This window comes from Setaria viridis, chromosome 7 (genome assembly GCF_005286985.2).
Source record: "Setaria viridis chromosome 7, Setaria_viridis_v4.0, whole genome shotgun sequence".
Lineage (NCBI taxonomy): Eukaryota > Viridiplantae > Streptophyta > Magnoliopsida > Poales > Poaceae > Setaria > Setaria viridis.
Window position 1 is genome coordinate 31,062,355 of NC_048269.2, and position 273,693 is coordinate 31,336,047.

At 43.4% G+C, this 273,693-nt stretch overlaps 32 protein-coding genes, 1 long non-coding RNA gene, 4 other non-coding genes and 1 pseudogene across 74 annotated transcripts in view; 17 read left to right on the top strand and 21 right to left on the bottom strand.

The window, feature by feature from the left end:
• Positions 1–894: 894 nt before the first annotated feature.
• On the top strand, positions 895–9,084 carry LOC117865413 (kinesin-like protein KIN-13A). The gene is made up of 12 exons (XM_034749610.2): positions 895–1,385; positions 2,516–2,749; positions 2,872–3,045; positions 3,132–3,236; positions 4,024–4,101; positions 5,268–5,349; positions 5,722–5,884; positions 6,487–6,822; positions 6,933–7,151; positions 7,251–7,851; positions 7,932–7,997; positions 8,459–9,084. Exons 1-12 carry the CDS (start codon positions 1,227–1,229, stop codon positions 8,639–8,641), a joined length of 2,400 nt encoding a protein of 799 aa, XP_034605501.1. The 5' UTR covers positions 895–1,226; the 3' UTR covers positions 8,642–9,084.
• Positions 9,085–10,026: 942 nt separating this feature from the next.
• Positions 10,027–13,449, top strand: LOC117865417 (serine/threonine-protein phosphatase PP1). The gene is made up of 4 exons (XM_034749613.2): positions 10,027–10,354; positions 11,109–11,668; positions 11,765–11,956; positions 13,010–13,449. Exons 1-4 carry the CDS (start codon positions 10,153–10,155, stop codon positions 13,022–13,024), a joined length of 969 nt encoding a protein of 322 aa, XP_034605504.1. The 5' UTR covers positions 10,027–10,152; the 3' UTR covers positions 13,025–13,449.
• A 954-nt stretch (positions 13,450–14,403) lies between these two features.
• Positions 14,404–18,061, top strand: LOC117865418 (U1 small nuclear ribonucleoprotein A). The gene is made up of 5 exons (XM_034749614.2): positions 14,404–14,598; positions 15,326–15,498; positions 15,966–16,059; positions 16,969–17,060; positions 17,583–18,061. Exons 1-5 carry the CDS (start codon positions 14,475–14,477, stop codon positions 17,871–17,873), a joined length of 774 nt encoding a protein of 257 aa, XP_034605505.1. The 5' UTR covers positions 14,404–14,474; the 3' UTR covers positions 17,874–18,061.
• Positions 18,062–19,255: 1,194 nt separating this feature from the next.
• LOC117865419 (mediator of RNA polymerase II transcription subunit 28) lies at positions 19,256–21,324 on the bottom strand. Its single transcript, XM_034749616.2, has 3 exons — positions 21,079–21,324; positions 20,399–20,511; positions 19,256–19,603 (listed from the first exon to the last, which is right to left on the bottom strand). Exons 1-3 carry the CDS (start codon positions 21,263–21,265, stop codon positions 19,469–19,471), a joined length of 435 nt encoding a protein of 144 aa, XP_034605507.1. The 5' UTR covers positions 21,266–21,324; the 3' UTR covers positions 19,256–19,468.
• Positions 21,325–21,387: 63 nt separating this feature from the next.
• Positions 21,388–26,776, bottom strand: LOC117865420 (glyoxysomal fatty acid beta-oxidation multifunctional protein MFP-a-like; annotated as a pseudogene).
• Positions 26,777–28,463: 1,687 nt separating this feature from the next.
• LOC117863273 (large ribosomal subunit protein eL18y) lies at positions 28,464–31,283 on the top strand. Its single transcript, XM_034746909.2, has 5 exons — positions 28,464–28,618; positions 28,699–28,788; positions 29,137–29,265; positions 29,452–29,637; positions 30,900–31,283. Exons 1-5 carry the CDS (start codon positions 28,616–28,618, stop codon positions 31,056–31,058), a joined length of 567 nt encoding a protein of 188 aa, XP_034602800.1. The 5' UTR covers positions 28,464–28,615; the 3' UTR covers positions 31,059–31,283.
• Positions 29,894–29,969, top strand: LOC117866025 (small nucleolar RNA snoR53Y). Its single transcript, XR_004642725.1, has one exon. It is a non-coding gene; the product is annotated as a small nucleolar RNA snoR53Y (small nucleolar RNA).
• LOC117866020 (small nucleolar RNA snoR69Y) lies at positions 30,643–30,741 on the top strand. Its single transcript, XR_004642720.1, has one exon. It is a non-coding gene; the product is annotated as a small nucleolar RNA snoR69Y (small nucleolar RNA).
• A 502-nt stretch (positions 31,284–31,785) lies between the features above and the next one.
• LOC117863272 (probable ethylene response sensor 2) lies at positions 31,786–36,686 on the bottom strand. 2 transcript variants are annotated; one of them, XM_034746907.2, is made up of 6 exons: positions 36,138–36,686; positions 34,696–35,668; positions 33,680–34,048; positions 33,322–33,588; positions 32,582–32,709; positions 31,786–32,442 (listed from the first exon to the last, which is right to left on the bottom strand). In XM_034746907.2, exons 2-6 carry the CDS (start codon positions 35,599–35,601, stop codon positions 32,211–32,213), a joined length of 1,902 nt encoding a protein of 633 aa, XP_034602798.1. In that variant the 5' UTR covers positions 35,602–35,668; positions 36,138–36,686; the 3' UTR covers positions 31,786–32,210. The 2 variants fall into 2 exon arrangements, with proteins under 2 accessions (XP_034602798.1, XP_034602799.1); XM_034746908.2 differs by lacking the exon at positions 36,138–36,686 and having other exon boundaries at positions 34,696–34,778; positions 34,880–35,010.
• Positions 36,687–40,085: 3,399 nt separating this feature from the next.
• On the top strand, positions 40,086–43,576 carry LOC117864277 (nifU-like protein 4, mitochondrial). The gene is made up of 6 exons (XM_034748322.2): positions 40,086–40,333; positions 40,722–40,886; positions 41,659–41,834; positions 42,631–42,734; positions 42,822–42,933; positions 43,178–43,576. The coding sequence occupies exons 1-6, from the start codon at positions 40,135–40,137 to the stop codon at positions 43,241–43,243; spliced, it is 822 nt and encodes a 273-aa protein (XP_034604213.1). The 5' UTR covers positions 40,086–40,134; the 3' UTR covers positions 43,244–43,576.
• Positions 43,577–43,765: 189 nt separating this feature from the next.
• LOC117864278 (uncharacterized) lies at positions 43,766–45,755 on the bottom strand. Its single transcript, XM_034748324.2, has 3 exons — positions 45,564–45,755; positions 45,343–45,453; positions 43,766–44,599 (listed from the first exon to the last, which is right to left on the bottom strand). The coding sequence occupies exons 1-3, from the start codon at positions 45,585–45,587 to the stop codon at positions 44,312–44,314; spliced, it is 423 nt and encodes a 140-aa protein (XP_034604215.1). The 5' UTR covers positions 45,588–45,755; the 3' UTR covers positions 43,766–44,311.
• A 1,894-nt stretch (positions 45,756–47,649) lies between these two features.
• Positions 47,650–52,389, bottom strand: LOC117864087 (importin subunit alpha-1b). The gene is made up of 11 exons (XM_034748081.2): positions 52,108–52,389; positions 51,880–51,976; positions 51,244–51,335; positions 51,018–51,149; positions 50,755–50,940; positions 50,502–50,665; positions 50,336–50,414; positions 49,358–49,486; positions 49,039–49,166; positions 48,564–48,932; positions 47,650–48,476 (listed from the first exon to the last, which is right to left on the bottom strand). Exons 1-10 carry the CDS (start codon positions 52,324–52,326, stop codon positions 48,566–48,568), a joined length of 1,593 nt encoding a protein of 530 aa, XP_034603972.1. The 5' UTR covers positions 52,327–52,389; the 3' UTR covers positions 47,650–48,476; positions 48,564–48,565.
• A 2,998-nt stretch (positions 52,390–55,387) lies between these two features.
• Positions 55,388–55,461, bottom strand: TRNAT-AGU (transfer RNA threonine (anticodon AGU)). The gene has a single exon. It is a non-coding gene; the product is annotated as a tRNA-Thr (tRNA).
• A 52-nt stretch (positions 55,462–55,513) lies between these two features.
• Positions 55,514–60,240, top strand: LOC117865861 (uncharacterized). Of its 2 annotated transcripts, XM_034750113.2 has the most exons (13): positions 55,518–55,775; positions 55,861–55,998; positions 56,669–56,750; positions 56,849–56,925; positions 57,035–57,141; positions 57,601–57,733; positions 58,417–58,533; positions 58,672–58,763; positions 58,935–59,001; positions 59,129–59,207; positions 59,316–59,407; positions 59,666–59,809; positions 59,978–60,240. In XM_034750113.2, the coding sequence occupies exons 1-13, from the start codon at positions 55,569–55,571 to the stop codon at positions 60,116–60,118; spliced, it is 1,476 nt and encodes a 491-aa protein (XP_034606004.1). In that variant the 5' UTR covers positions 55,518–55,568; the 3' UTR covers positions 60,119–60,240. The 2 variants fall into 2 exon arrangements, with proteins under 2 accessions (XP_034606005.1, XP_034606004.1); XM_034750114.2 differs by lacking the exon at positions 59,978–60,240 and having other exon boundaries at positions 55,514–55,775; positions 59,316–59,477; positions 59,666–59,805.
• A 36,559-nt stretch (positions 60,241–96,799) lies between these two features.
• Positions 96,800–96,935, bottom strand: LOC117866012 (small nucleolar RNA Z247). Its single transcript, XR_004642713.1, has one exon. It is a non-coding gene; the product is annotated as a small nucleolar RNA Z247 (small nucleolar RNA).
• A 1,984-nt stretch (positions 96,936–98,919) lies between these two features.
• LOC117864878 (scarecrow-like protein 9) lies at positions 98,920–100,243 on the bottom strand. Its single transcript, XM_034748949.2, has one exon. The coding sequence runs from the start codon at positions 100,237–100,239 to the stop codon at positions 98,920–98,922; it is 1,320 nt and encodes a 439-aa protein (XP_034604840.2). The 5' UTR covers positions 100,240–100,243.
• Positions 100,244–103,039: 2,796 nt separating this feature from the next.
• On the top strand, positions 103,040–104,397 carry LOC117865999 (scarecrow-like protein 14). Its single transcript, XM_034750284.2, has one exon. The coding sequence runs from the start codon at positions 103,045–103,047 to the stop codon at positions 104,329–104,331; it is 1,287 nt and encodes a 428-aa protein (XP_034606175.1). The 5' UTR covers positions 103,040–103,044; the 3' UTR covers positions 104,332–104,397.
• Positions 104,398–116,731: 12,334 nt separating this feature from the next.
• Positions 116,732–118,732, bottom strand: LOC117864017 (uncharacterized). The gene is made up of 3 exons (XM_034747977.2): positions 118,247–118,732; positions 117,680–118,114; positions 116,732–117,005 (listed from the first exon to the last, which is right to left on the bottom strand). The coding sequence occupies exons 1-3, from the start codon at positions 118,259–118,261 to the stop codon at positions 116,931–116,933; spliced, it is 525 nt and encodes a 174-aa protein (XP_034603868.1). The 5' UTR covers positions 118,262–118,732; the 3' UTR covers positions 116,732–116,930.
• Positions 118,733–118,741: 9 nt separating this feature from the next.
• LOC117864016 (uncharacterized) lies at positions 118,742–121,497 on the top strand. Of its 2 annotated transcripts, none has more exons than XM_034747975.2 (3): positions 118,742–118,959; positions 119,496–119,593; positions 120,749–121,497. In XM_034747975.2, the coding sequence occupies exons 1-3, from the start codon at positions 118,819–118,821 to the stop codon at positions 121,383–121,385; spliced, it is 876 nt and encodes a 291-aa protein (XP_034603866.1). In that variant the 5' UTR covers positions 118,742–118,818; the 3' UTR covers positions 121,386–121,497. The 2 variants fall into 2 exon arrangements, with proteins under 2 accessions (XP_034603866.1, XP_034603867.1); XM_034747976.2 differs by having other exon boundaries at positions 118,843–118,959; positions 119,483–119,593.
• A 414-nt stretch (positions 121,498–121,911) lies between these two features.
• LOC117864015 (protein disulfide isomerase-like 2-1) lies at positions 121,912–125,700 on the bottom strand. The gene is made up of 11 exons (XM_034747974.2): positions 125,482–125,700; positions 124,506–124,590; positions 124,220–124,317; positions 124,085–124,140; positions 123,481–123,598; positions 123,355–123,382; positions 123,176–123,267; positions 122,785–122,941; positions 122,577–122,701; positions 122,371–122,470; positions 121,912–122,272 (listed from the first exon to the last, which is right to left on the bottom strand). The coding sequence occupies exons 1-11, from the start codon at positions 125,652–125,654 to the stop codon at positions 122,204–122,206; spliced, it is 1,101 nt and encodes a 366-aa protein (XP_034603865.1). The 5' UTR covers positions 125,655–125,700; the 3' UTR covers positions 121,912–122,203.
• Positions 125,701–128,439: 2,739 nt separating this feature from the next.
• LOC117864359 (dnaJ protein ERDJ3B) lies at positions 128,440–132,823 on the top strand. The gene is made up of 10 exons (XM_034748434.2): positions 128,440–128,743; positions 129,000–129,148; positions 129,238–129,364; positions 130,452–130,569; positions 130,766–130,882; positions 130,967–131,053; positions 131,717–131,776; positions 131,874–131,951; positions 132,264–132,335; positions 132,412–132,823. The coding sequence occupies exons 1-10, from the start codon at positions 128,661–128,663 to the stop codon at positions 132,568–132,570; spliced, it is 1,050 nt and encodes a 349-aa protein (XP_034604325.1). The 5' UTR covers positions 128,440–128,660; the 3' UTR covers positions 132,571–132,823.
• Positions 132,824–133,086: 263 nt separating this feature from the next.
• Positions 133,087–137,782, bottom strand: LOC117864358 (tubulin gamma-2 chain). Its single transcript, XM_034748433.2, has 12 exons — positions 137,426–137,782; positions 136,587–136,787; positions 136,311–136,422; positions 135,734–136,134; positions 135,500–135,553; positions 135,315–135,419; positions 134,797–134,871; positions 134,678–134,722; positions 134,454–134,582; positions 134,011–134,115; positions 133,876–133,937; positions 133,087–133,491 (listed from the first exon to the last, which is right to left on the bottom strand). The coding sequence occupies exons 1-11, from the start codon at positions 137,552–137,554 to the stop codon at positions 133,884–133,886; spliced, it is 1,410 nt and encodes a 469-aa protein (XP_034604324.1). The 5' UTR covers positions 137,555–137,782; the 3' UTR covers positions 133,087–133,491; positions 133,876–133,883.
• Positions 137,783–138,531: 749 nt separating this feature from the next.
• LOC117864357 (dihydrolipoyl dehydrogenase 1, chloroplastic) lies at positions 138,532–144,734 on the bottom strand. Of its 2 annotated transcripts, none has more exons than XM_072295066.1 (15): positions 144,290–144,734; positions 143,442–143,588; positions 143,129–143,263; positions 142,486–142,603; positions 141,604–141,728; positions 141,122–141,247; positions 140,953–141,033; positions 140,312–140,374; positions 140,146–140,220; positions 139,981–140,059; positions 139,786–139,886; positions 139,454–139,567; positions 139,256–139,369; positions 139,068–139,139; positions 138,532–138,936 (listed from the first exon to the last, which is right to left on the bottom strand). In XM_072295066.1, exons 1-15 carry the CDS (start codon positions 144,578–144,580, stop codon positions 138,820–138,822), a joined length of 1,758 nt encoding a protein of 585 aa, XP_072151167.1. In that variant the 5' UTR covers positions 144,581–144,734; the 3' UTR covers positions 138,532–138,819. The 2 variants fall into 2 exon arrangements, with proteins under 2 accessions (XP_072151167.1, XP_034604323.1); XM_034748432.2 differs by having other exon boundaries at positions 138,532–138,973; positions 144,290–144,733.
• A 1,660-nt stretch (positions 144,735–146,394) lies between these two features.
• Positions 146,395–159,190, top strand: LOC117864356 (uncharacterized). 2 transcript variants are annotated; one of them, XM_034748427.2, is made up of 25 exons: positions 146,395–146,700; positions 147,979–148,059; positions 149,103–149,202; positions 149,293–149,377; positions 149,462–149,511; positions 149,582–149,647; positions 150,383–150,462; positions 150,833–150,892; positions 151,638–151,737; positions 151,810–151,887; positions 152,029–152,096; positions 152,171–152,239; positions 152,341–152,418; positions 152,503–152,598; positions 153,755–153,825; positions 154,587–154,664; positions 154,760–154,868; positions 155,459–155,557; positions 155,945–156,156; positions 156,275–156,389; positions 157,219–157,350; positions 157,427–157,534; positions 157,691–157,797; positions 157,907–157,966; positions 158,159–159,190. In XM_034748427.2, exons 1-25 carry the CDS (start codon positions 146,587–146,589, stop codon positions 158,598–158,600), a joined length of 2,658 nt encoding a protein of 885 aa, XP_034604318.1. In that variant the 5' UTR covers positions 146,395–146,586; the 3' UTR covers positions 158,601–159,190. The 2 variants fall into 2 exon arrangements, with proteins under 2 accessions (XP_034604318.1, XP_034604321.1); XM_034748430.1 differs by lacking the exons at positions 146,395–146,700; positions 147,979–148,059 and having other exon boundaries at positions 149,587–149,647.
• Positions 159,191–159,679: 489 nt separating this feature from the next.
• Positions 159,680–163,156, bottom strand: LOC117865337 (pyrophosphate-energized vacuolar membrane proton pump 1). Of its 2 annotated transcripts, XM_072295065.1 has the most exons (4): positions 161,922–163,156; positions 161,106–161,485; positions 160,319–160,998; positions 159,680–159,934 (listed from the first exon to the last, which is right to left on the bottom strand). In XM_072295065.1, the coding sequence occupies exons 1-4, from the start codon at positions 162,756–162,758 to the stop codon at positions 159,903–159,905; spliced, it is 1,929 nt and encodes a 642-aa protein (XP_072151166.1). In that variant the 5' UTR covers positions 162,759–163,156; the 3' UTR covers positions 159,680–159,902. The 2 variants fall into 2 exon arrangements, with proteins under 2 accessions (XP_072151166.1, XP_034605394.1); XM_034749503.2 differs by having other exon boundaries at positions 159,680–160,998.
• Positions 163,157–167,054: 3,898 nt separating this feature from the next.
• LOC117863567 (DNA-directed RNA polymerase V subunit 7) lies at positions 167,055–169,309 on the top strand. Of its 2 annotated transcripts, XM_034747353.2 has the most exons (3): positions 167,055–167,230; positions 168,495–169,009; positions 169,090–169,309. In XM_034747353.2, exons 2-3 carry the CDS (start codon positions 168,505–168,507, stop codon positions 169,122–169,124), a joined length of 540 nt encoding a protein of 179 aa, XP_034603244.1. In that variant the 5' UTR covers positions 167,055–167,230; positions 168,495–168,504; the 3' UTR covers positions 169,125–169,309. The 2 variants fall into 2 exon arrangements, with proteins under 2 accessions (XP_034603244.1, XP_034603245.1); XM_034747354.2 differs by having other exon boundaries at positions 167,058–167,230; positions 168,495–169,309.
• A 255-nt stretch (positions 169,310–169,564) lies between these two features.
• On the bottom strand, positions 169,565–171,512 carry LOC117863569 (universal stress protein PHOS34). Its single transcript, XM_034747355.2, has 4 exons — positions 171,163–171,512; positions 170,185–170,294; positions 169,979–170,097; positions 169,565–169,893 (listed from the first exon to the last, which is right to left on the bottom strand). The coding sequence occupies exons 1-4, from the start codon at positions 171,347–171,349 to the stop codon at positions 169,812–169,814; spliced, it is 498 nt and encodes a 165-aa protein (XP_034603246.1). The 5' UTR covers positions 171,350–171,512; the 3' UTR covers positions 169,565–169,811.
• Positions 171,513–172,070: 558 nt separating this feature from the next.
• On the bottom strand, positions 172,071–176,751 carry LOC117863566 (uncharacterized). 4 transcript variants are annotated; one of them, XM_034747349.2, is made up of 13 exons: positions 176,546–176,751; positions 176,092–176,140; positions 175,552–175,704; positions 175,213–175,349; positions 175,056–175,125; positions 174,789–174,879; positions 174,625–174,694; positions 174,398–174,493; positions 173,990–174,089; positions 173,809–173,895; positions 173,587–173,663; positions 173,295–173,399; positions 172,071–172,487 (listed from the first exon to the last, which is right to left on the bottom strand). In XM_034747349.2, the coding sequence occupies exons 1-13, from the start codon at positions 176,720–176,722 to the stop codon at positions 172,260–172,262; spliced, it is 1,440 nt and encodes a 479-aa protein (XP_034603240.1). In that variant the 5' UTR covers positions 176,723–176,751; the 3' UTR covers positions 172,071–172,259. The 4 variants fall into 4 exon arrangements, with proteins under 4 accessions (XP_034603240.1, XP_034603243.1, XP_034603241.1 ...); XM_034747352.2 differs by lacking the exons at positions 176,092–176,140; positions 176,546–176,751 and adding an exon at positions 175,807–176,082; XM_034747350.2 differs by lacking the exons at positions 176,092–176,140; positions 176,546–176,751 and adding an exon at positions 175,807–176,082 and having other exon boundaries at positions 175,552–175,718.
• Positions 176,752–184,596: 7,845 nt separating this feature from the next.
• LOC117865591 (serine/threonine-protein phosphatase 7 long form homolog) lies at positions 184,597–191,078 on the bottom strand. 10 transcript variants are annotated; one of them, XR_004642575.2, is made up of 12 exons: positions 190,597–191,074; positions 189,739–189,830; positions 189,596–189,650; positions 189,449–189,491; positions 187,340–187,423; positions 187,075–187,259; positions 186,807–186,973; positions 186,038–186,721; positions 185,755–185,963; positions 185,381–185,675; positions 185,121–185,217; positions 184,597–185,043 (listed from the first exon to the last, which is right to left on the bottom strand). XR_004642575.2 is itself a non-coding variant. In XM_072295141.1 (12 exons), the coding sequence occupies exons 9-12, from the start codon at positions 185,907–185,909 to the stop codon at positions 184,981–184,983; spliced, it is 597 nt and encodes a 198-aa protein (XP_072151242.1). In that variant the 5' UTR covers positions 185,910–185,963; positions 186,038–186,721; positions 186,807–186,973; positions 187,075–187,259; positions 187,340–187,423; positions 189,449–189,491; positions 189,596–189,650; positions 189,739–189,792; positions 190,597–191,067; the 3' UTR covers positions 184,597–184,980. The 10 variants fall into 10 exon arrangements, 8 of the variants coding, with proteins under 8 accessions (XP_072151242.1, XP_072151248.1, XP_072151246.1 ...); XM_072295141.1 differs by having other exon boundaries at positions 185,121–185,204; positions 189,739–189,792; positions 190,597–191,067; XM_072295147.1 differs by having other exon boundaries at positions 185,121–185,204; positions 189,449–189,516; positions 189,739–189,792; positions 190,597–191,067.
• Positions 191,079–197,125: 6,047 nt separating this feature from the next.
• Positions 197,126–210,223, top strand: LOC117863720 (protein MAIN-LIKE 2-like). 12 transcript variants are annotated; one of them, XM_072294881.1, is made up of 17 exons: positions 197,133–198,107; positions 198,193–198,327; positions 198,441–198,486; positions 199,739–202,464; positions 202,592–202,673; positions 202,934–203,468; positions 203,721–204,441; positions 204,531–204,658; positions 204,738–205,435; positions 205,806–205,905; positions 205,980–206,750; positions 206,984–207,331; positions 207,475–207,565; positions 207,654–208,263; positions 208,847–208,944; positions 209,242–209,327; positions 209,833–210,223. In XM_072294881.1, exon 4 carries the CDS (start codon positions 199,739–199,741, stop codon positions 201,170–201,172), a length of 1,434 nt encoding a protein of 477 aa, XP_072150982.1. In that variant the 5' UTR covers positions 197,133–198,107; positions 198,193–198,327; positions 198,441–198,486; the 3' UTR covers positions 201,173–202,464; positions 202,592–202,673; positions 202,934–203,468; positions 203,721–204,441; positions 204,531–204,658; positions 204,738–205,435; positions 205,806–205,905; positions 205,980–206,750; positions 206,984–207,331; positions 207,475–207,565; positions 207,654–208,263; positions 208,847–208,944; positions 209,242–209,327; positions 209,833–210,223. The 12 variants fall into 12 exon arrangements, 9 of the variants coding, with proteins under 9 accessions (XP_072150986.1, XP_072150982.1, XP_072150981.1 ...); XM_072294885.1 differs by having other exon boundaries at positions 197,126–198,107; positions 198,230–198,327; positions 205,806–206,750; XM_072294880.1 differs by having other exon boundaries at positions 205,806–206,750.
• LOC117863719 (serine carboxypeptidase-like 26) lies at positions 209,604–215,788 on the bottom strand. Of its 8 annotated transcripts, XM_034747536.2 has the most exons (12): positions 215,413–215,788; positions 214,950–215,057; positions 214,779–214,874; positions 214,525–214,617; positions 213,489–213,577; positions 212,805–213,077; positions 212,576–212,724; positions 212,412–212,507; positions 212,144–212,249; positions 211,935–212,055; positions 210,219–210,430; positions 209,604–210,013 (listed from the first exon to the last, which is right to left on the bottom strand). In XM_034747536.2, exons 1-12 carry the CDS (start codon positions 215,651–215,653, stop codon positions 209,861–209,863), a joined length of 1,737 nt encoding a protein of 578 aa, XP_034603427.1. In that variant the 5' UTR covers positions 215,654–215,788; the 3' UTR covers positions 209,604–209,860. The 8 variants fall into 8 exon arrangements, with proteins under 8 accessions (XP_034603427.1, XP_072150978.1, XP_072150980.1 ...); XM_072294877.1 differs by having other exon boundaries at positions 214,783–215,057; positions 215,413–215,454; XM_034747539.2 differs by lacking the exons at positions 209,604–210,013; positions 210,219–210,430 and adding an exon at positions 211,244–211,511 and having other exon boundaries at positions 215,413–215,786.
• A 7,201-nt stretch (positions 215,789–222,989) lies between these two features.
• On the top strand, positions 222,990–228,292 carry LOC117862527 (gibberellin 2-beta-dioxygenase 1). The gene is made up of 3 exons (XM_034746018.2): positions 222,990–223,780; positions 226,808–227,234; positions 227,706–228,292. The coding sequence occupies exons 1-3, from the start codon at positions 223,365–223,367 to the stop codon at positions 227,985–227,987; spliced, it is 1,125 nt and encodes a 374-aa protein (XP_034601909.1). The 5' UTR covers positions 222,990–223,364; the 3' UTR covers positions 227,988–228,292.
• Positions 226,109–230,894, bottom strand: LOC117862528 (uncharacterized). The gene is made up of 3 exons (XR_011898816.1): positions 230,602–230,894; positions 228,990–230,414; positions 226,109–227,252 (listed from the first exon to the last, which is right to left on the bottom strand). It is a non-coding gene; the product is annotated as an uncharacterized lncRNA (long non-coding RNA).
• A 6,046-nt stretch (positions 230,895–236,940) lies between these two features.
• LOC117863845 (E3 ubiquitin-protein ligase UPL6) lies at positions 236,941–249,836 on the top strand. Its single transcript, XM_034747705.2, has 27 exons — positions 236,941–237,099; positions 237,213–237,385; positions 238,554–238,651; positions 238,730–238,857; positions 239,757–239,868; positions 240,047–240,227; positions 240,698–240,880; positions 241,149–241,331; positions 242,154–242,223; positions 242,906–243,018; positions 243,115–243,419; positions 243,562–243,658; positions 244,126–244,263; positions 244,447–244,533; positions 244,615–244,701; positions 244,796–244,933; positions 245,026–245,151; positions 245,400–245,498; positions 245,987–246,054; positions 246,158–246,224; positions 247,102–247,272; positions 247,349–247,438; positions 247,650–247,730; positions 248,464–248,537; positions 248,925–248,996; positions 249,108–249,197; positions 249,272–249,836. The coding sequence occupies exons 2-27, from the start codon at positions 237,227–237,229 to the stop codon at positions 249,336–249,338; spliced, it is 3,084 nt and encodes a 1,027-aa protein (XP_034603596.1). The 5' UTR covers positions 236,941–237,099; positions 237,213–237,226; the 3' UTR covers positions 249,339–249,836.
• Positions 249,837–250,909: 1,073 nt separating this feature from the next.
• Positions 250,910–253,908, top strand: LOC117863847 (Golgi apparatus membrane protein-like protein ECHIDNA). The gene is made up of 6 exons (XM_034747708.2): positions 250,910–251,126; positions 251,500–251,556; positions 251,650–251,853; positions 251,935–251,994; positions 252,936–253,062; positions 253,535–253,908. The coding sequence occupies exons 1-6, from the start codon at positions 251,112–251,114 to the stop codon at positions 253,621–253,623; spliced, it is 552 nt and encodes a 183-aa protein (XP_034603599.1). The 5' UTR covers positions 250,910–251,111; the 3' UTR covers positions 253,624–253,908.
• Positions 253,909–254,080: 172 nt separating this feature from the next.
• LOC117863846 (GDSL esterase/lipase At1g09390) lies at positions 254,081–258,567 on the bottom strand. The gene is made up of 5 exons (XM_034747706.2): positions 258,052–258,567; positions 255,468–255,653; positions 255,197–255,351; positions 254,846–255,107; positions 254,081–254,720 (listed from the first exon to the last, which is right to left on the bottom strand). The coding sequence occupies exons 1-5, from the start codon at positions 258,482–258,484 to the stop codon at positions 254,473–254,475; spliced, it is 1,284 nt and encodes a 427-aa protein (XP_034603597.1). The 5' UTR covers positions 258,485–258,567; the 3' UTR covers positions 254,081–254,472.
• Positions 258,568–261,275: 2,708 nt separating this feature from the next.
• LOC117863848 (GDSL esterase/lipase At1g09390) lies at positions 261,276–265,927 on the bottom strand. The gene is made up of 5 exons (XM_034747709.2): positions 265,389–265,927; positions 262,781–262,966; positions 262,521–262,675; positions 262,070–262,340; positions 261,276–261,812 (listed from the first exon to the last, which is right to left on the bottom strand). The coding sequence occupies exons 1-5, from the start codon at positions 265,819–265,821 to the stop codon at positions 261,565–261,567; spliced, it is 1,293 nt and encodes a 430-aa protein (XP_034603600.1). The 5' UTR covers positions 265,822–265,927; the 3' UTR covers positions 261,276–261,564.
• Positions 265,928–269,376: 3,449 nt separating this feature from the next.
• Positions 269,377–273,693, bottom strand: part of LOC117862772 (uncharacterized) — a 4,785-nt gene continuing 468 nt past the window's right edge. Inside the window, exons 2-7 of the mRNA XM_034746288.2 lie at positions 272,970–273,077; positions 272,793–272,866; positions 272,235–272,705; positions 271,079–271,597; positions 270,770–270,985; positions 269,377–270,435 (exon numbers count right to left, since the gene is read on the bottom strand). Of these exons, the coding sequence (XP_034602179.1) occupies positions 269,716–270,435; positions 270,770–270,985; positions 271,079–271,597; positions 272,235–272,705; positions 272,793–272,866; positions 272,970–273,063 (2,094 nt within the window). The 5' untranslated portion in view covers positions 273,064–273,077 and the 3' untranslated portion in view covers positions 269,377–269,715. The remainder of the gene's footprint in view (positions 270,436–270,769; positions 270,986–271,078; positions 271,598–272,234; positions 272,706–272,792; positions 272,867–272,969; positions 273,078–273,693) is intronic.

Sequence of the window (273,693 nt, forward strand, 5' to 3'; positions counted from 1 at the left end):
TAGAATTGTGCCCCTGGTACATCCATGTCACCCTCTACGCCTCTGTTAGCCCAAAAACATAGCTTGCATAGTGTCCATCTCCTACTAACCTTCTTCCTACTAGCCCTTGTACTATTTTCCATGTGTTGCTTCTCTACTCCGGTAGCCATTACTTGGTCTTTAGATCCTCTAGAAGTTTAAGCTCCGTGCTCTTCAGCTTACCCACATAGTGACATTCCTTCCCTGCCTCTGCGATTGCCTTCTCACATTTGGCTCCCCCTTCGAAGTAGTACTATATTTCTATCACTCCAAGATCTTAGTTTTTTGAATTCAGTAGAAATCCAAACTATATAAAATTTCATAATGAACATAAGAGGAAAAGAAAGGATTTGCATCTTCATTTATTTGCATGTCTCTCTCTCTACACAACACGAGTTCTCAAACAAATTGCCACAAAGTAATGATGTCTATCAAATTTCACAATTGAAAATGCCATACTACGATTTTGCCTATATCCATCTCGGAGGTTGAAATAATTCTCATTGATTGTTATTGGCCAATTATAAAAACATGTCCTAGCCTACGGCTTCACCACTTGGTGCTATCTAGTGAATAGTGATAAACACTGCCAGGTACTACCACCATATCACCTGGTAATAACCAAACCACTAATGACGACACTCAACATGTTGATTGATATAAAAAAACAAGCCGGCCATCCTCTTCCCCAGATGCACAAACAAGTCCTTTTCAAACACAAACTTTCCAAAATTCGAAACAAAGCAACACCCTTATTCCTTCCCAAGATTCTTACTTTTTTTATTTGTTTGCAGAATCAAAAACCTTGAAAACTCCATTTTTGCAGCCACCTTTTTCTCACTCTTAAAGCACTTTCTCTCTCACGGTCTCACCAGCGAACCCATTTTGGAGAGCGAGAAAAACAAATAAAAAAGTGAAGCCAGCCACCCCAACTCTCTTCTTCCTCCTCCCCTTCCCCCAATTCCCATTCCCAATTCGCCCTCCTCAAATCCGGCGCCCGCATTCCCGACCCTCCCGCAGATCTGGGATCCGCCGCCGCCGGATCCCCCGCCGCCCGCGACGCGTCGGGACTCGCGTGATCCCGCTACCCAGCCGCCAAGTTGGCGCCCCAGCGGAGGTCGCAGCGCCTCGCCGGCGGCGGCGCGGGCTCCGCCGCCGCCGCCGCCGCTTCATCCGCGCAGCCGCCTGGGGCCACTGGTCAAGCCGGGATGGGGGACTCGAGCGACGCTGTCATGGCGCGGTGGCTGCAGTCCGCGGGCCTGCAGCACCTCGCGACGTCCTCCGCTGGCGGCGGCGACTACCGTGGCGGTATGGCCGGACTCGGGGGTGCCGGCGCCGGAAGCATGCTGCCTAACCTTCTCATGCAGGTGAGGTTCCTCTCTCCTTCTCTTTCTCTCTCGGGAGAAAATGCGTGATCTAGTTGTTGGAATGCGGATTGTAAAGGTGGCGTCTTTGGTGCGCTTAGTGCCGTGTGCTTCGGATCGGGTTGCTGTCCAGATGAGGCGCTGGAATCTCGCGATTCGCTCTAGGGTTTGTTGTTTTGCTTGGAGTTGAATCGGATTCAGCTTGGTTTGGTGTACAATTTGCTTGTGTTGTCGGGCTATGTCAGCATGGTTAGAATCTACAAGCGGTTGCTATGGCTGACGGCTGATTGATCCAGGATAGTGTTCAGCTGTAAGACATGCACTCATTACAGTGAGGGCCAGCAAGCTCATGAGATTTTTTCACATTAATTCATGAACAAACACGCATCATCGAGCAGGGAGCTACCTTCCAAACTTTTATGATTGCGAACAACTGCTTATTTCTTTCCAGCATTCAGTTATGCAATGCATGGAGTTTGCTATAGTTTGAATGGAGGGTGGAAATGCCAATATGGGATCGAGGACCTAATCTTTATCCTTTATGGTTCATTCAGGGGGCATTGATTGCTGATTTCTATTTCTTTTGGAATGCCTTTGAAGATCATACTCCTGGGAAAATAATCTTAGGAAAATTAATAAGCGATGATGTCTTGATTCATGTGTCTATGTTTGTTATGTAAGAGATATCATGTGCCATTTTATTTGGTCTCCGGTTCAGATAAAACGAAGCCTGTACTGAATGAAGAAAGAAATATTCATGGACCTCTTGCAGCAAACCATGTATGCTCACATTGTATAGCATATTGGCTTTGTTCGAAATTGAGGCATCCAGGAAACCCTTCTAACTTGAATGCAGTATGATTGTTGTACTGTAAACTTGTGCCAACTATAAACCAGAAATTGAACTCCAACACATATACATACATCACCTTGTTTTTTTCTTGTCATGTGTGATGTAACTAAACAAATTCTTATGTATTCTACTGATGCTGTTTGCTTCAAGTATTGCGTGCAACTACACAAAAGTATTATGGTTTTCCTAGTGATAGGATGTTTACATATGCATATACTCTCTTTAAATAACATGTGTTATTGGATGGCTGATGGTCACTAATACCATTATTGCTTGACAGGGCTATGGGCCACAATCGGTTGAAGAAAAGCAGAGACTTTATACACTTTTAAGAAGCCTAAATTTTAATGGAGAGTCTGCAGCGGTGTCAATGTCTGAGCCCTACACACCAACAGCTCAGAGCTTTGGTGGGGGGAACCCTGTAGAGGGGTTTTATTCCCCTGAACTTAGAGGTGACCTTGGGGCTGGCCTTCTAGACCTTCATGCTATGGATGACACTGAGCTACTGTCCGAGGTATGCCATGAAAATATGTGCAATTAGATGATTGATGCACAAAAACAGTGTTTCATATTGATTCATCAGTGTGAAGTGTCTTCCTTCAGTTTATTCTAAGCTTATTATTTTTCCGTTGGCAGGATGTAGTATCCGAACCACTTGAGGCTTCGCCCTTTATGCCAAAGGAAATCGATGATGATGATGATGATGTGATATCAGGGAGCCAGCAAGTCCCAGTAAACAATTATGATGTGGTGACCAGTGAAAAGGAGAGCACTGCTAGAGAAAATAATGTAGCAAAGATTAAAGTAGTGGTATGTTACTCTTGTTCAAGTCATTCATATGTTTGTGCCAACTGGGTAATGGTTGACTCACCTGACTTAGTTCATCACACGTTCAGGTAAGGAAGAGACCTTTGAACAGAAAGGAGCTATCTCGAAAGGAAGAAGACATCATATCTGTGCATGATTCATCATTTTTGACAGTTTACGAGCCTAAGCTCAAGGTATCCATGGCTCATCTTTAGGAGTTTTGTTGCGCTCATATAAAGCACTAAAGCTAAAACCATCTGTTAGTTCCTTTTTTGTTATTTACGTGGCCATGCAAGTCAATCTATTTTATACTCATGTCTATTTGGTGCATTAGATGGTCAACATAGGTAACAATTTGCAAGCTGCAATCCACAGACCACAATCTACAAGCTGAAACAAATAAGACCTTACTCTGTTACTCATTTGCTGCCTGTCAAATTTAACTATGTATGCTGTGAAATACCGACACGTTTCCATGCCTATTGTGCCATATAGCTACCAGCCTACCACATGGGTACTAGGTAGACATGTTGTTAGTAGCTTTCCAGTGATGTGTGTATATATTTGTGGTGTAGACTGCCTGTTCCCTGTAATGGGCAGGAGTTAGACATCATTTTGATGTAATATATTCTAATTTAATGATAACATAAATATCTCCTTGAGCTTGTTGTATGTGACTAGCATGTTGGATATAATGTTGCTACTACACATTCCTGAGCGCTTGGTAATAAACGCATACTACAGACCAGGGGTGCTTTAAATAATTCCTTTGAAAGTTTTTTTTTGAGGAAGAAGCATTGAAGCTAAAAGCTTCTTGTTTTCATTGCTTATTAGCTGTCTGTTTGTTTTGCAAAATATTTTCAAAATAATTCTGAAATGCTGTAGGATAAATGGGAATTCATCATCTTAAATGTTTGAAGTGCTTCTTTGGACCTTTTTCCTGGCTCCTATTGTCTGCTAACATATCCTCTCTACTGGAAGGTGGACTTAACAGCTTACGTGGAGAAGCATGAATTTTGTTTTGATGCTGTCCTGGATGAACATGTTTCGAATGATGAGGTATGGCACTTTCTCTTGTCTATCCAAGCTGTAATCCTTGATTATTTTGTGGCAGCTCAAAACGACATAGTTACAGAAATGAACGATTTGGATTCAGACGTGGAAAATTCTGAGAACCATTATAATTTAAATTTCACTGAAAGAAGATGACAGGATTGTCTAATAGATTTCAAGGATTGATTCCTTTGTTTAAACTGATAAAGTAGTAGCACCCAGTTTTGTTAACCTTGTTACAAATCTACAGTTTCTTTTTGTATCGGTAAGTATTGCACTTGCTCACCTTTCACTTATCTTAATCCATGGATATACAAACAACAACAACAACAACAACATAGCCTTTCAGTCCCAAGCAAGTTGGGGTAGGCTAGAGTTGAAACCCAACAAGAGCCACAAATCAGGGTTCGGGCACATGAATAGCTGTTTTCCAAGCACTCCTATCCAGGGCTAAATCTTTGGGTATATTCCATCCCTTCAAATCTCCATTTATTGCCTCTTCCCATGTCAATTTTGGTCTTCGTCTACCTCTCTTCACATTACTGTCACGCCTTAGGGTTCCACTACGCACCGGTGCCTCCGGAGGCCTTCGTTGGACATGCCCAATCCATGGATATAGATCGGGAAAAATTATTCTGAGCTAATCATAAGAAATGGCCAAGCCATCCTGAAGTTGAGGGATTCTTTGTTCACTATTGTTGAAATGGGCAATATGCATGCATGTACTCCTCATGCCTGCTTCTCTCCAAAGTGCTCTCTCTTATGAATGTCGGTGTGCCTCAGAAGCAGCATTTTTCTTTCTGAAACCTGAAGCATTGTAGCCACCTGTAGTTCTCCAGAACAGCAGATGCACTTCCTCATTGATGAAAGACTCGTATGGTTAAGTCACTTGCTCCGCAACCAATTTGAATTACCTGCCCTGCGTGTTATAGCCACTAGCTCTGTTTGGTTAATTGTTAACAAATCCTTGTTACTGCATTTTCCTCATTTAACTTTATAATGGCAATGATATGATGCTAAATTGATGACCCCCAGTTTTGAGGTTGCATGGTTTTACTTCATAGTATCAATTTTCTCATTGACATTTGATGTTTCTCCATTAATGTGCATAGTGTACGTTCTCAACAATCAGCATTGAATTTGTTGTTTACCTTATGTGATGTTGTGGACAGGTGTACCGTGAAACAGTTGAGCCTATAATTCCAATTATATTTCAGAGAACAAAAGCAACATGTTTTGCTTATGGCCAAACAGGTTAGTAATTCTGTTGTTACAAGCTTATCATATATATTGCATTTTTGACGCATAAGTGAATTGTGGTTTCTGATAGTTTCTGCTGAAAACATCAATATCATGTTGCAAACTTTTCTGTCGTTATTATAATTACACTGCAAACTTTTCTGTAAGTCGTGTTTACCTTAATGCTCTATATGCTTATGCAAATAACTACTTATGAGCTCCCAAGCTAAGTCGCCCATCTTTAAATAATGCCCCTTTGCCGACTATTGGATTAGACCTCATACTGTAATTGAAACATCTTAGGTAGCAACTCATAAGTCATAACTCATTTGTTTTTCAAGGTCGCCTACCTTCCTTCAAATATCTTATTTTCTAATTCATGAACAGGCAGTGGCAAGACATACACAATGCAGCCTTTGCCTCTGAGAGCTGCACAAGACATGGTTCGTCTTTTGCGTCAACCTGTCTATCGGAATCAGAATTTTAAGTTGTGGCTTAGCTATTTCGAAATATATGGTGGGAAGCTCTTTGATCTTCTATCTGACAGAAGGTTGGTTATTGCATTTCTTTTAATGTGGTTACATCACATGCTTAAAAATTTAGAAATGACACCTTTTTATCTGATTTTCTGAGACAACAGTCTTTGTTCATGGTTTGATGTTAGAGTACCAACATGTCACATTATATTTTTTTCCTTTCTTTTCCGAATTGTTTTCTGGTGAACTTGCGCATTTGTGTGCGTGTCGCTCTTATTCATGATGTCTGGTGGGAATGCTGAAGCATGTGCTCTACTTTGAAGTATCTATTTTTCATCAAAGCAAAACATAATCTATTATTAGCCATCTGCTATTATTTGTTTGGATGAGAAATCCATGTTTTGGGATACTAGGTCAAAATGTTGCTTGATACTTTTATTTGTAGAATGCCATTATTGTAGGTTTTACAAAGCATCGCTAAAGTTTTCTTTGATGTAATGTACATTTTCATCAATTAATGAAAGGGGATTTTCATGTCTGAAAGAATGGCACTACCGTTGTTTTTTTAGAACTTAACATAGAGCCGTGTTTCAAATCTGGGCCTAAGAATCAATTTTTGGATGAGATATCCAAATTATTTTACCTGAACTGGAATTTCTTATCCTTTATTTTGTAGGCAACTACTGATGAGGGAAGATGGCAAGAAACAAGTTTGCATTGTTGGTCTACAGGAATTTGAGGTTTCTGATGTCCAGATTGTCAAGGAATATATTGAGCGAGGAAATGCAGCGAGGAGCACTGGCTCAACTGGGGCCAATGAGGAATCATCAAGGTCGCATGCTATTCTGCAACTGGCTGTGAAGAAGCACATCGTTGTAAAAGATACTAGGAGACAGAGAGACCGCGATGCTAATGAAGCTAAAAGTACAAAGGCTGTGGGGAAAATATCATTTATTGACCTTGCTGGAAGTGAGCGTGGTGCTGATACTACAGATAATGACAGGCAGACAAGGTGTTGCTTATGTCTTTATAGATTTGCACCCCTTTGTTGATCCCTCAAGCTCCTTTACCATCTAATTGTTATTGTCAATTATTTTAACCACCAACTTGTTATCATATCAGGATTGAGGGAGCGGAGATAAATAAGAGTCTGCTAGCTCTCAAAGAATGCATTCGAGCTCTTGACAATGATCAGATACACATTCCTTTCAGAGGAAGCAAGCTTACTGAGGTTCTTCGTGACTCATTTGTTGGTAACTCTAGGACGGTGATGATTTCTTGCATTTCTCCAAACGCAGGTTCATGTGAACACACTCTAAATACCTTGAGATACGCTGATAGGTAACAATGTTAAACTTATATATCCAAGTGATATATGCTGTTCGATCATTTTGAAATGGTTCCTGTCATTAACTTAGTAAATTTCTAATTAAATGACAGGGTCAAAAGTCTTTCAAAGGGTGGAAACACAAGAAAAGAGCAGTCCACAGGGCCCACTACCGCTTCTAGCAGGGATTCTTCGTCAGCTCCATCTTATCCATTGCCTGCTGAACCTGAAGAAATCCCTAATCAGATTCAAGAGAAGAGACCGGTTGATACTAATCGGAAGGGCACTGAAAATTTTATCTCCAACCCTTCTGGGGAGCCTGACAGAAATTCCTTTAGTATGATTCCAAGTTATTCTAATAGAGGGAGAGAAGAAAATGGTGCAGCATCTAGTTTCAATGATAGGGAGAGGTATGATTTGAAGTCCGGCCAAACTGCTTACACTGGTAAGGCACAGTTGGTTCAGAATTCAGCAAATACACAAGAAGAGGAGAAAGCCACAAAAGTCTCACCTCCTCGGAGAAAGGCTTACAGAGAAGACAAATCTGATAGGCAGAGCAACTATGCAAAAAAGGATAATGGGCCTGAGACTGGTCGGGCTGGGTATAAGAAGCAGCCGCAACAGCAGCAAAGGCCACCATCTGCTTCAGCTTCGTCTAGGCAATCTGAAAAGGAAAGTTCTTGTGATGATGTGGAAATTGATGCAATTCTTGAGGTAAACAACAGTTCATGGATAGTGTTGTGCTATTCGGTTCCGGATTGTTCTGTGGTGCTAAACTTTCTTTTGTATGTTAGGAAGAGGAGGCTCTCATTGCAGCTCACAGGAAGGAAATTGAGAATACGATGGAGATCGTGCGTGAGGTGAGTCTTAACCTACTAAATAATATAAGTCAATGCATAACTATATACGCTAAGTCATCTTGTATTATACTATTTAGGCCTTATGATATTATGATGTGGGTATATTGATATTGGTGTGGATCCTAGGAAAAAATATAGCTCATCTAGTACATGTATAAGTTCATTGATCGCAGGGATAGAGGCATAGAGCTAATGTTAACTGTCCATTTGCTGTAACGAACAGTTCCTTTTTAACGATGGACCAGTCCTTTTTTATTGACACAGAAATCTGGGGGGAGTTAACCACAGTGCAGTGCATTTTTCATTTATATAAAAAACAAAACATGATGGAATGGTCTTATTAAGTACATTCAAACTTTCTAGTTTGTTCTTTGTGTAAGGTGGCTGGTTGAGAATACTGGCAGCTTACAATATTATTAGTTTTCACCACACTGCTGAAACATGTGCATTATGTGTCTCAGGAGATGAACCTTTTGGCAGAAGTTGACCAACCAGGCAGCCTTATTGACAACTACGTGACACAGTTGAGCTTTCTGCTCTCACGAAAGGCTGCGGGCCTGGTCAGCCTCCAGGCACGCTTGGCACGGTTCCAGCACCGTCTCAAAGAGCAAGAGATCCTTAGCCGCAAGAAACCTTCCAGATAGTTTGATCATCAAAGACACTGGCTTTTTGCCTGGTCATTCGATTGCTTGGAGCTCAACTATGGTCCATTAGCGTTTTTTCTCCCATGCACTCCGATAATGCTGTATCAGAGGAAGGTAATGAAAGAAGACACGTGGGAGTGGCTTAGGGCGAGGTGGGATTGGGCTGTGCTCGTGGTTGATGTCATCTGGAGGCTATGGGTTTGTCACGGTTGATGACCAGTTTGGTAATAGTCCTTTTTACAGTGGGGCTGCTTGGGCTTGTTTTTTTGGCGGATGCATGGCTTGCCCTTTTTGTCTTTTCTTCTTTTTCCCATTTTGTATGAGGAGAAACTGCAACTGTTTGCAGATATCAGTGGTCGATTTTCGCCGTGGTGCGTTTGTGGAAAACAGGTACATTGTTGTTGTATATTCATTACTGATATAATTTGTGTTGAGAAAGGAAAGGACGTGTGTATGCATGGTGAAGAACTTGAAATTACTTGATCCCCATTTGAGACTGCTAACATGTTCTGTATCGCTTGCCTAGTGTTCTTTTTCCAGACAAGCTCCAAAGACATAAATGTTGTCAAGATCAACTCATTTCTCTCCAAATACAGGTAGAAATCGAGTTGAAACAAGCTGGGCCTGATTTCTGAGCATTTATTTGACTCACGTACTTTTTTTTTGCAAGCTTTTCTAGATTTACAGATGTCTAGATTTATAGATGATGTCTAGATTTATAGATATTTTTATGCATCCAGATATACACTATATTTAGATACATACAAATATATATGCACTTAGAAAAGCTAAAATGACCTATAAATTGAGGCATACAAACATATATGCACCTAGAAAAGTTAAAACAACCTATAACTAGGAGCTTAACCACAATACACTAATAATGCATTGGACCTACTGATGGATTTTATCAACATATAAAAATGTGGCCATTTGGATCATTTGAGAATCCATCTATCTCTTTGGTAATCACTCCGATTCCCAGCAATATCAGTAGCGCAATAAAAGTAGCATATGAACACACGCGCTCGTTGGATCTTGGTGTATGAGAATCATTTTAGTGGTATACGAGAATCATTTTAGTTGTGTATGTATGAATTGGACAATTGTACGAAATCATCATTCCAGAAATTTCTGCTTTAAGAAAAGGAATCGTAAATTGCTGACCTCGAAATATACGAATACGACCTATAGAATGTTTCGCCTCTATGATCTCACGGCAGAAACACACCCACAAACGGAACAATAGAAAATGACAAAAACGGTTGGAGAAAGATCCGGCTCGTCGATCAGCGGCCGTCCAACCTTGAACCGACGGCGGATGCTCCTTCACGCGGTTTTGAACACTTCAACTCCAACGATTTGTTCGGTTCGTCGACGACAACCTCCATTTCCACCTCCTCCCTCTCTCTCTTCCTCCGCTTTCTCTCTCCTCCTCCTCAGTCCCTCTCTCTCTCTTCCTCCGCCACACGCCGCCGCCGCCGTCGCCGGCCAGGAAGCGGGGCGGGAAGATGATGATGACGCGGGCCCCGATGGGGCCGATGGAGGGCGCGGCGGTGGACGAGGTGGTGCGCCGGCTCGTGGAGGGCGGCCGCGGCGGGCGCCAGGTGCAGCTGTCGGAGGCGGAGATCCGGCAGCTCTGCGTCGAGGGCAAGCGGGTGCTCCTCTCCCAGCCCAACCTGCTCCGAATCCACGCCCCCGTCAAGATCTGCGGTAATCAATCGCCACGCTCTCTGCCTGCCCTGGCGCCGCCGCCTAATTCCTTTCCCGTCCTCGTTTGGGATGCTGCCGCCTAATTCCTCCGTTTCTCGGCGTCGTGGTTCCTCCGATGTGGATGGGGAGGGGAAGCATAATTCGGTCGTGCTATTTTTGGTTTCAATTAGAAATGTCGAATCATAGTGGGATTTGGGTCCGGGATTAGTGCGGTGCCCAATCGGGATTATTGACCTGTTGTTTAGATAGCTGATTAGTGCTGGGTCTGGCTTTGGCTGTCTGCATTTCATACGTGTCCCGTTTGCAAGCCTGAGGGCATGGGAATGAATGATGGAATCATCAATCATGGGCGAGTTGGCAGGAGTAATGATGTGTGGTTAGGTAGGAGTTTGTGCCACAAGGAAACTCAATCGAGTGGCTGTGCCGTGCCGTTCTCTGTTTATATCTGGTTAGAATGATGTTTTGTCCATATAACTGCTTGAAAAGCTTTTCTTGGCCCCAAAAAAATACAATTATAGAAAATAACATTATCAGACACTTATGCACTACCTGCTTTACTCCCTGTTCATTTAGCAACGTATACACTGAGAGGCTGTCTGACCCTTTTGAGTTTGAGTGCGACAAATTCACTTGTGCAATTGAGAATTATGTTGGTGTAAAGATGTAGGGCTCCTTTCCCCATGTGTTTATTCTATAAATTCGTTTACATCTCTATACAAAATGTCTTCGCCTTATCAATTGTGGGATCCTGCAGGTGATATCCATGGCCAGTTTGTTGACCTTTTGAGACTGTTTGATTTGGGTGGTTATCCTCCAACTTCAACTTATGTATTCCTAGGAGATTATGTCGATAGAGGCAAACAGAGCTTGGAAACTATATGCTTGCTGCTGGCATACAAAATCAGGTACCCTGAAAAGATTTTCCTGCTGAGGGGGAACCATGAAGATGCGAAAATCAACAGAGTATATGGGTTCTATGATGAGTGCAAGAGGAGGTTCAATGTTCGGCTGTGGAAGATATTCTCGGATTGCTTCAACTGCCTGCCTATAGCAGCACTCATCGATGACAAGATACTGTGCATGCATGGTGGTCTCTCACCCGAATTGACGAGTTTGGATCAGATAAAGGATATTGAGAGGCCTGCTGAGATTCCTGATTATGGTCTCCTTTGTGATTTGCTTTGGTCTGATCCTAGCCCAGATGGAGAAGGATGGGGTGAGAGTGACAGAGGTGTTTCATGTACGTTTGGTGCAGATAAGCTTGTAGAGTTTTTGGAGAAGAATGATCTTGATCTTATTTGTCGAGCTCATCAGGTTTGTGAAAGTTTGTCTTCTGCATGTTTTCTCACTTATTTTCGTTCTCTGTGATTTTGACCTGACAATGCTGGCATGCATCTTCAATGATCCTAGGTAGTTGAAGATGGCTATGAGTTCTTCGCACAACGGCGATTAGTGACAATCTTTTCTGCTCCAAATTATTGTGGAGAATTCGATAATGTGGGTGCTCTATTGAGCATAGATGAGAGCCTAATGTGTTCATTTCAGATCCTGAAGCCAACTGATATGGGTCCACCACATGCAAGAAAACAAATTCCAAATAAGGTATATCACCTGCCTTCACATAGGGTCATTACTCTGCTATAAATCTAAGACTTGAATCACTGGAGATCAAATGTTTATTATACCCTTATCATGTTAGCTAGAGGTCCAGAACCCATGCTTCACTCAATGATGTAATGAATGAACATTTGAGATTCCAGCTATTAGTTGATGTAAAAAATTAAATTTCCAGGAAAGATGATGTGGGCTAGATCTATTCTGTTTTGTTAATTCTAAAAATTCTTCCATAAAGAATCAATTCACCCAGCAAAAGCTTTCATGAAAGGATAATAGCTTATTGTACAAAACTTATAATGCTTAATAATTAATTTGACACCACGGCCCCACTGATGCTTAGGGATAGTCATAAGGAAAGCTTAGAGATGATTTCCCTCCTACCAACAATTATTTAATAATCTCTTTCGCTAATACTTTGAATAGATAAGGATGATGTTGTAATTGTTAGTTGTTACAAGATTTCCTGTAATGAATCTTTTTTCCTGAGATAGCCAATTCCATGACATATCATTTAGAGACAATATGTTTGTATTTGTCACTTCCTGTTAGCAAAATTATGGATTCTTGAATAGCTGTGGGCGTAAAAAGCTTTCTGCATAGTATCCTGACCACTGCATTTGTTCACCTGTGTCTTGCAGCTTTGTTTAGTCAGGGAACTATAGGGGTTAGTAGGTTACTGTTGAGTACCCATTGGACACCTAATTGATCTAGGACTAGAAGAGTACAGCTCACTTTGTTCTAGTTTGCTTGGGGCTATACTAATATTGAGTAGAGTTTGCATATATTATCCTTTCTGAAATTGTCTATGTAGATCAGTTAACAAGTGACCATCAAATAGCTACGAGTGAACCACCCAAGGAGCAAAGAACAATTGACCCCCCATTGGATGATTTCATCCTGATTAAACTATCACTGCAACAAAAGCAGCACTTTATGATACTAGTACTTCTTTATATTCAAACCAAACTGTACTTTCTGTCAGACGCATGAGTTGAAGGCAAGCTAACTGATTACATCACTCTGTCTTCCACTTTACAGCCAGCCAGAGGGTGAAGCATTTTATCAGCATTCAATACTTTCAGTATCATCATCGTCAGTCAGCTCAAAGGGGGTGATCTGTTGTTTGGATAGTTGGATCCACCAGGGCATGGCATTAGACATCCATCAGCCAATCCCCTTGAACCACCCTTTATCCGCGTCTTGAGTGGCAGCTTGGCTGTAAAGGATATTCTGTACAGCATTAGGTTGGATTCATCATCTGTTTTTGTTCTTCCCGCCGGCACAGAACTTCATTGCATTGGCAGCATGGCATTCCGTAGATGTTGGTAGTCCCTATTTTTTCTTAGCTGTGTCATGCATTTGCCTTGTCTTTGTGACTTGATGTATGGTAATTTTATCCTTCCAATATGTAGTTATTGGAGGAAAAAAGTCTGCACAAATGTTGTTTCTATCAGCAGTACCATTCTTTATACCTTTAATTTCTGTGCGAGCCTGGAAGCTGGTAACGCCATTTCGGTGTCATGCAAGTTGCAAGGGGGAAGATAGTGGTTACCGCGGCCAATTCAAGAAACGTTTTAAAGTTCACTTGGTTTGAAATGCTTGTTCTTTCTCCTGAATCCTGAAGGCAATTTTGTATACCAAATATCAAAGCTCATTGTTTGCTGATAGTTGCTCGAGTCGACTCGACGCTCAGTTCGCCAGGTTGGTACTTTTTACCCAACCCAAAACCAGAGGTGGATGCATTTACAAGATTGTTTAATTACTCGTTGCATATCCAAGTAATTAGCAATTAATTTGGTTTTAGAGGATTTTAGTTTGCAATTAGTATCCACATTCCATCCACTGAAAACGACGAAAAGTTGAGTTGGTAGTGCAATTCAGGTCCATCATTCCAGCCCAACTCAACACTCCCCCCAAAAGCCCGATTTGTTTGTGTTTTGTAAAAATACATGTGCTGATGAAAAAATTGCAAATCTATATGATGAAACGGAGGAATTTAACTTGGATCCACCCTACCGTGAGTTCAAACGCCGGGATTTCGAAGAATATTTTTAAAAAAATCATAACTTTTTCATATGAACTCGGATGGAGATAAACTTTATATGAAAATTATAAACCTTGATGAGATCTACAACTTAATTCAAACTTTTTTAATTTAGAACTATCTTAATGCTCAAATAATCAACACAATGTTCAAATCTAAAATTCAAACGGCTATACGCGTGTAGAGAATTGCAATTTTTTTATCATGTATTTTTGCAGAACACTAAAATAAAAAATATAAAAAAATTCCAAAAGCCCAAACTGCAAGCCCACTGCCCACCTCTTCATTAGCGTGTGTGGCCCAAATAAGATTTACCACCAGCAAAAGCCCAGCCCTCTTCCTTCTCTCACTCGAAAAAAGTCCCCTCAACAAAACGCAAAGCCCAGCCCGAAAGCGAAGACGCGAGGGGGACAGAGAGTTCTCGAGCTCGAGAGCGCCGCGCGAGGAGAGGCAAGGGAGATGAGCGGCGAGGCGCCGGCCGGCGGCGGCGGCGGCGGCGGTGGCACCGGAGGGGAGGCGAACGGAGCCCCGCCGAACGTCACCATCTACATCAACAACCTCAACGAGAAGATCAAGCTAGAAGGTCCCCTCCTCTCCCTCCCCTCCCTCCGTCGCTAAACCCTAGGAATTTATCTCAATTTTCCCCCTTAGTTTTGCACCCTACGTCGGAAAAATTGCAGCTCTACGGGTTGATTTGAGCGACTTGCTCTAGGCACCCGGCAATGGAAATCTCTATGGCGTTCGCTATTAAAGCCTTCGCCCGGAGACGATGACGCTAAGTATGAGTAGGAGACGACAATGGATGGATTGCGTGGTCTCCCCTTGCCTCACTGGTAAATGTGGATAACTAAAACCCTAGAGGAACTAGGGGTGTGGGTAGCTCTTGTTCAGGCCTTTCGCCGAGCAGTTTGGGCTTGATGGCTGTTGTGTGGGTATGTGTTAGCCTTGGTTGATGGATGTTTATTGTGCTTGCACCCAGACGGTCTGTGCTGTCGGATGGTCATGGACTGCCTCTGGTGTTTGCGTTGAGATTTTGGAGTGCAGGTTTAGTGGTTTCCTGTTGTGAATTGTGTTGAGCAAGTGAGGGTGTGCTTATTTTGTTGCTGAAAATTTTCGGCTCCGGTGGCTATAGCATGCACCATATTCTTTTTTGATATGCTTGCTACTGGAATTGAAATTTCTGTTTGAAATTGGGAACTGAAGAATATCAGGACTTAGATACATTCTGCACACACATTGGCGTTTCTGTCCAACTTAGCGTTATCCTATATTTTGTTATAGCTGATAATAATTTGCTGAAATTCTTACAGAACTTAAGAAGTCCCTCAACGCCGTCTTTTCCCAGTTTGGGAAGATTCTTGATGTGCTTGCTTTCAAGACTTTGAAGCATAAAGGCCAAGCTTGGGTTGTCTTCGAAGATGTTGCATCAGCAACCGAGGCTATAAAGAGGATGCAAGACTTTCCCTTCTATGACAAACCTATGGTGAGTTCAAGCTGAGCTGTGCCTACAAGCTTCCTTGTCCCTTAATTTGGTTGCTCTACAACTTCACTGCTATGTCATGCTGTCTTTGGCTTAGAGGGCAGTTTTTTTTGTGTTTGTGAATCTCACGCTGAGAGAGAACATGTACAATTGCCCTTTGCATCACACTGTTTCTTCTTAAGTAAAACTATTGCCATTCTTAAGGTTGTAACCTTTTATTCTGTGTTTGTCTGTGCAACCTCCAAGGCCCGTAACAAATAAACTAGTTTTTAAAGGCATGGCTTATATATGGTTTTGTTATTCTTAGAAGATAATTCTAAAAAATATGCCTGTGTTGGTAAATCTTTCTAACTCAATATGATCCGGAAATATCACCTGCTTAACTGTATTGCATTTTGGATCCAAGAAACTATGTCAATTGTATATTTTATATTTGCTTTACTCCTGAAATCTTTATTGTTTGAATTCAGAGAATTCAATATGCCAAGACCAAGTCGGATATTGTAGCGAAAGCTGATGGCACCTTTGTTCCTCGAGAAAGAAGGAAGAGGATCGACGAAAAACGTAAGACGCTGGCTAGCATGCCTTTTGTATTGTATCATTATTTAACTGATGATGTTGTCCTTTCTGCTGGCTAAGACGCCTTTTCTTTTATATTGGTTGTTTAACCAATGCGATCATGATCGATGTCTACTTAGGCATCAATGTTTTTGCTCTTCCATATTATCATGATCTTTACCTATTCCTTTACTTGGAGACGACAAGATTTTAAGTTTAATTGATCCGTCACTTATGAATATTTAACACTGAATACTAACGTTGTACTTGATAAAGAGTAATAAAAATATTCTGAAGATGGCTTCTCTTGCACATATTAGTGTTTTGTGGGCTAGATATGTGTCATGAGGTGTTAATGTCACTGTCATGGTTCCTCTCTGTTGTGGGATAAATGATATCGACACTTCGATGTTAAAATTGTTGGATTAATCCATCTAATTAGGTAGCAACATTTCTTGTGGTCCCTTATTCTCCAGTGTGAAGTTTTGTCATATGATAACTGGACAACTCTCAAGCTATTCATAAAACCAATTGTAAATACAAATTTTCCTCCCAAGATTGATAGATGCACATTCCTGTTACTAGAATAGGGCGATCAAATGGCTATTTAATTTTTCCATAATGAGTTGTGACAAATGCCCTTTTCTGTTCCAACTTTACTCTGAATTTACACTTGCTGCATAATTTGGGTTTTAATACTAAATGAAATAGAAATATTTGGGTTAACGAGGAGGCTTTCCTCCAACCTGAGAATCAGTTATCTGTTCTGCACACCAGACAAAGCCTTAAATACTCTTGAAAGAATTGCTTCTGGCTGAACTTGTGCTAGTTAAAGTTATAGGCTTATTGAAACTTGGCTTGCCTTACTCCATTCTTTATGGGAGTAAACCTTATTAGTTTGCTTATTCTTTGCAGCTGAAAAGAAGCAGAAGCGTGAGCAGCACCATGAAGCTACTCAAATTGGCATCGGTGTAAATGCTTATCCTGGTGTTTATGGGGCTCCTCAGGTGAGTACTGTTGAATGTATTAGAATCATATTTATGCTTCATTGCCGTTTCTTTCTTGTGCAAGATGTCATGCATGTGGCATATGAACGTTGGCTCTTTGTGTTCCAAGGAGCTATCTCTTTGGATTGTAAAGGCTTATATGTAGTTGTGTTCTAAGACCTGGTCGTCTATTGCATATGTCTTAGCATGGGTGCTAAGATCCATTCATCCTAATTCCCTTTTTCCCACATTTTTTACATATTACTGTTCATAATTTCATACAATATGGCAAATGTGCATGATCCAGATTCTCATTGCATAATCATGTTAGGAGTGTCATGCAAATTATTGAGCATTGATCTGGCATACGAAATATCTTGAGTTTTAGGTGTGATGGTGTCATAGCTCTTTGCTCATGCATTGCATAATATTATGGATATGAAGCCCCACAGTTGTGCAATTAGCATGTTTTCACATTTAACTGTGTCCCTCCATTGCTTGATATGATGTCCACAACTTACATGACTCATTTTTGCGTGCCAGCTCACCCAGCTACCTATAGCTGGAGGACAGAGGGTCATGATGCCAGAGATAATTGTACCAAACAACATCCTCTTCGTCCAAAACCTGCCACACGAGACGACCCCTATGATGCTGCAGATGCTCTTCTGCCAGTACCCTGGCTTCAAGGAGGTTCGGATGGTCGAGGCGAAGCCTGGGATCGCTTTCGTGGAGTATGGAGACGAGCAACAGGCCACCGCTGCCATGACACCGCTTCAAGGCTTCAAGATTACAAAAGAGAACCAGATGGTCATTACTTACGCAAAGAAGTAACAAGCTCCAGAGCTGTATCGACTTGATGGGTGAGATGTTGTATTTGGAGGTTTGCACAATTGTTAGATCCCCTTCGCGTGTTAGGTAGACTGGCATCCTGGACAATCTGTTACTTGTACCACTTAGTTGCAGTTATGTGCACTTCAGGAACAAATATGAAAATGGAAACTGTTTTTTTTTCTCGCTCATGTATCTAACGTAGCAACTGCTCCGCTGAATTGGGTGTTTGGAGAAGTGCTCCGCAACAAACTGCTGCCGATGAGGTACTCTAGTTCGCGAAGGAAAACAGTCACAGAGCTACTGTAACAAAGACAACTGCATTTCATTCTATGGCACAGCGCGCTCAATGTATCTGGAAATTTTCATTGCAGTTGTCTTTGCATTTTATAACTGCGCTCAATATATCTGTCACAGAGCGGTTGAAAACAGTCCTGACATCTAACATTTTATTATGCTTCAAAGTTTTAAAATATGATGAACATTTGTATGCCTCATCCCTATCGCCACTCATCTGGAAGTCTGGTATCACTTATCAGAAACTTTCAGTGTTACAACGAAACAGGCAAACTGCAATTGAAATCAACATTGGTAAAGGTCAGGCGCTGATCCACATATATGAAATATCAAATGCTTCACAGTTCACACACTCTCCTTCCCACATATACCCTCCTTATCGAAGCATGTTCAGTGTCGCCACCGCCGCATCGACCTAGGCATTGTTCGGCCACCTTTCGACATCCATCCATGGAAACAATGAGTACAAGGTATGTGCTACTTATGTCCCATGACCTGAATGTTCTCGCGTTCGTTATCACTCGCTAAGTCGCTATGTAGGGCTAGAGTGCCACCAAGGTTGCCTTAATGGCAAGTGGCAACACAGGCATGGGTCACCGCATCTCGTTCAAAGACTAGGATTGTTGATATGCACCAATGATTTCTTTCCATGTTGACATGGACTGGACACCAAAAGTTGGGACAAAGCCAGAATGTTGACAATTTCTAGGGCTAGTTCATCCTTCTAGTCATCCTTTACAAATGGTTGTTACACGCTTTCTTTACAAATGTTTATTTCACATTTTGTTTACAAACAGTGTTTTCACTGCACTTTGCACATTCAGGTAGTTCATATGAGCATCCACATTTCATCTCTCCCGTTCATTCCCTTTGTTTTAGTTCATTGGTACATTCACATATAACAGTTCACGACTTTCGGTACGGGTTAAGAACAGAAAGGACGGAGATCCGGACGATAAGAACTGCACGCATTGTTAGTGCTGTGAGCTTTTTTTTTTAAAAAAAAATGCATGATTAGAGTGCATTGGCACACTTTGAGGCAATCTACACAGTTCTATTCATGCATTTTTCGCACAAAGACAACAAAATACGAAAATCATACCTAATACAACTGCATAGACCATAAGCAAATACATCAAGCATCAATAGGGGGGCTTTGTTCCCGTCTTACCACAACAGAGAACCAAAAGGCAACTGACCGTTAGCTTGACTTGTCATCCTAAAAACATGTTAACAGTGGGTGGTCTACTTGATGTACACAGTTCATGATCATTTCAAGGTAAACTGCAGAATCATACTTCTCACACTCTTTCGAGCTCAGTGATGTGCTTCCCCAGCTGCTCCTTCAGTTCTTTCCGCCACCCTTCAATCAGCTTCTTGTGCTTGGCAATAAGCTCAGACTTGGTCTTCAGTTCTTCCTCCATTGTAGTAATCTCCTGCGTAGTGCGAAACCAAACATGTCGACAAGATGAGTAGGCATGGCAATTGCATGGAAATACATGTGTGAGGATGAATAACAGTCCTACGAAATTTCATTGGGAAGTGGGAACACCATGTTTTCCAGAAGTGAGAATTCAGCGAGGCTATCAGTTCCTTCAAATAAATTCTTTAATTTTGAGTCAATAGATATCCTATTCGGTACGTAAGTTATAACAGAGTACAAGAAGACTATTCCATCACAAATTTCAGTTTCAGATTTTCCTGGGTTAGAGAAATATCTGGCAATGGTGCCAGAATAGGATCAAAGAGTCTTGTAATAAGGCTTACACTGAATGCCACAAACTGCCTGTAGCAAGTAGCAACAGGTGACATTTTAAGTAGCTATTCCTAAGGACAGCGCCAACTTCAAATGACTGGTTTTGTACTGATAAAATCATGTAGCATGTCAATACTACCACCAATGAAGGAAGTGAGCCTAGCTCAACTGGTTAGGGTGAGAGGTGTGGTCGTGCACTCTAACTACCCAAGTTCAAGTCACCTCTAGCTCGAATTTGGGTGCCTATTTCTTCTTCTTAATGAAAAATCACCTAGCTCCTCCTAGGTTGATCTAATTTTTTTTAATACTACCACCGATGACAGTTTCCAATCAGGCCTTCAGTTCTCTGGGTCCACTCCACCTCCCTTAACACATGCAATCACCAAAGCCTGCACCTCCATCTCCTTTCAAATAACCCATAGGATATGCACATCTTTGCTCCACTCTCAATTATACAAGGATGAAGTGAACGTACCTTCCGAAGCACATCTTCTGCTGTTGGTTGGTCCTCGCGCTGCAGGCTAATGAAGTAAGACTGGAGCTTCTTGGCAGCCTCCATGAAGTCCCTGGCGTGCCTCTCAACATCAACTGTTCAAGACAGTACAAACCGCAACATTTAGAATCTTCAGCTTGGTAGTACCGAATGAGAAGATGCAATTTAACTCTTTAGCGACCACTCTACACTATTCAAGTTCCCACAAAATGCAATTATCTTGGCACTCCCCGGTTGCAAAGTATTGCAATTTAACTCTTTAGCAACCACTCTACACTATTCAAGTTCCCACAAAATGCAATTATCTTGGCACTCCCCGGTTGCAAAGTATTGCAATTTAACTCTTTAGCGACCACTCTACACTATTCAAGTTCCCACAAAATGCAATTATCTTGGCACTCCCCGGTTGCAAAGTATTCTAAACCAAATCTCCTCGGCCATGAGAGCAACCAATCACCACACAATTCCTCGAGGGGAAAGAAAGATACAATCTTTATCTAGAAAATAACAAGAGCCGCCAATCCATCTTGCAGGCAAAATAAGGAACACCTGGGTCGCGACGGCACCATGGTCCGAACAAACACCACGAGACATGGCCGGCGACGCAACCGAGGCGACAGAGATAGAGGAGGAGAGGAAAACGACGGGTCGGCGGTCCGTACTCTGGTGGGAGGACTGGAGGGAGCGGTCGACCGCCTGGAGCTCGCGCGCGGGGAGGCAGGGCAGCAGCGCCGCCTCCAGCGCCGCCACGCACGCCAGCATGTCCTCGCGCCCGCCCGACCCGGGAGCCTGCTGCGGCGGCAGCGGCGGCGTCTGCGCCGGCGACTGCGACGGCGGCGGCTCGGCCATGACGGAGAGGGAGAAGAGAGAGATTGGGATCGGTCGCCTCCGATTTGTCCCGACAACTCCTCCTAAGACAAGGAGACGACCGTTCGTTGGAAGATGGACGGCTAAGACTATTTGCAGCCAGCGAATACTGGGCCTGGGTGGGCTCGAGCCAGGCTGGGCTGAAGGAAGGCCCAGTTCGCTCAGGCTGACAAGCCACAAGCTCAGGATGGACAAGGTACTGAAATGGTTTTTCTTGGTGATTGCAGACAATTTTTTGGCCAATACAAATTCGACAAGTACTCAGTCACATTTCTGGTGGTACTGGGAAAAAGATGGCTATGGTTTCCATTCATTAGTTCCAGTTGTACACATTTTGGGAGTTTTCTAGTTACATCACTTTCAGTAGTCTGTGACATACTCCCGACTAGATCCGTGATCCCGTCATCCAGCATCCTCTGAAGTCTGAACTTTGAAGCCATGTTGTTGTTATTCTATCAAATATCAGCCTAGAACACAAGATGCTCCCATGATCTAATATTCTAATTCAGAGCCGAGCCTTGGCCTGGCTTGTTGGAGCACTCTGTAAATGAAATTCAGTACCAAAAGAAGAAAAATTGTCAGAAAGTATATGTGCAAAATCTTGCAGAACTAAAATGGCGGTTTCTGAAGAATGGGAGCGCACTAGCCCCAGACATTGTTCTCACCAGAGGGACACCTCCTGCTGCTCTCTCGGGCAGGTATGAGCACGGCCTGGAGAAGTGGCCATACTTCTTCTCCCACTCCGACAGCTTGGCATGAATGCGCTTTGCGCCGGTGGAGTCTGCCCAGTACATGATGCCACCCCTGGTTGCGCCATCAGTCGAGCAGTTCGTCGCAATCAGACAGAGTTCAGTTCATGTGGTGAGACAACATAATTGCATATTGTTGGAGCCACAGATAACAAACAGGCCGGTATGATGGGAATCCCATGCCAAAGATCGAGGCGATGTCAAGATCGGAGGCCTTGGCAGCGATGCCATCGTCGAGGACACGGCAGGCCTCGTTGATGACCGGGAAGAGCACCATCTCCACTATGTCCTTGCCCTCAAGCTTCATTAGCTGACATCAGTTCCAGAAAGCTTCCCTGTTACAAGTGGTTATTGATGCATTTTTTAGGGAGAGAAATAAGCCTACATTTCGGTAAACGAGGCATGTTTCTGAAGCTAGGAACAAACCTCAGGATCTGTCGAGGCTCCAGCCATACTTCTCAATTTCTCGACATACTTCATGGTATCTGGATCAGGGATTGCCTTCCTCCTGCCCTCATACATGTAAAACCCCTTTTGAGAGGTGGGTGGAACATGGTAATTGGTAAACGAGAAGAATTGCAACCGTCAATAGATCTGATCACATTATACACTTGTAAACCCTATCAGGGAAACCGATAAACCAAAGGAATCTGCAAGTCTTGCATGGTAAACTAGACCTGTCCATTTGTCTTCAATCATTAGAGGAACCAGCATAGACTTGTAAACCCTGTCAGGGAAGTTCTCAAGGTACCGCGTGCCAGTGGCCAGAACAACACCAAAACCAACAAGGTCTGCCAGTCTGGAGAAAAGTAAATTATAAAACGTTCCATGCAATGATTGAAATTTTGATACAAATAAAACTTTTCAACAAATGAAAACTCATTGTCTAAACGTGTAGGAAGAAGAAACTCTACGCGGAACCTGAATGGACCCACTGGCATCCCAAATTCGGTACAGGCACAATCGATCTTGTAAAGTTCCAAGCCATGATGAAGCAGAAAGAGTGCTTGCTGAATGTAGGGAAAGAACATCCGGTTGACAGCAAAGCCAGTACAGTTCCTGACCACATCCAGCAAGTCGATAACAGCTTGTGGCAAGGTGTGCTGGGTGCGGACTATTTCCAGAAATATTTAGTAGGAGTAAGGGATTATCATGCCTGAATTTAGTTTGGTAAAATTAAATTACTTGAAAAAGTGTGCCCCAACAATACGCTCTTGGCAATTTGTATCCTGTCCGATAAGTTCAAGATCGATGGTCCAAGTGTTAGTGGCAAGTATACAGTGTGGAGGACAGTGCCGCTCCAATTCAGCAAAAACTTGATGCTTAAGTTTCACATTCTCTATGACAGCCTGTTGATGAGAACAAACCCAATAAAACAAAATACCAAAATCGATATACTTAAGTAGTCCTAACATAATAGATTGGTGGTAATAAGTTATAGGACTTGCCTCAAAAACCAAATCAGCCTCCTTGAATCTCTCGTAACCAACGACACCGATAAGAAGTGAGAGTGTCTTTTTGCATTCCTCCTGAGTTATTTTCCCTTTCTTTACATGCCTCTGCAAATTAGCTGGTCAAAAGAAATTAATCAGACAGTGCAGAAAACATCCTGTTTTTGTTTGGCCGGTCTGATACCAAGATATGTAATAAACTAATTTTCCAACGCAGGAGCCGTGTAAAACGGGAACAGTGCAGATATGTACAATAAAGTACGAAAAGTATGTTACTAGGCTATCAATGCAATTACTGCATCCTGTACCTTTGATCCTGTCAACCCCTGCATTTAGTAATTTTTCATTTGCTTCTTTCAGTATAACATTATAATGGTTCAGTATTAGAGTGGTTGCAATTCCAGAACCCATAAGTCCACCACCAACAACGGCAACTTTCTTTACATTCCTAGGTATCAAACCCAAGTCTGTAACCCCAGCAATCTGTTGCAGTTTACAGAAAAAAATGTTTACATTACGTACTGGATAGTTAATTGTGATGCAAGTAGAGTAGATTTTTATGCAAGGGAATATAACTAGAATTTGTTGCGTCATATAATACAAAGGAATTAAGCTTCACGTGATGCACAGCAAAGTTATACAAATAACCCTTTCCCTTCGTTACCTTTAATGTTGCACGCTGAGAAAAGAATACATGGACTAAGCTTTTACATGTGTCTGAGAAAAAAGGTTCTTGGAAAGCAATGCCCTCCTGCAATTAAGATGCTTAAATCTTCTCAAAGGGTTTTCCATCAAGCAAATGTATTAAAAAGAAAGATGGTAACAATATGCAAAGATAGCGATTTTATATTAAAAGTACCTTGAGAAGCCCAGGTCGAGGTCCTGAAACTATACCTTCTTCAATAACATCAATACAGATGAGAGGATGCTTAAGATTGGGAGCCCGCTTCCGAACCTGATCTCTGGCAAACTTCAGGATCTCTCTGTACTCCTCAGGGGCTCTATCTTCTCGGTTTTGCTTAGCGCTCTGACCCATGGTCTTCTAGATTCACAGACATCCAAAGCCCAACGGCAAGCGGTGCTCAATAATTCTTCAGGAGGAACTATCGCATCAACAAGACCTAGTTGATGGGCTTCTTCAGCTCTAATATGCTTGGAAAGCTGGTGAAAATTGGTTTCAGGATAAATGGCAAAATTGTGGGACAGGACATCAGAGGAATGAAATGAGTAGGTGAAATGGAAACAACCTACAGTATCATTTCAAGTGCTTTTGTCAGTCTGACATGGCGTGGAAGTCGCTGTGTTCCTGAAATTTAGGGGAAGTGTAAGTCAAATAAGAGAAGCAATACAACATGATAAGAGAATTTACTCTATCAGTAAATTATTGCAAGGACCAAGAAATCTTAGGAGGGAATATCATTAGACTGAAGATCAATAATCTAGTTCTTGATTCACTTGTGAAAATGTCCCAAGAAAACATAAGCTCAAAGTTACATTTTGTAATTGGATTACCTATATGCATAAATCAACCCAAAGCAGATAATTAATAATCATGATATTTAAGACCGGAAGTACATTTACATGTAATTGAGTCTTCTTTTCTGAATAAGTCGTACTACCTCCAAAACCAGGTATTACTCCAAGCCGAAGCTTTTGAAAGCATAATTGAGCCGTTGGCGTTGAAATGCGTGCTTGGCATGCCTAATTGGGAAAAAAATATCAAGACTATTCAAGAATTTAGATAACACAAAATGGGTAAGAAAATGATGAAATGAAGAATAAATCATATGGGTCCGTTGTACCATGGAAAACTCTAATCCCGCACCAAAAGCAAGGCCATCAATAGCAGCTACAAGTGGTTTTTCAGCAACTGTTAAAGATAAAACCCATGGATTCGATTTATTAAAAGTGGTCCCAGTGATACCATGAACAGAGGAAAAGAGGTAAATTGCAAATATACCTTCTAGAGTATCAGTCATGGCATCTATGAAATCGACCTTTAGCTTCTCCACTGTTAGATTATAAAATTTCAAGATAATGATAGTAAGTTAAGCAGATAATAGCACAAAGAGAGTTAAACCCACATATCTTTTTCTGAATAGCACCAAGGATACTAATGTCCAATCCTCCACAAAATATCCCTCCCTTGCCTGTTAAAGATTTGAAATAGAGGCAGGTTAATTCGCATGAAAAAAACCTAAATTATTTAGTGGTAACCGTGCTAGGTGAACTGAAGAATGCAAACCACAGTGTGCATATTGCGCATATATGGATATAAGCTTATCCTAAACCAATCATTACCTATAAGAACAATGGCTCTCACATCGTTCCTTCGAAGGGCTTCTTCATAGTTTGCCATCAAGCTATACAGGACTGAAAATATATCATGGGGAACCAGTCAGAAAAGAAATTACCATCAAAGACTCCATGAAGTACTTAAGAAGCACATATCTTCAATTGCAATGAACTATGGTTGTACTCGATCTAATAAAATTTTGCTTCACTATAGTACTTAATGGTTGTCGATCAAGTGTACTTGAGGACTACTATGTTAATGACATAATGCTGCGATGAGAATGGAACAAATTACTCGTTAATTAGGAGCAGCAGAGCACACCCAAACTGGCAAAGTACTAAAGTAGTTACAGCTCTCTTCAACAATTCAGACCACTCAAGGTAAGACTCCTTTGATGGCTTCAGTAAGTAAGTAACTTTCGGACTCAGACTCTTACAGATGTCGTATCTATTTAAAAATACAGACTTCAGTTAAATCAGGGTTCAATTAGGATCTGCCACATCATTGTTTGCGAAGCATGCTTTTTTTGTAAAAAAAAAGAACCATATTTACCGAACCCTAAAAAAGGAAGGACAAGAGTTCAGGAGACCCGGGAGAAGATTCCTTGAATGGAGAGGGCATTGACGGGCGGGTTGACGACGGTGATGACGGCGACGCCGTCGTCTCCGATCTCCATCTCCGTCCTGCCCTTGCCCATCTCTTGGCTTCCGTTGTTGCCTTGAGAATGGTTGGAGACTTGGAGTTCTTGGCGGCCTCTTGCCCTTCTCTTTCTCTCTTCTTGATCGACCTTGCAGCTGCAGGGCTTGTTGATGCAGTTCATTCGCCAAATTCAATGCGTTTTTAATGAACTGGTTTGCCGTGCGCCAGTAGTGCTCCTATCGTCATAAGCACTGACGAGTTGATGTGATTTGGACTGAAAAATGGCGGACACCGGACAGGACAGGAAGTTTGGTTCGAAGTTGGAAGAGAGATCAATTGAGCCATTCAGAAAGGAACTAGGCGAACTTGGCCGTTGGCGCTTGGCACAACGTGACTATGGCTGATGGCATGCATGCATGCTTGTCCTGCTAGCACATTGGTTTGGAGCCATAGCCACAACATTATTTTTATTTTTCTATTAGTTTGCATGTGTATGTACTCAGTATTTCTTGATCTTCTTTTCTACTTGTCATTTGGATATCGACATTAATTGTCCTAAAAAAAATACTATTATGTTCATAAACAGATGTGTTTGTGAAAGTTATAAAAACCATAATCATTTTGGAGGCTTAATTATGAGGTGCTGCGGTAGATTGGTGTACGTGATGTATTCGTTCTTGTTCCTCGTCTTTTAGTGGAGATGAGTGTAGGATTTTGTTCCTTCTTCCATTTGTTTGGGTTGCTTTATAATTTTTCATGACAATGGCAAATTATAGATTTTAGGAAAAAAAGATCCCTCTCTCGAAGGCAATAACCTTCTTCCGTTTGTTTGGGTTGGTAATAGTTTTCCATGCCAATGGCAAATTATAGATTTTAGGAAAAGAAAAAGATCCCTCTCTAGAAGGGCAAATGTTCCCTCCCTAACATGTGCAGTGATAGGTCCGGTGAAGGCACACACACCCCGAGTACACGAGGAAGTAGCGGCTTGTGTGCGGCATGCATATTCAGCCAAAACAATTGAGAAAAAACACATGCGGTGATAGCGATGTGTAAATACGTAGGTAGGGTTGTGTCATCTTGCATGAAAAATAAAAAGGAAAAGTCATTGGCTGAAAATACTAGAAGCGCTCGTGTTGTGAGCTGAGTTTGTGTGCAGCATGCACATTTAGTCAAAAAAGATGAGAAAAAAAAAACACATGCGGATGATAGTGATGTGTAAATACGTAGGCAGGGCTGTGTCATCTTGGCATGAAAAATAAAAGAAAAAGTTATTAGTCGGAAATATTAGGAGTCGTGCGAGGGATTGCGAGTGGACATGTCACAGAATAGCATGGGTGGTCACTGTAGGTGGGCCGAACCACTGAAATTGAATAATGGAGGCGGATTGAGGTGGCAGCGCGGTGAGGCAGCGGGTGCGCCACCGCCCACTGATGGTCGGGAGATAACCGATGGACCAGAATTAGAACGAGGCACGAGGAGCTGCCGGATTAAAATGGAGAAGGAGGATAAGGTGGGTGCAGTGGTCGCGAGGGCATGGTGAGTTGTTGGTGGACCTTTTGTCACTTTTCGACTCGTGGATGTGTCCCTAACTCCTAACAGCATTATTATCAGCGGCATACACCATGATTATGTGGATTTTGCATTGAAAATACTATTACATTGACAACAACTTTATTGAAAACCTACAAACTATTTTAGCCATGGTACGAGCTAAGAGAAAGATACAGATTTTCACGGGTGATGTCAAATGGTTTCTGGTTCTTTGTTTCTTTGATGTAGACCTCAAATCTGTAGTTTGACCCGATACATATAACCACATTAGGGAGCATACTTAACATCATACTACTTCATTGCCTTTACGGGATTACATCTTACAACCACAAAATGAAACTGAACACGTATCCTGAACAGTTTGCTGATACTGCTGACGGGTAGCTGTGTGATACGCCCAACCACATGAAAAAGGCTCAAGGCCCAAACCATCAGAACGAAACAGCTCAGAAATCTGCATTCTGTAGCCCATGAAGGCCCACACGTCAGCCCAGCCCACGCACTCAAAACCCTAGCAGCACCCCCGCGGCTTCCGCTCCCCACTATAAAGCTCCTCTGCGCCGCCGCCACCCTCCTTCCCGAGCCGGAGGCGGACAAGGTAAGCAGCCGCAGCAGGAACCCTAGCGCCGCCCCCGCAGCCACAGCCATGGTGAGCACCCCTTCCCCTCCAGTCCTTTCCGGAGACTTTCCTCGCCGTTTTTCTGGCGCTGATGTCGCGTTGTGTCGTAGGGTATCGACCTCGTCGCCGGCGGGAGGAACAAGAAGACCAAGCGCACCGCGCCCAAGTCCGACGATGTCTACCTCAAGCTCCTCGTCAAGGTACATCACCACTCATCTCGTATAGTCATGTGTCCCCGTTAGAGACGGCGATGTTTGGTTCGGCAGATCTGCCCGTGGCTGCGTTGTTGGTTTCTGAAAAATGCCCTGTGATTGAAGTCTCGTACTGCCAGCTTATCATAGAAGCACCTGATTGAGGATTAGCTTGTTGGGGTGGTGTAGTAAGCATGTGAACTTCATTAGGTTGGGAAGACTTCAGGGGAAAATGACTCGTATTTTGTTCATTTCTGTTTGGTAGGTGTGCAATAGGTGTTCTTTCGCGTTATAAGAATTGTCCCATTGTATGTGTATGCCGTGGTTTTTATTTGTGCACGTATTGTACTTGTGCAGCTGTACCGTTTCTTGGTCAGGAGGACCAAGAGCAGCTTTAACGCTGTTATCCTCAAGAGGCTCTTCATGAGCAAGGCCAACCGCCCTCCCATCTCTCTGCGCCGCCTTGCCAACTTCATGAAAGGAAAGGTATGTGGCTGACAGTCCCTTGAACACTTCCCATCATTCCAAAATGTGTTAAGATTGTTTTATGTAACTGGCAGATGAAGTTTGCCTAATTGTAAACAATTTATTATAGTTGGTGTACATTTATGTGGTAGCTTGGGTATTATAACCATGTGGATGGTTCTGAAATAGTGTCTTTTATGGTAACAGGAGGAGAAGAACATTGCTGTTATTGTTGGTACAGTCACAGATGACAAGAGGATCCAAGAGATTCCAGCAATGAAGGTTACCGCACTTAGGTTCACCGAGACAGCAAGGGCTAGGATTATCAATGCTGGTGGGGAGTGCCTCACATTTGACCAGCTTGCTCTCCGTGCTCCACTTGGCGAGAACACGGTATGCTTCAGTTCAATGCGACAACATGTTTCTGAAACAATAATAGTTTGTACATGTTTGAAATTGTAACACTTATCAATAATTGTAAGCCTCATGAACCTAATAAGCATGACAAAAAGTGTGTAAATAACTTTGCTAATCCTGATGTTACCCTGATTGTTTCAGCTGGATTATTCTCATTAAGATTTGGTAGAAAAGCAAACTTTTCAACCTTTTTTGTTGTTAGTTTCATTGATTATGTAAATCCTAATTTCTGGTTCCCAGTGATGGTATAAATTAACCATGCTAATACTGATTTCCTTTGACGAGTATGATAATGTGCTGAGGGAACCATATATCTGCATTATTTCTTTCACTCACCTGGAACATTAAGTTCTTTGTTCTTTTTTGGTTCTGCTAATTCAAATGTTAAGCAGCAGCATGTTGTCTTGAATGATGTTTGCAATGATGATACTTTCTACCCAGCTCATTATGAAACTTCCCTCTGTGGGTTGTCATGATATGTGCTTTTCCTTTGAATCTGAGCTCATTCAAGAATTTTATGCTCAGTTTTTTGTACCTTGTTTTTCTTAGCAGCACTATCTTACTATTTATTTAGTTGCCTGAGTTAATTAGGCATAACTAGGTCTATCACCTTGCTGTGATGATAAATTTTCTAATCCCAGCTCGATGAGACTTCCCTTTGTGGGTTGTCTGGGATCAAAAAAAGACCTTACTATCTGAGCAGGCTTGTGGTTTTGTTATGTTAGCAATCTTTTTAAATGTGCAGTTCATTCTGTCATGTGCTGATTTCAAAACATTGTGTAGTCTTAAATGATTTTTGCAATGATGATACTCTTTTACCCAGCTCATTATGAGACTTCCCTCTGTGGGTTGTCATGATATGTGCTTTTCCTTTTGTATCTGAGCTCATTTGACAATTTTGCTGAGTCCTTTGGTATTTAGTTTTTTTAACAAGCTTCTGTTCTTTTGCCTAACCATTTAGTTACCTGACACAGCTTGATTTTGTTCTGCAGTGATGATAAATATTCTAATCCCAGCTCTATGAGACTTCCCTTTGTGGGTTGTCTGGGATCATAAAGTTTCCTTGTATCTGAGCAAAGCTTTTGCATTCAATATTTCAGCAGTCTTGTATATTGTGCAATTTATCCAGTCCTGTGCTGTAATATTACCATTCTTAGTAGAACAATCCATGTCCTGCATTGTTTAAGCTTCCTTTAATTTGATGATAAGCTGATGTTGTCAATGTTGGCCTTCTGTAGGTCCTCCTGAGGGGTCCTAAGAATGCCCGTGAGGCAGTGAGGCACTTTGGCAAGGCTCCTGGTGTGCCTCACAGCCACACCAAGCCATATGTGCGCTCCAAGGGAAGGAAGTTCGAGAAGGCTCGTGGCAGGAGGAACAGCCGTGGGTTCAAGGTCTAAGTCGTTGGCCTTTGCCTGTGTGTGTTGCCATCAGCATTGTGCGACAGTTCTGTTTGAGCGATCGACAGTAATTAGTAATCACTTTCTACTGAGAGTAGTAGCACAATTTGTTGTCCTGGTTATAATTTTGAAAGATATTTGAAGGATTCGTGGTGTTACCCGCTTGTTGAGCAAGAAGACAATGTTCTGTTGCACCTCTTATCAGAGCTTGGCATTTATCATCCATGGCCCTTCTACTGTTATGCTGTGCGTCTTATGTGCTGTGATTGTAAATGTTTGGTCTATGGTACTGACGACTATTCGGTTTCTGGTGAGGGCCGTTCGAAGTAAACCTGTTCCAGCATTATTTCTCACCCTACTCGAACTGTGGAAGCTCTTCACGTTGACATATTATCATTGGACGGTCTGTTTGGAACGGGGTGGTTTTGGAATCTGCATCCATAGGAATTGGCATAAACGTAGTACACTGACACGTGGAGTAGAGTAAGTTAGTGAAGTTGTTGAGATAATAACACCTCCCAATCCGCAACACGCCTGTTACATACTTACATGTGGTGATGTAGACCTATATTTCCAGGACCAGGCAATAGTTAGATTCAGATTATGTGTTGCACTATTTGTTAGTAAGACAAGATAACAAGCTTCTGTAGACAATCTAATCTATGATCAAACAATTTATTCACGCTTCTTACGAGTTTAAGCACAAACTTCTTTCAGGATTCAGTGATTTATCAGACCAATGTTTTCCGGTTCATTTCAAGCTCATGAGCCTTGTTAAAGCCATTAGCGTTTCACTGTGGTTCACTTCATTGCCTCATGTACAGATCAGCTTTTTTTCTGCCTAATACACTACATCACCCCTAAACCACCTGCAATAACACCCTTTATGTCACAACTTACACCAACACTGCTCTCCTTGCCCTTGATTCCCTAGATACGAGCCACAATTATAGACTCGCACAACCACGCCTGCAGCTGCGATAGTGCATAAGCAGCAGCCTTGGCAAGAGCAAGATACCTCTGCAAAATGGGAGAACGATGTCTACCACACCATGGTACATGGACACTGCGAATGCAACTAAGAATCATGATCGCAAAATTGGGCTTGCAGCTCGCCTCTCGTTGGATGGAAGTTGCCTCCGTAGATTCTTGTCATACCATTGACTGGTAGCAAAGCGGAAGAATTGGCATGTCGCTGTTGGCTATTGATGATGTATCTGGACCTGCAGCTCCTTGTTTTAGCAGGACAGGAGGTGCAATTCTTCGGAGATTTGCATTTGGTTTATTATCAGATAGACCTAGCTTCACAAAGAATGTTGTGGTACAGCCCTTCCCTGCACCTTCACTTTCGAGCCAGATGTTCCCTTGCATAAGAGTGACAAATCTGAAGGCACCAGAAAAGGCAGATATATAATATATTAACATCGGAGAGCAAATGTTTCAAGGCTAGAGAGCACACAAATACAGTATATTAATTTTTTTGAGGTAAAATGAATATGAAAAAAAAAACTTTCCAAGTATACCTTCTGGAAAGGGCCAGCCCCAACCCATTGCCACTACCCAATTTGTTTGTAGCATTTTGCGGGTGTGCAAATTTTGTGAAGGTGTGAGGCATATCTTGTGGGCTAATTCCACAGCCGGTGTCTTTTACCTGCAGCATTATATAATATCAGTTGTGCTGTAGACATTGTACAAAGTAAGAAGCAAATCAATGTTGCGGTATGCTTGATCATTGGTTTTCCTGCAGACAATAACCTAGACTCTTGTGGAAAATCTCTGATTATTGTAGGTCTTCCTTATGAAATAGAACTGTTCATTTAGATGAAAGGCCCACCGAAAGGGGCATCGCGGGAATCTAACTTCCAGTTTCTCCTCAAATATGATAGTTAGGTATCGTTGCATAAACATACTTAGACCTATAATACAATGTCAAGGACTACCAAGAGAGAAGATACTCCAAAAACCCTCCTTTTTAAATCAGGCATGTTGAACAGTAAAAATTAGAATCCATAGTGTAGGTGGCTAATTTATATGCTAGGGAATACAACTAACAATGAGGTAGCCAGGAAGTATGGTCCTACAACCACTGCAGTATTGCACTAGATAGCTGGGTATGACAAATAGCAGTAGACACCTACTGGACATTACTGCAACCTATGGAGCATAACAAGCAATGGTGAAGGCACACGCATTCATAGGCAGATCCATACACTAAGAAGATGTAAGGCATTAAATCATCATTAGTAATTGTTCATCAGCTAACCTGCACAGCCAAGTAAAAGGACCCATCAGAAAGAACTGGATGGAAGTCGGGAGCATATGGGTCCCTCAAAGAATCTGGCCTCGCAACAGAAGCTGTAATTGAAATGTGACCCTCCTTTGTAAACTTAACAGAGTTCCCAGCAACATTTAGTATTATTTGCATCAACCTCTTTTGATCACCAATTGCCCAGGTAGGCAACTCTGGAGCCAAGTGAACCATTACTGATTGCTTTTTGAAGGCTGCTACTGGCTTAATTAAATCAACCACCTACAACATTAATAAGTGAGTTAATCCGACTTCCCTTATGCATAACATCATAATGAATTGCAAATAATAGGACTGCAGAAAGGGCACTTACATCTGTAAAGGTGGCATGCAGATTAAAAGGTGCAATTTCCAGCTCAAGACTCCCATCCTCAAGCTTGGAGATATCTAAAACATCATTTGAAAGAGTTTCTAGAAGATCGCTACTTTTTAGTATAGTCTCAATCATCAGGCGCTGTTCTGCAGTAAGTTTTGTTTCTAAGAGGAGCGATGACAAAGAAATTATTGCCCGCATAGGAGTCCGCATTTCATGATTCATGACTGCAAGAAAATCATTCCGAGCACAAATAGCCATCTCCGCCTCTCGACGTGCTGCATCCAGAGCAATATTCTGCTCCATGAGCAGATCACGGGCTCGCATGGACTCTTCCAAAATGGCAGCATGGGACAATGCAACTGCCACCTAAATGAGCAAATGATCTTATTCAGTTATGATATTTATAATGACAGAAGACATGGCAAACAGTGCAAAATACTTCATACAAAAGCTCATCTATATGCTAAGTGATAACACATAGGCTCTGCATCAGCAAGAATCGCTTAAAATAAGTGAAGTGAAAAAAAAAAACTGAGAACTCATCGCTGCAAACAACACAAAAAAACAAACAGGATGACAAATTCATTTCTGGAAGATTTAGCAAGGCAACTACTAAACCTTATAGGAGACAATATTGCATCATCAAAAGGAGTTAATCAACTCTAGAATAACACAGTTTCTGTTACAGCACTTGGCTGAATATTCCAGAAATATTTCTTTAATAGCAATGGAAAATGTCATTTAAAGCAAGTTAGCAACTGAAGTCCTTCTAAACAATGACCACAAACTGAAAGTGCTGAAAGGCTATAAAAGAGCATCACTTTCTTAAAAGGCATCTTATTAAGAAATAAAATAACTATCAAGAAAAAATATTTTTGCTCAAAACTAAAACGATTCAAGACTTGTAGTGGTAGTAGATACTGGTAAAAAAAATGCAAGGGTTTACTGGACAACCATACCAGATACAAATGATGTATACATGAGTGCACAACAAATATAGAATTGATAATTACCTGGTCAGCAACGACTTCAACGAGCTCCAGTTCATGTGGACGCCATTTTCGTGCACTGTCTGGAGGAAGCATCAAAACCATCACTGCAAAGGCTTTTGCAGATAGCTCAGGCCAATCATTTATTTGGAAATTCGTAAGCTGCAGCAGTGGGACACGGACACCAACGACCTCTGGTGGCACATACCTGCTTGTCTTAGTCTTTATCGAAGCCAATGGGGAATTATGTGAAATCCTCTCAGCACGATTACTATTAAAAATTGTAGTGACGATTGGAAGATTGATAGGAACAACTGATCCAAGAGGAGCATTGTTATGGAGTGTATGTGAGAGCTGAAGGGTTGTTCCAGAGCGGGATGGCATCCACAAGGCACATTCTGCTAAACCAAGAGTTCTTCCCATCTCAACAAGTGTAGTTCTTAGAATAGTGTGCCTGTCAAGTGTGCTTCTTATCTCATGTGTGAGCATGTGCACATGTCTTCCCGTCTCCTCTTGAGTTCTTATTATCCCCATCTCCCTATCAAGCTCCTCAGCCTTAGCCTTTAGGAACCTCTCCCTCAATTTCACACTCAATAAATCAGGAATTATATGAACAAGCATCAAAGCTGTTATGCATGACACAATTGCTGTCGCCACTTTTGCCACCGTCAATACCACAGCTATGGTCTTGGTATATGCCGTGAAAGTCCACATGTTTATCAAGTGGGTTGCTCCACAGAGAACAATGAAAGCACCAAACTGTATGATTACCCATCGGTACGGGAAGAAAGCTGACTTCTGAACAAAGTATATGAGCTCCAAAGGGATTGAGAAGTACGCAAGTGCGATAAAGAAGTCAGATATGTACTGATATTTCATTAGGAGATCATCAGCCTGCCAAAGTGGCTCAATGCAATCGCAACCATCCATCTGCAATGAGCTAAAACAGCAATCAAGAAGCTTCAGTTCTTGAAACAAGTAACCATCAAAAGCCCACCTGTGAGAACATAGCACCATATACTCAGATTTACTTGAATATAATGCCCATGAAACCATGAAAAATTAGGAGTACAACTATCAGGATGCAGCATGAATAAGTTCCAATACGGTGCTTGGGTGCGAAACATACAAAGTTAAGTTAGACTACTAGAGCCAAGCTAGGAAAATACTACAATTACAAAAAAGGTGCAAAAAGAGTAAGACCAGTCATCTATGAGAAAGAATCTGATACACTGATTTTTCCTACAAAACACGAAATGCATATGATTTCATGAATCGAAGCATGAGCGCAGTTATCTAATTTGCCATCACCCATCGGCAACAACTTGTTCCAGAGTACGAAGGCCAGAATCCAACCCATACAGCAATGGCTAAACTCTACCTCACACAACCATTTCATAAAGAACCACTGCAACTTATCCTAGCATGGACTGATGGATACATGAACTGTTTACCAAAAAGCTTACCCTGCAATCCCGGAGGAAGACCAGACGGGACTACGCGTAGGAACAGCCCGAGCAGAGCTCGAGCATCGCAGGCAGGAATCCGCTCCAAGAACAGCGCGGAATGCAAGAAAGGCGGCAGCTTCAATCCGTCAATCGCAAGAAAACCTCCTCCACAAGCGGACCAAAACCAGCGTCGGAATCAAGAGCCGCCGCGGCACCAAGACGCCACCGAAAAAAAAAACGCGGGCTTTTGCCGCAAAATCGAGGGAGGATTCCGGATGTTGACTTGAGCAGCAGTTGCGATTGGGAGGGAGGATGGGAACTCGGGGTTCGATCGGCGCGTGGAGCAACGGAGGAGGAAGAAGATGCGAAAGCGTCGCGGCTCCAAGTGAGCAAAGGAAAAAAAAAAAGGGCGTCTTTTTGGTGATGGTTGGATGTGAAAGCCCAGACGAGAAACTCCGCCGCTAATTGGAAGCAAGCGAGTGCTAATTGCGCTCCACCCTTTTGTCTGCGACGACGATTAAAATACTAGCTGAGGTAGCAGCACTGGAATTCCCATGTTGTGCTTGCATTTCAAGCCGCGGCTGTATCCAGGGAACAATGACTCAATGAGCAGCCATAATATTTTCTGCTAGATTTATGTGTAGTATGTGTTACGCTATTATTGGCAATTATTGTCAGTTTTAAAATGTTCACATGCTAGCACTGCCATAGTCCCCATTAGCTACTTCCACTGTCCCTTAGTTTTTTAAGGTACATAATTTTAGCTATACATCTAGATATATGAAGATATATTATAAATATTATGAATTTAAAAAAAATTAAAACGACCTATAACTTGAAATGGAGGGAGTAAGGTATTTTGCTTGATATATTTATACTAGAAAAAAAAGATACATTTGTATAATTTTTTGTGTAACTTGAGCAACTCCAACAATTCCACACTCTTTCTCTTATTGCTTAGGATCTAATTCCCCCCCCCCCCCCCCCCCCCCCTATCCTGCTCCTACTTGCATGCAGTATATTCCGAGGAAGAACTAGTCACACTTTTATTAGCCATATCATGAAGACACTAAAACTTTGGGCAACTCCAACTTTACTGGTGAAGAAATTAGGAAATAAAGTAATCATGGAATAACTTGTTTTCTAATGGGTGGATTATGGCGATCCTCGGTGATAGCGACTGGAGGGACTGGATGCAGTGCACCTGCTTGTATGGAGATGAGGAGAGATCTGAAGGAGACTTTTTGGACTTGACCCAGGCAGGGCCGGCAGCCAAGCCCTTTTTTGACCCTTTTGGCCATGTGTGTCAGGGTGTGACATCGACGCCGACGCGGCTGGCCTGGACCCCATCTTTTCTTCTCACTGTCGTTGTTCCCGATAATTAATTAATGTGCTCCGCGTCACAGAATGCAAGGGCTGTGGACTGGAGCGCACCGTTCTTCACATGGATTCCGTAGAGATTTTTGAGAAGCTTTATATTGGGGGTCAAAACAATTTCACCAGTGAAACTAAAATCGATGAAATACAAAATAGTGGTTTCACTCTACTCAGCTTCTAATTCATTTTAGTTTCGATTTACAGAACGACTTCACGCAATAGTACCTCGTTTTACACAAAATAGGTGAAATCGAAGCTAAAAGAAGTTCTTAATAAGATTTTCTTTCCGTCATTGGTGGAAAATATATGAGCACAATTTGGTACGGACGTTGTAGTAAACTTCTTTTGTAGATACTAGCAATATACCCGTGCGTAGCAACAAACATGGCACTTAGTTGATAATTTGATTTATAATAACCCATATCAATTATTCTAAAGATTTTTAGACTTCAAATTTGTGCATAAGTTAGGCTCATTCACGTGACGGCACCACGCTTTGAATGGAGTCGAAAAGATGCACAGCCAGAAAAACACACATCAAATCACACATACAGCAAATATGCTCTCCCCTTTGTCTAGCGGTGAGGAACAGGGTGGTCACGGACCTCTACCCCACGGCCCCCGCCGCCGCCGATGGGGCCACACCATCCGCCGGCTGCAGCGTGGCCGGAGGCAGCTCGCCCCATGGTTGCTGCGGCAGCCTGCCGGTGGCCATGGCACCAAACAAGTGCTGCTTAGTGATCACTCTGCTGAAGATAAAATAGCAAATCAGTTACACAGATGCTCATTATCATTCCAATGAATCACTCTATATTAAAGGTAGCATATCAAACTAAAGGAATAGTATTGATATATACATAAAAATTCAAACAGCTAGAGAGAATGGTATTGATACATAAATATTCTAAGAGCTACTAAAGGAATTGGCAACCGAATTTGTGTTTGAGTTGCACCTGATCAAAACCCATTAGCGTGCAACATCCGGCAAAACAAGAGGCCTAAAAGTCCTTGGGCGCATGCAAAAGAGTTCTGAGGTGCATGCGAGCTGTACTGCTCTATGCCTCTATCAACTATCAACCCATCTCACTACACTGACACAATGATGACCCATAGCAGGAGCTGAGGACAGGGTGTGCTGTGTGCATCGACGGCAGCACGTCTCCTTGAAGTGCTCCACTCTACTACTCTTGAAGTGCTCCACTCTACTACTGCGCGCAATGAAGTAGAGTTAATAAACTTGTGATCCACAAATATTGCATCATGCACAATTAATGTCAGATGCATTTTCAAAATACTATTTTCACACTTGCTCTCAATGAAGAAAAGAACATATTTGGGATTTCAGCAAACAAAAAGGAAATTTAAATCAACTGCTTTGCCATTTCACAAATGATAAGCTATGACTTATTGTATGAATTCATCCTTTTGTCTTAACCTTTATCTTAATAAAACACCAAGTAAATATGGATAAATCAATAAATGTCACCATAATTTAGTATTTATCAAGGCATTGAAACCTCACTTTTCAGGTGAAATAGACCCTCATCAGTCATCACCAATCTTGCGTGGGTCTAAGTCTAAGCACTCGTTGATCAATTCTGAAAGGAACAAGGGCATCAGAAAAAAAAGTATTTCCTCATTATGCATCAATTGATACACAATGAAATATAAATTCTGTTGTACTTGAAAGGTACAAGCATCTCTCACGAGATATTTGGTAGAAGCACATTTCTGACAAGATATTAAAGTTAAATGCTCTTAATACTAGGTAACAAAATTGTCAAAATGTTTGCATTCGGAAATGTAGCAAATACAAAGTACATAACTACATATTTAGAGACAATATACAATAAAAGTCAGTGATATAAACAAAAAAACAGTATCACCAAAGAAAAATCCTGAATTTTTGAGACAAACAAATATGAATAACACAAATAAACACAATAAATATAAATCTAGATAATACTATCTTTGTATTCTATATATAATCTATCTATCAAACAGATAACAAGACGTTACCTATTCATGGCACATTAAATGTGATACATGACCCCAATTCTCCACCTATGTTTCATAGACATTCTGTACAAATTTTATTAGTTCGGATAATGTATGCTCCCTACCCTCATATATATATATCCCACCATGTCACGACGATGAAAGTACATTCATTGACTATATCGATCAGTGTTATTTGATTTATGTGAAAATATACTTTCACGAGGTAAAAGAGAAAACATAAGGTGCACAAATACATATCGTTGACTATGAATATATAATGGAATTGTTCAGAGTATGCGAGAATTTCATATTTACGCGAAATTAGAATACATTCATTCAAGACACAAATCATAGTTATTTGGTCTCAATTTATGGGCCAACTTTTACAACAAAAAAATAATAACGCAGAATTTATGCGCACCAAAAGGAGAAGTTTGTTCGAGCTTTTGATGAAAAAAAAGCAGCCCAAAAACAAAAGAGAGCTCGTTCGCTGGGCTAGTGCCTGCTTCTGGGCTGCGAATCTCTAGCTTGGCCCATAAATGCCTAGGCTTCAGGCCCATTAGACAGGCTGACCTAAAGAAGAAGAGAAGCAGGAGAGCACAACGCCACGCATCGAGGCATCGAGCAGACGAGGACGATGGCCATGGCGAGACGGAGGCTTCTCGCGCTCGCGTTCCAGCTCCAGAGGAGGGCTCCGGCGACGCAGCCGTGGCGGCGCGCTTCGCCTCGGTTCCTCTCCTCAGCGGCATACAGCTCCCTCGAACGTCTGAGGACGCCGCCTTTCGCTGGCCCAGCGGCCAGGAACCCGGCCGCCTCGCCATGGGATCGATTCGGAGGTTAGGGTTGCTCTCCCACACCATCCTCGTTGGTTTAGCGTAAAGTCGTTGTTTTTCCGGCTCGTAGGGTTAGATTGGCGAATTGCTTGAGGCTAGGGTGGGAGCTTCTTGATCTGACTATTGTTGTGGCCACGTCGCTCGTTGTGCAAAAGATGCCCATTTCATTCGATTGGGGTTAGCAATTAGCATGGCTCTATGATTTTATTTTCACGTGCGCGAGCTGTGCGGCAGATTTGAGCTCTGATGGGCTCAGATTTGATGGTGATATTGTTCTTGTGATGAAGGCATGATGGCATTTGCTTGCGTACATACTGTTATGCTGCGGATACTTGGTCGCGTGCTTTAGGTTGTTCTTGTTTTGGAAAAATGAAAATTGCGCCATGTGCAGGAGGGCAGAAGAGGACCATGTTCATCCAGACACAATCGACCCCGAACCCGCAGTCACTCATGTTCTATCCTGGAAAGCCAGTTATGGAGGTTGGGAGCTCAGATTTTCCTAATGCTCGGACTGCGATGACATCCCCTTTGGCTAAGGCACTGTTTGCGATCGATGGTAAATTGTGCCTCTTTCCCTAGCCACCTTTTGGATTCAATTTTATTTCCACTTGCTCCTTTCCTAATCTTGTAGTTCTACAAACTTTATATTCAGTTAGTTATTCTTAAACGGCCTATTGTTGACATGTGCCTGGTTTATAGGAATGACCTGTTTACTCTTTCATGCTTTGGTACTAATAACAGTGTCCAATGCATAAACAATATGGTTTCCCTTCTGTTTGGTCAGTTCATTATTTCCCCTTTCGGTTTTTCTTCTTGTATCATTAGTTGTTGACATTAAGTGTACCTCCAGCAAAAACCTTGTCAATCCTAGCTGAAAAGGAGATGCTAATATATGATATTAAAATACCAACTTAAAGCTTACCATCCTAAGCACTTCTATTTCTCATAGATTCCATAAAGAAATTTAGTGAAGTGAAGTGCTTTACGATTTCGCTATCCATCTATTTAGTTTCATAAACTATGTAGACAACAAGACAAAGCTGGGTGACCTGATCACCAAATTTGGTGAAACATAGGGGGTATCATGACCTAGTGGTGAAACAAATTTGGAACTTTCCATAAAGCATACAATAAAAACACATCCAAAGCAATATTTCTAGTTCTAATCATATTTCAAGATTCAGTCAGGAAAATTGAGCTACTGGTTGTTAGTTCAACAAGAAAGATAGGGTTCTCTTGCAAGATAACACACCAAGAAAATAATTTAGTATATAGTTTTTTAGTGAAATGCTAAATTCTTTTGACACAATATTGGAATGTCTATGCAGGAGTAACCAGGGTATTCTTCGGATCTGATTTTGTAACTGTTACAAAATCAGAAGAAACTTCTTGGGATTACCTTAAACCTGAGGTTTTTGCTGCGATAATGGATTTTTACTCATCTGGGCAACCAATTTTTCTGGACTCAAATGTTGCAGCTTCTATGGACACAGCAATTCATGAGGTATCTCAATTAGCTTCTGTATACATTCTATCTTGCAATTTTTCTTGTCTTGTTTTTCTCAGAAGACCCTGCAAACCATGTACTGTATATTGCAAGAGATAATGTCTGTTGGCATAATTTTTGGATGTTCTAATTTTTAATCATATTGCATATGGTAAAAGCAGGTTATCTATTGCGGCAGAATGCCAGCATTTAAAGTGTGAAGTACTATACTAGGTTTAGGCAAAATATGGTAGGGATGTCCACAGTCACATTCAGTGGTAACAGTATATCAGAAAAACTATGTATGCTTCATGTATGGTTACAGAGTATAAATTAGGAGTGCTATGGCTGAAGTTGCTTAAATTCGCTTCATTTTGGATCTGTTGATTGAATCCTGTATGTGCGCAAGTCACCTATAGGTAGGAACAAAATGGAATTACGATTATCATATGACTTGCTTTTCAGTAGTATTGCTTTGTTTTGAATGTGTTGATTCAATCCTGTATATGCACCAGTGGTAGAAATAAAATTATTCTGATCATCAACTCATTTGAAGCTGTGACCTGTAATGACGAGATAAATAGAGATACTAAAACATCTGACTGTGTGCTCTTTTACGCAACATGCCTCAGAACCTAATCCTAGTAATCTATAATAGTGCTTTACTGCCACCTAGGTAAAAAATGTTTGAAACCCAGAACCCTCTGATTGTACCATTTTGTTATCTTGACTTGGGAACACTTCGAAAACTGCCTATGGTATACTGGCTAGCATTTGGTTGTGATACTGAAGATCCTATACTCTTTCCTCCTAGGATGATTCAGAAATAGTTGCCATGATAAAAGAATTGTTGGAGACTCGCATTCGGCCAGCTGTTCAAGATGATGGTGGTGACATCGAATACCGAGGATTTGATCCGTGAGTCTTTCTCTCCTTCCCCAGCACGCTGTCTGCTGATATTGAATATTTGGATTCCTTCGTCTCACTAAGATACTATCTTTTCAGAGAAACAGGGATAGTTAAGCTTAAAATGCAAGGTGCCTGCAGCGGCTGTCCAAGTTCATCCGTCACATTGAAGTCTGGGATAGAAAACATGCTTATGCACTATGTGCCTGAGGTAACGTGATGTGATTAATACGTTCATGCTGACGGTCGTTAATGCTTGTGGCTCATGTGAAAGATGTTTTCTATTTGATAACTAGATTGCTTGTCATGTGCTAATATTCAGGAAATGAGTTCCTATTGCAATTGTTCCATATGATTTGTTTTTCATAAAGGGGGAGATTATCCATTGATCCATGTGTTCTCAGTGGCAGGCCTTAAGATTTCTATTGTGCTAATTTGTCATACTACTTTGGCAGGTGAAAGGAGTAGAGCAAGAGTTTGATGGTGACGAGGAAGCTGAACTGGCTGGACAGCTGGAATGAGCTTTTTCAGTTATAAGGGTCAACGCATCCTCTTCAAATGTTGTAGCAAACTTTGCACGTAAATGTTTGGGGCTGTTTCGACATCCCAAAAGGTTATCCACATGTTTGGTTTCTGAGAGACTTTTGTGATGATTAGTAGTCATTACCAATCTTAATGTATGGAGGCAGACTACCATAGATAGCAGAGGGGCAGTAGTCTGAACCAACATCAGTTGCAGTAGGGTTCAAATAAAGTGACACTGTGAATTGCTTTTCATTTGCCGAATTGCTGTATATATGCTGAGCTTGTCTAATCAATTACGAATATAATTTCACGGGGTTGTTTTGCTTGTACCTGATTATCTTCCATCTGATTATCTATCTGTCTTCCATGTGCTGTATGATTTGCATTGCTTCTGCAGCCGGTTGAATATCGCAAATAGATTTTGTAGTTTGGGTGCTCGTCTAAGAAGCAAAACCGTTTGTTTTTTTTATTATCAGAAGTCTGAGTGCCACGCACAAGCACAGAAAACTCAACTGAAATAAAATAAATAGATCACTTTTATTCACTCGACCTTTTATTACACATGGAGAGGGGCGATGCCTGCTTTTGATCACCCATCCTCAATCAAGGGGTAACAAAGAACATACATAGGAATTAATCAAGGTGGATAAATAAAACGCATACAATGTGGATGGCAAGAAAAGAAAAGGAAGAGACATCAGAATGAGGTAAAAGGGCCTCTTTGCTAATCACAATTAGGGAGCCTATCAATAACACAGGCAAGGACCACCATCTTACCATGCAGGACAAACCTGTCTTCCCCAAGTCACCTTCGCTTTCGGATTCGAACACGACACTACACAACGAGATCAGAGATCTATTACTGCACAAGAGGTGGATGAATCCAAAAAACGAATCCAGCCCTTTCAACGTCAGCTTCATCCTGAAAGAGGCCTTCCCATAATCCGATAAAGTTTCATGGTTGGCTTGGAAACCATTGGGTGGCCTGTGTTGTGTTCTGCGTCCTGTATCAGGTTTGTATGTACACACTGAGCAGAAGCTGCCTTTTGGGTGGTGTTGAGATCCTAGCCATGTAGCAGAGTGGACCTGGATGAGGAGGACAAGGCCATGAGCAGGATTGCAGCCTCCTCCACTCCCATCAGGACCCTCCGTTTCTTCACCACTTGCAGGCCGCTACTTTTGTTATCTTTGACTGCATTTGGCGCCTGACTGTGATCTTGATGTTGCTGCTGCTGTGGCTGTTGCTGTGGCGGCGGCTGCTGGTGGTTTTGTTGTGGCTTCTGGTTGTTGTCAAGACCTAGCTCTTGCCTCCTCTTCTTCCTGTACCGGATCCCGCACGCATTGCAGAGCGACTGCAGTCAGATGGAAGAAGATGATGATTAGTGTTCATCTCCAAAATGCAAATTAAGGATAAGATCATTTCATTTTCATAGCATGATGATATCCGCGTCACTGCTCTTCACTTTTCTAGTTTGTTTGTTTCCTGCTGACTGATTGCTTGGGCTGGTGCTGTTACTGGATAGGAACAACTCTGATGGAGATAACGGATGGCCCTAAACAATTGGCTGGAGCAATACAAAATTGAGATTAGGAACTAGTAGCAGAAGCCAGAAGGGTATCATAGAAGCTAGCTTGGCACCCCAACATTTTTTAAGCGTTCACACTTGGGGATTGGGGGTGGAGGTTAGCACCGTTGCGAGGAACAGCTCACCTAACCACCCAAACGGAATCAAAGTGGCTAGAGATTCTCTAACTTCTCATGCAAGGGCGGCTAGGCTCTAATCACACCATGATTGGAACAATCATGACTAGTAGCATCATTCTCCCATCCATCTCCTAAATCCAAATTGGTGAATTACTACCTAGATCAATCTCCTATGTGATCATCCCTCTTATTGTGCGATCTCTATATCAAGAATATGTGGCCGAGGATTGATCAAGCGATCATCCCCAGCGGTGATCGTGAGCTCTGATCACACTGTGCCGCAACCGAAAAGGAGCTCCGATCATCACCAGACAGCGCAGAAAAAGAACAGAGAGGAGGGGATGGGGATGGATCAGTCGGAAGGGAGATAGAGAGAATAGTAGCGCTCACCCTGGGCCCCGTCGGCCCGCCGCGCCACATGGGCGTCGCGGTAGTGCGGCACTCGACGCAGCACGGCCTACCTGCCTCCGCCACGGCCGGCGCCGCCGCGATCCCGATCACCTGAAACAAGCAACCAGGGAGGTGAACCAAAAGAACCGTGAAAAAAATCCTTCCTTTCTCATAAAAGAAACAGACGATAGAATTGATCGGGATGAGAGGGAGGGAGGCACCTTCTGCTCTGAGGAATCCATCATCTCTGATCCTGGGGTTTGATCTCGTCGAGCCGGCCTCGTGCTGGCCTTGCTCTGTTTCTTGGCGAGTACGTGAGCTGTTTGGAGGGAGATGAGGTGGGGTGGGGAAAGGAAGGAGAGGAGAGGCGAGACGAGTCCAGCGGCAGCGGCACGAGTGTGGAAGGAAGCCACGCCAACAATGTATTAAGAGAGGGATAGATAGATAGGTAGGGCTGCGCGTGGGCCCCACACGGGCAGGGGCAGGTGATCCTAGGCTCTCTCGTAGCGCTCATCTCATCATCTCGGATTGCTTGCTTCCCCGCCCTTATCCGCTACTACTACATCCCCATCCGCATCCCCGTAGTCACGCTGATGGTGTAAGTTTCTTTTGCCAAAAATTGTGTGTAAAACTATCTCTGAGGTCAAAAAGATTGGTTTCATAAACTGCGTCTTGTTTGTAGAGAACTGTGCTTCTTTCGTTCCATTTCTAATGAACATGATGTAAGAAACTCAAGCTTGCGTTGTATTTGGATCCATTCGACCAAATAGAGCAGTGCTTCTTTTTTTAAAAAAAAAAAAACCGTGCCAGTTTCCCACAAGTATATACCCTATTCCTATTCTTCCCACATTACTTAAAGCGAATTCCAAATCATTGGTCTGCACATGCTTAAACAACAAGGACAACGGGCACATATAGATAACAAATCGGACCTGCCGCCCGTCAACACACATAAAACACAAAGAAAGGGATACAAGTACTGGTACTAATAGAAGACCAGCTCAAGCTGCAAGATGTGCAGAGGGCAGCAGCTGCAGGATTCATGCATGAACAACCAACATGTTCGAAGAAAGGATGGGGGAGAAAGGCGCCGCCGAACACTCGAACAGGGATCTCAAGAGAGGGAGAGAATTAGGGCGGAGCAGGTCCAGCCAGGATGTGTGTACCATGGGTTGCTTTGTGAGACAGGGACAGCTGAAAACAAGGGGACAGATTTTTTTTTTAATTTTAAACAAAGAAAAGGGGATAGATTCTTTACACGCAGAAAAGGAGAGAAGAAAGGTGCTAAGTACCATGTCAACTCCAGAGCCCCAGTACTATTTCCAAATGTAAACAACTTTTCTTTTTGACCCAGTTGAAATAAATTCCCTGATAGAAGTGTCTTCTTGCTCTTAGTTTCACCCCTACACCTTGCTAGATTTTGTTGAGATTACTAGATTAGGAGAGGTTCCTACAATAGAAAATATACTGATACCATCGCACTTCTTAAGACAGTGCTAGAAGAGGGCAGCATGCTTGACCAACAAAGGTGAAAAGGGCAAGCAAATAGTTTTGTCCCTTCCTTTATGGGGCATCTTCCATGGACCAACAAGGCATCCATCCACTGCCTCATGACCAAAAGGGGTTATGCAGTTCAGCAAGTACATCAAGCTTAGTTTTGCAGCTAGCTGCTCACCAACCTTGAAAAGGGAAAACAAGTGTAGCAGGCCTGCAACATAAGGAGCTAGCTCTCACCAATCTTGAAAAGGGAAAACAAATGCAGCAGGCCTGCAGCAAAAGGAGAGGAAACGGCAGTGGAAAGGTGGGGCAAAAGGGGAGCACACAGCCATTGTTTGCCCCCTGCGCCCCCCCCCCCCCCCCCCCCCCCCCCCCTGCCATACATGAACCATTCCAATTCCTAGGTAAGTGTTCGTTAGAAAATCTATATTTATAAGAGTCTAATAGCGTAACATGTCTAATTGTGGTTATCAAAACTTTTCTTTCCATTTCTTTGCTCGTTCGACCTTGTAACTCTTCCTTTTGCTGTTTACATCTGAGACTCTGGGCAACACAACGCCGAAATGGAGACTGACTATTGAAGCCATCCAAGAGCCACCACCTCAAAAATAAAAAGCAACGAGTAGTTTCGCAGCACAAGCAACAATACAGCTTCAATCCACATTCCCCAACATGCTTGCCAATCATGGCAGATGTGGCTGCCACCATGATTGGATGCAGATGAGAACCGAGATGCAATCATCCCCTTAACAACAAAGTACACCCGGGCAGCAACAATCGAAGAATTGCACAAAACGTTCCACAGACAACTGTAAAATGGGTACGTAAACCCAAAGTATATTGTAATGGCAAAACACCAGCACAAGCTTCCCTTTTATCTCCTTCCTTTCATTGCTACAAAGTTCCAGAGGTTCATGTCATCATACAATAATAAAATCGGGTTCCACCATAAAACTAGGAACCACCTCACATAGATGTCACACAGATTACCCAGAGCCAGAGAACTTGCAGACGACATGACAAGGGTTCTACTACCCTAGACAGAAATGGAGAAACTTTCAGACAACAGTGGCTACAGAAAGACAACACGACACGACGAACCTGTGTGGACCATACAAGAACCTGTGGAACATCGAATAAACCAATGAATAGACTCTCAAGAGTGCATGGGACTCCCAAAACCCACTTGACATTCATGTTTTATAAGTTGTGCCAATACTAATGCAACAAGTTATACAGCACAGGAACGCTTTGAGAAAAAACCGACACATTCCCTATCTTTTAAGGTTCTTTCTACCTCAAACAGGTAAAACAATATAACTCATTCATGCTATATAGGAGGCAAAACCCAACTCCCGACAACACCTGCGACTCTCCATGCTCCCACCACAGGTGGTGGTGGGTGCCAGAGCCCAAATGATCCAACCGGCTGACCTTGAAGACTGACCACTGACCAAGCTGCACTACTGGCAATGCAGCCCGAGGACCGACCCTGCTGACTGGGACTGACTTTGACGACTCCCTGATACCAGACCAATGGGACCATACCATGACTTGGACGACACGACTACCCCAACTGTACCTCTGACTAGCCCCAGACAAGGTACAATGGCACAGTCGACATTCCAAATGGGCATCTGCATGTACAACACCACATCAGAAAATTCATCCACATTACCATATGCAACACACACCAGCCAACATACTAAAACTGCTCTACATACCTTCAGCCAAAGTTGAATCCACCCGATGGAACTGAGGGCTGGTTCCCGAAGTTGAAGCCATTCTGAGGGTTGTCCCCTGAGGGCATGGCATCATCTTCCTCCTCCAACCAGTAGGACTCAAGCATCTTGACAGCCTTCTCGTATATCTCAGTGTTGTCATGGCTCTGAAGGTTCTCAATTTTGTCCAGGCCCTCTGCATCATCAATCAACTGTGCATACACGTTGACATCACCTGCCCCAAGGTTCTTCTCTGCTTCCCCAACCTTCAAGATGTTCTCAAGACCTTCCAAGCAAACTGTCACAATTCTGGGGTCTGGGCAAACGAGCAGATCACAGAGTGGCTTGATGCAACCCTGGCCAACAAGGTACCTATGTTTCACAGAGTTGCCAATGTTATCAGAGATCTTGTAAAAAATATGAACAACGCAATCATAACACAGCATGCAAAAATAAAAAAAAACAAATGTCTCCATACTTAATCTGGTCATTTGTACCACCAGAAGTGGCATTTGATATTGCCCAGGCTGCCTCTTTCTTGATGTCAAATTCAGCAGTTTGCAGGAGATGCACCAGAGGTGCAATTATGTTCGCATTGATCACAGCCTGCAACAGGATGATGGTATTTTAGAACACAAACCAACAAGGTCTGGAACAGTTTGCAGAAAATGTTTCACTTGTTAAAAAAAACTCAAGCAGTATTCAAAAGGTTCTGAAAGCTGCTTCTCTTTTTCAAGAAATGTATGCACAGGATTGTAAAGATTTAATTTATCAACAGAACTTCCACACATACAAACCTGAATCTGTTCCCTGTTACCAGCTGTGATGTTTGAGATGGTCCAGCATGCTTCTTTCTTGATGCTTTTCTTGTGGTTTGTAGTCAAGAGGTTCAAAAGGCATGGAAGCGCTTGGTGATCAATGACACACTGCAGTGAGGAAAAACATTGACGATAAATACAGAAACTTAAAAGATCTCAGGTTTGGTGGAATATAGAATGTCAATATGGTACAGCCAATAAAATTGGAAGAGGCTGACTAGTCTTGAAAGTTTACTTAACTACAGGGCCTGCAAAATGGCACAGCCGTACTGGGAACCTAATTTAAGCACAACAAATAACAATTTTAACTAATTGACTTTTCACCATCTCAAAAGATCTAAACCCTAGATTGCATAGATGAGTTGTATTTAATTAAATATCAACTTAGTAAACATCAACTTCTTAGCCTGGTGAAGTGCACAAGAGGTGCTATGAACAGAAAGAGAGAAGGGCAGAAGGGTAGAGTGAGAAAACCCTATAGAGATGAATAGAAAAATGTAATAGACATTGATTTCCTGCTAAACTAATAAGATGGATGACTCCCTTAAATATACAAGTTCCACTACCTGACAATGACTTGACTACAAGATCAGATATCTTGCGAATAACAATTTTTTAATCAAAATTATAAATCTAATTGAACAGACTAGCATGACACAGCCTAGGCTGAAGCATACTCCTGTCTGCCACCTGCATGGACCCATTATGTGCACCATGACTAAAGATATGTGTGCAATATCTACAACACTGGGACAAAAGAAGCTTTCAAATCCTTAGTGATTTTATGACAGTATTGCAGCTACATAGCTAATCATTAAGTAAAACAAGGCCAGATAAAACTCAATCAGGGTGACAACATGTATTTTTGTTCACATTCACTTATCAATAGCATGATACAGGTACAAGTAAAAGAAAGGAGGCGTTAAAAAGGATATTGAACTCGCCAATTGAGTTTACCTGAGTCTGTAAATCATCCCCGGTTACAATGTTGCCCACTGTGCGCAGAGCTGGAATGAGTACTGAGGCCGAAGGGTGCCTAAATTAAATTAAGAGTTAGGACTCCATTCATTGGTAATCTATAAAACACTATAGAGAACACTTATCTAAAGAAAATTGCACTCACATCAGAAGTTCCACAAGGCGAGGGAACACGCCAGATTCAATCACAGCCTGGATCTTGTCATTAGTACCATCAGATAGGTAGGAGAGAGCCCAGCAGGCATCAGTTAGGACCTCCTCATCCTGAGAGTGGATGAGACGCTGCAGTGCTGATAGAGCTGGTTTGACCTACTCAAGCACAAACAAACAAACCAAGATCATTCAAAGAATCAACTTTGGCCAACATAACAAAAACAAACATCATCCCAGGTACAAACCTGATCAAAGTTAGGTTGCGGCTTCCCACGGCAGAAGTTGGATAGAGTCCATGTGGCATTCCTGAGCATCGAGAGTTTAGCATGCTCATTAAGCTGCTGCAGCAAAGGGAATAGTCCACCGTGGCCAAGCACGAGATCGCGGCACTTTGGGGAGTCACCAGCAACATTCCCTAGAGCCCATACAGCCTGAAAAAAAAACTAAAACATAAGCATCACCCTATGTAACTCCCAAAAAAGAAGATAGTACTCTGCTCTGTTCATGCCTGCTCACGGACATCCTCGCTGTGGGAGTTGAGGAGCTTGACAAAGATGGGCACAGCACCACTCTCAACAACCACCTTGGTGTTCTCTGATGTGCCTGATGCAATGTTGGTCAGCGCCCACGCAGCCTCAAACTGCAGCCAAAAAACACAGCAAGAGGTATATAGCAAACTGCCACTAATGACCAAATATAATAAACAATACAAGATCAGTGAATTGTTCCCAGACCTGGAGTTGGGGATGGTCCTCACGTGTGAGGAACTCAATAAATCGAGGCACTACTCCTGTGCTGATCACCTCCTCAATTGGAGGACTACGCTCTATAGAAAGTTAAGAAAACTCAATCAGCAATGACCACTTAACATGTTGCACAAAAAGTTACATGGATAATCGAAGTTGTTAACCAAGGAGTATAAGAATACAAAAGGAAGCATGCATCATCTGTAACTACTAAAACAGTATACATGGATGGAGATATAATTGCCCCAGTGGCCCAGAATCACAGCAGAAAACTACTGGAAAAAACAGCACAATTCATAAGAATCGATTGCTTTTGAGAGCATAACTTTTTTCTTCAAAATTTCACATAGCACGTGGTTGCAAATGCGACATAAAATTTACAGTCATCATTGAACTATATATGAATCTGAAAAAGAAAGGGGCAGCGACTGATTTTTTTCAGACACAGTAAACTTAGACCCGTACACGCTTGTCACGAGCTTTCACCCCCAAGCCCCTAGAACTGGCCAAACCCTCGGTCTAGTCATACCCCGCAAATCGCCCAAATCTCACGCCTAAACTCTATCTAGCGCAAAATATCTACTCCAGGAACGCAAAAGGCAACACATAAGATCCGAATCTCACCGATGGAGAGCAGCTTCCTGAACTGCGTGGTGGCCTCCAGCTGCACGTTGGGCTCGTTGGAGAGCACCGCCTGGACCAACGCCGGCAAGCCGTCGAGCTGCACACGCAGAGAAGGAGAAAAAAAATCAGATCCGAATCCATCAGATCGAGACCACCCGGGCACTCAAACCCTAACGAACGGGCGGGCGGATCAGATCGGGGAAGATCGAGCGGGATAGGGGGGCGAACCTTCTGCTGGAGCGCGGATGAGTGGCCCATCGGCGGCACGGCGCCAGTGGCGGAGGCGGCGAACCCGACGTGGCGCCTCTTCTGGAGGCTCTCCTCGCGCTTGGCCTTGCGGATGTCCACCATCTGGCCCTCGCGGCGGCGGCGGCTCTCCTCCGCGTCCACCGACTGCTTGTAGTTCCCCTTCCGCATCTGCTCCCGCTCGCTCGGCCGGAGCGACATCGCGGCGAAACCCTAGAAGGGGGGCTGTGGCGGCGGGTTGGGGGAAGGTCTGGAGGAGCGCGCGGGGGGGGGGGGGGGGGGGGGGGGGGGGGGGGGCAAGGGGGAGGGAGTTGTGTATGTAGGCGACGAGTCGCTCGCGCACGCACGACCGACTCGATTCGATTTCGAATTGGGGAACGGGAGGGGGGAGAGTGGAGGCGGAGGTCGGGGTGGGGGGAGGTTTATATAGGAGGGAGGAGAGGAGGTTGCAGGGACAGCGAGGTCCAAGGCCGGTCCGCCGGTGCCGTGGGCCGAACGGGACGGGGGAGGTTTAGGTTCGATGCACACGGTTTCGCATGGGTGATTTGATGGTAATTGGCTAATTGCATTTCTTTTGAGCCAAGTAATTGCTTTCCTATCATAGCAGAATTACTCTTTATTTTTTTTGAAAGCTGGAATAACTCTGTCAGATGTTAGCAATTTTTCAAGTATCACGTCACAAGATAGGTTCATATGGATCTCATTACTAGAGGATCGCGTGATGTAGAGGATTAAGAATTTTCCAAAATGTCACATGGAAGGATGCAAGACGAGTTCATGCGCACTTCACGATTATTAGATTGTGGTGTATAAGCTTTTTTCTATTGGTGAGTTATCTTTATTCCAAATTTTTGTTTGTCCCGAACAAAAAATGCATCACTAAGAAAAGCACAAATACACATTAATATACGAAATCCCTTCATCTTACAATCAAATTTGTTTCAAAATTAAATATTTATTGTAAGATAAATATGAAAATACTAATTACACGAGAAGATTATATAAAAGCTTAACAGTATACCTCAAACGACGAAATAGAACCTAACTTTTTTTCTCTCCTACTTAGTAATCAATTTTAGCTAATCGTGTAGTATGCCACCAACCTAAAAGAACATAGGGTTAGACTTATACTATATAATAAATCAAGGGAATATAATCTAATATAAAGTTAAATATTTGGAAAATACATAATTTTCAAACAAAAGCTAAAGAAAATGTACAAACAAGTTTGCAAATTGGAACATATTGTAACTAGCTCCGACAACATGGTCCGCTAAGCTGGTTTGAATAATGGCCGATGGCGTCCTAAGGGATGAGGTACCCACGGGTCCCACCGACCAGGATACTGGTCGGTCCTGACAGGTGGGCCCGCCTGACCACACCGAGCAGATCGAGGCATGAAGATACGTGGAGCATAAGCTCGGGGCTGGGCGAACGGATTCTGTCCGGATATTGCGGGATACTTGTTGTAGTCTAACTCATATTGTTTTTCATGTAACAACCGACTAGGATTAGATCTTATCCGACTTGTAATGCTATATCGTCAGCATATAGGCGGCCTAGGTCGTCAGCCTATATAAGTGATTAGGGACACACCCCAAGAGTCACTCACCTCAACCCAACACACGTTAACTCTTCGCACCTGCGATCAACAATACAATCCACCAAAACACAGGACGTAGGGTATTATTTTCCGAAGGTCCAAATCTGTCTCAACCTTGCGTCCCTGTGTTACCATTCGAGTTTTTGGTCTTACGATCTCCGTCGCCTACAAATCTACCACCTGGGTAAACCGATGGTGGATTGCCGGTCACTGAATCCGACACGTCCCTTTAGCTATTTTTTCTAAGAAATATCCATAGGATCCCAACATAAAATATTCCTAAGAAATTTATAGACGACCAGTATAAGTTTATAACCTACAAGGACTGAATTATCGTCTACAAGAAGCTTTGGATCATTGTTCTGACAAGCTCGATGAACTGAGGATTCATGGTGTACTATGCAGGTTCAAGTGTATTTCGTTACTCAAATTGAACGGTTATTTCTTCTTAACACCATATAGTCTTTTTTGAGGTGTGATCCCGTTCCCTCTTTTTTTTTTACTTCCAAATATATAATTTTTTTCACAAAACACAATACAAGACGCAAAACGCTCATAGAAACATGCTTACCCCTATGAATACATCGATACACATCATATTCCAATAGATCCTGAAATTCACGAAGTCACCACGCACGTCACCCTATTAACGAAAGAACAGTTAGCCAAAATTAAAAACACTTAGAAGACTCCTAATGTGGTGTGCAAGTTCTACAGTAGGAGACTTAATCAACTACGCCCGCTTAGTGAGCAACTTCTACCTTATTTGTTGGGAGATATTTGGCTTTCGAACTCCCTAGCATATTATACTGCCCTCATAGTTTTTTAATCTCCTAACATATCACGTTCCCCTGACACGAGTTGTTTGAAGATAACATGGCCAGCCACTTTCTATATTCAATCTGAGTAACGGCTACAACCTCCTTCAATAGCATCTCCCACCCCATCTAGAGAATTCGAAGATTAATGATTTGGCGAGGTGACAAATTACACGTGGAATCCAGCTTTTACGATAGGTAGCACTTCTATCTACGAGGAATTGTTGTACCCGCTTATTTCAAAATCCTTAGTTGCAATATTGTGAATTGTGATCACAAATTAAAGAAGATATTCTATAGTGCATTATTGCTGTTACTATACTCAACAAAGAACAACTTTGTTTAGACAAAGTACCGATGCCGCACTTATCATTGTGTTCCTTTGTTCAAATCAAATATCATGAGATCGATTTTGGCAGCAGTTGACTCTACGTGCATCAATTGATCATTTTTAGCTTTTCTCATTTTATAGAAGAAATATAAATAGAATCACCACTTCTGTACAAATCCAAATGATCATGGGTGTCGCTTTGTTTTGACTTCGTAATCACAACAATGGGAATAGGTATCGCGTTGGAAGGTGGATGGAGCATGTACCCTTTTTGTTTGCGTTTGTAATGAAAATTGAAGGGAGGAGAGTAACTCAACTACAGATTAAAAAAATAGATAAATGTGGAATATTACAGTAAACGTTATGAATTCTACCTAAGAAAAATAAACTTGTAAAAATTTGTAAAAAAAAGATCTGAGAACCAGTTTGCAGTTTGTTTGAGGACAAAATAAAAAGTTTAAATTGCAATTAAGATCTGAGACAGAATAAAAATATAATTAGACAAAATATTGCTCTCGTTGAGAGTCGAACTCAAGACCTCCCGCTTACTAAACGGGTGCTCTAACCAACTGAGCTACGAGAGCTGGGATGGACGAAATTAGACGTGAATTTACTCATTAGTTATGACAATGTTCTTTTAACCACCGTCAGCCCGTGCGCAGCACAACTGCGACTGCGAGGAGACCCCAAAATGGACGCCACCGTCGTCGCCATCGCCGGCGACGGAGACGACTTCGCCCGCCGCCCCCTCGTCGGCCCGACCGAAGAGATCCACCCCTACGCCGAGCCCCCTTCCCCCCAGCACCCATCTCTGGAGGCCGCGGCGGCGCAGCCCGAGCAGCAGCGGAAGCCGCAGCGGGTGGCCTCGCTGGACGTGTTCCGTGGCTTCACCGTCGCCGTGAGTGGAGATTCTGTCCGGCTCACCCTGTTGTTTCGCTCTACCGCCCTCGGATTTAGGCTTTGACCTCTGCTTGCGTGCGCAGATGATGATAGTCGTGGACGACGCGGGCGGGGCGTGGCCGGGCATCAACCACTCGCCGTGGTTCGGGGTGACTGTGGCGGACTTCGTCATGCCCGCCTTCCTCTTCATCATCGGTGTCTCCGCCGCACTCGTTTTCAAGGTAGAATAGTGAACTACGGATAGCTACTAGCTGCTCACTGCTGCAACACTCTGTAGTTAGCACTGCAAGACTCAAGCGAACGAGCTGTAGAGAATGGTGAATGTTTGGGCAAATTATCTTATTGAGGTTTGTCCATGTGTAGTGTATCCTGAACTGCTGTGGTGCATCGATTCCACCATTTGGGTTTGGGGATTGTTAAGATGTCCAACTCTCACTAAAATGAATGGGAAGTTTCAGAGAATTTTGTTGCTATGTGTTTTCAAGCACGATTAGTACATTAACCTTTGTGAGAAAGTCAAGTTTTTTTGTCAACCGGGCCCCATGTAAAGTTTGAGTACCTGCAAAAATTTATCCTACTGTCAAGGCTACTGGATTCTTCTGTACCTCTTTAATGCAAACCTGTTAACTTTGGCTACCTTTTTCTGCTTGAAATGGGCGACTCACTGAATTGTTTGATTTTCATCTTCTATGCCAACTATGGAAATATGGTTACTTGTAAAGATTGTGCTGTCATGGTCATGGGTTACTGAAGAAATTTTAACTCTACATGGTTCCTGAGAACAAATTCATTTGTATTCCATCCTTAGGATGTTTGGTGCTCTTTGTGTATTTGACTAGTGCCAACCTTTTTATAGAATAACATCTCACAATTGTAGATGGTGAACTGCAGAAAATGCCAAACAAGACGGCAGCAACTAAGAAGGCTACGGTTAGGGCTATCAAGCTTTTCATCTTGGGTGTGATTTTGCAAGGTTATACTTGCCCCTACTTTGCCAACTAGCCCACATCAGGCCATTTTTGTCATTTATTTTGCGTTAGTTTATCCTTGTTATGTTTTTTTTAATTGTAGGAGGATACATCCATGGACGACACAAATTAACGTATGGTGTTGATTTGGATCAAATTCGATGGCTAGGTGTGCTGCAGGTGATATATATACATAGAGAGAGAACATATTTTCTATCTAACTTGTATATTCCATTTCTTTTCTATTTACATATCTTTGAATTTCTTATTCTTATTATGCTTCTTGTAGAGGATAGCTATTGGATACTTTTTAGCAGCAATTTCAGAGATTTGGCTTGTCAACAATAATTTGGTGGATTCACCCATATCATTTGTGAAGAAATACTTCATGGAGTGGTAAGTCAATATGGGTAACATTATCATCCGGAAAATTTTGTTTCTATCCTTTTTAAGAAAAATTTCACATATCATTATCCAGCATGTCAGAAGTATATACTTTAAATTCCATCCTAGTTCTTCAGGATGATTATATCCCCTGGTTTGGTAAAGTGAGCTCTGCCTCCACATAAACTTTTCTGTGATATAGAATAACCTGTTTAGTTGCCTGTTCATTTAGGAATGCTGTATTCTTTAGTTTACTAATTCCTTTGTTTGTGTAAGTTTTAAAAATTCTGGTCCTTTTCTATGTTCTGTCCATTTAAGATGTTTAGAAAAGATTTAGCTGTAGAGCCACAACCTATAAGTGCTTTGTAGTTTGGGTATACTCCATATGCGATTAGTTGCGTGGATGGCTCAAAATTATTCTTAAAGAAAGGTATACTAAAACCAGTACTGACATTTGTTAATCTTTTGAAGGATCATGGCCTTGATGATTACAGTACTTTATGTTGCCTTGCTATTTGGCCTTTATGTTTCAAACTGGGAATTCGGAGTTAAAATTAGCAATTCAACCCTTTCAATCCCAAGCAATTTAGTTGAAATGAAGACGGTAAGAAGAGAATCTCCCATTTGTTCTAGTTACTTATCTGAAATATTTTGCTGTGAGCTGTATGATGAAAATTGTCTCATGTGGTACAGTGGTACCCACTTTTGATACTATACTTAATTTGCTGGGCTTTAAGAACATTATGCTTCTCTATATTGGGTAATATGTTTGAGAGGAGATGAAACCTACTCAAGCTGCTGCAATTCAGATATTTCTGGTTGATGTACACCTAATATGCTCTGAGACTATTTGTTTTTACTCATTGGCCCTCTTTGCTCTGATATTTACAATGCTAGCTTGTAAGATTGCTATTATTCAAGATTCGAAGTTTCAGTGTTCACCATATTGTTATTGTTTTTGTGTTGGAAGTTACACTAAAATCGGGTTATAGGATTAGAAAGCAGAACTAAGAACTTTGGCAGTTACCAACTGAAATATAAATAGTTCCCTGCCAGTCACCATGTGCAACCAGAAATTTGAACTCAAAGTTGAAATGCAAAAGATCAACTGGTTTTCTAAATGCCGGTTCCAACCAGCATTTCTGGGAGCCACCAGTTGCTTATGCGACATCGAAACCTGGGAGAGAAAAGCGATTATAATTCATCCAGTACTTGCTCCCTTTAATTTCACTTTTAAACTACTAATTATCATATCTACCTTGTTGCACTTGTTTTGGTAATTTGTAGATCCACTGTGGAATTAGAGGTAGTCTTGGACCACCTTGCAATGCAGTTGGCTTGGTGGATCGAGTTTTGCTCGGTGAAAATCACCTGTACAAGAATCCAGTCTACAAAAGGACAAAGGTCATTCAAGAAATGGATTGTTGTTTCCTTTTTTATTCTTCTTCATTCAAAGAATCAGTATTTTTTAACAGGAAATACATTTGTTAGTACTATATCCTAACCATCAAATTTATTTTTTTCTTTTGTTTCATCCCATAGGAATGCAGTATCAATTCTCCTGATTATGGACCGCTTCCTCTGAATGCACCAGACTGGTGCCTGGCTCCATTTGATCCTGAGGGTTTGTTAAGGTAGTTATTCTACCTTTTGTTATCATCTATTGATCCATAAAATAAACTGTGTGAAGGAAAAACATCTAAATTCTATCTGAACCAGATCTTGGTCCGCTGCCCCAACAAAAATTAGCTTATCACATCTCTTGCAGGCAAATCAGGATATAACAGCCCCTTTTAATTTTGCAGTACACTGATGGCTGCAGTAACTTGCTTTGTTGGTTTGCACTTTGGCCATGTTTTAATTCATTGCAAGGTATGCCACTTGAAATGCAGTACTTCCTGTACCATAAGCTCATCTGCAGGAACCCTTGAGTATTGAACAAAGAAAAAAAATGTAAAAATAAAATGATACTTCTAGGCTAACCTTGGTTCTGGTGCAGAATCATTCACAGCGAATGCTATTCTGGCTGCTAGCTTCGACAGTGTTGACAATCTCTGCGTTTCTACTGCTAGTATTAGGTAATTATGCATTATTCCAGAATCCAGAACGTGTCATGCAGAAGAATTTCATTATTTTAGGTACCCCTTCCATTTCTGAGTCTGACACGTGTACATGTTGGCTTTTAGGCATGCCTTTCAGCAAGCCTTTATACACAGTGAGTTACATGCTACTCACTGCGGGAGTATCTGGATTTCTGTTGCTACTGCTATACTACATAGTAAGTCTTATATGCTTTGGGTTCCACATCTCAGGATTGTTTGCTACATTGAGTGCTCAACCATTTCTAGGTATCGTACTGAAGCATAGTAATATGTTAATATATATTATTTTGTAATCCTTGTTTCCCTATGACTATTGCTGTATGTAAAAGGATATTGTATGCATCATACTGTAACAAACTTGAATTTTATCTTGATATTCCTGAGAGGATTCAGATGCATCGTGTTAATGGATACTGAGCCTATGTTTCGTGCAGGTTGATGTTATTCATACCAAGAAGCCATTTATCCTATTCCAGTGGATGGGCATGAATGCACTTTTAGTCTACGTTCTGGCTGCTTGTGAGCTGTTCCCTACTCTTATTCAAGGGTTTTATTGGCGGTCACCTGAGAACAACCTGGTAAATGTCTTGTGTGTTGCCAAATTTGTATTTTGTGCCATGTTATAACATTCACACCAGTTTAATACGCACGCCCATGTTTAGTAGGAGTGATGATATCTTGTACTGCAGGCTGTGCCCTTGTGCCATTTAATTTCAGAAGAGTTGACTCTGACAACCTGTTTTCAGGTGGACATTACAGAATCTCTGCTCCAGGCCATCTTCCACTCGAAGCGATGGGGCACCTTGGCGTTCGTCCTCCTGGAGGTAGTCTTTTGGTGCTTGGCCGCTGGCTTCCTCCACATGAAAGGCGTCTATGTAAAGCTGTAGAATCAATCATAGACACACGTGTTGTGGTATCCACCGCGCCGAGTCCCTGTAAACATCATCGTGGTTTCTACGGCTTCTTGCCCACATTGTTTCATATGTGAATGTGGTGCGGGTTGGGACCATGGGTCTTGTTGCGGTTGACGACCCCATGATCTATCTCATCCTCCAATTAGAAAAACGTCTTGCTGCTTCAGAAGCCCAACTCGGCGGCCAACCATACTGCTGCTTCGGGCCTGATTAGGAAGTGCGCACTCTCAGCCCAAAAAGGGCGAGCTTGGACTTCTGTATGAGCTCTTGTGGCCCATGAAAGTGAGCAGACGGTGTGGCTGGGGTTTATCGATTTTGCTTGCCACTTTGATTTTCCTCTCTTCCAACGGCAGGATTGACAGTGATGGAAAAGAACACAGAGTGAGCATGGTTGTGAATTGTGATGGAAAAGAAGACTTTGTCAAGTTTGATTGCAATCTCCTTTTTTTTTGTCATGGTCTCTTTTAGTAGGTTTTGTTTTCGTTAATACAAAAATCAGGTTTTAAGATCCCTAGTGCTTCTTCCGTCGTTAAAAACAAAATCTGAAAATGACGATCGGCTCCCCTCGTGGCCAGGAGCCTCTCTCCTTCACTGTGATCTTTCGATGCATCATGTTTCTCCTGGCGTACGATGAAGAGGAATCTTGTCTCGTCTCCTCGGAAGATATCTCAGTTAACTAAGCTAGCGAGAGAGATAAGGTGATGCGCAAATTATTACACGTCCTCCTAGCAACTAGCTTCACCTTCTAGTCACTATGCGATAGTAGCAATACAGAAACGGTTGCCCGGTGGAGACGAGTTAAAGGAGCCCGTGGGACCCAAATATCTTACGGCCAAACGGGACTCTGATACACATCTTGCTACATAGTCGCGTGGCCCATCTCGAAGCAGGCCCAAGTGGGCTTGTTCTAGGATATTTTGAGACCAATACCAAAAATTTCTAGAGTTTTTGGAGTCGAGTCGAGGTATCAGTAATCCTAATTTCCTTCTTCAGATACAACACAAAGATTTCGATGTTCAAAGGAATTTTGATATGCCAAATTTCTTTTATTTGCAATCCTAGTTCGGTTTGTTGGCAAGGAATTCATATGTGTACTGCCTCAAAAGTCCTAAACACGTTGCTATATCTGATTGAAACAATGTTTTTCCTCCCATAAAGTCCCAATGCAAGGACCGCAAAAACAGCTCCTCCTAACGAGTCCATGGTCGTCAAGTTGTTTGAACACCACCATGCGCGCCGTATAACACGCACACATCATTACGAAAGATATCCGTACCATTTCAAGGCATGACTATATTCAAGTGCATCGATGCTGTGAATATTTTGTACTATGGATAATGCGTCTATGGGTTAACGGGAGAGCAAAGTGCAGAAACAGTACCTCAAATTGTTAAATGTACGCTTCATTCGTGGCACTGCTGCTTCTATATTGTATATAAGAGGTACATTGCCTTGCCCATATGCATATGGATCGTTGGCAGTGTTCTTCCTGCGATCTTCTCGTACCTTAATTATCACAAGTCTATATCCTTATGTCTGATGTGTGAATATGTAGCTAACTTTTGCTGAAGAAAGACCAAAGAAACACAGTTAGTGAGACCAAAGCGAGGCAAAGGCCACCGAAGAATCCAGATGCGCCTAACACTGGAGCGAGATGTAGGCAGTGTTGTTTTGTGGGATCAGGAGCCATCTGGAATAAAATCATCTGCTGCTACACATCTGCATGTAGCAACATCTTTTAAGATAGAGGAACTCCATCGTCATGCGTGTATGGATCATATCGGTATCCGGCAGAGCCCTTCGCTAGACAGCCTAGACTTGGGAGGTGGCTATCTACCAGCGGCATGGAGGGGAACCGAAGCAGCTAGCTGCCACCAGATAGCGGCGGCCTCCATTGCAATTCACGCGTGCCACTACCAAGACTTCAGGTCCGCCAATGCATTGATCGCTCTAGTTATGAGTCGGATGTAATGCTTGAGAACCTGCTGACGCACCTAGCTGCATCCTTTGGCAACGAAGTTAACTCTGAATTCGATACTGATAGGATAGGATAGGATTGCATGAAAATTATGGAATACTCACTATTAAACCGTCGGGACATGTATGTAAACCTATACTCGTAAGAACACCGTGAACTTATCACTACTGGAAAAGCGCCTTGGTCCAAACCCTCTTTTAGTACCGGTTGTGCAACCGGCATTGCTATGTCAGTACTAAAAGGGTCCTTTAGTACCGGTTCAAATAACGGGTACTAAATTGGCTGCCACGTCATGTGTGGCCGAGGCCAATTTAGTACTGGTTGGTCTCCCTAGCGGGTACTAAATTATTTTTTCTTTTCTATTTCTTTTCTCATTTTATTTTTTATTTCTTTATTCTATATTAGTATTTCGTATTTGTTTCCTTTACGTATACTAGTTCTAATACACAATATATAAAGTTGTATTTGATCTATAATATTATATTTGACATATTGTGCATACATATATATGAATAATATTACATTGCATCAACTCTCCAAGTTCAACATTTTGGATCAACTATTCGAACTCGAGTCCTGACGGTGATGCAGATTTGATCCATCATTATGGAACTCTCCCGCTGGATTTACTACCTCGTCCAGAAGAAATTCACTGAGTTGTTCTAGAATTGTCCTGATTTTTTCCGTCTCGAGGAGTTCTTCCTCCATATGCATAATCTATGTCATTAGCAAAGGTTATTCTATTAGATCAATGGATCCGCACAATTAGAACTAATTTATTGTTAAGAAATTTATATATGTACTCTGAATTCGTGGTCAGTTATGCGCTTGGCACGTACAAAGCCATGTATGAACTCACATACGTAGTATCCGCATAAATTATTCCCTGGATTCTATCTCAAATGGCAAAAGAAGTTATAAAGTATTTGTTTTGTTCAAGGAAGTGACACGAGATGTGCACATTCAATACATACCGGGAATTCATAGTGGATATGAAGTTGCTCCTTGAATTCACTTGAGTGATGTTGACGGAAGCGAGCCTATGCTCTGTTAAGCATGTCTATGAGGTTAGTGTATTGATTTCTTAGTCTCCTCAGAGAGTCCAGGATATAGACCATGCTTCGATCAACCACGATAACAAGGAGTATCCAGTGGAAGCTGTACATATATGCATGGTGAAAAGCTATTTAGTCTTATTTTTAACTGCTAGTTCGAAAAATAAAAGAGATGGGAAACACGCTCACTTGAAGTTGTACGGTAGAAATATGTACTTCTTGTAATGTTGGTTGTCCAATAAATTATATATATTCTTTAAGGTCCGATTTGGTTTATCTCTTACATTTGCCTCGTTTATAACATTCGGGTCCATGAAGCCAATGCCATACAATCCTATCCTCCGGTAAGCTTGACTCTCCATGCTGCATGATACAAAATAGAATAGGAGATAAGACATCACACAATGACTAGAGCGGGGATTTTGAAGTTAGAGCAAATTAAACACTTACAGAACCTAGGAACTGATGAGTGATTTGTCAAGTGCGTCTTGATTGTAAAGGAAATAAAATTCCTCGAGCGGCACATTTATAATGGCATCACCACGAAAATAATGCTGCTCTCGAATCTGAACTTCTAGCACGAGTAAACCGGTGGCTGAAGCCTCCATATACCATTGGTGCAATTTGTACATCTTCGTTGGAAGACGGTCCACCAACTGCGGCCACAAAAACTCTTTCCCTAACTCAAATTTCCATTTACCAGCCCCAGGGTGCTTTGGGATGTGATCCTCCCCTCGAAATTGAGCTGTGGTGAGATTTGTATCTTTGGCGAATAGAAGCAGGTTCTTATCAAACTCCGAAAACACCTGGAGCAGGACAATCGATTGGTTGGATTGGATTCTAAGCTATGGAATGCTTGACCCACTTTTCTTCTTCTTCTGAAAAGCCTTTGTTACAGTGAGGTCGTAGTCAGATAGTGGTTGTTTGTCTAGTTTTTTTCTTTTTCTCCAATTCCATGCGTCTAATGAAAGCCTAAAATTTAACCTTATCAAGTGGTGGATCTTTCTTCACGGGAGGCTTGGTGCGAAGTGAGCTTTAACATGAGCATCCACTACTACGTCGAGTTCCGCATCAGTCATATTATAAGGTTTCTTGGGCTTTGGTTGCTTCTCCTTCAGCTTATTCTGCTTCTTCTTTGTAGGCGCAGTAGGCGGAACTGAAGGTGTCTTTCACCGTGTAGCCTTGCTCATAACAGGTGGAGAGCGTGGACTTATGCTAGAATCCCTATCAGCTAGAGGACTCATGCTAGGATCCTTGTTAGCTAGTGGAGAGGGTGCCCTAGCAGATGGCGTAGGTGATCTTGCTCTTGAGCCCTGAGGAGATGATCCCAAAGTCGGGAGATTCGGTTGTGGAATCCTTATGTAGCGCTTGGGTCATGGCTTCTCCTAGATTTTTTTCCCATCACCTCTAGGTACCTCCAGTTTGAGACCTCTAGGTACCTCCAGTTCGAGGTCATCCCAACCGTCGACCGCTCAATCCTCCACAACTTTGGCATAACCGCGAGCTGGAATCTTCACGCTATGAATTGTTTGACTTTGGATTGGTTGTTCAACCACACCATAAGCCACCATGATGAGCTTGTTTTTCACGGGAGTAATAAGCTCACAAGGGGCCCTCACAGTAATGTCATCCACGGGGTGACGTTGGTTGTCCTCAACCATGTCTGAAGATCATCCGGCTAGACTTCCGTGGAAGCAACACTGCTTCGACGCTAAGAGGGGCTTACCTCCCCTATTTCGCTATGAATGGATGAAGCCCGAGCTAGAGGAAACGACTCGGGCAGGAGGAAGAAGACTCCTGATTTATAGGAGGGAAGTTAGTACCAGGTGGAGACTTCACCCGATAATAAATGTTGCACATTAGTACCGGTTGAAGCCTCCACCTGGTACTGAAGGCCCTCAGGCACATTAGTATCGGGTGGAGGCTTCAACCGGTATTAAAGTTGAAGCCTCCACCCGGTACTAAAGGGGGTCGGGGGGGGGGGGGGGGGGGGGGGGGGGGGGGGCTCCTGGGGAACTAGCTGTTAGACCCGGTACTAATGTTCACATTAGTACCGGGTTAAAAACTAACCGATACTAAGCCTCGGGATGAATGCCGAGTTTTCCAGTAGGGTATCCTAGACATCTATTATCCTTCTAACGTGAAACCAGTTAAACGTGCCAATATAATTGATTGAAACAGTTTTTCCCCCCTGAATGTGTAGGTACATTTCCTAACTGGCCTGTAGTCAAGTTAGTCATTAATTGGACTACAACAATCCCAAGTGCAGATTAGTGGTAGTATGAACCGTCATGCTGCACCAAATAATAGGAGTATGTACATCCATATTCACTCACACTCCGACTCCAAACCATACATATCAACAAGTGCATCAATGCTGCTAATATTTTGTACTATACAGGTACGGTGGAAACTTCATCTATTGGTTAGAAGCAGTATACCTCCGATTGTGTAAGTCTTCAAAGCATGACAACACTGCTTCTTATATAAGACTAACAGACACATTATATTGCCTTGCCCATCTGTTCCATATGCCTCGTTGGTAGTAGTGTTCTTCCTCCAACCTTCTCCTACCTTATAAGTCTCTATCCTTATGTGTGATGTGCAAATAGGTTTTCAGATGTGTACCCATATATGCATTGATCACTCTACCTAGTACGTAATGACTAATAAATAGGCTGTAATGCGCATGAAGTGCGCTCGATCCATCGACTGTAACTTTCTCACTGGCCATTTGTACTGTTAAAGGCTTCAAGACCCTTCTTACAAATACCGCGCTTCGTTCCTTACCCCATCTGTACCCCAATATACCTCTCATTTGTAGTCTTCTTCCTATGACCTCCTATCTTACTAAATTTCTATCCTTGTGTGAATATATTGCTAGCTAGTCGGTAGAAAGAGAGAAAAATACTAGAGAACTACGTAACAGCTGGAGAGATGGAACGAAGAAGCATGCAATACAATATGTTGTGAGTAGGAGACATCTGAAACAACATTTCCTATTCTGGTCCAGGTCCCTGTACAAGTACAAAACTCATCAAGCTGGTGCAGTTTAGCATGCTTGTCTCGAACGGCAGAGCCCTTCTCCGGAGCTGGTGAAGGCTTCGAAGCAGCGTTGCAGGAACCTTATTAGCTCGTCAGCAACCGACCCTGGGATCTTAAAGCTACCTACATTCGGCTCGTGCTCCATCCGCTGCCGGTTGTGTCTCCAGCTCCCTCCGCCATCGTGTCCGACCGCCACCACCCTCTCAGAGTGCGGTTGTCAGAGAAGGTGTTGACGATCAAAATTGGCATCATAGAAGTTTGCTGTCTAAATTTGGACAAACTGGTCTACAAACCGGTCAGATCGGTTTTACAAACATTGTTAAATACTCACGACCCGCATGCTCGCTCTTATGTGTTGGACTTGAATTTGCGTCAACGGTGAGCCTGGTAAGCCTGCTTCCAATTCTAGTTCGGTTGACAAGGAATTTTATACGCACTGTCTCAAAAATCACACGTTGCTATATTTGATTGAAACAAATGTTTTTCTTCCCATAAGGTCCCAAGGACCGCAAAACTACTCTTGCTAACGAGTCCATAGTCAAGTTGTTTGAACACCGCCATGCGCACCGTATAACATGCACACATTATTGTGAAAGATATCCGTACCATTTCAAGGCATGACTATGTTCAAGTGCATCGGTGATGCAAATATTTTGCACTATGGATAATGCATCTATGGGTTAAAGGACAGCAAAGTGCAGAAGCAGTGCCTCCTGTGAAATGTTTCATGCATGACACTGCTTCTTCCATTATATATAAAAGAGACACATTGCCTTGCCCATATATATGTCTTGTTGGTAGTGTTCTTGCTGCAACCTTCTCTCGTACCTTAATTACAAGTCAATATCCTTATGTCTGATGTGTGAATATATAGCTAACTTTTGTTGATAAAGACCAAAGAAACACAGTCAGTGAGACCAAAGCGAGGCAATGGCCAGCCCAGAATCCAGATGTGCCTAACACTCTGGAGCGAGATGTAGGCAGGCCGCTAGACACAGTACGTACGTGTTGATTTGTGGGATTAGGAGCCATCTGGAATAAAATCATTTGCTTCAACAAATCTCCGTGTAGCAAAACCTTTCAAGAGTGAGGAACTCGATCGTCATGCGTGTCTGGAGTATATCGATATCCGGCAGATCCCCTCGCACTCGCAGGACTTGGGATGTGGCTGCCAGCGGCGATGAAGCTAGGGAACCCAAGCAGCTAGCTGCCACCAGACAGCTTCGGCCTCTATTGCAATTGACATGTGCTACTGGTACTTCCAAAACTTCAGATCCGTCAATGCACTGATCGCGCTCTAGTAATGAATCGGCTGTAATGCATAAGAATCACAACAGGTTTTTTCAACTTTAATTATTATCAGTACTACACTGAGAACCTGAAGCCTCCAGAAGAAGCATCCTTTGCCAACGAAGTTAATTAACTCTGAATTCGATAATGATAGGATTCCATGAAAATTGCCAATACTATAAAACCGTTAGGTTTTCTCGGTAGTTATATAGACAGCTTGGTAGACATTTCTCTCTCACCTTGGACATGTATGTAAACCTAGAGAGTTGTAAGAACAGCATGGACCAAAAATATCTGTACCATTTCAAGGCCTGAGTAATGCAATTGAAGTGCATCAATGCTGCAAATATTTTGTACTATACAGTGTACGGTGGATACTGCATCTATGGGTTAAAAGCAGTATTCTTATATAGTTGAAGTGCATCTCAGTGCTGCAAAATAATTGCGTAAGCCTTCAAAGCATGACGACACTGCTTCTTATACAAGATCTAGACACATTGCCTTATGCCCGTACGTACCATATGCCTCGTTGGTAGTGTTCTTACTTCAACCTTCTCCTATACTATAAGCCTCTATCCTTACGTGTGATGTGCGAATAGGCAAGGGCCAACAAAGAATCCAAAAAACACGCTCTAACAATGAAGAGAGACGCAGGCAGGACACAATGATTTGTGTGATTGGGAGGCATCTGGAATAACGTTATCTCCAGCGACATGGTCCGTGTAGGTAAATCACCTCAACATGGCGGAGCTCGATCAGCATGTGTTTCTGGAGCATATTGCAGGAACCCTCGCGGCGGCCTTTGGTGGCACATCGATGATCATTCGAGTAATGAATCGGCCAACGCGCTCCCCTGCGGCCGCACGACGGCAACAGCGGAGTCGGATCCCGCCTGCCTGGGGCCCCTGTGCAGCGGTGCGTGAACCCCAGCCCGGTAGCCTTTTGAGCCGGCAGGGATGTATTTTCTGCATCGGGGTGTTTCTCACCGGCACAGATGAACCGATACAAATGAATTGTTCTGCAATAGTGAGAGTTGATGCCTGACATTTAAAAAAAGGTTTTGATCTTTGTGAAGGATCGTAACGGGCGACCAGAGGGGGGGTGAATGGTCGCAGAAGCCAAAACTTTCTAACAAATATTTCTAACCCTTCCCCTAAACACAAAACCTGAATAAATCACGTTTTTCAAATCTGGACAGAACTCTATGTACCTAGTAAACCTGATGTGGACGAAAATCCGTAACTCCGATCGACCTAAAAATTTGTCAGATTAAATTACGAAACTAACCCAACTGGAATCACGTCAATCGGACTTACGGATCTTGAGATAAAAATAAAACAAGCAGACTATGTCAGATGCTGACGAGAATTGTAAAGAACCAATCGAGATGCACAAGATCAATCATTATAGATGAAAGATTAAATCGAGTAATTGAACTTACAAAAGTGCATCTAGCCTCCGCCCGAACATCCTCCCTCTCTTAATCGGAGAGATCAACAAAAACCTCTCACTAGAATTCAAACCCTAGGCTAGACCGGAGAGAGGAAAATTGAACCGTGGAACCCGAGGGCACGAGTACTGTTCACGGGTACTGTTCACGCGTGAATAGTAACTCGCCGGGAGTCCAAAACGTCCACTTTTCCCTCAACCCTAGGTGCCACATATTTATATCTCCAAAGGGTGGCACGACCTATTTTCACATAACCCCCTACGCTAAATAAATCCAACGTAGGGGCGTAAATTCCAATTATGTCCTCCATGGCAAATTCCGCGATGTCCGCGATCCCTCCATCTCCGCGATGTGATCCTCGCGATGTCGCCGCACAACCATCCGAAATCGTATCGCGATCGCCAGAATTTCCATCTTCGCACGCCGCACGAGCGTCCCGGTACGATGCATGGCTTTGTGGCTCAACCAGCGAACCCCGGATTTTGTGGCATAATCCGGAAACCTCCATCGACGTCCTCCCGCCGTGTAGCCAGGTACAGTAGACGTACACCGCACGATCGCCTGTCCCTCGAACTCAAGCCTCGATCCGCCCTTCTCCGCCCCCGCGGTTTTTCGACGCGGCATCCTATCTTCGTTCTTCACTCGTCGCCGCATGTACCTTGTCTCCACCTGTCACCTGCAACCACAACCTGCCAAGAGACACGTCACACGCACACCGTGTTGTCAATCGCTCATCACCAAGGTGCTAGCCCACCGGCATCTCACTTTGCGGAGATGAATGTGGCAGAAGTGCACGAACTCAACCACCACCAAACCTCCCATTTCTTGAGTCATGAATCAGCATGGCCCATTCGTAGCTTCTAATAGCTAGATACATTATGGCCTCACCTCACTTCTTCGCAGCATATTTCATTGTGCGTTAATTAGTATCATACAGCTGATGCATATAAGGTGGTGTTTGGTTCAAAAGTTGTAACACAAACATAAACGTAATTAAAAAGCACCGGTATCCATTACAGTCTAACAGATAACTAAGATTGTTTGGTTCCCATGCTGTAACGCAAATGTAGAAAACAGCCATAGAGCAGCTGCTGCTGCTTCCGCGTCACAGCAGCAAGCTCTGGAGCCAGCAGTTTCCGCACAGGAGTAGCCAGCAGGCACTGCAGCACAGCGGCAGTGGCTCGCACACAGCAGCAGGCTATGCAAGCATGCAGCACAGCGGCAGCGCTCGCGCAGAGCAGCAGGCATTGCAGGAGCAGCTCGGCCGCTTGGGGATTTGATTCATCCCACCATCAGGTGTAATCGAAGTTGTATAATGATGGGATCTGATTACACGGTAATCGATTACAGAGACCCGTAACCAAATAAAAACAACCGAAATCGCTTTGCACTGTGAGCTGATTACGTTACAAAACAACCAAAAAGTCAGCCAATCGTGGAAAGCTCTCCACGATTTCTTCTGACTGGACCAGAGAGTGCGCATCTTGAGGAGCTTGGGGGACATGCATGCATGACAGATATGATGATTACTGTTGTTGAACAAAAACGAAAATCTTACTAGGTAGTGCATTGGATCAATTGTAATAGTCCAACTTTGTTCGTAAGGCTGAGAGAACAAAATGAATTGATGATGTCATGTTTTAGGAATATTAGGAATCAAGAATTATATCCCCGCTGAATTTTGCGATGTTGGTAAAATTATCGTGAAGATGGTGGAGCTCGACCACATGTCAATACTAAAGCCTCGGGTTTTCTCGGTAATTAGAGAGGTATAGGTACACATTTTCTCTCATCTTGAACATACATGTAAACCAATCCTTCAATGATATAAGAACATCGTGGACTTTTCATTTACACTATTTATCCTTCCATGCAATGGATATCATTAACATCATGAACCAACAATGACGTACCAAAGAATTTGATCATGCATTCACTCATCGCTCACTCGTCTCAAAAATCCAAATAAGCGAATGGTATCTCTAGCAATATTACAAGACATGAATGTGGTCATTCTTATAAAAGGCTAGACCCTACCTCCCTGTCTTATGTGCTAAGTAGTGGGCTCCGGCGGATTTGGACGCCAGCTTGTAAGTATAGCGAGCTGGGTCGGAATCTGCTGCCCACTTTACAGTACGAGTTGTTGTCGTTGTTGCGTGCAACTCATAATATCATTTTTCTTTATGCATAAAATAAGAAATTATAGAGTTAAGGTAAAACAACCTAGTCTTAACAATATATGTCAATGTATGAGATCGCCTATTGGACGTGTCAATGTACTCGCCCTTAGCATGGCTTGCATATACATTTTTTTGGCTAAGCTTTTGTCGTATAACCTCTGCGTATATAAGTTAGCGTTCTCGTGTGACTAGCAAGTAGCTCAAAGACAATGCATGAAACAGTACACAGTGGGTTGTGGGTGGGAGGCATCTGGAACAACATCACCTACAGTTGAAAATGATGTTGTAGAAAAATAGTCAAGCCGTTACGTTGGAGCTCACATTGTGCGTACGTGCTTACCAGTACACAAACAGGATCATGTGCATACCTGATCCAGCGAAGAGAGACATGGAAGCCGCGGCAACCGAACGGGATCGCAACGAGGACTCGCGTCAAGGACATCGTTGCCACAGGCGTAGCGCGCCCGCTCTCAGTTCGGCTCCCGCTCCATGCCGCTGCATGTCTGGTTTCTGCGCCATCGCGTTCTGCCGCCGCCTCCCTCTCAGAGTGTGGTTGCCAGAGAAGGCCCGCTTCCCAGTGGTGAGCATCTGAATCTCTGAATGACTGTTCTTGTTGGGTTGGCAAGATTCAAAGATGGGTGATATCTGATGAGAATTATGTTGTTAGTTGATCCTCGTTATGCTATGATTTTCGAGACTGTAGGCTTGTCGGAGTTTAGGTCGCTGATTTCATCCAGCTGGCAACGCGTCGATGTTACAAAAAGATGATTTCTTTATAATGAATGGAAAAAAAATGCGTAATGTTCTGTGGAGTAGAATATGGCTTAGGGCTGTGAAGTAATGACATATATAGCAGGGTCAAGAGGCCATGTTGGATTCAGTAAAATTACAAGAATTAGACATCAAGATGAGTAGATTATTCAGGTATGCGTTCGCAAGGGGCGTGATTTTAGCAGTACACCATGACAGTTGCAGACTGAATCTAGTCCCAGAAGAATGTGATGATCACGTCCTTTAAAATAGATAGCTGAATAGTTCCATAGTTGGACCTCGGCATGAGTAGCAAATAATTCACTCAACAATCTATACAACGTGCTTTACAGTAGCATTTCCTCGGTAAAGCTATCAACCACTCAACTCAAGAAACAAACAAAATAACTGACGAGGCACGCAGAAAATAACGTAACAAAGGTCCAAGAGATGCTGAAAATGTCTGCTGCTGCACATGCAGATCCCGGGCTTCATAGATCAAAACTCAAAACAAGGAAATAGCAATTGCTTCTATAGTTGTATCGTCCATGGAGAGCAATGCAGCGGCGCACAACAAACTTCCTCTTGTGCGCACACCCAGAAGAGCCATGCTCACACCACGGGCCTTTAATTTGTCGCTTTACTAACACCATGGGCTGTGGCATGATAGCAAATTTAGTTGTGCCATGGGCCTTGGTGTGACCAAGACTGTTAGATTTTAGAATTTAGATGAGGAGAGGCTACTATTAAAATTCTAATTAATTAAATACGTTAAATAACAAAACTTTTGTCCTGTCTCCTGCTCTCGCAACATCACTGCGTGATGTACCAGTCGTCATCCAAACATAGCTGGTTGCCTGAGACTGGCCCTGTGCACGTAAGTTGGTAGAACAAAGAGATAATGTAATAGTACGACACAAAGCGTTAGGAATAGGATGCATGTGGAACTTCCCCTGCAGCTATGAAGGTAGCTCTTGAGGAATCATCAAGCAGCTGGAGAATCTCAGCTACATGACATACTGATCCGACGTCAGCTGTTGTAGAAGAACCATGTATAGAGCTGCAATACAGCCATTTATCTGTGGACGTGGGTGTAAAAAATCAGAGCAACCAGGGGGAGAAGATAAGAGAGGAAGCAGCTCGGTCAGTGCTATTTTTTTTAAAAAAGAATAGTTTCAGCCTTGTTCAGTGCTTGCTTGTATTTCATCTCGCGGTGAACTGAAAAGTGAAAGCCACGGTCATGTTGCAACATATGTCAAATGTGGAAGAACCTAGTATAGATTATGCATTCAGGTAAGAAACTGAGATGTGCTTTAGAGACAAGAAGCTCTAACTAGTTACTTCATTCCCTCATGATATACCAATCCAGGGTGTGTAGCTGTACACAATATTTTCCAAGAGGGAAAGGCCCTGAACGCTGCACTGTCCCATCCAATGAATTGTTCCGGAGCGTCTCCCTGGTCGAGGTAGTGTCGAGGTGCTTACTGGCACTCAGGCTCCGAACCTTGCTAAGCACCGTCCCCTTGTTTGAACGCCACGTAAAAGAAAATACCACGGGGTCGATGAGGCCAAGCTGCTCTTCAAAGCATACATGGAGCTCGTGATGTAGCCAAGCTCTGAATGCCTGATAATCTGCTACATGTGGTTACCTTTGTGCATTGGACGCAGTTCCAGATGCCTCTAATTCCCAGCATATTTTGTCCGAGCTGTTTCTCGAGTTGGCCGTCCTCTTCTGCTTACATTTTGGCCTACTTGCTAGTTGCTACTTTGCACGAGGATAGCTAAAACTAACGGCATATGTATATAGGATGAGGTCATGGGAGGAAGGTAAAGAAGATGATGTAAGGACGGCCACTCCCTTCAACCTTTTAATGCGAGGGGTTGGAGTTTAGTACTTTGACACTGAATGAATCAATTGGATGGTGAGTTCACAAGTACACATCTACAAGAGGTATCATGATTCATGAGCCGATGTCCAGAAGATGATGTGGAAAGAATAAGTGTCTGATATTAGATATAACACTACTTGAATGGAGGGCACGAACATCCAGCAGCAGCCAGCTGCCTCCTGCTTTCTTCTTGGAACGACCAACTTAAGTAGAAATCTAAAAAACCAACTACTACTGGGGAATGCGCCAACCTCTCTAAAGGGGTCCCTTTAGGTCGCAACCGGTACTAAAGGGGTCCCTTTAAGACCGGTTTCGCAACCGGTACTAAAGGGGTCCCTTTAGTATCGGTTGAAATAACTGGTACTAAAAGGGTATTAAAAAATTAAAAAAAAAGAAAATCCCCCTGCTAGCCCTGCTCCCCTGCCGCCGGCCCTCACCCCCGCCGCCCTTCCCCTGGCCCCGCCACCCTCCTCCGCCTGCCCGTCGCCCGACCCCACCGCCCGCCCGCCATCGCTTTCGCCTCCGCTCGCCCGCTGCTGCCTCCGCCCTCCTCCCACTGCCCGCCTCAGCTCACCTGCCGCCACCCCCCGCCCTTCCCACCCTCCTCCGCCCTCCGACTGTCGCCCTCTGCCCGCCCGCCACCCCCGCCCGCAGCCGCGCTCCCGCCGCCCCCGCCCGCCCGTCCGCCCACCGCCGCTCTGCCACCCCTACCCGCCCACCACTGCCGCTACCGCCGCCTACCGTCGTCGCCGCCACCTCACCTCACCCCGCCGCTACCGATGCCCGCCGTCGCTGCCGCCACCTCACCTCGCCCCGCCGCTGCTCCTCACTGCCGATGAGGGGCAAGCGGAGGGGGGAGGGGAGGCAGTGGAGGAGGAGGAGGAGGAGGAGGAGGAGGAGGAAGGGAGATAGGATAAGGGGGAGACTGTGTGTGAGAGAGAGAGGAGGAGGAGCGGGGGGCGCAGGGGGGTTTAGTACCAGGTGGGCTCCATCCGATACTAATGTGCCTTAGAGTAGTACCGGGTGGAGCCCCCTCCCGGTACTAAAGGGGGTCATGGGTGGAGCTCACATTAGTACCGTGCCAAAATGCAATCGGTACTGAGCCTCGGGATGAATGCTCAGTTTTCCAGTAGTGAACGCAACACACATAATGCTAAGAGCACTAGGAATGTGAAGCATCTGGAACATGATCTCGTCCAACACCGGTGGATCCCATAGGAGCACCGAGACAAGATGAACTGCAGCCCTCCTCTTACCTTTTCCCCATCATGGAGTCAGCAGTGAGAACCGTGGCCACAATTATCAAATCAAAACAGAGGGTTTTGAGTGAATGGATTACTTTTCTCAGACTTGGATATGTAGTTGTGAAATTTGATTTCCATTTCATTGGGGGTGAAATTTAAATACTTTGAAGTAGTTGAGAGGGTGCAAAAATATGACTGATTCATTATTCCCTCTGTTATAATGTACGAAATGGTAGTTATAATGATTGCGTAATTCACAACTAGCTGCTAGTAGAGAAGGGACGATGGAATGCATTTCCTGGATATGTGAGTAATAATAAGCAAGTGTTGCGAGATTATTGGATATTTGAATCCAGTACCACGGCATGCTGGTTTCAGCTAACTGACTAGAAAAACGTAGAAAATTACTGCTTCAATGTCAGGCCTTGCCTCGTGGCCTCATCTGAAGATGAAAGCACAGATAGTACTCGTTCCTACAAAGAAAAATCCACACAGGGTAATGACGTGGTTTTGTACCTGACAATTTTGCAATATTCAGTTGTTTTCTGAACCCTACGATCGGTAGAATACGAATAACATCTACCTTGCCAAAGAAACTTGACTGGTGCTTTGTGATCCAAGCTTTTTCCTGTTGAAGTTTTCATTATCATACATATTGTATAGTATGACTTGCAATGCTGATGGAATCTGCCAACCTCCAAATTTGGTGGTTTCGAACATCTGTTTACTGCTTTTATTCGCGGAAATATGTGCATGGTTACTGAGTGCACATGGACGCAACTGTCGAAAGCACATGAGACGCAACTAGGCACGCTGAAACGTATATAGTCATGGATGGTGTTTACTAACCGCGTAGAGCAAGAGAGTCATGGCAACGGTATGTTGTGTATGCCGCAGAAGCTAGCTGAAAGAGAGAGCAACGGTAGGGAGGAACTACCTGCTGTTATTAGGGAAAGAAGCATGATGCAGTGCGTTCATTAGGAACAGGTGCCTGGAACTAGATAAACAGTGGTGTTCTTTGGAGTTGCGCTACCGCTGAGCTAGCACAGATAGGCTACCTTATTCCCTCCACTGGATTTCTTGCTCATTGAACATCGTGGTCTCCAAGTACCCTGTTGCTAGCCAGCAACGTTTTTTTTTTGAAACATGGGCAGGAGCACTGCCTTGCATTTAAGAGGAATAGAAGTTCTGTTTAGATATTACATAGCGATTACTTAATGAACTAGTACACTCATACATCCAGGGGAAAATGCGATGCTGTTAGACATTATAAGTGAATTATATCTTCTCGGATCCATGGAGTGCCGCACGCCTGACGACGAATGAGAATATCCTGTTGAACTAAGCCGAACACTTGATCTGCCCGCATTGTTGTATTTTCGAAGATCCTTCGGTTTCTCTTTTTCCAAATGTTCCAAGTAACGTACATTAATATTGCTGCTACTGATCTTCGTTGTTTTCCTTGCATCGGCGTCAAAGTTTCACTCCACCATTTCTAAATGTCGTCTTCATTGCTTGACAGAAATCCGGCACCCCAGCCCATCCAATTGCAGATCAACCGCCACACTTCTTTTGCAAAAGAGCACTGTAGACAAATGTGTGTTGCCGTTTCAGGAGCTTGATCACATAGGGAGCATGTTTCTGAACAAGTCCAGTTCCTGCGAATAATCATTTTATCTGCTGTGAGGATTTTCTTTTGGACAAGCAGCCAAGCAAAAAATTTTATTTTCCCTTCAGCGTGGGCTTTCCAAATGTTCTGATGCTGTCCATTTGAGATTGTTCCTTGGAGTTGCGCCTGATGATTTTGCATTGTATAGTCCATCTGCAGACCATCGCCATTGGATGGAATCCTCCTGATCATTTAGCTGAACCTCCTGCACCAAATCCCACAAATCCACGAATTCAACCATTTCTTGAAAGGATGTCATACGCCAGAGCCCCCTCGTCCAACTGAGATTTGTGAGTTCTTGCTGTACTGTTCGTTGCTTCCTCCAAGCCAACTTGTACAAATTCGGTGCAATGTCTATGGGTGCTCTTTCATCCAACCAACTGCTGTGCCAGAACTTTGCAATTGCTCCATTGCCGATGGTAACAATAGTGCTGATCCTGAATAGTTGCCTGTCTGTATTGTCACAAGGTGCTGGAGACCTAACCCAAGGCCTGTCTAGATCTTTCCATTCATACCATAGCCACCTTAACCTTAGTGCTCTACTGAATAATTGAAGGTCCAGAATGCCCAATCCACCCAGACTTTTAGGCAGCATACATTTCTTCCAATTGATAAGGCAATGACCCCGTTAGCATTTTCAGCTCCCTTCTAGAGAAAACTCCTTCTTATCTTGTCTATCTTTTTGTTGGCCCATTTTTTCAAGGGGAACACAGTCAGAAAGTATGTTGGCATGGATGAAAAAACTGATCTCACCAATGTGACCCTCCTAGCTCTGTCCATTAATTTTCCTTTCCATGCAGGTAGTTTTGCTGCAATTCTATCTACAAGAGGTTGTATCTCAATTCTTTTTAGCTTGCTAAGTGACAATGGAAGTCCCAGGTATTTGCAAGGAAAATTTTTTATCGAACATGGCATGCTTTCCATTACCTCCTCCATAGGAATACCTTCACAACGAATTGGGTATGCAGCACTTTTTGTCCGATTTATGTGCAGCCCAGACACAGCCCCAAAGATATCAAAGACTTCCATAATGGTGTCCAGCTCTTGTTTCACAGGATTCACAAAGATGGCAGCATCATCTGTGTGACACCCGGCCCAATTTGGTTGGCCCAGTGAGGCCCATTAGCGCAGGTGCGCATGTTTAGTACCACATTGCTAGTTTAGCAAGGGTGGAGGCAACTTATAAGCCTTCGTCAACCAGCCATAGCACCTTCGGGTTAACCCTTTTACACGAAGCGAGGACGAAAGTGTAAGCAGGGTGCTATGTGTACGTGTGCCCGCCCCTCGGAAGGGTTGGGCGGTGCGGCTTTGGAGGACGGGGTGTTACAAATGGTATCAGAGCCGACCCTCGCGGTTGCGCATACGGGTCAGTGTGCGGGCATATGGCGCGTGTGGGCCTGAGATGGGACACACGGCATGGCATATTGCGCCGGCACTGGACGTACGGTCGTGCGCTTAAAGGGAACGTTCCTGGACATTTTCCCATGCGTGGGTGAGTTGGACCGACGAGGACGTCGGGTTCTTTGAGGGAGGGTGAATGTGACACCCGGCCCAATTTGGTTGGCCCAGTGAGGCCCATTAGCGCAGGTGCGCATGTTTAGTACCACATTGCTAGTTTAGCAAGGGTGGAGGCAACTTATAAGCCTTCGTCAACCAGCCATAGCACCTTCGGGTTAACCCTTTTACACGAAGCGAGGACGAAAGTGTAAGCAGGGTGCTATGTGTACGCGTGCCCGCCCCTCGGAAGGGTTGGGCGGTGCGGCTTTGGAGGACGGGGTGTTACAATCTGCATAAAGGCTTAGCCTAATTTTAGCTGCTTGGCTGGCCACAGGAGTAAGCAAAGAGTTCTGCTCAGCAATCTGAAGAAGTCTCTTTCTAAAGCCAGAATGAACAGCATTAGGGATAAGGGATCCCTTTGCAAAGGCCTATTTTATGTCTGAAAAATTGGGTCCTGGACCCATTGACTAGTACTGATGATGATGTTGTTGAAAGTAATACTGTTACCCATTCTCTCCACCTTGGCCCAAAACCCATGTGCTCCATAACCTCTAGCAGATAATCCCATCTTACTGAATCAAATGCCTTTACTATGTCCAATTTCAGAAATAGTGCTGGCTTGTGAGTTCTGTGCAAATTCCTGATGGTGTTTTGAGTATATAGAAAATTGTCATGAATGCTCCTCTTTCTAATGAAAGCACTTTGATTTCTAGATACAAGGAGATCTAGGTGCTCAGACAGCCTATTAGCTAGCAATTTAGATATGATCTTGGCAATGCTGCTAATGAGGCTTATAGGACTGAAATCACTTATTTTTGTTGCCTCTGCTGTTTTTGGGATTAGCATAATATGAGAGGAATTTAGGAGATTGAAGTGCTGCCCATGGTTGCTATAGAAATACTGTATTGCAGCACATAGATCTTCCTTGATTATGTCCCAGCAAATCCTAATGAATCTGCCAATGAAACCATCAAGGCCAGGGGCAGCCTCCTGCTTCATATCCATTAGCCAGCAACGTTGAAGAACCAAATCGGCAAGCATGTGTAGCTAGACTGGACTAGAGTGCCTAGCACAATGCACGCAACTGACCGGCACAACCCCACTTCAACTATATAAGTTCTGGTCGGGCAGACATGTCCTTGGGGAACACTTCCAAGGGAACTATATCAGAGCATGCAGCAATATATGGTGCTAGTAGGAATGAAGGAAACTAGATTTTTTTTTCCTTGTCAACCTTTTTGACTTGTTCAGTGCTAGGGGACAATGATTAGAGGGATTCAAAAAGTTGGCCACATATCCACAACCAATATAATGGTGAACTTTGAACATGAATGAGTTCCATGCTCATCATTATATTGGTTGTTTTAGTTTTTCCCTAAGTCAAATTTTAATTTCCATCTTTAACCATTTATAGAAAAATACATCGATATCTACATCATCAAATTAGTTTCGGTAAATAAATTATAAAATATGCCTTGTTTGTCCATTTGTTCGTATTGTAGATATTGATATAGTTTTTTTAGAAACTTGTTCAAAGTTTAACAAGTTTGATTTAGGATAAAACTAAAATGATCTAAATTTTGGAAAGCAAAGCAGCAGTGCAGTTGTTGAAGGCTTAAAGTGCACATGACCCTTCTCATAGAAGACACACCTCGCTTTGCCTCTTCTTAGTATATATCATTCTAAGAAAAAAAAGCTCCCACATGACGTGTATGTAGGTACCTAATCGATAATTTTTTTTCCCGGTCTTGCCTTAATGTTTGCTTCAAACAGGCTAGCTATTAGATAGCCAAAAACAAACACACCATCCAAGTCGTAGGGAGAACGAGCAATATCATTGACAATGAGACAGCTACGACATGGAGTTGCAGTGCCCCTTAGTAGTAGGAGGCATCTGGGAGACTCGGACTACATCCTCTACACTACTGCGAATATCAGTAGAACAAACACCAACGAGAGGGGCAAGGTGACGTTCTGGTTCCTGCTGTTTTTTTAGATATGGATAGAGTTCCGGCTTCTCAAAAAGAAGCAGCCGTCCAACATTATTACAAGTAGTAGCATACTGCAACTTGACTCAAATTCGTAAAGAGTTTTATGCAACGATTCAAAACACAATTCTCAAATTAACAGACCATCCATTTGAACTGAAGAAATGTAGCGCTGCCATCTCCAATGACCGGCATGCTGAAATGAATAGTTCCTTGTCGCTATCATTTCGCTGCAACTTGGCTCAAATTCGTAGCCAGTACGTTCCCCTGAATAGTACCTGCAAAAAAGTTTTTAATCTACATTTGTCAAAAACCACCTCATTCATGGTTAACCATACCGCCCAACAAAAAGCTGTGGTCCCATTAGTAAATATAGATTTAGCTTATACCCCCCTGTTTAGCCCATTGAGAGAACATATCACTCATACTTTAGCCCATTGAGAGAACATATCACTCATACTTGTGGTGGAGAAATACCAAATAATATATGTATAGCACGCCACAGAAATTTGGCATAATGACAACGAAAGAAGAGATGGACGGCCGGGATGAACGCGCTCGCGGCTCCCGCTCGCTTGGGGATGAACGGCGGGGGAGTTATCGGGGGCTTGATGGGTAAACAGGTTCGGGGGTGGGTTCCTTGTTAGGATGGACGGTTTAGCCGGTGGGTAGGTGTTGGGTGTAGAATATATAATATATATATATATATATATATATATATATGTATGTATGTATATATAGTTAGTGTTAGCTATCCTTGTACAAAGTATATATAGTAAAAAAAATAGACCCATAGCCCAAAACCATCTCAATGAATGAGTGGATTGATCTGGAGAGAAACAGCAGGCAAAGACAATGGCAAACTACACCCCCATAGGTGTGATTGGAAGGTACTGCAAAGTGTGGTGGGAATTAGAGTCATCTGGAACCCTGTTCAATGCAGGGCTGAATGAGCATGTAGCCAGTCCTCAATCAGTAGAACAAGGATGGCTATGCCACATGCTCCAGCCATGCTATATTGTGCAGGAAGTTAAGGCACACTTTCTCTGCTTGTACACGGTGTTTACACAAAGGGGCCGTGCTTAGCAAGACCACAAGCCGACGCAGAGGCTTACAACAATCCTGCACCTGCACTCCTTTGGCTGGCAACGCTTGTGGGACTATCATTGAATCGGGGCAGGGGAGGGTTCAGGGCCTTGCCCTCTTGAGAGTGCATTTGTGTAGAGCTAGAGCTATATCTCGGCTCCGTTTGGTACAGTTTCGGATTCATCTAGAAACGTTTTGAATTTAGTTTCTACCCTGAAATGTTTCTTCAGTGAATCACTGAAATCATTTGGCTCACTCGATAGATTCTGATTCTGATAAAGGATATAGTTGAAATGAGAAGGAAGTGAATCCGAAACGGGTGAAACACTTTTTTGCATGTTTCTCCCTTGTAGTGTAAAAAAGTGAAACGTTTCTCCCATTTCTGATTCAAAACACTTCAAAAAATACCATTTGGTAGGGATTATAGTGATTCTGGAAAGAAAATGAAACATTGCTTGCAGCCAAACGGAGCCTTAGGTCCTTTGTTTGTCCAACGAAATTCATTACAGGATATTCCACAAGTTAATTTGATCATGTTTGGAGCTCATTGATGGAGATCGAGAAAGCACATGCAGCAGTCATAGCTGCAAACGATTATATTTCCTTTTCTGTTTGGAATAAAGGCTGGAACCATGCATGCCCTTCATATATATATAAAGAAAAGCGCCTCGCCTCTTGTCATCTCTATGACTATATTTCATCATACTCATACTATGCAACAATTTTATTGTCTTCTTATTCCTTCTCTTACTAGAGTATAGTTATTTTTTTTATCATTGTTAGTCTAGTTAGCTGCGTAGAAGCCTGAAACCAATGCAACACTACATGTAAGTAAGTTGGCACAAGAGAGCAGTGGGATTGAGAAAACTATACCAGTGCACCAGAGATGAAGTAGGCACGATTTGCTAAAAGCACACTGGGAATGCGAAGCATCTAGAACACATTCACACACGATCTCCTCCAACAGTTTGCGGGCCTGGTAGAAGCACCATTTAGTGCTTGACCGGCTAATTTGGTGGTGAGCCCATTTCTACAAAAGGATCTTTGGGGCATTGAGCTAGGGCGTCCACGGCCACTGTGGCATGTCTCAGGGCTGATTGTGAAATGAAAACCTACAGGATATATGTACAGATTATGATTTGAAAATCTAGTCCAATTTTATTTTGTTTTTAGTTACCAATGAGTAGCAACGCACATGTGCGATCCTATATCAGTTTGTAATGCATAAGTTGCAATATCATGTGCGATTTCACGATGTAACTGATAATTATGCATAAGTGGTACTAATAACGGCTCCCTGGACATAAATGGGGTAGAAGAGGTTTTGAACCTGTATCTGGCGCTAATAAGGTATTGTGCTTCATACAGTATAAATGAAGAGTATACTCCATGACCGATCATAGAATAGCTTATTATGTGGCTAGCCCATCCAACGCTAAATAATGGTGGTAGCTCCTAGTACAGATTATGGTACAATCGATTTATAGTAAATTATGACATACAAGAATAAACATATCAATTCTAGTAAGTCGACTGCATTATTATTTGAAACCATTCAAAGATTAATAAACCATGTCATAGTTACAATAACTTGAAAAATATCAGCATTGAGGAGAAATGGTATATACCGTACATATTAAAAAAGTGTTTGTCAAACGATTTCTTTTTCGGCATCAACCGAGTTGTAATTGTGACCCTTTGATCTGCTTAAAGATTAGCAGTCCATGCCATGATGATCAGTGCCCACACAAGTTTGTTAACTGGATCATCATGTCTAGAACAATACCAAGCAATCAGGGCCCAGCGCCCTCTCTGCTTTTATCTCTACGGTGCTCAGCAAGTTGATGTCAATATAAACAGAGTTCACATTATTGCATACCTGCCATGTGAAGTGTCCATGTGTATATAGCTACCTGAAACTGAAAGCATGATGTACTGCATGCTACTGTTATTATGACAACTTAGAAATAGGAGGTATCTGGAACTACGGCGCCTCGTCCGCCGTCAACACAAGCTTAAGCTGATCGCCACTTAACACTACTTTCTCCATGGCGGTGGTAGCCCTAGGCGACTTCTTGCGACGGAGGGTTCGTGGCGTGTGTGAGGCAGCGCCAACGGCAGCAGTGGCTGCAGTACGCAGACGATTTGTTTTCTTCCTCTCAGCTTGTGCGAAACTCCGGTTCATCGCGACGGTGCAATTTTGGAGATCCTCAACATCGCTGCTGTTGGCCAATCCACGAGCATACACTTTTGCTAGCAGTTGCATGCATCGTCATCAGAGAATGTATTACAAATCGAATGGCATCAATTTTCTGGTACATTGTTCACATATTGCTAGACTAATAACTGTGCCCATTAAAAACTAACGATCGAATAGTGATGAGTCGAAATCATTCTTTTCTCTGAATTTAACATTACTTCATCCAAACAGGAAAAGAAGCAGCATTGCAACCGATTCTCTGAGTTTAATATTTGTGATGAACGCTGCCTCGATATGTGATGAATGTGCTGTAATAATACTGCGTACGTGTGCAAACCTTGTGAAGTTAAGTTTGTTCCAGTCTGTTTGACTGTAGTAATCCCGTTTGTACGTTGCATTTAGCTCGTTGACTACCGAAATTGCAAATGGATATCACGTACGGTTCGTTATAAATAGCCATTATTTCTATATACGGGAACCTATAGTCGAGTTGGAATCCGCAAATATAGAAAAGGGTTCTAAACTGGCGTTATATGTTGCTTTTTCTGCTAGTGCTAATAATATGTCATTTGTGTTTGCTATCCTTGTGCAAACTGCTAGTCTTCTTGTCATATCCTCTCATACCGTGGAACAATTGCTAGTCTCGAGTTAGCTGCGTAGAAGCATGAAACCAACACAACAATTGTAAGCTTGGAGTTGGAAGCACGGCGTCGGCGTGTGTTGAGAATAGGAGGCATCTGGGACTACATCCTCTACACTAATGCAAGCACCCATAGGTTCATCATCAGTCTAAGGAACTCGGCTACTTTGCCATCCTAGAGAGACAGTACAACAGCCAGAAGTTTATTTCAACCTGGTGGACCGATGGACCTGAGGAGTCTGGGTGAAGTCATGGGTGGTCCACATGGGGCAGGAACGGCGAGAGGATATGACGGGATGGAGACGGCATCGGTCGAGTCGAGCGGAAGGCTTGGTGGAGGCCGGACACGCGTCGACATCGAGGAGGTTGTGTGGCGGCCAAGCAAAGATGGACGGTTTGGGTAGTTTGGGCCTCAAAGCCACCGCGCAGTCAGGTTTCCCGGTTTGGACCTCAAAACCAGGGGCGAGCCCAGTGCGGCCGGAGCTTCGAGAAGGAGGGCACGTGGCGTCATCCGAAGCTTGCGTCGAGACAAAGCAAAGTCGTGAAGGCGGCGTGTCCGTCCGATGCGTGGATAAAAACTTGGACCAAAATGCCCCTGCGTGGGCAATTATCCTAGTTATAGTGTTAGGGGTAGTATGGTCATTCGTCCCGAACTATATACAGGGATGGGGGCTGGTTATTTCAGCACCTCTTTGCTTAGCAACTCATTATCATCTTGCTTAGAGGCTAGTCATGTGCTTAGTGAGAGAAGAGAGAGAGACATGAGAGGGTGATTGCTCTTTTCTCTTGATTTCTTCATCTTTAGTGGGTGGATGAAGGGAGGAGGCTAGTCCTCATCTTGTAAAGAAGATATTCTCGTGATTTAGCTTTGATTGTTGTCTCAAATCGTGCTAAATCTTTGATTCCCGAGCATTTTTCTTTTTCGCTATTTTTTCGGAGTTATTTTTGGGAATTTTCATTCTTCATGTTTGAGCTCGAATCTTGTGAGAATGTTTGAGCCCGAATTTTGTGAGAATGGTTAAGAGGAAATGTTGCTAGAACCATAGGGAGCATCTTTAATATGATCCCCTCCAAATCTCTCACGAATTCGGTTTGATTTTGAGTTTTTTCCAAATCGTGTTGTTTGAGTTATGGTTTCGGTTTTCTCCAAGATTAGTGATGAATACTTGAGCTTTTCAGGATTTGTTTCATGGATCTATTTGCCCTTATGGTATTGCTTCCTTATCTCAAGTTTCATCTTGATCTACGGAGTATGGAAGGAGATGTTGTGACTTGAAGTTAGGGTATGTTCTGCGAGTTCTTCCTGTTCTTCGTTGCTTCTCTCGTGCAGGGAATCGATCGCAGAAGCCTCGGACGGGTGCGTGCTCAGCGGGTGCTTCGTGGGCCGTCTGCAGCACAGCAGCGCAACTGGTGCGTTGTGTGCCTGGCCAGGGACTCGGCCCAGGCAGGCCAGCACCAGGCCGCGTGCACTACGCAGGCCAGCGATGGCCCAGCTCAGTGGCCAGCAGCCCAGCAGGCCGCTCGCTTCACAGGCCAAGCAGGCCTTTCACGTGAGGCAGGCCTAGCAAGGTCAGGTGGGCCGACAGGAAGTAGCAGGGGCACGCAGCCCAATAGCACTTGTCCAGGTGTGAAGCAGGCCGTGCGGACCAGTGAGCTTTTCCTTTGTCTCTTGCTAATTCCATGCAATGATTAGTTCTCTGTTAATTCCTTCACTTAGCTGATTAATCTGTGATACCTTATTTAGCTACTTGTTTAGTGGTTCATCTTACTAATCTTACGTAGTTTATTGCTAATCCTTCCATGCCTAGTTCAGTAAGTGGTTAGTAGGGTCTTTGCTTTGTCTCATGTGTGCAAACTTGATGAAGTCGATTCATACTATATTTCCGCTGTATTTTGCGAGTCTCTTATCGTTCCTAGGATGAGCTTTTGACTTGTGTCATCTTGACGATAGAACGCGCAGTGTGCTTTGAGGTTGTGATTGGGATATAGGTCTTGTTCTCGTTGAGAATTTTTTTAAAGGCTCCCATTCACCCCTCTGATCTCCCTTTCGGCCCTTCAGAAGATGGGATAGAGGTAGCTAGAGCATACATGGCGAGTTGCTGATGAATGAGATGAAGGGGCCAGCTTGTCATGCAAATAGCTAGGTTCCATTTTTTTTCCAACACCAGATCTATCTCAGCACTTATTGTTGGAGACATGCATGGACCTTCTTGTCGTCAGTCATTGTACCATCCACGTTTGTACACACGAAATGAATTTGTATTGTGGTCTTCTCTGACTACTACAAAATAGGATCCTTCCCCTGACATCCTCTTATCTTCAGCTAGCCTTAACTAGGTGTGGCTAGCTAGTTGCCTGAAACAAAACACGTACCCACCGTTTGAACCAGCAGTAGGAAGAACCAGAAGCCATGGCATTGCTTAGAGGTGAGAGATGGAAGGATGACGTAGTAGAGCAATGGGAATAGGAGGCATCTGGAACTACATCACCTACAATTTTGTATGAATTGCTACAAAAATGGACGGGACGACAGAGCCCGACCTCATTGCCACCCTGCAAAATATTTGTTTATGTACAACAAGCCAGAAATCTTGTGCTGGAAGACCAAGGATGTCATTGTCAAAATTGCTATGTACTTCGCCCCCATTCATTTTCTGTAGATCATTGGGCAAAAAAATGTGTTACAAATCCAATGGTATCAATTTTCTGGTACATTGTTCACATATTGCTGGACTAATTTTGGTCAAAGAATGATTTTGGAGGGTCATATCAAACTGTGCCCATTAAAAACTAGCGATGGAATAGTGATTAGTCGAAAGTCAATGTAACAAATACTAGAAGTGAAATCATTTTATTAAGGAGGATCCTCTTTCTGTTGGGTGGTTTGACCCCCAAATTCGATTGTTTAAACCCCAAAACTCATCTGGAAGTGCTTCGATTCCTGTTTTCAGAGAAGTTGTGGAACAGATTTCTGTCCATTTCGGAACCGTACCATGCATGCTACGAGATGCAATTATCCATTGGATTGACATCAAATAGATTTGTTAATGTATGTTATTGAAAGTGTTGGTAGTCAATTAACAGAAGGGGCGGACTGGCCTGTTACACGTAGTAATGTAGTATGAACATTATGTCAAGCAACAAAATACATTTACTTACTGACTTGTGACTCTACAGGCCACACATATCATCCGAAATTTTTTTTCAACATTTCAAGACTGAATGTGACCATTGAATCCCATAATGAAGTCTAATGAGATCTTCCGATCCGTATGTATGGGGGTTAACGGAAAGCAGAGTGCAATATCAACCTTGAGTGCATAAAGCACACGTGAATGGCAATGATAAAATTTTCAAAATTTAGTTGAAAATTGAATTTTATGCAGGAACCTTATCGCTCGGTACCTCCTCTTCTTAATCTTGGCTATCCTTATGCTAGCTACTAAATCATCTGCACTATTGCAAGCACCAATTGGTACAACATGAGCCTGAGGAACTCGGGTACTTTTCTATGCTGGTGTTACGGAAGAACAAGCACAAGTTTATTTCAAAAGGCCGGGGTGGAAGCAAGGCGAATCCCCTCCACCGACCTCTGGTGCCACTTGAAGATGCAGAAGAGCCCAATTGTTGACGGAGCTTGGAGCTTGTCTAGAGGATGGAGCGGATCAACACAACGTGTCAGTGACTCTGTGTCACACATGCGCAGCCATGGATGATTACGGCTAGCGCCGCTATACAGGCATCTCTACCTGGGGATAAAGAAGCCATGATCCAGCTAAGTGACCTGTGTGGGCACTAAAAAGTCATGGCATGGAGTATTAACTTTAAGCGGACCAAAGTGACACAATTACATCTAGGAGTTAGCATAGACGAAAACCCCCATATATGTATACTAATTACAACCTATAAAACTACCTGTTTCAAAGGGAAAAAATTCACACTTGCTTACACCTCTGAATGATCCTTTAACTGGTGTAATTAAAATTTAAAAGCAAATCGTCTTGCTTGTCCATTACGGCCTACAAAACCATCATGTCCATTACGGCCCACTGAAGTCCTTGTTGGGCTTCCTGACCCATCAGGCGTCAGCCTCTCCCATAACTGACTGCTTTAGAAAGCTTGGCACTCTGATCAACTTCAGAATAGCTAGAGACAGAATCCTTACCTTCAGGAGCCGAGCCAATCATCAAGCACCTACTGACCTACCAAATTCACTGTCTAACCAAAAGTTCAGATATGCACAGGACGAAAGGATCGCTTTATTCAAAGCTTTAAGCATGGCCCTTGTTATATGGGGGGACAGAGTCTTCTTTCCTGATATCCCCGTATATTTCTTAGGAAATGGAAATGTTGAGGTCTGTGAATCGGTGGCCTCCAAACCAGCTATAGATATAGAGCAATAACTGTGAGAAACTACTAGTTTGGAATTGGAAGGCACAACATAACGCATTGGAAATGAGAGCCATCTGGAACACTAAATCCCTGCAGCCATGGATGTTCGCCGGTCAGAGAAACCCATGGTGCGATTGGTATGATGAAGGCCGGGCCGAGGAAGACGCTCCATCAAGAAGCTGATCCTGGAGTACAGGGCTCTGACGATGGTGGTGCTCGGGGACGGACGGGAAGACCACCTCGCTCTGGCACGACATGTGGTCAGAGGAGGGTGTGCTCCGCGACATCCTCCCCGCGCTCTATTCCCACCGCCTCGACCTCAGCACCATGGTTGCGGAGGTGGTGGCCGCTGGAGGCCTCCTCGCCTCCGGTCTCCAACCGCGCCTCACTGCCGCCGCCCAGTCTGACCTGGCACTGCTGAACGGCGCTCTGCGGGATGTCTCCCTGCAGCCCCGGCACGACGAGTGCTGGCTTCAGGAGTTCAGGGGGCCTTCTACGCCGCGCTCCGGTCAGGTGTTGGTGGCTGCTGATGTCCCCCCTAAATTGGGACTGCTACACCCCCAAGAAGGTGATCTTCTTCTGGATTCGCCGCCATGGCCGAACGCGCACCCGTGAGCTAGCTCCTCCACCGGCATGGCACCCTCAACGCCCCGGGCTGCCCATTCTGAGCCGGCGTCCGTGAAGATGAAGACTATCTCTTTGCTTCGTACCCGCTCTGCCTACAACTTGCTCTCTTCTCATGGCCATGCCAGAAAATGGTAGCTTGCATTATTGATACCGCGAGCAGGAATAGGAAATCAACACCACTAGATGCAAACATATCATTTGTACTGTATATTGGGTAGGACGGGTCCACATTATAATGTTACGATTGCAAGGAATCGGTGCTAGTACTATAAGAGGGGGAGGGGTGTTAAAAACTTAACCTATGACTTCCACTATTTTTCATCAAAATATAAACTAGATCATACTTTCTAAGTATGCAATCTATGGTTGATCTAGTGTGAAACGCTCATCCAAAACAAGTTTTGCAACTTATAGCTAATCCTATCAAGATACTACTCTAGGAAAGTAAAGGCACACAAGTTACAAGTATGAAATGCGGAAACGTAAGAAGGGGATGAGAGGAAACAAACTCTTGACACAAGAATTTTTTTCATGGTATCGGTATGCACTAAGTCACCACTAGTCTACGTTGTTGAAGTACTCACACAAGGGTATTGCTTCCCGGTTACCAAGTCTTTCCCAAGGCACCCCTTGACTTGCCCAGAGGCTCGACCACTAAGGCACACACCAAGTTCCTCGGTCACCTTGATATCGTTTCCACTAAGGAGCTTCTTCATGAAGGAAGGGGGTCTCCACATCCCCCGCACAAGGGTCGAAGACTTGCCGGCGAGCCACCAAGGCTCCAAGGTGCCGGCACACCTCTTGTACAGCGGTGGTTCATTCTAGAACCTGATCACAAGGTTGGCACACTTTGCACTCACTCCTCTCTAGGCCTATCCCAGCACTAATCACTCTCCTAAGCTTGTAGTAAAACTTTCATGTATCACTTAAGCACTTTTGGTGGCATGGATGTGTTATTGATGAGTCTTGATCTTCAATGCATCCCTGGATACTCCAACAACTCCAAATGGGCGAGTGGTGGGGTATAAGTAGCCCCAAGGGCTCAAAGAGCCGTTGCTCCAACGACTAGTAAAAAAAAGATACCATCGGATGTTCCAATAGTCTATTTTTAGCTTGCAACAAAACATCCGGTACAACTAGCTGTTGGACTCCCCGCACCCAAATTCCTTAGAAATTTATCAGACGCTTTATCTGATGCCCCCATCGAATCATCCAGTGCCACTGCTCACGTCACATAACCGTTGGATCCCCCTGACGTCATTGATCCGACGCTTTCTCCGATGGTGCCGTCGGATCATCCGGTGCTGAAGGCATTCTAGCCAAAACCTTCTATAAAGGATTAAAGAAAATATGATTTGTCCGATGCTCCTTTTGTGCATACCATCGGATCATCTGGTGCTATAGAGTTTTCTCTGTCTTCCAAACCTGTCCCTCATAATTCGTCTAACGCTACTAGAAAAGTGGCCATCGGAACTGTAACATCCAAAATTCCATCATGAAAATAATGTAAGCAACTCGGTCTAGTTTTTCGTGCTCTAAGGATTAAATAAATTACTTTAATTAAATTACGGTCTTAAGTAATTAAAGAGCACTTGAAATAATTTTAGAAGCAATAAGTGCTTGGTAGAGTTTTTGTTTTCTCTTTTATTTTGGCTTTTGTTTGAATGCTTGCTTTTGAATTTCAAAAGAATTTGAATTTGATTTTGAAAACTTCAACTCTATTTAAATTTTCAAAACCCTCCATCTCTCTTTCCTCTCCTTGGACCGAAATCCCTCCTCTCTCTCTTTCAACTCGCAGGACGTTTTTTTTCTCCCTTCCCCCTTCCAGCCGCATGGGCCCTTTCCCTGCCGGCCCATCTCCATTTCCCCCCCTCTTTTCTCCTTGCGCCGGCCCAGCTCCCTTCTTTTTTCTCTAGGCCGCCACCTCCCTCCTTTCCTCCACCAGCCGGCCCAAACTGGCCCAACCGGCCTACCTCCTCCATCCCCTACCTCCAGGCGCACGGAGCGCCAGGACGAGCGCACGCACGGCGCCCGCCCGTGCGCCGCCGGCCCCTTCGGCCCCCTCGCCTCCCGGCGTCTCTTGGCCTCCCAAGCCCCTCCACGACCTCGCGCCGTCTCCTCTCCCCTACTCCCAGCCTCAAACTGCCACCCCCTCTTTTCCTCTCCCTGGAAACGGCCGCACAAAGCTTCAAGGCCATTAATGGCCGGCCGGCTCTCGATCTCTCCCGGGAACCCCTTCCGCTCCTTCCCGGGGCCTATAAAGGTCGCCATCGACCTCGCACGGAGTTCCTCTTTCCGTTTTGCTATCCACCTGCCTCTCTCTCGCACCGCCGCGCTGCCGCCCAAGCCACGCCGCCGCCCGAAACTTCATGTACGCCACCCGAGCACCTGCTTCCTCCAACTCACCGCCGATGGTGAGGTTTCCTCTTTGCGCGCCTCTCTCTTCCCCCTCGCCTACACCGGTTCCCCTCCCCGCCGCGCCGAGTGTCGGCGAGGCAAGCCATGCGCCACCGGTGGTGCGCCGCACCCTTGTCGTGCCTCTGCCAAGAGGTAGAAGATGATAAGGCCATTTTCTGATCTACCCCCTGGCCTATCTAATATTTCTTCTTTTCATTCTTGTGTCTTGTAAATCTTCCAGAGAAGCCCCTGAAGTTCCTGTATTCTTTTATTTTAACCGAGACATGTCATCTTGTAGATCTAACCCTATGTTTCTCTGCTTTCGCATGTACTGTTTAGTATATCTTTCTAAAATTCCTTGCTAGCCCCTGAAGTATATAGTTAATTCTGTTTTAGCCCCTGAAACTTGTTTATCTCATATCTTCATCGTTTTAAATCCGATTTCAGCGATTCTCATGCTCACGCGATCGTCTCTGTATGAACGTTAGTTTTAGGAGTTTATTGTAAACCTTTGCATATGTTTGTTGTACTGTTTTACTTATTCTTTGTTTGTTTACCTTGTGTGATCATGTAGACGACGTGACGTTCACGGAGGAGCAAGTCCAAGAGCAGCCATCGTTCGAAGAAGAGTACTCCCAGTTTGTCGAGGAAGGCAAGTGGCCTTCTCCCCCTGCATGTTCTTTTTGTCCCAATAATATCATGATTAAACACTTTATTTATTTCTTGTATGTGCATAAGTTTGACGGGAATGCCTATTAAGGACTTACCTAGTTTTAATCCGTATTCCTTGAAAACATGTTTAATCATGTTGGGTAGACTTGCTAGTCGCTTAATTTGGGTTGGTAATGTTCTAATCATGAAAGATGTTAATCATGCTTTATTTATGTTGCTATACCTGTTTATTTGCAAGAACACTTGTTTTAATCGGAACATGGAGAACCACCCAAGAAAACAGTACAACCATAACATCACATGGCTCTGATCTTAGCCGAATAATTAGGCATGTGGTTAGCTGGTGGCTTTACTGAAAGGGCAAGGAGGGGGAAGGTGTTGGGTGCACGATCCGGAGCAGTAGCCTTCGCTAAGGTGCTGTCTCATTAACGGGTTGTGGTCCGCATCGCTACTAAAACTCTAGCGGGCTACCAGTTACCTGCGTGTCTTTGTAAAGGCTTCGTAGTGGACCCCCCAGCCACTCACCAAAGGAAGTGTTTAAGGGCTTTGCAAACCCGGGCGACACGGGGGATCACGAGTTGTGGGTAAAGTGTACGACCTCTGCAGAGTAAAAACTGATATATCAGCCGTGCTCACGGTTAAGAGCGGCTTAGACCCTCACATGATAATTGAACTTAAAGATGAGAATAAACTGTGTTACCTTTACTTTTGGGTTAATGTTAATGTTATATGCTTAATTGGGTTGGTATAAACTTACACTTAGTAATTAGGTGCTACTAATAAAATTCGACCAACTAAAATGCTAACCGCTTAAAGCCTTGAGCCATTCCTTGTGAGCCTTGCATGTTTCCCCCACTTGCTGAGTACCAACCATAAGTGTACTCACCCTTGCCCAAACGCTGTTCAGAAGCTTGCGACGACGTGGAGTTCTTCGATGACTTCGAGGAGTTCTAGTCAGGCGTTCACCAGTCAAGCTTGTGGAGAAGCTGCGCTGTGTGTGTGCGTGTTAAGTTATCGGTGAACGATTAAAGACCTTCGTGTCTATCACGCTGAGTGTAATAAAGTTTCTACTGGTTTATGTACATTTTTGAGCACTGTCTTTGATGTATTCACTGATGATGTCAACATATGTGTGAGAACGGATCCTGGCACACATATGCGATGCATTCGGTTTTATCCAGAAACCGGGTGTGACAGGAACATCCGATGGTTGACTTTGTCTGATTTTCTCCGCAGCGTACCAATTACTCTAACGCTTGCTCCAACGCTTTTCAGGTAGGGCAGCGAAACAATGCAAGCACCAAAGATTCGTCTCTAGATTTTTTCTATCATTTGGATGCTTCAATACCATAGAATAATTCTAGATATTATGGCTTGGTCACTCGAATATCATGACTTGGATGTCAAGAATACCATCATTTGAACCTTGCTATGATTTGGTTTGCATTTTTAGGACTAAAAAACCTACAAGGTACATGCTAGACAAAGCATTAGTTCCAATAACTATGTTATCACTCAATCATCAAAATCACAAACTATAGTTTAGTGAGGCCATGTTCGATACAACCATGGCACTCAATATAAATAGAGAGGTCACGTAATGCTATCCAGCTGAAAGCATGATGTCCTGCATGCGTCTGTTATAACTTAGAAATAGGAGGTATCTGGAACTAGGTCACCAGATCAGTCTGCTCACAAACCTAAGCTGATGGCCACTAAAGAACCAACGATTTCTGGCCTGTGGCACAGAGGGTTCGTGGCGTGCGCGAGGCGGCGCCAACGGCGGTAGTTTTGTGCGAGAACGGACGTGTGGCTGCAGTGCGCATGACCGTGTAACTTGTTCTCAGCTCCTGCAAAACTCCTGAGCTGTTTTCCTATTCGGCTGCTGACCAATAATGCACGAGCGTGCTCTTTCGCTAGCAGTTGCATCGTCCTTCACTCTGTTCCATCGCATCCATTTTTTCAAGATGAAATCCATGAGTTTGCATTGAGTGGTGCTTGCGTGCTTAACTAATTGCTCTCCTACAATTAGCTCTTGCAATATTTATTGTTTAATGAACAGTAAATATGGTTTCCAAGACAACTGAAATTTACTCTGCCTCCCAACTCTGAATCTTGTGGCTTTTATTGTCACGCATGCGCAGCCATGGATGATTACCGCTGCAGGCATCTGTACTTGGTGATACAAGCGCCATGATCAAGCAAACAGACCCGTTTGGACACTGATGGCATGGAGTGCTTATCTTTAAATGGACCGCAGTGACACAATTACAACTGGCGGAGGAAAATGATCCCCATATGTATACTAATTAGTAATTACAACAAATAAAACTACCTGTTTCGAAGGGGAAAAAAGTTCACACTTGCTTACACCTCTGAATTACAGTCGTTGGTTAATTAGATGGTGGTGCATGAAGTGGTCACAATTTATCCTTTAACTGATGTAACTAAATTTAAACATGCACACAATTATTGTAGTTAATGTCTTCCCACTAGTGTTGCATACGTAAGGTGGCTGACATGAAAATGAAATGCCTCATACATGATCATTGATATAGAGAAACATAATGACATGCTTAAGCTTTACACACTTGTATTGTGTAAATATTGATCAAAGCTAGCTAGAGCATACGTGGGGAATTGCTGAATGTGTATTTCTTAACACAAGATCATCTCCAGCAGCAAGCACTACTCAACCGGAAATATGATGTTGATGCTATCACACTACAAACAACACGTGTACGCCAATGCACCCAGCAATCTTGCAAGCTCTCGTGCATGAGCTAACGAGCATGGAGTTCAGGTGCCTTGCCTACAAGGCTACAACTTGCTCTCTTCTCATGGCCATGCCAGAAAATGGTAGCTTGCATTATTGACACCACGAGCAGGGTCAGAAACCAAACACTACCGGCCTGCATATAATTTCTATACTATATATAGGACGGGACGGGCCACATAATGTTACAATCGCAGTTAATATAAATAGATCGAGGTCACATTCGTGCTGCTCAACCTAGCCTCTTGTTTCTTCTGCTATCTCGTTAGCCGGCCGGCTATGTGAAAGCAAGATGCAATGGCATGCTGCGTCCGTTATAACTTAGAAATAGGAGGTATCTGGAACTACGTCAACTCTTTGGGCTGCGCACGAGCCTAACCTGATCGCCACTTACGAACTAGACTGTCCTTTGAATCTTGTGGAGGTGCACTGGTTTCTCAGGCTTTCCTATCATCCTATGGTAGTCGCCCTTGGTGACTTGTGGCCCTGGGACAGAGGGTTCGCGGAGAGTGTGAGGCTCGCGGAGAAAACCTCGGTGTTTTGTGAAGAGCGGCAGCCGTGAAACGTGTGTGTGTCATTGCTCGCAAGTCGCAATTTGCATCTCAGGCTCGGGCAAGTCGCTCCAGATTTTGCCGCTTGCCCTGGCCCGATCCTGGCCTGCGACAAGAGTATGTGACTTCTCTGTATAGCGTGGGATGCAGGGCACAGGCAGCGTCCAAGGGCATCAAATTTTCTGTGAAAGAAAGATCTCGAAAGATTTTGGGTGATGGAACGCCACCACAATGGCGTGGTAGGAGCGAACTCGCCACCTCAGCCACCATTACGACTGCCAGTGCAGGTTTTTTTTTTATAGCCCACCAACACCCGGCCTCTTAATTGTTGAAGCACACCCTTGGTATTTATAAATAAGCGACACATCCCCGAAATTAATTATTATAACCTCTTGTTTCTCGCATCTACTATCTCATTATTGTTTGGCCAGCCAAGTGACGTGTACGTAGCCCAACTGAAACTGAAAGGAAATGGAAGCATCAAGCAAACGTTTGTTGCATTTTAGGAATATGAGGAATCTGGAACCATATCCCCTCTCATGATGCAGCGACCTGTGTAGACTCTCCTGGATATCTGGAGGCTGCTACCAACCAAGCTACTTCCATCTTCAAGAAGAAGAGGAGGAAGCTTAAGCGTGCTGAAGCAGTTGCTACTCCTGATGGTAGGCTCTCTGAAACTAAAGCTCCTGAAGCTGATTGATTCAGAAGAGAAATCTGGCAAGAGAGACCAGCGAGCATGGAAGACCATGCAGGCAGCTATGGGCCGGAATAGGCAACTACATTTGTTCCTGTCTGCTTCCACTATTTGTGACATCTTGGCACATCCATGCATATATTTGTCTTTTTTTTTTGTTTCTGGTAGTTTTCACCGTATGATCCATTGATGATAGCGTGGATGAACACACTTATTACAGTCCATTGTTCCATGGATCCAATATGAGGCCATAGCCAATTAATTAGGGATCACATGCATGGCATAGCACAAACCACCACCACCACAAGAAAAAGAAATTGCTGGTTCGTAGCTTATCGGATCATATATTTTACTTTAACTTGCAAAGCTTTTGGCAAGTCCTTTTCAAATTATGAATAATTTTAACTATTTAGCACCTAATACAACTTGCCAATTTTCCGAACTATCTCACGGCATAGTTGAATAATTTTGGGCATGCTATATGCTACATGCGACCACAGCCACTTCCACGACCCGACAGCGAGAGACAGTGTTGGTCGAGGAGTAAAAGCGTCCACCATCTTGATTCTGTTGGAGCAGGCGAGCCTCATAGGAAAGCAATTGACCATATAGATCACTCAAGCTTACATTATCCTTGATGGACATAGATGATACAAACGGGTTATAGTCAGCATCTAACCCGTTCAAAATATAATCAATGACATCATCATCGTCGAGCTTCTTGCCTGCAACAGCCATCTCATCGGCAAGCCCTTTCATCTTAGTATAATAAGCCGACGCGGATTGATCTCCTTTCTTCTCCCTGGAAAGTTGAGACTTGATCTGAAGAATGCACGACTTTGATTGAGAGGAGAACATGTCCGTAATATCTTTCCAAACATCCGACGCATGCTCTAGTGAAGAGACTTGAACTAGAATCTCTTTAGTCATGGACGACAGAAGATAGAACAATACTTGTTGATCTTGTGCAATCCATTGCACATAGGTGGGATTTTCCACTTGTTCTTCCATGGTGTCAGGTTTCTAGACAGTAATCATGGGCGCAGGTTGCACCGAAGAGCCATCAAGAATCCCATAGGCGCAGGTTGCACCGAAGAGCCAAGCCGCGCACCTCGCACGGCAGGCATCACCTAGGCTCGCCACACCAGGAAATTTGCCCGGGTGAGTTTCTTAGAAACCGGGATGTTGAAAGTCATGGAAGCCGAACTCGTCGAAGCCATGTAGATCGTCGAGAGAAAAAAAATGCTAATTTCTAGCTAGATGTATTTAGGAGGAGGTGGCTCTTATAAAATGTGAAATATGCTGAAACGGCTTAACCCAATCAGGGTGCCGGTGATTTCATTATATAGTCCTAGAAAGCAATGTCCAGGTAGGACAAGGTACAAAGAGTTATATGAGTCCTAGTTGCATACAATGAGAGATCTAAGCCTATTATATGTGTACTTCTACAAGTGCTACTAGCTAGATGGTATCTTTGATTATAGACATCCACCTGTGAATGATCCGAGGCCGGATACTATGTTCCTTAATCTAAAAAAAAGCTAGATGGTATCTTCTTCGCTCTTGGGGTCAGTGACAATATAATGCATGTGAGGGACAGACAGAGGTGACGCCGCACTCATTTTTGGCACTACAGTCAGGTGCTCGATGCGTGACTCCAACATCAGACCATAGACAATTAGGGTTCACATCATGCATGGCACAACACACACCGCCACCACGAGAAAAAGAAATTACTGGTTCCTAGCTTATCGCATTATATATTTTATTTTAACTTTCAAAGATTTTGGCAAATCATTTTCAAGTCGTGAACAATTTTGACTATTTAGCACCTAATACAAGCTTGCCAACTTTCTGAACTATCTCACGGCATAGTTGAATAACTTTGGGCATGCTCCATGCTTCTCTTTACTCTCTAGTAATCAGAGTCATGCTGACTCGATAAGTTGCTTCGCAAGTCGTCCGTGCTGCTTAAACAATTCATCCTTTTATTTAGGAGCCATTTCCCATGCATCCGTCCCCAGAGAGCATTCGCCAAGGTGTGGTATGTCTTCACCCCTTGTCCTTAAGTCACCTTGCACGCAATCTTTGGTTTTAGTGGCAACTGTCATAGGCCTGTCCATTTTAATGTCTGTCTTATTAGCTAGGTATGGTGCCATCGGTTTGTGATCAGAAACATACATATATAGTGATAAAAGCAAAGGCTTGAAAATAGGCATCTAGCTTCCATTTGTCAGTGTCCACATTATTTTGTTTTGATTTCTGAATGGGGAAACTTTAAGGAGAAAAAGGAAATAAATTAAAGCATATGGAACATGCACAGCTTCAAGAAATAAATTCATCAACTCTGAATAGCTTGTGCAACAGCAGTTTCATTGAGCTCAATGGATTCACATGAACAACCACTTCTGAAGAGCACCACCATATTGAAAAAATCTTGTTAACTAACTATGATCATTTTTATTTCTTTTCATAGTTCACGGCCAAAACTGAACATCCTAACATGTACATGAGCAATTGGCAGCTAAATATAAACATATGTAATAATCCATAGGATGAGACATACTGAATCACTAATTAAACAACCCATCTTCCCTCCGAGGTATGAATTGCATGAACTCATCGAAATCATGACCAATGGGCAAGACATAACAAAATATAATCTTTTTTCATAGACAGTCGTAGCCCCAGCCCTTAGTAATTCCTAAGAGGTGTCGTCTGCTACCCATGTCGACTGGGCAAAAAGGATGCGTCCCATCCACCCATGCAGTAGCCATTGGCCATCTTCACAGATCAAAAAGTCCCTATGATAGCACCTCATGACCTCGTCCTTCAATGCGTTAACAATGGATGGTTTCAGTGGCAGCTGCCTCAGACCCGCCCTCTGGTTTCTCGCATGCCACTGTTTATACTTCTCAGGGCGATTTATCCTGTCAGTACCCTCGCAGGCAATGGCATTCAGTGCAAAACATCCAAATAAATCTTGCTCTAGCACCACTCGACACTTACTATCCCGTGGGATGGTTGCATCAAACATGTCAAATATTGCCGAGAAATAGAACACCACCTCTCGAAATCGCGACAAGTAGGAGGCACCGTACGAACTATTCACAATGCTCTGGATGAAGACAGCTGGCCTCATCTTCCTTATGTTATGCAAGACAATATTTTTGGGGCTTGGGTCAGCAAAGAATATGCTCTCATCCATCAATGTGTTGAAGTTAAGGTGGTCGTTCACGATGAGCACCTCACCCGCATCTGTGTTCAAGTCCTCGATGGAAACTTCCTCCCACTTCTTCCTAATAGCATAGAAATTGAATGGCACGCCAAACTCATGGGCACACTTGCTGAGACGGTACCCTGTCTCCTCAATTTGCTCAATTGAACATGGCCTGAGATCTGGATGGCCTATGGCGGTGATCTTCACCTTTGGCGTGCCGCCTTCTCTACTCGCCAGCAAGCGGAGCAAGTCTGCCCAATGGAACCCGTGATGCATACCATAGTCAACAATGTGTAGCCTTCCCTTCCCCACCATGGCCTGCAAGATGGTCATTGTGGAAAAAAGGAGCACCACCCTGTTGAAGCTGCAGGCAGCCGTGAGGAGGTTGTGCGCCTTGAGGAACTCTACGGTCGGCCGCAGGCGATCCGCCGTGCGCAGCTGCCAAACCTGGCTCCCCATGCCTACTAGCCGTGCCTCCAGCCCCTTTGCAAAACATTGAGCTAGCCGTTGTGTGACATCCCCAGTTTCTGATGCATGTCGCTTGATCTGCTTCAGTAGCTCACTCGCTGTCATGTCGTCGTTTGCTGCCACCGCCTGCGCACAGAGGATCAACTTTGTGCGTATGTCGACTACGTTCTTCGCCACCGCATTCCTACTGCCCTTCCTGGTGGTCTTCTCTGTCCCATTGGCCATGGCAATGCGAAGCTTCTCCATGCATCTGATGATGCATGGCTCAGTGCCACGTAACATCATATCGTCTAACATCTCATGGGCACAAATATCCTTAGGCTCCTTGATCCTCATCAGAGATTTGCTGGTCCTTCTTGCCTCCCCCTCCTCTATATGGTCATCTCTAGCATACCTCTTCCTGGCCCCACTATGATTGCTGCTTTCGCTGACCATTTGATTCACCAGCTCATCCCTTCTGAAGCCATTATTAGCTATGGGCAAGAGCATATTGGCCTCTTTCATGCCCTTCAAGAACGCCCCCACCGCAAATGTACCCTTGGATAAGGCCAGGTGGAGTGTCCTCTCATCACCACTGCTATCTTGCAACAAATCATTGGCTCCTTCTGTGTCACCATGATTAGAGCCAAATGAAGGGGAGGAGAGGATTTGAGCAAAGGGTTGCTGCACCTGGAGTAGCGCAGGGTGATCAGCAGGCTTGTCATCAATGTCATCCTCCATGAGCATGCGTGAGATGTAGGGGAGCATCATGTCACTAGGGACATGGTGGCAGCCCTCACTTCTGTCATCAGGCTTCGGCGAAAACACGTCAAGGAAGACAGATGGTGACTGTGGTGACATCTCAGTGAGACCCTCCACGAAAAGTTCATCTGGGGTGGTGGCCATTTTGATCAATGGTTGTGGTGTAATGCTGTAGATTTTGGTTGATACATCAATGAAGAGAAGAGACTTTGTCAAAGTACTGTATGCAAGTGCCCCCTAAAAAAATGTGTATGCAAGTGCCAGATGATTCTAGAAACGATGCCTACCTGTAACTCCAACGCTGCTTGCACAATGGAGACAAATAGAAGGCTATATTCCCAATGTTACTTGGAATTGGATATTGGTTACAATAGCTAGCTACACTGAACACAGCACACAGAGGTAATATTATTTGTAATGAAGACCATTGAAACAAACCCCATTTGTTTTACCTATTGAAAATGACAACTGATCGAAGAAGATATTGTTGTGCGATGCGCAACATATATATTTAAATAAATATGCCTAGCAGGACTAACATAAAGTATAAATGATCAGAAACGCAGTGAACGAAGCAATGTTCCAAAGCAACAAGTAAGCTCATTGCGTGCATGCGTTTTGCCTGAATAGGTTTTAGTTATGTAACTTGCAAATGTGAAAAAAATGAGGTAAGTAAAACTTTGAGTAGCAATCTGTGCACATTAACTCTAGATATGAATTTTCTTTTGTTTAAAAAGAAGAAGAAGATGGAATAATACTACTACTGTAGTTGAGGGTGTCCACGTGGTAAAGATCCGGGATGGGTCCTCACACGGAGGACTATGAGGATCGTCCCCACATAATTTTTTTCCTGTATGTATGCCTAGAGCGAGCCCTAGACCATCCACCCATCCACCCGTCAAGATGGATTTAGGAGTCTAGTTTCTTCTTATAATATAAAGCCACTTAGCTAGTTCCTTCTAGGTTAATCTAGTTTTTTATTTTATTAACAAAAGTTGTGCTTCAATAATTAAGGGTGGTCAGTGGGTGCGGGAGCAATGGACACCCTAACTCCGTGCGTGTGTGCATCCAAATGGCATCCGGCATCTCCGATGATTCTTCCTACCCACCACTCCATAGGAATTTCAATTCAAATAAATCATGCTGATAAATACACAATATCACGCTCACTGCACCTTGGTTAAATCTCATTAGTCAGCTACAGTAGTAGTATTATTCCATCTTTTTTTTAAAAAAAAAGAAAATTCATATCCAGAGTTAATGTGCACAGATTGCTACTCGAAGTTTTACTTACCTCATTTTTTTCACATTTGCAAGTTACATAACTAACATTCAGGCAAAACGCACGCACGCAATGAGCTTACTTGTTGCTTTGGAACATTGCTTCGTTCACTGCGTTTCTGATCATTAAAACTTTATGTTAGTCCTGCGAGGCATATTTACTTAAATATATATGTTGCACATCGCACAACAATATCTTCTTCAATCAGTTGTCATTTTCAATAGGTAAAACAAATGGGGTTTGTTTCAATGGTCTTCATTACAAATAATATTATCTCTGTGTGCTGTGTTCAGTGTAGCTAGCTATTGTAACCAATATCCAATTCCAAGTAACATTGGGAATATAGCCCTCTATTTGTCTCCATTGTGCAAGCAGCATTGGATTTACAGGTAGGCATCGTTTCTAGAATCATCTGGCACTTGCATACACGCATTTTTTAGGAGGCACTTGCATACACTTTGACAAAGTCTCTTCTCTTCATTGATATATCAACCAAAATCTACAGCATTACACCACAACCATTGATCAAAATGGCCACCACCCCAGATGAACTTTTCGTGGAGGGTCTCACTGAGATGTCACCACAGTCACCATCTGTTTTCCTTGACGTGTTTTCGCCGAAGCCTGATGACAGAAGTGAGGGCTGCCACCATGTCCCTAGTGACATGATGCTCCCCTACATCTCACGCATGCTCATGGAGGATGACATTGATGACAAGCCTGCTGATCACCCTGCGCTACTCCAGGTGCAGCAACCCTTTGCTCAAATCCTCTCCTCCCCTTCATTTGGCTCTAATCATGGTGACACAGAAGGAGCCAATGATTTGTTGCAAGATAGCAGCGGTGATGAGAGGACACTCCACCTGGCCTTATCCAAGGGTACATATGCTGTGGGGGCGTTCTTGAAGGGCATGAAAGAGGCCAATATGCTCTTGCCCATAGCTAATAATGGCTTCAGAAGGGATAAGCTGGTGAATCAAATGGTCAGCGAAAGCAGTAATCATAGTGGGGCCAAGAAGAGGTATGCTAGAGATGACCATATAGAGGAGGGGGAGGCAAGAAGGACCAGCAAATCTCTGATGAGGGTCACGGAGCCTAAGGATACTTGTGCCCACGAGATGTTAGACGATATGATGTTACGTGGCACTGAGACATCCATCATCAGATGCATGGAGAAGCTTCGCATTGCCATGGCCAATGGGGCAGAGAAGACCACCAGGAAAGGCAGTAGGAATGCGGTGGCGAAGAACATAGTCGACATACGCACAACTTTGATCCTCTGTGCGCAGGCGGTGGCGGCAAACGACGACATGACAGCGAGTGAGCTACTGAAGCAGATCAAGCAACATGCATCAGAAACTGGGGATGTCACACAACGGCTAGCTCAATGTTTTGCAAAGGGGCTGGAGGCACGGCTAGTAGGCATGGGGAGCCAGGTTTGGCAGCTTTGGCAGTTGCGCATGGCGGATCGCCTGTCGATCGTAGAGTTGCTCGAGGCGCGCAACCTTTACGCGGCTGCCTGCAGCTTCAACAAGGTGGTGCTCCTTTTTTCCACAATGACCATCTTGCAGGCCATGGTGGGGAAGGGAAGGCTACACATTGTTGACTATGGTATGCGTTACGGGTTCCATTGGGCAGACTTGCTCCGCTTGCTGGCGAGTAGAGAAGGCGGCCCGCCAAAGGTGAAGATCACCGCCATAGGCCCTCCAAATCTCAGGCCATGTCCAACTGAGCAAATTGAGGAGATAGGGTACCGTCTCAGCAAGTGTGCCCATGAGTTCGGCGTGCCATTCAATTTCTATGCTATTAGGAAGAAGTGGGAGGAAGTTTCCATCGAGGACTTGAACACGGATGCGGGTGAGGTGCTCATCGTGAACGACCGGCTTAATTTCAACTCATTGATGGATGAGAGCATATTCTTTGATGACCCAAGCCCCAAAGATATCGTCTTGCATAACATAAGGAAGATGAGGCCAGCTATCTTCATCCAGAGCATTGTGAATAGTTCGTATGGTTCCTCCTACTTGTCGCGATTTCGAGAGGTGGTGTTCTATTTCTCGGCAATATTTGACTTGTTTGATGCAACCATCCCACGGGATAGTAAGTTGCGAGTGGTGCTAGAGCAAGACTTATTTGGAGGTCTTGCACTGAATGCCATTGCCTGCGAGGGTACAGACCTGATGAATCGTCCTGAGAAGTATAAACAGTGGCATGCGAGAAACCAGAGGGCGGGCCTGAGGCAGCTGCCACTAAAACCATCCATTGTTAACGCATTGAAGGACGAGGTCATGAGGTGCTACCATAGGGACTTTTTGATATGTGAAGATGGCCAATGGCTACTGCAAGGGTGGATGGGACGCATCCTTTTTGCCCAGTCGACGTGGGTAGCAGACGACACCTCTTAGGAATTACTAAGGGCTGGGGCTACGACTGTCTATGAAAAAAGATTATGTTTTGTCCATTGGTCATGATTAATGATTCAGTATCTCTCGTCCTTTGGATTATTACATATGTTTATTTAGCTGCCAATTGCTCAGGTATATGTTAGGATGTTCAGTTTTGGCCGTGAACTCTGAAAAGAAATAAAAATGATCATAGTTAATTAACAAGGTTTTTTCAATATGGTGGTACTCTTCCAGAAGTGGTTGTTCATGTGAATCCATTGAGCTCAATGAAACTGGTGTTGCAAAAGGGAAAAAAAATTCCATGGGAACGGTCCGTAAAGTCGAATCCGTGGGGACCTGCTCCCGTTGAACGCCGCGTGGCATCTTCAGCGATCGAACGACACCCTACTCGATTCAATTAAGTTCAGCTCGGCTCTCAGCTCATGGCTCAAGCGACGCAGGAAGGACAGACTCCACTCGCTCAGGCTCTGACATACAACCACACCCTCGACCGAGTTAGGCTTCCTTGCCTTTTTTTTTTTATAAGTAAATGGCACCTCCCCTAAGTTATATCTCGTTTCTCATTGTTATTAGGAATATAGCAAGGAAATGGAAGAGTGATGCCGTATTATTAGGAATACGAGGCATCTTGGAACAATGTTTTCAGACCGCAAGGATACGTACCATCGCTTGTGTTTTCAGACCGGCCGACGACGGCAGCATATGTTTCTCGCTGCTTCCCTGGGATCCCACCAGAGATGCATGGTGCAAAGGGCGAGCCTCGAGGTGCACCGTCTACACTCTGGGCTGCAGCGCATCCAAATTAAAGTTCCAGAATCCAACAGTCCAGCGTCCTGGCCACTGTGCTCTTGCCGCTATGAGAACTTCACCATCGACCGTCCACGCGACCAAGGAGAAAAATCGATCGCTATGAATCTGCGATGCCGTGCACCTCGGCCGCCAAGTCGCTCTAATCAGAACACACTGAGACGAAGGCGAACCGGCCCCGCATGAGAATATCATTCACGCTTCGGCCTTTAGGTCTTCTAGAGTGCGCTATGCCTAGTTTGGGTCAGCTATTGCTGTGTTTGATGAGCTGTAGTAGGCTTGTGGAGAAAAAAAAATTAGAGGCCCCTAGGAAATGGTGGCCCTGTATGGTCCCACCTAGGGGTGGTAAAACGTCCCCATATTTAGTCTAGTAAATTTAAGGATCAGGCTCAATGAGGGCTGGACCATAATAATATATGATTTTGAACTAAAAATAGAGCTAAGTTGGATTGTAAAGGAGGCATGAGGGCCATAATCCATTACCACCCCTAGTTCCACCCCTTGTGCCCGGCCCTGCAGTGATGGACGGTGTTAGTGCGTTGCACGCCAGGGCAGCCAATCACAGAAGTGCATACGTAAGGTTTCATGCAGGCGCATCACCGAGAGTAGTAGTAGCTCCATCCAAGATTTCAAATTTTGGTAAAATTTCAGCGAAATTTCATGAATTTCAGTAATTTTAGTGGTGATTATACCTATTCATGTGCTTGATTGTGAATATATTATTCTAGATTCATATTTTTTTTGTTTGTGCTTTAATAGATGTATGGCCATAATCCATGCTAATCGTTTGTTTAGATCTAAAAACTTTAGAAAATTATATATTTTGGTCAAGATTCTTAAAAAAATTCGATGAAATTTCACGATTTTTGGTAATTTCGATGGTAAACAAAAAAGATCTGAAACCAAAATTCAAAACCCTGTGTAATGACCTAGAAATTAAAGTGTCATTAATGGTGTATAGTTCATAAGATATTTGAATTCATCGCTTTTATGATTGGTAGTCTACGAACTAATAGATTGTGCTTGTGAGCAAAATACGCTTTGTATGTTAGAACGCGTAAAAAATGTAAACGTTGACCGGGTGTTTTAAGGAGGGGCAAAATTTGACTTTTTGATCTATAGCTCATATAGAAAATCGGTGACCGTGGATGTGTAGATCTCTTCAAAAGCAATCTGTTTGAATACCCGTATATAGTATTTGGAGTTAGATCATGAAGTTTTGTGAAATTGAAGAATGAATGGATGAGATGAATCAAGAAAAATAGAGGAGGGCACGTAACCCTTACCTCCACCCCCTTCGGGCCAGACCGCCAGTACCGCCCCCTCTCCGCCTCCTCACGACCCCTTCCCAGCACACCTCCTCCACTCTCCACTGCTCCCTTTCCCCCTCTAGATCTCCTCCATTGCAGCAAGGGTCGAGAAGAGAAGGAGCAAGATGGATTGAAGAGAAAGAGAGGATCGAGTAGATATGATAGATCGGTGTTTTTCCCCAACCTCCCCTTTTGGATTTCCACGGGGAAGCCTTGGTAAGAGTGGAATTCATCTCCTTCCCCTGTAATTAAGTTTTTTTGGAGGTTTTGGCTGTGTGGGATTAAAGGATTAGAGGTTGGATTGGAGTTTAACTTCATTTTCTAATTGCGGTTTCCTGGTAGATTCAATAGTCTGTCTAGGGTACGAGTTTTGGATATGTTAGGTGCGGAATTGATTCTTGAGATACATTAGGAAGTTATGGAGGATTTTGTATGTTTTCCAAATTGTATTTGATTGCAATTTTTGGTGGAGTAGAACTCCAGTTATGGCCGGTTCAATGTGACTATTCGTGTTTGCCTGGCAAATCGAGTTAGGTCTGTTCATTGGTATTTTTCACGTTGTAAATTGCTGAATTAGCTCTTCAAACTATGAAGACTTTTGTAGAAGGATAAAAGTTCTTCTTGTCAGCAAAATTTTATAATTTTGGTTGTATAGTTTAGGAGATATGAATTTTTATATGTTGCTATCTGGGCTGTTATGCAGATTCAGAAGTGCTGTTTTAAGTTGTGTTTTATAAATATTTACTTGATACCTAATCTATTGTATAAAAATAGATACATAAAAGATAAGAATTGCTGCTCTTCATCAATGATGGTGACAAGGAATGTGTTTGTCTAGTCCTATTCATATTGGGGTCTTGGACATATGAGCACTCTATATTTCTATATGAGAATGCCATTTGGGTTTGTTGTGCTGATATACATAGGTGGTTTAGCAGGTGGTGTTGCTACGAGGCTTGTACGTCTACATGGTCGGTAAAGGCAAGTGAACGTAGCTGTTGCATTACTGCAACTTTAACATGTTATTTTTACTACCTCCACTTATATCCACTTATAAAATGAAGTGCACATATTTATATGTGATAATCTGAAATGTACATTTATGTGGTAATCTGAAATATTATACGTGCTGTTTATAAGTTTGAGAAGAGTATGAATATGTCATTCTAATATAGCTATATAGTTGGTAAATAGCTTTTCACTTTAACATGGGTGAATAGATGAATGGATTGTTCAATGGATGAGAAATTTTGAAAATATTTACACATAGCATATATACTTGGTGATTTATTCTATGATATGTTTTTTCGTATTGTACTGAAGTCTATGGAATCTTTAGTGGTTTCGTAGCTGATGGGTCTGTTTTAGAGGAATGTGATCTTGGTGAGGTATTTGTGCTACTTTATGTCTTCTAGTGCTAACATGTGCGGATCAAATGAAGTTTGGGTTATGAGTAAGGTCAGAAATAATTTCCAGAAGTCTTTGGGTATATGTGTTCAACTTAAGAATTAAGTTGGGTTGACTAGTGAAGTTCCTTTTTAATATGATATACATGGTTTGGGCTTAGATTACGGATTTTGTGCTTTACTCCATATTTAAATGATAATACTTACATTCTATCCCATACATGTTAAAATGAAGGTGACCCATAGATAACATGATATGGAGAATGATTTTGTTTGTACTTGGCATACATGAAATTCTATCATTCAATTATGATTGATACTTGTTGGGCCTAAACCAAACAGTAGGTAATACGAAGTGGCGACACGAAGGCAGAGAAATCTCAAGCACATGTTACTGTGGCTGTCCTATCAATGAATAGTATCCATCTTAGGAGAGACGGTTCACCTCCCTTTATAGTGTTATAAAGTTACATTTCCGTATACCCGTTATACCCATACCCAACAACTACATCCCAGGCATATCCCGTACAAGACAGTAACTTGACCCCCACCCAAGATGTCGCTTTCAAAGTGAGATTACATTTCTAACCCTTTCCAAGATATCTATTACAAAAGTGACCCACAACGATGTGATTCCAGGACTATCCTGATTCCTCATTTTCCTACTCGTTAGCTTCATCCGCACCAAGTTCGTCTTCGTGCGTATCTTGCCTTCGTCAATCGAGACCTTCCTGACCTCGTGCTCCGGTCATGGCGTCTCCTCGAAGCCAAGTCGCTGGGAGTTCCGTGGAGGCCTTAACTTTGGGAATCTTCTCCTACAAGACCACAGAGCGAACATCTTTGGACCAATTAGCTTCAGTTAATTATTAACTTTGGGAGAAGGCGCAACTACGAAGTTAGCGTTGGTGTCGGGGAAAGCTCCACACCAGCTTCGTTCAGGGTGTGCTTATGGGGCGATCCCCAACAATACTATTTATATCGAATAAGTTCTTTGTGCATCTCTTTGTATATATTATCATGGCTTGTTCTCTTGTCATTATGGACTATGTGGTATTTGGATTTTGAAGATGGCATTTATCTTGTAGTATTGCATTTCATTGCATTGCATAGCATTTGGAGTTATGTCGCAAACCTATCGTTACGATCGTACCAGTATAGAATCGTTTATTGGGTATAAAGATGCAGCTTCATACCTTGTTAGGTATGAAGGCAGGAGTTCATATGCATATGCATATAGCATCGTCTAATTGGTATAATGATGTAGCTTCATACCTTGATGGATATGAAGGTAGGTGTTTCATGTGCATTGATATTCATTTCAGAATGGTTTGAATGCTGGATGTGATGAAGTTACAATGTGAATATACTATGGTAAATTATGCCCTTATGTTGACATGCACTGTGGTATGGCATATGGGATTTCAGATACACGATATGTGGGCTTTTACATCCACATGCTTTATTTTACCTATATTTGGATATTGGATTGACATAGCTACATTGAAGCAAATATGATAAGGGGTTCCTCTTGGTGGTCATGTGTGTGATATGGCTTGTGTGATTATGGAGATATTATGTGTGTTGTTGCCTTGCATTCCAAGAAACTTCAATTACATTGCAAATGATATTTTATTTTTTTGTTACGGTATATGTTCTGCAACCTTTATTTCTATTAGTTACGGAGACCTATACGCTATGGATTTTTTTAGGGCTTTTTTTAGGGCTGCTAACCATCATTCTACATGGATCTTATATTAATTATCATGGTAGCTCTAGTACAAACTAATGTTTCTTGTCATGATCGTCTAATTCTTGATATATTAATTCTTGGTATATCAAGTAGATTGGTGGAGCTGTTAATACTTGTTACTTTATCAAATGATTGGTTAATCTACTATGGTTTAAATAGCTTGTTGAAGTAGTTCGCTTGCTGAGATTATTCAATCTCACTCTTGTTTTACCCTCCCCAGGTTGTCCTTTGAAGCTAGCATGGAGGGAAGTGGGTTAGTTGCACAACATACACTCCCACGTTATCCCATATAATGCTAAGATGTGTTCTTCTAAATTTATGATATGTTAGGTTATCCTTATTTTTGTTTGTTAAAGATGTATGGTTATCATGTTGGAGAATCACGCTTCATATATAGTCTATTTTTTGTTGCTTCCGCATTGTGCTTACTTCAAGGTATATGCCGCTGAAATTTTCTAGTTTAGCTTTTTTTAGTGTAGTTGTGTAGCATCTTAGAACTGCGTGATACTGGGGTTGTTACACCCTGGCTCCATCTGGCTCCATCTATCGACGTACGTACATTGCCCGGCCGGACATAAGTACTGAAAACATGCATGGGTGGGGGCCAGAGGTTTATTGAGTAAATTCGGTTTGTGTGCTATGGGAAATTGTAATGTTCCTTATGTGCCGCTGGCTTAAATTTTCCTGATGTGCCACTTATGTTATCTCCATCAAAATATGTCGCCGTTCACTGAGCAAGAACAGTGGCCAACCACCTACCAAATGGATTTCCAAAATATGCATGCACGCATATTAAGGCCCCTCCGCATCGTTTGTTTGCATCGAGATCCATATGGAGCGGTGGGTAATAGGAAGAATGGATGGATAGAATAAGGGTTTGCATTCTCCGACACGGCCACACCCACCACGCACCATCCTCTCAACAACCACCCATTAGTCACTGAAGCTCGGCTCTTAGCTTGTTACAAATAAATGACACATTACCTAAGTTACCTCTAGTTTCTCATCATCTCCTCTCATTACATTAGCTAGCTAGCTAGGTGATGTGTCTGTACTCTGTAGCCCAACTGAAAGAGGGAGCAACAGCAGAGAGAAAATACCACTTGAAAAATAGAAGCACGTTGCAATGTTTGCATTTGATGGGAATTGGAGGCATCTGGAACATACCCTCCCGAAGCGCTCCATGCATGTAGACATGATGTATGAAGAATGGCAATGATCCGTCGGTGCCAAGACCAGCTGACGCTAGGGGCCTTCGTAGTTCCATCTCTTCGACTCTTCCCTGGGCATCTCGCGGTCGTCGATCATCACCCAGGAGATCGTCTCGTGTAGGCCCGGCCCGCCTCCTCTGCCGGCCGGCCATTGCCATCGTCAGCTTGCTCGCTCTGCAGTGGCCATCCATATTTTTGTTGGTCACTCTCACTCGTACTACATTGCCTTCCACCCTGCCCCTTAGGAACGCCATGTTCAGCAGGTCCCAGCGGCCATCCATATTTGATGTAATCATAGTACGCACTTCCGTTCTTTCTCCTCTATGAATGTCCAATGCATGTACACTTGGTACGGTTGGAGTCTGGCAGAGACCCACAGCCTGTTGTCCCTGATGACTCTAGGGACCTTGAAAGCTTCATCTGATCCCTGGAGTGAAACATGCACGTGATATGCACAACACAACTATTTTTAACCAAACTTTGATTTGACCGTTCTTTTCATATAAAGAAATTAAAAATATACACTGTTCCTATAACATCTCTATCATGCTATATATACACTGTTCCTACATACAAATAATCCAATTAATAATGACGTACAAAATGCTTCAATGTTGGTGTTCATGCATGTATGCAACAAAGTGGGTTGGCCACTGTGAATGGATCCGGATGTTATATTATGCACATATAGTTAAGGTTTGCATTATTATTCCACCATCCTCCCACCAACCATCATCGATTAAGACAGTGAAGCGATCCTTGTTTAAATAAACGACACCTTACCAAAGTTACCTCTTGTTTCTCATCATCTCTCGTTACATCAGCCAAGTGATGCATGATGTATATGTGGCCCAATTGAAAGAGGGAGAGCGATGGCGGAGAGAAACTAGCACTTGGAAATGGCGAGGCACGATGCAAATAATGCTTGCATTTGTTCGGTATAGGAGGCATCTGGAACCATGTTCCTTGTCCTATGGTTCCAAGAGGCCAGATGCTACATACCCTCCTCAAGCACTCCATGCCTTTGCAGATGGTACATGGAGTCTGGCAAGGATCCCTATCTTATCCCTTCCCGTGAAGCAAATTTTTCGGGGCCAGGACTAGCCATCCCACCAGACTCTAGTGGTGGGTCTGCTGCTAAGATCTCAAGAGCGTTGGGTTATCGATCTTGGTAGCCACAAAAGGGTAGGCAGCAAGCTCTCTGCATGCGTGCCAAGGTGCAAAAGCCAGGACAAAACGTAACCTTGCATTGGGCAGTAGCTCCATATGCATAAACACGTGCGACATGTATCACAGTATCAGGCAAGAAATTGGTTCGTCGTAGGTTGCTCTCTCGATATATAGTACAACTTGTTTAAAACCGTTGGTACAATAGCAGTATCCTCGTATGCATAGAAGAACCATTTTGAGGAAAAAAAAGCATATTTTAAACTTTCTTAAATAAACAATTGAAACCATAAATGGACCAGGCACTTGGAGAAATAAATAAAAGCACTACATGATAGACAGGTCTGTTTTGCAATCTCATTAAAATGCTACTCTCTCCATCCTAAATTACTATTCGTTTTGACTTTGCTAGATACATTGTTTTTGCTACGTATTTAGACATACATGCATGCATCTAGATCCATATCAAAAAGTTTTGTATCTAGAAAAGCCAAAACGAATAGTAATTTGGGACGGAAGGAGTATAAATTATAGATAGGCGGTTTCTATAAATAAATATGTTGTGCTTGTGCCAGTCTCGGCGACCGTCTCTAGTTCACGCCGGCCATCCATATTTTCGTTTATCACTCACATCCGTTCGTGACGATCGTCAGCAGGGCTCAGGGCTGTTCACGAGTCTTTGGTCTCTAGGCAACAAATTCCTGGCTTCCAGTGACGGGCGGTGTTGGTGTGCTGGACGCCCAGCTGGACAGCCGAGCTTGGATTGGATACGCAAAAAGGTCCGGGTACATTATTGCCGGCCGGATATTTTGAGTATGCATGGGAGGGGCACAAGTTTGTAAATTCCTTTTGTGCCGTCAGAAATTGTAATGTGTGCCACTAGACGCTAGTTTAAGTTTTCATTCCGTTATCTCCATCAAAATATATCACCATTAGAGCCATCGGTTATGTCATATATATGTTCATTATTGTAAAGGCAATTTTGTCCCTCCATTCTCTGAGCACAGCAACTACAAGTCCGATCGCCCCAACTCTTACCAGAATTTAATTTTATCTTTTCCCAAATAACAATTTAAATTAGTAAAGGAACCAGGCTTGGGAACAAACTAAATAGCCCATCTATGGACATCCAATTATGCAATAATCTAGTTATTATTGTATAAGTATTCCCTTGAATCCAAGTGATGGGAACCTTGCTTGTGATGCCTTTTGCACTACACTGTATGAATGAATTGTTAGGCGCTAAGGATATTTCTGACATTTGAATACATGAATGCTATGGCAAGTGTGTGAAGTTCGGCACGCCTTTCGATTATAGCTACTACAGGATATTATTGTGGATATGTATGATCACATATGCTCATAGTTGCTGGGGAGAGAAAGAGCAGTGACCATGCACCACCTACGAAGTTAACATAATGGTTTCCCATCAACACGCGTCTGTTCACATCTTAATCCATATACATGGAGCAGCAGGTAGGAAAGAATCATGAGACAGGCTTGATGCAAGCATGGTCAGGTTTGTATTTCTCCTACACCTACCACCAACCACCCATTAGTCACTGAATCATGAACCTGCTGGCTATAAATAAAGGGCACGTCCCCTAAGTTGCCCCTTGTTTCTCGCCATCTCTCATTCTTGTACATATCATCAGTGTCATCTAAGTGATGTATAAGTCGCCCAACCGAAAGACAGAACAATGGCAGGGACAAATTACCAAACAAGAAGAAGCATCCCATAATGTTTGCATTCTTTTTTAGGAATATGAGGCATCTGGAACCATGCCCTCTCTCAAGGTGAGAAGAAGAGTACCATCTTCTATCCTTTTGGAGGCCTGCTGCACACCGTCCCGTAGTGTTCCATGCATGTACAGATGATACATGGAACGTAGCAGAGACCCGCAGCCTGCCCCTTCTCGTGACACACGAATGTGATAGGATGTCACAGAAGCTAGCTAGAAGCGTCGTCCCTGTATCTACTTGACCCGTTGGGCGGACATGTGTGCTTGAAACATGCATGGGGATTTCAAAACTTTCTGATATGCACAAGAGAACCTTTTTTACCAAACTTTTATTTGACCGCTTGTTCATATAGAAATTGAATATGTTAAACTCTCTATTATGCTATAAATTGTTCCCATAAATAATACAATTAATGATGTACAAAATGCTTCAATGTCGGTGTCATGTATGCAACAAAGTGGGTTGGCGACTGTGAATGGATCAAGATATTAAATCCGGTAGTGGATTCAAGTTGGAAGATAAGATCCACAAGTATTGTGCAGGTACCATTCATCCAAAGTTTTGTAATTGCTTCATGAAAAATATGGTTTTTGGCTTTACCAATATGTTTCATTAGTATAATTGGAAATGTAAAGTTCAACAGTTAGAATATCTCTGCAATACAATTATGTTTCTACAAAGGTGCACATGCAAAACATTGAATATTTTGTTGCAAATGTTTTACTAATTAATTAGCTTTCCATGGTGTTGGATAAATATAAAATAAATTGTACCCTCCTTACAACGTTATACCATATCACTTTAGTCAAACAAATTGTAAAATGTGCAAACGGATTGATCAAGTTATCACATAGGATCTTATACGGTCCAAAATATGCTCGACGGACGGGTTCATGGACAAACTGACAACATGACGTGGAGATGTTGGCCATTTTTATGCACATAATCTCCTACGTATGTATGCATCTATTTGCACGCTTACATTCTATTGGACTAAAGTAATATAATATAACAAGTAGCTATCTTGTGGATGCAATTTACTCTAAAATATAAGAGGTTGTCGGGCGTATTGGGCTTATCAATGTCATTTGTTTGCATTGAGAGCCGGAGCTGTACGCAGGAAGAATCATGGAGCGCAGGCTTGATGCCACATTGACAGATACATACATATCGACATGGTAACCCAATATGCACATATAGTTAGGGTTTGCATTTCTCCCGTACCCACCGTCCTCCCACCAACCATCATTAAGACAGTGAAGCGCGAGCCTTGTTATAAATAAACGACAGCAGGTTACTTATCATCTCTCATTCCATCAGCCAGGTGATGTGAAGCCCAACTGAAAGAGGGGGTGATGGCAGAAACAAACTAGCACTTGGAAATGGCGAACCACGATGCAATTAATGTTTTTGCATTATTTGTTAGGAACAGGAGGCATCTGGAACCATGTTCCCTCTCGTGGTGTGAAGACATGTACAACTGGTTTGGTTCCTAGCCAGAGGCCTGCTACGTACCCTCCTGAAGTGTCCAATGCATGTAATGACGGTACATGGAGTCTGCCAACGACCCCAACCGTATCCCTTCCCGTGAAGTAAATTTGTTGGTGTCAGGACCAGCCAATGACAGCATCCATCGCTGATTTCACGGGATCCTATCGGGCTCTAGCTAGGGGACTTTGGAGCTTCCTCTCAGTGACGGGCCCGGTGCTGCTGTGATGCTAAGATCTCAGGAGTAATGGGTCGTTATCCAATTATCCTGGCCTGCGACGGAAGGGTATGCAGCAAGCTCTCTGCGTGCCAAGGTGCAAAAGCCATGACAAAACGTAACCTTGGGCGGTAGCTCCAAGCATAACGCGCGTGACATATGTGCTGCAATAATCATGCATCAGGCAAGAAATTTATTCAAATAAAGTTCCCTGTATGCACACAAGAGAACCATTTTAACCAAATTTATCTTTAACATTTTTAAATAAACAATCGAAAATGTAAAGGAACCAGGCTCTTGGACAAATAAATAACCCCTCTATGATAGACAGGTCCATTTTTGCAATCTCATTAATATGCTATAGGCAGTTCCTATAAATAAATAATCCAGACGTACAAAATGCTTGAATGTCATTGTGCATGCAACATGTTCGATCGGGAATGGATCGAATCCAATTAATGGTTCTGTTTCTCAACATTTCTAACTTGCTCCTACAGACGGATTAGTGCACAAGATGCCTTGTCATGCAGTGCATAGTAGATTCATATTTTGCTCATTGTTGGAAGATAAGAGCCAAAGCCATTCCAGATACTGTAATGCGCTTTAGGATTCAGGTAGATGTGCCATTCTTCATGGATTGAGATCTTGATGTCCTCGAGCATTTGGCTTGTTAGAAATGGCTTCATCTTCAATCACATAAACATTTCTACTGTTTTCAAGCTAGTGGGAATTTGTACTGATGTTTCATCATGCAAACAAGAGTTACTTTCCTCATATGAATAATGGCTAGAGACTTCTGTATCTCGGTTTCTTTTTCCTTTTCTTCTCTTTTTTGTAAACTTCTTGTTTTCTCTTCCGACAAACTTTTTTTTTCCATTTCTTATATATAATTAATCAGTAGGGGCTTGCCCCTTCAGTTTCATAAAAGGGCCACAAATATTGTATGGGTACCTACAAGTGAATTTATGAATCCTAACATGCAGGATATATGTTTACGGTTTTCCAACTCTGTGAGTCGAATATTGCTGCTTAGTTATAGAGAACTTTGAGGCAGGGAAGGGGGGAAATCATGTATAGTGAATCTTTTATTCCGTGCACACATCGGGCCAGGTTAGGCAGTATCTTTATTAGCATCTAGAGCAGTATATGGCCACATGGACTCATGCCCGGCGCACGCGCGAAGCAGGCCCAAGTTGGTCCGGCAATGAGATTGTTTCAAAGGAGGCTGGTGCTCTTGCTTGCATAAAGAATGATACGGTTCAAGTTCATGGGAAGAACCCGGAACTATTGAAACAATGATATATGTGGATGGATTAACTGTTCACCATCCAGCAGTTGGCAAATTCTAAAATTGTGAAGGGTAAAGCTGTTGGCTGTTGCAGACATTTTTGCAGCTGTCTAATGTGCAAAAATATGGTAATCGAAGCAACTTCAAGTACAACACTGGGGGGAGGGGGGTTTACGTTGGAGAAAAGGAGGATTAACCTTAAACTTTCAGTATCACCTCTTCTCTGTCTTGCTGTTGTCCATTTGACTTCTTCCTTCTGCATGGTTTGTCGCTAGTTCCTTGCACCTCTGTTCTCATAAAAAAAAGGCTTAAAATTTACAGAACTTCCCAAACAAAAAATGCTTGCGCAGCTAAAATCAGAAAAAAAACAAGTAATTAATAACCAAGGTCAATTTGTTGCCAAAAGCACAAATTGTGAAGGAGGCGTTCTGTTGTAATACACAATTCTCCTGTTACTGCACATTTCTATGAAAAGAACATGAATTATTTTGAAAAAAATTACTTGAGACTGCTAGAAACAAATGGCAAAGAGGAATCAGTGGGGAAGGAGTTTTTAGCTGCTTCACGAATGCCAGTACAGCAGCTAGTCACTGATTGGAAATTGAGCGACTATTTTTCCTACACTTGCTTGAATGAAGAAATAATCGTTGTTCTTCATGCTAACAGCAACCAGCAGGTCTGTGTTCAGTATCCCTATGGTGCAGTTGCTACTTTTCTAATGCTGCGCAATGACTAGGAGATCAAGATCTAACTAGTAGTTGCTAGATGCCTTGCAGATGGACAATCAGTATCTATCACCAATTGGAAACTGAAAGACTACCTAGCCAATTTTCTAAGTAGAATCATGGGAACAACACAATCTGATCACCAGTGTCCATAAGAAGGTCAGATTCTCAGGCTGGCAGTGCGCATTTTCAATTAAGTAACAACAACAGTTGTGCAGATAGTTAGGGACATATACCTGCTTCACAGCCTCACTGACACTGAACTCTTCACGGCCGATATACCAGCCATGAGCAGCCATATTGTTGATGTGATCAATGTACCTCTCCCAGTCAAAGTCATCGCTATGGCGGCGAGCCTTCTCCTTCTCAGTCCTGTATGACCAGCCATACTGCTCCATCCAGTCCTGAAACCTGGCCTTCATGGTTGCCTCATCGACCTTCACAATCACACCGTCTTCCTGCTTCTTCACAGCTTCCCGGTCACTCGCCTCCTTAACAGACACCTCTCTGTTGTGCAGAGGCATCCGCCCGTAATTTGTTTGAGAGTTGACGTAATCATAGTACCCAGGCCAGTTGACTAGGCCATCTTTGGCCACGAACCCTGCCTTGACTAAGGTACGGCTCCTTGACGACCTCCCTCTCAGCCACCTCCTTCCTGGCCTCCTCGCCAGCTATTGGCATAACATATGAATAGTTAGTAGTTGTTCGTGGCAAGGTTTCATGAAACAGAGCTGACAATGAGGAATCTGAACTTTTCTGAATGCGGTGGTCGATTCGTGTTCGATGTTCATACTAGTACATACCTGACTCATCTGCATCTTTGTTGAAGTACAGAACTCCGACCAATCCCGCCAGCGCACCCACGGCTCCAAGGCACTGAGCAAGGGTGCGGAGAGATCCCCGCCGCCGACGCTGGGACCGCCTGGGTGACGATCCCCGGCGAGGACTCCGCCTGCGCGCGGGTGATCCCGCGGGGCGAGAACCGCCTCCGTGTGAGGAGAGAACCGAGGAGCCGGAGGGACATTTATCTCTGTCGCTCGCTCCCACCCCTCCGCCGCCTCGATTTCCTCGTCGATTCTCTCCTCCGCCGCCGACGCCGCCTCGCCGCCGCCACGACAGGATTTCTAGGAATCAAACGGTTTCATCAACTGAGCCAAGCCGGATTTTTTCTCCTGGTCCCATCAGCCGAGCCGCAAACTGCATCGAGCTTTTACTTAGCCGAGCCGAGAGCTGGAGCTGGCTCACTGGTCACGACTCGAGAAGCTCCGTCTCCTCCTGTGCGGCTGTGCCGTCACTTCCTTTCCCTTCCACTGCCACCCCATCGCGCCGCCCCCCCGCCCCCCCTCTCACACCACCGCGTGATCCCGCGCTGCGAATGGCGGGCGGAAGCGGCGAGGCGGCAATGTCGCCGCCGTCCTCCGGGGGTAGCGGCAGCGGCGGGGGGAAGCGCGGCCGGGACCCGGAGGAGGATGTGTACGTCGACAACCTCCACTCCCACAAGCGGTACCTCAGCGAGGTCGGTCGCCGGCGCCCTTCTCCTCCCTCGGGGCCCCCGTCTCCACTGCTCGTCCTTAGTTTTGATTCTGGTGGTTCTCGGGTTGGGCTCGAAGTGGGCGTCTGTTGGCCAATACCTCGGATAGAGCGGGTTCTCGGTCCCAATGTGTTGCGCCGTCTGAGTCTGGGGATTAATTCCTCGAATTGGGTGGTTCCCGCGTCGGGGACTCGGGGTTCGTTGGATCGCGGGCTGGCTCTTGCAGGGCTTGATGTCAATTTGTGCTTTGTTTCGATTTGTGCCTCTTTGGCTCCATCCTTGGCGGTCTTAAAACCCTAATTATGGCATCAGTTGTAGAATGCTATCTTATTCAACTCCTGCTCTGTAAAATTGGATTTGTTTTTTCTCCAATTCCTTGGAAAAACCGGCTGATTTGGTAGTTACTCCAGAAAGCTGCAGTTTCTCCTCTCCAATCAGAACTACAGAGCAATTCGTTCCAGTGTTCTGATTTATTTATCTTTCCCCATGTTTACTGTTCCTTCACCAGCTAGTACATGCAGATAATGGCGTCCAGCCTGAATGGATTGTCTGTTGGAGATTCACTGCCTGACAACATCATGGAGTCCCCTGTGAGGTCAGAGACTGCTTCGAGCTTCAGGTTTGTGACTGTGAGCTCTCATCTCGTATAATTTCAACACTTTGCTTCTGAATGTTTATCTATGCATACTCCATCTTGTAGTGGTGTGTCGTAAAACAGTAGACTTTAAAATGACAAGATGAGAAGAAATTGCAATACTTGATCTCACAATATTATCCATTAGTTTTAGTGTTATTCAACAAAGTTACTTCTCTGGAAATGAATCCATCAAAATTTATGGTTCGTCTTAGTTGTGAGATGATACAAGCAGTGTTAGTGTTTCATTTGATTTTTAAATTGTTAATACATCATCCCCTAAAATGCATAATCCTTCGTTTTAATCTAATTCCGTATCACACATTTGTAAATGTTTGGACACTCCAATTTTCCAGTTCTTTTAAGACCTTGGAGAAAGCCAGTTCATTATCTGAAAATTTAAGTAACAGGAAATATTGTGCAAATCAGAAAGTCTGGCTTTTGTTTATAATTTATAGATATCAAACGACAAAGTTTTGTTGTTACATGAAGGCTTTATTGCAATTGCTACTGAATATAGAGTAGCATCTGTAGCATGGATGCTATTGTGTTGTCAGATTCAATTGCCATTCTCATCCCATTTTTGCCTCGAATTAACTGACACTTTTGTTTGTGATGTAGCCCAGCACACCACTACAACTTAGTATTTTATAAGATGAATAGTTTATTCTTCATTATTTTACTAATATCCATGTATGATGAAACATCTATGTATGGTTTTGCACTATACATGGATAAAGAAAATAATTTGTCTTTATGCTCGGTAAATCTGGAGATTCTGAAGATAGTGTACGCTCACATAATTGATCCAGTGGTTGCACAATTAAGCATCGAACACTTTTCAATCGTAATAGGTCTGTCAACTGTCATGTCCCAGAACATGTCAAGTTATCATGGTATAGTTAATAACACACTTGAATGGTGCATGTGGCTATGAACAGTGATGTCCATGGCACTTCGTTTGTAGTTGGTTAACCATGTGGGAACTGTTGTCAGGGAGCACTTAAAATACACTTGGAAGCATCGTCTTGTTTTTTCTTTAATTTATGTTGATTCAGTACTTCTACTTCTCTGCAGTTATGTTGTGCTCCACTTATGGTATGAATTTCATAATGAATTATCATACTTGCCTCCTTTCAGGGATGAGATACTATCCCAATACTCACCAATGTCAGAAGACTCAGATGACTACAGGTGCTATGACACTCAATTAAACCCCAGTGCTAATGCGATGATCAGCCCTTCAACTAGTCCAATGTCATCTCCTCTCCGACACCAGAAACCACAATCTCCTTTGTTACCTTCAAACCCCTACCCTCTCCCAAGCTGCTCCCTCTCATCAGTGGTCTGCTCACATGCTCGTCGTGGCTCCGACAATGAAGGCCGGTTCCCATCCTCACCAAATGACATGTGCCATGGGGCAGATCTGAGGCGAACAGCACTGCTGAGGTCAGTGCAAATGAGGGTGCAAGGACCCCCTGCGTATGACCTGCCATTCGGCATCAGACAAGAACAAGAACATGTTCACGAGCATGAAGATGGACATGGGCATGAGCATCTAGAGGGTTTGGAACAGGTGGAAAGATCATCCTCTTGCAGTAAGTCAATCGATGATGAAGTTGGGTACCGAAGGCCAGATCATGATTTTGGGCAACCGGAGCATGATATAGTTTACATCGACAGCTGCGCATCAGATGATTGTCCAAGTGACCCAAAGTTTAAGCAAGAAGACAAGAGCCATTGTAAATTTGATACCAGTATGGATAAGAATAGATAGCACAGAGAACATATTGTGCCATTTCTCATGTTAATTTTTGAGGATTATAACTCTGCTTAATTTTGTTGCTGTTTTGAGGGTCTTTATCTACTGTTGTCTCTGGTTTTGAGCATCAGCGTGCCGAATACTGATATTGTAGTATTTGAGTGAAATTAACCATTCGAGTGTTGCAACGTCGTCGTCAAAATTGTTTAAACCTGGGTGCATTAGTCCCCGGCGTTGTTCAGGATACTGTCCAGAAGGCAGGAATTTCGCTCTCATAGGGAACAGTTCAATTATTGCAGGAACTAATGTAAAAGGAATTCTTTGTTTCGAATGGGCAATGAAGTTTGCAGTATTGTGACCATCACGTTGGTTTTATTAGCTGTTTGATATCAACCGGCATGTCGAACGTATCCTTGACCCTCTGGCCAACAGCCATGCAGGTAATTCCCATGTTGCCAGCTAACAGAGAGACCAATCGGAGTAAGATACATCAAGATTGCCTTTACCCAGATTATATAAGAGCAAAATAACTACCGGAGGCTGAATAACCAACCAACTTATTCGATTAAAAACGAAGCATGGGGTATCATCTGAAGTAAACTGTGGTTACTAAGTAAATCCCCTGTAACCAGAAAAGGACATACATCCACGTGCAGCTGGGTACAAGTTTGTTAGAAACAAAAATCCAATCAACTAGCTCTGCCACTACTGGAACTGGACTTCCACTACCACCTTTCACTGATATTATCCCATTTCTTCTGTTTTTTCCTCGTAGGTGGTGGTTGTGCTATCGGCTATAGCTCACTGGCAGACCGGGCCGTGGTTCATCACCTTCAAGAAGAGAATGTCGAAAGAATGTTCTTCTTGATGATGAATTCGTCAGCTTTGGAAGGACTGATCGACTGCAACACGATGAAATATGGAAATTAGCTTCTAAGCTTCTAAACTTAGTAATAGCATTCACCAATTAAATGGAGGATGGAAAGTTTCATTTCCACACCTTCTCCAGCATGCGTTGAAGCCTCTCGGTCTCCTTCTTAGTATAGTCAGATCCCTTGTCCATAATCTTCTTTGCAGCTGTCACATAGATCTTCCCATGCCTGGTTTAGAAGCAAATGAGTTAATTTGACAATGTTATTTCCTACATAAAAAATGTTAGACCAATTAAGTAGCCTTAAACATAGTGAGAAATGTGGAAGACAGTACTTGGCAGCAGAACCACTGAGCTTAGCAACATCCTCTTCTATTTTGGAGAGGATTTCTTTCCGCTTGTCATCTGCAGCGTTGATAAACTCCTTCACAAGAGGATTCAAGCTTGCCACAAGCCCAGACTACAGAAACAATGAACTTAAATGTATCAGTTTACATGTTCATCCAACTTAATACTAAAATGCATTTGCTAAGTTTAACCAACCTCTGAAGTAAGTTGGCCCTTTGAATCCCGGCTGGTGCCACACTTCTCATTAATGAACTTGACAAAGTCATCCAAGTCCCGGCCACCATCATAATCTTCACCAGCTTTGTTTCCCTTAGGGAAGAACTTCAATGTCGGGAAACCAGAAACACCATACCTGAAAAAGTGATATATATTATTTTTCTGCTATGATGTCATCGCCAAACTTATCACGAATTTAGGATAGTTTGTGCTAGTTCTAACAGTCTGTGACACTACGGAAGTGCCACTTCCATGTGTCCTCAGGAAAACATACCATCAGAACATAAGATGAAAATGAAGCAAAGTTAAACTAAAGAGAGATGTGTAGCATATATGACAACCAGTGAAATAAACAATTCATAATCCATACTTTTCAGCCAAGTCAGCGTGCTTGTCAGCATCAAGATTGGCAATCACAACCCCCTCATCCTGCTTGAAAACTGAAGCCAGCTTCTCATAAACCTAAACAAGTACAAGTTTGTGTTCAGTCCACCAAAAAATAAAGATCCGATGCAATAATTTGGAAACTTTCAAGCTAACACTACTAACCGGAGCAAGATGCTTGCAGTGACCACACCTGTAAACAGAAGGGACATCAATGGAATTAAATTCCATTAGAATAGTGTGACTGAAAAGGATTTAGGTGAACAGTATAAGTTGAACACGATAACCAACCATGGAGCATAGAACTCAACAAGGACATCTTTGGTTTCATCAAGCACAATTGAGTCGAATGTCTCTGGAGTCAGAACCACGACACTTGAAGGAACTGCAGCTATCTTTACATTGGTGCCTGGAAGAGCATACATTAGTTGCCAATTGCCAATCCTTCAACAAGTAGCACTTGACCAATAACACCACACAGTTAACAAGAGGAACTTTTGCATCATAACAAGGGGCTTATCCAAAGATTGAAGTGATAAACTTCCCAAATAGAAATATATATATATATATATATATATATATATATATATATGAATGTTACCAACAGAATATATAAGTAACAAAATAGGCCAAAGGATGGCAGTAAATAGTGGAGATGTTGCTAATTTCCATTGATGTCCATTGGTCAAGATTTAGTGCTTATATGGTGACAAACTCATACAATAATATCTGTTTCTTCTGGGTTGGGTTGGGTTGGAGGGGGCGAGGGAATAGCACTGGGGGGAAGCACCTACTGTGGTAAATGTAAATATATGTTTCATAGTCCTCTAATTTGGTAATTAAAAAAACGTGACAGCATGGTTGAAAACTGTTCTTGGCAATAACCGAGGCCTACCTGCTTCACTGTTAACAAATTCTGCAAGGGCTTCCGCAGAACGTTGACCCTCATACCTGCACAAGTGTAGATTTAACATTACTATTCCAATAAAAATCTTAGCAAATTACAAAACAAAAAGGTATGCATTCTCACTTCTTTGGCTCCAATGAACCTTTGGGGAACCATTGAATTGTGGGGTATCCAGAAACTCCATACTTGCTGCACACACTTTTGTGCTCATCGCAGTCAACCTAGATAGTAGATATGAAAACCGGAGTCAATTCGTCACAGCCAACAAATGTAAATAGAGATTCAAAACAGGTGTTGTAACATAGAAAATTAAGGGATGTAAATGATGAGAATTGTTGCAAAATCAACATCCAAGCAGGGGGACTAAACAAGGTGGTAAATACTAAATTCCCACAAGTATGAAATGTACCTTTGCGATTAATACAGATTTGGCCTTCTTGAAACTTGCGCCAAGTTTTTCATACTCGGGGGCCAGCTTCTTGCAGTGGCCACACCTAAAACAATACGACAATCATTAGACAAACAGAATCAGACAATAAGATCATTAAAATACAGATGTTCAGAGAAAAGTTTGTAGATATGTGAGCAATCTTGAAAGCAGACGAGATTTGAATGAAGTGATGATTCTAAAAATTAAGGTATACTCTCCTATACTTCAGATAAATTGAAACAGTCAATCTGATTGACAACACTATCACTTGCTGGAAGCTTTTCTCAGAAAATGGAATTCACACAGTAGAGTTCCTAAAGCAATACCAAGGCATAACGGAACTACAGTATCCTGAGCTCTGACTATGCTTCTGACACTCAGCACATTTATCAAAATACTTAACAGTTTAAGATCACCTTCGAGTGGATGGTTTATTCATTTAATGCAATGAACGTCAAAATATACCATGCTTCATGAACTGGCAGCAAATAAGATCACCAGCACACCAAACTGTTACGTATTTGTCCCTTTTCTTCCTACAAGACTCTCTGAACAGTAAAACCTCGCCACTCTCATGAGCAACTAGAAATAATTCAAATCACTACGCATACTACAACCAACGAGGAATGCAATAAAACAACACGAACTTGTTAGCTGCGAGGATCAGATCCCACACTTTCTCAGTGTAATGTAACATTCGGCCATATATAGTAGGCAAACTTTCAGGATTCCATTCGGCAACAAGGATCCGTGACTGCTACAACTCGTAGCCTGCTACTTAGCCACGAGGAACACAAACACGCGTAGAAGAAGGATCCCAGGCTTCCTGGCTCCCGCAGAAGCAACGGCAGCCCGATCCCAGACTGGTCAACTCAATTCCCGACTTGCTACGGATTTATCAGGTTCGGATCCGGCGCGGTTACAATAAAGGGTGTGAGAGAGAGGGGGGGCGAACCATGGCGCGTAGAACTCGACGAGAGCGGCGCGGTCCTGCCCGACCTCCTTCTCGAAGTCGGCCTCCGTCAGGGCCACCACATCGTCGGCGGCGGCCGGCGAGACGGCCGCGGCCGCGGCGGCGAGGAGGAGCAGGAGGCCGAGGGCTTTGCGGGAGATCTGAGGAGGCGCCATGAGATGCGTGCGATGTGACTTGCGAGCTCGAGTGAAAAAAAAAGGAAAAATCGGGCAAGAGGGAAGTCGATTAAGTACTGGATTAGGGAAGGGTTAAATTTTAAAACAATTTGTGGGGCCCAGGGCACGTGAAACGCATTGCCTGGGAGGAGGGATCCGTTTCTTCTACGCCAGCAGGATTTTCACCGGCAACTACGCAACATGACGTCACTGAACAAAAGGTGGAGCACAGACGCACAGTCGAACAGAGTTTGGATTCTCGAAGAACGAAGATGTTTGACATCGCCTAGAACAGAAAAGAAGGAAATCAAAGGTGTGCAATAGAAAAAAAAAAGAGGAAATCAAACGAAAATCATATTCAGACGATAGAGAGATAAATAGACTTCGTTCAAACCAAATCATCTCCATAAAGAAAAGAATTCAGAAACTAGGGCAAGACATCGGGTATCGAATTTGCGACCATGTCGCTGAGGGACGAGATCTTAATGAGTCTTGGTAATATTTTGTTTCTAACACACTGGTTGGAGTAGCATTCTATGCTCGTCGGTTTGGTATGACTGATAACTGAGGTTGCTTCGTGGTAAGTGGTAACCATATAATCCATCATCCACCATAACCAAATGGTCATGCGGCAGCAGTGTGAGATTAGGCTTGAGGTGCGCCCCTTGTAGATGTTTCATCGATAGTCCTAGAGATTCGTTTTTTGAGACATGCAACTAGACATTTGGTCTTCATCGCCCTCTCTACTATTTGGCGGTAGGATCGGTATCGACGGAAAACAAAATAGAGTTGCTACGTTGACGGATACCCGTGGAGAAGGAGAATTATCAAATTTATTTGTAACTTTTCTGCATTGATTTTATTTTCCTTAGTATAAATGCATATTTCGTTGAAGAAAAGGACAGCTTTTATTAAGATACACTTTCCTCTATAACTCAGTCCACCTTGGTCCCTTTCATGTACAATAATGTATATCTTTTCGTTTTCATTTGTTTTCTGAATGTTCATTCTATTATCTTAGCCAAGCAATAGTTCTCTACTCAAAATTTCACTACTCATCGTGTTGAATTCTATAGATTGACTTTTCAACCAAGGTTAGGCGCACAGTTTAATGGATGCCTTTATAGAAGAATTTGGAATGTCATGGATTTGGCAGATGTTGTACTAGGAACATTTTCATTTTTCCGACCATGTTTGCAAATTTTAGCAAGTTCTATTTAGATGTTCGTGTAGAATCTGATGTACGGGAAAATCTAGTGCTTCAAAAAAGTTCGTTGGGAAATCAAACAAGAAAAGAAAACGTGCTTGTTGAATCAAAATTCCAATAGAAATGTGTAAATTTTGCCAAATTCTATTAGATGCTTTGTGTAGAATCTGATGTACAGGAAACCCTAGTGCTTCAAAAAGAGTTCTTTGGGAAATCAAACACCAATCTTTTTTTTGAAACTGCAAACACCAATCAAATAAGAAAATAAAAGCCATGTGCTTGTTGAATCAAATTTCCAACAAAAAAAACAACCAAAAAAAACGGAAAAGCAGACAAAAAAAAAATAAAACGCTAGAGGGAGGGCTCGAACATCCGAGCCATATGCTCTAACCAACAACAGAGCTACTCCAAGCTGAACCAAAAATTTGGAGAAATCAGTTTAACTAATATGTTATACAAATGTTCAAGATGTAAACAATAAGCATCGCTCCTGCAGCTGTAAACACTTTTAAAAATACGACAAATTGCAAGAGGAGTTTTCAAAACAAAAAAAATCAATGTTTTCAAACTTCAGGAGGAGTTTTGAACGTAAATGTTGTTGACCAATTGTTTCTGGATACAATGAGCCGATGCGTCTCTGTACAACTTGTTGCCCGGTGAGGTGAGTACGTGAGAAAGGCCACTTCCTGCTCTGTCATACCATGCTCACGAACACGAAGAAGTTTTATCTCAAAGAACTAGCCCTACTTCGAACATAAGAATTTCATAGATAATACTTGGCTTACCGTATGATCCGTACTTCCCTAGCACAGTTATAAACACGTGGCATAAGAAATTCATAGGAGCCATACCACTCTTCTTAATCATGAAGGATGTAAATATATGTAAGACTAATCTGAAGGATGTAATTATATGTAAGGCTAGTCTTAATGGTAATTTCATGAGTATTAAATTTGTTACCATATCAACAATTTTGCTAACTTGGCTAGGCTGTTATGAGGGGAGTTCCATTAGATGGGAGATGACTTTCATCGCCATGACATCCAATAGGCACAACTAAAAAGTTATCAGCGAAACTGTACATTAGGACTAGCCTAATAATATTATAAGAGGGTGTTTGGATCCGTTAGAAAATTTTCTTTAGAGAATAAATCCAGTCCAGTTTACTTCACCGAAACAAAACGTACATAAGTTTAAAGTTTAGTACTAAACATGGCTTACACTAGAGATTATGAAAACCAGCTTTAAAAAGCCTGTAGCTTTCATAATCTGGTTTTCATGATCACACGAGTTACCGCCGTTCCACACACGGCCGCGAGAGCCCGCAGCGTGCGATTCATGGCAAGGCGTTGACCAGACCACCACGTCAACCCCAGGGCCCACCATTGCCATGATGACGTGGCCTACCGGAGTGCACCTAGCAATTCACCCTGACCACAAAAGCAGGGGCCGAGTCCACGTGGATCCTTCCCATTCGCTCGGGAGCCCAACATCCGGCCTCCCATTGGTCCACGTCACGCGCTCCACGTCCCCCGCCCACTTCTTCCCCCGATTCCTTCTAGAAAGTTTTAAACCGCGGAGGGCCACTGAGGAGGAAGACGAAGGGGGAGGCGACGCCGGCGACGACGAGGGAGACGAGTCGACGAGGCAGAGGAACCCGCGGCAGGCACGCTCGCGCGCGCGCGCGCGTAAGTACGCCTCCTTTCTTCTCCCCGCGCGGGAGCGAGCTCGCGGCCGCCGGTGGCCCGGTGGAGTGTGTGCGAGGAGTAGGGGGAGTGCCTCGAGGAGGCGGGAGCGGGATGGCGGCGCCGGGGAAGGGAGGGGTGGCGCGGATCGCTGCCGCCTTCCTCGTCCTACTGCATCTCGTTGCGGCGATCGCCGGGTAAGGGTTTGGCGCGGATCAGCTGTCGATCTTCGAGATCCCATCGCTTTTTATTCCCTGACTGATTAGGCTCTTAGAAATACGTTTTCCGCTGTTTTGATCCGGTTCCCTCCGAATTCACAGGATTTTTCCTGTTAATTTTTTTGTCGCATTTATCTGTTCCTGGTACATTGGGTTGAGATCTGTGTGCTCGACTCCCTTTGCTTTTAATCAAGAATGCTTTCGATTTGACTGAAATTTCATGGCGGTGGCGCAGGAAGAGCTACTACGACGTGCTGCAAGTGCCCAAGGGCGCGTCGGAGGATCAGATCAAGAGGTCGTACCGCAAGCTCGCGCTCAAGTACCACCCCGACAAGAACCCCAACAATGAGGAGGCAACCAAGCGCTTCGCCGAGATCAACAACGGTACTAGTCGCCTAGTACTCTTCGAATGGAATGGGTAACCTGAAATTGACCAACTGCGCTGGAAGTTTGACAAATGTGTTGTGTTGCAGCGTACGAGGTGCTGACTGACCAGGAGAAGAGGAAGATCTATGACCGGTATGGTGAGGAGGGATTGAAGCAGTTCCAAGGCCGGGGAGGTGGCGGTGGTGGGATGAATATTCAGGACATCTTCAGCAGGTAAGGAGAATGGTACCAATCATCTGCTGCTGTTGTCATTCCAATCGTGGCATGTCTGTAGATAGTGAGCCTCAGGACTAACTTATCTAAGCTGTTAAAAATTTACATTACAAATGATGTTGTGCAGAATTAGAGTGATCTTTGAAAAATAAGAAAGTAGAGGCTTCAACAGGTCGAACTAGAAGTCCTGTATTGCCCACTTGCCCCTAGGTTGGTGTGTATGTGTGTACACATGGATCTCTAGCATACAGATGATGCAGAAAATTGTCAATATAACTGGTTCTCGCAATGAGGGATGAAATTTCAAATGTAGCGAGTAGACTACCTTGCTCTTATGCACTTGATTGATGTGCATTAACTTGCAAAACGGAACTTTTGATTTGTCACTCTCAAATCCTAATTGCCAGAGTATGAAAGATCTGGAAATGTGTATGTTCCATTCTGTAGGATTTCTGTGTCGGTGATAGTTTGATAGCATCACCTTAATGGTACTGGAAAATGTGACACTTGACTGTTTATCATTCCATTGGACCATGTTTGGGAAGACTGTTGGCGTATAGGAGAATTGGAGAAAGAAGTGTCTTTCCTGCACATGAACTCATGCATTCCAAACATTGTCCTAACAAGCAATCAACTTCATGTCTAATCCACCATCCATCAGGTCACAGAAACATGTCCTTACGGACATCAAACAACTCCTCAAATACAATCATGAAAACCATTTTATGTTCTAATTTACGCCTTTCATTGGAACTTCCTAGGAAAGTTGTAGGCTAAAAGATAACAAAGGCATAGTGTTTTCAGTATTTCAATCTCAATGTACTAAATTATGTATCAATGGGGAAAGTTTGGATTGTTGGACTCCCTTTTGTCTGGTGGCAGTATATAAATCATTTTGGAGTTGTGGCCAGATATTATTTGGTTGTTTTTGCATATCAGCATATCTCTTGCAACAGCATCAGCTGGATGCACCTCAACTGTAAATCCAAATAATTTATCTATTCTTACTGCACCCCCAAATGGTTTTGCACTATCTTTCGTTATTTAGTGTTCACTTTGTTGATCTTTTTTTCACAAATTATTTTAGCTTTTTTGGTGGTGGTGGTGGGATGGAAGAGGAGGAAGAACAGATCTTAAAGGGTGACGAGGTGGTTGTTGAACTGGATGCTTCACTAGAGGACTTGTACATGGGCGGTTCTCTAAAGGTAACTTGATTTATCTAGCTTACAGACAAGTATAGCTGAGTGTTCACCTTGCTTTTATAATTTTGTCCTGACAACTCCAAACATGCTTTGAAAAGTGTTACCTCTAGTATTGTTCCTAGTATATTTCTTAAGTGGGCTGTACTGTGTCGTGCACAAAGGAAAAGTTTATTTATTTTTCTATTTTCACATGTGATAGGTTTGGAGAGAGAAAAATGTCATAAAACCAGCAGCGGGAAAGAGGCAGTGCAATTGTAGGAACGAAGTTTACCATCGACAAATTGGTCCTGGAATGTATCAACAGATGACTGAGCAGGTAATTTTCTAGTTACATTATGCATGGTCTATATTTTAATCCATTCATAGTTTTCTGTACTGAGGATGTTCCCTATCTTTTTAGGTCTGCGACCAATGTCCAAATGTGAAATTTGTACGAGAAGGTGAATTTTTAACTGTTGATATTGAGAAGGGAATGCAAGATGGACAGGTATGAAGCAGCTGTTTTATCTGTCCTCTAGTCGCTAACTATGGATGTATTTTTCCATATTGACATATTGTTCCATGTGCCATTGATCCGATATTATCTATGCCATATTTTCTCTTCTAGCATGCACAAACGTGGATGTGTGACACACGTTGTCTACTTCTTATCATGTACTTGGTTAACAGTGCTGCACTAAATGCGTAAAACCATTACTCTAAGAAAGCCATTCGGTTTTGATCACTTAGTTGCTTACAATTTGCAAAGACCGGATTAAATTGGAAAAACTGGCTTGTTTACTGCTTGCTACTGCCCATCAGTGTTGCTTTTGACTCGGTAGGTTTGAATTGCTTGCAGTTATTGCAACCTTGGGCTTCTGTAGAAACATAATAAGTTAGTTTTTACAGCTTCTCCTGTATGTTTGAGTTTCCTTGAAGAGAATCCTGCAGATAAGATGCCATGGTTCTGATTTGTAACACTATGACATACCCTTGTCCGATTCCCGTCATGACCTAATTTGAGGGTTATCATCTAATAATGTCTTTCATTTGCACTTTGAGGCCATTTTTGTCTGTCCTGCCTGAACATTATGTTTTAAACATCTGATACATCCAGGCCTTAATTTTTGTGGAATGTTAATGGTAGCATCATCTGAATTTTTTTTTTCAGGAGGTTTTATTTTTTGAGGAAGGTGAGCCTAAGATTGATGGCGAACCTGGTGATTTGAAGGTTCGATTTGTCCCTGTGTCTGTTTGATTGTAATTTACTTAGGCGTTCCACCACATTTTACTGATTGTTGCCTTCCATTAAATAACCTTACGAGCAGTTTAGGATCCGAACAGCACCACATGGACGCTTCAGAAGAGAAGGCAATGACCTGCATGCAACAGCTACAATCTCCCTGGTACTGCCCTTATCTTGTCCTGTGTGCATGGGAAAGCATGATCATCTCGCATGGACCAAAGAAATTTTCTGTGACTGCTGACTGGATGAGTTCATTAAAAGCCATGTTTGTAATTTGGCCACTAATTTAGCTATAAACTTGATGTCAACTTAATACTGCATCTTAAACTAGCCCTCTCACAGAAACGATACGAAGCCGTATTTGTACACCTGAATCCAACTTGTGCACATCCAATAATTCTCTAGTTCTCCCTGCCAAGACGCATTATCAATTTTATTCTAGACGCCCACTAATCGCATTTTGCTGTTGCAGCTGCAAGCTCTGGTTGGTTTTGAGAAGACCATCAAGCATCTCGATAACCATCTGGTGGAAATTGGCACCAAGGTAAAGACATAGCCACCCAGCAGCAAGATTATTGTCATTTGCAACAGATTAGTTCAATTTCATCACAAATTTGCAGAGTATCACCAAGCCGAAGGAGATAAGGAAATTTAAAGGTGAAGGCATGCCGCTGTACCAAAGCAACAAGAAAGGTGACCTGTATGTCACATTCGAGGTGTTGTTCCCGAAAACCCTAACCGATGACCAGAAGGCCAAGCTGAAGGACATTCTCGTGTAGACCATTTTTCACCCTTATGCTACAGATAGTTTGAGGCGGGTGTCTCAAGGAAATTTTCCATGTAGCTTGCATAGAAAGAAGCTGCTGCTGCATGTTCTGGGTGTGATTTTGCCTTGCTAATATTAGCAGCTCTGTTTTCATTTTCTTTCCCTCTTTTTGCGATGTCCTTAACAGCTCAGTGTAGTTGTAGAAAGCAACAAAAGTGTACCAGAATGTTTGTACTTTTGGAATTCAGAATACATCGATTACAGAACTGTAGTAGCAAGTAAAAAAAAATCCAAATCCCAATTCTGCTTGCAGATACAACACTCGTTTCCTTGCAGATTCTACTTGTAGATATCAACTTCAAGGGATTTGATGCGGAATCAGCAGATCTAGAGATGAACTTCTGTAGAATTTCTGCAACATAGATAACATAGGCTCGAACAGAATACCGAATGGACAAGGTTCCATCACTTGCGGGACATGAGAATATATCCTTCTGTGTATAAATCAACCTCACGTTACGACAGTAAATGGCTAAATGTAATTTCATAAACACGTTCATGTTTACTAACTCAGCCAGAAGCCATTACATTGCTAGAAACGAAAAGGTCACAGCACCACAGGACGGTCCTCCAAACTATTTGAACCTAGCTATCAGCATAACATAGCAGAATTTGGTATGCATCGCCACCAAAGATGGGCAGCTACCATGGAACATCATACAGACCAGAGGAAGTGGGTTTGGACATGTACATAGCCACACACACACACAAAAAAAAAAAGAGGGGGGGGGGGGGGGGGGTAAGGAAACTTCAAGATTGCAAAGAAGAGCATAGCCCACTCTGATAGCACTTTGATGGGATCTAGATGAGCAGGCGGCATCAAACTGATAACTACCGGACAGCTACAGTTGAATCTTTGGGTAACAAGCAGGACCTGCATGCAGGAAGCTTTTTCAGCAGCATGAATTGCAGTAATGTTCAGTTTCCAGAACAATCAGAAGTAAAATAAAAATGAGTCATCACATCATCCAGTATACGATGCATCACTGAAACTAAATTGTTCTAGCAAGTATTAACAGCTTTTGGTAGTACAAAATTTCTGTTTGCGGTATTTCTCTATACTGGAAAAGAACCTTTGTAGCTCTCACACAATAAGGATATAAACTTTAATGCAAGGACTCACTATTTGCAGGAAGACAATGAACAGAGAGATCCAAATAATTTATGCGTTCAACAAGGTCGCCATGTAGCTATTCAATTCATAAGATTGTGCATCAAACTATTTCTGTGTTAACAATGTTTAATGCTGAGACATCACCTTGATATTTACACCACTAACTTAGAATCCAGTGCAGCTGCAACATTTGCCTCTCCAGGATCCTGCTATCACATAGATTGCTCAGCATTCCGTATGAAGTTTAAGTACAAGATTCTGAAATTGCAGCAAACTTACCTCCATTCCCCATTTAATGTAATCTGGTGACTCGCAAGCCTTGTACTCATCAACTAGACTCTCTATTATTTCTCGTGATTCATCGAATTCAGAGAGATCATTATCCTGCATGAAGAGGTCACAGGTCAGTCCATTGGACAAAAGAATGGAAATATTGGCCACAAGGCTGTACATAGTACTTCATCGCATCCACATGGGCAACTATATTCTTAGGCAATGGCATTTGGCACAGTATCTAGTTTGCTTTTACATAAAACTGAGATGAATGTTGGAGTTACTAGGTGTTGGACAGGCATGAGGCATCTGAACTTGACAGAGGTAACAACATTTACACGGAGGCTGACTATGTATAAGTGAGGAATATGAATAAAGCTCACAGACCAGGTAATTCAGAACAATTTATATGCTAACAGAATTCAAAACTGGTATAACTGTGTTCCTACCGCAAACATAGGAAACTTCCGGTAGTTGTCAAGAAAGGCCTGCTTTTTCCTTAGCTTCTCATATTGTCCCAGGCATTTGCTGAATAAGTGGCGTATACTAGTATGATTTGCTAACATCAAACCACTAACCTGCAGAGAACGATGGTTAGTTGAGCACTACACTTTTTTTTTAAAAAAAAGAAGAGAGCAGAGAGGGAGTGAGGGATAGAGGAGAGATCATTTACCCTGTGTGTTGTTTGAACATATGGGGACTTTCTTGACAAGGCAACCTGTCACGTTTGAAATGCTGATAAATAAAATGCCAGAAAAAAACAAGCTAAAACTATTCTAGTTGTGTGATAACCTGAATGCTTGCAGGGGCCCAATCTATGAAGTTAACGAGCTTCCTTTCACGTATCCTTTGCAGACTCTCATGAACCTAAATAATTCCACAATATAAAAAAGGGTTGAAAATCTTAAGCCAGAAAACATCATTCGATTAACAAACATGAGATTCATGCTAGCATGTAGAACAAGCCATTTGCAAAATGGAGCGAAAGTCCATGCTATTTTGAGCCAGTACATACAACACAAAGGAGTGTAAGGAGAAAGGTAGGTACAAAGTCCATATGTTTATTTTCAACAAATTGATAAATGACCCATCTGAAATTGTTTCATATGTCTGAAGCAGCTTCATAGATTAAATTGGACAGAGTTCCACGTTTTATTGTAATTTTTTTATTCAGAATGTTGACCAACTTAACACACATCTGTAACTCCTGAATCAACAGAGGCCTAATCAAATTGGAAACCTTATTTCCTATTCAATTTCACTTAGATAAAACCACAATGCACCATAAAATTCATTCGAGAAGGCTGTACCTGTGTAGGGTCCACCTCTCCTTGAATGATGTTAAGTATGGAAATGTATTTAGCCTGGCTGGCTTCCTTTGTTCGAGCATATGATGACACCATTATATTCTTTGTCTGCATATAGCATAGATAAAAGCTTGAAACTTCATTAAGAAAAGAGAGTTATGCATCCATCCTAAAGATACAAGTAATACCTGCAGAAGTCTTCTCATAACATCCAATACCGTCGTTTTGCGAATCATGTTAACCTGACAGCACAGATCCAAACATTATGAACTGAACTCTTTGGCAATTGCAACCCAGAAAAGCCAAATTGCAGTCAACAATCAACCACAAGTAACTACGGAGTCCATAAAATACTACAACATGTGACATAAAACATGCCACATGAAACAATGTAACAGCTGAGGAAGAAGTCATCAAATTACCTGCCGTTCAACGGTCAATGGAGTGTAACCTGTCATCAGAAAATGACACCTTGGTGTGGGGATCAAGGAGGCAAGAAGACCAACCAGATCATTGTTCATGTATCCAGGATACCTCAAAGTAGTTGTGCTTGCAGACATAACTGTGGAGACCAAAGAGTTTGTCTGTGCAAAAGTAGGATTTGATAGATGAAGACGCTCCACAGCAATCCTATTAAGAGCCGTATTGTCAAGAACAACCACACAGTCGGCATTCAGTGTTAGCCGCTTCAGAGTCAAAAGCGAGTTGTAAGGTTGTACGACAACATCACTTGTTTCCATCTGATTTGGGAAAACACTATATGTCTGCACAAGCTTTTTACTGTACCGATCATTTAGTGTCTCCAATAGATAAGAACCCATACCTGAATGAACATGGGCAACAGGGACCAAATTAGACAAATGGTAACAGAATAACCATAGCTATGTTTCATGATGATAAGCCAGCATTCAGATGCACAGTGAGTCAAAGAAACACTCCAATTACAACACGCAATCATCAACAAAGACCTAATCAAATTATGACAACCAGTTAACCAACCTGAACCAGTTCCGCCAGCAATAGAGTGACAAAGGACAAAACCCTCAAGGCTATCACTTCCATCTGCTTCTCTATCAACCATATCCATGATATCATCAACAACTTGCTCACCCTATTAGAATATGGAAACACATATAAGTATTTGTTTCTAAATCGCAAAAGGGTGCAATCGGCCTAGTTACACAACATATAGATCTACAAAGCAGCAAAGCCTACAATATTGGTTCACCCACTGGAAACCTTAGGTGAAAACCAAGAAATACAGCGCAACGGTACCTGATGATACCCACTGGCCCAGTTGTTCCCAGCACCACCACCATGCTCAGCGACAAATATGTTCTCATGGTTGTACAGGTTCCTATACTCACTGTTCTGAATTCCATTGATCACTCTTGGCTCCAGGTCAATAAGAAGAGACCTAGGTATGAAGTGCTGATCATCAGCCTGATAAAAGAACACATCCTTCCTGTCGCCCCCCTGCAGGTAACTTTATAAATCAGAGTTGGCTCTAGTTTAATCCAGCCACCAACATATCCATGATAAATGGAAGTGACAGAAACTACCAATGAAGCACAAATAGATTGCAAGTGTAATTTCTTGTATAACAAAGCATATGAAATAAGGGTGTTATACGTATCAAAATATTCATTCAATTTATTGTATGCAGTTCTCATTCCAGTGAAATTTAACAACAATTGCCTATACCAGAAGTCACTTGAACGTTAATCCCTATTTATTGAGAGAAGACAATTTATATTGAACTTAAGACGAGCTAAATCCAGTACCAAACTGCCAATACCAATTGAAATTTCCGAAATTCACTGATAGACTTGAGTGTGATTTGTCAAAATTCTACTAGTACGCATCCTAGAATGGAGGCCCCGAGAGGCCGAGATCAACCACGTGACCTCCCCTCAGTAAACCCTGAAACCTAAGCAAACCCCGCGTTATGTCCATGAACCGCACAGATCAGACTACCCGCGGCGCTGACCGCGAGCAGCCTCCCGCGGAAATGGGCATCACCCGGCGCACCGCAGCCAGAGCGTGGGGAGAGGAGCATTCGGATTTCGGACGGATCAAGCAGAGAGCGAGAGAGGGCAAGGAGGGCAACTCACCTGAGTGGCGAAATCCTCGAGGAGGCCGTCCTTGCCGATGCCGTGCTCGAGGCAGAGCTGCTTCCAGAACTCCATCCCGATCTGGTTCCCGCATTGCCCCACCTGGATCGTGATGATCTCGCGCGGCATTTTTGCCCCCCAACTCCGGCGGCGGCGGCAAAGGCGGGGAGGGTTAGGGTTGCTACGAGGATAGGGTACGCCGGGGCCGGAGAGGGAGGGAGGGATCCCGGCCGGCAGCGGCGGCGGCAGGCTAGGGTTTTGGGTTTGCTTGGCTTGGACGCGAGCGCGCACCAACTGCGAGTGAGATTGGTGGGGGTGGGGGTGGGAGCGGGAGGTGACGAGGCGAGCGGAGAGAAACGGAGGGGAAGCGGAAGGGGGAGGAGGAGGAGATTTTGGAGGAACGAAATGGGCGCAATTTTCGAATTTCCAGGGGTTTAAGGGCAGTCCAAGCAAAGTCGTTTATGCAGTTTCGCGCCCACGACTATACATCTATTAATTAACAGAATTATCGTTTTACAAAAGATTCAGCCGTTCACCCATGTCCGTGTATTCGTCTCAGCACAAAAGTTTTATCCGCTATATGGTAACCAATTGTGACGCTATTTTTTGTTACCAAGTTTTGCCACACTTTAGCAAATAATGTTATTCGTGAAAAAATGGCGTGTCACCCTTGTGGCAAGAAAGTTGTGATGAAAGAAACGGACGCGTTGCCAAGATCAATGTCCCACGTCCGTTGGCAGTAAAATCGCCAGTTTTCACGCCTGCGAATCTGTGATCTACGTACGATAACATCTGACATCTCTCTCCCTCCTCTGGCGTGGGTGCCTGCGCGGCTGCGCTGTTGATGCCTGCAGTGGTACGGGGACGGTGGCAGCAGCTGCGCCGGCGGGTGCAGGCCAGCACTGTTGCTCCCGGTCCTCCATCGCAGCCCTGATGCCGCGCCCACAACCTCCGCAGCGATGCTTCCACCGGCAGCTGCAGCTGGATCTCCTGCCGCCATGGAATCGATATCGGCCTCAACAGATCGCCGGCGCAATTGTTCTCGAAGCACGCGCGCAACGTGGCACGACACATCTGACGTCATCGGGACCTCCGTGCGAGTAGGATAGCACCAAGCTACAACCTTCAAATACAACAATCCCTCGACGTTTTGAATCATGGTACACCCGGCTGGACATCGATTATTTCAAACAAGCGAGGAGCTAGTCTCGGCACTTGCAGTTTACAGTTACAGGACAAGCAACAAAAAACGAAGGCAACAACAAAAACCCACCCAACTGCCAGAGGACCCTCTACAAAAATTGGACCAAAGAAAATGTGCGCTGAGTATTTCTGACGCTGCGGACGTTACACCGCAGATGTTAGATAATACAACACCTCCTCCCCTTGTTGAACTATTGTTGCCGATCCTGTCTCGGGAAAGATAGCAGGGCCGTGATGAAGCTGAGGGCCTTCAGGAGCGGTTGGGGTGGCTGGCTCAGCTTGCTGTCCCGACCTTCTCTAGGCTGCAACTGGTTCATTTACAGAATGAGAAACACCTGAATTAACCTGTTGGAAACAGAGAGAGCATCGCTCGCAGTTGTTCAGATTTCGAGTGGCCAAGAAATATGAATGTAGGAAGATATTGAGGTGTTGATGTTACCTTAGCTGCTTTGAAGAGTTCATCCAGGACCTCAGACAATGTGGGGTGCGCATGGACGGCAAGCTTGATGTCCTGCATGGTGGAAACAATTATTTATTGGGTTCACCAAATTGTTGATACCAATATGTGATATTATCTGAGAAATGTTGATGCTAAGTTAATAACACTAAATTGTCAGCAACACTCACTTGCACACGAGTTCCTAGGGCGATGGCATTCGACGCCTCATGGATGAGATCAGCAGCATGCAAACCCAAAATGTGAACCCCAAGAATTTCACCCGTGTCCGGCCGGTAAATCAACTGTAGAGAGGAGCACATATTGTCAAGTTCATTTAATGCAAACTTGAGAAGCACAGGGGCAAATTCTGGAGAAACTAGACTTACCTTTGCAATCCCATCTCCTTCATTTTCTGCCAAAGCTTTAGTGTTAGCCTTAAAGCTGGTCTTAACAACATCTACCTCAAATCCTTCTTTGTCAGCCTTTTCTCTGGCTTGTGGCTGAGAAAGTTTCAAAAAAACAGTCTGTTAAGCAAAATTTAAGACTTCATCCAGTTATATCCTCTGAGAATCAATGATCAAATATTAATTGCAGTTAAATCAGCAAACAGCGTCAAAAATAATCAGCTGTTGAAATTTGTATACATTGATTAGATGGGAATGCATGACATGGACAGGATTAACAACTGAAATAAGAAGATAAAAAAAACTTGACTTACCTCTGTCAGTCCAACCATACTAATCTCTGGATGAGTGAAACAAGCAGCTGGGATGCTTAAATGATTTAGGATGTGGTCTCTTCCAGAGATTTGCTCAACAACTACATTTGAATAGGAATTCAACTTCAGACAAGTACACCAATAAGCTTGCTTCAAGAAACAAAACAAGAAATTGGACTGAAAAATCTTAAGTACCTGAAATTCCTTGTGCACTGGCAGCATGGGCAAGCATGAGCTTGCCATTGGCATCTCCAATGCAATATAAATTGGGTACCTATATAATATTATATGAGAATTACATAGAAGTCCTGAAGAGTCGCTTGTTTACAAGAAAGTATCACAACAATTTTTGCAACATACCACGTTGCCATCTGCATCCATGACTCGCATCCGTTCATCAACTGGTACGAAACCTCGCTGTGTGACAACATTGATCTGAAGAGAAGGTAAATAAGTTTCACCATTCTTGCATTTAAGCTGTACCATATGATCTGGTAGAAAATAGATCCAACTTTCTGACACTTACATTTTCCAAGCCAAGCCCTTTGGTGAATGGCGCCCTTCCTGTGGCAATAAGTGCTGCATCCACCTATACACACAAATTTGCAACCTCCAATAGTAAGATGTTGTAGTTTGCTTACAAAGAATCAAATGGCAAATTTGAAAGCTAGCAGAAATGTTGTACATGTGATCAGATTGAAAGTGCACTGCTTAGCGTATTGTTGTTTTGATGACTAACTGTAAGTCCATATTTACCAAATGGTTATTATAAAAATATCTAAGTAGAACCTTACCAAAAGGATCAATACATCATATTGATACAAATGGCTAACTGTAAGTCCATATTTACCAAATGGTTATTATAAAAATATCTAAGTACAACCTTACCAAAAGGATCAATACATCATATTGATACAAACATTAACTTCGATTACAAAGCTTGTAGCAACTGTTACAACATTCTGTGGTGAACCAACATATGGCAAGCATAGGACCTATGGGAAGCATTCGCTCAGTAAAGCCATGCAGCTCTAGACAATGAGATAATAAAAGTATGTGTATTGTGCTGTTGTACCACAACAAAGGGATGGCTGACAAAAATAAAACTGCCAAAACAATCCAGAAGAAGAAAAACAAGGTGTCAAAGATATTAAAAATGTAACTTACCTCAAGGGTTTCTTTGTGCTCCTTTGTCTTGGCATCAATGAGTTCGATGAGCACAGGTTTTCCGTCCTTTGCTGGAGTAATCTAGAGAAAAATCCATAGACCATTCAACGTATATATTATATAACTACTCAAAAGAGTCTTTAAGGCTATATTGAAAGGTGAAACTAACCTTGCTTGCAAAAACACTAGTGTGATAGTCGATTTTCCGAGGATTAATAAGAACTCTCTGGGCTAATTTTGCAATTTCAGGATCAAATCCTGGCATCAGCTGGTCAAGAGCTTCAACAAAAGTGACCTGCCCAGTATTCAATGAAGTAAATTCAGGTGAGAAAAGAACTCATAACAACCATGTTCAATATGCAACTGCAGATGATCTTTCAGGAGCATTCTAGAATCCATCCAGTTTATTGAATCCTTGAGCACTTGCATTAAAATGCTGGATTCATACTTTGCATGACAGCCAAATAATTTGTTAGCCAACATGAAAATCAGAGAGAATGACAATAGGTATTTAAACTAAAGGACAAACAGTACTCTGGGCACCTTTTGTAATTTATCTGGTGCTTTGGACCATGGTTCTAGGAAACCAGTAGCATCTAATAAATAATTTCATGCCCCCAAATATATTCAGCGCAAGAAATTCTAAGGTACCTCACTTCCTAGCGCTGTGTATACATCACTGAACTCAAGTCCAATGTAACCACTTCCAACAATAGCTATCCAGTCTGGAACTGACTCAAGCTTTAGTGCGTGATCACTGGTAAATACAGTTTTCCCTGCACAAAATCACCCAACAGACTTTTGTAAGAACAAATAAAATAAGTAAACAAAAAAATGATAACTAATACACTGCACCTGCAACAGAGAATGAAACAGATTGCTCCATAACTAATGTGGTAATCATTTTCTAGGCTTGTTTGTGATGTGAAAAGGTAGTAGTACAGTGACAATAGAATGGCCACAAATATTAAATATCGTACAATTTATACTCTCAAAATCTTTTAGTTGCACAAATCAAAATGCCTAGAAAATGGCATACCCATATGGATATTCAAGACATAACAAATAGCACTTCTTTGCCTTTTGTCTCTGGTGATTCCAGATCTTACCTAAATAAATGTGGTGAGATACAATTATTGGTGCTGTAGTTGATATAACATTTAGGTTTTTCTAAAAGTGATGACAAACAAAATGGCTATACTTGAACTAAACTAACAGGCAAGGAAAATATGATTACATATGACTCTGAATGAGGAATGTTTGCATCAATATGCGCTACCAGAAAGTTCCAAAAGCAGAGTAGCGCCTAAAGTTGAGAAGTGGTCATCACACTACACTTTCTAATAATATATCCAGCATATGACTGTTTCCTGTTAGTATTGAAATTTAACACAAGTGAAAAGTGAAAACAATAAAATTTGTGATGTAAATAATCTCCAGCACGAACTGTTAATTTTCAAGTCTTTTAGGCATTCAAATTTCAACTAGAACTCAAATAAAAGCAAGATTCATCAATAGAAAATGTGTAGTTACCGTCAATTTCGATGCCTTTAGGGACAAAAGGAGTTGATCCAGTGGCAATTATGATGTTCCTGGCAGTAATTTCTTTATCAGGGAAGCCAACTTTTCCATATCGTACCTTTTGCTTTCCCTGATCAAGGCATCAATGGAAGCAGGTATGAGTTACTACACACTTTATATAGTACAGAGAGCTCATTTCAATGTCTGTGCATGCCAGGGTTAGTACTTGGATCGAACTCTCGGCTTTGTTTTATTGTCTATCACTGGACATAACTGATGTCATAATATTTACCGAAAATATTCAGATTTTGTTTGATTTCTGGCCAGATCATGCAGTTCAATTTTTACGGCCCCATACCTAACTAGTGCTCAATCTACTCATAGATATGCAATTTTCCTTAAGTATACATGCATATTGGGCAAAATCAACATAACTGAGAAACCAAAATGCAGGGACAAAGATTTTTTAACAATTTGAAACCCTTTATAGGATATGCAATTAAATGTTCAGCATGGATAATTAGTCAACAGTACACAGCAAAGTTTAGATAGGAATGCCTGCAACTCGACTCTGAATTATGAAACTCAGGGATATAATTCTCACTACATAACTTTGGTTCCATGCCAATCAAGTAAAGGACTATAGATGACTTACCACAATAGTGCCAACACCTGTCAATATATCCACGCCCAGAGCTTTCATTGAGTTCGTCAAGTTGCTTCGGATTTTGGAGGCAAGATTGTTTGCATGATCAGCAACAGCTTGTCTATCATATCCAGTAGAGGAAACCTATAGCCAATATTAAAATTTGAAATTTAATACAGAGGAAATTCAATATCCAGTACAGGAAGGGGGGAAAGGACTCCTAAAAGCACCTAAACAAAATGCAGCTTTTTGTCAATCTTGCACTATTAGAACCAGTTTGAAACAGCAAATCAAACTCTCCCAACTTATCCAATCATATTACCTGTAGACCCAAAGATTTCATATGATGTTCATCATGAAGCTCCCGCATCCGACCACTGACAGCAAGGAGTGCTTTCGATGGGACACAACCTCTGTTTACACAAGTCCCGCCCACAACATCTCCCTCAATTATGGCAGTTTTCAAGCCCTGCACAAGTTAGAACAAAGTGAAAAGATCAATATAGAAGCAGTAGCAACTCTAGACATTTGTTGCATGGTTAATGTATAGCATCATTCTTCCTTTCTGGTCTCTGATAAAGCATGAGTTTAAGAAGAGAAAATGCTTTGTTCTTGGAACTATCACTGATTAGTGGAGGATCAACCAAACCAACTACAATGGAAAGATGGGCACCAACACCCTTAAAGGCATTGAGTGATCAATTACTAGGCCTTGATGCAGCAAACAAATTTGGAACTGTTTGGGGTGTAGGCATAGGTTGCAAATTGCTTACTCCATGAACCACCACGTAAATTTAAATTAACAAGAATTTCAAGTTTTCGAGCATGAACGATATTTCCTGCTCCAACATACAGGCCCTGGGACTTTCACCAACCTCTTCTTAAATTTTTACAGACCATGGTGGCACTTCACCGCCTCTCAGTCTAAAATCCTCAGCAAATACATAAAATGGATGATCACCGCATTCAAGCAAATTTTCCATCTCCAGGACCAAGTTACGAATCAGAGAGCCACGTTTTACCATGTATTGTCAGCACTAAAGCATCTCATAGAAGACCCAACTTCGCAGCTCCATTTTAGCCAGGCTACTCGTTAGCTTAAGCTACTAGCCATTCCACATCCCAATAGACCCACGAGAACAACTGGCAGTAAACACAGAACGCACATACCTCCTCGACGGCGTGCAGCGCGGCGCCGTGGCCCCCGACACCCGCGCCGATGATGACGAGGTCGTAGTCGAACCCGCCGCTCCCCGCCACCGCGCCGTTCGTAGCCGCCGCCGCCCTCCCCACCGCCAGCCTCGCTGGCGCCTGCGAGATCCGCAGCGAGGGGCACGCGAGAGCCTCTCCCCGGAGCCCGCAGACCCGGAGCCCGCCGGGGCGCCGCGCGGCCTCGGATCTGGCGCCGCCGCCGGAGGCGATCGCCGAGGCGGAGACGGAGACGGCCGCAGTGGACTGCATCGCGACGGAATGCGACAAGAGGCTGGTGTTCGCGCGCGGTTGGGCTGCGAAGGAGGCGTATAAGTTGAGGAGGGAGGGAGCGTGGGCGGAGGAGGCGAGGAGGGGGTTTATGCGCCGGGGCGGAGGTTTCGAAGTTGGCAGGAGGGCGGAGGCGGAGGGAAGGAGAAGACGCTGCGTTGGTAGGACCCACAAATCAGTGTATGAGGCTGATGAATGGGCGCCAGGTCAGCTGCAGCCGTGGTTTTGCATGACCATGCTTTGGTACACGTCACCCGGAACAACGCATGTAATCCTACCCCGTGCACTTTTTTTTCGAATCACACTTGAGATTGATGACATAAATTGGTTTCAAAATATAAATTAATTCAAATAAATTAGTTTTCCTTGATACCATACATTAGATGGATTGAGGTGATAGGAATGCCATGTTGCGAGTGAAAGAGGCGTTAAGCCAATTATGATTAGGAGGTGCGGTAGGAAAGAATATGATGACTTGTGAAGGAGAGGCTGAGAAGTGACAAAGTCATACAAAGCCATATTATAAATACTCCCTGCTTCCCAAATTATAATTCATTCCAGTTTTATTATATTCATAGATTATGCACTTGGATATATCCTACGTCTAGATGTATAATAATATCTATGAATCTAGAAATGCCAAAACGACCAGTAACTTGAGAGGGGGAGTACATTGGAAAAACGGTTTTATTCATCACAACTTAAATAATCCAACTGCATGTTTTTATATGGCCTAAAATTTTGATGGAGGAGAAAATACCAAGCTAGGAGCTACCGTCATGTTTGAGTTATTTACCTCGTATTGTTGTATATTATTGAATTGCTGACCGCATGATCTAAATGAAGTTTGTGTTTTCTTTAGAAAGAAGGTAGGACAAGCATGTGCCTTTTAACCATTGAATGTATTTTAGAGCATCTTCAGCATATTATCAAAATCCCATTACCAAAATATTTTCTCTTTCCATCTCCAATAGCAGTTTTTTAATTTTTAGAGTCCATTGCTACAACATACTACCAAAAGATCATCTCCAAAATCCTTCTTACAGGTAGGCCCCGCTTTGTCAGTGTGTGCATCGTTTTAACCCCCATCCCTTCCCCTAGTCTCCTTCCTCCTCGGTCTCCCCCTCACCTTGTTCTCCTCTCTCTTGCGTACTGCCACCGGCCTCGTCACACGCGCCACCCTCTCCGCCGCTGGCCGTCCCGCCGCCGCCGGCGGAGCTCTCCCGGCCGGCCCCGCGTGAGGTGGGGCGTGCCGACGGATGCGGGGTCGCATGCGGCGCACAGCTGACGGAGCAGTGGCGCCGGGCGAGCGGAGATGTCTGTGGTGCCAAGTGGTGGGAGAGGTGTGGAGAGGGCTGCTTCTCCCCTTCATCAAGGGGAGAGGAGGTGAGTTTTTGGCAATTGTCAAAAAAAATTTGATATTGGGAAAGGGATTAATAATCTGCTAGAGTCTTCCCTCGTTTTCAAAATCTCGTAAATGATAGGTTTTTGGTATCGGGGCTTGCCCCATTCAGATACAATTGTGGATACATGTATTTCCCGCACTGATATATCAAGAGAAATTTCAAGTAGAATGAACACAATTTACAAAAACATTTAACGTTGGATAATTGATGGTCTGGATAATTTACAAACGCAGCTGCAGAAACGAATCGGGAAGCTAGCCACCCCATCCGCGTCATGTGTACAGCTGTACTTAAAGCGGGTGACGGAAGCAGAGGGCCCACGGCCCGCGCGCTCGCACAGGTTTTCCTTCTTGCATACCGCATTTCCCAGAATATATTTTGCCACCGGGAAAAGGGCAGGAGAAGCACGAGGGGACAAACGGGAAAGGAAACGCGAGGGGGAAAGCCGCGAAGCGAGAGAGGGAGAGCTACCGGCCACCGCCACCTCGCTTGCCTCGCCTGCTCGCTCGCTCATCAGTGGCGGTTTAGGGTTTTCGCCGCCCGCATCCTCCCGCTTCTAGCCGCTGACCAGGCCCCCAGAAGATGCCGAGCACCGCCGGGAAGAAGCCGGGGCTGTATTCCGTGGAGCAGGCGGAGCAGGGCCGCCGGGGCGGCGCGGACCCGGACCTGGACGTGGCGGTGTACGCGAAGGTGGAGGTGCGCTCTCCCGCTCTCGACCTCCGTAGAAGGTTCTGGAAGGTTTTGGTGGCGAGCTCGGTTGGTCGATACATTCGCGGCTGTTTCTCGGCTTTTGCTCCGACTCTCCTCTTCTTCGTTTTGCGGCTTGCGCGCGGGTTGTCGTGGAAGGTTCCTTTTGCTCGCTGCGCGGTTAGGGGCCTCGGAACCGTAAACTTCTAGAACCCCCGCGTGTCATGGGAATTTTGATGCTGCGTACGGTTTGCTGCTGCGTACCGGGAATTTTGATTGTTTCGTTCGTGTTCGGGCCTTGGGGGCGGGGAAGAGTGGGTGCCTGGGTGGCGTTTGGCCTATGGTTTGGGGATTTCGAATTGCTGCAGAGCCGCTGGCTTGGGAGGTTGTGTTTATGTTTTGTGTGACATTGCTTCGAGAAGATGCGATTCCTTGCTATTCAGCATGTACATGTTATTGTTTGCAACTCTGTTATAGGAGTACTAGAACTATTTCAGTTGGGCTGCCTGATTTGTGTGGGGGTGGGGTGGGTTTGTAAAGGAGCTTTCCAATTGTTTTGCGCGCGGGGCATTTTAGTTCACTTTCGAAGTTCGGCCAATTTTGTTGACTATGTTGTGTGAGGCAAGTATTCACAGAAGCCCCTTACTTCTATGGAAATTTTCGCCTGATGGTAGTATCAACAAACCTTGCATTTGTTAATGCTCTGTTTGAGGGTTAAAGACATTGACCTTCTTGCCTGGGAGCCCTTGCGTGTAGATGTGATTGATGCTGTTGAACTGCCAGCTTTACTAATTTGTATTTATTACTAACAATAGATTGCAAACAGGTTAGAATGGGGAATCCAAACCAATCTGCTGGTGCCGGCAAGAAGATTGTATTGATCCATTGCTTACTGCATGTTACTTATCAGTTATCTGTACTATGAACCTATGATATATAAATTTCGTTTCAACCAAAAATTGCCAGTGCTGAGGTGTTACTAACCGTCAATTGTGGTATCTTCCTTTTATATTTTGTAGGAGATAGTTAATTATATTCATTCAGGGGTCTTGAGAATATTTCTGTGCTGTATATGTTTCCAAAGGATTGCTCGATCATTTCCTGCCAGTTGCAGGTTCTCTAGAAACTACATTGACTTGCCAGACCTAACTTCCAACAGTGTTTTTTTTGGGGTTGGGTGGGGGTTATTTTTGCCATGTAACTGCTACAGAAGATGCTGTGCTTTTAATTGTTGATCTACTTACAGTGTTTTTGCATTTTTGTGATGTTTTGAAACAATGGTTGCAGCATGTCAAAGTGTACTGTTTAACCGATGACGGCCAATGTTATGATCAGGGAACAGGCCATGTAACCATTGACTATTTTGAGGTATGGTCTATTCTTGTGTGCTCTTGTCAACTCATATCTCCTCTAAAATGAAAACTGCAAAAGTATTGGTTATTTTTTTTAAAAAAAATTAACCAGAGGGATAGACGTCCCTCTGATTTCATCTTAAGAAGAGTACCTCGTTGGCTTCATCGCTCTACCATTGCACCGTGAGAAGCTTTGGTATTGGTTAAATTTAATCTCTGGCTCTCTACTGACATTCTATTTTTAGTTTCTGGCTTTCTGCTATCATGTGATGATGTGAACATGCTATTTGATTGCTATATTTGTATTCTGCTATGGTCTCGGTGGCATGGCCATTATCCTATTTTCTTATTAACCCAATATATTGGGACCTTTTTTTTTTAAAGAACAGGAGGGGCTCGCCCTTATTGGGACTTTTTGGTCTTATGTAGTTTATGGGCCATCATATTTGCTCAGTTGAAGCTCATAGTCATCTAAGCTTTTACCCTGTATGTGGTTTGGTTTTGCATATTGTTCTTTATATTAGCTGTTGCTCCCTCTAGTCACATATACTGGATGTTCTGCACAACAACACGATCTCCAAATTGACCAATTATATCTATTACATTGTCTGCACAGTAAATTTATGATATTATCAAGGTACTTTTCAAGAAAAATCTAGACATATAGTCTTCATGTTTGAAATTATGTTTTTTTTAAAAGATACTGGTAGTCAAAGATTCAGTAGTTTGACTGGAACCTTGTCCAAAATGTCAAGTATTTGTGACTGTACAGAGTACAAAAGTGAAAAAAACTTAACCAAAAAAAAGTATGAGATGAAGCAATTCGCTGGGATGATAGTTTACAATTGATAACTAGTCATAGTATATGGCAATGATGCCTTGTTTTGTTTTTAGGGCGCTATTTTTTACTGAAATTTTCACTTGTGGTTTACGGATGATTGTGTACAATCGATAACTAGTCATAGCATATGTCCACAATATCGTGTTTTGTTTTTAGTGGCGCTATTTTTTACCGTCATTTTAATTTTGGGTTTCCTTTTTTATCTTTGTCTGACTTAGGGATCAAGCAAAATTGCTCTGGCTGTTGTGGATGAAGAGGATGATGGCACACTACTACTTCACAACATTTCTTCGGATGATATCTACAGGAACGAAGAAGGTAAGCTGGTGTGCTGCCCTTTTAAGGGTGGTCATTTTTCCTTGTTCTCATAGGCTAATACACATGTTTAACTCAATTCTTTGTTGGTAGAAACAACCATCTCATTTAAGGATCCTGAAAGAGCACTAGATTTAGTGCTGAGCTTTGAAGATGCTGAAGGATGCTCATATATATGGTGATTTAGTGATGAATGAATGCTGCTATTGCCATGCCCTTTATATGCTTGTACACGTCTTTGACATTATGATAATTTATGCAGGCAGCGCATGCTTTCCATACAGAAAAAACTACAATCTAGTGTTGTTGGCTGTGAGTCTTCTAAAATCTTTTTATCTTGTCTCTGTAGCGTGCTCTTTTAAATATTTTTCCATGGTTGCAGCTCAGGTCATTCCATGTCCAAAATTTGAGATCCCAGAAGCTTCTAGTAGTTCACATGGGTTGATAGGTAGGTAACTACTTATTCCTGCCTGTCCCAGTTTGCTGTGTTTACACATATGCTTCATCAATTTTGGATCAAAGTAACGCTTATAATTGTTTGGTTATGTTAGAGTAGCATCATTTGAGGTTGATCATATGTCCTCCCTTCTGCATTGATCGGATTAATTAATGATTTCTGTGAAGTGATTCTTCCATAGTGATTTAACAATCCATATTTGTTTGCTTTGTTTTCTACTAAATTATTTAATGGTCTTGACCAAGTTGTTTGATGCTGGTCACATTGGGAACAATGCTCGAAGGTTCAAATTTGAAATTCTCAATTCTTATATGCACTCTTGAATTCTTGATCACCTGATGGCTGATGTCCTAATGTTCTTAAATTCTTGTATATGCTCTGTTTGGCATTGTGGTGGTCTAAAGCACTTGTTCCCAATTGTTGGTTCAGTTGTTAATTGGGAGTACCTATTCTGGATATGTAACAGCAAAATGTTGCTAGTATTACCGTCCCCTTATGGATAATGCTTCATTTGCAACACATTTGTACAACTCCATTACAACCAGACGTTTTTGATCCATTGATTCTAACAGGGCTCTTCCGTTAGGTAATTATATTCCGCAGCACATCACAGCACCACAACCACAAACTAGCCTACCATTCTCATCTTTATTTCTTCAAGTCTGTATCTGTCTGGTGTATAATGGTTTGTAGCCATGCCATGATCAGTTATCACTTTGCCTGCAGATGACTCCTTAGTTTCTGTTAATGATGAATTGCCAGATCTTCCTCCTCTTGAGTTATCCAGTCTTCCTTTGATTTTAAAGGTGTGAATCACCAGCTCACCATCAGTGTTCTTTTCCTGTTAATTCATGTAATCATAATTTGATTATTTAGTGCATGCTTGGATAGGGGAAACTGGTGTTATTTAGTTCAAATTTAAGCAACGCCCTTAGTGTTTTCATGATGCCGAATCTCAGTATATCGTCTTGGTTGATACAGGAGTAAGTTTGAAGCATATAGAACATCATGCATCTTGCAAAGCAGAAATTTGGGTTTCCAAAATAGTGGGACAATCTTTGGGAAATGGGGGTCTAATATAACTCCAAGAGTAATCTTGGTTCATATGCCTGGACAGTTATTTTCCATTTTTGGATGAATTATTGATTGTTAAAATGTTGTGAACCAAATGCTCAGATTGTATTGGAGTGGGGAATGAAGAATCAGACGCTTGCCGCAGAGTTAATATCCCAAGATGTAAGTCATGAATTCATTTCTTGGTGACATGGTGCTCTATTTAGCATATTTAGTCCCTGTGGATAGCTGTATATAACATCTCTAATAGTGCATCATGAAAGGATAGCTCAGATATAGATTGCAGTAAGCTATACATGTGCAACATGATTGGGTATATTGAATGAAAATGATGTTGGCCAGTAGATTTTGTAGTAAAATAACATTTTATTTAAGGAGTGTGGATTACCAAGTATTACGCTTGTGTCACCTTACTGTAAGGAGTAAGAACTCAGTGTAGAGGATGAATTGATTGTGATGATCTGATCTAATGAAATCCTGAAATGTATGTTCATTGAAGTGTTATTTCATGTTTCTTTTGACTGGAGCTAGTAGCAACCTTTTACTGGAATACTTTACCTCGTGCTCAAATAGATACTAATTGTTAATGCACATATAAACTAACTTCAGCACATTCCAGTTCATCATGATAAGTTACTGGACTGATATACTACTGTGATTGGTTCTGGCTAGTTTTCCTTGAAAATTGCAGCCTCTGCATCAGCTGATGCACACAGCACCTTTCTTTATTACATTTCCACAGCCCAAGGCTGAAGCATTAAACAAAATAACAAGCAACACATTGTTTGAGCATTTGATAATGCATAGCTGGAAGTTTGAAATCTAGAGCAGTGATATGTTTTTTTGGTATGCATACTTGGTGTTTTTAAAAGTTTTTTATTATTTTTATACCTATCATACATTGCAGGATGACTTTTTCCCCAAGCTAGTGGACCTTTTCAGAATGTGCGAGGGTTCAAGAAACATGGATGGTCTTCACATGATCTTCAGATTAGTCAAGGGAATCAGTATGTAAATACCTATTAAGCATGATCATAGGTTCTTTTTGATTGCTACTTACATTGTTTCTTGTTTTGCAGTATTGTTGAACAACTTTGAGATGTTTAACAATATTTTCTCTGATGATTTTATCCTGGACATGATAGGAGCCCTTGAGTGTAAGCGCTGTACAACCCATTTGTGCTCTACCTCAGTAACTTAAGAAATCATACCACGCCGTTTTAACTGAAATTTTACAGAATTACATACCTATAGAGTTGCATGCATTGTTCTCTATTAATGTTTTCTAATGCAAGCAGATGATCCAGAGGTTTGTCATGTGCACAATCATCGTGCTTCTGTGCAGAAGCAAGTAGTTTTCAAGGAGGTATGGAGTTCTTATGCATATTAGCTTGATTGAGATATAATTCTTATTTATGTGAACTTTTTTTTTTCACATAGGCCATACCCATTAAAAATGCTTATGTGGCCTCAAAGATTCATCAAACATACAGAATACGCTATATAAAGGTCAGCAATACCCTGCACATTTTTGCCCCTCCTTACTTGGATTTTTTTCTGGCCATATTTTGTGTTGAACCATCTCAAACTGGAGTGCTTGCTACTAACAGGATGTTATATTACCAAAAGTGCTGGATGAAGCTACTGCAGAGAGCATTGACTCAATTATTCGTGGGAACAATGTTCTTGTTAGTGTTTTAACACTTCCAAGTTTTCACATGCGTTAAATAAAAATTTTCTTTCGTCATCTGAATAATATAATCCTTCTCAAGGTTGTTTGTGTACTGAGGGACGATGCTTCTTTTATCCAAGATCTATTTGCAAAGATGAAATCTTCAAATATCTCTGCTGAATCAAAAAGCAAACTGGTGAGACTAGTATTGTGTTCTATTGCCTTTTCATTTTCCATATTTAGACATTCCCTTCCCCTCTACCAGAATATTGAGTCATATTTTTCTAGATGTGATCAGTATCGATTTAGCATATTATAATATGTAATTGTCAGAAGAGATATCCATTTTCTATTATACTGCTGCAAAAAAAATGTTATTGCAAATTGTTGTCATGCAAACATAGCAAAAACTAGACTGCTTGTTGAATGTGCTGTTAGTACTCCCTCCGTTCCAAATTGTAAGCCCTTTTGGCTTTACTAGGCACCTAGATATACGTCACGTCTAAATGTAGAAAAGCCAAAATGACTGCCATTTGAAACGGAGGGAATGCATGATAGGCAAAGACAGATTGACTTTGTCTTGTTTGTTTTTTGACATTGAGGATGAATTTTTCATTGAATTTTGCAAGTCTGCTTAAATTTATGTGTACTACATACGTGGATGTTTTTACGAATTTTTGAAACATCAGAACATGCTGAATTGACTAAGGGACGCTGGAACCCTGGATACCAAATATGTACTCAAATCAGTAGGCTATCCAAAGAAGAAGAAGAAAAAGCATTCATGGAGTAGACTAAAAAAGCAGCAATATGCACACTATAAAAGTTCTTGATATCTACATTCATGTCTATGCAACTAATGGACAAAAAAAAAACTATCACCTCTCAGATGATGAGACTAATGTTTAGCATGGGTGATATTGTAAGCAATGATAGCCTTGCATCAACACTGATGAGCCAATTCATCTAGAAACTAGTATCAACAAAGTTTACACAAAACTGAGTTGAGTCACAATTCAAATTAAGTTGAGTGTGGTGATAGGATTCGTGTATGAGTTGCATGGACATGAATGTAGTTATCGTGTACTCTTGAAGGATGCATATTACCAGTTTAGGGGTCACTGCACAAATAGTTTTTTTTTTTACTTTGTTTTTTCATGGGAACAATGGGACGACTTGGGTTCGAAGTGCGGCACCTTCTTAGAACACGCGCGCGCGCGGGGTGGGGGGGGGGGGTGTAGTCTCCTTTATATTTGTGTGGCATTGTGATATATTTTTGGGGCTGTGCATGCATGTGCAAATATTTGTTAATGGTTATTCTGTCTACATTGATAAAATCTTGTTCTTTACAGGTCCTGTTTTTGCATGAGTTTTGCACTCTCAGTAGAAGTTTGCATCCTGATCAACAATGGCATCTGTCTATGTTAGTATCTACTCTTCTGCTGAATGCAAGTTATGATTGTGATGGCTGATGTTGACATGATCAAATACAAAAGCAAATTCTAAGATTGTCAAAAAGGCAGGATCAGTATTCCATGTATCTTGGTCATGAGTCACGACTAAAGGAGGCTATATGTCGCAGCTCTCTTGCATTTTCCATAAGAAGACATTTTTTATTCAGAAAGAAAGAAAGTAGATGATTACTTTGGAGATTGCCACAAAATCATGTGTAGCCAACCCACCTTTAGTTCTGGTAGAATTCAAGTTTATTTGTAAGATATATATACATAAGTTCGTAAATGGATATATGACATCTGCAAATCAAAGAACTTTTTGATGTTGCAGGGTGCTACTGTCCACTTTTGTGCAATTCATGTGGTGCAAATTCACCCAAAACTGTGTTCTTTGAATTGTGCAACTGTTTGCTAAGCCATTCCATTTCATATCAAAAGTTTATTTTTTTTTTTTTGATGAAACAGGAGGGGCTAAGCCCCCTACTGGTTATATATTAAAAACAATAAAAGGTGATATATACATGAGCTATCAAAGTAAAAAGAAAAAGAAGATTTGGGAACTCATTTGCCCCTAGTTAGTGTTGTTTCTCATGTGTATGTCGTTTGAGCCATATTGGCATGTCCACACTTAGAATGCAGGCAACATTTCAATTACATGCCATTTCTTTTGATTTGGATGGTCAAACTTTCTTCTAGCGACTTAACCATTTTTTCTCTCACCTTTGTTTAGGGATCTTGTAAGAAAAGGTGTGTTTGACATCATTTATGATGTGTTACGGAGTCAGAATAAAGTACTCGTCTCAGCTGGGTAACCTATGGAACAATCGATGTCGTTTGTTCTTCTTTGTTTAATCCTATTTCATTTTGTCACTTCAACGGCTTTATCTGTTTGGGAAAATGCAGGATGAATGTACTTAAGCATTTTCTTGATCAGGATCCTAACTTTCTTAGAACATTTATTGCCCATCGTGAAGAAAACTATCAAGAAGGCGATTCTCTTCTTGGAGTTCTTGTAAGTTGCACCCTTTCTTTTTTGAAGTCTTCATACAACATTTATATGTGCCTTCGGTCTAAGTAGCAAATTTCTTTTGTAGAATCATCTGTTTCTATGGATTTTGGTTCTTGTTTTTCTCGTAGTGCTGTACGGTAGATATATTTGGTCCTTTGGTCAGTTTTGTTACTATCTGAGTTTTTGGTTGGGACCTGTTGAGTGTGAATTGCTTGCCCCTTCTCCTTTTTGCCTTTCAAATTTATGTGAATTCTTTGTCTATTGCTGCTTGTTTTTAGATATTGTCAATAACTGCATGAGTTGGCACTGGATGTAAATCTGGTTCAATTTACAATGGACTCACGCAATGTTTTTCTTTGATTGGTAGTTATAAATAGAAGCTTTCTTTCTACCTTATGTTCCTTTTGCTATGTGTCTTGGTGATTGAACTATCAACTTAAGTAATCGGTGGTTGAGGGTTTTTTTTTCTCAACTGCATGCATTGTTCTCAAATAATGTTTAGTAACATTGACATTTGTCATTCTCACTAGAGCACATGGATATTTGTCATCACTGCCTCACTAGCATAGATACTTATGGTTTCTCATATTCAGGTTCAGGGCATGGTAATTGGCTCTGGTGAGGAATTGCGCTGTCAGTCTTGTCTAATGACACTGTTGGATCCTTCTGCTCCAAAGACAGCTAGGAATTGTGTAAGATGCATTATCATACATTATGAACTTTTGCTGTTCCTTTGATGTAAAACTGATGACTGGATGGTAAGATCTTTTTGGACTAAGGACATTAGGCACCCATAAATAATTAAACTCTTTAGAATAGCAAAGTAGTGTTTTTGCCATATCTCTGCTTATGCAATTTCTGATGGCTAGTATTCTGTCCTCGTTTTGATTTGTTTTTGGATGCATATAAGCAGCATATTTTTCTGATCACTTTGAATATTGAAATATTTTGTTTTTCTCGACCACGCAGAAGAAACATGTATCGTCGTATTAATAGTAGAAGTCAAATATTGAAATCTGGATTGCTGGTGTTCAATGAGATTGCATTGGTGTGAAGATCTTCTTTTTCTTCTGTTGCAGGAAGTTGTTATTCAAGCTTTTTTTGAGAAGCATCTTCATATATTGATTGATGTAATAGCATCTTCCTGCCCACCAAAGGGCATTGCCGGATCAGCATCTGGTTCGGTTGGTGTTGACACAATGGTTGAACAGCATTCTGCTAAGCCTGAGATATTGTTGAATATTTGCGAGCTATTATGCTTCTGTGCACGTCATCACTATCACAGGATGAAGTAATCCTCTATCCAAATGCTTCTCATTTCCCTGTTTTCTTATTATAAAATTTTCTATGGTGTTTTTTCGTGTCTCCATCTTTTTTCTTTGCTAAAAGGCAGCTCTGAATCTTTGTAGGGTCAACATTTTTGCAAGCAATGCAATGGAGAAAATTCTTACTTTAACCTGTCAGAGAGAGGCGGCTTTGGTTGTGGCAGCTGTCCGTTTTATGCGGACTGTCATTGGCAGAAAGGTAAGAAATTTACTATGTTTCATGAAGGAGGTAGCATTGCAACATTCAAGGTTCATTTGCATATCAGAGGTACAATAAAAATTGAAAACTTTTGTTCTTCGGTTGCACTTTTAAGCTGATTGGTCCTTGAGCCCTTGACTACAATTTTTTAGGACATATTAGAATGCTGTTGCAGGCTTTTGCAGTCATGCAAATTTCCACAAGATCATTAGATTAGAGATGGATGGATCATATTTGGACTTAGTTTTACATTACTCATAGCTTTTTTGCACAAAGATTATCTACGAAGGTTGCCACCTTCCCAAAGCCATTTAAATCTGATCTATCTATCTCTCAGCCAACAATCCCTATGTTGCTAAATTGCATTTCTACATAGGTTTGCACAAGGCATTCAGAAAAGTGGACCAATCCTCTCTTCCCTCTCTTGCAAACTGATAAAGCTCTGCCACTGGCTCTCACAGTACCCAATATTTTTTGAACCGTAACCAGTACCTAATGTGAGAATTCAGCTTCCTACCTTGAGCAATAGTTACCCTGGCCAGGAGCCATGTATGCTGTTTTCTGACAAAATAAAGTGTGTTTTACATCTGTACAACAACTTACTCCCTCTGTTCTTAAATATATGACGTTTAGGACAAGCAAATTAGTTCATTTTTCAACTAACTAGCTTGTCCTAAACCTTATATATTTAAGGATGGAGGTAGTATTATTACTGTAGTGTCATGCCTGCCAGGTGGCCAGCAAGCATATTCTAATTGGAATGTAATTAAAATTTACCATCTCGTCCTATATTTGAACTTGAGTTGATAAAATTGGATGTGTTCCATAGGATGAGTTTCTTAATAGCCGTATTATCAAGTTGAACTTGTTGAAGCCTATTATTGAGGCATTTGTTGAAAATGGCGATAGATACAACATGCTACACTCGACGTTCCTTGACCTGTTGGATTTCATAAGAAAGGTATATACTGGAGCTATTTCTTATCTGTCAATTACGATTCAGCATGTTATGTCATTTGATGCATTTTTGCCTACAGGAAAATCTTGAGTTCCTTATTGAATATGTTGCTGAGTCCTTTTGGGACCAACTTGTGAAGTTTGAACGACTGGAGAGCATTCAGGCCTTCAAACTTAAGTATCAACAGGTTGAGAAATGATTTTTTTCCCTTTCTGTACATGACATTGTCACTATGGATCAAGTTAAGTTACTTAGCTATTTGAATGATGATGGTGCTTCTTTTGCATTCGTGTTCTATGTACTGTAGAGTTGGGCAATTATGGTTGGTTTGTATTCTTGTTAGATCATGGAGAGTGCCAAAACAAAGCGAAGTGCTAGTGTGGTTGACATGAGAAAGAAAGCAGATGAAAGAGGTGCTGATAAGGAAGAAGAGAATTATTTTAAGGACAGGTTTGTTCATTTTCATTTTCCTCAACTGCTGCCTATTTTATATTGGTGGGCCCAGTGGAATTTGGGATTCCATTCTTTACTTTAGTGAAATTCCTTTGTTTTCCCTTAGTGACGGAGAAGATTCTGCTACGGCGGCAACGGGTGCACAAAAACAATCTATGCCAGCAAGGTATATCTCAATCTTCTGCAAATACAGATGGGATGTCCAGCTCACTCTTGCATCTAAGATTTATTTGGTAGCTTCTGCTGGTTTACATTGATAATAACTGTCAAGTATCGCTTTCAATGAACTCATTTTTAGTTTCTGAACTCTGAAGAACACTTTGTATCTGTTATCTCACTGATCTTGTTATATCTTCAGGCCTAAATCTGGTGGGCATGCAGATTGTGATGATGACAATGATGATAAAAATTATGATCCACCTCCCAGGAAGCCTATTAAGGCTGATGAGGATGATGAGGCCCTAGTTAAACCCGTGGTGAGGAGCAGTCCAGATGATGGCAGCCATACATCTGTGAAGGCTCACAAGAAGCCAAAGCTACGAGTTCGAATTAGCTTTGCGAAGAGTGTTGCTTCAGCTAGTGTGACTGCTAGACACTCTGGTTTGGAATATGAGGAGGAGGTCGCCCGCTCGCCTTCTACAAGCACAGAAAGTTCTGAAGACAGTGATGGTTTAGGAGGTGGAAGCCCAGGCTCTCAGCATCAACTACAAAAGGGAGAGGACGGCAATGACACTGCTGAGGATTCATCCCCCAAAATGGTTCTAGATACCGCAAAATCAACTGATTCAGAGCCTAAGTGAGATGGGACTGTTCTTTTTCTCACAATAGACTTCAACAACCTGCCGTTCCTTGTGATGAAAAGGAGAGTGCACATTCTGCTCCAGAGAATACTGGATCCATAATGTGCTAAACTTGGAACCTGCAAGAACGATCGGAGATATTTTTTCGCCACAGTCGTGTACATCTGACTGTAATTGTGGCTGAGTTGCGAACATGTACGGTTGACTACCGAGGGAGATTCGAAGTTGAGAATGAGCTTTCTTGGTGCGACATCATGGAATAGAAAGGTCTTACTAGTTTTTTTTTTGCATTTGAGTAGTAAGACCATTGTAGAGGGCCAGAGGGGCAGAAAATGTGCGCCCTCTGCTCGAAAATTTTCATCTAGGGTGATTGACTAAGCTGCCGCTCTTATAGAACTGCTAAGATAGGTTAGCTTGGATTCAGTTGCCTTGTACAAAGCTTGCGTCATAGATCTGTGTAATTTGTTAATGCGTGGTATGGTATGTGCTGACCCAACTGACGGTACAAGTTTAGCTTCTCATGGAACTGTTACCGCACCTTCCGTGGTCAGAAATCGTATATCTCACTATCTCAGAGTTTCTGTTTCATATGCATGGCCAATCGTACACGCCTCGTGATTTGGAGATATAGTGTTCGGTTTAGCTCATGCCATTATATCTTTTGTGAGCAGGCTTGTGTTTTATGATGGGAAAAGCTAAACTGAGTGTGTTATAATGCTAGAAATTTTCTCCAAGACATGTAGGAAGGGAAATATTCCACGTGAAAATGTGCCATTATAATATTATATATCTTTCATTTGAGTGCGCTGGAAACGCTCGCATGCTATATGCTGCTTGGGCGGACAAAGCCTGCGGGATGAACCACATCAAGACTTGCGTCCCCGCCCGCCAAGGCTGTTTGAGCCAAAAACTCCCTAGGCCTGCGGGCTGCGGCAGTCATCTGCTGCGACCTGCGAATAACTAGTGTCAGATTAGGCTTCCATGACTTGGCAGCATCCTTGTGAAACGCTCCAGTAGATGGACCTGCATACTGCTGACATTCTCACCTCACAGCATACCAATTAATAAGCATACTCAGCAGCAACAGGGAAAGACAGAACACGAACAAGTCTACAAGTCTGGCAGTCTGGAATTACTGGAACTAGGCACCAATGCCATTCACTTGTTACACGCAAGGTTGCAAGCTAACACGACGAGTCTTTTATTATTACCGATCGCCGCAAGGTCAAGCCAGCGGCGCGATCGCCGCCCAAGCTAGAGCTAGGGGCGGCGGCATGCATGGTCTCATCTGGCCGAGACAGATCAGAGGCGGTCGAAGACGATGCCGCCGTGCGCCGCGAAGAAGGGCGCGAAGACGAGGGACTCCACGGCCATGAGCTTGATCAGGATGTTGAGGGACGGGCCAGAGGTGTCCTTGAGCGGGTCCCCGATGGTGTCCCCGATCACCGCCGCCTTGTGCGCCTCCGACCCCTTGGGGCCCAGCGACCTCGCCTCCTCCGACACGCCGGCCTCGATGTACTTCTTGGCGTTGTCCCACGCGCCGCCGCTGTTGGAGGCGGAGATGGCCACCTGGACGCCGGAGACGAGAGCGCCGGCGAGGAGCCCCGCCAGCGTCTCCACGCCGAACAGCGTCCCGACCACGAGCGGGCTGAGCATGACGAGCGCGCCCGGCGCCATCATCTTGCGGAGCGAGGCGTCGGTGGAGATCCTGACGCAGGTGGCGTAGTCCGGCGACGCCATGCCCTCGGCGAGCCCCGGGATGGTGTCGAACTGGCGCCGCACCTCCTCCACCATCCGCAGCGCGGCGCTGCCCACGCTCCGCATCGTCATCGCCGAGAACCAGTAGGGGAGCATGGCACCGGCGAGGAGCCCCACGAACACGCGCGGGCTCAGCACGTCCACCGCGTCGATCCCGGCGCGGCTCACGAACGCGCCGAACAGCGCCAGCGACACCAGCGCCGCGGACCCGATGGCGAACCCCTTGCCGATCGCCGCCGTCGTGTTCCCCGCGGCGTCCAGCGCGTCGGTGCGCTCGCGGACGCGGCGCGGCATGCCGGCCATCTCCGCGATGCCGCCGGCGTTGTCGCTGATGGGCCCGTAGGCGTCGATGGCGAGCCCCGTCGCGATGGTGCTCAGCATCCCCAGCGCCGCCAGCGCAATGCCGTACATGGCCGCCAGGCGGAACCCGGCGTAGATGGCCGCCGCAATCGCCAGGATGGGGACGATCACCGACTTGTACCCGACCGCCAGCCCGAAGATGACGTTCGTCGCCGCGCCCGTCCGGCACGACCGCGCCACCGCCTGCACCGGCGCGTAGGCGTTGCTAGTGAAGTACTCCGTCACGTAGCCGATGACAAGGCCGGCCCACAGACCGGCCGACACGCAGATGAACAGGTGCCTGCATCCATTTGCAAATTTCGATTATATTTGGAATTTGTAAAATATTTTCAAATTTCGATTAGCCCAGTATGATGTACATGTACTGTGTGAGTTTGACACGCGTACCAGTTCTTGACGTGCTTGTCGTTGCCGAAGTCGAAGAGGGTGAAGCTGGGCGGCAGGGCAAGGAAGGTGACGGCGGCGATGCCGCCGGTCATGAGCACGGTGGAGATGAGGATCTGCCGCTTGAGCGCCGGCCCGACCTCGTCGGTGGCCCTGACCTTGGTGATGTCGGTGGCGACGACCGTGGTGACCGCGCACACCAGAAGCCCCACGGCGCTGACGAGGAGCGGGTACATCATCGCCGTGGAGTTGTGCTCCGTGCCGAACGACGAGATGGACGCCACGAAAAGCGCCGCGCACGACGACTCCGCGTACGAACCGAACAGGTCCGACCCCATCCCGGCGATGTCGCCGACGTTGTCACCCACGTTGTCGGCGATCACCTTCAGTTCATCGCACATACGGCACGCACGTGTGCAAGAACACATAAACATCATGGATTAGTCACTTATCATTTCGCTGGATCTTACGCGTAGACACCCATCCCAGGCTCCCAGCGATGCCGCCCACATTGTGAGTGACCATGTTCACATGTAGTGTGTGCACAAGTACGTAGTATGTGCACAAGTATGTACAAACATCGACCTTTCCGTTACAAGTGATGCCGTAGATTTTGTCGGAATGCCTGCAAATTTTACGGGTACGTTTCTATTTGAATTTTAAGTAACTATTCAGCGGTGCGCACGTACTCATGTGTGTATGCACTGCATCTAATCTCTACAACTAGAGGAAACAAGATCAATGGAACTGCTTTGAGATACGTGTAGGACGGATCAATTTGGACCTCGCATGCAGAGAGCGTGTCAGTGACGTGCGTACCGCGGGGTTGCGAGGGTCGTCCTCGGGGATGTTGCGCTCGACCTTGCCAACGAGGTCGGCGCCGACGTCAGCGGCCTTGGTGTAGATGCCGCCGCCGACGCGGCCGAACAGCGCGACGGAGGAGCCGCCGAGGCCGTAGCCGGTGATGGACTCGTAGAGCCCGCCCCAGTCGTCGCCGTAGTAGAGCCCGAACAGGTTGATGGCGGCGTAGAGCACCAGCAGCGCGCTGGAGGCGAGGAGGAACCCCATGGCGGCGCCGGAGCGGAACGCGACGGCGAAGGCGCGCCCGATGCCGCGGCGGGCCTCGAGCGTCGTGCGCGCGTTGGCGAACGTCGCGACGCGCATGCCGAGGTAGCCCGACAGCACGGAGGTGAGCGCGCCCAGCAGGAACGCCACCGCGCTGAACGCCGCGTTCGCCAGCGCCGGCCGGCACTCCCGCGACGGGTCGTACGCGCAGGGCTCCGGCCGCGAGCTGAACCGCCGCGCCGAGCCCAGGAACACGAAGATCACCGCCGCGAACGCCGCCATGAACACAGCGAGGTACTTGTACTCCGTCAGCAGGAACGACGTGGCGCCGATGGAGATGGCCTGCTGGATCTCGGCGCACCGGGCCTCCGCGGCCACGCGGTCCACGCCGTCCTCCTCCTCCTCCTCCCCCTCCTCCTCCAGCGCGCCGCTTCTTCCTTCTCCCCGGCGGCCCTTGCCTCGGGCGGCGCTGCCGTGATCAGCCACGGGCACCCTAGCAACCACATACCACTGCAGAACCGCGAACGCGATGCCGATCAACGCCGCCACAGGGATGAACACCTCGATAGCCGCGGTGCCGAGGACAGCCATGGCTGCACGCCTCGAGCTCTCACAAGCTTTCCTCTCCTTCTGAGCTCCTCCGATGGAGGGAGTTCTTGGGAATATGTTGTGTAGAGCAGCGATGGCCAAGCCGGGGGTTTAATAGAACGGAAGCGGTGGTGTGGCAGTTTACGAATGCACGCTTTGGTTAAATGTTTATCACAAATCAATCCTCTAATAAGACATTTGGAGGTGTGTTTCATAATATCCTACATAGTCAAGGGTCTTCACAATTTTGTTGCTTACAGTATGCAACTTATTTTGTCACCACCTCATGCTTTATGAAAAAAAGGTAGCCCAAAGTGTCTGCGACACATCACGGCCTGGAATTCTCTCTACTGTATGTTCAAACCTACATACGGTGCATGAATGTGAGATGTCATGTGCTGTGTTTCAAAAAAAAAAAACCAAAGTGAGATGTTTCATTAAGCCTTTGGACCGCAAGGATGATGCCATCAGGAATCCGAAGTTTTTAGACATTAAACCCTCTCTACTCATGAGATTTGCAACCTTTTTACCGGTATATATTTGAAGTTGTCACAAAGATATATCCTACTTATTCACCGAAAGAAGTGAAAAAAGGTGAACGGCCAAATAACATTGTCTAGATTTTTGCGTCAATTTGAATTTCTGTATCTACTACAAACAAACGTACATGATGCGGTGTGAACAAGAATTGTCTTATACATAACATTTGGACGGTGTGGGATGCAACCTTGAGGAAACGGGTGCAGGCATCCGGGAGAAAATCATCGGATGCGACAGAAGTCTGACCTACTTTCCTTTTAGCACTCCTCCTTTTTATTAGACAGCTCATTGTATCTATCCTTAAGTATGCGTTTCACCATTTTTTCGGGTTAGAGAAGTTACGTGTACTACTTTACTTCTTGTCACTCTGTTCCAAGTAGTAAGAGTTTCCCATGACTTATAGTCTAGTTAACAAATCAATAAAATTTTTCTTGCAATTTTATCTCCATTTTGTGCGTGCAATATCTTGTTCACCCTATGGCTCTTGGTTAGCATTCTTATACGAATTTTTCACCTTGTCAGTTGTGGTTACAGAAAGTTGGAGAAGTAATTTGTACCTTGGAGGGCTATGGAATACCTCTGATTCTGGGGTTGGTACTTATGTTCATAATTCACTACCAAATTATTGTAAGTTAGTTGATACTTTTAGTCTCTTTATATGTCATTTCTATTGACGGCCACCAAGATGTAATCTAACATTTAGTCTCCTAAAGTAGAGAGTAAGGGAGTAACCAAAGCAAACAAAGTTTGTTTCACTTGAGTACAGAAGCACCAGAATTTGTCGTAGGGAAGCATCACCTTATGCAACCTAAGTGTTTCTCAATTACCAACATGATTTAAAAGGCAAACCACACCACATAGGGATAAACAACCTTGCTAAGCCACAAAGTGTGGCAAAAGGATATGCACTAACATGGGACTTGTAATATTTCATCTTGTACTACAACAAAGGTTTGGGTTTCACATAAATATTGTCTTATTAAGCCTTTTGGACTGCAAGGATGATGCCATCAGAAGTCCAAAAATTTTAGACACTAAACGCTCTCTACTAATGTGATTTGCAACCTTTTTCACCACTCTTGTTTTGGTTGTCATAGAGATATATCCTACCTATGCACCGAAAGCATAGATAAAGTGCAATGCTAAATAACATTGTTCAGTCTTCTATGTCAATTTGAATTTCTGTATCTATTGCAACCAAATTTGCATGGCACGTGAATAAGAGTTGTCTCATGCACAATATTTGGGCGGCGTTTGATGCAGTCATGAGGAAACAGGCGCAGGCATCCGGTCAAAAAGCATCATATGCGACAAAAATCTCACCTACTTTCCTTTTAACCCTCCTCCTTTTTATTAGACCCTCATTGCAACAACCCTTACGTCCGCATTTCACATTTTTTCAGGGTTGTTAGGGAAGTTCCGTGGACTACTTTCCTTGTTACCACTTTGTTCCGAGTACTAGAGAGTTTCTGTGGCTTATGGTCTAGTTAAGAATCAATATAATTGTTCCTGCAATTTTTATCACTTTTTGAGCCTGCAGTGTTCTTAGTCACTATATGGCACATGGTTGGCGTTCACATATGAATTTTCACCTTGTTAGTTGGTCAAAGAAAGTTGGAGGAATAATCTGTGCCTTGCAGGACTACGGAATACCTATGATTCTAGAGTTGGTACTTCTGCTCTTAAGATTTTTCTATGAGTTCACTAAGACTTCCATTTCACTAATAATTTGTTGTAAAGTTGATACTTTTAGACTCTTTTATTCATGTCCTCGATGGCCACCAAGATGTAAACTAACTCTTAGTCTCCTAAAGTAAAGAGTGAGTAACCGAAGCAAACAAAGTTTGTTTCACTTTTGAAGCGAAAAGTTTGTTTCACTTGAGTATAGAAGCGCCATAAGTTGATGGGGGCATTAGCTTGTGCAACCAAAGTGTTTCTTAGTTATCAACATGATTTAAAAGGCACACCACACCACATAGGGATAAACACAACCTTGCAAAGCCACCAAGTGTGGAAAAAGGATACTATCATGGGTCAACATTCACTTACTATACTAATATGGGACTTGTAATGTTTCATTTTAAATCACAATAGAGGTTTGGGCTTTCCTTGAACATAAATATTGTTTTCTTGGATGTATGCTTAATTTAATTGTTGTTGTTTTGGGAGAGAGATCAACCACTTTCTTGGTTGGGTGGTAGGGACTTCAAGCAGACATGATTATAGTTCTTCAATTTAAGGGATTATTTTTCCAGAGCATAGTGTGCCGTTATCTTTGCATATACAAACTAGAGGCTCATTTAGAACTCTTAAATTAGCCCACAACAAAAATCATCGATATTTCAACAATGTTAAACATAGAAGAAGAACAATTATAAGCTTCTAAATTAATGAGTGAAAAAGAAAATCACATAAACTATCCATATTGCACTACTGATTAATTGTTTGAATTAACTTATAGATTTATCAACAATTCTAGTTGATCAAAAAACCCTTCATGCCAACTATAACTTCAACCTTGTATCTATTGTTTGTACATTTAATTTAAAGATGTTGATATGAGATTCTTAATATGGGGTTGTGTACGAAACACACAAGTGTTTGAACCCATCTAGAGTGCTAAGTTTTTAGTATCCAATTTTCACGGTGGTTTAAGCTTTGTCGTAAGGATCATTCCATGATTTAGGCTTTGACCATCTTCCTAAACTTTGGCAAGGGTCCAATGAGTGGTCCAATGAGCTTAGAGTTGGGTTGTAGGGGCTTCCAAGTGTGGGTTCCAGGCTTAGAGGAAGGCTGCTCCTACTGAGCTAGAATGACCTGGTGGTGCTGGTGGCCACGGGTCAGGAGGGAAGATGGGGTCCGGTAGGCCTTGAGGGGCCGAGAAGTAACTCCATTATCAAGATATTACGGTGATATCCCGATAATTTAGGTTATCATAGTGACAAGTGATGACGATGGATCCAAGAACAAGGAGGAGGAGGGGCATCACAGGTGCGGTGGTTGAGATGCACCCTATGAAGGAATGGTTGGGAGGAGAGAGAGAGGAGTGTTGGATAAAAATTGAGGGCCCAAGGCTCATGAAACATCCTACTACCTCCGTCTCAAATTATAGGTCGTTTTGGTTTTTTATAGATTCATATATTTTGCTATACACCTAGATATACACTATGTTTAGATGCATAACAAAATTCATGAATGTGGAAGAGTTAAAACAATATATAATTTGGGATGGAGGGAGTACCTTTCTATAGATGTAAAACATGCATAAGTTTTTTTTGTTATTTCCATAGCGATACCATAAGTTTTTTTGTTACTTCCATAGCAATTCCAAATGGTATCGTGGAGATACGACCTTAGGACACTTAACTTATTCATCCTGTGATCAATGCCGATGATTCAGTGTTGCATTTGCAAAGCTGAGATACGTTTCCCCATCCTTTTTCCTTCAAATTTATAACAAAGCACTCAGTGTCCCTACTTGCTAAAAGAAAAAAAAAAGGCCAAAGATGTGCAGTCAAAATCGGCCATTTGGTGCTTGGATTTGTCCAATAAGTTTGTCGTTATCTCAACGGCGGTTCATCCTAACAGTGTCACTGGGGTTTAAGTTATGTAGTACAAAGTAAACAGAAAAGAAAAAGGAATAGGAAAAAAAAAGGAGAAAGGAACAGAGGAGATAGAATGGGCCAGCTGGCTACATTGGATTGGGCTTCAAGGCCCAACCTGGCCCATATGGGCTCGCCACTAACCCCCTCCTCTCCCCTACATCACTCACACGACGAATCCTCTCTCCCAACCAACTTACGCCGGACACCGCGCTCTTCCTCGATTCCTCCTCCTGTTCCGTCGACTCGGCCGCCGCCGGTGGAGTCGACGCCGCCGCACGCCGGGCGGGGGATCCGTCATTAGTTCTTGCATCGATCTCTTCTCGCGTGTTGGTAAGGAAGCCCTAACCTTTAACCGATTGCTCATTTTCCCCGCGGGGGTTTTCCTTTGCGGTGAGTCCTCAAATCCGAGTCTTTCTGCTGCTCCTCCAACCCGCCCAGTTTGTGCGTCTGCGTGGTAGGTCATTTCAATCGGGTTATCTCCCAGAAATTTTGGTGGGGTTGAGTACGCCCCTGCCTGGTCCACCGAATGACAAATGTGTTGTTGGGTTGGGGTCATGTTGGCAGTGCGCAATGCATCGTCGCGAAACCAAGACTGGCACTTTGGTCTTTGGTGAATCCCGTTTGGTGATCTGATTTGTCTGAAATTGTTGCTTTGATTGGTTAGACAGTGAAAAAAGCCCCACTTACAGAAGCAATCAGGCCTAGTGCATTTGCAATTGAAAACTCGAAATGATAGCATACTCATGCTGTGAATTTTCCAGATTAATTTCTTCGGTTGTTCTATTGCTTTTGTACGGTTATTTGCACTGAAGAGAGCTTAATTACTACCCTAGACTGTAATTGTTTGTACTCCAGGTATTGTTGTAGAGGGCATGTTGGTAGAACTGGTTGATATGATGTTAGAAAATCCTTCAGTGTCAGTTGGGGCCTTGGCATCAGGGAAACCATCCCTTATCCCTACTTACCTAGTCCTTCCCCTGCAGCCGCTACATACTTCGTTATGCAATACTGCAGTATGCGCTTGATAATTCTGCAGCACTATGTTTCTAATTGAAATGTGCAAAGTGTAGGATAAGAACCTCACCTACTTATAACCCCATCCCAGGGAATTTAATCATACATGCCTTTCTTTGTTTTGAATTCATTTTCCATGAGAACTTGTCAAGCACAGGGTGGGCTGTGAGGCAAAAACGATGGTAAGCAAAGAATGCTTGTTTAGATTCTATACTGTCCAGGTTCCATCTCTGTTTCAAATCTGGTAGTCAGTTTCTGTAAGCTGTTATTAAGAGAAGTCCTCTGTATAGCCTTAAGGAGGAGACAATAATGCTACAAAGGTGTAGAAAGCCTTCCCTATCTCCTCCAACCTTTGGCTATTTCCTACAGTCTATAACCGAAATAATGCTCCATAACGTAACTATGTCCTGACATTCAAATTTTAGTTAACGTTGTCTTTAAATGAGTTTTGTTTTATATTCTTTTAATCTATTGCTTGTGTGACGATACTGCACACAAAATTGCATGTCTTCTATGGAACAATGGGTTACTCTAGTTTTACCCTGAAATGCGCTAACAATCCTGTCCTGTCTTTTGGCAGGTACTCAGCCATGGTTTTTCTTGAGTCAGAGATGTCATGGAATGTGTTAATCTCACCTAGCCAGCTGGACCGCAAGGGCCTCCTGCTCCGCAAGGCTATCATCGTGCATCTTCTGGAGGATGTTACGAACAGGAGGGCTTCCAAGGAGCATGGCTACTATATTGCTGTCAATCAGCTGAAGGCAATATCTGAAGGGAAAGTGCGTGAGCTTACTGGAGACGTCCTGTTCCCAGTCACATTCACCTGCATCACGCAGAAGCCTATGAAGGGTGAGATCATGGTTGGATACGTGGATAGGATCCTCAAGCACGGCGTGTTTCTCAAATCTGGACCTGTCGATAGCATCTTCATGGCCGAGAAGTCGATGAGCGACTACAAGTACATTGGCGGGGAGAACCCGATGTTCATGAACGACCAATCGAAGCTGGAGAAGGACACTGCCGTGCGTTTCAAGGTCATGGGGTTCCGCTGGATGGAAGCCGACCGCCAATTCCAGCTCCTTGCTACAATCGCTGGTGACTTCCTCGGGCCTCTATGAACTGGTTCCACTTCCACAGGTTAAATGTGGTTCTGATGTACATTGCTCGTTAGACAGGTTGGTGGATGGGTGGATGTGATGTCATGTGTTAGAATTGACTTTCAGCCTGTGGTTTGCTCTGTAGCGCTGAGACATGGCCGATGTCTTCTGTGACGGTAATGCTTGCTGCTGATGCCAGTTCCATTTGGCTCCTTGGTTTAACATGTCGATGTACTGTGATGAACCTGTGTTGCCCATTGCTGTTAGACTTTCTATGCTTGTTTGCAAGCATGTGTTACATGGTGTTCCCTGATCTGGTCGGTTGCTGAATTTGCATTTATATTGCTTCTTGATTTGCATGGCATGTTGATACGTCCATAGTGACATTTACCTAAACACCTGTCATATTTAACTCACCTCTGAAAAGCTCCTTTCTCTTGCACGTTCCTCTATCTTGTTTAAAATTATCGGCGCTTATATTTTCAGTGTCAAAATGTAACATGTTTGATGTGCAAGCATTGACATCGCATAGCACAGCAGAAACACAATAGGATAATGATCCAATGTTTCAAACCTTGGAAGCTATAAACATCACTCATACAGAAACAAAAGCATGGTGCAGCTAATCTGGAAAACAGTACTTTTTACATGTCCATGACCTTCAAAAGGTCATTTGACCATTATTACAATAGAACTGCCTGGTTCAACATGTTTCAGCTAGCTGGAAACTAGTGCATGTTCTTCAACAGGCCAACCATCCTCTTATTACAGCAACACATTCAGTCATTTCCATGATAAGATCAGCCATCGTGGGACTTGACGACCGTGACAGGGCAGGTTGCGTTATTGACGACGTAGTCGCTGACGCTTCCCAAGAGCACCCTGCAGGAAGATATCAGAAGATCAGCACTGGCATGTGGAAGATAACATACTCTTTAAGGACAGTTTGGGAGCAGCTTGGTGCAACCTCTTGAGCTTTCCCAGGCCTCTGCTTCCTATGACCAAGCAGCTCAAGGGCGTGTCGCTGATAGCCTGGCATAGCTTCTCACGGGGATCTCCCCAGAGGACTTTGACAACCACCATAACCTGATTGCAATAAGGAACTTGAAACCTCGTAGATCAAACATTGGCAAGGGGATGACAAGAGAAAACAAGCAAGGATTTGAGGACCACCTCCTTCTCCTTGGCTACGGTGTTGAGTAGATCCAAGGTTTCAGCATCGGGCTTTGCCCCATATTTCTTGGCGATAAGAGGATCAGAGAGCTCCGAGAGCGGAATCAATGCTACCACAGTTAACAAACCAAAGCATTGAGGATACTGAGCAACCAGCCGGCCATAATGTAAAATGATGTGAAGAGTGAAAAAGCCATCTACGTGCATTCATGCCACACAACATCAGCGGTATATCACCACACATGAAAGTGGTCCCTCTATGTTGCTGCAATTGATACTAAAGCTTCAACCGGGTGACTATGAAACAAAGTAAAGAATCTGAATTTCAATTTCTGTAATTAGGAAGATGAGCAACTACCATGAGAGATGATATAAAATTTTGAAAAGTTGGCAGGTAAAGTAGGCCCTGTTGGATCAACTATTAAAATGAAATAGTGGCCGTCCTAGACTAGCCTAACCCCTAAAGAATATTGATCTCACTAGTACTCTTTAGGAGTAGTTGCAATGTTTATTGGCTACGAATAAAGGCGCATAGTTCGGCTGAGCGCAGGTCAGTGATGAATTTGGTTTTGGGTTTCAGAATTTTCTTTGGATCAATTTGGCAGCACAAATGGCGAAAAAGTAAAATCTGATGACGAAATTGCCGCAACTTGTAGCATATGACCTGTCCCAGACACACCCACTTTCCTTGTATGTACCTCTGGACCTTTGCCTGTTTATCCGCGATTCCACCTCCCCAATGAACACGAACTCCAGAATCCAGAGCGGAGAGAGCAGAGTAACCGGCAGGACGATGCAATACGTTATAATTCTATATTTCTACTGCACGGCGCAGGGCACGGATCATCGAAAACCATGTAAAATCTGACCTTTGCTCGGCTAGAAATTTCCAATTTCGCGCGGCAAGCAAGAAAGGTCAAGAACATCTAGCTCGCTAGCAGGCAAGCAAGTGGGGATGGGGGAAGCAAGCGTACGTACGGGAGCCGGTGGATTCCCAGAGGATGGCCTCGCTCTGCTCGTAGTCGGGCTCCTTGACGACGTGCAGCAGCAGCACCTGGTCACCGGCGCGCAGCAGGTTGTCCGCCGCCCACCGCAGCGCGGCGCGGCTCCCCCCGGAGAAGTCCGTCGCCAGGCCCACCCACCTCTCTCCCCCAGCGCCGGCCATCTCCTCACTCCTCGTCCCTCTCCTACAGCTTCTTGGTTTGTTGTGCGGCGGCGGGCTGCGTGAGGACTAAAAGGAGACTGCTCGGGCAGGACGCGGTGGCGACTGGCGAGGTGGAGGTCACTGCTTGGGCTGCCAAAGGCGGTGGCGGTGGGGGCCCCTGTCACACTGTGTCTCTGTCAGGTGAGGACTCGAGGCCTATTTGATGATTGATGGGCAAAGGACACTTGTGGCCGACAGATGCCGTGACACCCTCCATCCATCAACATGTGCATGTGTCATCGTCAATGATGCATTTGCAGCTTTGTTTGTGCTGTTTTGTCTAATGGTCAATTCTAAGTATTTCGCTTTGGGTTTGGCTCCTTCACCTCGAACGTTCTTTGGCTATTACTTGATATTATTTGTTTTTATTTGGTCTTGAAGGTATAACGTTGATCTTTACTTCTGATCATACGCAGTTGTAATATCTAAAAGCATATGAGACTACAAAAATATTCTCAAGGCAAATCTACGGTGATAATTTTTGTATCTTCAGGCTAGATATTTCAGAAGTTATTGACGATCAAGGTCTCAAAAGCATGATTAAATTTTGGTCAAAATGGTAGGTATGTGTGACGGTGGGAGTCGTAACGATGGAGATATTTTGATGTGCCTGTGCCAATGGTATTGGTTGCCAACTTGGCATATTTGATGAGCTTTTACTGATACCCTTATACATTTGAAATAAAAAGGTAAGAGGTCATTTCCATTAGACAACAATATACATGTCGTCCCACTTGAAAGGTCATCAGCAGCAGTTTAATTCGCAGACCGTGTCTGGAAAACAAAACAATGGTCAAAGCAACTTGTTTTCACAAGGACAAATTCAGCCGCGCGCATAAAGCTGTCGAACTCATACTATTTCTATATTTATTTACAAGGACAAAAGGAAACAAGAGATGTTTGCAGCACCACGGCACTCAAGATTCCACAGAAACGAGCGACCATCAGCCATGACGGGGATTCCTCGTCCAATTATCACCAAATTGACCTCATACAGGCGTCCAACACGGGCGTCTCTAATCAGCGCGCCCGCCAGGAGGGCCGCCAGCGCTCCATCCCTCGACAGCCCACGACTTTCTTTTTTGGAAAGTTTAAAATCCTGTAATTTTTTATTTTCGACATATCATAACTTATCCACGTAACTTTGATGTATAACTTCACGATATAACTTTTATGAGATAATTTTTTAGCACAACTTCAATAGCGTGCAAAACTTATATGTATAACTTCTAAGTACAATTTGTAAGAATAACTTCGAATTTATTTTTTAGAAAGCTGTAACCTATACGAATAATTTGTACGGTGATAAATTTCATAATACAACTTTTATGATATATATAACTTATACGTTTAACATTTGTGATAACTTTTGAGAGAATGTTGTTCAAAAAATTTATGTACATAACTTATACGTATATACAAATATTTACGCGGTATATAAAAAATTGAAAAATAAAAAAAAGGAAAAAACACGGGGCCGCGTGGGACCCACCGGGCGCTTACGCCGCGAAGCGCTGCAGCGCGCGCGTCTAATTAACATTGCGGTCGAACACGCCGCATTCTTTTCTTCACTTTCTGGATGGTAAATTGGTATTAGACTTAAAAACTAGGTTCAAAAGGTATCCATCTACTTCCTATTATCAATCTACTCCCTCTGTCCCAAAATAAGGGCACTTTTAGAGTTTGGGTGAAGAGATTGATGTTAGTGAAAAATTACTTATATACCATGTAAAGTTATAATCATTGCACTGAGAAAGTAGAAAAAACAATTAGAGTTGCGTGGTCCCATTCCTAGATGCGCACTTATTTTGGACAAATTTTGAACTCTAGAAATGCACTTATTATGGGACAGAGGGAGAACTCATTTCATGCTTGAAAGGGCTGGATAACCCTTCACGGGACCTACTAATGACAGGGCATCTTGTAATGCCTCCAACAGATGATCTGGATGATCCTCGATGCGCACACGACCAAACTGTGCTGGTATTTTGCGTAGAGTTCTTCCAATGATCTGCAATACAGAAGGAAAAAAAACTATGAGGAAAGCACATGTGAGAACCATGGGTTCATTAATAACTAGATTAATCTTAAAAGCCTTGTAACTACTTTTGTTTCAGTAAGGGTCAAGCTTAAAAGACATGTCACCAGTTCCATTTCAGTAAGGATCAAGCTTAAAAAGACATGTCACTAGTTCAAACCTTGCGAGCATAGCCGCCATAAGCAATCCCTCCGATCAAAGCTTGTTGAGAACTGATTGTTTCAGAGGTTGTTGTCCCTGAATTCAATTAGATAAAGAGGTTGCTCAGAAGGACATTTTCTTCCACGAAAGATAAGTTCAGTAAGCAACTGGAGCTACATACTGAGTTCTTTATTCTGTACTACCAATTCAACAAAGAAAAGTCATGTAAGGAACAACGTACCAGGAAAAGTCATGGACTGGAAAAGACCAGCTTTCTTTAAGCAATCAATAGTGTATGAGTTGGTGCCACCGGCCAGCTGATAGAAGCCTTCAAAACCATAGAAACAGCAAATACTTGACAACTGTAGGGAGAAGAGAGCCACATAAGGCAGAAAATTATTCCAGTGGTTTGCTTTGTTTACCAGGTGGTCTTTCTGGCACTGAAGCCATATGAACAGCAAAAGAAACTGTTTCCCTTGTTGCACCACGACCAATGTCACCACTCATGGGTCGGCCATCCAACTGATCACAAAAGAAAGTATTTTTTAAAAGAAAATCCCCGAAGAACCTTCAATATGTTTAGACCAAAAGTAGTACCATAAATCATATGCATAACCAAGTTCCTACCACAATCAAGAGGATTAACAAAGTGATACTAGCATTTACAGAAAATCTTACTAAAAGCACAAAAAAAATCTTTACAGTCATCGTGTATTGTAAAAAAAAAAAGTACGAAACTGTTAATGGAACATGAACAAGGCCTATATTTGACAGTATACCCTCCATATTAGAAAGTGGCAATTGAATGGTTTGTTTTCTTGTGAACTAACCTGCCAAAGATTATACCCTTGAAGATGAGGCTCCATTATTGCGTATAGCACATTCATGAAATCAACAGTTGATTCACCAATATCAGGCAGGCTAACCTAAAAAGGTTAAATTTGAGCATCAATCATTGCGGAAGAATGAAGGAATTTCTTCTAAATGCAAAGGAACATGGAGATATTTTCAGCATCAGAACTAGTGTATGCATCAGAAAACTAAGAGCGCAACTTACTGCTACCAGCTTCACATTATTGATTGACTCACTAAAGCTGTTCCAGAGGGCATCGAACGTATCAGTTCCCCTACAGTGATGGAATATATCAGATCCTAAGTAACGCCAATACCGAAAAAGGTAAACATTAGTTAATCCACTATCTCAAAGAAAGGGAAACATACTTTCCAGTGGTATGTATCTCTATCGCATCAACGTCATTCCTTTTCAACAGTTCAGAAGTGGTAATTGGATCTCGAACATAGGACACAGCTCCTGAAATGATTTCAGGCAAAGCTTGCATCATCTATCACAAGGGTGCAGGAGGGATCAGATTCAAAAATACAGTGAAGTTTGACATATGCAAGTTATGAAGGCAATTTGCACAAAGGTATAGCTAACCTAGTCTGGCGATGATAAAAGAACTTGGATGGAAGATAAATGGTGCTCACTTATTCTGTCATAAGGGCAAACTGGTAAGCATCGTCCACATCCATAGCACCGCTCTGTAAGAACACCACCCTGCACAAGGCAGAACTCATGTAAAAAAACTGAAGCTCGTGAAGAGAATAAACATGAGCAGAAGAAAATAACCAAACCAATTGATACCTTAAGTTTACCATGTAAGGGATCAGATCGAGTGTGCTCTCCTCCAACCATGATGCTCTCAAGTGAAATTGCATCAGCAGGACAAACTTTCTCACATGGCTTTGAGCAATCTGGTGGGCAATCCTCAGGATCAAATTCTGTAGGATAGACAAGTTTATTCAGATGCGAAAAAAGTTTCAGTAGTTAACAGGTCTAAACTAAATACAGGGAAAATAATGCTAGTGAAAGCAGGAAACTAATTGCAATTCCCAAATGACAACAATCAAATTGACACCAAAAGAAAAAAATTGAAGTGACATGAATGATATTTCAATAATTTTCACTGCAGCATGTCATTACCAGCTTTACGGAAATGAAGGTCTCTGCAATCATCGTTAACACTAACCATCACCCATGGCCTTTGAACTGCTGGTATGATTGAGGCTGCTACATCAATACCCTCATTTACTGCACCCACCACAGATGCATCTGCTGCACAATCAATGCAATCCACTGCATCCACAAAACTATGCAAGATTCGTAAGAGTACACAATCAGATTTTGTTTGTTAAAATGGTGAAATCACTGGAGTGCACTTTAAAGAAAATCATTTACCTAGCAGAAATATGCTTCCAACACAACAATTTGTTGGTCATCTAACCACTATCAAATCAGACTTTGTTAGCACATTCAATTTTTCATTTTGTTTGTGGTTGTTCAATATAAGGTCAAACTACAATACAACTAATTCAAATCTGAATTCTTGACAGACTGAAAGTAGAAGAAGAAAAACTGAGTAACAATGAAATTGTCACGGTGTCAATCTAAAATGCTATTTGCTACATATCCACTCTAAATGGATGTTTTCATCAGTTGAATCAAGTCAATCAACATACGTACCTCCAGCAAGCGTGTAGACAAGGGAGAGGTTCCTGACATCAGCAGCATCCTGCATAAGCAATGCACGTGTAAGCAACCTGAGAATCATATTGCTGTCAGTCAGTAATTCTTCTCCCGTTTTACATATACATTGCCGCCACTGCTGCTCTCGTTGTGCTAGCACACCAAATTAGTGTCCCTGGACCTGGAGGCACCAAAGGTACCAACTACAGCCGTGAGTCGGCTTCCACAGGTGCAACCCAATTCAATTCTCCATTTTTCCTTTTAAGCTTAAGCCAAAACCAGCACAACTGCACAAGCGCAGGACCCTTCCCCCCCTGCCTTTCACCACCTGTTGGAGATGAAGCATTCGCTGCTCTACCAGTCCATTCCACCCAACTGTGCATACGCACTCACTAGTCCCGGAGCTCAATCTAGCTAGGGGTGCAGCAGCGAGGTGGAAAGCGCACGGTACCTCGAAGCTGGCGCCGCAGATGAGCTTGACCCAGTCGCCGCGCCGGAGGGCCGCGACCTGCGGCGGGTGGTCGCCAGCGAGGCGGGCGCCGCGGAAGCGGGAAACGGCGGACGCCGTGGCCCGGACGGCCGCGTGGGAGGCGAGGAGAGGCGGCGGCGGGGCCGGGACGGCGGCCATGGCTATGGCTTCTTCTCGCGCGGCCACAGCGGCGGTGTGGAAGAAGGAAGTGGGAATGGGAAATATCCGGTTCCCCAAGTCCGTTCCGTTCCCGTGGGTGCAGAAACGGTCCACGTCCGTCGATCTGAGATCAACGGTGGGTGCCTAGCTTAGCCGTGATTCTGAGACCGTTCGAGACTCGAGTTATCTGAGTGGGCTCTAGTGGGCCACAGACCGCGGGGAACCCATCACGCCGTCAGCCCACCACAGTCTTGGGACCTGTTTAGCCGAGGGCACTGAGCCCACAATACGGCACTCGTTCAGGCGTGCATGTGCGTTGAACCCAAATCATGGATGTTTCCATGTGCTAGATTGGGCTAACCAATTCACGCGTACGGTACGGGACCGGGGAAACCACATAGCTGCTGTAGATCAAATCCAAGACTTCAACACAAACTCAGCAAGTCAATTTCGACTCACTTCCTACCTAAAACCTAATTCAACAAACGCCGCCTTCATGCATGTGAGACGACCTCTGTTCTAGCCAGCCTTCAAGCAGGGTAGACTTAATCTGCTATCTACTTTGGTAGACGGTCTAATTAGTCACTGTACGTACTTCCTTCATCCCAAATTATAAGATGTTTTGGATCTTGTAGGTTCGTACCTTTTATTATGCATCTAGATATAATATATATCAAGGTGTATAGCAAAATCTATAAATCTAAAAAAGTAAAATAATTTATAATTTGGGACGAAGGGAGCAATTAATAAGTCTAAGTCTAGTCACATGCCTAGCTTGCTAACAAACCAACACCTGGTTGCTCATCGATCAACCGCCCGTCGTACACGCACATGAATGTTGATGCGTTCATCAACATGATCAACCAACTAACTGAATATACATACAATCTCTTTGTCCCTCATCCGGGGGATCTTCACGGAAATTGCCTGATTTCCGCGTGCCAACCACTAATCTTGCACCGCAAATCGCGGTGCCGACGATCGACGGCCGGCACATATGACACGTGTCAATTAAGCGCGCGCATTACTGTTCCCATTGATATCTGTCAATAGCTAGGGAGAGGGGGAACATGGCTAAGCTGCAAATCAAGAGCCCCCAAATCATGGAGATTTACATGTGCAACGCATCCCATTTGTCCATTATCCGAGGCGGTTTAGTTGCGTCGATCGTGATCAGCTCCCCGCGGGGGAACATGCTGGCACATTACAACATAATCTATATTGTTTATTTTATAATTATGTCCTTAGTTGTATAATTCCTAACTAACATGTATATATAATAGGGATGCCCAGCACCACAATGGGAACAGTGAACACATGCTGCAGGAGACCTTTTCTTCTTCACACATGCATGAGCCGATGAGCTGAGGCGACTTTTATTCTTTCTTTGCTGCACTTTTGCTGAGGTGGCAGCCTGCCAGAGGAGTGGGGCCGATGACACGTCACACATGCATGCATGCATGGAGGGTAGCTAGCTTGCATGGGAATCATGCATGGCATGGGAGAGTAGTAGAGGCGATGACAGGCACATTACAGGGTGTTGTGACGAGGAGAATTGAAAGGGAAGCGATCGGAGTGCATGCAGAAAGATGGAGGTGAGGTGTTGGCTGTTTAAGGAATCATGTGGTGGCATGTGGCCTCGAGTTAGGAGAACATGCAGTCATGCACGCATGCCCTCACCTTCAAGCAAATTGCAATGCATCCCAACATGGCTGCATGATCTGCTAAGAACTCTCAATGTGTGTGTGCTCCATGTCGTAGCCACATGCACATATGATCTACTCCCTCCGTTCCGACTCCGTTCCGAATTACAGGTCGTTTTAATTTTTTAATATATTATATATCCAGATGTATAATAATATCTATGAATCTAAAAAACCTAAAATGATCTATAATTTAGGATGGAGGGAGTAGCAAGCTATGTTGCATGATGCAAGGCTTTGTTTATTTGATTTGGTCAGTAAAAAGTTTAATGTTCTTAATTATCCGGCTTTTGTCATGCCAATGCATGACACCTAGCTTATTCCTACACATATCTCTTCTTCCAGCCTGGCTCCGGCCATCATCTATGATCTGTCTATATAAACACCCCCTTGCGGCCTTGCCTCCCTCTCTCTTGCACACTTAGCCGCTAGCATCATCATTTCATCTCTATCCAAACCTTCATCTCCTCGAGCTAGTCCTCATTAATTATCTCTCTACAGCTAGCCGCTGCAATTTGCAACGAAGATTAGCCATGGTTGCTCACACCGGCAGCCGTCGTTGCAACTCTTCAACGACATCGTCGACGGCAAGGCCAAGAACGAGGCCACCGACGTCCTCCGCCGCCGCCGCCATGGCTTCCAAAAGGCCTTCGCCGCCGACGAACGGCAAGGCGAGGCAGGCCATCAGCAGGCGACGCGATACGGAGGTGGTCAGCAGGAAGATGGAGGCGCTGAGGCGCCTCGTGCCGAGCGGCGGCGGCGACGAGGCCAACGAGCTGAGCTCGATCCTCCTCCGCGCCGCCGGCTACATCGCGCGGCTGCAGGCGCAGGTGACGGTCATGCAGCTCATGGTCGACGTGCTGGAGCACACAGAGGATTAATCATCCCATCCCATCCCCTGTTGTTGAATTGATCATCGGTCTGGAATTCTGGATGCATGATCGATTAGGTTCTTGAGACACATACATGTACACACCAACAACAATCGTATACAAATGATGATGTATTCTTTTGTAACGGATCGGACCTCCGTTCATGTGCTTCTTCGGTTTTGTTTGATGAGATTTGCTTAGGGAGTAGATTTTTGTGGTCATTTTGGAACCGCGTAGGACCGGGTGGATTTTATACGGGCAGAGGATTGGGATTCGTTCGTTTTTGGTGCATATGCATGTACGCCATATTGTTCGACACTTGTGTTACGGTTGCAGACATACAGGTACTCCAACTTGAATGGTTTGGCATGTGTGCATGAAGAGCTAATATGAACAACATTTGGTTAAAGTAGTTCTCACGGCTTACCCTTCCTGTGTTTTATAATTTTTTTACTAATTACTATATGATTTTTCATCACGGGCTTAGAATCGGCCCGTTGCACCTTGTAAGGCTCGCGTACCACCTAGCTTTTGGGCCTTACATATGTGGTAAGTGAGACGCATTAGGTTCACTAAGAACACGGTGGATACTGCTGGATCCTTTATTTGCTCTTCACACTCACCCGATCGAGCTCCACAGAATACAGAGGAATTTGAGCTCCTCTCCTCAGTCCCCACAAAACAATGCTGCTTAGTGATGCATTTTGCGTAGGCCTTTTATACGTCTAAATGTAAATTCGTTTATGCTAAAGTCATAAGGGCACGTATTGGTCTTCGCAGGAGAATGAATGCAGAACGTCAGCAGGCCGGGGTCCGAATCGAAGGGTCTGCAGTCAACGAGCCAGAGAACTGGTCAACACCGCAACACGAAGACACAAGAAGTTCACGTTTCTTTTTTTCTTGATCGAGCAGCATTTGTCAGAACTCAGACGCTGCTGCTGGGGAAACGTCTTCAGGTCCTAGAATTCCTTTTTAGTACCGGTTGGTATAAACGATCGTTACTAAATATTCTTATTTTTTTTTTTCTGATTCTTTATTCTATATTAGTATTTCGTATTTGTTTCGTTTACGTATAATAGTTCTAACACGCTAATATATATAAAGTTGTATTTATCAATAATATTACATTTGATATAATATTATATATATAGACATCTTCTGCATTCACATTTATGAATAATATTACATTGCATCAACCCTAGCATTATTCAACACGTTGGACCTGGTAAAGCCGCACGAAGCAGCAGCACTAGATCATAGTCACCATAGTTTTAGAAGTAACACAAGACATTAGAACTCAACAGAAGTTCAGAGCAATGCTCTTCCAGGATAATATTGGGCACCATAGAAATGCTCTTCCAGGATAATATTGGGCACCATAGAAATTCAGCTATCGCTGGATAATCATGCAACCAATATTCTGTTGGCACTACTTAAATCCTAAGCATCCCTCATGACTGAGTTTCCAACGATCTACCATCAAAGATAAATTAGCTACTACATCTATTACATTTAGAGTTTTCCCAAAAGAAACTACTACTACTTAGCCAATCCCAGCTGGGAAAACCTTGTAGATTGCCTTCCTCCACTAGTCATTCCTGCAGACTCCTGATGTTGTCCTCTCAAAAAGAAGCTGTTTCCATTTCTGCACAAATGATACAATTATGTGAGTAACATGTTTTTTTTATCTTGTGGATAACATCTCCTGGGCACAGTAAAATTCTTATTTGAAAAAACATCCTAGGAAGCCAAAGAACCCACACTATCCCCACAAAGAAAATCTTCATGTTATTGTTCTTAACTAAAACTAGGTGGATACCCCGTGCGTTGCTGCGGGAATTCAAAAGGTGATATTTTATGAAAAACAAATAAATTAATCATGACACATGAAGTGAAATTTTTCGAAGAAAATGTTAGGGTAGGAAGTGTGGAAGACATTATATATAATTTGCACATTAACATACATCACACAACCGCACAGGAATAGTCCCATACATGCTAAAAAAACTCATATAGGGATGTGAGAGTCCAAGAGTCTGAGAGCAAGTAGAAATCGAGATGATGTTTCTCATCAAACAGGATAAAGGGAGTGACAAAAGAAAAACTATTTAGTTACTATACAATGTATATGATTTATGTCAGAGGTTCATGTCAGCAGAAACTAAAATAAACACCGGATAAAAAGCAAGTAATATTTTAAAAATAAATCATCTTCCTAAAATTAACAAAATTGTATATAGGATGGGGTTCAGCAAGAATTGAGAGGAAGCTTTGTTTGAAATTGAGGATGACAAAAGTCTGTGATGCATGCCTGGATGCCGGCTGCTATGATATTTTACTGAAAATGATCCGCCTCTTGAGCCTTGATCATTTGCTTCTGTCATCTTGGAATGGATGGTACCAACAATCAAGTAAGACCATCGATACAAAGTAGGAATTGATGGTCGCATGGAAATCAAATTCTCAACAATGATTGAAGAGGTGAAAATGGACTGCCTAGCAACATAGCAGTATATATACGCTAGCTTAGGAGCGGTAAATAAAGTATATGCGAGTGGAGAATAATCGCAATCGGCCTCTTCAATCTTTGATTGCTGGGCAGTCGGTGCAGTTAATGCTCCATGGAATGGGCGCACGGTTGTGGCTGGCGAAGTTACACGGACTTCTGTTTCTATCGGCTCGATGGAAGAAGCACTCAACTCTACTGTAACCGTAGAAGTAGGGACGGCCGGTGGTGAAGTAGATGACGTGGTGCAACAAAATTTCAGATAAATATGATAGTGGGGTTTGTCTTTATAGGAGTTATAGATGTTATTGAAATCCTTAACATGGTCATGGGTGGTCCGTGATTTCTTGACATGCAGTTGTTCTACTGTTTTCCAGGATTTCATTAGTTGCTATTGTATTACATTTCTAGCAGTGAAATAATGATATAGCACAGGTTCAAGAAACCATGATATAACAACATATATAGCAGTGAAATAATGATATAGCACAGGTTTAAGAACTGGACCTTCACTTCATGCTCAAGTTCTTCACCATATCCTCCAAAGAGCCCTGAAGTTCTTGTTTCTGCTCATTGTATTCATCAACCTCTTTTTTCAAGGCCTGCACTCTTTCTCGCAATTCCAGCACACTATCTCGCAAGTCACCGACCATATTCGTGACAAACTGAGAGAAGGGAGGATCATACCATTCCGATAATCCACAACCATTGCTGCCAACCTAAATAAATGCAAACAAAAAGACTTAGCAGATTAGACCCAAAACAAAAGAAGAAAATCGTAAAAAATAAATGGAATTGCTGTCATGAAAACTTACCATGCAACTGTAGAACCTCCTCCCCGGGAAATAACGCTACGAAATGAATCTTCCCATCTTCACTCCGCACCGGCATAAAACGGCCGGCTCGTACTCCAAACGACCCTCGCGGTACCGCACCGGCGACTCCCCAAAAGGCCGCTCAAGAACATGTTCCGGCGGCGGCTGGAAAGGCCCACTCGGGACGTGCACAGCCGGTTCCAGCACCATCGTCCAGTTCGCCATGCCCTCCTGCGAAGACTGCGACTGGAAGGTCACTGGCGACCGAGGCTGGAAGGAAATCATGTCCCAGACTGGTAAAATGTATGTCCCGGGTTGGTAAAATCACAGGTGCCGGGTTGGTAAAATCTATATCCCGGGCTGGTAAAATCTGAACTTAGGGGACATACATTTTACTAGCCTGGGACATACATTTTATCAGCCTGGGACATGATTTTACCAGCCTGGGATATCGATTTTACCAGCCTAGGACATATATTTTACCAGCTTGGGGGACATGATTTTACCAGCTCGGGACCTGTGATTTTACCAGCCCTGCTTAGAACTGTAGATTAAAATTGTAGATTAAAAATTTAAAAGTGAAGAAGACCAAGACAATGTCATCGTTTCATTGTCCTGCTCGGGCACCTATTTTGTAACCAAAGTTACTAAGCAGTTTAAGCGAATCTTTTCTATAACCCGATACACTGTGGAAAATAATAATCCTTTTATTGTTTTGTTGTTTTCTCTCTATAAACAACTTCGAAATGTCCAACTCGCATGTGTACCTCATTCAAGTTTGTGATTAATATAAGAGGTAAGGATGCACCTAATACTTTTAATTAGGTACTTATTTTTTCGAATTGAGGGAGACCCCATTTCCATTATACGAAACGGAAATACAGTGTAGCAAGTGTTTAAAGAGCAAGAAAGGAACAGAGCTAGTAAAGTATCACACCCTACGCTGCCTGCCACCTACATGGTAAAGCTAGCAATAGCGATCAGAAAACTAGCAACTTCAGACAAAATACAACCACCAGATAACGCAACAGTTGTTTATGCCAAAACATCAGCTGACTACTTTGACCCAGCAGACGGCACGGAGAACCGACTTTTTTTTTTATTTTAACCTTTTTCGCGAAATTTTTTCACAAATAGACCCCTGGTAAACCAATTCCAAAAATGAACCCTTAGCTTGGCGCCAGGATGCTAAGGTATAACGTCTTGGCGCCAGCCTCTATGGCGCCAAGGTCCTCCCACCGCGCCTCTGACGTGGCGCCGGCCCTCTGACGTGGCACTAAGGCTTGCGCCAAGCCTTGGCGCCAGGGAGGTTGGCGCCAAGCCTCCTTACATAAACCGCCGACCCTTCTTCCTGCCCGAGAGTTCCTCCTCATTCTTCTTCACTCTCTCGAGTTTTTACTCTTCCTACTTCGCCCTAGACTACGAATCGACATTGTAGCTTAGGAAACTTTCATTTGATCCGTGGATATGATGCGCTGGGATGCATTGAGGAAGGAGGTGTACGAGAAGAGGCTCAGAGTGGAGGCTGCGGAAAAGGAGCACAAGGAAGAGGAGGAAAGGAGGCGGGTTGCTGTGAATAGGGAGGAGAGGGAGAAGAAGCTTGAGCGTGCACGCCGAGCGAAAGCAGCGGTTGAGGAAAATCCCGATGACTTAAGGAAGGGAAAGTGGCCTCGTTGCACTCAGTAGTCATAATTAGGTTATAGTTCTATGGTTTATTTATAAACAATATTTTCTATTACGAGACTTTTATTATGTTGTCATATAATAATGCACTTTAAGTATGGACACGTAAGTGGTAGACGACCTATGTTTATTTTGTAATGTAATGCACTTCGAAGTTGTACTCTAATGAAATTTCCGCAGAAAATAAAAAGGGTGCTTGTTAGCGAAATTTCGGCAGAATTTTCCCTACTTTTTGATGCAATCCATACAAAATTACGAGATGAATAGTGAACATAAATACAAACATACAAGCATATAAGCATATGACACAAGCATATGACACATTCATAATAAAATACACAATAGTTCAGAATGAAAGTCCATATATACAAATAATCCATATAATACAAAGTTCGCAATAAGAACCGTCACTACCTTCTAGTCTTACCCTTACCCTTGTGACCAAGGGCGTCGGTGCCTGGAGTGTAAGGAGAACGTGAGCGACGTAGTCCAGTGCTTACAACCTGTGTAGGCTGAGTCAAGGGAGCCTCGTGGAGCTGAGACGGGCCAAGCTCCTCAGGCCTCTGCTCATCGTCGTCGTCGTCGTCGTCTCATCCTCGGATGCAATTGCTTTCGAACCTGAGGAGCCTTGGCTAGACGTACCGACGCCTCCTTCGCGTGGGGATGGAACGTGCACGTCTCACGTCGTGGCAGTCCTGCAAGCACAACGAGCAGCCGCACGACGAAGCCGATTTGACAGTCGCTGCAGTAGTAAAAACTAGTTACACGAAAGAATGTAACGTATTAATAAAGTATTAAAAAGAATAATTTGAGTCTTACGTCTAGAAAGCTCCACGTCTCAGGGTCCGTAACTCTAAGACGGAAATGCTCAATATCTCTAACCGAGCTTTGGAGGGTACGGCCCTGCAACAAATTACTAAATCACTAAAGCAATAAATGATTAAGTTATTAACTTACTTACACACTAAGTCACTAAATGACTAAATGATTAAGTCAGATGGTCACTAAGTCCTTATCTAACTAACTAAATCTCTAAGTAACTTAACATAGAACATAGAAAAGTGAAGCAATTATCCTACCATCCTATCGAGAATTGGTCCTGCCTCCACCTGCCTTCCAGCACGAGTACTCTGATCGTACACCGTGTCTTCATCGTCAGAAGAGTGAATGTCGGCGTAGTCATCTTCCGTCCACGCTGCCCTCAGCCTGTGACGCGTCGCACCTTGGTACCAAGTCTGGTATTGCCTATACTCACTGCTTGTATGCAGCTCATTGTTGTCGTCCACGTTATCGTGGAAGTCCTCCCAATCGTCAATGTACGCCTGGTGGAACGCGGCCCACTCAGATACCTTCCGTTTCTTCTTACGATCCACGCTGCACGTCACGTTACATGTTACTGCTAGGCAAAATTTAGTTAATGATATTGAAATAATTCAAATAGGAAAAGACTTACCTGTGTAACTCCACACTAGTCGAGGTCGCCGGTGTTGGCCAAATCTGCCTCAGCCCAAACTGACGTGCTACTCGATCTGGCAGGTGGTACTCGACAGCATAGAAACATATGAGAGAGCACTTCATCATGTAAAGATCGTCGTCCAACCCACACATGAAGCTAACGGTAAAAGGAAGTGCGTCCCCTCCTTCTTAAGGCTGCCAATTTACCTGTAACATGTCAAAACAAGATGTTAGTTGTTATACTAAACGATTACAAAGCATGTTAAAAAAAATTGACTTACACTATGAGCCGTGAGCGCGTCTATCTCGTTGATGTAATCCAGGTACGCGCGATCCAACCTCGTATGGCTAACCTTAACCTGATCCCAAAGATATGCCCATGTCGGCTGCCGTCTCGGCATCTCACCTGGGAAGCACGGTCGACGCGGTATAATCTTGGGACGACCAACAGCAAGACGAGCCCACATCCATAACTGCAATAGGTAGACACACCCACCAACTGACGCGGAGCCCGAAGTCCGATGGCACGCCTCGCACAGCTGCCGGTATAGAAAACGCAGCACAGCTGATCCCCAACTATAAAGACCCGCCTGCTGCCAGTCAGTGAGGCAGTGGATACACATCCAAGACGCAGTGTCACCTATAGCGTCTGAAAAAAAATGCAGTCAAACAGGTGCAGGATCCACGCCCTGCAGTAGTGCCCAACTGTCTTCGCATCCGCGTCCTGGGAGCACTGCCCGAAGTGTTCCCGCAGCCAGGAGATTAGCACTCCAGATGTGCGAGTCCCCTGCTCCTCAATCTCTCACCCAAGGAAGGCTGCAACTCATGCTCTCCAATCCTCTGAGACGCACGGTCCAGTCACTGCCCAGCCGCGAATCAACAGACCCAGCATCTTCTGACAGTCCTGTAGGGTCACTGTCATCTCTTCGAACGACAGGTGAAAACTGTGAGTCTCGGGCCGCCACCTACATTTTGGAGGAATATTACTTGTTAACATGTAAGGACATAATAAATTGAATATGAACGGAGGTAATAGAAATACAGTAGTACCTGTCAACCAACGCAGTTATAGCCGCTGAGTTGAACTTGGGCATCCCACGACGAACCTGATACGAGATGACATCTAGGCCCGCCATCTTTAGCAAAGGAGTGTAGCGGTCGTCGTACTGCAGCGCCAAAAACCCATCATGGGCTCTAGAACGAAGGAGCGGAAGGACCTGCATGCAAACAAACCGAGTCAGACATTTCTTAGGAAACAAGACGTGGACACTTGCAATGCTTGTATCATGAGGGTAGATATTAGCTGCGGATGTCTCACTGTAAGCTCATGGTCAGCACATCGTCGTCGTCCTCATCCTCGGATGCAATTGCTTTCGAACCTGAGGGGCCTTGGCTAGACGTACCGATGCCTCCTTCGCGTAGGGATGGAACGTGCATGTCTCGCGTCGTGGCAGTCCTGCAACCACAACGAGCAGCGACACGGCGAAGCCGATTTGACAGTCGCTGCAGTAGTAAAAACTAGTTACACGAAAGAAGAATGTAACGTATTAATAAAGTATTAGAAAGAATAATTTGAGACCTACCTCTAGAAAGCTCCGCGTCTCGGGATCCGTAACTCTAGGACGGAAATGCTCTATATCTCTAACCGAGTTTTGGAGGGTATGCCCCTGCAACAAATGACTAAGTCACTAAAGCAATAAATGATTAAATTATTAACTTACTTACACACTAAGTCACTAAATGACTAAATGATTAAGTCAGATGGTCACTAAATCCTTAGGAGAGTCCGCCACATCATCAACAATCCGACAACCATGTCCAACTACTTCATTAGGGGCAGATTCAGCATCGGGAATAGTAGGTGCAACACCACATCCATAACAGGTTCTGGGACAGGAGGATCGAAGTATGCCCGTTGACCCATTGGTCGGGAAACCGACGAGAATTTGGATCAACTCCCACCCGACGAACAACCACTTCAACACTTGGGAAATGACCATTCATAACCGTCCTCACATATTTTTCCTACTGGCCTGCACACCGAATTGGGACCATCTTCCTTTGAATGTTGAGAGGGGAACCTAGGTGAAGTATGACCTCGACTGTGATTTCATCATCTTCATGACAATGTAACTCCTCCCGAGGCCTTGCAAGCAACTCACTAAACGAGTATTTCTCATCAAATATGACAACCTCGCACTGCATGGTAACAAACTTAATACATCCATATTCATCCCTTTCCACAGTGCCTCCGTGATATATACTCACTACATTCTCCATCTAGTATATCAATATAACGACGCACAATTCATTTAGTCCATAATAAATCAAACATTTTAAGTACAAGATCTCTAGTATGAAATGAGATAGTATCAATTGACTACTAACTACTAAATACAACTAACTAACTATGTCATACAACTAACTAACTATGTCACCTAATATGTACCTATGTACTTAACTATACAACTACTTAACTAAATAACTAGTTTACTATGTAACTAACTATACATCTAACTACGTAAACAAAATTGGACATACATCTATTTAAATAGTGTCATGAGTATCCTCTAATCTTTCTATCATTGCAATTCATAAAGATAAACTTTCATATCTAACAATTCTACCTAACTATTCTAATTTACGTATCTAACTATTTCATCTACCAATTCTACCTACCTATCTAAATTCTAACTAACAATCTAATTCTAATTTATCTATCTAACTATTTTATCTACCAACTCTACCTTCTTTATCTATCTAGTTAACTATAACTCTTCTTAGAGTTTTACCTCACTGGTGAACACCGGCGGCAAGGTGTGGGGGCGGGCAACGAGCGGGGTCAGGCGACCTCCGGCCGTGGGCCACCGGTGAGGGCGGCTGCGGGCGCCCGGCTGGGGGGCGGGCGGCCTCCGGACGGGGGCGGGCGCGCAGCGGCCGCGGGGGCCCGGGCGGGGGGCGCCGGGCCGGGTGGCTCCGGGCGTCGCCGGCCTTTGGTGGCGCGGGCAAGGGCCAGCTCCAAGCGATCGGGCGCGCGGCTTCGGGTGGGCGGGCGCCGGGCGGGGCCGGCCGGCCTCCGAGCGGCGACGGCGCCGGCAGCGGCGGACTCCGAGGGCGGCGGCGGCGGCGGTCTCTGAGGGTAGCGGCGGCGCGATTTGAAATGACTCCGAATGGAAACGGACGCGTAAAAGGAAAGGAACCCCGGTGTTGTGGTAAAAAGCTTGGCGCCAGTGGCGCCAGGGAGGCTGGCGCCAAGGCTTGGCGCCATAGATCTTGACGCCAAGGCTTGGCACCACGTCAGAGGGCCGACGCCATGTTGGAGGCGCGGTGGGGGGACCTTGGCGCCATGGAGGCTAGCGCCAAGACATTATACCTTGGCTCTAGTCATCCTGGCGTCAAGCTAAGGGTCCATTTTTGGAATTGGTTTCGTCAGGAGTCTATTTGTGAAAAAATTTCACGAAAAGGGCCAAAATAAAATTTTTCGCCAGGGGCCACAATAAGTTTTCACTCATTAATTAGACCCTACTAGTTGAAAAACAAAAAATAATTAGCGGTGTATGCAAAGGGTTAAATTGGCAGGCTAAAAATATGCACAGAATGGAAAGAAATAGAAATGATTCAATCAAACATTGGAATCTCCGCATACAAAGTTAACTTTGCACGGCATTTCACTCGGTAAGTACATCACTAACCTTTTTTTCCTATGCCATCCAATCCGAGTAAGGCTCCAGAGAACTAATGGTAAAAGCAATCAATCAATCTAAGAGCAGTATTTTCATTAATTAGGATAGGTTTCGGTGCTTTGTCAAAGATAGAAACAAAAAGTAGAAACCACGCACCGCAATCTCAGGAGTGGCCACGGCTATCCTTCCATCTGCAGGCTTCCTCTTCCTCCTGCTTTTCATTCAGATTAATTGATTCAGATGTGCTACAGTTCTCTGTCAAAGAATGAAACAAGGAAGCAGGAACGCCAACACCATACCACATTCTCAGGGGTGACCGTGACCGTCTGCCGTCAGGAGGCTTCTTCGTCCACCTGCTCACAGTGTTTACTCAAAATCTCTTCGTTGCAAGCTGACAGCATAGCGCAGGAAACAAATCAGACCGCAACTGAAGGAAGCGTGCATATGTATATCATGTTCTAGGGCCTGGTATAGTGGCATGGCAATGGCAGCACATGTTCTTGGCCATTAATGTTATTATGACAAGCTGAGACAGTGACATATCCTTTGCCTTGTATTGCATGAAAATACTTTAGAGGTCCTAAGAATACTTGTGTGCAAACTTGCAATCAGACAATAGGATAGTACAAAAATCCATACACAAAAACTTAGATACAAGATGGCACTAAAATTTTCACCTATCAAATAATTTACTGCTTGAACCACCATTTTTATGAATGGTAATGTCAACTTGTAGTGAATGCAGAGGAAATCCAGTATCGGGGAATCAGCAGTTAATGGATTATATATACTTGATATCAGAATCAAGTTGGAGATATTTCTGAAGATCTTTCAGTTTCATGACTTGTGAAGTAAAATCATACTATTGCCGACTTAGAGTTATAATACCTAATCAATCAATGGATTTATACAGATGCTTTTCTTCCTCGTTTCTCCCTCTTTCCTGTCATTTCCATCTTGGTTTTGTTTTAATAAAGTAACACGGCAGGGGAACGCACTGTATTTCCCTCAAAAATACGTAGTATCAAACTATTGCGGCCATACAAGGCTTGATTCTAACATTACGGTTCAGGCTAACATAAGCTAAGTCATAAACAGGAGAATGGGTCCAATCCAACAGGAGGCAAGCAAAAGGGACAGGGGCAGGGGGTCCTTACGGTGGCGGCGGCGGCGCTCTCGGCGAAGCGGCCAACGGCGGCGACCGGCGGCGCGATGGACCTTGTATAGCTCACCACGGGCCGGCCCGCCCAGCGAGAGATCCACTCGCCGGCCCGCCCAGCGAAGGGCGGCGAGAGATCCGGTGCAGCCCACACGCCAGTGGCAGTCACGGCCGGGGCGGCGCTCTTCGTCCTTGATGCGCGCGTGCTTGTTGGCAAAAGATGGCGAGCGAGAATGGAAGCGGGTGAAGGGGATCGAGGTGATTGCCGGCGGCCAGCAGGGTACTCCTTGCTACCTGCTAGAGCGAGAATAGTTGGGGGCGGAGGTGGGGGAGAGAGCGAGGGGCCCGCCACTGGGCTCACGCCTGCTTGCTGGACTGGAGGTAGGAGGTGGCTGGCGAGAGAGAAGCGAGAAGAACGAAGGGTTTGTAATGGCGATGCAGAGGTGAAAGGCTGGCTTCTTGTGGCCTTGCGGGTGGCTGCCTGTATAGCCAATGACATCTGGGGCTCATATATGAGGTGGCCCAACGTCAGGGAATGTCCAAGTCCTTAATTCTAGTACTCGGTGTGTTTTGGTGTGCACTGTGCAGAATACGGTGTAGTTCCCTTTATTAAAATTTTTGACCGGCTTTTTCGCTGTTTTCGGAAGAAAAAAAAACTGCCTTCACTGTATCACCTTTGACCTTTCACCTGCCAATTACCCTTGAACTGACCGGTCGGTCGAGCTGCATGCAAGCTTTGACGTCGATGTCTCAGGCAGTCTAGCCCGCAGCAGCTTTCGGCCCCCTTTCCTCCCCGCCACCAACCACCAGCCGGCCTGACTGACACTCACCACACACCATAATCCGAGGAGACGACTCCGCTCGCTCTCGGGCGATGAGACGAGTACTCCATTGCATCGGATTGGAACCTCCTTCTCCCGGATTATTTCAGTGAGTCCGTGACACCTTGGCTTGGTTGGGCAGGAAGGCTGCCGCCACGGAGGCTTCTCGTTTTTTTAGAAAATGGAATCCGGCCTCTGCGATAGGGAGCTGCAGCTGCTGTGCATTTTTTTTATTGTACCCGGCACGAGCAGGTAGGAAGGCGTGTTTGCCTATAGCATGTTAAAGTTTAGATGTTTAGATGCTGATTAAAGTATTAAACATAGACTAATTACAAAACTAATTGCACATATGGAGGGTAATTCGCGAGACGAATCTATTAAGCCTAGAACAAGGTTCTGCAATGAGTTTTATAATTAGCTCATATTTATTAGCATCCGAACATCCAATGTGACACTGTTAACATTTATCACCTCATATCCAAACACCTCTGAAACCTCATCGCTTGCAGTAGCTGTGCATTTTTTAAGGGTTGCTGTCACACGTAGACTCAGTCATGCTAGGCAAGACAAGACAAGGTTGGAAGCCCGCCAAATCCATGTACTAATTGATATGGGTTAGTGTTGTTAACCAAAGCTTAAGAAAAAAATTTACAAATTTGAAAGTCCATTTAATTTGTCTCATGTCCTAATCAATCCCGTCTTTGCAGCATGCACAACATCAGAAGCATTCCGGTGGATCAATCGCCTTTGGACAAGAGCATGCATCGGCTTGAAGTTTGGTGGATAGGCGTCGTACTACTCATCGTCGTCCCTTTTGGCGGTAAACTAGCAGCTCTGCATTGTCACCAACCTTTACTTTATTATTTGATAAAAATGCATGCACATCTCGATCGCTCCAACGCAGCGTGAATGCATGGGCGAATAGTTGTGTTCTTTGATATGATAGGTGTGTTTAGTTGGAGGAACAAGGGAACATGATAAGGTCATTCTTTTTTTAGGATGAGATGATCCCACCTACTCCCTCTATCCTTTAGTATGTGTCGTTTGGGAAGCATGTTATGAGGAGGGCAAGCCCCGGTGAACGACAGATAAAAAGGGATGAAGGGAGTAAACGTTTTGTTGTAGGAAAACGGACGTCCTAGTTCGTCGTTTGGAGAGACAGAGATGGTCCATTATTAATAGTGTTTGCATCCAGTTAGTAGTAGGGTCCAACTGTCAGCCGCAGAAGGCTATGCAGAGGACCTCCATGCCATCCGCGCGTGCTTGCCTCTACCTCGCTGTCGGCCGGCTGCGCACCATCCCCGGCCTGCTTCGCCCTGGCTAGCTCGTCGGACGGCTGCGCACCATCTCCGCCCTACTTCGTCGCCAGTTGCGCACCATCTGCCGCTCACTTGCCCCAGCTAGTGCAGCTCCGCCCCGATCAGCTCTGCCACGTGCTTGGTTCTGGCTAGCTCCGGCCCGATTTCGGCGACACCAGGATGGAGGGCGGGAGGAGGCGTCCGCGGCGAGCGTGGCTGGAGGAGCGGGAGAAGACGTCGGGCGTGGCTGGAGGAGCGGGAGAGGCGGGGCCGGTTGGTGCACGCAAGGAGGAACCGAAGGGGCGGACGGGCACGAGGAGATGGAGGGAGACGCCATGCACGGGGATGGATCCATCCGCTAGTTTTGGAGGACCGAGCCGTTCCTCTTTTCTGAGGAACAGTCCTCTTTGATATTGTCCCATGTAACCTATTTCTTCAACCAAACATATGTAAAATTAGGATGATCCCGTCCCATTCTATCCCTCCATCCAAATACACGTTCCGTCCAATCTATTTCTTCAACCAAACACGTACAAAATTAGGATGATCCCATCCCATCCTATCCCTCTATCAAACACACTTATAGCTAGCAACATAGCAAACGAAATGGGGCATTGTGGCAACCATAGTGATCGCCGTGCAATCAAACTTCTCGGATTTTTTTATCCGCCTCGCCGTGAGGCTGGAACGGATCCCTGCCTCGGATTCCATCGGAGACCACAGACCAGACCATTCAAGGCTTCATAGATCCGTACGTGCTACGGCCTCGCCGGGCAAGCGGGCAGGGAAACCTCACATCGTTCAGAGTGTTTGCAGCACGCAGGGCCACATATCGGTAGCAGCGGTGCCATCCCGGGGCCACGGGGACACTGCGTTTTCTACTCTTGAAACGAAAGAAAGAAAGGCACCGCCTTTACCCGGCGCGTTCGACCACCCTGTGTATAATTCCAAATGGCGAAGGCTACAATTCATTCATTCTATCAAGCAGGGTTTTTTTTAAAGGAAAACGCTATCAAGAAATGATGTGAGGTTTACCGATCGAGCTGGCACTGGTTCGATGACATGCTTGGAGCATTTGTGAGACAAATGAAGCATCCAAGACAATGTCGTTGTGTTTCGAGCTTGCTGCTTCCGCGTTCCGCCACAAATGCCGTCAACGTGAGCTCTGCTGCATGCGCCCGTACCGCACCTCGGCGAAGAACGAGATTACATGGCGTGGTTAGGGAGAGGGCCAAGAAAAAAAAAATCATGGCGGGCTTAGGTTTATTTTTAGCACGTGTCACATCGAATGTTTAGATACTAATTAGGAGTATTAAACGTAGACTATTTACAAAACCAATTATATAAGTGGAATCTAAACGGCGAGACGAATCTATTAAGCCTAATTAATTCATGATTAACAAATATTTACTGTAGCAACACATTGTCAAATCATGGACTAATTAGGCTTAATAGATTCGTCTCGCCGTTTAGATTCCACTTATGTAATGGGTTTTGTAAATAGTCTACGTTTAATACTCCTAATTAGTATCTAAACACTCGATGTGACGGGTGCTAAAAATAAGTGAGTGGAAGAAAACGGAGCCTTAACTGGTGAATGCGTTACCCAGGTGTGTTACCATGTAAACTAACTACTGCATGCGATGTTGCGTGGTGATGCTCGCTGTGGCCACGGCCGCCAGGAGCTTCTCTGTTTTGCTGTTTTCTGCAAGGAATCAGAGAAATGACCTTTCAAGCAACATGCGAGCTTGATTTCAGTTAATGGTGGATGTGGATCCTCTGTCCTCTGATGACCTCTTGCTCACCTCCAATTTTATTTTCATAATTTCAGTTGTCTTGTGTCTGATCACTGCTATCTAGAGGCACTCAGCTGCTGCCCAATCTTTTGAGTGGTGTTTTCCACATCGCTTTGCTTGCTTCAAATAGTTTACTGTATAGTTCACTCCTGCTCTTTAATTTACACTCGGTATTTCAGTTTGCTTCAAGAGTTTTTCCATATAATTTGGTTCCTTTTGTCCCGAGAAAAACTCGAGTAGTTTCTTTCGCGTTCACATTCCAATTTATACAGCAAGCTTTATTTCCAAGTACTTGATGAGCATGTATATATGTTGCAATTTCTTCTCATTGCTGAAGTTTATAATACATTCATGATTTCTTCAGCTTTTTTAAAGAAAGAATTAGCACAACCTTTTCTACTTGTCTTGTATTTCTCTATCAAAATGAATGGATTCAAATCAATTGAAAATTTTAAGATATTAAACACAAACAACCTGTAAGAAGCTGAGGCACTTAGAGAAATAACAAATGTTTTGACGTCCCCATGTCCCCCCCTTGGCGGCATGGGGATGTCAAAAGGAAAGGGATGGAGTTTTTCTCGCTTTTGGCATAGCAGGCCTCCCTTTGGGAGGCCCGCGTGACAGGCTATTAGCTCAGTGGTAGAGCGCGCCCCTGATAATTGCGTCATTGTGCCTGGGCTGTGAGGGCTCTCAGCCACATGGATAGTTCAATGTGCTCATCAGCGCCTGACCCGAAGATGTGGATCATCCAAGGCACATTAGTATGGCGTACTCCTCCTGTTTGAATCAGAGTTTGAAACCAAACAAACTTCTCCTCGGGAGGATAAATGAGGTGATTCAGGTGACATCCCATGTAGATCTAACTTTCTATTCACTCGTGGGATCTGGGCGGTCCGGGGGGTGGGGGGCACCGCGGCTCCTCTCTTCTCGAGAATCCATGCATCCCTTGTCAGTGTATAGAGAGCTATCTCTCGAGCACAGGTTGAGGTTCGTCCTCAATGGGAAAATGGAGCACCTAACAACGCATCTTCACATACAAGAACTACGAGATCACCCTTTCATTCTGGGGTGACAGAGGGATCGTACCATTCGAGCCTTTTTTCATGCTTTTCCCGACGGTCTGGAGAAAGCAGTAATCAATAGAACTTCCCTAATCATCCCTTCCCGAAAGGAAGAATGTGAAATTCTTTTTCCTTTCTGCAGGGATCAAGAGATTGGATCTAGCCATAAGAGGAATGCTTGGTATAAATAAGCCACATAAAAGAAATAAGAACTTCTCTACTGGTAGTAGACCACTTCAAACAGGACCTGTTTGTTTTAATTAAGTAATCCGACACTATGGGCCAGATGTGCTAATCGATCAGTTGTTCTCTCCTCATGGACCATATGTGCCTCGGGCGTCGCCTCTCCTCATGGACCAGATGTGCTAATCGATCAGTTGTCGGTGTGTGCGGGATAAAGGTACGGGAGCTTTGAGCGCCGAAACAAGTCGAACATGCGGCGGCCGCAGCTTCCACCTTCAAAAGAGCACCCGACTCTTGCGTAGCCATTCCACAGTTGGATCGACACTTGCTATCGACCAGTAGCACAAGGATGGTCATCCAGACTCTTGCGCTACTATCGACCAGTAGCGCCCAATGAGATGCCCATTTTTCACCCAAGACTGGCCCTTTCCCATGATCCCAAGATCAATGGCGACAGGGTCATTACCTTCTGGTGCATCAAACATTGTCTGCATATACAAAGCAGTTGTGAAGACATGAAATAAAACATTAGACTGAACTTCCTTGAAGTACAGCTGAAACCGAGTTTCAAATAGATTAACAGTGAACCCCAATTTTTACTGACTGAAAAGGTCAAAGCTATTTAGAAAATAATTTACCATCCTACAGCAGAGAGTATGATACTATCAAATTATTATGTGGCGAGAAAATTAACTTACCTTGAACCATGTGAAGGGTGTCTGTGTATCATCATTCTGCATGCTACTCCAATTAGCATATCCTTGGTTCTCAGGAGAATAGATCCTTGAACATTCACCTTTCAAAAGCAATCTGCAATTTGACCTTCGTGCTAGTCTAGTTTGTTTGGGGCCTGTAAATAAATATTTACTCTATTCTATGAAACGGGCACTGATTCGTTGTGGCCAAGCAGAAAGATCGATTATTAATTCCTTGTAAGCTTTGACGTTATGGTCGAGCAGAAGAGACGAACATCTGTATGTGGCCTACATGCTCCAATTCAGCTTTTGAATTGCACTGTAAAAGTCTATATGCTCTTCAATTCATCTTGTAAAATTAGGCTAAATATACAAAAAAAATATCTATATATGTATATGTTTATGCTCGCTGGTCTTCCTAACCGGACGCACAAGCCGACGCGACCTCATGCAGTCTTTTGGCTCTTTGCAGTGCACTGGGAGCAGGCAGTCGTGCTCGATCGATCACCTCGTCGGGCGGGGGCATGCACATGCATGTGGCCCTGCTGGCGGTGGCCCGCCGGCCGCCCAAGCTCACCTACCCGCGCAGCTGCTCGGCCATACCACGAGGTGCTTCTGATCGCCTCGCCTCGGCGTGCAGGGACAGGGATGTGAGGTTTGCCTGCCATTGCCGGATGGAGCCGTAGCACGCGTGAGGAGCTCTGTGCATCTTTGCAGGCCAGCCTTTGCCTGCGGCTGCGCAGGGGCTGGGGTAACCTAGCTATCAGTCTACCTCTCTCGCTCCTCGCGACGAATGTGAATGCCCCCTTCTCTCCTCACGGCTTAGCAGCCGCTTACTGTTACTAAAACCCTACGCACAGCTCGCACAGCCTTAACTGAGCAGTGGCTGACTGGCTGACTTGTAGGCCAGGCTAGCCTGGTCCCACCGTGCCGCCCACTGCACCAGTAACGCATGGTGATGCCCTGATGGGCTGATGGCTCCGTCTCTCCCTGCGCACAGTGCAGGTCTTGTCGACGATGGAATCCGATCGAGGCAAGATGCCGTGAGCCCGTGATCCAGCTTGCTCCTACACAGCTGCATTTGCTGCTCACTGCTCGTTTGCAGCATAGCTGTTGTTGCCTTGCGTGCTATTCGGTGTTCTCCTAGCTCCCAGCTTTGCAGACCTGGCCATGGCCTCGGCCTGCGTGCCCCGCGCCCCTGGCGCCATTCGAATCACTGGGGCTCACCGTGGCCCGGATGGAATCCAAAGTAGAGAATGGTAGCAACTCAGCTACCAAGAGGGTTGCTCTACTCTTGCGTGCACCTTTCAACAAAACACTCGGCGCCGTCGTATAGCGCGTCGCCTGTTCATCGACCCTTCCGCCTCGCTCCTCTCGCTTTCCTCCCTGACCTTCTGGCATTGAGGCTAGCTTGAGCGTCTCCTCGGCTCCTTCTCGTTCTACCTCCCCTCCCGGCACCGTTCTCTCTCTGTAGTATATATCCCTTGCAACTTGCTAGCTCATCTTCATCATCTATCAGCGCTTCACCTCCCACCACTCTCGTTCACCATCTTTCTCTAAAGAAGTGTGCACCGGGGAAGCAGAGGGAGGGCTAGCTTCCATTATTTGTGCCCTTTCATTCCGCCGTCCGTCGCTCGCCGGCCGGGGAGAGGACGGTGAGCCGTTCGTCTCTAGCCCTTCCTTTAGGAAAAAAATATACTTGATCGATTTGCTCACTGCTTAGTTGATTTCTTTTCCCAGCAAGGTTGACGAGCCGTACATTTCTTGCATTTATAAGGCTAGAGCCCAGGGAAAGGAGCTCACGCAGCTGGGGCGATGAGGAGGAGGAAGAAGCCTCCGGACGGACGGACAACCGTGGCCACTCCTGAAATTGTGGTGCGTTGTTTCTACCTTCTGTTTCTGCATGCTGAAACCCGTCCTAATTAACGAAAACACTGGCTATTAGTATTTAGTACTACTCTGAGATCGATTTGCCTTTACCATTATAGTTCTCTGGAGCCGAATTCGGATTCGATGGCATAGGAAAATAAAAAGGTTAGTATACACATACCAATTAAAATGCCATGTAAAGTTATTTTGTACGTGGAGATTTAGATGTATGATGTAATCATTGTATAATTTTTAAAAATTTTTTATTTTTATATTTTTTTTTAATTTTGCAGAATTACATAGTCGAATTAAAAATTTGCAAAAATGGCCTTGTATCGTCGGCTGAAACGGTGGTATGGGTCCTACCTACCGCCAAACGGCGGTAGGGGGCGGCAAGGCGATACCGCTCACGGGTCACCCACCGGATTAACTCCGCGTGACACCCAAGAAAGCTCCGTCATTTGAACTGGCAGTAGGAGCTTTGCTATCGTTAAAACGGCAGTAAGATCCTTACTGCTAGTTCAAATGGCGGGGCTCGTCCACTGTAAAATGCGACCACGCTCCTCCCCCTTCCCCCGCACCAGACCCTCGTCGCACTCACTCGTCCCCCCATCAGACCGCTCGCAGTTGTGCCAGAGAAAGAAAGAGGAAAGGAACAAAGGGAACTTTTTTTTATTTTTAACCTTTTTTTATTTATTTTTAAAAATAACCTCATCCGGACTTTATATGCGCGGCGTAACCCTTTTGGCCGTACCAGACCGCCTGGCGCGGCAGGAACACGCTGCCGCGCTGCATGCACTGGCGCGGCGGCCCCTGCCACGCTGGCGTGGCGAGTCACGGCGCCAGGTAGGCGCTGACGTGGGCGGGCGTTCGCCGCGCCAGCCCGCCTGGCGTGGCAGGACCTGCACTAACTCCACGCGCCGGCTCCCTTCCTCCTCCCTCCCTCCTTTCTTCCTCCTCCAGACTTGCTCGAGCCCGAGCTCCTTGCGCCGCCCCCTGCCGCCCACCCCCATATCCACCCAAAATCCGACGTTTTCGGTGGGGAAAAGTAGTGGAAATCGATCCCTAGTTCGTGTGGAAGGTATTCCCCTATTTTTTCTCGTGTTTTACCGTTGCATTTGGTAGATCAGAGGATGTTTAGGTGACTTAGGGTTAGGTTAGTGATTTGAATTTCGAATGAAATGCAATGGTGTTTTGTGTTAGATGATACGTAGTTCATACGCAATTGAGTCTCTGCCCGCGATATTGACGTGTAGAACTTGTCGATTTAGGTATATATTCATTGAATCGTATAGTGCAATGCATATGTGTATTTTTTGTTTGCAATTTGTCCAATATATGTAATGTGTGTAGTTGATATGTTGAATATGTGCAATGTGTAGTGTATATGACATGATGAAATGTTTGTATTTTGTAGATGGATCGTTTAGTTCGATTTTTTGATGGTGGTGTTGTGAAACAAAATGAGGAGTTAGAGAATATGAATGAGTCAATTGAATTCTTTGATGGTCCTCCAAGTTTTAGTGATTTAGTTGACCGTGTAATGAGAAAGTATGGATGTAAAGTGGATGAGATCAGTTTGAGAGGTCGTTTTGATTGTGGGAAAGCTAGAGCTCATTATGTTCTTATAAAGTTAGCATCCGATGCGAATTGGAAGCACTATAAGGATGTAGTGCACGAAGCTAATGTTGCATGTATGGAGGTTATAGTCAAAATTGTTCGTATGCTGGGCCCAAATGTTGTTCTGAGGGAGGAAGTGGCGGTAGTGAACCATAATGGTACCCAGGAGTTAGAAATGTTGCATCACGTGTTAGGTGAAACAGAACGTGATTTTAACTTGGCTATTGGCAATGATGATTTTCCCAATAACATTTTTGAGAGGGATGAAGCAAATATAGATGTTGATAATGTCTTTATGGGTTCTGAAGATTGTGAATTGGAGGAAGATGGGGTAGTAGGTGTGAAGGTAGAGGAGGAATCACTATTTGAGAGTGGTGGGCATCAATATGAGGACGTCGGGGTAGAAAATGAAGAGGATGGACCGCAATTTGACACCGCAACCGTGCATGATGTAGAAGGCATTCGTCGTATGGACGATTGTTTTTCTTACACCCAGTATAAGTTGCGGTTGTTAAAAGAACGTGATGTTGAACTGCCATCCGTTTCCAATGATAAGGACATCAATATGGTTCACAAAGTAATATGTGAATCTAGTATGGTGAATGTCGAAGGGACGTCCATTGGTGAGAGCCCAGTGATTAAGAAGGGGATGAAGTTCAATAGTCTTGAGGAGCTGAAGTTTTTCTTAGCTGACTACGCGGTGAGGTTACATAGACCTTTTAGCGTAGTTCACTCTGACAAGAACATAAGATACAATGTGATGTGCAAGCAAAGATGCCATTGGCGTGTATGGTTTCGGCTAATATCAAGCACCGGACAATGGAGAATTTTAAATATTGTGCAACCGCATACTTGTCGGTCGTCACAGCCGAAGCGAGAGCATGTACAGTGCATAGCAAAGTACCTTGGACGGTGTATCCTAGGCATTATCCGTAAAGACAGCGAGACATCGGTGCCATCACTCGTGGAGTCCATCTTCGTCTTTAGTGGGTACCGTGTGAAATATTCGAAGGCTTGGCGGGCGAAGCAACACGCTGTTGCCCTGCATTGGGGCGACTGGAAGGAGTCGTACGACATGTTTCCTAGGGTACTCTCAGCTATAACCTACTACAATCCCGGGGTTAAATGGTGCATCGACTCATGTGGCATGATGGTTCCTGACAATGGAGTTTTGAAGCATATACTCCAAAGGGTATTTTGGTGCTTCCCTCAATGTAGTGAGGCATTTTAACATTGCCGTCCTGTGATACTTGTGGACGGTACATTCTTGACTGGCAATGATAAGGGTACATTAATGATGACAGTTGCTGTAGATCCAAAACAACAGCTTGTGCCTCTTCCTTTTGCCTTGGTCGAGAGTGAGAATAATGAGAGTTGGTCATGGTTTATGAAACTTGTTCGGCTACATGTTCTTGGACCTTCACGGATAGTGTGTATGATATTAGATAGGCATCATGGGCTCCTAAATTGTGCGAAGGACCACATTGATGGTTTTCCACCGCTTGTGCATAGGTGGTGTACGAGACACTTTGCTGCCAACATGTCGCGTCGGCATAAGAGCAATCGTGTGATTGGAAAATTGAAGTTATTATGCAAGGTTCATACAGAGAGAAAATTTTGTGAGAAGTTAGAAGATCTAGTGAATGACTTGAACGACGACGCAAAAGAATGGTTGAAGGGTGAAATGGAGGACAAGGATAAATGGGCGCAGGCTTTCGATGAGGGAGGGATGCGTTGGGGTATTATGACCACGAACTACTCGAAATAACTCAACGGAGTTTTCAAAGGCATTCGAAGTAGGCCCGTTGCTGGAATTATTGAATACTCATTCGAAAAATGCAACGCCTACTTTGTGAACCGATGGCGAAAGACACGTGAAATGTTGGATCAAGGCTATAGAATTGGGCAAGCTGCAGATGATTATTTATCAGAGGCTGAGCTTAGATCCGTGCACCACTTAGCAGAACCGTACAGGCCAGAAAGGATGGTGTATTCGATAAGAAGTTACGGTACGACTAACATTGGGGGTGAGAGTCATGGAGGCCGACACTACAGAGTGGATCTGAACGAAGTTTCGTGCACCTGCAATGTTCCTCAATTGTTGCACCTTTTTCACACTTCATTACAGCTTGCAAGGCAAGAGGTCTTAACCATAAAAGCCCCTTGTACATGTCACCGTTGTACTCTAGGGAGCACACCATCAAAATATGGGAATCAAGCTTTCAACCATACCTTGATTCATCACAATGGCCCGCATATGAAGGGGTAGGGTACGTGCCTAACCCCATTTTGATGAGAAATAAAGTAGGAAGGAGGCAGAAGAAGCGTTTCACAGGCGATATGGACGTGTCGGAAGGGAGGCTTTCTGCAGATTATGATACTGGTGATTTTGATATTGACAAGTCGGAAAATCGTTGCTCCAAGTGCCATAAGATCATTAGGAATTGCACGTGCCGCAATAGAAAATCTAAAGGCACTAAATCTAGAGCGAGCAGTAATAGGCCGTGTACTTCGAACAATATGGTATGCGCGTTGCTTGTATTTTGCATAGCTATCATTCTATCTTTTATATAGTACTAAATTATCATAGTTACCGTACTTATCATATAATGAAGCTTTTTACTAACGATTTTGTTTGTTGTTTCTTTAGGATGGCGGCTCCGATGTACCCTCTTCTTGAGGCTGCTTACGACTTGCAGCACCGTGCCCACCATCTCGCGGACCTAAATGAGGTACTACATCAGTTATTAACAATGGTTGATAATTTTTGCTGATGAATGCATACCTTAGGATGAGAATTGCAAGATTTTCGTATGAAATGTTCTTATAAATTGAGGATGTGCCTATCGTTTCTATTCGCTTGTGTACAGTGTAAACAATTTCATACTGCAAACGTCATTTGTATCATATTTGTGTTACTTACCACTTTAGTAGCTCGTTATTCACAAATGGATTGACTTCTCATTTTTAATAATCTTATAATATTTTGCAGAATTTGACACCACTCAGGGCTAGGGTGCACTCACCACTTAGGTGGGATGAGCGGTACGCGGAGTACCTGCAGAGAGCAGGTTTCTTGGATCTCGTTGTTCAGGTCGTCGGGGGTCTCCCTCCAATGGACAGACCGCTGTTGACCGCTATGGTCGACAGGTGGTGTCCGGAGACTCACACGTTCCACTTGCCCTTTGGAGAAATGACCATCACAATGCAGGATGTGGCTATGTTACTCGGCCTTCCACTGGATGGGCAGCCAGTGACGGGTATTATACAAAATAAGAATTGGCGTGATATGGTCGAAATGCATATTGGGATTAGACCGTCAGAGCCAGAGGGCGGAGACAGCTCGAAGAAGACGTCCGGTGTCAGCTCGGCATGGTTGAGGGAGCACTTCGATGTGTGTCCTCCGGGAGCAAATGACGAGGTCGTGCAGCGCTATGCTCGAGTTTGGCTATGGCACTTTGTCAGTACATTCCTCTTTCCAGATGCAGCTGGGAACACAGTATCGTGGATGGTTCTCCCCATTTTAGGTCAGGTTTGGGAAAACATATCCGTTCATAGTTGGGTCTCAGTGGCTCTTGCCTGGCTGTACGGACAATTTCATACTGAAAATGTCATTTATATCATATTTGTGTTACTTAGCACTTTAGTAGCCCTTTATTCGTATAGTTGATGAGCCCTTTATTCTCAAATGCATTGACTTCTCATTTTTGTTTGAAACCACCTTTTTCATCAATGTCTATTTGCTTGTTGGTAAGTAATAATCTTATAATGTTTTGCAGGATTTGAAACCACTAAGGGCTAGCGTGCACTCACCATTTAGGTGGAATGAGCGGTACGCGCAGTACCTGCAGAGAGCAGGATTTTTGGATACTGAGGTTCAGGTTGTCGCGGGTGTCCCTCCAATGGACGGACCGTTGTTGACCGCTATGGTCTACAGGTGGCGTCTGGAAACTCACACCTTCCATCTCCTGTTCGAAGAGATACCATCATGATGCAGGACATTGCTATGATACTTGGTCTTCCACTGGAGGGGCATCCAGTGACAGGAATCATACAGAACAAGAATTGGCGTGACATGGTAACAATGCATATTGGGATTAAGCCGCCAGAGCCAGAGGACGGAGACAACTCCAAGAAGACTTCTGGTGTGAGCTCTGCATGGTTGAGGGAGCACTTCAACGTTTGCCTGCAGGGAGAAATGACGAGGTTGTGCAGCGATACGCTCGTGTTTGGCTATGGCACTTTGTGAGCACATTCCTCCTTCCTGATGCAGCCGGGAACACGGTGTCTTGGATGGTTCTCCTAATTTTGGGTCAGGATTGGGACAACATAGCACTGTACAGTTGGGGCTCAGTGGTTCTCGCCTGGCTGTACAGGCAGCTATGTGAGGCTTGCAGGCACACTGCGAGGGATTCAAATGTTGGAGGGTGCACCTATATGCTGCAGATCTAGATTTGGGAGCAAATGCCCATGGGTCGATCTTGCCGTCTCCGCGTCGATGTAAGTTATAATGGCGAATTCCCTTTTCTGCTTTAATGTTATCAAAAATGTTGTATCATGTGAATAATTAGACTTACTTGCAATTGCAGCCATGGCATCGAAACGATGCTCATCCCACATCTATCATGTGTGGAAGCATGTGTGGCCCGTTCGTGGCAATCCGGATAGGCGCTACAGGGCCTACACAAACGAGTTGGATGTTGTCACGCAGCACCAGGTAATTTGCTCACCAGAGTTTTTAAGCTCTATTATGTATAATGACATATGAAATAAGTATTGCGTACAATTTTTTGAAGGTTGAATGGAAACCGTACGATCGTCAGCACCTAAGCCAGATCGTATTTTGTGTGGGAAGTAGTGTGGGAAGCCACGCTTACCAATGAACAATCAACTCTGGGTATATGATCTCGTAAATTTTGAAGTAATAAATAAGCAAAATTCTTTCCCAAACAAGGGTCGTCCCTAATGGAGACCTCAGACGAAATTGGCAAGATGAGTTCTGAACCATCTTATCCAGACAGCTGAAGTGAGTGTGGCCAGCGTATCGTGGCTTATAGATGAGTTCTGAACCATCTTCTCCAAATGCAATGCCTAGGCTGCCAATACAAACATCTAAACGGAGCCTAGTAGAGTCAAACGTTCAGTGAATAACTACTCTGCTTGGCGTACATGTATTAATTTTTTCTGCTCTTAATGAAACCCTAAATCGGCGGCAAGTAATGGCGAAAATCCGTTTTGGCCATAAAGTTTGAGCAGTTCAGAAAAAATACGAAATTTTGAGAAAAAAAGAACAAGCACTCCAATAGGTCCTGCGGTAGTGCAGTACCCTAGCGGTTCCATTCGACATTCCTTCCCGACGGTTCCTACAGCGGCGCTGCTCCTCCCCAGACCGGCGGCGCGCCTCCTAGCAAGACCGGCGGCGTGGGCCCTCCCCAGACCGGCGGCGCCCCTCCTTCCTAGACCGGCAGTGCCCCTCCTCTGCAACTTCGTGAAGGTATCAAGGATAAGGATTAAGGTCTTAAGGAATTAAGGATTCATTGATTCAATATTTCAATTTCAAGGATTATTGAGTATGTGGCTATGTGCTGCAGAGTGCAGACTGCATTGCTGCTGTATGCATGATTCAAGGAGTTGTACTGTTGTAGTATAAATGGCTTGCTCGTATGGATGATTCATTGATTCTAGTCTTCTAGACCTTTGCAGCCAATACTTCAATAATCAGTACTATGGTCTTTGAGTATGGAGTATGGACAGAGTTTGCTATGCTGTTTGCTTCAATAATCAATACTATGCTGTTTGCTGACTTGCTGTTGCCAATTGCCATGAAATATGTGTTGAAAATGGTCAAATATGTGCTGAAACAGGGGAAATTTTTGCAAAAACGCTAATCCGAGCATGGGTGATGGAGAGAATCCGAGCATGGGTGATGGAGAGATGAGCATGGCTGGTGGAGAGCATCACAAGGTCTATATGACTGTGTATGGTTGTCACTTCAATCGTAGCATGCATGCAAACTAACTATATATTGTCTATCTCAGATATCAAATGTGAAACACTATTGCCGCCTCCAGATGATTGGAAAGTACGTTAGTGGATATTCACCTAGGCAGACTTACTTAGTGCATGAGTTGGGAGCGGGCTTTGTGTTTAGCATGGGAACCAAGATGCCATTGAACTCTTATCTCATGAATTTTCTGATTCGTTGTTTTCGTTGTGATAAGGAAGCTCTAGAAATTGAGAAAGGGGCATTCATAGAAATAAGACCCGTACGAAGGATCTGTATAATATGTCCAATACTGGGAAGAAACTAGATCATGGTGGATATCCCAAGTTTGAAGCTCTTGCGTATGTAAGGACGACAAAGTTCAAAGACCTAATTAATACCTCTATTGCCGACTTATGGGATAGAGTGAGAAAGGCTTCTGATGAGGATTTTTGTATCCTTTTCATGTTGGCATTACTGAACACGTTTTTAGCTCCTTCCAGAAGTGAAAAAGTGGATACAAGTTTTTTAATAGATCTCATGGATCATGAGAAAATAAAGGAGTTGGACTGGTGCTCATTCGTTGCCGATTACCTTATTAACAGTATAAGGGCATACCAACAGCAAAAAATTAAAGATGTTCCTGGATGTCTTCACCTTCTGCACGTAAGTTCAAAGTCATGTATATCTTTGCATGCAGCTTATATGCGCGGACTACGTGAAATATCACGACAAAGCACCACGAACTGATTTTCCACGGAGTATGCATATCAAGGATGCAGATCTGATGTGTGCGGCTAACCAAGTGTCACGTGTTAGCCTGAAGGTAATGTTACTAAGATTTATGTATGGTTAAGAAATTCTGTAACATGTGCATATTTCAGTACCGTCCTCATTATTTTCAGAATAGCAAGTCGGCTGACAGCATCCATTTAGAGAGCATGGACTCATCTCCTCAGATCTTTAGAAACAAAGCGAGTCTATGCTTGTATAAGAATGTGATTATTTTTCATACTACTCCCGGGGAGCTGATGTATGTGCCAATTGTTTTTTTCTCAGAAAGCTCGTGCAAGAAAGACTGTAACCAAAAAGCCAGTGCAAGGGTGCAGAATGCAAAAGTTCTTGATGACGTTACTCATCAAGTCATGAGTGTCATCAAGAATTATGTAGATGTCAGCCGCGCCAGCGTGGCGCTGACTTGGTGGCGCGCTTGACGTGCCAGACCACCTGGCGCGGTAGCACCTCTCGTACCGCCGCGCGACACCCTTCCTCCTCCTCCCTCCTTCCTCCTCTCTTCCTCCTCCAGCCAGACCCGAGCAGCACCTCCAACCCGTCGCCTCCTCCCCGAAACCTCCTCCAAATCCGGTGATTTTTGGTGTGGAAATTGATCCCCACATTCTTGGGAAGGTATTCCCCCACTTTTTTCTTGTTTTACCGTACCATTTGCTATATCGGTGGATGTTTAGGTGACCTGGTCTTAGGATGTTGTTTCGAATTTACTTTCTTATTTCACTAGCAGCTAGCGGCTCACGTCTCTCCTCCTTATACAGAGAGATCTCGCTGTTGGCGACAATGGTGCTCAGGGTGCTCTAGCCGTGGGTGTGGGTGTTCAAGAAAGATACAGATGTCACAGAATCACAGGTATGAATTTAACTCTCCTTTCTTAGATTCCTCAGCGTTTGCTGACTTAGCTCTGTTTTATGTGTGACCTGTTCACATATACCTGTAGGCTGTACCTCGCGAGGTGACCGGCGAGGAGGCCAGGAACGAGGTGGCTGGCAGTGGTGGGGTCATCATTAATGATGAAGCCATCAGGCAAAGTTCATGAACAAAGACGGAAGCTTTGCCTGGCTTGAGTACATCGATTACATCAACTTCCGAAGAAGTAATCCAGAGATGACTGATCCGGAGGTCATCGACGAGATGCTTCGAAGGAGATACGCTGTGGCTGATCAGGAGATGAAGATCGTGGAGCATCAGGAGGACGTGAGGGTCGACGAGGCAGCGATGAAGGCGAGGTTCGAGGACTGGATGAAGGAGTATGACAAGACCTACAAGAGTGAGGAGGAGAAGGCTAGGAGGTATGAAATATTCAAGCAGAACGCGATCAACGCCGACAAGGCTAACGCGTCAGTCCCACATGGTGCCCATCATGCACCTAACAATCTTGGGGACTGACCAAGGAAGAACTCTATCGTCTGCGCAGCCGTCAGGATGACTTTCCCTGGGAGTCCTACTTTTGTAGAATGAGCAAGATGTATGCTGAGGGTAGGGTAGATGGCGTTCCAGGAACTGTAGATGCTCATCAAGAGGTGGAGTGCACCGAGGCTGTGAAGCAGGTATACTTCCCTAATTATCCGCACAAGTATCGTTGTTCCTTAAACAGAAATATGCACCGGTAGCCACAATCAGATTTTTTTTTCCTATGGCATGCATGTTTAGGCTGCAGACAATCAGATCTTGTCATTCCCTTATTTTGATTTAGAATTGTTGAAGTAGTCTTTTAATTTTTTCAAGTGTTGATAGTTACTGAATTGAACATTTGTAAAGCAGGCAGGAACTAGTTTGATTTTCATCTCCTAGTCATTATATATGCAGCAGTAGCTGTGTACCAACCGCACCATAGGAGCACTGAACGTTGAACGAAGTCCTGCTGGGTTTTACTGTTTACATGAACAAGAATGCCCTTTTCTTCAGTCTAACATTCAAGCATGTGTGTAGGCGAAAGAGTCATTCAGTTTCCAATTAGCGATTAGTTTCTGTATTGATCATTTGAGAAGCAGCTAACAGCTCCTACGATCCCTCACTGCTCTTTGAAAATTGTCTCTAGCAGACCCCCTAATTATTGTTCATTTTTCACTCAGCTGCACCATATTTCTATTTGGATAATTCTGTAATTTCTAGCATTTTGGATGAGAACAGTGCTACAGGGAACTAAAAGCAAGGAAGGCCAAACAAGACGCAGCCGCAAGGAAATCCGAGCAAACCGCAGATGCAGATAATCTCTAGCCAGAGACAAGGTATTTCAAAGCCCTAGTCGATCTTATCCTTTGTTTTGCATCCAACATGTAAGGTTCTGAATTTCTAGGCCTCGTGTGAACAGCTCCATTCCTTTTCCCCACAAAACATAAAATCTTCCAATTTGCACGATCACTTGTTTGAGCATGTCTACAGAGCAATCCAGACTGGTCGATTAGTCTTGCACTTGCATTACGAGGTTAAATCGTGTGAACTAATATTATCAGTATAATATGTCTTCTGTTGCTTTACTTTCTTTGTAAAATTTTCCTTTTTGTAATATAATTTGCACTCATCAGACTTGAGGCTGATTACCTACTTCTTGTCGGAGTTTGCTTGAGTCTAAGCATTGCAAACATTGCTGGCTTCACCAAATATAACAAAGGTATCTTTTTATTGAGCAGTTCACTTCCTAGTGAAGATTTCTTGGTTGAGTTAATTTGCTCTGAACTGATTGACCTCTCAGAAACTGATGATTGATTCAGATAGACAGTATGTCAGTGTTTTCTATCAAAACTAAGTATAGTAGCTTCTGAAGACAATGATTTTCAATTTTACATGACTTCATTTCGTTCGATAATGTGCGAGACAGTCAGCTTCTTTGTTTGTTACCTTAGAAGTTTGGCATGTTACAGGAACAGAATTTCACCAGCTATTATGCTTGTTCAAGATCATCTCTTTGAACCTTCACTGTAGCGATCTTGTATTACATAGCATTCTGCTGTTATTTCTTATCAAAGGTTTAGGCCCTCCTTTACTTTTCATCTCGTACATGTCTCTATTGTTGTGGAAATAGAACTTTTAGCTTGAAAGTTTGCCACAACTTGGTGCAGAGCACGACTTGCACCAAGCAAAATCTAACATACTCCATTGCTATTATTATTTTGCAGATGCCAAGTAGAACATTCAGGCTTTCGCTCAAAATGCGCTCGCTTCCCGTGTCACATCACCGCTGCAATCAGCATTCGGAGTCATCTGAAATCCCACATGGAGCCATGGAGGTGCTTTCCTCTGATTGCAAGGATGAAAATTATTACTGTAGTGAGCACTGTACTTGTCTGAAACTGGTACCTGATGCAGAAATGCAGAAGTGATCATTTGTAACCATGAATTTTTTTATTTCTTCTCATAGTTTGATTTGATTCGCCAATGAAGATAGTACGATAGGCCTAACTACTGTACAGGTCTGTGCTGAAGATAGTGATGAGAAGGCAAACATGCTTCACTGCTTTCTATTTCTTTTCAAACTAAAAAGAAATAACAAGGCACATCATACTTCCAGAGGTTCATGTCGGGCTGGTCTTCGTTCATCGTCGTAATCACAGAGAAGGAGCTCGCATGTCTCAAGTGGCGAGTCTCTACTCGAGCTCGCAGCAGACTGTACACAAACTCCATGAGCTTGTCCTTGCACGCCGCAGGCTCCTCGCCTCCTCGCTTGGTCCTCCCTGAATCTGCTGTGGGCTGTGGCCTCTGGGCTGCGCGATCCTCCTGCGAAATTCCGGAATTTTGAAACGGGTAGGAGCAGCAAGGTTAATCGCAGCCGAAGATGATCGTGGCCAACGCCGCCGATAGATCATGCTCTCGGACTCTCACCGTGAACCGCCGCCCCGCCGGGTACTCCGATCTCCTCTGCCGTTGTGGTCCGATGCCCGCGCGGCTCAGAGCAGTGGAGTGGGGCTCTCGTGGTAGAGCAGCGCCTGAGCCAAGGACGTGACCTTACGCTTCCGGCTGGAACGGAACCTAGGGCGGGCGGCGGCGGCGGCCGTCGGTGCCGGAGGCGGAGCCGACCGGACAGGGTGCTTTATGCAAATATACGTTCAGGTATTTTGCAAAAGGACCCCTAATTTGGATCGTGAATAATAATCGCGATCCAAATAGGGGGGTTTTATGAAAATAAACCAATCCATAATTTTCAAAAAGACCCCTGATTTGGATCGCGCGATCCAACCCAGGGGGTGTTATGTAAATATTCCGGGGCAGCGCCGGGGAAGCCGACGAGCCCGCGCTGCCGGCGGCGACCTCCGCCGCATTGCGGCAATAAATCCCGCACTAGCCTTCGGATCCCACTTGCCTACCCGGCCGCTGCCTCCGCCTCCCCTGGCGCTCCGCTCACGGTGCTCGCTCCTCCGCCGCGTGGTTCGGCCGCGGCGGCTGCAGCTAGGCGGCTAGACCAGTGCCCAGTAGGCCTTCCCCTGCAATCCACCTGCTCTTCCTACTTTTTGACATATCCTAAATCTTGAAAAGGCAGATATATGCTTCTAAAATTACTAGTCCGTGATCTCATCACGAGCCGATGGACTCTGATTCAAACTATACGATTGATCAAGAATCATGAAGGGCACTACAGGAAAATGACACAGCAATAACCATGATGATGGCATGGCATGATAGTGCATCGTTCCTGCGCTCTACACACACCACATATATGGGGCTCAATTCCTTGCCACAATCAGGGCGCGTTTGGAGGAGCTCCGGCCGGTTCTGGCTCCTCCTGACACGTTCACTGTTGCATTAAAAGAGTCGGAGTCAGAGGAGCCACAATTTATGGCTCCACCGGCTCCTCCAAGGTCTGTGAGAGGGAGGAGGAGGAGAGAGAAAATCAGCTCTTGTGAACAGTATCACTACAGTGCATGAACAATAACATATTGGTGAAATTGGAACTAGGAGCTCCACCAAGCTGGCGCTCCCTGTTATTACTCCTAAACAGTTACCACAACTCCTATCCCGCATGAGGACAACTTGAGCAGCAATCTGGCCTCAAATAGCAAGCGGCCCGTATGGCCCAAAGTAGCATTTAGGAAGGCAATTAGATCAGCAAAGCGCCAAATCAAAACGCCTAGCAAATATGCTGATTTTGCTACTAACTAGTAGAAGAATTCGACAAAAAGTTTAACTGTAATAGGTATCAAGTCAATCGGCTTCGCAGCTTTAACCCAAAATCTTGCACTATCCTATCGAACCATCCATCACCGGTGTGTCGGAAGCTGCTCACCGCGAAGGAATGTGTTGATCAGCGTCAACCCTTCGGCAGGCTTGTTGAGGGGCACCAGGTGGCCTGCACCCCTGACCGTCACCATGCTCATGCCCTGGTACTCCACGAACCTCCCGGCAACCTGCATTCCATGATTCGCTCCTCATTTCAGGCTTTTCAGCTATCACTGATCGCAGATACGTTCAGTGTGCAAGAAGTTCAGTTCAGACCTGTTTGTCAAGGTACCAGGGTTGCCACTGGGTCTTGGTCGGCAGACCGAGTGCTTCCACACAGTACCGGGAGCCAATGACAGGAACCCTTCCATCCGCGTCACCACTGCATGATAAATACAGAGATTTAGACTACGGAGATGGAGAGTGATGGATGGGTGTTAAGCATCTTGGTGAATACTTGCTGTAAGATTGCAGATTTTCAGTCTTTTAGAGCATGTATACAATTGTGCCTTCTGTGAGTACAGAAAGGATCACACATTCACACCTGTAGAGCCAAACTCTGAGCCCTGCTTTGATGAGCTTCGAATATATTGGTAGGACCGAAAATACCGAGAAATTGTAGGAATTCAGGATAGAGTCACTGCATAAGAAACGAGCTTATGTTATATTTTGTGTGGAAGAATCGTGGGCAGTTTTAAGGCAATCTACCTGCAGACATGCCATTTCCCTGGAAGCAACCCACTGATATTTGCATGGAAAGCTTTCTGCACTTCCTGCTTGTTGAAGTAGTCCTCAGCATAGGATGAGTAGCATGGATCATAGCCAGAGAACATGTGTATCCTTCTCCTGAAGTGCTCCTGGCATTCCACAGATGAGCATCACTTTCAGAAGGATCTCTGACCCGGAACTGCCAGAATTAATGTCTATATTTCTTTACCTGATCATTCTCGAAGAATGCTTGAGCAGCAGAAGATGGTGAAGTCTGATTTAGAAGGCACTTGGGGGCATAGATGTTGTATATGTCGATCTCTCGGTACTGACTATAGGCGATGTCCATGGCGGCACTGCAATCATCAGACCAATTGGAGTTCTTGAAGTTGCAGTACTTTTTGATGCGGTCGTACACTTCATCCGATACAACTGCATGGCTCCAGGCATACTCAGCTAGCCCTTTCGAGTCATAGTAATCGTTAGTGATAGGGTTGCCAGCCTGCATTGAGTCCATTCTGAATGTTATGGTCGTGCAAGAATTGATTTCTTAAGCCCAAAACGTGAATCTAATTCTTGTTTCCATTCTTTCATGGTTCACGTGCCCATTTTAAATTCTGAAAATATGTATCTGCAACAAGTAGAAAACTTATCTAGTATCCCAAAGAAACTTTAAGTGTGCGTGTGTGTTCTTCTGGATCATTGGATGTTTTAGTTCGCATAATATTTCATTCCTTTCATGATTGAGAAAACTTCTAATCAAAATGCAATGTTTTTGAAATATTATGCACTAAACATTCAGATTTCAGACCACCAGAAAACATCCTATTCAAGTTCTGTATCTTTTTCTATCATGAAACAACTTATTTAGAATAAATTTTCATGCATCGTAAAATCTAATTTAAACCCTTACAATGAACCCCTTGAGGTTGATATATGCTTTGCCCTTCTTGTCCATGTTCCTCTCATAAACAAGCTCAGCAAGTTGTGGCACATAATGACCTGCAGCACACCGAAGTCCAGGTTTCTTCTTCAGTGATGTACAGACGACGTTTTGCAGGCATTTCTCCACACATGCTGTTGTCAACCAATGTGACCCATGAACCTACCACACTAGTTCTTTGACCACTCTTTATAGGAACATATGTCTGGAGATCCAACGAACCACTCAAAAACCAAAAAACTAAATGATATGCTCATACACCAAAATGAATTTTTGTACTTGGTTTCAAGAAAAGTAGAAAAACTAATTCAGTATGGGTACCCTTTGTGTTCTCAAATTCAAAAATCCAAGCAAAAATAAAAAATAAAAATTGGCCTGTCTTCTCTGTTCTGAAGAATTGGATGACAGTCAGCATATTGTGCGACATGAAAGCAAAGGCTGAAAATGATGCCTAGATTCTTTCAAAGTGCTGCTTTCTGATATGGCATTTTCTCTAGCTTGTGTGATCTATTATTCTCTTAGGAGATGGTGAACTATGGGTTGTCGCAATCGCCAACCCAGTGGAAAGCCAAGCTGTCAACCCGTTCTAGAAAGTAACCGGTGGTTTTTCTGAGTGGAAGTTCTAGTTTCTGATAAGATGGTGACACTATCTTGTCAGGCTCAGGCATACTTGGCATATTGAGAAACCCAAGCAAGAACAGAAACACTTGGCATATTGAGAAATCCAAGGAAGAATAGAAGGTTGGTGAAAGTCTGAGCTGCTGCCTTCCTTTTGGAATGTGGAAAAGAAGGCATATAAAGCTACACTCACATGCTTCACACCAGATTTTGTGTGTTCTGGATTCCTTCTAGCACATCTTCTACATTTCTCAACAGAGTCCAGAATTCCAAACCAATGCAAGGCTGCATAAAATACCTGCATAGCTCTCTCCTGCGAACCATGTGTCCAGAATTCCAAAAGAGCAAACCAAGGCTGAAACCTTTCATGGTTTCAGGTACAAAATACCTGCATAGCTCTCTCCTGCGATGTAGAACCCTCTGTCCTTGTACTCCGGAAACCTCTCTAGCCAGTTCACTAGGAAGCTATAAGCATCTTCAGCTAAAAAAAAGGTTACACAAAATCCATTTCTTGATCAGCAACCACATAACAACCGAAATTGAATAGAAACGCAAAATTTAATCTTTAGAAGAAATGTTGTTTTAGGGTTATTTTTATAGTATTAAAGGGTCAGGCAAAAATTTGTTTTACGATCAATTTACCTACAAAGTCATCATTCAGTTTGTCAAGGTCAGAGGATTTGTTGGTGTAGGAGAAGCCAACCCCGACAGGAGACTCCAAGAACAGCAGGTTAGCCTCTGGCAATCACAAAAAAAGACTTAGCATCGCGCTTCAAACAAATGTAACTGACTTTGAGCATGAAAAGAGAGCACCTTTGTTCCATGCGTATTCATTGAACATGAGGCCTGCTCCTTGTCTGACAACTCTGAGAGGCCCCAGCTCAGATGCAGCTCCATAGCCAATCGACGAGCAACCAGGTCCTAAGTGGTAATAAAAGTTAAAGCTGCTCGATAACAAAAGCACGAAAGGAGTAAGAACAGAAGTGCTAACATGAGACAAAGAAAAATTCAGCAAAATTGTCAGTAATAAATATAAATACAAATGATCGCAAATACCAAGAACATGAATCGACACACAGAAGGACAGAGCAAGAGCAAATGTACCATTAACCAATTGGCAGGCCATCACTGCTCAACAACTAAAGAAGCCAAGAACAGTGGTAGCAGCAGTACAGTCAGAATCTCAAGGAGTAGTAAAAGATCACTAGTTTCCAAAGACCAATGGAGATGAAAAGCTAGTTGAAGTTTTAACTTCTAAAGGTAGTACAAGGGAGACCTCCGTTGAGCCAGAGGAGGAGCGGCTTCTCCTCCGGCGCCGTCTGCGCCTCGAAGAACCAGTAGAAGAGCGCCCTCCCGTGCCGCTCGTTCACCGTGACGTAGCCGGCGAACTGCGACACGCTCGGGGTCTCCGGCTGGCCGGGGAGGCGCGCCACCCTGTCGGCGTCCCGCGAGCAGGAAGAGAAGGCGAGCAAGGCGAGAGCGGAGACGAGGCGGAGGCCGAGACCTGCAGCTGCCATCGCCACGGGTGGTGGCCTGGTGGGAGGAGATGGTTTGGGCGCCTCGGAATGCGCAACTGGAGTTCAGGTCAGGGGTTGGGCCTCTTGGTCTTCCTCTGCCCAGCCGCAATTTGTACACCCACCCTTCTTCCGTTGCAAAAGGCAGAGTTTATGGCCTGTTAAATGGCACACTGGCTAGAGTTTAATGATGAATTGTTGGCAACTTTCTCTTGACAATTTCAGGTGTTTGCTAAATTTCTCTTGCTTCATAATTTCCAATTTTATTTAAATCCGTCCGAGTCAAAATTGAAAAAAGTTTGGTTATATTATATCCTTTTACACTTGAGTCACTTGACACCTTATTTTCTTGAGCGTAAAGGGGTGATGTTAAGACTACACCCAATAGGAGTATCATGCACGTTAAATATCTGTCACGTAGAGATTTTCTACTGATGTGTCAAGAAAATTAAGCAGAGAGAGAGAGGAAGCGGTATGATCATTTTTAATAGGTACTGAAATGTCCATGTAAAAGAGACATTCTTCATCATGCAATTTGGCCTGTTCGTATCAACGTTGTCACGTGTTGAAACGAAGGGCATTATCAGAAATCACTCCTTTGACCGTAGCACAAACCTGAGGTAGACGCAATTAGACTTGGCACATTTATTATTCCTTTGAATGGTTGCGTGCCTATTTTCGTGCAAAGAGGTCCATGGTAGAGTGGATGGACAAACGTAACCCACCGTGGCCTCCAATTTTCACTATGCTAATCTACCACATCACTTCAAACTTTTTACCAACTGACGTGGCGTGCTTACAAGCCTCCAATTATTTGTCGTGTCTCTCTGTCAGTATCATCGTCAAAGCAAGCAGCAGCAAGAGAGGAAGATAAGACGTACGCCGTCGGCTCACACAGTAGTAATTGTTTGTCGTGGGCTTGAGCGTGGACGACCCAAATCATTAGCCCATGGGAGCTATTAAGGCCCATATGCGCAAGAGGTTCGTGTGCATGACACAGGTGGTGGTGCCCGTCAGCCCGTGTTGTTGCCACTCTGTCTCGCTGACGGTGTTCAAAACGAAAAAACACGAGGTCTTGAGCATTGATTCTTTTTTTTTCAAGGGCCATTTGCAATTCTGCAACAGGCCCACAACTTTAGTATCTAACTGCATGTTCACCCTCTTGTTTTTTTTCAAGTTTGTACTTATTTTCCTTATGTTTTGACCAAGTCAACACATCGTTTGTCCCTTGTTTTGGCACTTTTTGCCATCAAAGTAGGTAAAACGAGGGACAACGGTGTGTTGACTTCATCAAAACGGCAAATTGTGCAAAGTTGAAAAAAAAGAGAGGGCAAACATGCATAAGGAGATCAAAGTGATGGCATCTCGCAGCTATCTCCTTTTTCAAAGAAGCCGGATTCCTTTTACTAAATCTTAGAAATAGATTTACAATCATGAGCAGTGACTTGTTCAATACACACTGGGCAGCGCAAACGCCACTTTATAACTTGATGATCGAAGTGCACTTAGTTCTCTTCATATGAAAGTCTTGTCGCAAGAGCTTCAGTTGCTGCTGCAGCTGCTGCTAGATATGAAAAGCATCTCACCGGCTGCTGTTGCTGCTGGCTTGCAGCCGCAGCCGCAGCCATGCCGGCTGTTCCGAGCAGGCTGTTACTGTTCAGAACAACATCTAAGATTTCTTTGTGCTTTTTTGGGTTAGGATGCTCATGCATCTAAAATAATTGTGGGCCTCCTAAAAAAGAGGCAATCATATCATAAACTGACCATGAAACTGACATGTCGCCGGTGCGTCTATTATATCTGACGACCACATTATGCCTCGACGACATGCATACGTATAGGTACTGAGCGTGTTTGCGGCCTAATGCATGCATGCGAAGCGAATAATCGAGCAACTCTGTCTTGATCTAATCTTATTCTTCTCCTAATTAGACGGCGCTGCGCGATGTCGTCGCTATCGCTCACGTTCTCTCCTCATCGGCGGTTCGCTTTCTAGAGGGGCAAGAGAATTTTTTTTTAAAAAAAAGGCGTCTTCTACGTAGGATGAGCGTATTTGATGGCCATGTTCCAAAAAGGCGACGAGGCAGCTGGTACACGTATGCATGTTACAAGTGTAGACTAAAGCAGTGTGTATGCGTTCTCATTTCTCTTTTCTGCGTGGTCTCCTCCTCTCACAGTGTGTATTATATCGACAATTGATAAGAAAAGAAGGAAAGATAGACAAAATAAATCAAGGACAATTATGCAATAACATCTCTTCTCATTCATGTTTAATTTACACCTTAATTTGATGAGCATCTACACATCAGCAATACACTTTTAAGCAAAAGTGTTATAAACTTTGCCTGTTAATTAATTGAAAATGCTGCCGCCTGCCGGCCTCTCCTTAATTTTGTTTGAAGAGGGACAAGAGACTTCGTGCCTACAAATATCATATATATATATATAACTATATATAGTGGTTAAAAACATTTTCAGATATATTGAAAATATTTTTTATCAAATCATTTTGTTGTGCCTGCAGTTTCAACAATTAATGCCAGAAATATACTTAATCATCAAATGTTCAAATAAAACTGAGTTTTTCATGTTTTGCATCAAGGTAAATTGGATGGATGTGGTAAGTGCCACGTTTAGCGATCATGCATCACTTAATAAACTGAATAAAAATTAGTGAGCTTAAGTGCACAAGTGATAGGGCCATGGGGGCCATGGCAGCTTTTTGCTAGCTCTAACTAGCTAGTGTGCACTCCAATTATATCCCCAAACGATAGCTAGGTTAATTAGATGCATAGATATGTTGCCGTGGAAACCAGAAACCAAGACCACAGTAACCGCACGAACACACTCAGAATTCAGAAAAGTCTACTATGTCTAGGGTTTTATTTTACTTTGCCCCTATTTGCTGCTCCCTCCGTTCTAAATTATAAGTTATTTTGATTTTTTTAGGTTTATAGATATTATTATGTATCTGGACATACACTATATCTAGATGCATAACTAAAAAAGCTAAAACGACCTACAATTTGGATGGAGGGAGTACAAAAATTGGAAGCTAATAAGGTTAGTTAATGATATAGGAACGTCACAGGAATTAAGAGCATCGGGAACAGCTTTTATAAAGACAGTGAGACAAGAGACAAAAAGAGAGGCTAAACTACGATATCATTTCACAAATCCTTCTTGTCTAGTAAAGTTGGTGTCCTCTGACCTTACATTAATCAGCTTCTCTAAACCTCCTCCGCCGTCCATGCATGCGTACGTGCAACAGAAAAAGGCATCATCCTGCCGTGATGTTCTTATCATCTGACATTTGTTCCAAGAATCTAAGAGATAAATTATGCAGCACTGTGTGTACGTGTTCTACTATATCTATTAAGCTAACACTTTGATCTTATGTGTCTTTGGATTAAATTAAATTTAATTAAACTAGCTAGCACACTACTTAATCTGTGACATGATTCAATCATGCACGGCGCCGAACGGAACTGGGTCCTGTCTGCCAATAATTCGGTACTCTCTTATTACGTTACGTACACTGACGAATTGAATTTCATTTGACCATCACCTGTACTGGTAGTTTATAAAGATCAGGTGGCGAGTGAGCAAGTGATGAAGTGGACGGCAAATTATGTATGTTGAAAAACATTGCACCTATCATAACGATATAATTAAGAGGATAAGCCCAGCTAGTTTAATATCATTACGGTATAACTAAGCTGCAGCATCAGATGCTCAAAAGCTAGCTTGATCAAACCATATGCTAATACTGATTCATGCACGTAGGTACAATCAGAGACACTGTACAGCATGAAGCAAGCATGCATGGATGCATTATTGACGGTTGTTCACTTTGTTCATGCATGGAGCATTGCACCTGCACAACATCACTGTTTCAAGACCAGCCCCAATTATATATCTAATTGAGTTTGTTTTGTTAGTTAGGCTATTAGGCAGTAGCTGATGGAGTATAATATGTTGTCACCTAGCTAGTGATGTGCTTGCATTAGAGTACTTGATCACACTAAAGACTGTTTGGGAATCTGTTGGTGCATGTGTGTGTTCTTCTCTATATTTCTAACATGTAGGGTACACTAGATGTCGTTGTAGCTCTTCTACAGCAAAAGGCGGATGCTTGCGGCCTTTCTGTCTGCTCTATCCAGTTTTCTTTGAGGAACAGTGTGCATCCACTTTGATTAATTTTCTCAATTTGATGCTCGATCCGTTAACAAGGCCTTGCAAGCCTATTCGTGATCGAGTTGACATGGCAGTGCGCCCAGTCCATGCGGGGTTCACTTTACGGGTAAGTCGAAAAAACAAACACGATTTATTGAAAAATAACGGATATATAGGAAATAGTTCAAATACATTTGAACAGAAATCAAGCACGCTATATGATTTTTAGTACTGCTGGAGTTGCTCTTAAGGCGTGGGAAAAAGAAACAATTTGTGAGACCATCATGAATTTTTTCGCCTACTGAAGCTCGGATCCTCTACAACGACGTCTATGGCTCTCTCTCCGTGTGCGTGCATACTCTGGCAAATCGATCCTTTTCGAAGCGTCAAACACTCAAACATGTTCTATGTTTGTGTGGATCAATAATCTGAGCTACGAGGCTACGACAGATCTGCCCATGTATAGCTGGCCGGAAATGAAGCAAAATATCTGTCAATGCATTATTGTGTCTCAGAAAACACCAACACTAAATAACTCTGCTAGATCTTTGGTTATCACTTATGTGCGCGTATTAATGGCTTTTAAGCAAGTAGGCGCACAATTGGCCAAGTGTAGGTGTGCCACGTATGTGACCAAGCACACACTCACTTTTTTCCCGGGAGAACATTTTGAACAAACACACGCTCACTCAACACATGCATATCAACTCACACCACCAGTCCATCTTCAAAGTTAGATTTTAACCATTGTTTTCTCAGTAATGTATATCATTTATAGCTAGCTTAAACATTAATATAGAACGTGTCAAAATGGTAAGACACACTTTTACTTTTTAGAATATAAATCTAGTAATTGTAGCATAATGTATGGTAATTTCTATACACTAAAGATTTTTTTGATAATTTCAGCTAAACATATTCATAATTTGTTAGTCAAAATATATGTACACAGTTTGACTTCTCCAAAACAAAATACACATTATGTTTTTTTAACAGAGGAAGTGCTTTCCTTACAATCAGATCTTAACCAATTTATTAGGACACTGGCATGATGTCTATAGGTTGATATACTTGACTACAAATTATTTAAAAATGTGCTGTTTCAAATGAAGAGAATTATATACTATGCAAGTATTTTCTTGATAATAGAGGCAAAATAGTCATTTTCATCCCTCAACTATCACCCCAATGGGGAGAGAATGTGAGGGTGTATGGTTTATTGTACCAACCAGCTAGTGTGAATAACATAGTGAGTGATACTCCGTACTTAATTGTTTTGAGTGCACGTCATCTATCAACATTGATATTGTGAATTGACTGTTTGCCGTCGACAAAGGAGTGAAGGATGCTGAATTCTCGTCAAGCCATGACCTGTTGGTTTCATAGGTTGCCCTATCATTCTATTGCGTTGGACCCCAAAGGGCTGGTGAACGGTGACTGCTATCCGAACGATCATGGGGTTAGACATTGACAGTGGGGAATTAATTGGATATTTAAATGGTCTCCTTAGTGGGCGAATAGATTATTGAATATGACATCGAAATGGTGTTGAGTCAAGCCTTATTAATAATGTGTCGATGAAGTATATATGTTTTTTGCCTTTGTACCTAGTGCTTGTTTTTGTGCCCTTAACTTATTTTCCTGTAGTATTTTCTTAAAGCAATAAAAACTGACATTTTCTCATTTTTTTTTAGCTACTACCTTTGTTTTAAAATACACGAAGTATATATGACAAGCTAGTTAATTAGTTTAGCTTTCTAAACATTATATATTTAAAATGGAGAGGAGTACTTTATAATCGGTTTACTTAACGAGAACATCCCACATCCTTCAAAGAAGGGAAGCAAAGTCATGTGCATAAGAAGATACACTTTCTTTTTGGTTTACTTGTAAGTGTGGAATCGGAGGGGCATACTCGTGGGTGTATTAGTGTGTTACAATTAAAAAATGTATGGCAATACAAAATTGCATTCATATATATTAGATAGTCTGCATGTGAAACTATGGCACTACGAGATGTATGTGTGGAGGTGATTTCTTTTGTTTCAATGGTTACAACTTAGAACACTGCTATAAACATCCTCGATCATCACTTGTCGGCTCCAAACTGTACCATCAGTGTGCTAATGATCTTAGAACAGCTGGCAGTGGGGCAATTATTACTGCCGGTTCTAGAAGTGGTAATAAATCCAATTAGCACTGCTGGTTAAGGTTATCAACCGGGAATAAACGATTGAAAGTTTAAAGAAAAAGGTCCCAAGCTCAATTTACACTTGAAGTAGGAATCAAGATCTCCACTTGAGGATGATTTTTTTTTAAAAAAAAAGGATTCATCGTGTTCATCATTTGAGAACCCGGATGAAAACAAGCAAGAGACATGAGGCATGGTATGAATTGGCACCAAAGGAGATGGATTGCACTTGGTTTTGAAGATGCATTCCGAGTGAACATAGCTGATGAGGAGGAGATGGAAGGACAAGTGGATCTAGAGTACGGGCATGGAGGGGTGCAATTTAGAGGTGCTACGTCTCGACGGATTTGGTCATGGGAAAGCCAAAAACGCTGACATTTTGAAGGAGTTTGCCATTGTGGATGATCTCATGGCCATGGAGGAGCTCGCATATATGATGGTGAGCACGGGCATGAATGCCCCCGATGAGTGCCTCCAATAATCATATGTTCATGTGGATTATTTTGCAGTGGAGGTAGGGGAGAGGGAGAGGATTTCGAAAATGATAGAGGGAGAGATAAGAATGGGTGGGTGAGATCAGGCTTAGAATAGATCAAGGTTCGTCTAATAATTCCAGTTCTTGGTCTTTCCTTTTATGAATCGGTGGCAATGCATTATTACTGATGGTTTTAAATGAACCGATAGTGATAGGCCGGCTGCGATCCTTAATTTTCTGTCGTGTCCACACAAGATCTTTTTCTAGCCCCACAACAATTTACCTTTGAATTAGACTCTGAATGCATTAGATCAAATGAGATGATGTGTGCAAGCAGTCCCAAGACTCAAATGTGAAAGGGGTTGGAAGGTTTAACAAGATTTCGACGGTCAGCCGCACTCGGGTCAATGGTGTGCTCCCCTGCGCCTGCACGCTGCAGCCATTTGAATGGCCTCGATTATTTAAGAGCCTGTTACAGCTTAGGGAGAGAAATAACGGCGACATGTAGAGAGAGCAGCAGAGATGGCGCTGGTCTGTCGCACGTTGAGAGAGATTAACCTACACTTTATGGTCAGGCACACACCAGTTCAAGTCAAGAAGATCAACAGGCCAGGCCCAGGGGTCAGCATTTCAATAGGATTCTCTCTCTCTCTCTCTCTCTCTCTCTCTCTCTCTCTCTCTCTACCCAGACGTCCATATAAGCAGCACCACCCTCCCCTCACTCCCAAGGCCCCTACACTACACACATCTCACTCATAGCTAGTGTGCATCCGTCCCTCTCCTCTCGCCTGTCACATTTCGCGCATTGCACCGTCCAAGCTTGCACGTACGCTCTCACAAGACAGCACGCCGTACCAACCCCAGGCCGCGCCATGGTGGTGCCTTCGACGACGCCGGTGCGCCAAGAGACGGTGGCGCCGCAGCCGCCGCCGCTGTCGTCCCACGGCGGCGGCATACCGACGGTGGACATGTCCGCGCCGGGCGGCCGCGGCGCGCTGTCGCGGCAGGTGGCGCGCGCGTGCGCCGAGCACGGCTTCTTCCGGGCCGTGAACCACGGCGTGGCGCCGGGCGCCGCCGCGCGGCTGGACGCCGCCACGGCGGCGTTCTTCGCGCTGGCGCCGCGCGACAAGCAGCGCGCCGGCCCGCCGAGCCCGCTCGGCTACGGCTGCCGCAGCATCGGCTTCAACGGAGACGCTGGCGAGCTCGAGTACCTGCTCCTCCACGCCAACCCGGCCGCCGTCGCGCACAGGGCCAGGTCCATCGACGCCGACGACCCCTCGCGCTTCAGGTACACGATACCCCACCCACGTATGCTCTCCTCCGCTGTGCATGCGCATACACGTGGCGTACACATAGAGCAATATTCTCTAAAGTTTAGAGACGAGCTTACTCGTGAAATAACTATTGCTAATAAATAAATGCGAAACCACATTTAGAGATCCATGCTATGGTAGCTAGAGTGAAATCCTTTACTAAGCTCCAACACGAATCTCAAAGCTGATTCGACTTACGCATGTATATATTTAGAGCTACCTTTAGACGCACAACGTTGTCATTTTCATCGATTTGTTCTTCTTATTATAAATACAAACATTTATAAAAAAAATAACGTATATGCATGACAGCTTGGTTCATCGGTGATTTATGCTAGGACTCGTGGTTTTATATTAAAAGCTTAAGCTGTTAACGGCGTACGATAAGGAACAAACAGGTGTCGTGAGGTGTTAATGTTGATGGCACCTGGAGTGACATGCTCCCCTGCACTGTGACTGCAGTGCTCCTTAACCAACAGGCTATTCCGATGGCAGTATGATGTGGTTTGCATATCATAATCCTACACCTGTCGGAATGTCTCACATGATATGCTAAGTTCTCAGCAGCATAGTAGTATGGGTAGGTTTATTGGTACGGTTTAATTTCTTATCTTTAATTAATCTTGTGCCTTGCGAGGAGCATTTGGTGTTAATCTTTGATGCATATTATAGTTAAGGGAGCTAGACATGATGCGTACATGCATAAATAGTAGGTTTGGTTTGAGCAAAAAGGAGCTTTCTGCTCGTTTACAATATTGGTACTTCGCGTTCAAAAGTCAAGAGAACTTGGGGGGTGTCACGTATGCAATTATTTACTCTAGCTTCCAACTAGCCATGCTTTTTATTTGCCTATCTCTAATAGTACATATGCATTACATGTCAACATAGATTCTTTCAAATGTTAAAAGATATCATAAAAAATGTTTGTGTAGTTTATTGGTGTACCTTGGATTTTGAAGTGTATATATGTTTATGTGTACACTATTTAGTTTCCCTATAAAGCATCATTTGATAGTTGAGAGTGCAAACTTCTCCAACAGACAAGTAGTTTCACAACAATGTGGGCATTCAAAATCAAAACTTAGTTCGAATATCTGACTGCTGTTCAAGAAAGGAAGACATTTAACAAAAGAGACTGTTCCATGTTACTTTTACCTGTTCTGAATTTTAGTTATATGATTCTATCCATGTGACTGTTAGCACTTAGGGGATGTTCCTATCTGGTTCATGGTAGAACTAATATCCTATGTTGTCATTGTCAGAAAGGCCCCCATCAAATAAATTGTGCAAATGCATGACTACATAGTTTTCAAAACAATTATTATCGCAATAATGGCACAATTGATGCCGCAATAGGCAGAGCAATGATATGTTAGTTCCAACAATTCAAGAGCATACATAGCTAGTTTCTAAAGCAAAAGGAAAGGCACAAATTGATGGGACATAACAAACTTGACAGCTCCACAGAATGGGCTTAAAAGATTTTCTGATGAAAGTTAGGTATAAGTGTCTTGCCAGAAGAACATTCGAAAACAGACCAGCGTACAATCGACTGCTTTCATTGAACGCTGAAAAATCAGTTGTACATTTTGCTTGTGATAGGGAGAGCCCTTGCCTATGCTGGGAGAACTCTTAAATGCCTAACAATTGACTGAACATAACAGATGAGATATCTTTAACTATTTTTGTGCATTCTGAATGAGAAAGATCTCATCTACACGACACTAGGGGATAGAGAGCACACAGGCCAGGCAGTGGCCTAATTCATCAGAGTTGGTTGAGAGCAAATAAGATGAAAGGGACAAGAAAACCCTCCCTCTAAGGTAGTTAGAAGACCCCTCTCAGTGTCAGGTCCCTCTCCAACAAACTATGTGTATTTGCATGTCAATCAGTCCTCAAATATATGCAGTGCAGTGGTCTTCAATTAATGGCAATACCCAACCACCAACTGATGCAGCTAGCAACAGAATGAGTACTTGAAGCACCCACAGCCATTGGATAACTCAAACAGCTTATTCAGCAAACTACACTAAGTTTCATGTAGAAAATGATGTGTTTAGATGGCCACGGGATATACATCATATATAAATATTGAAATGAAATTCCCTTTGTTCTCTATCAGCTAGCCATGTGTCATTAATATATTGTCAATGTTCTAAAATTCATAGTATGGCAGCTAGAAAGGAGTAAGATTTTAACTGCATTATCACATCAGAATCTAAGCTTAGGCACAGCAGTTGGGAAACATACAATTATTGTAGGATGCTATTTGAATTGATTCCATGAGAATTAACTTCATGAACTAAAGCAAGAATGCTAGCTGCAAGAATAAAATAGAAATGGCATCAGAATCTTTGCAGTAACCATCTAGCGTGGAATACAGGTAATAGCAAGTAGGGCCCCATAGTAGAGAAGTACAAAAGCCTGATAGGAATAAAAATGATCCCCAGACACCCCCCCCCCCCCCCCCCCTCCTAAGAGCATATCCATGCTATCCATATAAAGCCAAGCAAAGGAAAGGAGGCACACATGCAAAGGGTCCTCTTTATGGTAAGATGAATGAGATGTCCCAGGGGGTGTGTAGTGTCAGGGCAGTGATGTGTGATACCAAGCACTGATGGGTCTATCGATGGAGCAGTGGAAAAAAGCATGCCCAATCCTGTCGAAAACCCATTTGCCCATTGGAAAATTGGTCCAAAGTTTCATGTACGTCTGATCCAGAGCTATCCATGCATCACAAGACCCGAATATGTATAGCATGTGACTGGATTCTGGTTCTGCTGCACAGCCCAGATGCATCCATAGCATCAAGCTATCGTCTTTTCGAGGCTGCAGCTTTTGAGTTGCTGCATCTTCACACATCAATCAGTCAAAATCTTCTCATCTTTCTTCAGTCTCCTTTCTCTGTCATGCCATGGCACACATTCAATCGATCTCTGCAATCTTTTGATCAAATTAATCATGTGCGCATTTTAACTCACATGCTGATGTTGTTGTTTCAGTACTGTGGTAAACGAGTATGTGGGAGCAGTGAGGCAGCTTGCATGTGAGATCCTGGACTTGTTAGGAGAGGGGCTAGGGCTCAAGGACCCCAGATCCTTCAGCAAGCTTATCACAGACACTGACAGTGACTCACTCTTGAGGATTAACCACTACCCTCCAGCGTGTACCATTCACAAGCTTGACCATGACGGCCAGTGCAAGATGAAGAGCATTGTCAGGACCAAGAATGGCAATGGCGTGAACCCGTCGGCAGGTGCACGGATCGGGTTCGGTGAGCACTCTGACCCACAGATCATTAGCTTGCTCCGAGCAAACGACGTCAATGGCCTGCAGGTGCTTCTGCCGAACAGTGACGGCAAGGAGGTCTGGATTAAGGTGCCGGCCGACCCGTCAGCATTCTTCGTCAATGTTGGTGACCTCCTCCAGGTAAAGGCACGAACTTACCTAAAAACAAACAGTACTAGATGGATTAACTTAAAGAAAATTGCTTTTATGAACTACTTAGGAATAAAATTAGCAGGCACTAAAACAAGCAAAGAGATAAGCACTACTCAGCACCCAACCATTCGCACTATGCACCTTCCATTTCAGTGTTTCAAAAAATAGATTCTTTACTTACTGAAAACAGGAAAAATAAATCCACCTTTATTTGGTTCGGGTTCCGATTAGACACCATGCTAGCTATTGCCTCTTTTATGAAAAGATGCCCCGACACTGATATTTCTGGACACATTGGACTGCATCAAGTACATCTTACCAGCTGACAAGAGTTTCTGCTTTCATCTTGTTACTACATCTGAACCTAACAACAACTACTAGCCCATGGTGCAGCAATACAATACTGTCCCTCTGAAACTTGCTTTGAACTCACCTCTCCTTTGCCTTTCTTGTTCCCAGGCTCTAACAAATGGGAAGCTGGTAAGTGTCCGGCACAGGGTAATTGCAAGCGCCTGCAGGCCAAGGCTGTCCACGATCTACTTTGCAGCGCCACCGCTGCATGCACAAATTTCGGCCCTCCCAGAGACTATCACAGCTGCCTCACCACGCCAGTACCGGTCCTTCACCTGGGCCGAGTACAAGAAGACAATGTACTCGCTCCGCCTGAGCCACAGCCGTCTTGATCTCTTCCACGTCGGCGATGATGATAACAGCAATGTCGGCAAAGGAGAACAAGAATAGGGAGCACTTACTGAACTGCAGGAGGTGTGTGGTGGGGACTAGGTAGGTAGAATTGTCCCCAAAATTTTGGCTCTCTGGCTTCCATTGCTAGACATCTCAGGCTATGATGGTGTAGGGTTGAGAGTCTGCCAGTGTGTAATAGTAGTTAGCATTGTACAGAAGTCCTGGGTTGTATGGTACTGATGTATCGTTGCCTGCTTCGGCAGTTTGTTGTCCCCCTTAACTTTTATTGTACTCTCCGTCCCTCCTTTCTAGTGTTGCCTTTGCTTAAAGAAACCTTTTCTTTGCATGAAAGTGAGATCTAACTCAGACTCCAGGTGACAAGATCAAAAACTTTCAGGCTGAAAAGACTTTAAAAGTTCCCACAAACTACAAGCAAGTTCAGTTTGGGGCACTGCAAAAAATGTTCTAGTAGATATTGACTATAATTAATTCCGTAAACCCATGCCATCACAAATTAGTCCCCACTTGCAAATATTATCAAACTTAATCCTATTATTATTTGCTATGAATAATGAGTACATTATTTAACAGAATGGACATAATTACAAGATATGCAATCGTTACAAAATATAAAAATAATTAGATAAAATTCTCTATCTTTAGCATTCTATTTCTATCAAGGCATCAGAAATCAAAACAAATCACAAAATGTAGATTCAGACAAAAGAATAAGCCAACGTGTAGAGCTTAATAGAAATGGGCGTATATATCGCAGTACATCCTAAAATGGGATTTCGGTGGTGAATTTACAAAAGCAAGTGCTTTTCTCAATGATATCTCAATCCAAGTTGGTTTGCTGTCCTCAACAGCCCGTACTACTTTATGACAGCAAAACATGAGCATGATTTGATAAATTCGGTGTATTGGCCCCTCCGATATAGTCACGCACCTACAGTTGTTTACACTTCTACAGTGTGAATCTCTCTGATTGATAAATCATAAATTAATACTGTACTACATTATATATGATGGCAACTAAAAGAAACTCAGTGATTTTACCTAACAAAGATGTCAAATTTAGCTGCATGGCGTGCATATGTGTTGAAAATTCTTTCAAGAGAGATGGTATGCAGTCTTCAGGCACCTCAAGCTCCTACTTGTAAGTTGCAAGCTACTAGAATGCAGGCAACCTTGAGTTTTCCTACAGCATATTGGTCTCCTGGAGGTCAGAAAAAAAGAGCACATGCCTGATACGTAAAGATTCTTGTTTAATTCTCCACACAGGGTGCCATAGTCTTAGACTCAGAAGTCATTATTGCAGTCAATCAGGGTATTTACTGGCAAAATATTTAGAAAAATAATGTATAGTGATTAGTGAAAGAAAACTTGAAAGCTATTTTATCAGCATACACCTGTAACAATGGAGAGATCCACCATACGACACAAGTTTATGCTGCATTGAAAAAATAGCTATTGTTTGAAAAAGACATATTCTGTCTTCTGTGCAAATTTTGGAAAATGCATAATACTTGGAAGATAAAATATAGCTATGGAACAAAGGTATGCATATGCTACCAAAAGGATGACAAAAGATCTCAAAATAAAAATATTAACAGCACCTGTTGCCTGCATAGCTGCAGTGGAAAAGCCCACTGAAGGGATAGAACAAATACAATCACCACTCAAGTACTCAACAAAAGTTTGGTACTATATCTCCTAAACCATGCTTTAGGAACGAGTAATCTACTTCAAATGGTAAAAAAAATGACAATTTAATTATTTATGTTATGAAGTGCTAGCAATTAAGTGGTGCATAGCCAATATCTCTGCTGCACAGTATAAACTATAGAAGAAACAGAATTTGTTCTTAGCATCTGCAATTAAAAGAATCCTTGGATATTTCAAGCTCCAGTAATTATTAAAATAAAGCATAAAAAATATCAGCAGAACTGCTCGGAATATTTGCAGTTATGCTCAAGCCCGTAAATACAAACTCTATCAGAACTAAGTGGGCAGAACACTAGTATTCATGCTCTATTATTATAATTGAGTTATGTCCTCTAGCCTCAATAATTTCATTTTCAGGATAGATGTTACAGCGTCCCTGAAAGAGGATCGAAGCAGGAAATTCAATATACCAAGGCATGCCTACATGATCGGCTCATTCAGTAAGAGTATGACTGTACTTGCGATGCTCGGTTTGATGTGTACTTGATTGGCCAAAATAGCTTCTGAACCAGAACACACTTCAGTATCTACTAGAGCCTAAATTGTTCAACTCCATTCTTGTGTTCTATACAATATGTACATGGGCAGATGGTTGTGTAGCACATGGATATCACGTTCTTCAGATGGATAGTTGAACTTGAACTGCAATCTGGTCTTCTGACAGTATCAAGAAAAAATCTGGTCTTCTGAGTTCGGACAGCACGCAGAAAACCACATTCCAGGGATCAATCAGAAAACCAGCAAAACATTCTACACCTGAAAGAACAGGATTTTCTATAAATTCTAACCCAACCTCATATTAGTCAATAGTCAAAGCTTTGAGGGAACAATTAGTAGACCCACTAAAATGAACACAAACCGGAGTCCGGAGACATAGAGTTTGCTCCCAAGAATTCGTCGCACGTGCATAACTAAGACAAAAGCGGCAACTCCATGTACTTACTTCATTTTGCAACTGCAGGCCCGCACGATGCGGATGACGATGTTCCTGAAGACGCCGCACTCTCAGACTCCCAGTCCCAGAGTGGCAAGGACGCCACCGGCGGGGGCACAAAACCCACGCCGAGCGAACAACTGGTTGCAGGTCAATACCTTTACGAACTCACCAACTACGCCGCCGCCGCAGAAACCCATGGCGCCAATCGAAGCAGCACCCGGACCTCCTCTCTGGCCGCTTCCGCCGTCGTTTTTTTCCCTTTTCTTTTTATTTTGAGAGATCCGCCGTCGCATGCGGCCACCGGCCACCGGCCAACCTGTGGAATGGTGAAGAACCGAAGATGACGACGACTCGTGCGAATTGGGCCGAATCCTTCACTCAAAAGCCCAAACCAAACATTGAGGGCAACGGCCCTCCGAGTTTTGGCCCGTTAATTACAAACAAATAATTAGACATTACTAAAAACTCTGATGCTTTTTGCCTCCGAAAATAAACTCATTTCTTTCGTTTTTTATGAAAACTGTTTAACTATTAGTTCCTCCTATTCCATTCTCTTCGACAGCAGTTTTGCCGATTTGGCTATGCTACTAATAGATCAACGTTGACTCAAATCAATCTTTATATCTCTCATTCATCCAAACGTTATAGATCTCAAATTCCCTGGTATTAGAGCTGCTCAGCTGCATGCTATTCTTGTTCATGAACCTTGTGTTAGCAACACCTTCCTTAATCCAATAGAACACCGGTGGTAGTTTGATACAATAGGTAGCTGAGTTTATAGGATACAAATATGAGAGGAATAGAGTTCGGGATAGGGCAGCAAAACAAGGGATCGAAGAAGGATCAGAGGTACATCAGAAAGTAGAAGATAATCTAGAGGAGGAAGAAGAGTTCGAGAGAAGGAAGAGGAACAGAATGAACAGTTGGTTATGATTCTGAATAATTCATTGATGTCCTCTCCTGTGCACTTCCTGCAAATTTTTTATTTTTATATTTTTATTTTACGATTTTGCAGAAATAAATAGGCGATCCAAAAAATTGCAGAAATAAATAGGCGATCCAAAAAATTGCAGAAATAAATAGGCGATCCAAAAAATTGCAGAAATAGACCTCTGCCGTCGGACCAAACAACAGTAAAGGGCTACCGCCGTCTCAACCGGTGGTAGGAGAAGATACCATCGGGTGAAACAACGGTAGCTTCTCGCGTCCGCCACGTCAGCGTACAAATTCGCTTACCGCCCTCTGATCTGGCGGGCGATACACGGTTTGCAGCGGTGCGTGGGACGAGGTTGTTACCGCCGTTCCATCCGGCGGCATCCACTTTCCGCTGGATCAGCGGGCGGTAACAGGCCCTGCCAATTCAAACGGCGGGAGCGGGAAAGATATCGCCAAATCAACCAGCGGGTGCTCCCCCGCATCTTTAAAAGTCATGGGCAGCCGCCCTGAGCGCACGCACCATGCCAGTTTGCCTGCCCACGCGTAGAACTGAGCGAGAGAGCGAGCGATCACGATAGAATAGGAAGAGAGAGAGGGTCCAGGAGAGAAGAAGAAAGGGAGGGAGGAGAAGAGAAAGGGAGGGAGGGAGGGAGGAGAGGAAGGGAGGGGAGGGGAGTAGGGTTGAGATTGAAGCCCAGATCTTCGTTTCATTTGAGGTATTTTTACTAATCCCCTAGTTTAGCTTAACTCCTAGTAGGTAGATGTAATAGTTGATGTAGTAGCTATACAAAGGGTGTAATGTTAATTAGTAGATGAAATCTAGGTGTTCATATGATATATAGAAAAATATAAGTTAGTCGGTATAGTGGATTTAGCTTAGGTATTTATGTTCTAGTTAAATTAGTTTGTTGATTTATTTAGATAAATTTAAGATGAATATTATTCGCAATGCAAGAGTTATATTTTGTATAGGTATTTAGAATGTAGGTGTTTTAGGGGTTAGTTGAAATTACTACATTTAGTTATAATTTTTATTCATGCCGTGCATATCTTTATATATACTTTCGGAACATAGGGGTGTTTAGGGTTAGTTAAGTTTGGTAATATTTAGTAATGGTCTCAGTTAATGTTGTGTATATTGACCGGGTAAAATAAAATGAATTGTTTATATATTTAGATAACTCTAAAATTGTTATTATTGATAATGCTCGAGTTAGATGTTTGTACTGTATGTTGAAATGTAGGTGATGTTGGAGTTAGGTAAATTAAGTATATGAGAGTAATAATATCTATTCGTATCGTGTATATTGACAGGCATATCGGAAAGTTTTTAGTTTTCCAAGTGTTCTATGGTCGGGGGGAGGTTAGATATGGTCCAGAAGGGGTAGATTTGTCTGAATTTCAGTCGTTCTGCAAGTAATTACCAAGAGCAAGAGAGAGGACTTAGGCTTCAATATGTAACTGGCTATTTAAGACTTTCGATCTTGATAAAGATCAAGTGGAGCTGTCTGTTAGGGTTTACGGCCTGACATAAACTTTTGGGAGTTGATGCCGCTTGAAGAAACCCAGAACTGGAGGGTCTATGTAAATGGTTGTACTAAGCGCAGTTTACCGCTGATATTGTTTGTTGAAGTGTTCAAGAAAAATTGGATCTAGCAGTCAAATGTAAGAAGAAGTGGGAGGTGCTGAAGTTAAAGCCGAGGAAGGTGTGGAGAGTACTAATGGGAAAAATGAAGAAAATAATGAAGATGGGGCAGAAGAAGGAGATGTAGAGGATGAAGATGCAACTTGTGAGCCAAATGGCGAGGCTGATGAGGGGGAAGACATCCCTGGATTAGTTGAGCAGTGGAGAGAAAAGGAGAAGAGGCCAATGGGATGATGACTCGTTGGATAAGGATGATGCTAATCCTGTCCCGCGGAACTGGTCAACTTGTGACCATTCCGCCCTACAGGTCAATGTAGGGACAAAATATCCCTTGATAGTATAGGGAGAATGAGGTTTGTGTGGGTGCTTTGTACCCTAGTAGGGATGAGGTGAAGGTAGTTGTGAAGCGATGGTCCACTTTATCTTTGCAACGCCGTTCGGGGTGGTGAAGAGCAACCCAACAGTGTATGATGTGTGTTGTGTCAGAAGCAATTGCCTATTTAGGGTGCACGCATACAAGGGGACGTGTAAGGATTACTGGGAGGTAACTAGAGTGGTGGAGCACCAATGTTTGCTGGATGAATTGGTTGGACAACACCACAACCTCACTGCTGATTTTGTTGCTCAATACATGTATCCTCAGATAGTGGAGAATTCTAGCTACGAGCCCAAGTTGATTGTTTGTGACATAGAGAAGTTCAAGTATAAGATTAGCTACCACAAAGCTTACCGAGCCAAGCAGAAGGCATTGGAGATGAAGTGGGGTACGTATGAAATATCGTATGATAATCTCCTTGTCCTGTAGCACACCATATGCCAAACAAACCCGGGAAGCTACTATGACCTGAAAGTCTATCCATGTGCTCAGTTTCCAGGAAAACATGTCCTGCAGCGGTCATTCTTGGCCTTGGGTCATTGAGGCTTTTTAGCGATGTCGCCCAGTCATTTGCATTGATGGTACATTTTTGACTAGAAGGTATAAAGGCACAATCTTGATAACTATTGGGTCCGACGGTAACAATCAGGTGTTGCCACTGGCAATCGCCTTTGTGGAGAAAGTCTGGAGATAGTTGGTATTGGTTCCTGGAGAGGGTGAAGCAGATGATTGTGAAGGACGTAGAGGGTGTTTGTCTAATTCATGATTAGCACAAAGGCATTCTACAAGCAATCGAAGACCTACAAAATAGCAGTGTGGAGCGTTTCAGGGTGGCGCAGTGTTCAGACTTGAAGAATACGTGTTGCATGAGGCATATGGGGGCAAACTTCCATAATCAATTTAAAAACAAGACCCTTACGAAGACTTCACCCTTCACGGCCCATGGACCATGCAGCAGACGGCCCAGACATGAGGTCCTAACACCTTGTCCTGCACACCCTAAACTACCACCATTCACATGTTAATTACAGTTGCAATACTCAATTTTCAATCATTCATACCCTAATTCCACCTTCGCATCCTAATTGTAATGGTGCTAAGATAGACATGTGGAGTACAGGAGATGGTGACGTTGGTGATTTTTTTGAAAGTGATGTAGGTGGTTTTCTTTGGCGGCTGTACATCTCGTACCCAAAGATGCTAGCAATGTTCAAGGAGAGATTTGAGATAGAGAGAGTATATAGGAGGATCAATTAAAAAAAGAGATTTGAGATAGAGAGAGTATATAGGAGGATCAATTAAAAAAAATGAAGGGTACTTCCACATCATGTTAGATCAAGTTGCTTAAAATATGCAAAAATTTTGATGCAAGAATTACAGGAAGTAATACTAAACACTTAAAAAGACTATAGGGATAAAATATAATCGGTACAAGAGGTTTAACTAAACTAATATTACAGTTGAGGGAAGTGTTAGAACTGAGGTTTAAATTAGTACAATATTTTTTTAAAAGCAAATTAGTACAAGGTTGCAACACGGTATTACAATAAGAAGTTAGCATATGTTATGAGCGTGGATTAGAAAAAAAGTAAGTGGGAAACAAAGCCACGCTGGTGGGTGGACCGTTCCGAACCTACTCATAGCAACGATTGACTTTGTTGACCTGGGCTGGACCCGTCTGTTCCAGATCTCATTCTTGCTCACAGGGATGGCCGCAAGCCCAGCCACATCAGCGACTCGACGCGTACCATCCCTCACGTAAAGCCGACGTCACTGCCTGCACCCATACGCCCTGGCAAAACACAAGACAAGGGCAAACCCATCAATTTATTCCACCCTTCTCCCCGTCTTCCCAAATCCCAAGCCTCTTCAACTCGCACCCACACCGGACGCGGATTCAGTATCGTCGCTTCTTGAAGGCACGTCGTAACTTCTCCTGCCAAATCTACTGTGAATCACACATCCAAAGGCTAAAATGAACTGCAGCCTCAAATCTTATCCATCCGAGTTTTTTCACCAGGGGAGTTCGTCAGCAGATGGGAGGTGCTGCTCTCCCGCGCGTTACACCACCTCCCGCGCACCGCGCTGCTCTCCTGTGGGCTCGTGTGCTGCCGTTGGACAGGAGGTTCCCGCCAGTTTGCCGTGTCAGCTACATTAGTAAGCTATTTTCCTTCTCGTGACCTAAGCATGTGCACAATACAACTAATTCACCTCATATTTGTATCAATCTGAGATCCCGTGACTATAAAAAGTTAATTTGCTCAATTTTATGGTAGGAAAATCATATGCTTTTTTGGGCCATATTTATGTAACTATGAGTGCTGTGAAGGCAATGGTAAAATTTGAGAAGGGAATACTTTAGGTTGGTTTAAGATTTAGAAATCCGGATGAGGCTTGGAAGTTTTGGGTTGTGTATGGGGTTGCAGAGACTTTGATGTGAGGAAAAGGTATGCAAATGTAAGCAGCTATGATGGTAAGGTAACTTCATACAGATTTGTTTGTTCTAATGAGGGTTATTGAAGAAAAAGGAAAACAAATAATGTGACCAAGTGTTTTAGAGCTGAAATAAGAATTGACTGTAACTGTAGTAAGGCAACTAAATTTGCTGAATCGAAAAAAGAAAAAAACCAAAGGTATGTTCTCAACTTGCAATATAGAATTTCTATGTATTGTTGCCATTCATAGCTAATTAGTGATATTTTTGTTGGCAGAAACGAAAACAAAATGATGATGTATAGCCTCCAAAGGAAGTGGAGAACGATGGCAACAACAAAGGAGCAATCATGGATGTTGATTAGATTTAATATGTGCTAGTTATGGATTAATTAGGCGTAATATATTCGGCTCGCGAATTAGCCTTCATTTATGCAATCAATTTTATAATTAATTTATATTTAATACTCCTAATTAGTATAAACATTCGATGTGACCTGGATTGAAACTTTTAGTCATGAAACTAAGGGGGTGTTTGTTTCTTTAGCACCTTCTAAAATTCCTGTCACATCGAATATTTAGATACTAATTAGGAGTATTAAACATAGACTAATTATAAAACCAATTGCATAGATGGAGATTAATTTGCGAGACGAATCTATTAAGCCTAATTAGTCTATGATTTGATAATATGATGCTACAGTAAACATGTGCTAATGATGGATTAATTAGAATTAATAGATTCATCTCATGAATTAGCTTCCATCTGTATAATTAGTTTTATAATTAGCTCATATTTAGTTCTTCTAATTAACATCCGAATATTTGATGTGACAAGGTCCTACGAAGCAAACACCCCTAAAACGGCATATATCGGTACTGACTTGAGAAGCAGAGAAGGTACGCCGTGCTTTAAGAAGCAAAGCGCTGAATCTGTGTCCACCCGCACCCGCCCCCACCGTCTCGAGTCTCTCGACTCCTCTTTCCCCTCCCCGAGTCCGTGCTCGGCTCGTCTCGTCGCCGCCCGAACCCCTCGCTTTGCCCCCCCCTCTCGAAGTCTCCCTGCTCCCCAAACCCTAGCGCTCTCCCCGATCGCGCCCCGAGCCCCATTCCGGTACGATCCGATCGGCCTTGCGTTCCTCTTTTCCGCGAACTTCGTTTGATTTTCCGCGATTTTTTTGGCTTAAATTTCCCCCCCTTGGTGGTTCGGTGGGGGCGTGGGTGCAGCGGGGGAGGCGGCGATGTTCTTCTCCGGTGACCCGTCGGCGCGGAGGCGGGTGGACCTCGGCGGGCGGAGCAGCAAGGAGCGCGACCGCAAGGTGCTGCTCGAGCAGACGCGCGAGGAGCGGCGCCGGCGGCAGGGCCTCCGCCTCCAGAACTCATCCGCCACGAAGATCCAGGTCTGTTCACGACTCGCGCCTGTGCCCGTGGGGTGCCTGGGGAGTAGGTGTTGCAGCAGAGGGATCGGGCGGGGGTTTAGCTAGCTAGCTCAGTGTGATGGGCATTGAGATCCAGCTATGGCCTTTTCAGCGTTGATGAATGGTGATGGTTCGGCTGGTTTAGTTTTGGTGGATACAGGTTCTGTGTTAGGATAGAGCTGTAGGCTTATGGGCAATTGGGCATTAAGGAGGACCTCTGGCTTGAGCAGTTGTAGCGATTATGTGATATACATTGGCTCATCTCCTTTTCTGTTTATCTGATGAGATGGCCCGAGGGGAATGAATTAATGTGTCCATACTGCCTGTCAACGCAAGATATGGATAGCTGATGACATTGCGTTTGAAGAAATTTTATCTACTTTTGAATGATTATGCGGGAAAGTATGGGAATCAGGGGGTGCGGTGCCTACTCGACAAATTCTGGCAATTTCCTATTGGTTTGCTGGGTGTGATGAGGCAAGTGGAGAGTGGAGGAGGTTCATGCTGTGTTCGCCTTGTCATTTTGTGTCGGTTAATGGTATGCCCCCCTTCTGGTTTGTCGAGCTTTACAATGTGAGGGAAACTCCTCTTCTTTGCCTTTGTAGGTTAGGCTATGTGCAACGCCACGAGTTGACATGGCGATTATCGTCAATCACCTGTTTTTGTTTACAATGGTGGACATTGTCATGGGAGAGCATGGGGGGTGCTCTTGAGTGACATCACCGCTCGAGAAGGTGTTTCGTACTTTGAGGGTCCTGTGGAGTTGGGTGCTACTAATCAGCATAAAAGAAAATTATAAGAGAAGATTGTGTGCAAGCAACTGATGCTTAAACAGCCTCTTATTTTGTTAAACCATCTAAGCTCACCTATTAAACATCTCCTGTTGGAAGTTAGGGCTCTTTTGTAGGCACTTCATCATGATGTAGCCAGTATTCTCTCTTTAAGTGTCTATGCAAGCATCTTTGCATTTTACTTGCCCTTATGGTATGCCAGATCCCAATATCATGTTGAACCATCATTGACTGTCTTTAAGAGAAGAGCCGCTCTGCTACATTTTCCTTATATGCCCCTTGAAATGATGATTACATTCTGCTTAAGTACACATACTTGAGTTCACAAAATATGGAACTTGACTAATTATAAGCTGCAGAAATTCTTCAGAAGTAAGAAGGCTTTGGAATTGGCACGTTCAGAAATTCGGAAGAACTTTTGCTCTACTTTCGGGGAGCATTGTGAGAGGATAGACTGGTATGCATCGTCTAATCCTAAAGATACATCATATCCCTTTCGTTGTCAAGCTCTCTGATTACCTTGCTACTGAAACAGGAAAAACTTTGGCACTAATTCTGACTTTCTTCGTCAATTGCTGTTTTTCTTCAATGCAAATGAAGACAATGATATTGCTATACTTTGTCAAGTCTGCAATTTGCTGCTGCAATATGTTAAACGTGGTGGTAAGTATCATAATATTATTTAACAATGTTCCCCCTTTTTGCCACTGCATGCAGATATCTTATTGTTATTTCTTAGAGCCTAGATTGCCCTGTGCCAAAATTGAAAATTTTGAGTTGTATCTTGTTTATACTGTAACCTAACAAATTTAAGTAGGCCAATTACTTTTGGTGTAAGGTTTTAATTAAGAACCACAAAAGGAAAATAGAATTAAGGCATTCAGGTGTGCTCTTGTTCTGATTTCGATTTACTCCTCCTTAATCCTGCTCGTCACAAATCACGAGAGATAGTACAATGAATGCTAATTTGGAAGAGGATACATCAAAATTTGTGTTGATTTCCATGATGGATAGTCCAAATATTAATTTGGAAGAGCTAATTTGAATAGATACATTGAATGACAACTAGGTAATATGGTATGAATTTGCCCCATTATGTTGTTCTGGGTTAATTTTCTACCAAGCCATGACAGCAAATATGCACTCCGTTTAAATTTTACTAGCTAATAATGTTCATACTTAACAGAAAAGATTATGCCCTTCCCTCTTATACCCTCATTAGCTAGGTATTGACTCTATATATTGGTTTTAGTTATCTCATTTGCTTATTCTTTTTATCCCTATTCGATACTGGGATGGTTAGTGTCTCTTTGTTTCCATAAGTAAAATGATCTTCTGTTTGTGTTTTTAAGTAACATGTCAAAGCTAATCTCTCTAAACTTTGATATTTGATTATTTTATTGCATTTTTGAACTCTTTGGACACTGGAGCTTTCTAGTTATTATAATATTTGTTATGATTTCCATTTAATCTGTGCATAATCTTCTCATTATGATATTCTGTGTTTGTTTTCCTTGTTTCTATAGCATCGGCTGTAACGGTATTTTCTCCATTTTATGCAGGAGATACTGTAACTCTCTTTGCTGGTGTAAATGACTCCTCACTGCAACCTCTTGTTGCTCACAGAGTAAAAAAACTTGCACTCATCTGTGTACAAGCAGTCTATCAAAAGAGGTAAGTTATGCAAAGCTGGTTTTTGGGACATTCTTCTTTATTCTTCAATTGTTTCTGACCACATGTTTAAAAGTATCATCTTTTGTCTTTGATGGGAGACTCCCCCACTGTACATATGCAAGCTTGTCTGCAGCAAAAATTAACATCATCACATGTGACTTGTTTTATGTTTTGGCAGGCATGATTGGGGCAGCCAACTTTTGACAACACCTGGAAGTGCATCAGTGCCTTCTGTCTCATTATTAGAAACTGTAGCTTGCTTGATAAATCCTAAGCTTCCATGGAACTGCAAAGTAGTTGGGTATCTTCAGCGCAGAAAGATCTATTGCTTATTCCGGGGCATTATTATATCTATACCGGTAAGTTCTGTCTCTGTTTCTGTGCTTAGTCTTCTATTTCTCCTCTGCTGTTGTTTGGATTTTAGCTGAGTTGATCAAGATTTATTAATTCAGAAACAAGTGATAATTGCACTTATTCAAGGGTAAATGCCTCGATTTCCTTCACTTGATTGATATATAACTGCTGGTTTCAACTCCTTTTAAGAAACAACTCCCTTTCTGTAACATGAAGCTGTGATGTTTTGTTCTGTAACACCTTAGACATGTGACAGTGACCCTTGTGTAACCATGAGAAACCAATCGAACCATGTGTACCAACCAGGTTTACCTTTGTAGGCAAACCTTATTCTGCCATTCATTTGTATGGTAGGTTTGCGGGAAGAACATCATTTGTCTAGTGGAAGATACATGAAGTTGGCTGTAATGAGCATACTATACTTAAACGATTTGTTCTATGATTTTTTTTTCTGATGGATATGATCATGATTCAGCAAAAGGACAGAAGTTTTGGACATTTTGATAGTGCGTCTGCTCTGGAGCAAGTTCTCATGCTTGTTGCTTCACATGTTGGCCACCATCCTTGTTGTTGTCCGGTGGTGGATCCAAGATGGAGTTTCTCCTCTCAGCTTCTGTCCATCCCTTTTCTACGGCATCGTTTGCCGCAACTCAAGAAGGTCAGCATTTCCCTTAGTTTCTTGTTTGGCCATTCCTTACTGGAACATTCCCAATATGACCCACAAACATAGAAATTGCAATACATTTTGCTCAGTATCATCGAACCCATATTATATGTGTGTGTGTGCTGTTATGGAGTCTAAAGTCATACTGTAGTATTATTATCTTATATAAACTATATCTCTATGAATTTTGTGTCTGAGGAATTAAGTGCCTTGACCATTTACAATGGCAATATATCTCACATGCTTGCCTTTCATACTCCAGGTTTTCTCAGTTAATGGACTCAGCAAATACTATATCCATCAAATAGCCTGCTTTTTGCCCAGTCTTCGTGATGTTCTTCCAAATGATATATCAGCTAATCATCCAGGATATGCGTGTGTCCTTGCAAATGTTCTTGAAGCTGCAACCTGGATTTTGTCCGATGCAAAGTTTGCTTCTGACACAGTAGGTGTTTTACTTCTTACCTTTTGGGTTTTCTTCTGCATTTTGTTTAAGGTGAAAATGCACCAAAAGCAGCTATTTTTTGGGGGGAAAATGAGCATTTAGATCCCTATCCCAAACTTAGCTTTTAAGGCCTCATTGAAGATAATTATTTTTTTGGTCTATCCCTATATTAATTTATTATCTTGATTGATCAATTATCTAAGTCAAATAGCAGGTTATTTGTTACTGCTGCTTTTGTTTTCACCACTTAGGCTGCATGATCATATTATGTTACTTGCAAACTGTAAATGTTTCTTTTGTTCTTTTCTTATGTATATAAGAAGATTATAAATCTGAGTTCAATACTTGCTTCACTTTTGCCCATTCAGAGTATAGGCTGCCTTGTTAGCCTCTTTGCAGGTCTGATCTCTTTAGCATTCAACATTCTTGTCGCACTGTCATGGTTTTTAAATAATATTCATTTTCTTGCGTATTTGGTCTAAGCTCTTATGGATGTGAGGAAGAGTGCTTCTAAATTTTTTTCATAACATAGTTAATTTTAGTTTCAGATGCACGGCTCTAAGGGCAGCAAAAAATATATCGGAAACTATATAATCTAATTTGGTTACATATTCAATGACACCTTTTCATTTCCTATGTTGGTTATTTGAGTTATACTGTTTTTAGCAATTAGCAGGGTCTACTTTCCTCCCTTCTTAATGGCTCCTAATAGAAAAACTCTTATTCTTGTGATGGTAAACGCATGGGTGCTGGTTTGTTGTTGTCCACATCTGTAATGTTTTGGTTTATAAATATGTTCCATGTATACTCTTTCCAAACCAGGCAGCTGACATCATCGCTGTTTCTACATCGTTGTTGGACACGTTACCAGCAGTCACATCACCTACTGAAAGTAAGTTACATGCCATCGAATTATAAGAACCTTTGGTCTGTTGGTGTCATAGTTTACTAGTTTAGTAGTCTATGTGTTTATGTAACATTGTTTTGGTATCATTCAGTTTTATTGGAGGTCCTTGTGAGCTGTGGTTGGGAAATAACATGCAAATGCAGTTCATTTTACATGAAACATAGGTTTTGTGATGAACGTTTTGTGGATCATTCATATTACTGGCCAAATTATATATATATGAATTCTTGATTAGGAGAAATCAGCCGTAGCTTGAACCTAGTAAACTAGCAAAGGAAGAAGTGAGAGAGTACTTATCCCACATGACCACAGCTCTAGAATTCAAATACCAAGGATTCAGTTTGAGCAGCTATTCAACTGTCTGAGAGGAAATGGTAACTATTCAAAGTTTCTTGGGGCTTATTTGGATGATGGATTGGGATTCAAATTCTTAGAATTAGATTGAAACCCAAAAGTAAAAATCCTTTTCTAAACAGGCCCTAACTCCTTTTCATCTGCATATAACATGTATTTTTACTTTTAAAAAATCATCCCAGTTAAGCCAATTACTAGGCTATTTACTAGGACTAGGCTCCCTGCGGGATATGGTTATTGCAAAACGATCAGATTAATAGGTTAAGTGGGGTCCAAGTAAACTCTAATATGTGTTCTCTTAAAATACGTACAGGGGCAGATGACGATGACGAGATGCCTATGGATGTCGATGTCAAAAATGGTCTTGATGTTGATTTGGAAAGACAGATAACTACAGCAATTGATTCAAAGCTACTTCAACATTTGGTATGAATCCTAAACAACCCGGATTTTCGTGCCCTTAATCGTCATTGGGCTCTGTATTCTTTTATCATGTTTGACCATAGGTTGTATAATGCATAGGTGAATGCACTCTTCAGAGGTACATTAAGCACATACCATTCTGATCTTTCTGGACCATCAGATGCTGAGGTGGATGCTGTAGGATCTATTTGTGCTTTTCTTCATGTCACGTTCAATACATTCCCACTAGAGCGGATTATGACTGTACTGGCCTACCGGACTGAAATTGTTCCCGCACTATGGAATTTTATAAAACGATGCCATGAAAACCGAACATGGCCATGTTTTTCCAAGTTTGCATCTTCATTACCTGCAGATGCACCTGGTTGGCTCCTGCCCATGTCTGTATTTTGTCCCATATACAAGTAAGGCAGTTTTCCCTTTTATTGAAAACTCTTGCTCTCATTCTTTTCTACCATCTTATATTGTCAAGCTATTGAAATGTAGTAAAATTGCATTGTATTTCCTTATATGCTTATGATGCTTTGTCATTGAACCCTGTACCAGGCACATGTTGAAGATAATTGATAATGGGGAGTTCTATGAACAAGAGAAACCTCTTTCACTTAAAGATTTGAAGTCCCTTGTTCTCATTTTAAAGCAGGTATAGTAAGGCAATACTATTGCTACCATTGTGTTATCACGATGCATTCACTTCTGGGTTGAATACAGTATCTTTTTTAACATCATAGCTGTTGCAAACTAGTCACTGAGGTCCTCTCATGCTTTCTGTTTGGTTATTACTCACTCTTGGTTTTGGAAGCTCTGTTATTGGCCATTATCTTTCTGGCTGCACCTTATTTTCAAGCATGCAATCCTGTAGTATGCTGGCAGGGATTCCACCTTAAAGTCCTGGCATGTTCTGTTTAACTAAGCTTATCAATATATGAACAATAATAGTATTACATTTTCGAACTGTCAAAAAAGAATGCGTGAATCCAAGCTATTAATTCCACTGTGCGTAATTTGCTGTTTCGTTATATTGGTGACATTTGACTTCATATGTTACATACTTACATTGCACCTTTTGTGTTGTTGGTGTCATCAATTGAATTCTACATCAATCTGCAGGCATTATGGCAACTTCTGTGGGTTATTCCTTCCTCTTCTACTCTGAAAGTGTCACCCAACCCTTCAGGCCTTAAAAAATTGTCAGTGGAGAATGTCAAGACCAGAGCTAGGGTTGGGCTATCTGAACTACTCTCACAGGTTGGTACTCTTGTCTGTATACCATCTTGTTTCTTTTTATAGGATTTTTTGAACTCTCATTTTTTGGCAGGTTGTGTTTCTTTTTATTGTTGTACTATGAATTATACTTCTTATTTTGAGTCTTGAGAAAATGCCAACGATACTGTAGTTTCATAGGTTAATTAAATTGCAACCTAATTGCAGTTGCAAGACTGGAACAGCCGACTCCCATTCACTTCTGCAAGTGATTTCTATTCTCAAGAAGCAACAAGTGAAAATTTTGTCTCTCAGGTAGCGAACGCCTATGCTGTTTGATTAACTGAAATGTCTTTCAAGTGTTCTACTAAGACTGTGCACATATGTTTTCCCCAGGCGATACTTGGCAATACTCGAGCGTCAGAGATTATAAAGCTTGCTCCTTTCTTGGCGCCATTTACTAGTAGAGTCAAAATCTTCACTGTAAGTTATTGCTAATTTACTGTGTAAACAATGCTGAATAAGACTCTACATCTTTTAGGATAATGTATTAAAATATTGTTTTTTCTATGTGCAGTCTCAATTGACGAGTTCTAGACAATCGGCATCACATTCTGCATTTACTAGACATCGGTTCAAAATAAGAAGAAATCGACTTTTGGAAGATGCTTTTGATCAGCTAAGTTTGCTTTCTGAAGAAGATCTCAAAGGACCGGTATGATGATACTCTCTTATCTTTCCTCATGGTTTAACATATGAAATGGTTATGGTTTCCCAATGATACTTCAATCTTCTTGATGTATGTAGATTCGAGTGTCATTTATTAATGAGCATGGTGAGGAAGAGGCTGGAATTGATGGCGGTGGAATTTTCAAAGATTTTATGGAAAATATCACTCGAGCTGCTTTTGATGTACAATACGGTCTCTTCAAGGTATCTGCTCTTTTAGTTGGTTTCGTTTGTCTAATGTGATGGAATCACTGCTACAGTAACACTCATAATCTGTGCTGGGACCTGTTGCATGTTATTAAGTTAGTAGAGTCCTGGTTCACAAATATATTTATTTTTTCTTCACCAAACACAATTGCTCTGATGGAATAGCTATGATATACATGTGTTGGTTTACAGTTTGGACAAGGCCTCACAAGCTTCTTTTGGAATATTTGATTTTCCTTTTGTAGGAGACCGCTGATCATCTTCTGTACCCAAACCCTGCATCAGGATTGGTTCATGAACTACACCTGCAATATTTCCATTTTCTTGGAAGTCTCCTTGGGAAGGTATTTTGGTCATGTCCCCCTTTTCCCATTACTAAGCTGGTGCTAGACCTAGTTCCTAGATTCATGCAGAACTGAGTTTGTGGGCTAAAAGAAGTGGTTTGAGTATTTATTTTTTGTCTAAAGTGGAATCGAGATTCCTTAGCTTCCCAATTGTATCCCTAGCTCCATCTCATAGAATTCATGGAGCTAGGGATCCCAAGTGTTCCCTACGACTTATGTTGGCATCCAAAGTATTATTTGATTGCTTCAATGGTGCTCCAGAATTTCTGAGCTCATATCCTAAGTTGTCTAGGATATGTTTTGTATAATGAAGTGGGAGTATCTATTAGTCTTTTGGGTGCTGCATGATGCTATCTATTATATAGTTCTCAATATTTGCTCCAAATTTCTCCAATGGCATCACATTTGACTGTTACACATCTTCTTCAATTAGTTCTCATGATTTGGGGCTTTGGGCTATGATCTATGTCTGATTCATGTTTTTCCAGGCAATGTATGAGGGCATACTTGTTGATTTGCCATTTGCAACGTTCTTCTTGAGCAAGTTGAAACAAAAGTACTCCCTCCCTCCCTCATCATATGTTGTTATTCTATTATGCTGTTTGTGTTATACATCTTTTGTTGATGCTTGCGTGTCTGATCTTCTACTCATCTATCAGGTACAATTTTTTAAATGATCTTCCTTCATTGGATCCAGAATTATATCGGCATCTCCTATTTTTAAAGGTTTGGGCCCTATTTCCATTAATTGGTAAAGCAGAAAACTCTCTGGAGGTTAGGAAGGGCAATCTTTTCTAGATGTGCGATTGGGGCGTGGTTACGTGGCACAAATCATGAGCCTATCTAGCTTTGTAGCTACTATAGCAACTTTCTTCTTGAGGCATTACAATTTTCTAGTTACCAATTAATTAAAAAAGGGAAAAGTCCATTTTACTCCCCTCACCTATCCACTTTGTCCGCTTAACCCCCTGAACAAAATTTAGGCTCACTTGACTCCCCTAAACTATTTCATTTGGTCCAATCTACCCCTAATTAGATTTTTCTTTTTTGTTTCTCCGTGTATGAGTTGAATTTTGAGTTCAAATTTTGTGAGCAGATACAAAATATAATGCCTTATGTTAAAAAACTACACTAAGAATTTTTCATGATTATTTTCATAGGTTAGGAATATTTAATATGAAATTGATCTTAGATATACAAAACTGTATGAAAAGTAATCATGAAAAATTGCTAATGTATTTTTATAACGTAGGGCATCATGTTATAAGTCAACTAGCAAAAATCTGAAATTAAAACTCAACTTGTGCGCGAAGAACCAAAAAAGATAAATATAATTAGGGGGTAGATTGGACCAAACGAAATAGTTTAGGGAGCAAAGTGAGCCTAAATTTTGCTTAGGGGGTTAAGTAGACAAAGTAAATGGGTGAGGGGAGTAAAATGGACTTTTCCATTAAAAAAAGCAAACTCGATGCATGATACTGCCATCCTATTATGTGTAGGTTTGTTGGGTTATGTATAAGAGCATACAAAGTCCATTTACATAATTTCTTATCTAATGTTCAAATTTGCCCCCCCTTCTAATTTGTCCTTTTTCCCTGCTCAGCATTACAACGGTGATATCTCAGAACTGGAACTGTATTTTGTTATTGTAAATAATGAATATGGTGAACAGTCTGAAGAAGAACTTCTCCCCGGTGGAAGGGACATGCGTGTTACTAATGATAATGTTATTACTTTTATCCATCTTGTTGCCAATCATCGGTTAAACTACCAGGTAAAAAGATTATTGTTATGTTATTTGCTTGCATGGGAATCCTTTGTTAAATAACTTGCTTTGACTTCGATCATAGATCCGTGCGCAAAGTACACACTTCTTGCGAGGTTTTCAACAGCTTATACCGAAAGACTGGATCGATATGTTCAATGAACATGAAATTCAGGTAATTCAACGGTAACCTTACCACTTCCTCTGGTGATACTTGGTGTAATGTGCTAAGTACATTTCCCTGCCGGGGTGGTGGTGGTTGCTGAATTGTTTTGGATTCAAAATTCCTTTTTTTTTTCTTTGAGAAAATGATAGATGGTTCTGACATTATCATGGCACATTCCTACCTCGTTTCCTTATTTATGCTACTGTCTTGTCTCCTGCAGGTTCTCATATCTGGCTCTTTAGAAAGCTTGGATATTGATGACTTGCGGTCAAACACCAACTATTCTGCAGGATATCATCCGGTACGTGATGCTTTCTTATGTAACAAGGGCCATCTTTTTGTTACTCAAATGTAGCCTAGCAACCTTATTCAAAACATGACATGTGAATCTGCATAATTTATGTAATGCTATATCAATAGGCTCAGTTACGTGGTTTTACCCTATTAACTTTGGAAGGACCAAAATGTTGCGAATAGTAGCAGTGCAAAAATCTGGCTGCAAATATAAGCTCCTGTCCCTGATGAACTACACAGTTCTTTCAAATATAAAAAGGAAGAATATTCTCGGTTTCTAAACCTAGCTATCTTATCAGCAACTTCTAGCAAGATGTCTTTCCAATTAAAGCTAGCAAAAAAAGAAAGTTTTGGCCGTCTAGATAAATGGCAAAGTTTCAGCAAATATCACCACAAACAGAGCCCAGTTTAGCTTCAAACTAGCTGACAGCATGTGTTATGGGCAACATATGACTGCAAAATCCTATTGTAAGACTCCAGACTCTACATAATGGGCTACAGGGTGCGTGGGCAGTACTACAGTGTGCATGGACAGTACTGCAGGCCTTAATGGGGCCCCCTGTTGGGTCTACCCGCTGCAGGACTGTAATAGCGTGGTCCAGGGTGATTTTTAACTTTGTACTGCTAGGTGGGTGGGACATGAATACATGGTGGAGTTTTTTTTTTCATACATACCTTTTTCTTGAGGTTCATATACGAAGGTCAGATTGTTTTTTTATTCCTGTCTGACATTCTTTCAGGACCATGAGGTTATTGAGATGTTTTGGGAGGTCATGAAGAGCTTCAGTTCAGACAACCAGAAAAAGTTTCTCAAGTAGGTGCCTCTTCTACTTGGTTTAATTTTTCCTCCCTGTGATGGTTATCCTTCCTTTTCCTCTTTTTTAAGAAAGTGCCCTTTCTAAATTTAGTTAATGGGAGCATAGATATCAGAATCTGGAGATGTTAGCGATTGTTCTAGTTGTGGTTCTTTATGCTAATGCATTCTACTTATGTTGTTATGTTCACTTGTGCATTAGCATCTGTTTGTTTCCCTTGTGCCTCTGTTTTCTGTAGACATCTCTTTGAACGCTGTAGACATTCACTATGACTTGCATGCCATGAGCTGTTGAAAGTTGACTTGTGGAAGTATACTAATGAAATATTTATTTAAAATCAGTGCCATCCTTAAAAATGTTGATGGTTGATGCCAATAAATGCACAGGTTTGTGACCGGATGTTCTCGTGGCCCACTCCTTGGATTCCAGTACCTCGAACCAAAATTTTGCATTCATAGGTTTGTTACATCTATCTGTTTATGTTCCATCCTTTCAGATGTAACTTCATTTTTTCTCCCAGTGTGCAAAATGCTCTCCTAACTTCATTTTTTTTCTTCCACTGTATGCAGAGCTGGTGTTCCTGGCATGGAGGAGCATGCTGACCGCTTGCCTACTTCGGCTACTTGCATGAACCTTCTGAAGCTCCCCCCCTATAAAACGTTAGTAACTTACATTAACCCCACTAGTACATCTTGGTGGCTCGTGACTAATCGCTGCTTTGGTTCTTGATCAGCAAGGAGCAGTTGCAAACCAAGCTGTTGTACGCAATAAATTCAGAAGCTGGCTTTGATCTTAGTTGATCACAGATTGGGATTCAATATTGTGCAGTGTAGATAGTCGCTAGAGAACAGCTTGAAGGTACCCAGGGCCAAAGCACCAACCAAGCGGCCCCATTGGAAGCCCCATAAAAGGAAAAAAGGCAGTTGTTTCTCGGAGGAGAGGTGGATGACTGGAGGGAGGTTGCAGTAGCTGGCTGCTAACTAGGCTCCAACACAAAATAGGCAGATGCTGTTTGATCAGCCATGAACATGTACATATGTATTTATACAGAAACTCCCATCCATCATGCTGGTTTGTAACAAGTGGCAGTGGTACAGTACAAGTGCTCCTGCGGTTTGTGTAGGGATAAAGTATGCCTGTCGGTTCGTAAAGTCAACTGGGCAGGGAATCCTATTTTCCAGCAACAAAACGGCATCTATGTAGATCCAGCCGTGCCCCTTCTCCAGTTCTCCGTAGCACAACACCTTGCATGATATTTGTTGTGAAGGAATAGGAATGGAGAATTGAATTTGTGCAAATTACAGAGGAAGCCTATCAATTGGAACGGACTTAATAGTAGTCATAATTACATATTCACACAAGCAAATAATGGTCTGAAAGCTGGGTGGTTGCATCCTTTTTGGTAAGATACATGGTTAATAAAATTTAGCAGTTTCCAGCCGGTTAGATTATGTGCTATTCGTGAGGAAATTTTGCTTCGTCTTGCCAAGTTCATGGCCTCATGGGTGAGTATGGCTAGGCGTGGCGTCGCACGTTGTGGTGGTGGTGCTAGTCACCGGTGGATTAGGCAGCAGCAGATCGTCAGGCTGGTAAAGAATTTCTCAGGCTACAGTCTGGTCGTTAAAGAAGCATGAGTGGATTCCTACCTTCTCGATGGCATTTTAATTTTTCACATTCGTCCATTGTTACCAACCCCAACAAAGAGATAAGCAAAACGAAAGGCATAATTTCAGTTAAAATGATGGTTTTTATATAAACTGTATTAGTCTGTCTCTCTGTTAGCCTGATGTGTTCCCAAACAGAGGATGCCTTTACACTCGTCACCAGTGTACTAGCCTTGGAGTTGGATCCAGTGGTGTACATGCGTGTTGCTTATGATGAAAAGAAAACAAGTCCTAAACACTATTCTTACTTATCATAGACAGATACTATATTTAAATTTATAAATCCACATAGTTAGCACGTGAGTACTTCGATCATCAATTTCTCTTAAAATAATATTTTTTTTTCATGCCACCGCACTTGCGTATATCCGTAGGTAGGGGTGGTAATAGATCATAGTCCTTATGTCTCCTTCACAATTCAACATATTTCTAATTAATTTTAGTTCAAAAATATATAGTATTTTAGCTCGATCCTTAAAATTGTTTGGCTAAATCACCCTTGCACTTGAGTGCATGCTAGCACACATTTAATAAACTACATTACATGTTTAATTAACACACAATTCACAATTAAAATGCACCCTTAAATTTTCTTATCAATATGTGAAATGGTTTATATAACTTCAAAAAAGAAAAGGTTTTCCTACAAATAATTCTTGGCTTGGCTCCTTGTTGAAGGTTATGAAGCTTGAAAAACAGTCCAGCTTTTGCCTTTTTCCAATTTTGACCATTTGCAGTTGAGTTCTTCTCTTGCCGCTTGGATCTCGGGAGAGAGACATCCCAAGCCCCAGACAGGGCGCGACTGCGGGAGCACGAGACCAGCATCCTCTCCCAAGCTCGCGCGTTCGTGGCTTCCGACGGAGTGGGGAGCGCGAGGCGGTGGCCGCGGAAGGGGAGCGCCAAGCACCCATGGATCAGCGCCAGGTAGTAGCCCCATTCCGTTCCCCCCGTGTTCTCTACCTCCATCCGCTTGCGAGTTTGGGATCCGAGCTATCTCATGCGCTCCCGTTGTTTCTGGGATTTGATCTCGCCTGGGAACTTTGCCTCGGATCTGGGTTGGCTCTTGGATTGCGGCTCCCGAGTTCTGGTTCGGATTCGCAATTTCGGGTCCATTTAGAGGTTTTCTTCTTGGGACGGTGTGTGAATCTCAATTAGGTTATGCAAGGGGATTGGTGCGGCATGGGATCTGAGTTAGTCAACCAAGTTTGATGGAACGGATTGGTCTGTCGGTGCTCGAACTTCTGCCCAGTTGAGATCTGATATGTCCAAACAAATAATGAAATGAACGTTGTTTCAGGTGGTTAGCGAGAATTATGCCAATCCCATTACATGCTTCTTCCATGTGCTTTTCAAGGTAACCTGCTTGCCGTCTCATACATCTTACATTGTGGTATGCTGAATCATGACATGGGTTTTAACCCTTGTTAACTCTTATGTTGGTTCCAAGGCGGCGGCCCTAGCCTTCTACATCCTGTTCTCGCTCTTTGTGAAGAGCTTCGTCATCATCTTTGTGATCACCGTGCTCCTTGCGGCGCTCGACTTCTGGGTGGTGAAGAACGTGAGCGGCAGGATTTTGGTCGGGCTGCGGTGGTGGAATGAGATTGACGATGAGGGAAACAGCATCTGGAAGTTTGAGTGCCTCGATGGGGAGGTCCGTGCTTGCTTTTGTCTGTGAATTCCTACTTTTTGTGTTTGAAATTATTGTGAACTGTAACTTGAGTGTTCCTTGCAGTCTCTCGCTAGGATGAACAAGAAGGATTCATGGCTATTCTGGTGGACTCTTTACTTGACTGTAAGTGATGTTATCTGTTATAGAGATTCTCATGGCGTAGATGGTAGACTACCCACATTTTGATTCGATAGATATCATGATGTCTGCTGTTTCTTAATTAGAAATTGCTGTTTGTAATCATTTTGCGAACCAATCAGTTAAGACTTGAGGATTACTTAAATAGGAAATTGAAAGGCTATGATACTTACTTTTCTGCTATATATGTGCTTGGTTATTTTTATTTTTCTTTGTTCTTTAGCTATGTATGTCCATTATCCAATCAGTCATGTTTAAGATAGTCCTAGTTTCAGATTTTATTTGACAAAGGTTAACAAAAATACCTAACCATCGAGGAATTGAATAATTCTGGTTAACAACTTAATAGAAATGTGACGTTTTATGTTTGATCGTCATACATGTGGAGGCTGTATTGTTCTCAGTTTCTTAAACTTTATTCTTCTTACGTTTTTCATTGGGTAGAAACTTGAACCTTGGTATGTCCATCATACATGGGTAAGAAGTTGCACTTACAGTGGATTCTGGCTTCTCACTTAAGCAGTATCTGCTTGTCTGTTGCCACACATATTTAGGACCTATGACAAATTTGGTCCGCATGCATACAGCTTTTGCACTAGCTATCACCTCTTTTGACTGTCCCCCCCCCCCCCCCCCCCCCCCCCCCCCCCCCAAATGGTACCAATACACCATGATGTGCACTTAGTTAGGGTTTCTGTGATAGTATCCCTTATCTTTCAACAGTTCTGGCTGATCAGTTTGCTCTCTGGAGAAGATGGAAGTCTTATCTTAAGTCTTAACACTTTAGATGATAGCAGTGAAATGTCTCACCCCATACTTGAGGGCGGTCCTTCAGAGAACTTTTATTACCTTTCCTATGTTTACTAACTACTGCAATAATTGATATGTGTTAAGAGTGTATATAAACAAACCTCTCCATATTTCAGGCTGCTGCATGGATTGTTCTCGGTATTTTTTCGCTCATCAGACTTGAGGCTGATTACCTTCTTGTTGTCGGAGTTTGCTTGAGTTTAAGCATTGCAAACATTGTTGGCTTCACCAAGTGCAACAAAGGTATCTCTTAATTGAGAAGTTAACTTTGTAGTGAAGATTTCTTGGTTGAGTTAATTTTCTCTGAACTGATTGACCTCTCAGGACAGTGTTAGTGTTTTCTTTCAAAACTAAGTAGGACAGTGTTAGTGTTTTGTTTCAAAACTAAGTATAATAATTCCGAAGATGATTTTCAACTTTACATGATTTCATTTTGTTCAATAATGTGCAAGACTGGCATGTTACGGGAGCAGAGTTTCATCAACTATTATGCTTGTTCTAGATCACCTCTTTGAACCTTCACTATAGCTATTCTGTTTTACGGAGTATCCTGTTATTCCTGTTATTTCTAATAAAAGATTTAGATTTTAGAACCCTGCTTTACTTTTCATGTCATACAGATACAGATGTCTATTGAGCTTGCCACAACTTGGTGCAGAGCATGACTTGCACCAAGCAAAATCTAACAGGCGCCATTGCTATTGTTGTTTTGCAGATGCCAAGAAGAACATCCAGGCTTTTGCTCAAAATGCGCTCGCTTCCCGCGTCACATCATCGCTGCAATCAGCATTTGGGGTCATCTGAAATCCCATATGGAGTCTACAATTTGTCAAAACTCAAAAGGGCGACCTTGCAAGGATGCAACTCCACCGGCGTAGATAGCACATTGTACTGTCCTGTTTTCATACATTTTTTTTGACTCATACAACAAATAGGTCGATTTTGATGTGAGTACCAGCAAACAACTTTGGTTACAGCTCTTTGGGTCATTCGTCCATGAAGCTTTCATATACTTGTCTCCTGTACTGAAGAGCATTCTCTGCATCAATCTTTACTTCTTTTGCAATGGATACGAAAATTATTACTGTAGTGAGCATTCTATTTGTCCGAACCTGGTGTCCAACGCAGAAGTAATTTGTTGCTCAAACTTGTCATAATATGGTATCATGCATTTTTTTACCTCTTCTCATAGTCAGCGGCGCCTATGAAGGTAGTGTGATGAGAGGCCTAATCAATGTACAACATGCACTGAAGATAGTGATGAGGGGCCAAACATGCTCCATTGCTTCCTATTTCTTTTCAAATTAAAAAGGAAATAACAAACATGTCAATATGTCAGATTTCCTTTGGGAACTATGGGACCTTTGTAGTAACTATCATAAATAGTCTATACACATACATCAAGGTACAAAGTCTTTATACTCTGCACGACTGTACCACAAAATCCAAAAAAAAAGCTCCTGAGTTTTGCTTGTAGCTGAGCATCTCCATTGCTACTTTGCCTTCTGTGTACAAGGAGTCAATCGACGTCAAGAAACAGTCTGAACTCTAAAGCAATATCTCCATCCACAACAGCCTTCCTCTTCAGTTCTTCGCCACCCCATAATCCATTATCCATAGATGAATCCGAAGGTCATGACGAGCTGATCCGCATCAAGAGTCTGACGCTTTCTTGGAACCGCCATGGATCAAGCTTGCTAGCTTCACTCTGGGCTTGGAGTACTCGCCACTCATTGCAAGCTTGGCCGCAAGCCCGCTGCCGAAATCTGTGAAGTGCACGCCGTCCCAGCTGACCACCTTCGCCTCCGGCGGACAAAGGTCACCGCAGCCGAACTTCCCCGGCTTGAAGTTGTACGGAGGCCCGCCGTTGCCGCAGCATACCATGAACGGCCACTCAATCCCTGAAGAACAACTGGAGCATAAGTGAACTCTGACACAATATCAAGAAATGAAACGGCTCTTCTGAATTTCCTGAATCAACAGAATTTCTGGTTCTGAAGTTTTTCCATTGTTCCCGTTTTCATACCGTATTTGGTGTGGTTGGCGACGAAGTCGTACTTGATGGCGAACATGTCTGTGTACACGATGGTAGCGTCCTTGAGGTGGAACCGCATGTCGTCGCAGAGCTGGCTCAGCTTCTTGTTGTACGCCTTGGCGGCCCGGTTGACGCTGGCGAGGCAGCCGTGCGCGTCGTGCTCGCCTTTCTCCTGCACCACTAATGCCGGCAGGCATCCCAGGGCGCCGGTGCCGTGGATCCAGAACTTCCTCGCACCATTGTCGTACAGAATCTGAACTTCGCCAAGAAATGCTTCGTTGTCAGTGTGTACTGACTGAAAGTTGTAAAACTGAGGTTTTTGAAAGTGACGACATGACTTACCGAAATGGCCTTCCTGACCTCGCCGACGATCTCGGTGATCTTCTTGTCCCACTGATCAGATGGTGTATGCGCCACACCAACCATGTCATTGTGACCAATGTCCATCATGTACAGAGCGTTCTCAAACCCTTCCTTGCTCACCGGGCCTTTCAATCCTGAAAGCACGGTCAGGTTCAGAATTGAAAATTCAGGCCTTCCATCATCATTCAGGTTCAGAATTCAGGTTTGTCTTCCTGTTATGCGAACAACAGTAGTTAAACCTGTGACGAACCTCGTTCGAACATCTCAAGGGATCTGTGCCTGAAGTAGACGAACTGGTCGACTTGGACGTTCAGGGAGTAGGGAGAGACACCGTGACTCACTGTGGAGCCAGCCATGGCGAAGTTGGCGCCGTTGCTGTAGTCTGAACCAATTCCCTTGAGGTATGGATTCAGCTCATGGGTGCCCAGGCTCTCACCTGAAAAGATGACCTTAAGCCATGAGCAAAATTAAGAGATGCTAAAAAAGTTTCAACTTCCAACAATATGGTAACTTGGTAATAGTAGATTGCTATGCGTTAATCTTCTGCCACTGACAAATGCTCTGGTATGTGTCAATCTTCTGTCACTGACAAATGCTCTTGCTTGAAAATGTTACACTACTGTTCAGACCCCAGATATCTACTAGTCACTATATTTATCTCTATCTATACCATAACTAGAAATGTTTTTTTTAATTTACCATGTACTGTATAGACGGCTTAACGACCAGACCTTGGCCGAGACATAACCATGACAATGATCTGCTACACTAATTTGAGCCTTTTCACAAGGAATAATAGGTGTGCAGAGTGGTGCCACAGCTACATTTCAGATCATGAACAGATAATGCACTAGTGCCCCACCATGTGCATCCCAGATCTCAACCATATATGCGGATGCGATGTTTGTGCTTGAGAAGATCAGTTGAAGATTAAAGCTTTCATGGCTACATACTGAAAGTACAGATGTAGCCTGTCCTGATGAAGCATCTGTGGAACATTATAAAAACAGCTTTGTTCTCCCAGTTTACACTAACTGAGGTAAATAAAAATTGTGCCATTTTTTCCAAAATAAAGAACTGTTTTTTGCAGAACGACAAGTTTGTGTAAATGAGCATCATTGATGGGTCGCATGTGCACACGGATAATATAAACGTGATGCAATGTGACAACCATGAACTATCACATGGTGGCATATATGTGATTGGACCCATGGTATGCAGACTATTATTTTTTGAAGTAAAATAAACAAAATAATCAAATGAGTTTGTGTACTGTCAGTGAGTGGGTGACTTGTTTAATTTTTAAGAAATAAAACTTCTTTAAATTTAAAACATCACAGCAATATGAAGAATTGACCTTTTCTTATGACAGCAAGGAAGCAATAAAAACGAGTAAAATAAGCTTGCAAAACTATCCATGTCTGTTACATTCTAGATAAGCAAAGTTTGACCAGGCAAATACAACTAAAATACTAATATATGTCACTGAGTGATTCTCTGCACCCTGAACTAATATTTTGTACAAGGACTGTCGTTCACAGATCAGACAAGAAAACCATCTATTTGGTAGGTTTATCGCTCCACCTGCCATTGCCATGTTGTTCGGGTCACGGCGTTAGTTGCGGTGTTCGGGTGTTAACTGTTGACCAAGCATTAGCAACGAGCTCATCGGACAGCACAGGAGTAAAAAACTCTGAACAGGTAATCATCATCTCGTGCTGCGATTGGAGTACCCCTTCTGCACTGACATTATCTTTTTCGTTTGGTCAGGTCTACTATTCTAAGTCCAATCTCTTTTGACGTACAATCCAACTATAACCTAAGGACATTGCGTTTGTAATGTGTTTGGTACTACGATCTGCACCCATCCGCGTGCTGCGATTGGAGTACCCCTTCTGCACTGACATTATCTTTTTCGTTTGGTCAGGTCTACTATTCTAAGTCCAATCTCTTTTGATGTACAATCCAACTATAACCTAAGGACATTGCGTTTGTAATGTGTTTGGTACTACGATCCGCACCCATCCGGGTGCCGGAAAACAAGACATGTCACGCTTGAATTTACCAAGACATACTTTTTTTTTGTAGACGAAAGCATCAAAACAAACTGGTCCGACAATCCCTGCACTTTCCCATTCTTTGCCTATTTCTCCCATCACCAAGTTGTCTGCACACAGAAAGAGGGAGGAAAGCACAAGAACCAGTCTCCCCAATGCCCCCCATAGACCAAGTTTGGTTAGACAAGCAAGGGCAATTTTTCACTCTCAACCCTGAAGCAAACACTATTTAACAAGCCAGCAATGCTCAGCTACGCCTAGCAAGTCAAGCTTGGAAACTGGGCAATTGGCTGAGGAAAGAACCAAAGACTGAAATGGCATTGTTAGGCACATCACATGAGGCTACTGCTTCAACCACTAAATAGTGCCAATTTTTTATCACTCTTCCACATCGGCGGCAACATGGGCTTGACCTCGTGGAACCTGTTAGCCACGATCTACCAACCATCTTGCAACTTAAACAAATCCATTTAACCAACCAAAATAGAGCGTGCTTCGAGCGCATGAATTTCCCGGAGAAGAGTAATTTTCGAAAGAATTTCACAGGAAAGTGGAAACATACTATAATTCCATATGAAAATCCTCGCCTTGGAAATGGGACTTCGCAATGAGCATGCAAGCATTTCCAAATTGGCAAATGGCAAGAACTTGCCAAGCTGTCCACTTTTCTATGCAATTAAGTCCTCGCCTTATTGGCAAATTGAGAAAAGAGGAAGGTGACAGAGCGGTGGGAATGATTAATTTACGGGAGGAAGCGGTCAAATCAATTGAACTCACAGATGAAGTCGATGATGACGCGGCCGTCGGAGAGCCGCCCGGTGGGGCGGCGGAAGTAGGTGCGGCCCTCCGGCGGCATGATCCGGATGCCGCCGGCCGCCGCCACGCCGCCGGTGTCCGAGTTCGAGTCGCCGAAGTTGAACAGCACCACCGGCGGGCGCTGCCGCTCCTGCTCCTTCCCCTTCACAGCGGCGGCCGGTGGCGCGGGCGCCGCCAGCTCCGCGCCGCTGCTGCTGTTGCTGCTGCTCCCCGCGGAGGCGCCGGCGGCCACTGAGCCGAGGTTCTGGCGGACGGCCACCATGGCCGCCGGCGACATGAAGGCCAGCGACAGCACCATGACGGCCACCACCGCCGCCGCCAGCACGCAGAAGTACTGCAGCGGCAGGCTGATCACCTTCCCGCCGCCGTTGGCGCCGTTGGTGGCGCCTACCATGGCGGTCGTCTCGCTTCCCCTTCGAGCTCTCGCCTCCTCGGTGGATATTTGTCTCTCGCACGATTCAGTTCAACGACGGTGGAAAAGTAGACGTGTTAACATATATATAGTTTGCAAGATTCCAAATTTCTTCCTGCTATTTTTTATTGTTAATTTGAACTGGAGAGATGGTCTTGTTTCAGGGCATAGTTGTAATTGCGTATTAGAGGTTGGTGTAGGTAGTGATTAGCGAGTGGATGTGGAGCTTAACAGTTCGATATGGGATATGGCCATGCTATGGAGATGATTGATGAAATGTATTTTCAAAGAATGTGTGAAGGTATGTTTGATTCAAAATAAAGTAAACAATTTAAAGACTGTTTGAATGTGAAATTTATAGGAATTTCACATGAAACGGTTTAATTCTCAAATTTTGGTAAATTTCCCCATGTACCAAAGGTTTTGCAAAGTTCAGTAAGGACGGAAGTCCACCTATTTTGCAGTTTTTTTTTTGTTGAAATTTGACTGTGGCCCTTAGCTAAATGTCAACTATGCTATACTATTTTAGCCATATTTTTTGTTATGTTAATAATGTGATAATAGTTGTTGAGATCGTGTATTAGCTGTAAACAAAATTATTGGACGAGGCCGAGGGGATGGTGTTGACAAAGCCGGAGTGACGGCGGTATGGCTTGGATCTAGACTTGTTCAGAGGAGGAGACAGAGTGGCCATGTCATCTGGTTCCAATTTTCTCCTTGCCATGTCACACATACATAACATGGATAGACTCATCTGGACTTCATTTTTTTTAATGTACTGTGACATATGAACTTGCATGTTTTCGTTTTCTGTATGGTCCAAATTTTCAGTGATGGTTTTGGCCATTTGTTTGTGTTTCCAACTAGACCATGATGGTTCCCTTCCCTGCTGGGACAGAAAATGCAAATATATTTTTATATTAAATAAATAAAAAAATAAAATTAAAGAAAGGACAGGCATAAATTTCCACTGTCGGTCTATTGTGTGAAGTTGCAGTGCGCCAACCAAATTGAAGAAGTGTATGGCATCATTGTATGCGACAGCTACAAGCATGATAGTGACTGATGTAATATGAGACCAGCTGTTAAGCTTGAACAGGTTTAGAAGCTTCAGAGCTCGTGTCATCTGACCACGTCCTGCTCTGTGAATACCAGGTTGCTGTGTTCAGATTAATAACCCCAACTTACCCTTCTTGTCCAAACCGTAGCAACGTTTCACACCAACTCATGTAATAATTTGCCCTTCACGGTGTGAAAATTCTGCAGCGCCACTTTTACTGGTGGCAGATGCTGAAATTTGGCCGCGGTGGAGAGATGCAGAGTGCTTTAACCCTAAACAAAGTTCAGAAAGAAGTCATGCCAAGATAAAGGTTTGATGATTATGTGTTCTGTACCTTGGAAAGGTTGCAATTTGTTCAGTACCTAGTAGGCTGGTACTCACTTGGCTTTATTCTGATCAATGATCATGGAGGAGGAGCCAGAGAGTTCTTCACAGCAAACGTGGCCAGACATGGCCAGGCCAGGTTCAGACTCCCAAAACGGCATACATGATGGTATGAATGTATGATACCCTTATGCTTGGATGCATCTTCCTTTGTGTTGTTTGGTCACTACACCTTAGCAATTGCAAGTCTCCATTATGGTTGTTCACTATCCCTAATAGAGGTACTATCTTTAATTCTTTGAATGTACAGTACTAAGTACATTTTCAGTACGCTCTCTTTTATCTTTGTCCCCTTTTTTTGTCTTTCCCTTTTGGGAGTCACACTTGTGAGAGTTGCAAAGGAAAAGCATAAAAACTAGAAAGCTGAAATTTATCCTGTGACATTAAATACTCATCTCCATATTGGTTGATCCAAAATTCATAACGAGGACCGGCTCAACTGATATGCTGTCATGCAAAACGTTCTCCTCTGCCTGACTCGGCTGATGCAAAACACCCTCCTCAACTGATGTGATGCAAAATGCTCCTCTTTGAATTTGCATGTGAGACGCCAGCGCTGTTAGGTTCAACGGATTTACAAGCTTCAGACCTCATGTCATCTGACCATGTCCTGATCTGGAATTCCATACTGCTGTATTCAGATTTCAGCCGAGTGGGAAGAAGTTCAATTAACCCTTCCGTTCAAAAGTGTAGCAATGTTTGACACCACGAACTGCGGGGAGGGTTTTAGAATATACCACTCGTAAAAACTGGTGCTTCAGGGTGGACAATTCTGAAGAGACACTATTACCAGTGACAAATCCTGAAATTTAAGGAATTTAAGAGAAATGTTGAGTTCTGTACTTGACCACTAACAAAGTTCACCAAAAGTACTGCCAACCTGCACAAAAACCTCACATTTTGATGCATCTTCCTACTTTTGGTCACTACTACATCTAGTAATTGTCTGTATGGATTGGTGTTCGGGAAGACCTCCCCTTTAAGCATTTGTTATTTTTTTACATAAATACAGCAAGGGAGGCCCCCCCGCTGTGTAGGATTTTATTGAAACCAAAAGAACTAAAAAGGAAACTGTACAAACTGCCAAAGCAGTAAGAGAGCCCTTTAAGCATTTGTAGTCCTTTGAATGTATATTTGCTTACCATTTTCTTTTTGCCTTTTGTCCTTCTGTTTTCCCCTTTTGGATGTATCGAGCCGATGAGGCAATGACAGATTGGCAAAGCGTGAAAGCATGTCAGATATTCTATTAGTGTGACATTGATAAAAACATACATGTGTCAACATGTCAGATATCAATCTTTATATCTATCCAACAAATTGACAAAAGCATGTTAAATATTCATCTCTATTTATTGATCCAAAATTCAGAAAGAAGAAAAATAATACATGGTACAGACACCAGCATGTCCATGTATTAACCCCTAGGCTATACATTCGACCCAATTATACAAAAAGGGGAAGAAAAAGAAAAGAAAATCTTTGTTGATGATGGCTGTAACATAAAAACCTCGAAATAATTATTTTTTTGGTGGGGGGGTGTCAGTTTTGTTAGTGGTTCCATCTTCCATCATCCTTGCGAGAAACCAAACGAAGGGCCAATTAGGATGCTGTGTCACCATTAATCGTCGGATTTTGCAGTGCTGACGAGGCTGGCCAGCTTGACCCTGGGAATGGAGTACTCGCCACTGAGCACTTTGGAAGCCACAATGCCGTTTGCAGCATCAGTGAAGTGAACACCATCCCAGCTTATGAACTTTTCACCAAGCTTACACAGGTCTTCATCCGAAGTCATGCAGCTCTTCTTGGGGTCATAGTTGTAAGGAGGGCCTCCATGGCCACAGCAAGTCATCAACGGCTTCTCAATCCCTGGGAAACAGCATAAGAGAACAGCGTTAGGATGCATCGATGATAATGGCATACAAGTTTGATCTTAGAGCTAAAATCGATGAACAACATTATCTAGTTTTGTCTCTGATTTCACAACTAGTAGTTTTCAGCATGGTTAAAAAAAAACAAGTTTGTAGCATGACAGAGTTCCTGTGTTTGGCGGATAGTTCCCGGGTTACAGAATGAGCTACTGTTAGGTACTGACAAAAGGAACAAAAACTGACAGATAAACTTACCGTATTTTTTGTGGTTGACAACAAGATCATACTTGATAGCAAACATATCCACGAAGACGATTGCCGACTTTTTAAGGGTCAAGCGCAGCTCGTCCAAGGCTTCACTCAGCAAAGAATTGAACTTCTTGCAAACATTGTTGATGCTTGCGATGCATCCATGCTCATCTAGACCACTGTCATCATCCCTCGGCATAGCAAGCTTCTGAGGCATGCAACCCAGCGCGCCCGTCCCATGTATCCAGAACTTCCTGGCCCCATTCTTATGCAACCTCTGCAGTTTCGAAAGGACTTGATAATCATTTTACCGAATAAGTAGTGCCTGAGAAGACTCTCAAAAATAGTACCGAATAAATCATTTTACCGAATCTTACAGGCAGTGTTCTCTCTGTTTTGTTTTTTCAGATCATCAGATGTAGAAGTAATGTACATAAGATTTATGAGTAACCTTTACCTCAATGGCTTTCTTGATTTCAACAATTACAGGGGGAAGATTGGCAAGCATTTCATCATAGGGCATGTGGAGAATGCCATTGATATCATTGTGCCCAATGTCCATGGTGTATAGAGCAGTTTGGAAACCCAGCTCATCAACCGGGGCACTCTCACCTGGGTGAAGATGGACAGATTTTGATTCACCGATTCAAATAAAAGTTGTATGGTTCATAAAAGAAAAAAAAATGTATTTGATGAAACCAGAAGCGATGAGCAAACCTCTCTCAATCAAGTCGAGGCATCTCTCCTTGAAGAAGATGAACTGGTCCACCTGCACGTCCAGCGAGAATGTGGTGACCCCCGGCATGGCCGTGGACCCTGCGATGGCGAAGTTGACGCCGTTGGTGAAGTCGGAGCCCAGCGGCTTCATGAACGGGCTGAGATGGTGCGTGCCCAGGCTTTCACCTGAGTCAAAAACGTCAGAGCAAAAAGCTTGGGTCAGAAAAAATTTCCAGTCATCCGGAAAGGCTAGTTTGCAATGCTTTGGCAGCACCAGTAAAAGACTGAAAAGCGAGACAGCACATGCGTGGGGCTTTTTTTTAGACAACGGAACAACAACACCCCCTTGCACATGGTTGCCCAACTGTATTGAATCATATTCCGAAGTTGCTTTACACTAACACTTGTGCTTAAAAATACGAAGCTGTCGTCCTTTTGTAACAAAAACAAAAGAAGCGACCACAGAGATTATATGTACAAACTGCACTTGAGTAAGATGCATTTGCGAGCTGTGACCATGCAGTGGTGTCTGCAATAAGGCATTTCGCTGGAGAGGACTCTTGGCTAAAGAGTAGAGTACAGTGCAAGTACGACACTGTACTGAACATGTTAGTGCTACTTAGCTGGTTGGTGGTTACAAATTGGGCGAGATCCTTGCGTTTGTGGACTCATAAATGCCAATGCGCAAGATAACTAATATAAGATTTGGAGCCAAAACAGATGCACAGGCGGGGGGCAAGCAGGCAGGTTGCATTGAACGGGAGGTGGCCCAGAAATGATTGCGCAGACAGAAGCCAAAGATTGAAGGAGCCAGCCATCCGAACCCAAGGAAAACGGGGATGGCTGCTTGTGGTGATGTCATTGCCTCCGCGATATGAGCCGTAGTAGGTTGGCCGTGTCCGGTATCTCCGGTTGTTGCGTTAGAAATGTGTGGTGTGGTCATCAGGACTCAGGAGGGAGGACGGACGCGCCCAACATTTTGACTCCCCTCCGCCCGTGCTTAAAGATGATGGGGAGTTGAATGAATGAAGAACCTGACATGGAGGAAGAGTGAGTTGAAATGGAAGTACCACCATTTGTCTGGCTCGTGGTGTGGGCCAGGCCCAGGCCCAGCGAGCACCTCCAAGCCAGCCTGGCTGGGGGCGCGGAGGCTTCGCAATATGGTATTCGCAAATCGCCCCACGTGCAGGACGTGGCGAAAGAGAGAGGGAAACCATCGGCATCAGCAGTGACGGCTAAGCAAAGCGGACGGCCAACGAAAACCAACGACTCATCCGGCTGTGACCACAAGACGAGGGGCAGGTGAGGCCGCGAGAGCCGCTCGCTCGCTGGGCGCCGAGGCTTGTTGCGCAACTTGCTGCGCGCGCACGCGACTGCGCCCCGCTCCAAAGCTTTGCCAATGCCAGCAGCCTGGCAATTGTTCGTCGCGGGATCCTAGAAACCCACCACCCTGGATCGATCTTGGCCGGGAGCGAGTTGGATTGGATGACGACGCGGGCGGACAACACCGCCAAACGGACACGCCCGCGTCGGAGCAGCGACACGGCAACCAACGGAAGGGGTGCCGAACGCCCGAGCCGAGTGACGCGCACGCGCAGGCCAGACGCCCAGACGGTAACCAAGCGGGCAGAGCCGAGGGGAGAGGCAGGCAGGCGCGCTGTCCGCGTCGTGCGATCCAGCGCGTTCCCATTCCATCCATCACCATCCCCGTACCACCCACCCTCCGCAGCCACAACCACCCGTCCACACCCGACTCCCCTGCTTTGCTTAACACCAAAGCCAATCAAATTTCCCTTTTCGAGTGCCGCTCCCGCTCCCGCCGGGTCGCGCCAGCCACCGAGATCACCAACGGTGGCGTGGCGATGCTTGCGAAACGGAGAATATCAGAACATCATCGGAACCTGTCCTCTTCCGGCCCGTCCCAGGGCTGCTGCCGTTGTCGCCGCCCCGCCCGCCCCTGCAAGGCAGCAAAGGCACGGGGGGGCAGCCGCCGCGTCCGTGGCCTGCCTGCTTGTGTGCGCCATGCCGCCAATGTTTTATTGGGTTCAACCTCGAGAACGCGCTCCGCCTCTGCTTCCCGAGTCAAAGTGTTCGTGTTCCGTGCGACCGTGCCGTGACCTATGTTCCCCTAATAATCTATAATCTATCCACATGGTCCACGTCGCATTATAAACTGATAAACATAGGAGTACATACCATCCCCCACACAGCACACTTGTTCATCCCGAGTGTGCGGGGGTTTGTTTGTCCTAGATCTAAACGGACTCGAGCAATTCACTGCGACATTGTGGCTTCAATTTTCCTCCAACTCATTCGCGCCAGAGAGGCAGAGGCCAAACATGGTCCTCTCCCCACCTTAAAATTACCGCGCCAAAAACTTGGTGCATTCTGCCGGGCAATTAACCTGCTAATCCTCCATTACCGGCACTAATTCCTAGGTTAGTCGCCGCCCGGCCAGAAGAATGTTGGGATTTCCATTTTTTTTTTCCCCCGGTAGTAGGAGAGGAATGTTCGCATCGGCAGGGAGCAGAGGAGAGTGGGGGGATTGGGAGGAGGAAGGAAGACGGGGCGGGAGGGATTGGATTGGGGGCAGGGAGCAAGCACTCACAGATGAAGTCGAGGATGACGCGGCCGTCGGAGAGCCTCCCCGTGGGGTAGTGGAAGTAGGCCCTCCCCTCCGGCGGCGCGATGCGGATCCCCATCACCGCCGCCACCCCACCCGTGTCGCTGTTCGAGTCGCCGAAGTTGAACAGCACCACCCCGTCACCCTTCTTCTTCTTCTTCCTCTTCCCCTCCGCCTCCTCCTCCCCCACCTCCACCTCCTCCTCCGCCACCGCGCCGACGCCGGGGGCCGCGGCGGCTGGGCCGGAGCGGGCCACGCTGCTGCTGACGGCGGCGGCGGGGCCCGGCATGTAGCGCAGCGTGGCCAGCACCACGGCCGCCGCCACCGCGCCCATCACGATGTAGTACTGCAGCCGGAGCGGGCCCACCCGCTTCAGCACCCCGCCCCCGCCGCCGCCGCCGTTCATCGCGCTCGCCATGGCCGGGCGAGCTCGCCTGCGCCCCGGTGCCCAGCCACTGACCGGATACCGCGTGCGGGTTTCCCCTGGCCTGTAGTATTAATGATGTGTCAGCGCGCGTGGTCTCAGCTAAACGTGTGTGTTTATATAGAGGCTCTTTCTCTGTTCGCGTGTCGGCTCGGCTGGTACCATACCCGCCTGTTTTCCCACGAATTTCTACTGGGGAAAAAAATGCAGGTAACGCAAAGGCTCCGTATAATGATGATAAGTTGCTATACTCTTCAGATTCCTGAATGGCAAAATACGACATTGTGATTCTTGAATTTTGCAATTAGAGTCAAGTTCGTCCCTCAACTTCCTCAACTTCCATTTATGGGTCAAAGTCGTCCTTATGCTAGACTAATGCGAAAAGTTATTTTTATCCTTCCCTCTTGTATGTCAAATATGTATGTGCTTATACTCCCTTAACATACACACAATAATATATTTTTTAACTAACACAAAATATTATTTTAAAAAACGTATCTAATAATAGTATATATACAATTCAATGTACGTGCTTATGCTTTAAAATTGAAATTAACATGTGCTCATATACTTACGTACGGTATATATACTCCATATATGTATTCATACTCTCTCGATAAAAACATATATGCTCATATTATTTTGGATCATACTATTATTATACTTCTAATGGTGGAAACTGAAAAGGGAAAGGAGCTAAGGGTATAAAAGTTTTTTTACATCATTTTCATGCTAATATGGAGCTTCGTATCAGCACAAAGGACGAGTTTGATCAAAAATAAAAAGTTGAGGCACTAGATTGACCAATATGAAAGTTGAAAGACGAACTTGACCCTCAAGTTCAGAACCACAATGCCTATTTTGCCTTCCTGAATTTTAATAGTCTTTAGGCGATGTTTTGTAATATAAAAAATCTACCAAGATTTGCAAACATTAACGTGGGACCTGCAACATTATGCTTTGGATTCCATTCATTTATTTACAAAATCAAAGATCAATATCCGTAACATCGAACATTATGTTCTACAAATATTCTATGTTGCTTGAAACAATAATCGAGAACTTGAAATACCTCAAATATTCAAATGACACGGGGATATAGAACAAAAAAGTGCGCATCGATCTCCATTGCACCAAACATGTGGGGGGAGTTGGTGGCGTTGGCATTGTTTATATCCGCCCTTCTTTTCATAATCTAATCACTAATCCGTTGCTTTCCGGAAAGAAAAAGGTGATGGGATGTAAAAGAAAGGCCGGGCTATAACTACAAGCGGTGCTGTGCTGGCGTTAATCATTCATTGATTAGCGCGGTGCGGAGCGGCCGATCATGAGACAATTCGGTGCTCGGTGAGAGAAAGAAAAGCGCGACCTGTTCTTATATGAAACCAAACTCGCGCCATAAAAAGAAAAGGTGCTTTGGTAAGGTGTTGTCAATTGTCATTGACGAGGGCAGCATGTGCCTGTTGTGTGTTGGGTGGGATGTTGGTTTCGCCGGGGCCGGGCTTCCTTTGCGAGGCTGCAAGCCCCCAGGCGGGACGGACGCGAACCGCCGCAACGGCGACAGCGCATCGGCCGGCAGGTCGGCCAGGCAGACCAGATCAGGGGGCCAGAGGAGCGCGACGCGCGTCGTGTCCGTCCCACGCCATCGCCTTGGATGGAGAATGGTGATCGACTCTCGGAGCAGGGAGGTCGATCGAGTTCCCTTTGGATTATATACGGTACGTCGTCATCGCCACCCATGGCATGTGCAATAGTCAAGTAGCAGCAGCGATGATCCACATTTCTTATGGAACCGTCGGTAGTTGCCGAGCTGGTTTTCAGCAGCGAGCGAGCGAAAAGCAGGGCAGGAGAACGAAGCGCGATCGAGCTTTGACCGCGCCTGAATCCAAGCCATGCAGCAGCGCTTCGGCTACACGCCATGTCCAGGACCCGCGCAGTGCCAGTTGCCGTTGCCACTGCCCAAGTCCAGGTCGCGAAGCAACGTCGCCGCGGGTGGTTGTCGCCGGGACCGGGATCCGTTCCGGATATCTCTAGCTAGTCGTCACCATTTTTTTTAACGCAACAAAATAGTTGGCGCGCAGAAGACAAGAGGGGGGTTGTTGGGTGCCTTGGTGGTTAGCGCCTCACCTCACCAGACGAGAGGGTGGTTAGCTTAATTAGCATCACCAGATGATTTACCGGCAGCTAGCACCAATATAATACCCCTATTATTAGTAGATGCATGGATGGTGCGTCCAGTCCAGTCCTGCACTCCTGCAGTGACACCAGCAACAAGCTGCGCTACGAGGAAGGAAGGAAGGAAACCTGCCTCACCTGCTCTGCTCCGAGGCAGAGTCAGCATCTTGGACTTGGGTGAGTACCAGGTAGCCAGTCGTCGTCGTCGTCGTCCCACGGCCAAGAGAGTCAAGTACAGGTACGTACAAGGTTAGACAAGTATCCATACCGGATTGCCAGCGCCTACCTACTCGTAGTCTCGTATCTTATCACATCACATGGCGCCACACAAGCACAAAACAATCGGGTTGCGTTGCTGGCATTATCGCATTGCAGGCGGTATTGTCTTTGTCTATTGTGTTGCTGGAACCTAGGAGCTACCAGAGAGGACCGATTCCCGAACGCGCCACCAAACCAAACCCTCCATTTTTTGCAAATCACCGTCTCGCTGTCGTCGGCTCCGGTCCTGGGCTCCTGGCTCCATGCATGATGATGGTGACATCAGGACATGTTGGTTGCTCGAGCATCATCAGGTGTATGACAAAACAAGAGCTGGACGACTCTGAGATATACTGTACAACACAGATGCGCGTGGCAAGGATTCAAGATCAAGCGACTCGGAATTCGTGTTCGTTCATCCGCTTTATCATTCATAGATAAAACAAATATAAAAAGGTTTAGCGCGTCTCTCGTGATCCTCAATTTGGCCCATAGATATGCGGGAGCAATGAGGCCCACTCTACGTGTCCTCGATGGTGGACTGGGCTAAGGCGCTAAGCTGCCACGCACACGGACGGACGCTGGCATCACATTTGGGCCTGACCTGCCACATCTTTCTTCTTAGCAGGCTCATAGCAGATCACCTGTCTGCACGAGGCGTCGGCCTCCGGGAAATCAACGCCGCCGTCGAGCGTCGACCTGCTCCTGCTGCCACGGCTGCTGGCTAGGGAGGAACGGCGTTCCGGTCTGCTGCTCTGAATAAATTTGCAGTCATCCGGTTTAGCGCCACTGTTGCTGAAAACCGATGCCTGCAACTGCAAGTATTGAATCATCGTCTGAACTGACGATGCCATTGATTTCCAACCAATCCACAAAACCTAACATGTGGCTTACAACATTATATCCGTACGAAAGGTGTTTCCGGGATCAAAGGGAAACCCGAAATCATAGTCTTACTGACGGCTTCAATAGAATTTCAATTCAGAATTTAGATACCAGCCATTTCCAAATTCTGAAAGGCAGTTGCCCCCTTTTTCTCAAGGAAAAAAATAAGATAAGAAAGCAATGAGACACATGATAAACAGCATACCATCCCAGCAAACAAAATACACGACATAGCAAGATCATCCGACTTTATTCTGCTATCCACTTCAACAGAAGTTTAAGCACATCAGTACATCGCCACCACATCTTGCATCTTTCCTCTTCAGAGACTAGGGTAACCAGTTCAAACAGGGTAACTGAAGATTCAAAAGGAACAACCATGCTTAAAAGGGTCAAAAGGAAACCTTAACCTTCCAGATCCTAAGATAAAGTGATTCCTAGTTTGCCAGATTAGACTGAAGGCCGCTTACTCCGTGGTTATCACAAACCCACAAAGTCAGAAAAGAGAACCGTGCTATTTACTACCGGGACCTTACTATGAGTGGATTAACAGAAATGCTTTTCGGTCTACTAAATGGACGTCGTAATTGGGATAAGCATTGACCCAATGGCAACAACACCAGGCACGGGTTTTGAGCAGGCTTGACTTGGCGTTGAACCGAATGCAGGTGAACAGGGCTTCCCAACGATCTTCTGTTCTTCACAAGTCATCTCAGGAGCTCCTGATGCACTGTGCACCAATGTATTTTTACCTTCTTTTCGATGCTTCCTAGGTGGTGCTTTTGACGAGACCCTGGCAACAGTTTCTGGTTGTGGCTTTTCAGTTGGGGTGGTCTCAACCTTCTTCCAGCGGCGTCGTTCTCCATCCAAAGCAAATTTCACGTCTGAAGCAATAACCTTCACAGGATTATCAAGAACCTGGTCTCCATAGTAATGGCTTCCTTTCTGTGTGTTTGTGGTGGAAGCTTCGCTAGTCCGGTTCCCAAATTCTTGACATGAACTCTGGTGCCCATCCAAGTTGAGATTCTGTAGCTTGTCTGTCAGATTGTTTGTCTCACTGACAATTCTGTCCTTCAGCACGCTGTCTGATTTGGGTAGCATAGGTCTTTTGGTACAAGGGCCATGCCAAGCAGGTATAAAATGTGGAGCACCCTGGCGCAGCTTAAACCTCTCGAGTTGTCCACTCCTTGCTTCCTCCTCCTCATGCACCATGAAGTCATCAAGCACACATCCCTCTGCTCTGGTATATTTGAAGAGTTCGAGCATAGTTGTTCCAGGAGTGTAGTGTATCTGCAAATGGAACACAGTGGCAGTGTCCAGGATGAGATCACGATAAACAAGTAGATCACGGTATACCATATTCAAAGTTGCAACAGCAAAAATGCTAAATAGACAAAACCTTTTGTTATGCCAACTTCGTCCAAAGAAGCAAAACTTGCTAGTACTATTGATTTACGTGCTCCATTTTGTGAAAACAATATGCAGGTTCTATACCATATACTAAAAAAAACAGAGAACTGAGCATAGACAATTTTCTTTTAACCAAGCATAAACAGTGGAATGACAATCCTAGCAAATGAGTTCAGACTGAAGAAAACTTTGTGAAGCATCAAAGAGAGCTTGCCTCTTGTGTATCTCTGCTACTGGTCACAGGTTTATCTTCATTGTTCTGCAGCAAGATACTTCGGAAGGTGGAGTTATGTACGTTTTTTATGATGTGCCATTTTACAGGAAAGCTGCCAATCCATTTATTCTTCCTGCACCAAAAGTCCATGTCGTTTTGGTAGTCAACAGGGCCAACCATCTCAGCAACTCCACAGAAATGTGAACTTCCGTTGACCTGTTAGACCATAATATTGGACTCAGTAATTCAAGTTCAAGAACATGGAACCAAATGAAAGTGGTCAAACACCTTAAATTAATATCAACTCACCGAAAAGAACAGCAAAACTGGGCACAAGGTAGAACTACTTGCAGCTATCACTTGAGCATCTCTGAATGCAGTATCCAGCTTCAGGTTTCCAACAGAGGATGTCGACCACACACCATACTTGATAGATTTGTGAATATCAGCCTCATTGTAGGACTTTATAACAAAGAATTTTGCATTTGTATACACCACTTGGAAATCATCTCTGTTATACTGATCAGTGCTAATGATTATTCTACCCTCTGGGTTGCCAATAAGGAGCCTTGATGTATAGGATTTTCCAATTATTTCTGAGGACAATGAACCTATTGGCATTTTTGCTTTACTTATGTTCTGCTGACTCACGGAACTCAACCTTCGATTAGCATAGCTGATGGTTCTTGCATATGGTTGGGATCTCTCAGCTGACAACATCTTACAACGGTCAGATCCAACATTTGAAACTTCATTGTTGTATGACAGATTAGTCTGCAGAGAAGACCGGACAGAAGGAACTGCCACTTGTGTAGACTGCTGTGATGCCTAATCATAATCAAGAGATATGTCAACAGAATACATAAAAGACGGCATAATAACAAGATAGAACGTTTTTTTCTGAACAACAGCAGGAACTCTGCTGACTTGATATTAGCATATAGGAGGGGGAAAAAGGAAAAGGGCAAGAACGTGCAAGGTTAAGCCTTGAGTCCTTAAATTTGTTTCCCAGGAGACCATGCTCTGGGAACACTACCACCATTATAAACTAGAATACAAACTAACCCAACAGGTTGCCCATTGTCTCACCGCAACATAATGTCATAACAAGACAGAAGTATATTATACATGAAAACTGCAGTAATGTGGAAGCACACTATCATGACATGACATGTCTAAAGGATGAATAAGAATATATGCAACCAGTAGTCATTGGGCTTTAGTGTATTTCTACATATGCCATCATAAATGGGAAAACCTACTAATTTCAGTTCAGCAACAACACTTATCATCAGTTCTAAGTAGTTCCAGTGTTCAATCTACCAGTAAAAGATAAAAAGAAGAAAAAACTGTACAGTAGAACGAACTACAGGCATCAGAGTTATATAATCAAGCTGTTTCAATGCAACTGTGATACAAAAGAGCAGTAAAACTTAAGGAGTTCGTAGTGATGACAGCAACATACCCGTCGAGCACGAGGAAGTCTAGCTGGCACCATGGCCCCACCAGAGAATTGTCGCTTCCATGGAGCTGGCCAACGCGGTTGTTCCTTTGGTAGAAAAGTATGGCCTTGAAATCCCATTGAAGAAATAGTAGCTTGTTGTACAGATTGATTCCACGCAACACCACTTTCTGAGGCAACAGCTACAGTTTGCTTTAGTCCACCTGGGACAAACAGGCCATTGGTGTATGCAAGAGATTGAGCGGTGGTAGCTGGGGTCCTGTCTACCGCAGATGGAAGGGCAGGATAGTGGGGTGTAGGAACTGGTTGATGGTATGTGTGCTCCACAGTTTCAGCGCGATACTCTTGGGTTCTGACAGAACTACCATCACCTATGGCACAGGGGTGCAAAAGGTGAGGTCCATGGGGAGAATGAGCGATCCCATATTCAGGGATAACATAATACATGTATGATGTGCCTTGAGCCTGGTGGCCCTGTTCAAGGATTATGACAACCTAATTAAAATTTAAACAGGAAACACCAAGAATCAAGAAAGAAAAATTGCATTCTGTGGAACAAACCGCGTAATTTGGAGCTCGATTGTCACATCTCGAGATTGTCTGGTGCTGATACAACTGGGCAGGCACATTAATTCCTGCACTCATAAGATTCATTACAAGTAGGTAACACATTAAGTAATTGAACTTCACCAGAAACATACATCACGTAATAAAGACAGCATCAAGAACGTGATATACCAGTTGGGCCATAAAGAGGTGGATAGTAAGTTGTGGTGGCAGGAAAGCAGAACTCCTCTCCAAATATGAGCTCATGATGCTCCTGAAGATCCATAGAATGCAGTCACTCTGAAAAAAAAAGATGTAATCCATGACCGGCAAGCAGAATATGATCGGTTTATCACTGCAGTCAGCAACATGCAAGTGTATTAAAAGCAATATACTGAACCGACAATTAGACCACCCACAATGAACTATCCGCAGCATGTGCCTGTTTTAAATTGTTCAATGGTACCCTAATGTTCTCCAATTACATTTGTGGAAAAAACTTGGGGCCAAGCAGCACGAGCATTGGACCAACAAACCGACCATCAAATTGGAAATTTGGTACCATAGACTAAGTGGTACAGGAATTTATAATCCATCCGTCAGGTAAAGCAGAGTATTAACTAGTAAAACTACCAGCATGCCTCAATTCCATTTCCAACCCAAACAGGCAAGCCAGTAAAACCACACGATGTGACCAAAACCTAGGCCAACCCCAGCAGCACGAAAAAGGGCGTAACTACTGATGCTTCTCTGAGAACACAAATCAAGCATTGGTCGGACCAGCAAGCCGACCAACCAACAAGAAAACCACTTTTTTCACAAATTCGTAGCCGAATCGCTTGCCTATCCCTACGCGGTCGATCAAGACCGCGATACGAGGTGCAAACACTCCGATCATCAGCAATGCACCTCCATT

Excerpts from the sequence above, each read along its gene's own strand:
- LOC117865413 (XM_034749610.2), top strand. The coding sequence starts at position 1,227 with ATGGGGGACTCGAGCGACGCTGTCATGGCGCGGTGGCTGCAGTCCGCG. Across the intron at positions 1,386-2,515 it reads TGCCTAACCTTCTCATGCAG|GGCTATGGGCCACAATCGGT; the intron begins GTGAGGTTCCTC and ends ATTGCTTGACAG. Across the intron at positions 5,350-5,721 it reads TTTTGCTTATGGCCAAACAG|GCAGTGGCAAGACATACACA; the intron begins GTTAGTAATTCT and ends ATTCATGAACAG.
- LOC117865417 (XM_034749613.2), top strand. The coding sequence starts at position 10,153 with ATGATGATGACGCGGGCCCCGATGGGGCCGATGGAGGGCGCGGCGGTG. Across the intron at positions 10,355-11,108 it reads CGCCCCCGTCAAGATCTGCG|GTGATATCCATGGCCAGTTT; the intron begins GTAATCAATCGC and ends GGGATCCTGCAG. Across the intron at positions 11,669-11,764 it reads TTATTTGTCGAGCTCATCAG|GTAGTTGAAGATGGCTATGA; the intron begins GTTTGTGAAAGT and ends CAATGATCCTAG.
- LOC117865418 (XM_034749614.2), top strand. The coding sequence starts at position 14,475 with ATGAGCGGCGAGGCGCCGGCCGGCGGCGGCGGCGGCGGCGGTGGCACC. Across the intron at positions 15,499-15,965 it reads CCTTCTATGACAAACCTATG|AGAATTCAATATGCCAAGAC; the intron begins GTGAGTTCAAGC and ends GTTTGAATTCAG. Across the intron at positions 17,061-17,582 it reads GTGTTTATGGGGCTCCTCAG|CTCACCCAGCTACCTATAGC; the intron begins GTGAGTACTGTT and ends TTTGCGTGCCAG.
- LOC117865419 (XM_034749616.2), bottom strand. The coding sequence starts at position 21,265 with ATGGCCGAGCCGCCGCCGTCGCAGTCGCCGGCGCAGACGCCGCCGCTG. Across the intron at positions 20,512-21,078 it reads CCTCCAGTCCTCCCACCAGA|TTGATGTTGAGAGGCACGCC; the intron begins GTACGGACCGCC and ends TGTCTTGAACAG. Across the intron at positions 19,604-20,398 it reads CAGAAGATGTGCTTCGGAAG|GAGATTACTACAATGGAGGA; the intron begins GTACGTTCACTT and ends CGCACTACGCAG.
- LOC117863273 (XM_034746909.2), top strand. Across the intron at positions 29,266-29,451 it reads CCAACTTCATGAAAGGAAAG|GAGGAGAAGAACATTGCTGT; the intron begins GTATGTGGCTGA and ends TTATGGTAACAG. Across the intron at positions 29,638-30,899 it reads CTCCACTTGGCGAGAACACG|GTCCTCCTGAGGGGTCCTAA; the intron begins GTATGCTTCAGT and ends GGCCTTCTGTAG.
- LOC117863272 (XM_034746907.2), bottom strand. The coding sequence starts at position 35,601 with ATGGATGGTTGCGATTGCATTGAGCCACTTTGGCAGGCTGATGATCTC. Across the intron at positions 33,589-33,679 it reads TGCATGCCACCTTTACAGAT|GTGGTTGATTTAATTAAGCC; the intron begins GTAAGTGCCCTT and ends TTAATGTTGTAG. Across the intron at positions 32,710-33,321 it reads CCTTTTACTTGGCTGTGCAG|GTAAAAGACACCGGCTGTGG; the intron begins GTTAGCTGATGA and ends ATAATGCTGCAG.
- LOC117864277 (XM_034748322.2), top strand. The coding sequence starts at position 40,135 with ATGGCCATGGCGAGACGGAGGCTTCTCGCGCTCGCGTTCCAGCTCCAG. Across the intron at positions 40,334-40,721 it reads GCCATGGGATCGATTCGGAG|GAGGGCAGAAGAGGACCATG; the intron begins GTTAGGGTTGCT and ends CGCCATGTGCAG. Across the intron at positions 42,735-42,821 it reads GAATACCGAGGATTTGATCC|AGAAACAGGGATAGTTAAGC; the intron begins GTGAGTCTTTCT and ends CTATCTTTTCAG.
- LOC117864278 (XM_034748324.2), bottom strand. The coding sequence starts at position 45,587 with ATGATGGATTCCTCAGAGCAGAAG. Across the intron at positions 45,454-45,563 it reads TGGATTCCTCAGAGCAGAAG|GTGATCGGGATCGCGGCGGC; the intron begins GTGCCTCCCTCC and ends TGCTTGTTTCAG. Across the intron at positions 44,600-45,342 it reads GCGGGCCGACGGGGCCCAGG|TCGCTCTGCAATGCGTGCGG; the intron begins GTGAGCGCTACT and ends ATCTGACTGCAG.
- LOC117864087 (XM_034748081.2), bottom strand. The coding sequence starts at position 52,326 with ATGTCGCTCCGGCCGAGCGAGCGGGAGCAGATGCGGAAGGGGAACTAC. Across the intron at positions 50,415-50,501 it reads CGCCTTGTGGAACTTCTGAT|GCACCCTTCGGCCTCAGTAC; the intron begins GTGAGTGCAATT and ends AATTTAATTTAG. Across the intron at positions 49,167-49,357 it reads GTAACAGGGAACAGATTCAG|GCTGTGATCAATGCGAACAT; the intron begins GTTTGTATGTGT and ends ATCCTGTTGCAG.
- LOC117865861 (XM_034750113.2), top strand. The coding sequence starts at position 55,569 with ATGGACGCCACCGTCGTCGCCATCGCCGGCGACGGAGACGACTTCGCC. Across the intron at positions 55,999-56,668 it reads CCGCCGCACTCGTTTTCAAG|AAAATGCCAAACAAGACGGC; the intron begins GTAGAATAGTGA and ends GGTGAACTGCAG. Across the intron at positions 59,002-59,128 it reads ATGTTTTAATTCATTGCAAG|AATCATTCACAGCGAATGCT; the intron begins GTATGCCACTTG and ends GTTCTGGTGCAG.
- LOC117864878 (XM_034748949.2), bottom strand. The coding sequence starts at position 100,239 with ATGAGGATCAAGGAGCCTAAGGATATTTGTGCCCATGAGATGTTAGAC.
- LOC117865999 (XM_034750284.2), top strand. The coding sequence starts at position 103,045 with ATGTTAGACGATATGATGTTACGTGGCACTGAGACATCCATCATCAGA.
- LOC117864017 (XM_034747977.2), bottom strand. Across the intron at positions 117,006-117,679 it reads TCAGTGAGGCTGTGAAGCAG|AGGTGCAAGGAACTAGCGAC; the intron begins GTATATGTCCCT and ends TTATGAGAACAG.
- LOC117864016 (XM_034747975.2), top strand. The coding sequence starts at position 118,819 with ATGGCGGGCGGAAGCGGCGAGGCGGCAATGTCGCCGCCGTCCTCCGGG. Across the intron at positions 118,960-119,495 it reads ACAAGCGGTACCTCAGCGAG|ATAATGGCGTCCAGCCTGAA; the intron begins GTCGGTCGCCGG and ends TAGTACATGCAG. Across the intron at positions 119,594-120,748 it reads GAGACTGCTTCGAGCTTCAG|GGATGAGATACTATCCCAAT; the intron begins GTTTGTGACTGT and ends GCCTCCTTTCAG.
- LOC117864015 (XM_034747974.2), bottom strand. The coding sequence starts at position 125,654 with ATGGCGCCTCCTCAGATCTCCCGCAAAGCCCTCGGCCTCCTGCTCCTC. Across the intron at positions 123,599-124,084 it reads ATTTGTTAACAGTGAAGCAG|GCACCAATGTAAAGATAGCT; the intron begins GTAGGCCTCGGT and ends ATGCTCTTCCAG. Across the intron at positions 122,273-122,370 it reads TTCAACGCATGCTGGAGAAG|TCGATCAGTCCTTCCAAAGC; the intron begins GTGTGGAAATGA and ends ATCGTGTTGCAG.
- LOC117864359 (XM_034748434.2), top strand. The coding sequence starts at position 128,661 with ATGGCGGCGCCGGGGAAGGGAGGGGTGGCGCGGATCGCTGCCGCCTTC. Across the intron at positions 128,744-128,999 it reads CTCGTTGCGGCGATCGCCGG|GAAGAGCTACTACGACGTGC; the intron begins GTAAGGGTTTGG and ends GCGGTGGCGCAG. Across the intron at positions 132,336-132,411 it reads TGGTGGAAATTGGCACCAAG|AGTATCACCAAGCCGAAGGA; the intron begins GTAAAGACATAG and ends ACAAATTTGCAG.
- LOC117864358 (XM_034748433.2), bottom strand. The coding sequence starts at position 137,554 with ATGCCGCGCGAGATCATCACGATCCAGGTGGGGCAATGCGGGAACCAG. Across the intron at positions 136,423-136,586 it reads GGGCCAGTGGGTATCATCAG|GGTGAGCAAGTTGTTGATGA; the intron begins GTACCGTTGCGC and ends ATATTCTAATAG. Across the intron at positions 135,554-135,733 it reads CATTGACCGTTGAACGGCAG|GTTAACATGATTCGCAAAAC; the intron begins GTAATTTGATGA and ends CTGTGCTGTCAG.
- LOC117864357 (XM_072295066.1), bottom strand. The coding sequence starts at position 144,580 with ATGCAGTCCACTGCGGCCGTCTCCGTCTCCGCCTCGGCGATCGCCTCC. Across the intron at positions 140,221-140,311 it reads AAGGGCTTGGCTTGGAAAAT|ATCAATGTTGTCACACAGCG; the intron begins GTAAGTGTCAGA and ends CCTTCTCTTCAG. Across the intron at positions 139,887-139,980 it reads CAGTGCACAAGGAATTTCAG|TTGTTGAGCAAATCTCTGGA; the intron begins GTACTTAAGATT and ends ATTCAAATGTAG.
- LOC117864356 (XM_034748427.2), top strand. The coding sequence starts at position 146,587 with ATGCCGAGCACCGCCGGGAAGAAGCCGGGGCTGTATTCCGTGGAGCAG. Across the intron at positions 150,463-150,832 it reads GTCTTCCTTTGATTTTAAAG|ATTGTATTGGAGTGGGGAAT; the intron begins GTGTGAATCACC and ends CCAAATGCTCAG. Across the intron at positions 154,869-155,458 it reads ATTCTCTTCTTGGAGTTCTT|GTTCAGGGCATGGTAATTGG; the intron begins GTAAGTTGCACC and ends TCTCATATTCAG.
- LOC117865337 (XM_034749503.2), bottom strand. The coding sequence starts at position 162,758 with ATGGCTGTCCTCGGCACCGCGGCTATCGAGGTGTTCATCCCTGTGGCG. Across the intron at positions 161,486-161,921 it reads ACGACCCTCGCAACCCCGCG|GTGATCGCCGACAACGTGGG; the intron begins GTACGCACGTCA and ends GATGAACTGAAG. Across the intron at positions 160,999-161,105 it reads GACAAGCACGTCAAGAACTG|GCACCTGTTCATCTGCGTGT; the intron begins GTACGCGTGTCA and ends AAATGGATGCAG.
- LOC117863567 (XM_034747353.2), top strand. The coding sequence starts at position 168,505 with ATGGTTTTTCTTGAGTCAGAGATGTCATGGAATGTGTTAATCTCACCT. Across the intron at positions 169,010-169,089 it reads GCTCCTTGCTACAATCGCTG|GTTGGTGGATGGGTGGATGT; the intron begins GTGACTTCCTCG and ends CTCGTTAGACAG.
- LOC117863569 (XM_034747355.2), bottom strand. The coding sequence starts at position 171,349 with ATGGCCGGCGCTGGGGGAGAGAGGTGGGTGGGCCTGGCGACGGACTTC. Across the intron at positions 170,098-170,184 it reads CCGTAGCCAAGGAGAAGGAG|GTTATGGTGGTTGTCAAAGT; the intron begins GTGGTCCTCAAA and ends TATTGCAATCAG. Across the intron at positions 169,894-169,978 it reads GGCCTGGGAAAGCTCAAGAG|GGTGCTCTTGGGAAGCGTCA; the intron begins GTTGCACCAAGC and ends ATCTTCCTGCAG.
- LOC117863566 (XM_034747349.2), bottom strand. The coding sequence starts at position 176,722 with ATGGCCGCCGTCCCGGCCCCGCCGCCGCCTCTCCTCGCCTCCCACGCG. Across the intron at positions 173,664-173,808 it reads CCAGTCCATGACTTTTCCTG|GGACAACAACCTCTGAAACA; the intron begins GTACGTTGTTCC and ends AATTGAATTCAG. Across the intron at positions 172,488-173,294 it reads TACAAGATGCCCTGTCATTA|GATTTTAAACTTTCCAAAAA; the intron begins GTAGGTCCCGTG and ends AAAAAATTACAG.
- LOC117865591 (XM_072295141.1), bottom strand. The coding sequence starts at position 185,909 with ATGTGTGGGTTGGACGACGATCTTTACATGATGAAGTGCTCTCTCATA. Across the intron at positions 185,676-185,754 it reads ACTAGTGTGGAGTTACACAG|CGTGGATCGTAAGAAGAAAC; the intron begins GTAAGTCTTTTC and ends CGTGACGTGCAG. Across the intron at positions 185,205-185,380 it reads GACCAATTCTCGATAGGATG|GGCCGTACCCTCCAAAGCTC; the intron begins GTAGGATAATTG and ends AATTTGTTGCAG.
- LOC117863720 (XM_072294885.1), top strand. The coding sequence starts at position 199,739 with ATGGATCGTTTAGTTCGATTTTTTGATGGTGGTGTTGTGAAACAAAAT.
- LOC117863719 (XM_034747536.2), bottom strand. The coding sequence starts at position 215,653 with ATGGCAGCTGCAGGTCTCGGCCTCCGCCTCGTCTCCGCTCTCGCCTTG. Across the intron at positions 214,618-214,778 it reads ACTGAATGATGACTTTGTAG|CTGAAGATGCTTATAGCTTC; the intron begins GTAAATTGATCG and ends CCTTTTTTTTAG. Across the intron at positions 210,014-210,218 it reads CCCGACATGAACCTCTGGAA|GTACCAGTTTCAGACAAGTA; the intron begins GTATGATGTGCC and ends TTTCTGCATCAG.
- LOC117862527 (XM_034746018.2), top strand. The coding sequence starts at position 223,365 with ATGGTGGTGCCTTCGACGACGCCGGTGCGCCAAGAGACGGTGGCGCCG. Across the intron at positions 223,781-226,807 it reads GACGACCCCTCGCGCTTCAG|TACTGTGGTAAACGAGTATG; the intron begins GTACACGATACC and ends TTGTTGTTTCAG. Across the intron at positions 227,235-227,705 it reads ATGTTGGTGACCTCCTCCAG|GCTCTAACAAATGGGAAGCT; the intron begins GTAAAGGCACGA and ends TCTTGTTCCCAG.
- LOC117863845 (XM_034747705.2), top strand. The coding sequence starts at position 237,227 with ATGTTCTTCTCCGGTGACCCGTCGGCGCGGAGGCGGGTGGACCTCGGC. Across the intron at positions 239,869-240,046 it reads CAAGCAGTCTATCAAAAGAG|GCATGATTGGGGCAGCCAAC; the intron begins GTAAGTTATGCA and ends ATGTTTTGGCAG. Across the intron at positions 244,934-245,025 it reads AAGAAGATCTCAAAGGACCG|ATTCGAGTGTCATTTATTAA; the intron begins GTATGATGATAC and ends TGATGTATGTAG.
- LOC117863847 (XM_034747708.2), top strand. Across the intron at positions 251,557-251,649 it reads TCTTCCATGTGCTTTTCAAG|GCGGCGGCCCTAGCCTTCTA; the intron begins GTAACCTGCTTG and ends GTTGGTTCCAAG. Across the intron at positions 251,854-251,934 it reads TTGAGTGCCTCGATGGGGAG|TCTCTCGCTAGGATGAACAA; the intron begins GTCCGTGCTTGC and ends TGTTCCTTGCAG.
- LOC117863846 (XM_034747706.2), bottom strand. The coding sequence starts at position 258,484 with ATGGTAGGCGCCACCAACGGCGCCAACGGCGGCGGGAAGGTGATCAGC. Across the intron at positions 255,352-255,467 it reads CCTTGAGATGTTCGAACGAG|GATTGAAAGGCCCGGTGAGC; the intron begins GTTCGTCACAGG and ends CCGTGCTTTCAG. Across the intron at positions 254,721-254,845 it reads CGCCAACCACACCAAATACG|GGATTGAGTGGCCGTTCATG; the intron begins GTATGAAAACGG and ends GTTGTTCTTCAG.
- LOC117863848 (XM_034747709.2), bottom strand. The coding sequence starts at position 265,821 with ATGGCGAGCGCGATGAACGGCGGCGGCGGCGGGGGCGGGGTGCTGAAG. Across the intron at positions 262,967-265,388 it reads CGTCATCCTCGACTTCATCT|GTGAAAGCCTGGGCACGCAC; the intron begins GTGAGTGCTTGC and ends TTTTTGACTCAG. Across the intron at positions 261,813-262,069 it reads TGTCAACCACAAAAAATACG|GGATTGAGAAGCCGTTGATG; the intron begins GTAAGTTTATCT and ends GCTGTTTCCCAG.